Below are 288,358 nucleotides of genomic sequence, written 5' to 3'. Positions count from 1 at the left end.
ACTGAGATCAATAATGTTTGAGAACTACAGGAACCAGTGGATAAGGAGATCATATATGAACATGGAATTGATGGAGACAGCCAGCCATGAAGCTACAAAAAAGAAGAACAGGTTTGGGCTGTAATATAATCTATTTCTGTTTCTACTTCTATGCTCATGATCATAGGATCACTTGCTGTATCGAATGGTACTTAAAGACTAGCCTGTATGAATTTCTGGGCCCCAGTGTGTTAAGTATTCCCTTGACACCAAAATTAATCGCATAGTTTTCCTGGATGAATTATGACATGAAACCTTCAGAGCAAATCTTAAGCCGGCTCCTCTGGTCAATTTGTTCTTTATTGCACTTCTGTTAAATCCACAGTGGCAGTGTATATACAAATCAGTCACGTCATCAAAATTCATTATTATAATGAAGTGAATTCAGGCTCCTGAATACTGACAACCTCATAAACAATTGACAACAGTTTTCTGCTTCTTGACATGCTGATGTTGTTAATGAGATCGACACATATTCAAGCCTGCCCTTTCAACAGCACTTCCAATTGGCTGCCTTGAATGCTAATGAAGGAATTAACTGCTGGCGTGAGATTTTCTGTGTACATGATTCATCAAACATTATTTCTCCTTTGGGAACCAAAGCCTTATTTTTCACTGCACGACACTTAACTTTAGGCAATATAGATTCTGTTTACTATTAATGTTGAAATTAGGGCTGAAAAGCTTCCCTCATTAACAAGACCACAACACAACCAAGCCTTAGTTCATTTTGTCTCCATTAACTGTCATCAATGGAGATAAATCGTGTGACATTACACAGATACTCCAGTATATCAATGTAAGTGGTCTGACATTTTTACACAGTTTTGGACCAGCTTTGTGAAAGCTACACTAATCATCCTGGTGGTTTTTCTGGTTAATTTACCACAGGTCTCTATAATTGTATTCAAACAAATTTGGAGTTAAAGCAGGGCTTCTACGTTTCAAGAGTCACTGTAAGCCTGCATCAAACGTCAAACAAATAAGAAACAGCAAGTCAATTTATTTTAGTAAACATAACTGCTTGTCACTTATGTTCTGATATTCCTAATGGGAACAATAAACATAAAAATCATTTGGGATTTATTGCATGTTTTAACGTGAGTTTTAACTAGACCTCATCCTGTTGCGGAGCAAACCTCCGTGTGGTAAATCCACAGTAAATACAGACACATTTCCAATTCTGGCCAAGCACAGCAATCGGAAGTAGTTTCTTTAAAACAAACTGTGATAAAATGATTTATTAGCAATAAGAACCATTACGCTTTCAACATTGCTACGTATCAATATAACACAAAGTTCGTGCACTGCTGGAGCTGATTCATGTAATATTCACATCAGTCAATGGGAAATGTTTGAGCTTTTATTCTCAACTATGATTTTTTTTCCCCTTCTCTGCAGCTGTGACAGTTCTCTCAAGACTCCCCCAAGAGTTGAACCATGAGCCATCAGCCAGTTTTATAGAGCATTGGGGAATGAGCGGATTGTATTCTCTAACCTTAGAAAACTCCCATCTAATCTCAAACCATTTTTATAAATTGTCAACTTCAAATATCAATCAATATATCTGCCATTCAGTTCAGGTCAATCCTTTGTCAACTGCTTAGGGTTTACAATTTCTGTAGGAACGTTCATAATTTGAGGTAAAAAGTGCTAACTGAGATTTTTATCATTGTCTTCATGGAAAATATATAGTACCTCCCTTCATTCAGCACTTATTGCTTCCGAAATGCCAACACTGAAAAATCCCCCAAAAATTAAATCACCAAACCCTCCCCCACCTGAAGCCTTTTTCAATGTACATATATTAAAGCAAATTTGTAGTTAACATAGGACTTCGAGGATTATAGAAAGTTTTCATCACACATCAAACAAATAAGAAACACTAGATGGACACAAAGTGCTGGAGTAACTGCGGGTCAGGCAGCATCTCTGGAAAAAAAAGATAGGTGAAGTTTCGGGTCGGGACCCTCCTTCAGATTGGAGAATCTGAAGAAGGGTCCCAACCTGAAATGTCATCTATCCTTTATCTCCAGAGATGCCGCCTGACCCGCTGAGGTACTCCAGCACTTTGTGTCCATCTTTGGCATAAACCAGCATCTGCAGTTCTTTGTTTCTACAAATAAGAAACAGTAAGTCAGTTTATATTTTTATATACCTCATGATTTTATACACCCCTATAAGATCACTCCTCTAGGTCATACGCACCAAAAAATAAAATCACAACCTGCCCAATCTTTCTTTGCAAATCAGTCCCTCCCATCCTGGCAACATCCTTGAAAATCTTTTCTGCACTCTTCTCAAGTTAATGGCAGTGTGACCAAATCAGAATACAATACTCCGCATTTATTACGCACATGCATATTTCTTCTCACTCTTGCAGAACTTTAAGTGTAATTTATGTATAATTTATGTTTTGTGGGTTGTCTGAGATTATGTGTCTGTGATCCTGATGAAAGCAAGATTTTTATTCTACCTGTACATCACCGTACTTGTGCAGATGACAATAAACTCAACTTCACTTAGCTTTATACTGTAGAAACAGGGAACTGTAGATGCTGGTTTACATAAACGGGCACCAAGTGCTGGAGTAGCTTAATAGGTCAGGCAGCATCTCTAGAGAACATGGATAGGTGATGTTTTGGGTCGGAATCTATCTTCGATCCCATCCCGAAACATCACCCATCCATGTTCTCCAGAGATGTTGTCTGACCCGCTGAGTCACTCCAGCACATTGTGTCCTTTTGACTTTTTACTTGTGTTATATTTCTAATGAGAATAATAAACAAAAAGTTCATTTGGATTCATTTGCAGAGGTTATAAATTTTATTCTATTTTATTCCAATTTAAATGTATTCTGTTTTATTCAGTAGGTGCTCATGTCCTCATGTCAAACATAGTTCACTACTATTGGAACATGGGCAGTAAACCGCTTAATTTAAGTGGTTTGATGTATTGTTTGAAACAACATAGAACCTGTGAACCTATGTTCATAGTTGAGCAATACCAACATGAAGTTATTGCCAAGAATGTAATGAATGGTTCCTATAGTGGGTGTACCTATAGTGGATAAAGCAACGCAGGGCTAGACTATGCAGAATGTATTGAAATACATGCTGGATAAATGTGGACTATCAGATAATCAGACCCACACCAGTTTCTTGTGCTGCCGATTTGCATATGGAGTGCATTTCCTGAGCTTTCAGCACAGTTACACGCTGAACGTATGTAATTACATGAGAAACATGAGCACGGCTGCATTTTCTCCTGCAATGACAGTTGTTGACATCTTGGTTCGCAACACAAACTTCCACTTCACAGAATTCCTCTAACCAGGAGCAGTTCAATGGCAAGTGTAGGTAACCCATGTCTGCAGTGGGTAACTGGAGCTGGGTGCAATGTATTTTAGACTCTGCTGGGAGTGTTGATAAACTTGAGCCACATTAAGATCTACATTAAGATTTTAAACAAGATTATGTACTTTATTCTAATCTAAAATAGAAGCACACACACACGTGGTGTCTTTGTCACACTTACTCAGTGCATCATGACGTTCTACGACCACATGACTGACTAACACTTTATATCTAGGTATCACACCCTTCATTGCTTCTTCATAAACAAATGCATGAACACTCTTTGAACAATACAGTTATTACAGATTCAGTCCGCTGACTGGCTTCCTTAGTCAGTTTGACCTTCTGAGCTTGTCAATTGTCTCTAACATTGTGTTAGATCCCTGACCTGGAGAAGTTGCAAACTTTTGGCTTAACCTACTAATGTACTGCTTTGTGATCCATTGACTGTGGTTGATTCTAAGTCAACATCAAGAATAAATTCATCGTTCAGTGCTTTTATTCATGTCTCTTGTTGCGGTCATTTCTCACCTTTCTTTCCCCCAAAGTGTACCATTTTGGCCAACAAAGTCAGACTACTTCAGAAATGATGTAATGCTGAATCTTGTACTTCATCATTGGTCTAGCAACTATGATTCTTTCGCTTAATTGAGTGAATTCTTAATTGAATTATTTTCCTTGAATCATTGCCTTTTGCTTCAATTTCGATCTGTCTATTCTCCCTTTTAAATTAGTCGGTAAGTCTTTATTTGGAGAATTCTGGCCAATAAATCCTCATGGAGTGTGCTCATAGCCTTGTTTAACATGTTATGTTCTATGCACTATTATTGTTTGTTTTTGTGTGTGTGTGTGTGTGTGTGTGTGTGTGTGTGTGTGTGTGTGTGTGTGTGTGTGTGTGTGTGTGTGTGTGTGTGTGTGTGTGTGTGTGTGTGTGTGTGCGCGCGTGTGTGCGTGTGCGTTTGTGTGTGTGTGTGTGTGTCCATATATGCACAAATCGTTTTCCTCTTTTATAATATTGTTCTCAGAGTACTATCTTTACATATTCCGTTGTACTGTTGCAAGTAAGAATTTCATAGTTGTCTGGGACATCTATATATTACCAAAACTCTCATCTTGCTTGGTTCTATCTATCTATCTATCTATCTATCTATCTATCTATCTATCTATCTATCTATCTATCTATCTATCTATTCCCGGAACTCTTAAATTTTAAGATTTCTTAAAATCTGAACTGGCAGTTACCAGCTATGACGTCACAATGCCCTAGCTATAATGTTGCTATCCCAGGACATTGAGTCCTTGACAGAAAATGTCCTTCAGGGGAAGAATCTGCCAGCCTAATCCCACACATATGTCATCGCAAAGCCACAGCAACGTTTAATGGTCTTGGTGGTGTCACCTACATCACATTAAAGAATAAAAAAATGTTAGTGCAATTGCATTTTTTTTAAAGTTTAAAATGAGGTAGGATGAAAAAATGAGCCGACCTGCACAATTGGGGGCTATGGGTGAGTGGTGGAATATTGCATTGGGGGAACGGGTTGCATTGGGGAAATGGGTGAGTGGTGGAATGTTACATTGGGGAATGGGTGCGTTGGGGAACCAGGCCTCCCATGGGGGCTATGGGTAAGTGGTCGAATATTGCGTTAAAAATGAACCGACCTGCACAGTTGGGGCTATGGGTGAGTGGTGAAATATTGCATTAGGGGACCGGGTTACATTGGAGGAACAGGTGAATGGTGGAATCTTACGTTGGGGAATGGGTGCGTTGGGGGACCAGGCCTCCCGTGGCAGCTATGGGTGAGTGGTCCAATATTGCGTTGGGGGCAGGTTGCATTGGGGGACCAGGCCTCCCGTGTGACAGGGACCCAAAGGTATGATAATAAAACACTCTTTAACCCTCTCTTGTTAACATTTTTTTTTCCATTTCAAACTTGAAGGATGCAAGATGACACCTAAAATGTGGCAACTCCTGTGTTTGGACTCAGTGTGATCTACTATCCTACACTCTTATACTTAGTATGAGTGTGCCTTATGTGTAATAGGATTGTTACTGAACTGTATCCAAAAAAAGGATTTCACTGTACTTAGGTACATTTGACAATAAAGTACCATCGAGCCATTGAACCATTATTTAGGACTGCGTAGGGCTTAATCACTTTAAAAGAACATTTGTATGGGAGATGCCAGTGCAATGGTCATACCATTTGCAGGTTCCTGGTTCAAAGTTTCAGGAATTAGTTCAGAATTGTCCTTTACTGTAGGAAATATTATGGTTGGTAAAGGACAGAAAGATGTGATCTTTTGGCTCCATGGTAGTTATAGGTTAACAGCATTATGCTTTGGACCACACAGCAACCTGTTGTTCAGTGCACAATCAACATTTCCATAAAGTTGCAGAACCTAGGACATTCGGCACAGAAATATAATCACTGAAAGTTTCCCCATCTTCGGATTGTGTCTTCCTTATTTATAGCTCTTCACTTTCTCAAACAGTTGTTGGCTGGCTGAATTGCTCCGTGCAATGAAAAGAAACCTACCAAGTGCTGGAGGAACTCAGAAGATCAGGCAGCATCTGTGGAGGACATGGCCACATGACGTTTCGGGTTAGGACCCTTCTTCAGATGGGACAAAGGTTAGTTCAGAAGTAAGGTGAGAACCAGGGTGAAAGTGTCATTTTCAGCCTGTAGGTAACATAACGTGCAACAAATTGAGAAAATGCATTGTGATAACAGAATTGCTCTGGGGAATCAGAAAAAAACATCATCAGTCATCATAAGCCATGGGGAGACAAAGCAATGGTCACAACAAAACACAAAAGAGTTATTTAGGTTAGAAACTTGTTCGGTAAAAATAAGCACGGAGCTTAGAGAAATGCACTTGCGTGTGCATGTGTTGGAAGATTTCAGCAAGGACACCAGTCTTTGTACAAGATGTTTCCAAATGATTCCTGTCGATGCGATATGTAGCAAATCAATGTAAGTAATAAAATTCACGTGTATCCAAGGAGACTTATTTACTTGTTGACAATACACATCCTATGTATGCAACTGGGAAGGATCAATATTCAAATTACTATCAAATGCTTCATTTTGAGACTGAGTCTAGGTGCAAGTGCTCACCTTCATTAATAACATATCAACATATTCTAGTTTACTTTAGTTTATTGTCATGCGTATGGAGATACAGTGAAAAACGTTTGTTACATGCTAACCATTCTGCTGAAAGACTATACGTGACTACAATCGAGCCATCCACAGTTTACAGATACATGTTAAAGGGAATAATGTTTAGTGCAATATAAAATACAGTAAAGTCCGATTAAAGATAGTCCAAGGGGTAGAGGGGTAGATAGTCCTCCAGTGATGTACATAGCGGCTCAGGACTGCTCCCTAGTTTTGATAGGATGATTCAGTTGCCTGATAACAGCAGGGAAGAAACTGTCCCTGAATCCGGACGTGTGCGTTTTCACACTTCTGTACCACTTGCCGGATGGGAGAGGGGATAAGATAGAGTGAGTGGGGGTGAGACTCATCCTTGATTATGCTGCCGGCCTTGCCGAGGCAACGTGAAGTGTAAATGGAATCAATGGAAGGGAGATTGGTTCATGTGATGGTCTGGGCTGTGTACACAATTCTCTGCAATCTCTAGTTAAAATAAATGATTAAAGTTGGAACAGTATCTCTTTCTGGAACGTTACTTCATATTCTGTGCAAATCCAAACAGCCAAGAAAATCAGGTCAAACCAGACACAGTGTATGCAAATAGATAAGAAACAGGCTCAAAAATTAAATTGCATGCATTGGGGATAAATGTCCATGTTTCTGTATCTGAATCTGCAATAAAACATTTGTCCATGTAATTCCACCCATTAAGGTGAAAAAGTTTTTGCAACCAGCCGATTAAATTGTAAAACCAGCTATGTGATGCTATAGTTAAATCATGAAATTGGTGCTTAAGATATTATTTATGGACATGGTAGGGCGTACTTCAAACCCTGAAAGCTCACTGCCTGTTTATTCACGGTTGATGCGACTGATATATCTTCTGCCAACGGGAGGTAAAATTACGACTAGCTATGAAAGCCAGGGAGGTCGGGGTGGGGGGAGAGGGGGTGAGGGGGGGGTGTTGGGTGGTTGGGGTTGGGGCCAGGCCTTTGCTAAGATAACTCCTAATCTAAAGAGATTTGAGACCATATAGAATATGGTGGCAAATCTAAGACAGTGGAGCTATGGAGCTACATCAAAGGACTGACAGCCATGGTCCCAGAAAGGTCAAGCTGCACTCCTTCTGACCCCAGTCTACTTTTTAGGTCACAAATAGGTAATCTCAAACATGACACACTTTTTTTCCCCAGTCACATCTGCTCTGTAACGTTAACTGTTTCAGCACCAAGCCGTATGGAGCTAATGGGGTGGCCTTTGCTTTATTGATCTTATAATCCTCATTTAATCAATGTATGATATTTCTAAAATTATGAAGTTCTTGGAGTAATCAATAAAACAGGAATGTGAAACAACAGCCACTGAGAGACATTAAAATACATCGATGGCATGGACTTGGTGAGTCAAACATGAATTCCTATGGTTCAATAGCATTTTAGATATATATTTACAGCAGAAGTTGTTTTAAAGATGTACTTCAAGCATTGGTTTAGGAACTTCACCATGTGTTTGACCTGTCCCAGCATTTATGCTCAAATGTTCCCTGGTGATGTCATGCAAATTTAAGCAGCAATAATAATGTCTACTTTTAATAAAAATGCAGCCTTTTGTATTTAAGATCAGAAAACCCCAGACAGGGACTTTCAGGCATTTGTTTCCTTCATTACCTCATTTTTGCTTTTATTTTAAAGCTTGCAATTCGTGAGTCACTAAGTTGTAGAGTCACCCAGCATTGAAACAGGTCCTTTAGCCCAACTCATCCATTCTGACCAAGGTGCCCCATCTAGGCTAGTCCCATTTGATGTTTGTTTGGCCAATATTCCTCTAAAACTTACCTTTCTATGTACTTGTCTTTTAAGTCTTTTAAATTATGTTCTAGGACTTGCCTAAACAACCTCTACTGGCAGCTCATTCCATATACCCACCACCCTCGGTGTGAAAAAGTTGCCCCTCAGGTTCTTAATAAATCTTTCCCCTATCACCTTATACCTATGGCCTGTTATTGTTGACCCTAGGTAAAAGACTGTGCAGTCGCCCTATCTATTCCCCTCATGATTTTATACACCTCTATGAGATTACCTGTCAACCTCCTGGAATAAAGTCTTAGCTTGCCCAATCTTTCCCAATAGCTCACGCCCTCGAGTCCTGGCAACGTCCTTGTAAATCTTATCTGCACTTTCCAGTTTAATGACATCCTTCCTATTGCGGGGTGAACAGAGCTGAACACTGTACTCCAAATACGGCTGTTGATTTTTGTTGAGCTTCAATGACAAACTAACAGATTCAACAGTTTTTTTAAACTTCATTCTGCAGCTCATTCAATAAAATGTGATTTGTAGTAGTCTCATTGAAAGGCACAGTTATTGCTGATTTACCAATAGGGGATAAGGCCTCCAGAATCAAGACCACAATGACCTATTACTGTGTCTGGGTCATAATAAAAAGTTTTAATTATTTTCCTTTCTGCTAAACATCATGAGGTTTTGTGTTTGCAATGCAGTGTTTCCATATCAGCCAGGTTCCATTACAGTGAATGATACTTGGGAGAGATTATGCCTGCTGTAAACGTTTTTAGACATTGCCTGCAAAATAAATGTCTTAACAGGTAGGAAATGAGTGAATGAAGGGTAGATAACGGATCAGATTTTAATACTAACGTTTTGTCAGAGGACACAGGGCTCATATGAATTGTGTCAGGGTACTCAGGAACACCTAAGCAGATGAGAAATGTGTTTCAATAATGCAAGTAGATTTTAACAATAAAATGTAATGACAGCCTTTTACTAAGTCATGTCTTTCGGGGCAGAACAAGGTTCAAAGCCAGTTTGCATCATTATTTTAAAATACTATTTGCAAAAATACACACAGAAGCTTTGTATAATTCCCTGATAATGGAAAAAAATTAGACCTATTAACAGGAAATTAAAAAATTCTTTCATCACCAAGCTTCGAATGAAAATCAGCCATCACTGCCCCACAATTCTCTTGCTCTGAGGTTGAGCCAGAGTGATTATCCAACAGTTATTTCAGGCATTTGAAGGGATCACTTCATTGTATTAATACCCTGGTTTAGCAGCTGGTGATGGAGAGAGGGTGGCATTTTGAGGAGGCGCAGATGCCAGTCTCTGGGGAGAGAGGTGTTAACTTCTAATAGCTTTCCCGTAATAGCAGAGCATCTGCAGACCCAGTCAAAAGGATTTTTAAAAATTAATAGAGCTGAACGCGCTTCACACTGAGGAGAAGGCTGGATTAATAAGCGCATTAAGGGCTGCTTTGGATTGGAAATAATTATAGAAGCTGACAAGGACCAGAGGTGGTAGGGGTGGGGGTTTAAGGAATGCATTTTAAAAGCAGTTTAAACAACCTTCAGATGTTGGAATTATCCTGCATGACCAAATTAAGAGCAAATGAGAAAAGTTTATCTGGCATTTTAGAGTATTGAATAAGCTTATGGCTTTAAATTATACAGTGTGTGAGGAGGTTGCAGATAGGCATTGTGGGTAAATCATGTTAGCAACTTTATGAAGCACTGAGTGGATTTGATTTATTAACTCTGCTGCTTCCTGTTGTTTTCTGAAGCCTATGAAAAGGAAAGTTTGGAGTATGGGATTTTCATGGTATGGAAAAATGCTTCACAAAGTAGCAAGGGCCACCAAATATAAAAGATAATAGTGAGGCAACATTTGAAGTTTTGTGTTCAGTTTTGGGCACCATGTTATAGGAAATATGTCATCTAGCTGGAAAGGGTGCAGAGAAGATTTGTGAGGATGTTGCCAGGACTCAGGTGCCTGAGCCATAGGGAGTGATTGAGCAAGCTAGGGCTGTATTCCTTGAAGTGGAGAATGAAGGATGATCTTACAGAGGTGTATAAGATCATGAGGGGAATAGATAGGCTCAATGCGCAGAGTCTTTTAGCCAGAATAGAGGATTCAAGAACCAGAGGATATAGGATTATGGTGAGGGGGGGAAGATTTAATAGGAACCTAGGGGGCAACTTTTTTGTGTGGTACATAGACAGAATAGGTTTAGAAGGACATGTGCTAAAAGGAGGCAGCTGGGATAAGTGTAGATGGGACATGTTGGTCAGTGTGGGCAAGTTGGACCAAAGGGCCTGTTCCATGCTGTATGACTCTAGGACTATGAGTCTATGACTCTAAATAAAGATGTACACTGAGCAGTATGAATTATTTTCTCAAGGTAGCATTGGGTCATGTTTTTGTGTGAATGGAAAGATGCATGGTTCAATCTCCACTCTAAAGTGCTGAGCACCATGTTTCATCTTAATTGACCTTAATAATTACAAAATAGTCTGAAATGGGTGTTACCAGGTTATTGTGCAGGTTTCAATTGTATCTGGCACATAGGCATACGCATTCTAGGTCATAACCAATAGCATGAAAACTGACCAGTTTATCTCCCCATCTCAAGGATGCTATGATTTCAGTAAGTGCCGTACTGTATTTTATTTGAGATCATCATAAACAGTTATGAAATTGTTGTTCTTCATCAAGGGGAAGGACACAGAGGAAAGTGAGATCAGTGTGCTATGGCATTTTGAAGATCAAGAAGATGGTATTCAGTCTCCTGAGAAGCACTATGTTGGATAAATCCCCTGGGCCAGATGGAATTTATCTCAGGATATCGGGATGGACAAGAGAGAAGGTTGCTGGGCATGTGACAAAGATATCTGTATCCTCACTGCAGTGTCCTCGTGTAGCCAATGTTGTTCCTTTGTTTAAAAGGGGAAATAAGGATAATTCTGGAAATGGTAGCCTAGGTCATATCACATTTCATTGGGAGGATTGGGATTTACTCACATTTCTGCAATAAAGACGGTCAAAATATGGCCCGAGGACGCCACCCTACAACTCCAGGACTGCTTTGATCGCACCAACTGGGACCTGTTTACACAGCAGGCAATCTGTGGTGCAGAGGTAGACTTGGAGGAGTACACATCCACTGTGTTCTCCTACATCAACTGCTGTGTGGAGACTGTCACAGTGGACAAGCAAATAAAGATGTTCCCAAACCGGAAACCCTGGATGAACAAGGAGGTTCAGCCTTTAAATCCGGTGACACTTCTGCCTACAGTGCTGCCAGGTCAAACCTGAACAAAGGTATAAAAAGGGCCAAGGACATCCACAGGCAAAGGGCAGAAGACCACTTCAATACCGCAGACACGAGAAGCATGGGGCAGGGTGTCAGCGACATCACTGAACTACAAGAGCAGCCCTGCCTGTCCCCCACAGTGATATCACACTGGCCAATGAGCTTAACACCTTCTTTGCCTGCTTCAAAACTGGCAACACCACCAGGAGTGGAATAACCCAGGCTATGGCATAGGGACAGGTCTTAACATTGAGCACACAGGATGTATGTGTCAGTGCCCTCTGCGAAGGGTCAATCCACGCAAGGCTGCAGGCCCGGATGGAGTCCAAGGAAGGGTACTAAAGGACTGTGCTGTACAGCTGGCTGAGGTATTCACGAGGATCTTTAACCTGTCTCTATCGCTGGCAACGGTCCCCAAGTGCCTGAAGACAGCTACCATAGTACCGGGGCCGAAAAAGACAAAAACACCAACCTGAACGACTACTGTCCGGTTGCCTTAACACCAATAACCATGAAGTGCTTTGAAAGGCTGGTCCTCTCACACAACAAATCCAGCATCCCTGCCTCACTGGACTCACATCATTCGCATATAGGGCAAATAGATCCACAGAGGATGCCATCTCTCTGGCTCTTCACACCGTCCTGACTCATCTGGAAAGACATGGCACATACATGAGGATGCTCTTCATAGACTACAGCTCTGCCTTCAACACGGTCATCCCCACCAAGCTCCACCAGCTCGGCCTCAGCTCGCCGATATGCGACTGGACCCTGAATTTCCTGACGGAGCAACCGCAGGCAGTGAGACTGGGCCCCGCACCTGTCCTCCACTATCACCCTGAGCACCGGCACACCACAGGACTGTGTACTGAGCCCCATGCTCTACTCCCTCTTCACACATGACTGTGTTCCTGCATTCGCCACCAACACCATCGTCAAGTTTGCAGACGACACAACGGTGATTGGGCTGATCACCAACATTGATGAAACAAACTACAGAGCAGAGGTGCGGAACCTGGCGGACTGGTGCTCACGTAACAACTTGTCCCTAAACACCTCTAAGACCAAGGAGCTGATTATCAACTTCAGGAGGACACATAATGGGGAACACGCCCCAATCTCCATCTACGGGGACAGTGTGGAGAGAGTGTCCAGCTTTAGGTTTCTGGTCACACACATTTTGGAGGATCTCACATGGTCCACTGCGCTGGTCAAGAAGGCACAGCAATGACTGTTCTTCCTGAGAACACTGAAAAAGACTGGTCTGCCCCAACAGCTGCTGACAACCTTCTACCGCTGCATCACAGAGAGCATCCTAACAACTGTGTGGTATCTCAGCTGCACGGAGGTGGAGAGGAGAGCTCTTCAGCGGGTCGTCCACAGAGCGCAGAAGATAATTGGGACACAGCTACCAGCCTTGGAGGGCATCTACAATACAGGAAGGCCTTCAGCATCCATAAAGACTCCTCGCACACTTGCAATAGTCTGTTCGAACTTCTAACATCTGGCAGATGTTACAAGACCTTCTCCACCCGCACCTCCAGACTTTGGAACAGCTTCATCCCCAGAGCTATAGCTTCTCTGAACCGGTCCTGCTGTGTGCACCTCCCCTCCCCCCTATGAACTGTCTCCCTCGGATGGTCACGTCGCACATCGACCCGGCACAGACCTATTTGCATTATACTTCTTTACCTTTTTTTAATCTCGTTTCTCTGGGAGTTTAAATTTTTAGTTAATTAATTATTACATCGGATGGAAGTTGCATTCCAAATCTCGTTCTACCTCTGTGCAATGACAATAATGTTATATTATTATTATTATTATTATTATTATTATTATTATTATTATTATTATTATTATTTGGAAGCAAATAGGTTATTAGCTTGGTCAGCATGGTTTTGGGCAGTGCGGGTCATAGATACATAGATACATAGACAATAGGTACAGGATAGACCATTCGGCCCTTTGAGCCAGCACCACCATTCAATGTGATCATGGCTGATGTCTTACCAATGTGACTGAGCTTTTTTAACGAGATGACAAAGGTGTTTGACGAAGCAAGGCCATTGGATGGTCTCTACATGGATTATAATACAGCATTTGATGGCATCTCTCATGGTAAAAACAATGAACTGCAGATGCTGGTATACAAAAAAAGGACATAAAGTGATGGTGTAACTCCGTGAGTTACGCAGCTTCTCTGGAGAACAAGGAGAGGTGATGGTTTGGGTCGGGAACCTTCCTCAAACTGAATAGTCCCAACTTGAAACATTACCTATCCATGTTCTCCAGTGTTGTTGCCTGACCCGCTGAGTTATTCCAGGACTTTGTGTTCCTCATCGTAGGTTATTCCAGAAGATTAAAATGTGGGAGTAATTCAGCGGGACAGGTAGCATCTCTGAAGAGAAGGAATGGGTGACGTTTCGGGTTGAGACCCTTCTTCACACTCAGAATAGTTACAGATTTGGGTGAAGGAATGACAAATGGAATTCAATCCAGGGATGTGTGAGAAGTTGTACTTTGGGGGTCAAATAATAAGTATCTTGTTATTGGATGGGGAGACACAGCAGACTGCAGTTGTTCTTGAACTTAATATCCTATGTTCCCTAAATTTAAAATGTACAATTTTTCCCTAACACTCACATAAGAGGTACAGACATCATGCCCTCAATAGAGTGCAATTAGGGGTACAGACACCTTGCAACTAACTATGCAGATCTTTCCCTGGATTCGTGGAGAAATGCAGCCTTGTGTTTCTTTCATTCACAGATCAGCAAACATACCTGGCATAGATGACTTCAATGTAAATTCCCTTCTATATGACTAAATATGGGCCAAACGCAGACAGGTGCGACAAGTGTAGAAGGGACATGTCGGTGGGTGTGCGCAAGTTGGGCCGACGGGCCTGTTTCTACACTGTACTTTGACTGTAAATGCATAATACATCATATAATAATTATGTTGCGGCAAAAAAATCAACCAAAATGGATGACAATCAATGTAAATCATTTCAGTTTTATTTTAAATGTAAAACATCTCATCCTGAGTGACTACATGAAGAGTTGAGAACTGGTAATAATGCAGGCAGTAAGGGTTTGACCTCATCCTGGTAGTGATACTGAGCTTCAGAATAATTTCCCTATCATGCACCCGCCCAGGTAGGATAAGATGAGCTGAAAGATTTAGTTTGGTGTTTTGTTTTTAGTTTAGTTTAGTGTACTATTGACATGTGTACCGAGGTACAGTGAAAAGCTTTTGTTTACGTGCCATTCAGGGAAAAGACTATACACAAATACAATCAAGCCATCCATAGTACACAGATAAAGGGTGCAACGTTCTGTGTACGATATACCATTAGATTTTCACCACAGTTTTAAGTCAGTGTAGAATTGCAATCTCTTTACACTGACTACCTTTGTGTTGTGATTACACCCTGATGTTGGTCAGTGTGGTCTTGGGGCCAATGTGTTACATCATGAAGTATTCAATTCTATTTCTTTGTCTGGAAGAGGAAATATTTCTTTACCATTCCAAAAGTGTGAAAGTGACCTGTGCTTTCAAGAGAGGCCATACAGGTGTTTGTGATCTTTCATAGTCTGGATTGCCCTTAACAGCTATCAATGTGTTTAAGCTGGTCTTGTGTTGATCTGAAGTCTCTCCTCAGGCAACATGTAACTCACCCCTGACACACACCAAGCCCTCACACCTAAGACCACAGGTGACTGTAGCTGCCTGGATGAGCCACAATCAATTACAAAGTAGTTCTGACCCATAAATGGTGCATGGACATCAGTTGTTTCTGCTATTCTTTTCACTCACAAAGCCTTGGGGCACAACTGTTATCCATCATCACTAATAGGTGGGAATATTTAATTGACAGGTAGTTGACTTGTAATTGATGGTTGGTGAAAATGAGATTTAGAAGTTTCTGACTTTTGACAGGTGAAATTGTGGGTGGTTGAAAGTTAGCTCAAGGACAAAATGAGAATCTACAAAGGATTTTTAACTGAGCATGGATGCCTGTACTGATATTTATGGCTGTAGCCTTGTCCAATTCAGAGCTGCTCAAAGCCTTCTTTAGATCTGTAACTGGAGGTGTTCCTATGATAATCAATCCTGAATATTGCTGGGCATGATCTATATTCACCCCCCCCCCCCTTCACACTCAGCAGTTGACTTGCGTACACGTGCACACAGTTAGAATTACATCCGAGCATCTAAACAGATAACTTGCTGATTGAGACATAGAGACCCTGAAGGGTAACTTTTTTACACAAAGGGTGGTGCGTGTATGGAACAAGCTGCCAAAGGAGGTAGTTGAGGCAGGTACTATTGCAGTGTTTAAGAAACATTAGGCCGGTATATGGATAGCATAGGTTTAGAAGGATATGGGCCAAATGCGGGCAGATGGAACTAGGGTAGATGAGACATGTTGGTCGATGTGGGCAGGTTGGGCTGATGGGTCTGTTTCCTCGCTATGTAGCTCTATGACTATGACTCTAAGAAGAGATGTTGGGAGGTCTAATAGGATGGGACATATATCATTAACGGTAGGAGCCCAAGGGGTATTGAGGAACAGGGGAATCTTGGACCAAACCAGCACAATATGAAGTTTTAAAAATGAATGATGTATGACTTTCCTGAAGAAGTAACATAATACGTAGATGATGGCAGTGTAGTTAATGTTGTCCACATGTCCATAGATCCCTAAAGGTGGCAGCACGTGCAGATAAAATGGTAAAGAATGCACGTTTCTTCATTAACCAGGACAAAGAAAGTAGGAGAATTGTATGAACTTTGCACAATTCTATGAATTATTTTATCTGCACTGATGTATTGTGTGCATTTCTGTCACAACACCGTAGGAAGGACATGTTGGCACTGGAGAGAATACAGAGGAGAATTACAAGGATGTTGGCTGGGATGGAATATTTCATTTATGAGGAGAGACTGGATAGACTAGATTTGTTTCGCTAGAATTGAAAAAGTCTGAGGGGGTCCCTGATGGAGGTATACAAAGTTATGACCAGCATAGATCAGGTGCATAGTAGGAAACGTTCCCCATAATGCTGACATCTAAAATTAGAGGGCACTAATTGAAGGTGATGAGTAAGGGAGTTAGAGAGAATCTGAGAAGAATACATTGTTTCAGAAGGAGAAATAGATTTGATAAGGAGCAATGATCAATGAATCCTCATCTCAAGGTGCTGCGTGATTCAATGTGAAGTTTTGATGGCCCGCTGTTACTTTGTGATCAAAGAATGGAGATTTGTTACATTTATGATGTTATGCCTTGAAGATTTAAAGGAAGGGTAAATCATCCTAATCTTTGAATCCTCCCCAAAATTCTCCGAAGACCCGTAGTATAATGTGTAATTTCTCTAAAATATTGTATACATGGTAACCTAACTGAAAATGTACACATCAATAGACAGCAATATAACTTTATTAGTAATCAAAGGGGCCGCACGGTGGTACAGCGGTAGATTTGCTGCCTTATCTTGTCTGTACAGAGTTTTACGTTCTCCCCATGACCACGTGGGTTTTCTCTGGGATCTCCGGCTTCCTCCTGCACTCCAAAGACGTACAGGTTTGTAGGTTAATTAGCTTGGTATAATTGTAAATTGCCCCTACTGTGTGTAGGATGGTGTTAGTGTGCGGGAATCACTGGTCGGCGCGGACTCGGTGGGCCAAAGGGCCTGTTTCCATACTGTATCTCTAAAGTAAAGTAAATTAAACTTAACGAATTGCACTAGTAAGACTAAGTTAAATTCACGAGCAAGACTATTTACTATTTAGTTCTGACGGCTATAGTTTTGAATGGCACTTCCCAATGTCCACCTGAGAACCAATTATTTACCTATTACATGCAAAATTCTCCCTTTCAACCTACTTACCATAGTCACAGAGAGTTTTTTTTTGTGCTGGCTGTGTTCTCTGGTCCGCCAGGAACACCCTGCCCTGGAAACTGTGCTCAAAGTCCATCACATTTTATGCAGGACTAAATCCATTCGTCATGGACTGTAATTTTTATGATGTTATTTTTTTTTTAATGTTTATTCAAAATTGAATAAAAAATGGCCCCCACAGATGTAAATGGTGGCCTAGCAGCATAATTGTACAACTCACTGCACTGTTGATCAGACTTTTGTTTAAACACCTGTGGGCTGAGCCTGCATTGTGTAACGTTAATAAGCAATACATAGAACTAGTGCTTGTCAGTTATTGATGTAACATAGAAACATAGAAATTAGGTGCAGGAGTACGCCATTCGGCCCTTCGAGCCTGCACCGCCATTCAATATGATCATGGCTGATCATCCAACTCAGTATCCCGTACCTGCCTTCTCTCCATACCCCCTGATCCCCTTAGCCACAAGGGCCACATCTAACTCCCTCTTAAATATAGCCAATGAACTGGCCTCAACTACCCTCTGTGGCAGAGAATTCCAGAGATTCACCACTCTCTGTGTGTAAAAAGTTTTTCTCATCTCGGTTTTAAAGGATTTCCCCCTTATCCTTAAGCTGTGAACCCTTGTCCTGGACTTCCCCAACATCGGGAACAATCTTCCTGCATCTAGCCTGTCCAACCCCTTAAGAATTTTGTAAGTTTCTATAAGATCCCCTCTCAATCTCCTAAATTCTAGAGGGTATAAACCAAGTCTATCCAGTCTTTCTTCATAAGACAGTCCTGACATCCCAGGAATCAGTCTGGTGAACCTTCTCTGCACTCCCTCTATGGCAATAATGTCCTTCCTCAGATTTGGAGACCAAAACTGTACGCAATACTCCAGGTGTGGTCTCACCAAGACCCTGTCCAACTGCAGTAGAACCTCCCTGCTCCTATACTCAAATCCTTTTGCTATGAAAGCTAACATACCATTCGCTTTCTTCACTGCCTGCTGCACCTGCATGCCTACATTCAATGACTGGTGTACCATGACACCCAGGTCTCGCTGCATCTCCCCTTTTCCTAATCGGCCACCATTTAGAGCCAGAATGTGAATATCTGGAAGATGAACTGCAGTAACTCAGCAAGGCTTCTTTAATGAAATTTTCCATGGCCACAGTCTTCACTGCCTAGAAAGGCAAACACAACAGTTACATGAGAATGCCACACTACCACATTACATTGCATGCGGTCTGGAAATATATTGACAAAATTGATTACAATCTTGGAATGATCAACTGATCAGCTCTTTGAGGGTGCATTTATCACACCAATCACAACAGTTACAACAAGGCAACGCTCCATCATGCTCTCAAGGGCAAGAGGGGATTGGTAATAGATGCCGGCTTTGATGGAGTCATTCATATCCCATTATTTTTTTTTAATTAATCGGTCAATGGTTTATTTAAATGAAGGTCAAAAGCATCTCTTCAGAATGCTTTCATATGTTAATCACTAATAACATACGTGGTGATTTCAACCTACTAAGAACAAAACAAGTACTACAGGATGCTAGAACAAAGGCTTGTTTGGGAAGCATTAATAGCAATGTAGACAAGAGGCAATAAAATACACTTGACTGCACCAGGGGTTAAACTAAGACCAATTCCCCAATTTTTTACAAAGCTTCTGCATGTTTATTTTAGTGATAGTCTTTTTCTTTTGATCATTATCCATGCTACCTCCCATAAACACTCAAATGCCCCAGGTCCCTGGTCGGGTCAGGTATGAAACCCAGCTCATTAGAGTATAGGGATTTATCAGTGAGAAATGTAATTGATAGCTGTAGGCCAATGGAGTACTGATGTATGACTATGAAAAAATTAGATTCTGAGAGCTGATTTTGTTTCAGTGTTGATGCCAGGTGTTCTTCACACTATAGTTTACTGAAATCACTGTTCTCAAAGACATGGTCTTGAGGAGCCTGCAAAGCCTTTGACCTTTCATTGCTTAGGGTTTTGAGTACTGGTGATCTACTGCTCTAATTGCCTATCAGTCTGACACTACCGAGTTAATTAGTGTGTTTAATTAGGTTTTTATCTCTGACGCACGAGAATAAGGGTTGGTGTGAACAAGAAAGTTTGGTCTTTTTAGCACCTTTCTGTGAATTGAAGCTTTTGTCTGCAGTTTACTTCCTAATTAGTATCACTGAGAATTCTAATCTATGAATCAAACCAAATCAATTTAAGTGATGTTAACCGTTGTAAACTTATTATTTAGGTTTATGATTCGATGCTACTGCACTCACATTTATGTTTCATCCTTGTTCCATCTTCTAACGTGCTTTTTAAAATGAATTGGTTGACCCATGAATGACTGAATGTCTTAATAATGCATGAATGTCTTAATATATAATGGGCAACATGTTTCAGTGTACCAGGGGAGAAAAAATACCTGCAGACTCATTGACTAAAGTCCATAAGCTTCAATTAGACAAGGATGCCTACTTCCTTTATATTGCCTGAATAAAATGTCTAAATACAGTGCCCTCCATAATGTTTGCGACAAAGACCCATCATGTATTTATTTGCCTCTGTGCTCCACAATTTGAGATTTGTAATAGAAAAAAATTATATGTGGTTAAAGTGCACATTGTCAGATTTTAATAAAGGCCATTCTTATACATTTTGGTTTCACCATGTAGACATTACAGCAGTGTTTATACCTAGTTCCCCCCCATTTCAGGGCACCAGAATGTTTGGGACACATGGCTTCACAGGTGTTTGTAATTGCTCAGGTGTGTTTAAATGCCTCCTTAATGCAGGTATAAGAGAGCTCTCAGCACCTAGTCTTTCCATCACCTTTGGAAACTTCTATTGCTGTAAATCAACATGAGATCAAAGTTGAGCCAATGAATGTCAAAGAAGCCATTGTGAGTGAAAAACAAGTATAAAACTGTTAGAGACATCAGCCAAACCTTAGGCTTACTCAAATCAACTGTTTGGAACATCATTCACATATTCTGTTGTGCTGCAGCAAGTAAGAATTGCATTGTCCCATCCGGGACATACGACAATAAAACACTCTTGACTTTTGATTAAGAAGCAAGAGAGCACTGGTGAGCTTATTAATCACAAAGGGACTGGCAGGCCAAGGAAGACATCCACAACTGATGACAGAAGAATTCTCTCTATAATAAAGAAACATCCCCAAACACCTGTCCGACAGATCAGAAACACTCTTCAGGAGTCAGGTGTAGATTTGTCAATGACCATTGAACACAGAAGGCTTCATGAACAGAAATACAGAGGCTACACTGCAGGATGCAAACCACTGGTTAGCCGCAAAAATAAAATGGCCAGGTTACAATTTGCCAAGAAGTACTTAAAAGAGTAACCACAGTTCTGGAAAAAGATCTTGTGGACAGATGAGATGAAGATTAACTTGTATCAGAGTGATGGCAGGAGCAACGTATGGAGGAGAGAAGGAACTGCCCAAGACCAAAGCATACCACCGCATCTGTGAAACACAGCAGTGGGGGTGTTATGGCCTGGGCATGTATGGCTGCTGAAGGTACTGGCTCACTTATCTTCATTGATGATACAACTGCAGATGGTATTCTGAAGTGCATAGACACATCCTATCTGCTCGTTCAAACAAATGCTTCAAAACTCATTGGCCGGCAGTTCATTCTACAGCAAGACAATGATCACAAACATACTGCTAAAGCAACAAAGGAGTTTTTCAAACCTAAAAAATGGTCAATTCTTGAGTGGCCAAGTCAATCAGCCGATCTGAACCCAATTGAGCATGCCTTTTATATGCTGAAGAGAAAACTGAAAGGGTCTAACCCCCAAAACAAGCATAAGCTAAAGATGGCTGCAATACAGGCCTGGCAGAGCATCACAAGAGAAGACACCCGGCAACTGGTGATGTCCATGAATCGCAGACTTCAAGCTGCCTTTGAATTCAAAGGATATGCAACAAAATACTAAACATAACTCCTTTCACTTACATAACATGGAGTAGGTCATTCGGCCCTTCGAGCCTGCACCTCCATTCAATATGATCATCCAACTCAGTATCCTCTACCTGCCTACTCTCCATACCCCCTGATCCCTTTAGCCACAAGGGCCACATCTGGACTTCCCCAACATCGGGAACAATCTTCCTGCATCTAACCTGTCCAACGCCTTAAGAATTTTGTAAGTTTCTATAAGATCCGCCCTCAATCTTCTAAATTCTAGCGAATAAAAGCTGAGTCTATCCAGTCTTCCTTCATATGAAAGTCATGACATCCCAGGAATCAGTCTGGTGAACCTTCTCTGTACTCCCTCTATGGCAAGAATGTCTTTCCTCAGATTTGGAGACCAAAACAGTACACAATACTCCAGGTGTGGTCTAACCAATACCATGTACAACTGCAGTAGAACCTCCCTGCTCCTATACTCAAATTATTTTGCTATGAATGCTAACATACTATTCGCTTTCTTCACTGCCTGCTGCACCTGCATGCCTACTTTCAATTTGCTGTGCTTTATGTCAAACCAACCATTTGCTGTGCTTTATTTCAAACCAATCACCACCAACCATTTGCTGTGCTTTATTTCAAACCAACCACCACCAACCATTTGCTGTGCTTTATTTCAAACCAACCACATTTTCATTTTCAAACCACATTAAGGGCACTCAAGGTCAGTAAAACCACACTCACAGTTTAGTAGACATGTATTCAGTGTTATTCACAGCTCAGACTGAGAGACTGACTGAGGCACAACACTTCCGGGTTTTGTAGTCCCTCCAGAAGGGGCGTGGCCTTCAGGAGAGGGAATCTCAACATTTTTTAAACACTAATAACTCTTTTATTTTTTATCGATGGGAAAAATCCTCTTGTCCTGCACAGCGGAATGGGACTGAGTAATATGGCCAAAAATCACAGCCGTGTGGCAGTTTTTTTTCTAAAATCAATATATAAAACAACAGGAATTGGTCAAGATCAGACTTTTAGTAATATAGACTAAACCAAGTGGGACCCATTGGGTCCCTGTCACATGAGAGGTCTGGTCCCCCAATGCAATTACATCACCTCCCTCCTCCTACCCTTATCCTTCTCCATTCCCCCTCATCCGGCAGAAGTCCCCACCCCCCCTGCTCTTGACCCTCCCTCATCTTTCCCCTCTCCTCCTCCCCTCCCCCACTGCCTCCCTCATCTCTCCCTCCCTCTCCTTTCCGCTGCCCTCACAATGAAAATCGTGATGTTTTTTTTAAATTAAACTTTCCCCCTAGCCCACCCTCCCATAATGAAAATCACGTTTTTTTAAGGGATTTTTTTCCATGATTGTTTTTGTAAATGGAAACCTCCCCTTATCCCACCCCTCATAATTAAACTCACATTTTGTTTTCAAATGAAACCCCCACAATGAAAATCATGATTTTTCTTAAAAGGGGAGTTTTTTTACCATGGCTTTTCATGTAAATGGAATCCTCCCCCTACCCACCCCCCACAATGAAAAGTGCTAATTTATTTTGTAAATGAAACCACCGCCCAAGAATTTGATTAAAACTGATTTTTTTTTTTTAAAGAGCAATTTTGGAAATCGTGATTTTAAATGTAAATGAGACTTTTTACATTGTAAAACGTCCCATTCCCAACGTTACATTACAACGTCCCATTGTGACGTCATTGTGAATGAAAATGGAAGACCTTGAATAAAATTGAATTTTTTTGAAAATAACAATTTTTTATATAAATGACATTCGGGGTCCCATTGTGACATCATAAGCTGCTAATGGGCAGTGCAGTTGGAATTAACACCTGGAGTATTGTGTACAGTTTTAGTCTCCTAATCTGAGGAAAGACATTGGTTTGAAATAAGGCAAATGATTAAAAGTCTAAACTTGACAACTTCCTGTTTGCACTGTATATTGATTTTAGATAAAACGCTACCACTTACGGCTGTGATTTTTGGCCATCTTACTCAGTCCCCCTCTGCTCATCAGGTGCAGATGATTCTTCCCATCAATAGAAAATAAAAGTGTTATTAGTGTATAAAGAATGTTGAGAATCTCTCCCCTGTCAATCAAGTCATGAAGGCCACGCCCATTCCGGTGGGAGGGGGGAGGGATTATAAAACCCGGAAGTGTGGGTGTGGCTCAGTCTCTGCAAGATGGGGGTAGGGAGAGGTCACGACTGTCTGAGCTGTGAATCAACTGAACACACTGAATGTCGACTGAACTGTGAGTGTGGTGTTTATGTGTCGTTTTATGGTGGTTTTATGGTGGGTTCACCCTGCTTGAAAAGGTATGAAACTACATTTGAATGTGGTGGCCTTGCACCCTGCGTGAAATTGTATGAAACTGCAATTGAATTTGGTGGCCTTGCACCCTGCTTGAAGTGGTATGAAACTGCACTTGAATTTGGTGGCCTTGCACCCTGCTTGAAGTGGTAGGAAACTGCACCTGAATTTGGTGGCCTTGCACCCTGCATGAAGTGGTATGAAACTGCACCTGAATTTGGTGGCCTTGCACCCTGCTTGAAGTGGCATGAAACTGCACTTGAATTTGGTGGCCTTGCACCCTGCATGAAGTGGTATGAAACTGCACTTGAATTTGGTGGCCTTGTACCCTGCTTGAAGTGGAATGAAACTGCACAAATTTGGTGGCCTTGCACCCTGCTTCAAAAGGCATGAAACTGCACTTGAATTTGGTGGCTGTGCACCCTGCTTGAAATGGCATGAAACTGCACTTGAATTTGGTGGCCTTCCCCCCCACTGGCCACCAATATTGGAATTGGTGGAGAGGTGGAATATTGCGTTGGGGCGCCAGCCCTCCCGTGTGAACATGGAACCCAACGGGTCCCACTTCGTCTAGCATGTACTATTAATTTGGATGCCATTTTTGGTAGTATAGGAGAAATTACTGTAATATTCTTTGGTTACCATATTATGATTTAAAAGATACCATTGCTTCCTTTTAATAATTAACTTTGAATAATGCTCTGCATTTAAATATTTCAATTAATTTTCTTCATAAATTAAAGTTTATTGTTAGATGTATGTTACAGCATAGTTACCATGCCATCTTGTTAGTTTGAAACTCCTAAACTAAAATGAGAAAAGCCTTTGTGTTCCTAGACTTTAAGGTATTAATACTTATGGTGGATTGATTGTATTGTCCTCTAGAAATGGTTTCACTTTTAATTAAATGCTATGATTTTTTTTTTTCTCAAATGCTCATATTTACTCATTTCTAATCACTAAGATGGTGAATTATGGTCCATAAATATGCATAAGGTGTCACCACAATCTAGACGCTCATAGGTAAATCAGTTTCCAGCCTTCTTTCTCATCCCCCTTCAATACACTGGATAAAAAAAAACCAGAGATGATTTAGAATAATGCTGGGAACTGGAGGTTGCAAGGTGCTGTGAGACACAATCGTGTAAAACAGAAAACATAGTCTATGTTTTAGAGCTTTAATAAAAAATAGATTGCACTTTGTATTACAGGAATGTATTCAGTGGAATGTTGCCTTGAAATTTATTTTTATGGGTATTGTGTAAATGTGTTTTTTCCATAACGTGAGGTATTTTAAATTTTGCAATTTCAAAAAGTGTGGAGGACTGGAGTGAAGGCAGAATTGAATCAATAAGAGGGAATAATTTGACAGAGATGCATCACAAGTGATGCAGTGGGTAGAAAGGTGAAACATGAAAAATAAAAGCAGTGTTAAATTATTGATTTACACTTTATTACTTAACTGTATAGCAGACTGACAACCTACTTAACTTAAAAAAGAAAGGAATCAATAAATAAAGGAAACATCAAAAACCCATCAGCTGTAAGTAGGTAAATAAACAAAGGCTGATGACACCAGCTGTTAATTATAATTTAGTATGCAAGATGAATCAGGTTGCACCAGGAATAGTTATATACTGAATTAATGTATAAACATACAATAGCAGTACAGCCAGTGTGTCAGGAATTTGCATGGATGGTGAGATTATCCTGCATGAACGTGCCAGGGAGAAATGTCTATTTGTTAACTTGCTCCTGATGGGGTTCATTGAGCTGAAGTAACTTAAGCCATTAATTAAAAAGAGGAGGAATGTCCACAAGGTTTACTGCAGAACACTATCACAGAGAGATACAAACGGGAGGAGTGCATGACCGCCAGTCAACAAAATGGGGGGAAGTTAGTGAAGGAAGTGGCGCAATTAAGGGCCTGTCCCACTTGGCCGTCATTTGCGCGTAATTGACGCAACATCATTTACACGTCACGACACACGACGCGCTCGTGATGCGCGCATGGTGCGCATTATGCGCACATTGTACGTGATGACATAGGCACTGATGCGCAGCTGCGCGCGGTGTAGCAGGATTTTGTGATGTACAAAATCTTCGCGCGCCATCTGCGTGACACGCAAATGACGGCCAAGTGGGTCAGGCCCTTTACTGACTATAGGGCTAAGGAGGGAGGCTACAGGGAGTGTATAGGAAGGAACTGCAGATGCTGGTTTAATCTGAAGATAGACACCTCAGTGGGACAGACAGCACCTCTGGAGAAAAGGAATAGGTAATGTATTTATTGACCCAAAACGTCATCTATTCTCCAGAAATATACATAAAGCAAAAGATGTTTTGCTGATATTCTTCATTCAAGCTCCTTCCACTATTCCTTAGTCATTGCCCACCAAAGATGTTTAGTGGAATATGATCCTTTTCAATCCATTTCAATTTTGTGATATGTAAATCTCTTAATAATATTAAAAGGTGTCAGGCAAGGTTGTGTGTTTCCTTTCCATGATGACTGTGATTAAAATGCAGACTAGAATGAGGGGCCATGCAGCTGGAGAATATTTCACATAAAGAGCAACGTTAATTTAGTTGTTGGACTTGATGTTCAAAATATATATTCAAAACGAAAAATGGGAGTTGACAAATCATGAAGAGAAGTTCATAAGTTCAAGTTCACGAGTTATAGGAGCAGAATTAGGCCATTCGGCCCATCAAGTCCACTCCGCCTTCCAATTCTGGCTGATCTGTCATTTGCTCTCAACCTCATTCTCCTGCTTTCCCCTGTAACCTCTTTTTACACCCGTATGAATGAAGAATCTATCAATCTCTGCCTAAAAAATATCCATTGACTTGGCCTCCACAGCCTTCTGTGTTCATGCAAGTGTTCATGCAAATGAAGGAGTGACAATTGATAGCTATCAAAAGATACATCTAACAGGAGAAAAGGGAGTTGAGAAGATCTATAAGAATATACAATAATATTTATTACTGATGAAATCCAATGGAAAGACAGCCACATAGACAAGGAAGACTGGGAACACTATATTTTAATAAGAGTGCTCACAATCTCTTCACACTGATGTCCAGTGGTAATCTGAGACCAGCACAACCAAGACAGCATTGAACAAGAGGAGATGTAACATTAGATTTAGTGCTAACAGGCCAACAGAATTAATTAATAACATACAATAAACAGATTGACACCAAATGCTGGAGTAACTCAGAGGGTCAGGCAGCATCTCTGGAGAAAACGAGTAGGTGATATTTTGTGTCGAGAACCTTCTTCGGACTGAAAGTCAGGGGAGAGGGAAACTAGATTTATGAAAAGGTACAGAACAAATAAATCATTTTGAGGTGAGATCTTATAAAATATGCTGGTGTAAAATGTATTCATTCCAGTTTACTAAATGTTAGCAGGGCAAAATCTTGAGCTTGAATAAAGTTTTTGGTCAGGATTAAATGAATAGCTAGAAAGCAGTGTTGAAAAACAAAACAGCTGTTGGAAAATAGGATTGTTTCCCAAGATTGCTTTGAAAGTATTTGCAAAGAAGTACTCTATGTACTTATGAGATAGAGAAATGGAGCAAGACCAAACCGCAGTGACTGAATAGGAAGCACAAAGGTAGCCTTGAAGTGAAGCATAATGTTTTAAAAACCATCAAGACAGAAAGTACTGAATACTGGGTAGATAAATTGATATAAAACAAACATTGGAAGAGGTGAGAAAACAATGTCAATCTGGTTTACAAAAAGCAGCAAATGTCATCAAAAATACATTTAAATCTTGAAAGCAGTATCCAAAACCCTAATAATTTCTTCAAAAAAATTAATTGGATCAAATTATTATGTGATCATTGAGAAATGGTAAACAAGTTCATTCAATTCTTTACATTATTGTGCAAAATAAGAATAAAAATGAATTCTCTTTCAGGTCAGGTAGGCTTTTAATTCCATGTAAAATGTAGGGAGAGGTTAAGCAATGCAAAAAATAGGGAGACATATTTCAGATTGGCATTAATGTAATGTAACCGTAATTTCATTTACCTGCCAATCAGAAAGCATTTGAGCATCTTGTTATCTGCAATAACTTGTGTCATTGGATGAAAATAAACCACTTGACTTACAAAATAATATAATAAATGAAGGTAGACAAAACCCTGGAGAAACTCAGCAGGTGATGCAGCATCTATGGAGCGAAGGAGTAGGTGACATTTCAGGTTGAGACCCTTCTTCAGACAAATGAAGGAAAATGGAGACCAAGACAAAGATGCTGAATTCCTTAAAAATCCCCAGATTTTATTTTAAATCATTTAGAAATATATATATTTTAATTTACTGGTCTATTTTCCAGTGGCCAAGGTTACTTAATTGAATAAATGGATATATTAGTTTGAATCCCACAAGTCGTTCGGGAATTTAAATCTAAGCAATTAAATAAATCCAAAAATAGTCTAAGTGATGGCTACCATGAACCAATCAGATTGTTATAAAAAACTCCTACATCCAAACACCTCCCTTGGGCTTTATATTTCATTCTCATCTTCTCTCCTAATCTGACACCCTTTTGACTCCTTTACAACTGTGGTCTTGGTTTAGTTTATTGTCACCTGTACCGAGGTACAATGAAAAACTTTTGTTGGATACTATCCAGTCAGTGGCCATTTACATTGCATAGAAATATAAGGGATTTACGTTTAGTGCAAGGTTAAGCCAGCAAAGTCCGTTCAAGGATAGTCCAAGGGTCACCAATGAGGTAGATAATAGTTCAGGACTGCTCTCTGGTTGTGGTAGGATGATTCAGTTGCCTGATAACAGCTGGGAAGAAACTGTCCCAGAATCTGGAGGTGTGCATTTTCACACTTCTAAACCTTTTGCCTAAGATAGAAACAAAAAGCTGGAGTAACTCAACGGGACAGGAAGCATCTCTGGAGAGAAGGAATGGTTGATGTTTCGGGTCAAGATCCTTCTCTAGTCTGAAGAAGGATTTTGACCCGAAACATCAGCCATTCCTTCTCTACAGAGATGCTGTCTGCTCCACTGTGTTACTCCAGCTTTTTGTGTCTAACTTTGGTTTAAACTGCAGTTCCTTCCTAGACCTTTTGCCTGCTGGGAGAGGGGAGAAGAGGGAATGGCCAGGGTGCGACTCGTCCTTGATTATGCTGCTGGACTTGTGGTCTTGGATGGAGCTGTTCCCAAACCAAACTGTTATACATCCTGATAAAATGCTTTCTATGGTACATCTGTAGAAGTTGGTGAGATTTGTAGTGGACATGCCAAACTTCCTAAGCCTTCTAAGGAAGCCTTTGTCACCTACTCCACCCATCTGCCATCATGCCCCACCACCTCACCTGTATCTGCGGTGCAGGCTCGAAGGGCCGAATGGCCTACTCCTGCACCTAATTTCTATGTATCGATCTATTACTTGACAGCCTTTGTCCTGCTCCACCTCTCTTCTCCTGCTTTCTCCCCCACTTCTCTAACCAGAAGGGTCCTGACCCAAACCGCAGTCTGTCCTTTCACTTCACAGATGCTGCCTGATCCAATCAGTTCCTCCAGCACTGTGTGTCTTCCTCAAGATTCCACCATCTGCAATTTCTTATGGTATAAAAACCTATTGGCTCATTAATGTCCTTAATTTAACACTCTCATCTGGACTAGGTGTAATGCCCAATTTAAAACAATTAGGTTGATATCTCTTTGAAATGGGGCAGTACACCAATAAATTCAGGGGAATTGAGGGAAGAACTATGATTGTTTGCCCAGCCAATAATAAATGTAAATATTATTTCACAGCATTATTAGATTAAGGTAGCTCTTCTACCACATGCAACAAAGGAGCAATATACATACAGTATAAACAGAAAAACAGGTTTCAACAAATATTCATAACATCCACTAGTTCCCAAAACACGTTTACTTCTGGAGAGTATGGACTACATAATTTTAAATGATCAATCTTTTAATACAAAGCATTTGCCTCGTTAGTACCGTCCATGATGTTTACCATAAAGAAGTATAACCAATATCCATTTATATGGAATTCATACGTGTGTCTGTATGGGGTGATAGTGGAGTAGAGTCATAGAGTTATACAGCATGGAAGGCCCTTCGGCCCAACTTGCCCATGCTGCTCAAGATGCCCCATTTACACTAGTCCCACCTGCCTGCATTTGCCCCATATCCGTCTATGTAATAAAGGATTTAATGAAGTAACTACCTACTTCGTACACATAACAATTTTCCTCTAGGAAAGCATGGGAAGAGGTAGATAACACATAATGGGAGCCTTACAAGCAGGTAGTTACTACATTATTATTCAGTTGCTGAGGCAAATAACGTCGGGAATCTGTAGGCATCTTTAGATACTCTAGGGATCAACTTCTGGGCAAATCATTGTCATTGATACAGCTTTATAAAACCTGGCACTGCATTGGGTGAGTCCCAATAATGTAAATATTAAAACTATTTAGTGTTAGCAAGACGAATGATATGAGCTGCTGCTGCCCCGTGCTCCTTCCTCAAGTTGATCATAATGTAATCAGGCTGGAGGTCAAAGGAATGAGCTCAACATGACACTGATCCTTGATGTCAGTTGTGTGATTGCTTTGTAGCTATTTGCACAGAAAATCTGACAAAAGTTGAATATAGCACAATAATGGGACATAAGTGGCTTGGTGCATTTTTTCCAGTCCCTTTGGTGAACTATTGCATAACATCAGGATTGGTGCTGAAAACAAGAAATTGAAGGTGATGATTTGGGATTTATTTGATCCATGAAGTATTGAATTTAGGAACCAATGTACAAAATTGAAATTCATAACTTAAGCACCGTCTTATTATTAGGTATGACAAAGCAAATTGCAGATATTTCAAAACGCCAAGGAAATATTCCAATCACTGATGCCTACAAGCTGCATAGCGCTGAAAATAGAATAGTGCAGAACCTACATGTTTGTTTTTGATAATGTTGGAACCCTTGGCAGAAAGCAATCATTTCCACAGTTTGTTTTTATTGCTCCTGAGGTTTGGTTGATTTGGTTTTTGGCTGCTACTTTGAATGGAAGAAATGTAGTACAGAGTCAGTGACTAATGCACATTGAACAAGCAAATGTTGTAACTGTGTGGCTTTTGCGATGCTGATTTCTTATAAAAACTCATTTGTATTTTTTCCTTAAATACTTAATGTTCAGTCACAATAGTAACATTGGCTACAAAAGTGTAAACCATGGAAACATGATTAAATTAGAAGTAATTTGGAATGTAACCAGATCTGTGACCAAATAGCTACTGCAAAATATCTCACGGCTCCTTCATTCAATGTGGACATTCGATAAACACTATGCTACAAAAAGGCTTTTTGATATCTATACAATTATCCTTCAATCAATATCTAGAATTAAAAACCTAAATTTAAAAACATATTCTACAAATGATTTGACCTTTATTCAGGTCCTAAGTAATGAGTGTACAATATATACTTTAATGAGCTTTCTATGGCTTGTAACAAATATTGTGCTTACATTGGTATTTGATTTGCACTACCCTGCAGAGTACTGATTTGTTACAACACACTTGGTCTTCTCAAAGGTATGTCACTCAAAGGTATGTACCCACCTGTGCTTTAGAAAATACATTTGCTCAGTATGTTATTTTCTGCTGTTTAGAGTTTAGAGATACATCATTGAAACAAGCCATTCGGCCCATCAAGTCCATGCCATCCATCGATCACACATATATTAGTTCTATGTTATCCCACTTGCGCATTCTACACACTGGGGCAACTTACAGAAGCCAATTAATCCACAGACCCAGGCATCTTTGGGATGTGGGAGAGAAAACCAGAGCGCCCGGAGAAAACCCATGCATTCACAGGGAGAACGTACAAATTCCACACAGTCAGCACATGAGGTCAGGATCAAATCTGGGTCTCTGATGCTGTGAGGTAGCAGCTCTTCCTCTGCATCACTGCGGTAGGTTCCGAGAATCTGACGCAGATCTATAAACTCCACTGCCCTCTCCTCCGGAAATAGATCACATAGTTCAGCGTGTAGCTGCCTGTGAGGAATGATGTCCATCAGGTAGGATCAAGCACTGTGGTCACATCGCGGTACGATATAGGGTGAGAGCTGCAGCTTGCCCTGCACAGTGAATGAGAGCCTTTCCTGGCGACTGCTAGCTGCTCATCCATACATTGGCAGACCACTGCAACACTAGCTCCAGCGGATCCATCACTTGCTCTCACGGGCAGACTCTCCACATCAGGCCACTTGCCAATTCATTGCTCCAGGACCACTAGTGGAGGACAGAGATTCTTGTCAAGCTCCCCCTGCAGTGGGCAGGGATACATGCCTCTTGCATGGCATGCAGATTCTCAGCACAATGAGTGGTGCAGTGGTAGCATTGCTGCCTTGGATCCGAGTTCGATCCTGACTACAGGTGCTGTTTGTATGGAGTTTGTACCTTCTCCCTGTGACCTCGTGGGGTTTCTCTGGGTGCTCCAGTTTTCTCCCACACTCCAAAGATTTACAGATTTGTAGTTTAATAGGTTTCGGTAAAAAAAAGTGTAAATTCTCTCTCGAGTGAATGATAGTGCTAGTGTATGGGTTGATTGCTGGTCCGTGTGGTGTCGGTGGGCTGAAGGGCTTCTTTTCTCGTTGTATCTCTAAAGTCTAAAGTATGATGTATGATAGTGCAGAGCAGCGGGGGGGTAAAGGGTCCACAGCTTTGCCAGTAATGCTTCTCTCTTTGTATTGCCACAATGCCTCCTTTAGCTGCTGTTTCCATTAGCATTCTCATTTTGGAAACGCATTCTGAGAGCTAAGTATGCAGGCATTTAAAATCAAGGCTGCATAGTTTCATCCAAGGCCCATATGTTTAAACTGAAGGATTCCGTTGGAAGCATGATGATGCATTTAGTCTTCACCATTCTGCTCATGTTAACCTATCAACTAATGTTAAAGCAGTGTACCAACAATAAAAAAATCCCCACAAATTTCAGTTTTGAAACTTGGGTCACGAAGTTTAAATTATACTCGACTTTTTGCTCATTTTAAGTAATTAGTATCAGCTCAAGATAAATGCGTTTATGAATTGATCGTAACTAGGATTTGTGTATAGAGTTTACCTTAACTGCTATTCTTTCAAATAATTTTCCATCCACATCCATCGTACATAATCCCCAACTCAAATATGATGTAATAATTAAGATCTTGACCCATACAGAAACATAATTGCCAACTGTCTGTACTGCATTGGGATATGTGGAATATTGCCAGTGCCATAATTATTGCAGGACATTTTAGTGTATTGGGTAAATTGACTTCCTCGTGTTATTCTGTGTTTTTGATCACAGAATAAAAGGTTACATGCATTGCGGTACAAACATGTGCGATTGTTTTCTCATATGATTCCTCTACTCATCAGAATCGGGCATGTCTGGACTGCTAGTGAACCCTCTCTTGTCCAACATTTAAGGTTTCACTGTACTGCCCAGTGTGAAATTATTTGTTCCGTTTATCAGACAGACTATGTCCTAATGAAGATACTAATTCAGGGACCTTTGCCAAGGATTTGGGTTCAAACAAAGCCCAGACTGCAAATTGTTGAAGTGCTGACCAAACTATAGCATTTCTTTGAAAAGTAATCATGCATTATCAAATTTGTTTTCCATTCACTTTTCAGGTCTAACCACAAAGCACTGAAGACATACAATTGTTCCAAAACTAAAGTTTCAGTAGGTTGACAAAGCAGCATAGATATAGGTATTGTTGACTAACTGAACACCACCACTAAAGTGGTTATGATACATTTGCTTTTCCTCAAGGTCAAATTGTAGATAAAAAACAGATAATGAGAGCTAATATGTGTCTGCAGGAAAATGGTAACAAGAAATAGGGAAACCAAAACAGGTACATGCAAGAAAAACAATTCTTTCCATCATCAATACATCCAAAGTCCCACTAGATTGTCCACCTTCTGCTTAAATGTGTGCAAATTCTGAAAATAAAGATAGAGGAAACGATAGTCATTGGAGTTAGCTATTACTTATAATGCTGTGTGGCAACATTATACTGTTACTTGAATATGCATCTTTTAGAATGTATTTGGTGCCAGTGTGTTGCCTATGCAATTTGAAATTCAAATAACTGATCCATCAACATTACAGGGACAGTGAGATCAGTTTCTATTTTCAAGCATGTTCTAGATGTTTGTTATACTTTCATAATATTTGAAACGTTGTTTAAATAGTTGAATAAATACAAAAATCAAAGTTAGTTTGCATTATATGGCTCGGAATCCAATAATTTGTGTAAAACAAACTGAGAAGATTTGAGCTTTTATTTTACATCAGGAAAGACTTGTGCTTGAATAAAGAAAAAGAATGACGAGCGGGTTTTCCGATCCTACGTGTGGTCCAATGACATATTGGTGGAAGGCGTGCATGTGCAATAGATGTCTAATACAGATAGAAGGTGGCTTCAATCCCACACTACTAGGGGTGCCGCATTGATAGCACCCGCTGCCTACAGTCTGTCTGTTTTCTCTCTTTTTTTTAGTTTGTTTAAAAAGTAGGTTTTGGAGGATGTTTTTAGTATTTCTCTGTGGGGGAGGGGGGTAGGGTAAGGGAGAAACCATTTCTCAGTCACTTCCTGGCGAGGATGTGACTATTCTCCGAGTCGCATCCTCGCCCCCCCCCCCCCCCCCCCCCCCCCAAACCCCTCGCAGCCTACCAACTGGATTGGCGCGACCTTTCCTGCCGGGGAAAGCTTCCTCCAAAGCTTCAGCAGCGGTGCAGCACTGGATTCACCGCAGAGCGGGCAATGCCTTATCTGGATCGCCGTTTGAAGATCCAGAGTGTTGGGCCTTCTGCTTCAACATCGCAGAGCTGTGGTTTGCAGAGCTTCTAGCGCGGGCAGCGCTGACTTCAACATCGCGGAGTCCTGTGTTCCCTTTGCCGAGGGCTGCCAGCGTGAATCTCTGCCAAGCTCGGCCTGTGGACTTCGGGAGCAGCGGTCTCCGGTAGGAAGTGGCTGATTCGGAAATCCAAGCTGCTGAGAATGTTCTCCCGTTTCGACGTTGGTGTTCCATCAGCCAGCGAGCAGGCCTGAACGTCGGGCTGAGGCGACAGTGAGGGATTTGGGAGCCCCCTGACCACGGGTGAACAACAGAGGAACAACAGAGGAGGATGACTGAACTTTGGTGCCTTCCCTCACAGTGGGAAACTTTGATTCCACTGTGTGGGGATGTCTATGTTAAAGACTATCGTGTTCTGTGCTCTTTTTTATTCGTATGGCTGTATGGTGACCACACATTTCACTGCACCAACTGGTACATGTGACAAATAAATGTCTCTCTTGTCTTATCTCTCACACCCCTCAAAGTTCTTCCCACTTTCAATACTCAGATTCACACATTCAGGAGAAATCTGACGAAAATGTTGCAGAAAGTAGTAAACCTTCTTCCCATACATGCTTTATTGCTGTCCTCCCCTTACTCAATTTGAATGAAAATCATTTAAAAATGGTAATGGGGACAGCAAGGTGTCCTTAAAATCTTCCATGAGATTTTAACTTGCAATTGCAATCAAATTATATCTAAATGATTGCTTTGGCATATTGTGCGCTTTATTTAGGAGGTGACATTGGGTCATTTAAGCATATATAGATAAACCTATTCTTTGATAATTCAATTCAATTCAATTCAATTAATGTCATTGCACAGATACAAGTATGGGTACAACGAAATGCAGTTTAGCGTCAGTAATAGTGCAATATAGAAATAAAAAATACAGAATAAGCAAACAATGTGGACGGAGAGACTGGAGAAATCTATCGGCGGGACTCCGAGTTCAGCAATGTGATAGTGTTGTTGTAGAAGCTGTTCCTCATCCTACTAGTACGTGACCTGAGGCTCCTGTACCGCCTCCCTGATGGGAGGAGGGCAAACAGTCCATGGTTGGGGTGGGAGGGGTCTTTGATGATCTTCCCGGCCCGTCTCAGACACCGTTTTCGGTGGAGGGCATCCATGGCAGGGAGCGGGGCACCGATGATGTACTGAGCGGTTTTCACCACCCGTTGTAGTGCCTTCCTGTCCGCTACGGTGCAACTGCTGTACCATACCGTGAAGCAGGTGGTCAGGATGCTTTCGATGGTACAGCGGTAAAAGTTGGTCAGGATCTGGGGGGGACAGGTGAGCTTTCTTGAGCCTCCTCGGGAAGTAAAGGCGCTGCTGCGCCTTTTTGATCAGCTTGGAGGTGTTGAGGGACACCTCCAAGGTTAAGTGTAGAGCTTCTATTTTATTTTGTGGAAAATAACAATGAGGATCATGCAATGATTGGAAACTTAATGTGTTGTTTTGTGTAAAAGTAATCACTGGAACATAATAGTGTTGGCATCATCCTTGTGAACCAGATTCCGCAAGCTTGATTTGCATGTCATTGATGCGAAATAGCCACATATTAAAGTTATCTCTAAGGTAGGAGGTTCATAATGTCAGAAAGTAAATTGATGGTCTCAAAAACACTGTTGTATTATAATTCAGACATGTTTTTGAGAACTGAATTTTATCACAATATTGCATTGATACAAACAGCATTGCAAAGATGTATGATTTTTCAAATGATGAAAAATACACTTAAGTAAACCTTTTCAGCACCATCTTTACAAGGACTTGTCACATAGGGGGGGGGGGGGGGTCATGTTATAATGATAATGCTATAATGTTGCAGATTATAGAACAATGAGAGATGCCTTATCACTAGTGTGGAGGAAGATTATGAAGATCTTGGCCCAGAGGCAAGGATGATATCATTCACAGCACCATGCTAAAGACAAGTGAAGTTAAAGCAAGGTTTGGTATACTTACTCAGTCGAGGAAAGATTAGTGTGAACATGTATGGCAACTATAGGATCACTCGATATAATGTGTTAGTTAAACTACCACCAGATAAAGAGCTTATGATTCCATGCACAATAAATATTTGGCACTGTTGACGTGTCATACGTATTGCTCACGTTACAGCAACAATTCAAGACATTAAATGCTGCAGTTCCCTCAGCAGACTTCCAAATGCAAAGAGAAAAGAGCCATAAAGTCAAAAGACATATGCAACATCGGAACAGGCACGTTGTCCCACCAGGTCCATGCCAACCATCCTACCTACCTATAATAACCCCACTTGCCTGCATCATTTCCATAGCCCACTATGCCTTGTTAATGCACGTATCTGTTGGTGCCACTAATGTGGTTATTGTTACTACCTTATCTGGCAGCTTATTCCAGATACTAGATATTCCGCCCTCCACTGTGTATATACTTGCCTGGTTTGACTTCCCAAAATACATCACTTTCCAGTTAGTGGATTAAATCCCATCTGCCATTCCCATCGTTGGCTTGATGAATTTGTAGAATGCAGTGTCTTTGCAATCCTCACCTTTCTTGATGCGAGATCATGGATTTGTGAAACTGATTGAAAAAAACTCAGCTGATGGCTGCTGTGCATCGTGTTAATACATAGAAACATAGAAACATAGAAATTAGGTGCAGGAGTAGGTCATTCGGCCCTTCGAGCCTGCACCGCCATTTAATATGATCATGGCTGATCATCCAACTCAGTATCCCGTACCTGCCTTCTCTCCATACCCTCTGATCCCCTTGGCCACTATTACATATATAAGGGAGGGACAGAATGTTTAAGATGGTGGATGGAGCACCTATCAAGCCGTTTGCTTTGTCCAAGCTTTGTTGTGTTTTCTTGCAGCTGCATTTTTTTTCAAGCCAAAAGGAAACTATTCCATCATATTCCAGATATCCATTTTTTGTATTGAGGAATTTGAAAGATCGGCCTTGAAATGACAGCCACACTCTTAGCCACTGTATTTATGTGGATGGTTCCCATTAAGTTTCTGGCTTCTAGTCAACAATAAACACTGAAGATGTCAATTGTGGTTGAACTGCTGATGGTCATGACATTGTGGCCATATGGTTATACTTTTGTTTGCTGGAGTTGGTCATTGCCGAGCTCTTGTATGGTACAGATGTTTCTTGCCACATCAGGGCATGCTTGAATGATGTCCAGATCTTCTTGAAACAGTGTGGTAGGAAGGAACTGCAGATGCTGGTTTATACTGAAGACAGACACAAAATGCTGGAGTAACTCGGTGGGTCAGGCAGCGTCTCTGGAGAAAAGGAATAGGTGACTTTTCAGGTCGGAACTCTTCAGGCTGTTTTGCATTCTGAAGAATTGGAAATGGAAATAAATACAATGTAATCATGAACTTCTCACTATAAATGGTGTGAAGTTTGATGAAGCAGATGGAGATTATAATGTCTAGATCTGGATCAGAAGAAATCCTGCGTTAATGTAGTGAGGCTGCATTGAATGGCCTCAAACAACCGCAACAGTTTGTTTTTGTTCAAGTTTGTTTCCTTCAAAACAGTTTGTTTCTTTCAAGCATGACTACGACTTGAAGGAAATTTTTTCCTCTGATTACCAAATGTTGTTTTGTGCTTTTTGCTCGCATGCGGAACACATTTTTGTTTTTCTTTTAAAGTAACCCTGTTCAGAACAGACTAACAACCGAAATTGTGTGGGAAGAAAAATACAGAACGCATAAGAATTTAACACTTGAATTGTACATGAAACTCGGATTAGAAACAGATTGATGTAAAGATGTCTTCAAATTACTTTATTATTTTATTATTTTGTTATTGATGTCAAACGTAAGCTTAAAAGACAATGAATTACATGAATGAAATTCCTAGTCAACTTATTCAACATAAACAACTTCAATTGTTACTTGTTCACCCGTATCCTGGAATGCCACCACTTTTGTATCAAGAACACAAGAAAACACAGTAGTAGGCCAGCTGGCCCTTCGAGTCAGGCCTGCCTTTCAATATAATCATGTCTGACCAACATTTTCTATTTCACTTGGCTTAGATAGCACTAGGTCTAAAATACCAAATATACAAGCCTTAGTATGGTTTATAAGCCCTGTGAAAGATTAGTCTTTTGTTCTCTTAAGAGGCTACATAGACAATTGGGTGTACCATATCCCAAATTTCCAGCATTTGTGGTGTCGTCTTTGTTTACATTTTTCACCTTAATTAGGACTAACATCTTAGGTCAGCCATCAATATTAAGTCAATGCAAGTTTGAAAGTGGTCACATGCCTTTCAGTCATTCCAGCACATTATACATTCAGAAGATATTAAGGCATGGTGACAATGGGAATCTTCCTCCATAACTTTTCAGAAGGCCTATGATAAGGTGCCGCACGTCAGGCTGCTGGGGAAGATGCCCATGGTATTAATGGGAAGATACTAGAATGGATAGTGGGTTGGCAGAATGGCAGAGAGCAAGGAGTTGCAATAAAATATACTTTTTCAGGTTGGCTGTCAGTGACTAGTGGAATTCCGCAAGGGTCAGTGCTGGGGATGCTTCTATTCACATTGTATATTAATGCCTTGGATAAGGGGATTGGCGGCTTTGTGGCCAAGTTTGCAGATGATGTTAAGATAGATGGGTGGGGCAGGCAGTGTAGAGGAAGCAAGGACTCTGCAGAAGGACTTAGACAAGTTAGGATAGTGGGTAGAGAAGTGGCAGATGAAATTCAGTATAGCAAGAGCATTCATGCATTTTGGTAATAAGAATAAAGGAATAGATTATTTTCTAAATGGAGAGAGAATCCAGATATCAGAGGTGCAAAGGGACATGGGAGTGCTGTTGCAAGACCCCCAAAAAGTTAATTTGCAAGTCAAATCGGTAGTAAGGAAGGCAAATTCAAAGCCAGCATTCATATCAAGAGGACTGGAATACAAAAACAGAGATGTAATGCTGAGGCTCTATATAAGGCGCTGGTCAGGCCGCATTTGGAGTACTGTGAGCTGGCTCTGGAGAGGGTCCAGAAAAGGTCTACAAGAATAATTCCAGGAATGAGTGCATTGGCATATGTTTGACAGCACTGGGCCTCTACTTGTTGGAGTTTAGAAGGTTGAGGAGGGACCTCATTGAAACTTACAGAATAATGAAAGGCATAGATAGAGTGGATGTGGAAAGGATGTTTCCACTGGTGGGAGAGTCTAGGACCAGAGGTAATCGCCTCAGAATTAAAGGGCGCTCTTTTAGAAAGGAGGTGAGGAGGAACGTCTTTAGTCAGAGGGTAATTAATCTGTGGAACTTAATCAATCAATCAATCAATCAATCAATCAACCTTTATTGTCATCTTGCAAGCAACAGTTGTACAGTGCAAAAAGAAAAGACGTTTCCCAGTGAACTTATTGTCACAGAAGGCTGTGGAGGCAAAGTCAGTGGATAGTTTTAAGTCAGAGGTAGACAAATTCTTGATTTGAACGAGTGTCAATGGTTATGGGGAGAAGGCAGGAAAATGGGATTAGATCAATTTAGCCCGGTGCAGTATAGGAAAGGAGCACCTCCACCGTCAGATAAAGTGTTCCAAGATGCCGAGCCAATGAGGTTGAAGGAATAATCAGGGAAAGATTATGTGTTCTGGAGGGAATTTGGAGATTATGGCATTTTCATGCATCGGGTGCCCGTATCCAACTTGGTATTGGTAATCCGGGGTTCTGAAGTTGTTTCTGAAACCTATTTGAACTTCTGCTCTCCATAATGTAGACATTGTACTTTCTATCTTTGGTTCTTAAGGAGGTGGCGATAGGGGCCGGGGAGGGAGGGTGGCAGGTTGGTGATTGTACAAATGGACAGGAGACCAGTATAATGCATGGTTGTGAATGGATGGTGTCCAGATCCTTTAATGTAGTATACTTATACAACCCAAAGTAGATTATTCTTTTTACTTTCTAACTTGTCCCAAGTGGTGGTGGATATATTTTGGAGATCAGATGGGAGGTCACTTGCTTTATAATACCCACCGTCTAACACATTCTTGTAACTACTTCATATGTTGCTGGTACAGTTGAGTTTCTGGACAAATGTGAAATCCATTTCCCACTCTCACCCCTAAAATATTGATGATGACAAACTTTGTGATGATTCCACTGAGATTAACAGCAACAAGATTAATCGTGCTTAAGGTGGAGACATTCATGACCACCCATTTCTGTAGCATAAATGTTACTAATCATTCGCAAATCCAATTATCAATGTTAACCAGATCTTATCTGACATGAACTGTTTCATTGCATGAGCAAATATAATCTTACAATAGAATTCAATGAATAGCCCCACTTCCAAGTTTATAATTGATTGAAGATTAAAGATCAGCAGCTGAAGAACTTTTCCAAAATTTCCCCGTGACTAAGAAGAGTAGCTTTGACAAACAAACCACCCCTCCTTAAGATACCCCATATGCTCAAATGTTCCTTTCATAGACACTGAGATTCATCACTTGATGTTAAAATAATCACTGCTGAATGCAATTCTATAAACTTGGGATTGCCACCTAATGAACTTCATATGCAGACAGGATTTCAAATTTTCCTTTCAAGCAAAACTATTCTGAGAGCAATAATTGTAAAGCTGACAGGAAACTAAAGAGGGACTTTGATATAGACTAGAATGACTAAGGAAACGGCAGATTAAGAGCCAGTGCAAGAGGACACCATCTAGATCTTAAATAGTTTGGAAAAAACCCATGTGAAAATCACACTAAACCTAGATTTCAAAAATCTTATCCATTGCATATTTTAGTTGGTAAATGTTCTAGTTAGTGTGTCGATAGGTTACATTTAAAAATGGTGGTCTTTTCTACCAGCAAAACATCCTTACCCAGATTCAAAGGGGGTTCTTGATGTCGCAGTCATTCACTCCTGTCTGCTCGATATTTGGATCAAGACTGCATTCATGCCTGGAGCGCGGTCGTCCTAGATCAAGCATGTATGAGCAGATTGCAGACGGAAATATGATGGCATTTGCTCTCTTGAGTAGACGCTACTATTTCGAAATAACTGACGTTATAGTACATAGATTCTCACTGTGACCTACCCGCTACCGGTCCCAAGACAATGAGTCACTAGATTACACAAGTGTCCACTCAAATACCCAAAGTATTGGAGTATTTGTTTAAGAAAGAGCTGCAGTTTACATTCCCCACGACTAAATTAATTTCATTTTTTTCCCACGTGCACCGTACCTATACCCGTATAGACTTCTTTCTCTTAGATAACAGACTGTTCTCCAAAATCAAATCCAGCGAGTATCATAGCATCGTAATATCAGATCACGCTGCAACCTCCCTCGATCTCCACTTTCGTAAACGAACTAACCCCCTTAAACAGTGGAGGTTCAACTCCTCATTATTAGCAGAGGCTCACTACATGCAATTCTTGCACTCCAAAATCACCTTATATTTTGTGCTGAATGACTCGCCGGACATAGAAAGAGGTATACTCTGGGAAGCTTCAAAAGCCTATATTAGGGGCCAACTTATCTCTTTTGTCTCCAACCTGAAAAGAACTGAGACGTCCCAAATGGCAGACCTGTTACAAAAAATAAAGGACATTGATGACAAATATGCATCTGACCCAGACCCTAACCTTTATAGAGTACGCCTTAGGTTACAAACAGACTTTGACCTCACGTCTACTAATAAAGCTAAGCTACGACAGCTTAAATCTAGGCAACACTTTTTTGAATCTGGGGATAAAGCTGGGAAGCTTTTGACCCATCAGGCCAGAACCGAGGCGACTTCATGGCTAATTCCAGCCATTAGATCCAGCTTAGGGGAGATTCATACTGATCCTCTTAGAATTAATGAAGCATTTGCTAAATTCTACGCTGAACTATACGTTTCCGATTGTCCTCCCGCTGCAGGTGACATGCTCAGTAGTATGACGTTTCCCCGAATTGACGATGAAGCCACGAGAGACTTGGGTGGTCCCATAACTGTTGCTGAGGTCCAAGCAGCCATCACATCGCTGCAAAGCAGAAAGTCACCCGGCCCTGATGCCTTCACTGTAGAATATTACAAAGCTTTCTCTGCTCTCCTCGCACCAGCCCTGAGAGATATGTACAATGAGGCGTTTTTACATCGTCGCCTACCGCCCACCTTGTCGTGGGCTACTATCTCCCTAATTCTTAAAAAGGAGAAAGATCCCCTGCTTTGTAGTAGCCATAGACCAATTTCACGCCTGAATGTGGACCTCAAAATCCTCTCTAAAGCCCTTGCGCTCCGTCTTCAACGAGTGATGCCCTCTATTATCTCGTTAGACCAAACAGGGTTCATGCCAGGCCGACAGTCTTCCCACAATACTAGGCGTCTCCTTAACATCATCCATTCACCGAGTAGTGAGACCCCGGAGATAGTGGTCTCCCTCGACGCCGAAAAAGCTTTCGACAGGGTCGAGTGGAGGTACCTATATGAGGCGATGGACAAGTTTGGCCTCGGTAACAGTTTTATTCTTTGGGTCAGTCTATTATACTCGTCCCCGGTGGCCTCAGTACAAACAAACGACACACTGTCGCCCCACTGCCCCCTTCAGCGAGGTACCAGACAGGGTTGCCCGTTATCACCACTTCTGTTTGCTGTCGCGATAGAAACCTTGGCGGTCTGGTTACGCTCAGAGAAGGGCTTTAAAGGTATTACACAGTTCGACACAACTCATAAAGTCTCATTGTATGCGGATGACCTGCTCCTGTACATCTCGAACCCAGTCAGCTCTCTCCCTGTGATTACGAATATTTTAGAACGGTTTGGCGCGTATTCTGGTTATAAACTTAACTACCAAAAGAGTGAGCTATTACCGATTAACTCATTGGCTAAGCAGCTCCCTCGCTCTTTAACCTCATTCAAATGGGCAGAGGACGGGTTTCGCTACCTCGGCGTCTTTATCACAACACCCTTATCTGATATGTTCCGCACAAACTTTCTGCCTCTGGTTGAGAAAGCTGAAAGAGATTTTGACCGCTGGTCAGTTTTACCGCTATCCCTCGTGGGCCGGATAAATCTGGTCAAGATGGTCGTCCTACCCAAATTCCTGTATCTTTTCCAGCACGTCCCTATACTTATCACTAAATCTTTTTTTGATAAATTAGAAAGGACAATATCTAAATTTTTATGGGGTAGCAAACCGGCTAGAATCCGAAAGGCGATACTGCAGTCTCCTAAGAGTGACGGCGGTTTGGCACTTCCTGACTTTAGGCGATACTATTGGGCAGCTAACTTGCAAAAACTCCTGTATTGGATGAATGATGATTGCGACCACCTACCGACCTGGGTACACATGGAAAAGGCGAGTTCACATCTCCCGTTGCGGTCTGTCCTATGCTCCCAACTCCCCCTTCCTATAACATCTGTGGGTGCAGGCCCAATTGCGTCCCTCTCACTCAAGATATGGAGTCAACTCAGGAAAAACTTCGGTTTACAAGGCCCTTCCATCTTGACCCCACTGCTTAAAAACCACATCTTTAAACCTTCAAGTACAGACCACACATTCAAAACCTGGCATAGCAACGGTATCAGTAGTATCAAAAACCTATACAAGGATGGCATCTTTTCGTCTTTTGCGGAGCTCTCGTCCAACTATAGCCTCCCAAACTCCCACCTTTTTCGTTTTTTCCAGATTAGGGATTTTGTGAAGAAGACATTCCCCCATTTCCCAAATCGCCCCCCTGAAACCCTGACCGATACCATCTTAGCTCTAGATCCCAACCGGAAGAAATGCATCTCTGTTTTGTATAACTTGTTGGGGTCGGTTATATTGAAACCTCATACCTCATTAAAAGCTGCGTGGGAGGGTGAGCTGAATACGAAACTAACAGACCAGCAATGGGACTGCCTTGGACTTGACCCATTCTTCCTCCATATGTGCCCGTCATGGCCTAATCCAATGCAAAGTCCTTCACAAAGTCCACTACACAAATGCAAGATTATCTAGAATTTACCCCGCTGTTAGGGACACCTGCAACAGATGTAATCAATCTCCTGCCAACCATAGCCATATGTTTTGGTCTTGCCCTAAGCTAGCAGCCTTTTGGAGGAGTGCTTTCGACTTGATAAGCAGAGCCTACGGCCAGACTATTCCTCCAAACCCACTGTCAGCCATTTTCGGTACCCCTCCCAACACCAACCTCTCTGTTGCGGTGAAACGGGTTCTAGCTTTTACAACCTTGTTAGCCCGGAGACTGATCTTGCTTAACTGGAGGCTCACCTGTCCCCCGACACACACCCGCTGGATTAAGGAGGTGCTTTACAATTTAAAGCTTGAAAAACTTAGGTTCTCTCTCAAAGGCTCTACCAAGACATTCCTAGATACATGGAACCCTTTCTTGGAACTTGTTAACTCTCTCAACTTGTCCCCGGACTCGGAAGAGGACTGAGTGCTCTCCACCATTGTTCTGCTCTACTGCAGCTGCTCTCCCCTTAACCCCCCTCCCCACACTTATTTATTTAATTACTTACTTATTTACTGTTATTAGTGACCCCCCTTTTTTTTCTTTTTTTTTTAGTACTTTTTGTTTCGTTTATCTTACCATATTTGTGTGGGTGTGTATGTATGTGAGTGTTGTTTGTCCCCGTTTCGTTCCGACCTGATTCGGGTGGTTTAAAGGTGGGTAAGGGTAAGGGCTTTGAGGGTCGCCTATATACTGTGGCACAATTATGCCTTGACTGTCACTGTCTGTTATCATTGTATGTATTCAAATTGCTGCGAAATTCAAATAAAAAGATTTAAATCAAGAAAGAACTGCAGATGCTGGAAAAAATCGAAGGTAGATAAAAATGCTGGAGGAAATCAGGGGGTGAGGCAGCATCTCTGGAGAACATTGATAGGTGATGTTTCGGGTCGGGACCCTTATTCGGTCTGATTGGGTGGGTGGGGGGCGTAAAGTGAGTTGGATGAGAGGACCTATAATCACTCTGAATGGTCCCAGATGCTGTCTGACTCGCTGAGTTCCTCCAGGACTTTGTGTCCTTTTTTTTTGTAAACCAGCACCTGCAGTCTCTTGTTTCTACAATTGATCACTCCTACAATTACAATCCTGAAATGGATTACTGGGATTAAAATTGGCGTGCTGGATTTCCCTTGCGCTCAATTCGCCCTGTGAATGGTTCTCCGCTCGGCTACAGTTTTGAACGAGCCGATGGTACTGTGGTCGGGTCTCACTATCATTATGCTACATTTGAAACCAGTCGCCCAATATTAGCGATATTAGCGATTAACTCCGCAGGTTAGGCAGCATCAGGGGAGAGAATGGACAGGTGACAGTGCATCCGCGATCTCTTGTGGTTTGCACCATAGTAGTAAATGAATTGGCCTTCCTTTTGCTGTTTTCTCTGAACAGAACTGAACTCTTCCATTTGCACACACGTTGATAATTCTGCACCATTATAACCATTATCTTTCTGAATATGACAATCAATGTACCTTTGACCACTGTGGCTTCCACCTTTCCTTGATCATCCTTGCTGGTTTCGATTTGTTCTTTTCATGCCTTTCATTCATTTGTTCTTTGTGCGTTTTCATACCTCTAGTTTCCCTCTCCCCTGACTCTCAGCCTGAAGAAGGATCTCGACCCAAAACGTCACCTATTCTTTCTCTCAAGAGATGCTGTCTGGCCTGCTGAATTACTCCAGCATTCTGTGTCTATCTTCGATATAATCCTGCATCTGCAGTTCCTACCTCCACAATAAATGTACGCTGTCATTTGTTGTGTTTTTTTTTGCATTCCTTTGTTAACTCCGTCTACATGTGTGCGTGTGTGGGTTTTTTAAATTCCGGAATCTAGGCACAAAAGAACAGAACGTAGATGTCATCTGTGCACGAAAAAGACACAAGTACCGGGAAAAAAAGACACAAGGTGCTGATATGATTTAGTTTTAGCGGGTCGGGCAGCGTCTCAGGGGACCATGAACAGTCGACATCTCGACTCGGAACCCTTCCTCAGACTCAACATGAATAGGCGAAATCTCTAGTCGGGACCCTTCTTCAGACTCCATAGGTGCTGCCTGACCCGTTGAATACTCCAGTGTGTAGAAACAAGGAACTGCAAGTGCTGGTTTACACAAAAAGCATAAAGTGCTGGAGTAACTCGGCGTGTCAGGCAGCATTTCCGAAAAACATGGATAGGTGATGTTTCGGGTCGGGACCCTTCTTCAGACTGCACTTTGTTACTCCACAGTTACTCCGGCACTTTGTGTTATTATATAAACCAGCAGTTCCATGTTTCTACATGTCTTGGAGTCTCCTTGGCAAACCTCCATGTTGAGGATGGGAGGTGGGAGGAGTAATCATTCTCAACGTTCCTGCCGTGTATTTGGACGTGAAAGGATGCTGGTGGATTCATGTTTATGCAAGGCGCTAATCTTCTATCAAGCATCACCTTTCCGCCAGTTGTGTTCTAATGGATGACACTCGCCGTTCTTTGTACACCATCACCAAGCAGGTCTGCTTGGATGGAGTTAACTCGGGTTGCTTTGCAGGGCCACCGAATATTTTGGACACTGGGGAGCGGGGTGTGCGTTTGACCAGCCGTTATGCCACCAATAAACAACACACCCGAAAATAATTATACGTACATCTTAATGCTTCCGGGATTTCAAAAGCTCAATTGATTCATGACGGTGAAGTTAGCTGCTTATTAATGGTAAGCGGCCCTTGCTAAGCCGTTTTATATTAGCAAAATGTCTTGAAGACAACAGATGCCTAGCGTGTTCTGAGCTCACCTGTATGCCGCCTCGTTTCTGTCACGGCTGACGTGTCACCTGCCAGCATTTTACGGCAGAAGCCTGCAGTATACACGAGTGCTTGCACGGGAGATGTGCTCCGGTGTGTTATACGTTCAAACTATCCCTATGAAAGTTGGTGCTTCAAACCTCTTATAAACCACGTTGCATTTGCATGATGTGCAATGCAATATTACTTATGCAAAGACTTCACAAACGAAAACGTGTATTTAAACTCGAACTGCATAGCTGCCAGTTTCACACCCCAACCTATAGTTCAGGAACAGGGTTGTAATTTCCGCGATGATTCCTCCAATCATCGCCAATTTCCATTCCTTCAACACCTCAGCCGATTACGCATCTTTTCCCCAAACCAAACAAACTCTTTACGTCTCAAGCGCTTATCTTCACTGGTATTTTCCTATAAACCTTGTGTTTCTGTCAACCACTTCTGTTTTTTTTTTACCCATACGCTTGGTGTATAGCACTGCGGCGTTAAATGAAATATTTATCGCCCTGTCTGAATGTTGGCAAATATTTCTCACTTACTGAACAGAAATCCGTCATCAGCTTTCTACAGCCAGTATGTTTAAACAGGCGGCATCTCGGGGCAGAATGTGCTGAATTTAAACACTGCAATCGGTCCTGGCGACCAGATACCATCAACAGAGCAACATTCTGCAAATTTTAGCAAACAGTAGTGCGCGGTTCTGCGCTTTAATCCGGTTCCATCTTCAATGCAGCCTGTCGAATTACACTGGGGCATTTAGGCCTGCTTGACTGGGATGTCTAACGAGAGTTCTATGCTACTGTAACTGCAAGAAGTTGATCATAATAATGAAAGAATAGAGTTCGTTATTTTTTCACCAGTGCCAGCGCCAGAGGCCCGGATTCGATCCTGACCTCCGGTGTTATCTGTGTGGAGTTTGCACGTTCTCCCTGGTTTTCCTCCGGGTGCTCGGGTTTCTTGCCACACCTGTAAGTGTGGGTTTGTAGGTTAATTGGCCTCTGTAAAAGAAATTGCCCTTAAGTGTAGGGAGTGGACGAGAAAGTGGGATAAATGCGAATCGATCGATATTGGACGGAAGAGCCTGTTTCCACGCTGTATCTCTAAACCAAACTAAACTGGGGCTTGTTGATCATATGCCGATGTCACCTGTCTGAAATTGGGACCAAAAGAGTCATATACTCCAAAACTGTCTGATTAAGGGTCTCGACCATAAAATGTCACCCATTCCTTCTATCCAGAGATGCTGCCTGACCCGCTGAGTCATTCCAGCATTTTGTGTCTACTCTAAAACTGAGGTGTTCAGAATAACCTGGGCTGTGTGTTTTGCCCTCTGTCCAAAATACCGGTATGCACAAGCCTGCCATTTATACAAAACCTCCAACCGAATGCACTCACTTATACGCGGACGCATGCACTGTAGGGCGAACTCCATTCACACGAATGCATGCACATGTACCTGAGGCGCACACGTCACAATGGCAGGTATACGCATGTATGCTTGCATATTGACATACACCTGTTCCAAAATAGGGAGATGTTAACGTTTTGTGCTTTCTCACTGGACAAAGAATAACGTGTAAAAGGCAAATATATATGTTTTTAATTTAACAAGAAGTGCATTAAAAATGCAATAATAACTTGTTTATATCTGAAATATTGAATCATGTTTCCATCATGTATAAGGCGAAGGGATAAAACGGTAATAGGAAACGGGTTGTAGCGTAATTCTATATGGTAGCAAGCATAATTCAACAAATATGTTATAGTCTGCACATCACATCAACATGGGATGCCGTAAACAGCGCATAATTAAAGAGGACGAAAAGAAACTTGCCTATCTAAGTTTTATAATATGCCTATCGAGTTTGATCGCGGGCTCAAAGATAATGTCGCATCTAAAGACGTAGAAGTGCATTGGGCGCACATCTCCCAATACAGAGCATGGAGTTTCAGAAGTACCGCAATTTAGTGCGTGTCGAACGAGCCAAATGTAGACAACCGCTACTGAGAACTTCAATTGGTGTTTTTCGTTACATTAAAGCGAGTTACTTTATCTATACATCTACTTGCGTAAAATGCCGGCATTGTTAATATTCATCATTGCAATGTCCAAATGAATATTAACAGCGCTGTGATTATGTGGCCAGTGATATTCTGCTCCAAAATAACTTATAGTCGTGTGACAGAGCCTGGTGTGGATGTTTTTCGAAGAGATGTCTTTGAGCGGGATAAATACATCACTTAATTCTTGCAGCGATCTCACAAAATATACCTTGTGTTGACTTTGGTGCTTTTAAAGAAAAAAATGTTTTGAATAGTTCGGGACTTCTTGGCATCGTTGATTATTTAAAAAACAAATGAAAATTGAAATATGTGCTGCCAAAGGCTCTCAAACGTAGCCCGCCACTCACACGGGAGCGCCTTTCCAATAAGTGGGACTATCGACAGATGTCCTCTAGTTTCACTTGACAGTATTTAAGATATCTGCTAAAAAATAATGCTGGGGTTAAGAGGAACGTTTTAGTCCAGTGTGATTTGATTGATGGTATGATTATTTTCTTATTAGTATCGATTGTTTTTTTGGTTGCCAAGAATAAAGCCATACTTTTGGACGGGGTGAAAATGTAACCACACACAATTAGTCTTCGTCTAATAGAATCAAACGGCAATGTAGTTAATCCATTCATGTCATCGGGCGCTGTGGGTCGCTATCTCTTGGCCTTGAGTCTCTTCAGAAAATAAGGATGAGCGTTATTTTTTAAACTAAACACCTCACGAAGAAATATTTTGTATTGGCGGGGAGCAAGAATTACGCAGTTAATGTTATCCCTGTCCTACAAATACGCGGCGTCCGCTGAGAAATAGTGGTCCTCAGGATCCCGAGGCCAGAGAAATCACATTAACCTGTTCATTCTGTGAGTTGAACAGCGCTGGCTAAAACAATCTATGGAGATGCACAAACCACTTGCCCCCGCCTTCCACAAGGTCTATACCAGCTCTGTCACGTATCCGGGTTGTTTGCTGAAATATAAAATATGGCTCCTCGCGGCCATTAATTGAGCAGCTTTCAGAAACTTATTTAATAATTAAGCCGCTGACCATAAATTATACTTCATCCTGTGTCTGTCTGTTGTTTCACATTTCATGCCATTCGGCGGCTACATACAATTTCGTTCTTTTTAAAAAATCCTTAAATATGACGGTAGATGCCTTAAATACCCGACCGTTTTCTGCCATCAATGTAACTTATGAAACGTTCTGTATATAGCCCTTGAACTGACTTGATGAAAGAGCAGAAGAACAATGTACAGGGCAGGTAAACGTGTGTAAGACTTAGTCCTTTGTGAAACCGTTACTGTCTGATGGTCTACCTCTACAAGGCCATTTTGATCAAAACACTTATGTCAGAGTGACCGTTCCCTCGTTTTGGAGGCCACGTTGAAATCCGTAGACAATGGTGCCTACACTGTGAAAGATCCACCCTGTGGTGTCAACAACCTAATTAATCTTGAAGTATAATCACCGGGTCAGAAAATGGTGAGAGAGAAACATTTATTACATAACACTCCCAATGACGAAACTTGTTTTTAAAAAAAAGTCGTGATATAAGCGAAAACCACAGAAAGACAAACATACAATATAGATGACTGTTTACTCTCCTTATTGTTTCAATGAGTGTTGTGAATTTTAGCTCTTCGTTAACAACTTCGTGAAATAAACAGCTTTAATATGAAAAAAAAGATGCAATGCTTTCCAATTAATTTAGAGGCAGGCTCACAATATCTTGGTGACTCCAGACAACCAATACGCCTTTTGCCAAATGAAAAACCCATACAATTGAATTTATAATGACACTCCGATCAGAAAAGTCCCCATATAATTCGATATTTTTGTGCTTTCAGTGGCCAGCCTTCGTAAATAATATACAAAGTAAGGAAACATAATCCAGCAAGCTGGAATGTTTAATTCATCATTATGCGAGCTAATTGGAAGGTGATTATATGGTAATTGGTCATTAGCGGTGTATATTTATCGCTGTACCTTATGTCAAGGCCATGGGAATTGTGTAGAGCGTGTACTCTCATTTCAAGGATCAGTTTCAGAGGCAATTCGTGAAACTCGATGGATCAAATTCTTCCTGACGTCAGTCTATCAACAGCAATAGATGCGTTGCTATAAATGATGGCTGCAGAGAGCACACGAAAGTGTTTTACTTTGCGCAATAACTGCCACAGGAAGAAATGCTGGGGTGCGAAATGGGCTGAGGATGGGGGGAATTAGATCTTTGGGTTAGATGTTGTGAACGTGCAGTAATAGCGACGTTGAACTAACAAAGCGCGCCGGTTTGGAAATCGCATGATGCACTGCTACTGTGTGTGTTCTACGCTCTGTACAATCATTTGTTGCAGCCAAAACGATCGGATGCTAGCAAGTCAAATGTAGCTTAAAATTAAGTGCGCAATGTTAAATGTAAAGTCTCACGCAATTAAGACAAAATGGAAGCACTTAAAACTGATTGTGAAATTATGTTCCGGTGTGTGTTAACAACAAACGAAGTATTTAACGATGGATTGGAAATATTACAGAGAAAGCCAATGTTATAGTGTAGTATATGCACGGCGCTGCATCCTATAAAAAAAGTTAGGATCGGTAATGAGATTGAATTGTATATGATTAGCTGCTAAATATGGAACTCATTTTCAAATTGTCCTTTTTTCTGCAAGATTAGGAAGTGAATTAATGGGTATTCTTCCAGTCATGCCTATCATTTCTTAATAACTCACTCTGGTGGATTGCTGGGATAATAGCAGCTGATCGATTAAATGAGAAAAGGTTGATTTATTAGGGTTTTTTTGATGTTGCTTGAAACCGTGACATTAAAGTGTTTTAGCTCATCGGCTGCCCCACCATGACCAGGTATCTCACAGATTAGGGTTAGTGCTTGGGTCACTGGGTTCTCAAAACTCCCACTTGCAAATCGCAGCGGGCTTGTTTTCTTTAAGTAAATCAATTGATCTATGAGGTCTAAGTAGTTCCTAAACAGTGATACTGATCAGAGGATACAACAGGGAAAGCCGGCAGAACTGTTGAACAAGGTTTGGGTTTCTGACTGAAGACAGAAGGAGCATCAAACTGACGCCAGAATGTTAGGGAAATTACTTTCTAACGAACCACTCTTCATGAGCAAGTTTCGCAATGCATTCCTTAATACCAATAAACAAAGTTTATAGTCATGATGTTCATTTCCGTGATGTTTTACAGTGCGGGGCGGATATAAATTAAGCTTGGGGTGCTTGACAATAATTAGCAAAGGAAACGAGAACAGGGGAACCAAGAGATTAAAAATGAAATCGTAAATCAAATCATTTTTAGAAGTTTTAAGTCATCACATAAGCGGTATTTTGGTTGCATGCACGCTCAATTGAAAGGCAATTTGAAAAGTGGTATCTTGCTTTACGCCCCTATTGTGTTTAGGAGTGAATGTACAGGAGACACTACATTAGCAAATAAAACGCGGCGAAATCTTTAGCAAGTTTTAAATATGTAGTGATGTTGGAAGTTGTGTTTAAAAGACGCGTTTACACCTCATCGGTTTCTTTCAGGCTGCCTACAGTAAATGTACCATTGGCACATTACAGCAGAGAGGAGCACTCTCGCCTCCATCCTTAAATCGACATGTATGCAATAAAGAAGCTACCTACATGAATGAGAACGTACACACCCTAGGGACCAGGTACAGTATTCATATAAGCGTGCTTGTAGAGTATGCGGCAGTTACCACATACACAAGCACGCACGCATATATATGTTAATATATATTATTAATATATATTAATATTCACCTCCAAATCCAGCGTAACTATGATGAACATTGATGCCTTTAACCTCAACCAGACCGACCCATTCAATTTCATATTTTAATGGCAATAGTAATCCTATGACTGCTCAATAAGAATAGATGATTTAACACGCCAACACGCATAAACAATACCAACATGGAATTAAGAATGACGACCTTTTAGTATTGTGAGTCTCAACGCGATTAATTTCACACCTTGGAACATGGAAGAAAATGATCAGGAATGGTATAATGGTAGTATTTTTTTTTTTAATATCCAGATCACGATGTATAATCAGTGCACAGTTTTTGTTGTTGTTTTGTTCTTTTAAAATGAGTGAATGGAATCAGCGGGGCAAGGTAGCGAAACTTCTAATGAGATAACTGGCCTGTCACTGCTCGATGCTTAGGAAAAGTGCGCCGAATTTGCTTCCAAGGATCAAGGCGAGCCGCGTATCCTCCAGTTATTTATCTTAATTCCGACTTGAAAAGATATAATTATCTAGTTTGAACAGACCTGGTATAAAATCCTTCTTTAGCCGGTCAGGGAAAGCTCATGTGTATTCAGCGGCAGGCGAGTCCTCAGCGCCGCTTGGTGTACGCTGAGATAGCGGGTAATGAAGTTGTGTAGTCCTGCGATACAAAGGGCATTAACCTCATTAGCATGAAACCTTTTCTTCTAAGTATTGTGGAACCTTTTCAGCCTCCTAATCCCCTATTTTCAAAGCTCGGTTTGTAATAAAGCTTTTAGGTTTTTCAAAGCTAATGGTATTCTCAAAAGATTTATTGCTGTTACTGCGCAGGACGCTTTACGTTCTTCCTGCTAAGTATATGTAGAGCACAAGACGAAGCTCCTTTTTCCCCCTGATCCAGATGGGAAACCATTTAGGAAAACGACCACGCTGTTCTTAAGTGCGAAGCTTTATACTGAAGAACTATGGACCACCTCGCATATTGTTGATCAAATGGTCCAACAGTAAAGACATAATCACAGCGTCGCAGCAATGGCTTGAATCGTGGCATGAAAATGAAAATGGAATATGTTAGAAAAATGTGTGTGTGTGTGGGGGAGGTACGCAAATCTTAAACTACAAAGCCATCTGGATACATATATCGCGAATCGCTGCGAACTCCGAACAGAGTAAAAAGGGCAGCGAAAAACAGAACACTTGCAATACACAAACTCTGACTGTCCATACACTTGGCGTTTTGTGCTTAATGTGCAAATAAATCTTATTTCGTGTACATTAGCCTTTAACATGACTGCGTTTTATTACCTCGCCTTGCACTCGAGAGCTTGCATTGCTATCGGTTTCTACAAACCTTGTTTCCCCCATTGCGAGGACGCGTGTGGACAGTAATTAATTGTGCAATTTAGAGACACGAGTTAAAACAAAGCCCTTATTTTTCCTGCGCTTTGTAACTGCGCCATATCACAGTGTGACGACGAGTGAGATTGTCCTGAGTTATGTCAAACTATTCCCTCTCTTCGCGGATTAAGAGATTAAACGAACCAGTGGCGCTGCCTCCGCTTTCCTCGTATTCCTGGTATGATAATTGCTTAAACTGATTTGCACTTGCACAAAAGATTTCAGGACTCTTTGTAGCTACACAGAGCAGACGAGGTTTCTGTCAATGGAAATAAAACTGATTAATGCAGTCTATCAGGATGAAACGTAAATGAACCATGAAAAACATTGCCTGGTTCAGAAACCCGTTTTGTAGTCAAGATCTAGTTACAAACAGTTCAAATGCTACAGTTTTAATTGCGATATCAATTAAATTAATAAAATTCTATACCCTTTCTTGCACGGTACAGTTTCGCCACATGTCAAACGCCGACAATTTAATTTGTTTGTGCATCTCTATCTCCCGAAATGATGAAAAAAGCACGAGTGGAAAAACGTCAAAACAATGAAGATTTGGATTCCGCCCAATCACGTAGACATTTGTTTAATAACTTAATCGCGGGAGACACCTTCAATTTTTATATATAAAATATACCATTCAATTTCAAAACTCACGCAAATAAAAATAATAATAAATAGTTATGCAGCATCAGCCGTCATTACCGGCCCCTTAATATAATATTTAGTAATACAATGCATAGTAGGGACTGTATCTTTGCGAACTCAATTGGTAGGGAGGAAAGATCGCGTTCTGACATGGCTTTAAAAAAATTGTGAATTCGAAGGATTAATTGATTCAATAATATATCAATTATTGAATTATAGGAGATAACAAAAACAACCAATATTATGAACCGGAGATAGGTCATTTTGATTTTTCATATTTGAAAAAACCCCATAGATGCCTCACTACTTTGATTACTCTGAGCAGCAAATGGATAAATCTTTATTGACAAAATATGACAATGACATACTTCTTGGAAGTATAATGTATTAGAATTGCAACAAACTCAACAAACACAATTATTTACATTCGATAGAAGACATTGCAGAGACATCTTTCACTTTCGTGTCGCAATAAACACGGAATAATAACAAGCTCAGTGCTTTGTTGACCCACAGCCGCCCAGAGATAGCCAATGACTTTTACTCCTAGTCCTGTTGTGGCAACTTGCAAGCAAGTTCAGCCAAACCATGTCACCTCACGGGAATTCTGTTTTCACTTCAAAATGATGAACAAAGAAAACTCCGGAATTCTCTTTTAATTGAAAAAAAAAACCCTTTTCTTATCTTAAATAAAGGACCAAAATTCTGGTCTTTTTTTTTTAAATCGGAAGATTTCTAACTTTCTTTATTGGTTTGGTGAACATCAAAAACGCAGCACTTCTACCTCAAAGCCGTATCACAATCACGTCGACGCCGGAAGGTATAATTATTTAACAGGAGTTTTTTTTTTTTAAACAGCAATTTTTCTGTAAAAAGCACACAGCTGACAGAACCTCTCTCAAAGCAAATAAGAAAAAAAAAGTCCCGCATTTTTTGTATTTATAGTAATCCATCTTTTTCATGAGCGGCTCACATGCAATTGAAGTTTGTGAAACAGGTGTGGGTTTTCGATTTTTGTTCCATTCAGTTCTTTATAATTTGAATTCGGAAGTGCAAAAAGTCCGGAATTGGATTGGAAGTACGCGTGAAAGCGAACTGCCTTACAATAAAATGGAGAAGTCCGCTTGTCAACCTTCTTGTCCGGAGTTGATTGATCACTGCCTCTGAACAGTTTACGGTACGCGCAGTGCCACCTCTTGGACTTCTTACCCCAGCTGTCTCGACATAGGAATTGCATTTTGGATGAAGTGTTTTTATTTCCCCTTTTCTACAACAGCAACTCTTGCTGTTTTTGAAAGTAACACTATAGTTTGACATATTTTTTTGTTTGTTTTGCAGTTCTAATCGTCCGAGGTGACATCGATCTCCTCAGGGCTCGACTGTTTGGTCGCAAGTCTCCAACGATTGACATGATGGGTCCCCTTTTTCTTCTGTTGTGCATCTGTCCCTTCCTCCTCCAACTTCTGCCGTTTAAATTTCGTTCTTCTATTCTGGAACCACACTTTTACCTGAAAAAAAGTTTCAAAAGTTTCTATTGAATTAGCCATTAAAATTGGACAATAAAACAGTGAATGATATTCGCATACACATTTCAGCGGGGCCTGAATCATATTGTGCGATTCAATAAAAACACGTCATCTTTGATTATGACTGACGCTTGGGATTTTTCAGGGTCCATCGGTTAGAGATTTGTTGTCATTTTACGTATTATTATATATATATATATATATATATATATATATATATATATATATATATAATATATATAATATATATATATATATATATATATATATATATATATATAGGCTGATATATATATATATATATATATATGTCCAAATAAAACTTGAAAGAAAACAAATATGTTCTAGGCTGAGTATTAAAAAATAATCTGCAATAATATTATGCACGAATTTTCTACTGTAACTATTAGCTCGGGGAAGGGTTGAGGAGAATGTTTAAATTGTGTTAATTTAATTATATAAAATAAAGGCTAAAAGACGCCATCCTCCAGTGCGAACTGTGAACCTATTCTGCTGACCTTCCACCCTTCCCTTTTCTAACCCCCACCAAACCCACTGCCATCTCCACCCCATTACATTCATGCGTTTTTACAGCAATAGAATTTTCGGACAAACACTTGTATTGTTTGCACTCTCGCCTCCCATGTTGTAGGGCGCCCACTGACTGCAAATTAGTTGGCAAAAAAGAAAAATCAAAAAATCAAAACAATTCGAATTCTCCTTCCAGTTTTCCAACTCGAACATCTCCACTCAACGACTGCGATGTGGCCAAGTTGTACACAAGTGTCACCGAGCGAAGAGGGCTGCACTCCGCAATAAACAACACACACACACACACACACACACAGCCGTTTCACGATCAGTTTCACAAGATCAATGCTTCCACTTTAAAACGGGTGCCCATGATTATTATGTCTGCAATTTCCCCCAAGTTTGTATTTTAAAATCGATATAAACCTCGCATTAACGTATTGTATTGTATTAGTATTAAAATTTGGGAAGGGGATTATATCCTTCTTACATTGCCTTAGCAAGCGCACAGGTGATGCGTACTTTTCGGAGATATTATTTGAAATTCAGAACGTTAAGATACCAGGTTAATTAAGAAATTGGTGCACCGGTGTCTCAGTGTGCTTGTATATAAAGCAGTCAAACACACACACGGGTTTGCGCTGGAAATCACTTGCCCGTTCGTCTAAGCATGCAAAACAACATTCTCTCTCTCTCTTCCCTAATTGAGGGGGAGGCTATTGGTCTCCAAAAGGATCTCGTTTGTTCAGGCCAAGCCCGCCACCCAGACAAAAGCACCCAGCCAGCATCGATTCGCCGTCACACAAAGCTACCTTAAAGAACACATTAAATAGGAAATTAAGCCTGACCGCTCCCTTGTTCGACGAGCAAATGGAGAAGGCCACCTATTTGTTCCTGCTCAATGTTTTGCCCGTGACGATTTTGAAAAGCACAAAGCTTTCTAAAAATGAAGCTTATCCACAGACTTTTACAGAATGTGAGCCCGCGTTCGTCCTATTTCCTACACAAATCTCTTGCACCTTCTTTATGTTGTACCTGCGCACACTCCACTTTTCAATTGTCATTAAGATTTCGGGACTGCAAAGAGCTTGCTGACAGAAATGATTGGGTGCAAATATTCAACGGGACGTGAAATGTCAGATGTCATCAGTACTTCTCGGCGACTCCGTTTTTTTTCTTAAGTGGCAGCACCGAGGATCCCAAACATCATGGATGTCAAACAAAACCCAAAGGGCAAAATAAGCGGCTCTTAATATTCGCGACTACAATCAGCAGCAGCGTGGAACTCGGCCAGATAGATGAATGGCAATGTTCATCTCTAAACATCACCTATTGGCACTAAACGTTAATTGTATGTGATCAACGCCGTGAAAATTGCATAATTATCCCCTCATTATTTTGATAAATATTTCAATGAGCAATTTAGGGAAATTAAAAATCAGCAAACCGTTGCAGAAGAGCGCCTGGAATTGTCAGAATGTAACGTGTACAAATCTACTTGATCAGAACGCCATTCTTGCGTGGTTTCAGTCGAGTTTTAAATAAATCTCCATTCACTTATAAAGCAACGCGTTAAAAATGTATTAAAAATTCAGTGAAAACTCTCTGAATCCTGATACATTAAAAAACGACTGCCACTGCGTGTTTAGAACCAGATTTAGTTTCCATATTACGAGTACAGACATGGTTAGTTCATATTGAAAAATATACTCGGCCACGCAACCATTCGACCGAACCGAAGAATTTTGCAGTCAATGATCGTGTTTTCTCACCTGAGTTTCTGTTAAACTGAGACTGTGGGCCAGTTGTTTCCTCTCTGCGCCCACCACATAGTGATTTTTCTCAAAGGCGTGCTCGAGTCTCAGCAGCTGAGACGGTGAGAAGGCCGTGCGGATGCGTTTGGGCTTCCTGGCGAGCGCATTGTGCAATAAAAAGCTTTCCGGACTAGTCTCGTTTCCTGAGAATCATAAAATTGGAATTGGAATTGGAAATCAACAAGAGGACTAGTTGGTTTCTGAATGTCACTGAATCGTGCTGCTGAATAGCAGTTTTGAAAGTCATTTATAGTTTCCAGAGTCCAGTATGCAGCGAAGTTATTTGCTTCAAAACCGCAATGTAAACTTTGAAGCGTAAAGGATATAGCCGCTACCTTTCTAATGTTTTAAAATTGCACTTCGATTTAATTTTGTTGAATTCGTTTAATATAACATCCTTCAAATAAACATATTTGAATCCATCGAGCGGACATTATACACCACTGTCAGTGTATCCGAACGAATACAGACAGTCCAAAATACAAAATATATTTATCACAACACAACCAAATCTCAACGGTAAGATATAGTTGTCAGTTATTATCCACTATATCAAGACTAACTCGTTAACCTGCTCCACGAAGGACAAAAAACTAAAAACCGATTAAAATAATGAGTTTACTCTCAAATGCATTTATTTGCGTTAAGGATCGTTCAACCTGAAAAATAATGCAATAACTCTTCTAACTCACACATCTCAATTCCACTTGGGACAACAGACCGTTTTAAAAAATATATATAATTCACTTGGATGTGAGGGCACATGCAGAGGGGGGGGGGGGGGGGGGGATGCAAGAATGGCGATTCCGCCAGACCTATGGAAATCCGCATTTTTGTCCAGGCTGCAAGCGCTGTATAGACTTCGCCGTCGGGTCCCGGCCCTTCAATATTTAGTCATGAGACTGACTCACAAACGAAATGAAAATCGCCCGCGAGTGTGTTTCTACAGTCGGCGCGAATTCGCTGCAGTACATTGCCGTGTGTTGCAAACGCTGCTGCCCATGGCTAAATCTAGCAACCAGTACATACGCCAACAATTTCAATCCCCTACCTATGTACCCGCTCCTGCACCGACCGCTTCTCTGCTTGCCACGTACGGCCTCTGAATCTTCGGCATTTACAACCAGGACCTCTCTGCAACTTTCAAAGCAGGGCAGTTATTCCGCCGAGCTATGGAAAAGGGCCCGACAGCAAACTCCTGCGTCAAACTTTCGGTCTCCTTCACTAAAGACTACAATTAAAGTGCTGCGCTACGGAGAAACCGTAAATATAGAATCTGTCACGGGGTAGCGGGGGGAGGCAGGAAATTGCTGTGCAACATATCGACGGCATGAGAACGAAAAAAAAAATCAACAACAAAATCAGTTCTTTAAAATCAGACGTACCTTGAAACCTGTGTCCCAGATATCTGTACCTGTGTATTAGCCATGGATAGAAACTCGAAGGATCTCTTTGTTGTGATGCAAATAAGGGATGTGGAGAATGGGACGATTGAAGAGGGTGCGCTGCTAAAGCATGTGGAGGGACTGGGTGAACCGGTACTGCCGTGTTGGTTTGATGAGAGACCGCGTCAGCGAACACCAGCTCCGGGTTGTAGATTGCCCTGCCGCTGGTGTGGAAGCCGTTCAGGAATGGATTGACGGGGCTAGAGTTCGCATAGCTGAGGGCGGCTGGCCTTATAGGTTCCTCTGATCTCGAAGCAGGCAGTGGACTGTCCTTGGCTACTAGAGATTCAATGGTAAAACACCGCTTAGGTGTTGGCTGGAACATGGTTTTGCCAGTCAGTATATCCTCAGTGCAAGAGAGAGAGAGAGAGAGAAATGGGCGGTTGTGCGATGCTCCCCCCCAAAAGAAAAGTATTACTGCTGAGATTGAGGAAGAGTACATTAAAAGTTGGTCCGCGAACACTTTAGAAGCGATGTGGCCACATAGTCCAGGAACAATCCATCTATGCGGTCACTTTATCACACGGCTGGAAAGTTGTGCAAACGACTTGTTAGTTCATGAGCTAATTAGTGCTGATATCACATAAACAGCTTCCACTGAAGCCCTGTAATGGCTTGATGATTGGTCGCTATTACTCGCCTTGAGGTTGAGGGGAGACTCTTAAGTGCGTCAATTGCTCTTTAAACCCGGAGAGGCGGATTCCGTCCGTACGGAATGGAGCAGAGCATCGGGTGAATAAAACCTCGCCGGCCACTCACACTTCCACCGTCCGGCATGGAATAGATGGTCGGCAGGAACCCGTGACAAAACCCCAACTGGAACTGCCGGAGGTTCTTGCACATAAACACTTCCTGCAAAAAGACAGAAGCGAAACTTTTGCGGAAGCAGATTTGCAAGCGTGGATTTCCAATCTGCTCCTTGAATTTTCTCCAGCTCACGTGGCAACCTTCTTTAAATTTACTCCGCATCGCACAATATATAACAGTAACGCAGGATTAGAGGGGAGGGAGGGGGGGGGGGGGGGGGGGGGTTAAAAAAAATGATTCCAAAAAACAACAAAATTTAAATCGGCATGGAATGAAAAGTGCGCAGTCTCCCTTAGTGTCTGGCCGTTCCTTGGTTTAGTTGCTGCCTCGCATCCAGGGACCTTGTTCGGACTGAATCTCTATATTTCTATTGGCCAGGTAGGGGAATTATGCTATTAGATAATTATATCGACTCAGCGCAGTCTGTGTGGTTCCTGGGCGCTTTCATGTCCTTTTCTCTTGCTGTGTGTTAATAGGTCGGGCTGCTTTCAATATATAATTAAAAACAGTATCTGAGTATCACTCTCGATCATTCAAGAGAACCCTGTAAACAGGTATTTGCCAAATTCATTTAGGGTGAAAGGTTAAATGGGGAAACATCTTGTTAATCGGCGATTTCATTTTTTCCCACTGTCTATGCGCTGAGTGACTCCAACAGGGAGGTTTCCCCTTACGGGTGACAGTAAATGCATTGCATACATGTTTTTTTGGGGGGGAAATCAGACTTTCAGTAGCTGTTTTTTTTTATCAGATGTCATCGGAAATATTGAATGGTAGCAATTAGAATTTGACCTTGCATATATTGTAAAGCGGATCGCTTATCACTTCTGCCGGGTGAACACTGCGGTTTGGTACGTTGACAATCTGCACTTTAAAGTAAGAAAGTACAGTGCACGCTGTCCCATTGTGCACTGTCATGACTGCGTTAATTCGACGGCTGGTGCGATTCAAGGGAGGGCAGCAATTCAACGCTAAATGTTTTAAATATCGCGGGGTTTTTTTTAATTCTTGTGTGTTATTAACGCAGCAAGAGTGACGTCAAGGAGATTATTCCCACATTATTAATATTCGATACCGTAATTCATTCAATTCTTGCTCCATGCGAATAGGTGAATGGGGCCCTTCAGAAATGCCTAGCCTATTACACCCACGTTTCCTTCCTGGAGAATTTTAAACCCTTATTGAAGTTATATATAACACAAATCTAAGCAGACCTTTTTTCACCTCAATACCGAATCACCACAGATAGCGCTTGTACAATGTCTTAAGTCTTACCTATGGGCAAGATTCACATAATCTATATGAATGGCCCTTTTTTTTAAACATAGTTACAATGGAATTCACTGTTATGTGGTTAAATATAATTTGAATCATATCTTTCCATATTATCTCAGTTAGAAAATATTTCCATTATATTAAGGTCAGACTTTCAATTATTACTTCATGTTTAGTAAAAGTGACCGGTGGGCCACATCAAAGACCTTTCTACACCTGCGGTGGAGTTCGGTTTGAAGTTCTGGAGTACAATACACACACTAGTTTTCAATCTAATCCCGCATCTTTATAGTTCAGTTTGGTTTTGAGCGCTCGGGGAACGATGCTTTAATTTCATCCCGAAGTGTCTAATATAAATCGTAGCGAATTGCTTTGAATTATTCATGTATTCTGACTGACCTCATCCATGGTTAGAATTGAAGTACAGTACTGATATTGTGAAACTAAGTTCCTACTTGATTTCTGCATTTTGCCATAAATTCAGAAGTTAATACAAATTGAGTTAGATGTATATTCAGAAACAAAGCGAAGGCTGTTCTGCTTGTTATATAATAACTGTTAATACTACTTACCCATTCGCAGGCTAGTGCCACACTTTAGTTTACGTTTACTTACCAAGGTCAAGAGAAAATCTGAAAAAACTTCGAATCCAACAAGAAATATTGCTTTAATGCGTTTCAAAATCACGTCCTGAATTTATAGATAATGACATGTAGATTTCAACTATATCCTGCCAACAAATTCATCCATAACCACCATAACAATTAAACAGAATGCAAATGCATTAAGTTGTCCCTCGTTGCAGGACAGAGGAATTTCATTTATTCAAACGATCATACTCGGGCAAAAGTAGGTAGAAAAGTGGTACTGATCATTTTCATAAACAGTCCAAGACTATCACATAATCACATCATCAACCCTTTCTCGCTGTAAAGGGACTTCCTGTGAAATCAAGTGATGACTCTGCATGGTTTTAATAGAGCAAGAATATTAATTCGCATTTTCGTCTCTCCAGAAACAATCGGATAGTAATTGCCATTTTAAACTCGTTTTAACAGCAAGCATCAAAACAAAACCTCTTCCATCTAAAATCTGAACTGCCACCGGCAAACACAAATCATTGCGATGAAGGAAAGAGTTAAGTAAGCATTTGTATTGCGCTCCCTTATTGTGTAAAGATCTGTCTAGTTTCTAACTTGAGTTTGGCTAAGGGGTGTATTTTAATTTTAACTTAACACTCTTTAAAATCCATTACCAATTTACATTTAAGCATTGAAGGTTTACAGGGCAGAGTTTGTGACGTATTTGGGAGACTTGGAAAAAATGTTGTCAATCTATCTCTGCAATGTTCATTATTGATTCAGAATAGCCAAATATGCTCTATATTTGAACTGTATATAAATATTAAACTGTTATTATCGGGTTGTACAGATGTGCATGTAGTTTCCATGGCATCGTAGACAATCTTCATAATGTGAGGACTCCGAAACGTATGTTAAATCTCAGATGAAATATTGCAGAAATATTGTAAATTAGAAGACCACCAAATGGCTGATTATTTATTCTCTCTCCTCTGCATTCGCTCTCCTCGCCTTCTCTCACCCATCTTCTCGTCCCCACCTTTCTGCCGCCCACGTTCTTCGCTACATGTTGGATTGTTGATTAAATTCTACTTATGGTTAAGATAAAGCAGAGCGAGTATTTCTGACATGATGTACTAACCGCGCATTATATTGCCCTATCAAGCCTTTCAGGTGCGTGTGTCCACGGAGGAGCCTTTGCTGGACAGCCTATATTTAAACAGCAGTTTTATAAAGTTATCCAAAGCGATTGTGCAACCTTAATAGTTATGTGGAGATATTAACGGCATTATTCAAAAATAATAGCCTGGAAAGTCAGTTAATGGGTATTCATAGTGACCTCAGTCAAGAATTAGATTGTTGTTCTCATAAATCACCGTTGCAACTTCATTTGAAGGCGCCGGTAGTATTTTATGTTCTTAATTCCGTCAAATTGCCATCAACCTGGAACTACTGAAAAAGTAATCGTCAAGTAAATCAATCTTGGTTCCACCATGGGGAAAAAAGAGTTTTGTGAACTTGCCTGGAAAGATTGAATTAGTATTCGGTCCAATTTATCTTACATTCTTGAAAGTCTGCCTGCGTTTACTGCTAAGCGCAATGTTGTTAAAACAAAGAAAGCGTATTATAAAGCTAGCTTCAACAGGACGCAGAGTGTAACCTAATGAAGATGTGGAACAGTGAATACAGATAAATGGGTTATGGTCTTGAGGGAAAAACGTTTTTGTTGTCGTTGCTCAGTGAGAACGTGTTGAATTCGTGCAACCGAACTATTTGGCCCTTTCAATGTGCAACATGTGCCATATGTTATGGGTTTCTGATATGTCCCTGAATTAAATTCGAGTTTTAATCATAAATAGGGGTACCCTGAACATGCGGATTTCAACCCGCGTCTAACGTTGATCGCTTCAGTGTTTCAAAATGCCAGTTTCAGTAACCAAAATCGGCCAATTCATGTTCATGATATAATTGCTTTGCATTATTTCAATTTAGCATAATGAATTGTTCACAATTGAATATTCACACATAAATTAGTAGGTACTATTGTAGTACAGTCTTGTTCGCCCATTTACTTGTTGAGGTTAAGTCTGCGATGCGTGTGCGCGCGCGCGGCCAAACAGGTACACAAACACACATGGAAAGTGATGGTCAGACCTCTATATTTTTATGCACATGAGTATCTCACCAGCCGCTCAATTGTCACCCAGTTCATCTGCAGTAACATAGGGAAAATAGTAAACTAAATCAATTTTGAAACAAAAAATTGAGTTTTCAACCATAAGCACAATGTAGACATATACCTTTTCGGATGATGTACAAATGTAACTCTCAGCTGTTTGGGTATAAAATATAAACTCTGCAGAATCCTATTGACGATACATAAATGAACACCATCCAATGAATCCGCAGCCTTTCGAACGAACATGTATCATAATGCTTGAGCGCTATATTTGAACATTTTATAAACTAATTAGGGGACTATAAATTTTCAATTTTACTTCCCAAAACAGCAATAGAGTATTGTCACCAATTGGACATTTGAATTTTATGTTGGTAATTAAAAATGAAGTCAAGAAACAGAAGAAGTAGTTGTTTTGTACCGTAATTTCGAAAGAAAATCACAGAAGAATTATACCACAGATAGAAGTCATTCAGATGAGTGTTCCCATGCTGGTTGAATCAGAGTTCCAAACCTAATCCCAGTTTCCAGAACCTTGCAGACCACGGCTCCTTAAGAATGCATTATAAATATGATGAGTGTTTTTTTCCTCTACCCATGGTTCAGCCAGCAAGATTCGGAGCCCTAATATCTTGTGATGGAAATTAAATTCCTCATCTCCCCTTTAATCCCCCTACCAATTATTTTAAATCCATGTCTCCTGATTTTTGACCCATCTGCAAAGGAAAATGGGTTCCTTCCAGTGACTTTATCGAGGCCCCTGATAATATTATGCACCTCAATCCGATCCTTAGAAACGTATACAATCCCTTTGCCATCACAGATGTTTCTTCACCCATTGAGTTCTCACTCGCAGTTTATTTTTGCTCCAGGTTCCTGCATGTGCAGTTTCATGTGTCTCAATCCAATCTCATTTCAGATCCTTCTGTTCACAAGAAAATCGTCTCAGCCTGTTTTTTTAAATTCATTTTCCAATCCAGCCCACATCCCCACGAACCTCCACTTTACCTTCAAAAGTTCAATCAGATCTTTTCTGGAATATAGAACCCAGAATGTTGCTTTGAATTGCTACCATTAAGGATCCGTGGACAGCTACTCGCGTGTCTTTATGCTCAGTATGTTTATAGAAGAGATTCACACAACATTGGTTTAACAAGCTGAAAGCCAAGGAATGATACCGACAGTTAAAATTTTCAAAAAAAAAAATCTAATTCGATTCTATTAAAAAAAATAATTCAGCATTGAAATACATTAATGACACTTTTAGTATTCGAGATAATCGAATTTATTTTCTCGGATATATCCTTTAAACATTAAATTGTATATACGGGGAAATGACTGGTTTTATCTAATATTTTTCATACATAGAGGTGTATCGCATTCGCAGCTATATCGATGTGTTAATGTGGAAAATGAGTAGCTTTGATAATTGTTGTCGAGGCAAAACATAATTCCCAACCATATTCTGATCTTAATGCCCATTAAATTATTGTGAATGGCTTCCGTTTTAAAGTCGCACATCTTATGGTGTGTAGAGGCAACGTGTTTTCAGTCCAAAGTTAAAGTAACAGAAGTGATGTTATATCTCCTGTGGTGTCTGACTTCTCTGCTAATATATTTGTGCAGACTGCCACCTAGTGGTTTAACATGTTACATCCCGATAAAAATGACCAAGCATCACATATTTAATCGACGATAGACCCAAAAAGCTGGAGTAACTCCGCGGGACAGGCAGCATCTCTGGAGAGAAGGAATGGGTGTCGCGACCCGAAACGTCACCCATTCCTTCTCTCCAGAGATCCTGCCTGTCCCGCTCAGTTACTCCAGCTCTTCGGTTTAAACCAGCATCTGCAGTTCATTCTTACATGATTAAATCAAAGTACTGTATCACACAAAACCAGTTCTAAACTACAGTGAAACGTCTTCAATAATTAATCTATGCTAAGATGTGTTGATGCATGTTGGTCATACATTATGTATTTCCATATCATTCTGCAATCCCTGCATCTTCTTTGAGTTATACGAATAGTAGTCAATATGATGAAGCAAGAGTGTGTCGTGTTTAATTTTATCGGCTGTGATCCATGCAGTGGAAAATTAACACACATACTTGGGGAAAATCGCAGACTTCTTTATCTATCATTTCCTCTGTCACTCACTTTTCGGGTAGTAGGCCGGATCTTAATCCAAACCCAAAGTACAGGAAAGATGTAGAGAGCTTAATAACATGGTGTCAAGACAAGACCCTTTCCCTCAATGTATGCAAAATGAAGGAGTTGGTTATGCTGAATACGTGCCCCATTCTGCACCAATGATGCTGAAGTGGAGATGGTCTAGATCTTCAAGTTCCTAGGTGTAAATATCATCAACATCTATTCTCGTCAAAGCACATTGATTGTTTCGCAATAAAAGTACTCCAAGGCGCCCGATTTTGTGTGCCAATTGCCTTGCCCAAGATGGCATGAAATCGCAAGGGGTTAAGGACACAGCCCCACCCATCACGCAAAATTGCCTCCACTCTTACCCCCACCCCCACCGCCATCGATGCCATCCGCACTTCACGCTGCCTCGGCAAAGGAGACAAATTAATCAAGAACCATTTACACCCCGACCATTCCCTCTTCTCCCCTCTCCCACCAGACAGAAGATACAGAAGTGTGAAAGCATGTCCTATCAGGTTAAAGAACTGCTTCTTTCCTGCTGTTATCAGACGCTTGGACCTCTCATATGCTATTTGCCTGGACAGCAGGTATTTTTTCTCATATTGGTACACGAGACAATAATAACAAATACATATATAAACTACTCAAATACAAGCAGTTCTAGTTCCCATACGATGATCCCATAAAGTTTCAGTTATCCAGGCGTATTTCTTTAAGCCCCGGATGGTTAATATGAGTCTTCTGCTACCATGTCTGACCTTAATCTAAATAATTACTTGATTACCTTACCTAATTTTATTGTGCTTTGTGTTCCACTGATTACAAGATAGCTATTTGTATTGAGGTTAACATTATCAACTTTTATATTGAAAAGGTGGAATTGTGGTAACTGAAAAGATCAGGCCAAATGCAAGATTCATCACGAATAAATAACCGAACCTTATTTTTCTTCTTGCGTATGGCGTGCACAGCCTAAAGTTGTAGGACAACTTGGTCTATTTGATCTTACTTGATTGTGCACGCCAGGTTGATTGCATTCGTCGAAATAGGGCGGACCACGTGAAGGTTGCAATCTTCTACCCCATAACCCAACTTGAGGTATTCATTTAATGAAAACAAAAATGGAATTCTGAAATAAGAACAGAAAATGCTGAGAACACTCAGTAGGCCAGGCGGCATCTGTGGACGAGAAACGGAGTTAATATTTCAGGTCAAAGACACGCGTTATGAACATGTTCTCTTTTGTCGCGTATTCATGGCTTTGCATTTCGTAAGGATTCCAATTAATTTAACAACTAAATTAATTCGGTGCATAATTCTCCAAGGAAGGGTGGAACTAATATTTGGCTTAACGTTTAGTGTAAAACAAAACACAAATGATCACTTTTAAAGTGGCAATGTTCAATTGTTTATGTGCAGAAGATATCAACAGGCGCTAGGTGCAAAAACACATAGGTTGCCCTCTTGCGTGCACGGTCATATTTCATCACGATGTGTTTTCTACGGCAAAAAAACCCCTTTCGAAATATACACTGCATTCATTTGGCGATGAAAACATGCCATATTAAACACAGAAACAAAAGGGTGCAGTAACCTCTTGGCATTCCAATCAAAAGTGCCGGCGAAATATTTTTCAAACTGCAATGCTCTATTTTATTATTGTTGATACACAGTTTCTGGCGAATCATGTAACAGCAACTTCATGTAGGTCCGGTAGTTCCAAAGAAAGTGATGGTAAGAAAACAGTATCAAACCTACATAGTTTCCGTGATTTTGCTTCCAAGTGCAATTTTTACTGCCGAAGCTCTGTGTGTATGAGTATCATGTACACATGACACTTTGGAGTGATCTTGTTGTTTTATTTTACACCAACCATTAAATCCATCCTTCCTCGAAAAAATATTGCAACGTGCACCGAATTAAATTGGTTAATGTGTTTTGGGAATGGGATTAAATACATTTATTCTCAAAATATTCAAACTGCGCAACGTTTTCTAGGTCGGTTAAAAGAAAATCAGTGATGGTTTTGCATAGTCAAATAATTTGCATAACCTGCACGGTGTCCGTTTCACCGCGTAATTAAATCCAGGAAAGTGTAGAGATTGATAAAGTGGTGCCGCAACACGCTTCCAATTATACATCTAAACTACAATTTCACGCATTCACCGTGGACTTCGCAAAGCATGTCATACTTCAACTGACCATTTCTCATTAGCCGTGCGATCAGTGTGCATGTTGATCATTCCAAATGTGCACCATTACCAAAAGACTGGGAGATTGCATAAATACCCTAAAAATGCAGCGGAGATCTACGTGGCTGCTTTTATGTTGTATTAAACATGACACATATGGTTGACCAAATTCATGTTGGTGGGGCATGCACAGGGCAGTGCTGAGGAGTGGCGTGTAACACTGTGTTGACCGAATACCCGAGCGACCGGCTATAGGGAGAGCAAAACATTCAATGTAATTGGAAATGGCGCTTTGTAAAAGCAGCAGTAGGTATCCAACGTTGACTGTGATTTAAAAACTGTAAACCCGCAATAATGTTCATTCTTGAGGTTTATTTTGAGATATTGTCAGTATTATATAGCACTATTGGCCATCATAAGTTCTCTGCAGTTTATATTGGGAGGATCCAATTGGAAAAGTCTGTTTAATTGTATGTGCACCTTGGCCATACGATGTCATAATGTGGGAATTGCACCTTATGCGGAGGTGGGACTTTGATCTTTTTCTAAATTCAACCAGCCTGTTACTTCTTGTACAGCCGATTATCTATCATACCTTGTTGTGGCTCGGATTCAGTTCCCAAGCAGAACTAGGTTTGCTTCTTTTTTTTTTAAATCTCCACCAGTCCTCAATAAACAGGAACGAGCAGCTACATATGGGTTCTGCGAACACAGCATGGAGCGTCTCACCTTAAGTAACCCGTGTCGGAGAACACAGTTAATACCTAAGATAGACACAAAAAAGCTGGAGTAACTCAGTGGGACAGGCAGCATCTCTGGAGAGAAGGAATGGGCGACGTTTCGGGTCGAGACCCTTCTTCAGACTAGTTAGGGATAAGGGAAACGAGAGATATTGACGGTGATGTGGAGAGATGAACGATGAATGAAAGATATGCAAAAAGGGTAGCGATGATAAAGGAAACTGTAAGCTGTTTGTAGGGTGAAAATGAGAAGCTAGTGCGTCTTGGGTTAATAACCACATTTTGTAGTTATAAAACTGTATAAAAATGTAGTTAATACCCACATGTAGTTAAACATGTAGTTAATGTCGCTAGCGTTCATGAAGGTTTCTATTTTATTCATCTGTCAGTTTAAGTGTTCCCAAACTCTTCCCGAAGTGGACCGAGAGACTAAAGCGCGGTTTCATACTGATTTTTCATACTGATCGCGATCTTTGTCGATAGGTAATTCTAAAGACAGCGCTTTGTGAGACAGTTTAAGCTAAAATTCCATCTCAATAAGTCATATTGCAACTTACTCGACACTATTTAAAACATAAATTTTGAACGCTGCAGCTTCAATGCAGACAGTAAATTCGGTTTCACCGTGGGACCAGCACCCCACCACCACCCTCCCCCCCCTATCATGCTTCTTCTTTGATATGTTACTGCAACTTCCTGTGGTCGGAAATCAAATTTCTTTTTTTTAATTAAAGATTATTAATTAATATTGAGAGATTAACCCCGCTCAGCGTCACCTTGGATATTGATTGCCTTGCAAAGGATTTCCAATTACCCCCACTATTTAAAGCACGGTCAACAATAGTATTATTTCCCGGTGCAACCCACGTACCGACGTTGTGTGCACTCGCACTAAAAAGCCAAACCAGCGCGTACTCGCCAATCTTATTATCGGTTTTTACTCAAAATATATATTTTCCACCACTGTGGGGGTGAAAATATGTCTTACTTCAGTAATATAGAAATAGCCTATGTTTATATAACGTCCTAGGACTTCCCAAGGCACTTTGCAGCCGATTACATATTTTAGTATTCGAGCAAAGTAGGGCTGACAGCCTATTCTTTCAGATTAGTTTAATCAATACTATTTCCACTCTTTACATCGACTATTAAGTTCAATTTCTAACCATTATGGCCATACCTAGAAGAACATTCTTGCAGCTGTAGGCCACTGAGTTAGTGGGACCGTTTCATCCGGCACACATGATCAATGTCTCCTTCTATTGTCCTTATTCTCTTTCCCTCCCCCACGTAGCTGCTGAAAGATGTACACAAATCATTGGGGGATCCAGAAAGTAACCTTTCCTGAGATGCCCCGGGGTTCACATACCATTTCCCACAGATTTATGGGATTCTAGTTTACAATATTCCGACTGCTTTCTGCGCAATAGCATTTGGACCTTGGCGGAGAGAGACTGAAATATTAACACAATGAGAACCGTGTGTATAATCTGCTCTAAAGCACAATTTCTGGGCTATCCACGTGATTAAATAAAACTTAACGGAACTTGTCATTGCCCTAGCATCAATTATTATTTTTTTTAAACATATGTTTCACTTAAATATTTTTGGTAAGGCATTTTAGGCCGAGTCGAACTTGAAACAACTTGACAAGTATATATCTTCTAATGGAACAATGCTTACTCGTTACTTTCCTGCTTTGCCACGTGACAAATACACCAATTGTGCCTGGCCGAGCAGTTTTGACTGGTATTGTCTAACCACCCCTAAAAATATCAGTACGCTTTTCATCCGATCTTTTAGAAGTAGTGAGTAAGATGTCATTAAACTGATTCACATCAGCAGAGTTAGCACCAATTTCAATTGCAGTAAATTGTTGTCATGGGTGTGTTGACACCTGCGGATATTCTCTGGACTCAGTGTTCATGGCAAAACAGCCAGGAATGTGCGTCAAATTGTTTCCAGCAAAATAGTCCTAATTCTACGGTCCGTTTATGAAGCAATTCAAACTGTAACTTATAATGACCACGCCTCTTGGGCGACACGTGTGCTAGGAAATAAAGTATATTTTAGTAATTGAAAGTGAATTATTTCCTCTCTTATCCACACGATGTCACTTTAAAGCAGTCTTATCCATGACCTTATGGTTCTTAACACGGCTACTTGGAACATTTTCCAGCTTAACCTTAAGAAACCTGCATGGTAACAATATCAGAGGCCTTGAAGTTGTACCTAGTGCAGATCAGAGACCTTCAAAGCTTTCTATGATGTGAAGTAGAAAGCGATTATGTTTGTTGTGTGGTCAGTGCAGTTCATGGATTTACATTTGCATATCAGATCATTTATTTTGTGAAATGAAAGCCCTGGACCACAAAAAACGACGTCCTATACAATACACATGTAATGTTAAGTTGAAAGCCCGATTGAAAATGTTTTTCGTTTTCCTATTAGCTCAACGATAATAATAATAATAATAATAATAATAATAATCAAAATTATTCTGATAATCCGTGGAATTAATCGTGCGGCCAGCTCCAAAGGAAATAAGGGTAGAATTTAGGATACAATATTTACAAAAGAGAATTTTACAAAATTATTAAGAAGGAACTGCAGATGCTGGAAAATCGAAGGTAGACAAAAGTGCTGGAGAAACTCAGCGGGTGCGGCAGCATCTATGGAGCGAAGGAAATAGGCAACGTTTCGCTTCATAGATGCTGCCGCACCCGCTGAGTTTCTCCAGCACTGTTGTCTACTTTACGAAATGACTTAGGCGAAGTATATGTAACGATATATATGCCCGAACAAATGAAGCAAGGACACAAATGTTAACTCTGTAATACTTTATTTTTACAGAATGCGCCAGTTGGATTGCGGGCGTGAATGATCATTGGAAGATAGAACATGCTTATATGATTCTCATCATGTGTGACAACACTTTTCGTCTGCCAGGCTATTGGCGTAATTAAATGTAAAGGTACACGACGTTTGTGTATATTCGTTTATATACCAACTTTCTTGCAAATAAGAAGTACGTGTGCATTTGGTGTCACCGTGTTTGTACATCTTAGTGTGACAGCTATTGTAACTCTTCCCCGTCTATCAGGGACAGGCAGACTGTATCCAAATTGTGACGCACACCGTGCCGGAACCGCTCTGGGTGGTACTGAAGGCAGATTTAATCAAGCAATTTTAATCAGTCACAAACTTTTTCAGACTTGAGTTTAGATTAAACTGTAGTCACGAATGGTTAATTAATAGTCCCAGCTTCCGTCCTGTTTTTTTTTTTAAGTTGTGTGTGCCATGAACAATAAACTGAAAAGTTGCGGCTTGCATTTTACTTAATTTAAATATTTTGTAAAATGTTGCATGCGCTTCATGTCTTTCAAACTATTTTAAAATGAATACTTTTTATACCTTCAGATTAACATTGAAACACATACAGTATATTATCGAAACAAATATCAATCGATCTCAGCGCCACTGGCGAGTTGAATACGTTTACATCAATGTTTTAAAAAGTTCAGCTAGGTTATGCAGCGTCTGATTAAATTTATTATTTATTGTTCAATATCAACAGCGGACGACAAGCTGTAGACAAGTACGAGCGCAACTTTGCTTACTACGCGGTTTAGAAATAATTCGGTATTTTTGAAGGAGCGGTTGAGAAATGAGCAGGCAAGAAAAAAAGTGTTAAGGTCTCCCGCCAAAACCAATGCAGTGGCGGACTTTGGATGTATGAGTGACATATTAGGCTCTGTGAAACTGATCTGCTCACACCCGGTCAATTTCATTGTAACCCTTGGTCAATGTCACAGTTCAGTCACGCCGCCTCCACTCTGGGCACCTGTAAGAATTTGCAAATTATCGTAATGATGAAATGAGGAGTGAATAGTTTCAAGGGGAAAGCGTTCGCGCGAGCCGTTGTCTAAGGTGATTAAAACTATAGTTTCAAGTATGCATTTATCACATTCGATGAGTTAATCTTCCAGCAAGAGGAATTCTGCGAATTGTGCATCTGGAAGCAGATTTTTTCAGGCGACACTAAATAAACATCTCAAGTCTGAACAGGAATGCTGTCCGGTAAAATAACGAACTGCCCAATTCGCAGCTAATGCCCGCCGTTCACCCAGCCTTGCTTGCCATGACTAACATCTATCTTGCATTCCACGCGATGTTATTAAATGGAACAATAACCATAGAAACGTTTTGCCATTGTGGAATGCAAATTGGTTCGCCGCAGTCCAATCATTCCCTAAATGTCTGCACTCCGCATAAATATGTGAAAATTCTTTGTAATGGAACAACTCTCGCCACCACCGCCCCCCGCCTCCCCAAAAAAGTACTAGCCTCAGAGAAGTACCTGCTTTATTTTTCTCGCCCCCTATCATGTGTGGCTCCTGCTCGACACACTTCGAGATTGGTGACCCTACTCCTAATCGCCCGGGACCCTTTGACCTGCAGTTGAGGTGTTCGGTATGTATGGAGTATTCTTGGTGTATTGCCGGTGTTTGCATTTAAATTCATTGATTGGTGGTTTATATTTAAATTTGCCACGTTGACTGTCATTTGACTTTCACTTGGAGATGTGCGTGCCAGTGTGTTGTGCACTGTGCCACTCAAATGGCCAATGTCCTACGGTGCAATTAATGGCGGGTAGAGGGCGAGGAATGGCGGGCACATTTAATAACACACGTTAAGTAAAGCCCGATACTTCATTAAGAATTCTTGAAGTAATTGTGTACGGCTGATCAATGATCGGCGTGGACTCGATGGGCCGAATGGCTTGTTTCCACACTGTATGTTAAAACTAAACTGAACGAAAACGAAGTAGAGAGGGCACAAACAACGCCGGCCACAATAAATGTTATCTTACAGGTTTTACAAAGCCACCTTTAGTACAGCTGTAAATTGCAATTGCCCGGCAGAGTCATGAGAAAGACCTGCCTGGTTGAAAAATGCACGAGATGCTATTGCTAGGAAGGGAAAACGAGCGTTAGTGCAAGATAAGGTCGTTTCAACCTCATGAAACCCGGGTTGGATTTTTCTCAGTCGCCATATGTGCAAACTATTTTTTGTTTGAACTTCTTTGCATACTATGCACATTCTGTAGCGTGTCACATGCACAACCCCCTCAGTCTTTTACATGTACAGTAATTATTAACATATGTGCCAAAACCTCGTTGTCTGTACTTGGGAAGGCACCGCGCCAGAAACAGTGTTTATTTTACCCCCATGGCCACACTTCCTGTTAATTGTACTGCCTATGTCTTTCTGGGCTTAATTTAGCATTCTATCCACAATAACTTAATCATTTATTTCAAACGGGATTGCCCTAAACGTTCATATCAAAGTTATTGTTTAGAAAATGTTGGCCAATAGAACAGATATTATAAGCGCTCAACATCGGTAAACCATGCTTCAATATATCTAGGGGGCTATGAACGTACTTTTTGATGAGAGATAAATACTGTAGGTTATTACGCAAATGACTTCAGCTAGTCTTTTACTGCGACCTCGTGTTTAGCTAATCTCATTCCATCGCCTTCATTTTCCTCCCTCGCTTGTGCAATGGGCAGCACTTGGAAGGTCTTCAGTGGCTAACCTGTTACTTTGATGGGAATGAAGTGCAAAGTTCATTTTAATTTTGGAACATCAAAGCGTAAACGAGGCATTTTGACTCTCTGGGAGAATAGTGCAGCAACCGAATACTGGCGAAATCCCATCGATTAGCAACCCCTTTTAGCCAGTCGCTTGTCGTTTGGATTTCAATTTCCTTTTTTGTTCTTTCCATTTATTTCCCACAAACAATATGTTTCCATTTCTCTCCTCATCCCACCCGCACTTGTTCAGCGAAGCGGATGCCAGAGTGGCTGTACCAAGAAACACATATGAATGTGTGTTCTGTGGGAGTGAATATGGTTGTACAAATATAAATGCAATACAATGAACTGCAGTTATTGGTTTATACCAAAAATAGACATAAAATGGTGGAGTAACTAAGCGGGTCAGGCAGCAACTCTGAAATATCACCCATCATTTTTCTCCAGAGATGCTGCCTGACACCCTGGGTTACTCCACCATTTTGTGTCTATCTGTGTGCAATAATGAACATATCCAAGTGTGAGTATATTTTTATTGGTAAGATGGATGGGAGTGTACACCTGCTGTGACATGGGCTGCATGTGTTAAAGAGAGTATGTGAGCTATCAATGAGGACATTTACTTTAGTTTAGTTTAGTGATACAGCCTGGAAACTGGCCCTCCGTGGCACCTAGTCCATGCCGACTATCGACCACCCTATTTCTATGTTATCCCACTTTTGTATCATACACGCTAGTGGCAATATACAGAGGCCACTTAACCTACAAACCTGTAAGTCTTTGGAATGTGGGAGGAAACCGGAGCACTCAGACAAAACCCATCACTTTTGTGGAGTCTTTAAGAGCTTTGACATTTATCTTCTTGTCGATACAACAGCGGGGTTTCAGTTTTTATCTTTAAATAATTAAATAGAGTTAATCTGATTTACTCCATTCCAATGCGATGTTTCCAATGACATCCAATAATTTCGCTATTTCTGTTTAGTTTAGCGTACAGATACATCATGAAAGCAGGCCATTCGGCTCACCGAGTCCGCATCGACCAATGAATACCCACACGCTAGCTCTATCCTGCAAACTAGGGACAATTTACAGCAGCAAATTAATCTACAAACCTGCACGTATATCGAATGTGAGAGGAAACTAGAAAACCCGGAGAAACCCTACGCGGTCACAGGGAGAACGTACAAACTTCGCAGTCAGCACCCTTGATTAAGATTGATTCCGGGGCTCTGGCGCTGTGAGGCAGCAGCTCTACCGCTGTGCCACTGTGTCGACAAATTTGGAACAGAAACAGAAATGTTTTTTAAAGACGATATGTGGGGCTGTTTTCTTTTACACACGAGGGTGGTGTGTCCCTGGAATGCGCTGTCAGGGGTGAGTGATGATGGAGGCTGATACGATGGTAGCCTTAGATAGGTACATGGATGTGGAGGGAATGGAGAGATTTGGATCAGGCGCAGGCAGGTGAGATTAGTTTAACTTTGCATCAAGTTCCTCATAGACATATTTGACCGATGGACCTGTTCCTGCGTTGTTCTGTTCTATGTCCTATGTTCTAAATGCTGGACATCGTAGATCAGCAGCATTAACAGAGGCTTAAATCATATACGTTACAATTCCAAAGTAGTTCAGTGGTTGGCACTTCCACTTTATCCCCCCGCCTCCTCTCGGTCAGTGCGTGTACCTCTATGTGTGATTGTGAGAGGGTGTGGCGGCCGTAAATGTTAATGGATTTGTGCAAGTTCGTCCGCGTCCGCGTATGCGTGAAAGTGCCTTGCACTCTGCGACACGTCTAATGACTTGTTTGCGGCATTCCTTCGCTCAAAGAGAAGGGACCGATTGTAATGTTCCATGTGAACACGAAACACGATTGTATCAGAGGAGTTATTAAATAAATAGCGTGAACACCTCAGGTCGCTTTAGCATTCGTTAAATAGCAAAATAAAATCATGTCGTTGCAGGAAGAATAATAAGCCTTTGCAAGAAAATATACGGCATACCGCGCTGACAGGCGGTTTATCAGTGTCTTCATTGAACTACAGCATGGAACGATAAATAATTGCGGGCAGATTCCTTTAAAAGTGAGGCAGAACTCCAGATTTGAATTAGCCGTGATTTCTATTTTGCAGATAACGCTCCCCTTTCCCATTGGTGCGGGTCGGTCACAAACGACTTAGCTACTGCTAATTACCTCTGATCTTCACTGCAAAGAAAAATCTTAAAGCTAGCTCTAAATCATTGGCGGACCGATTTGCATCATTTTAATAAATCACTCGAACTTGGAAGAATAAGGTGCCTTAACAAGTAAAAATAGGTCATCGTGGCACACCGCAGCTTAATGTCTCCAATAAAGTCAGCAAGATAATAGAGGAGAAAGGTAAAAAATAAACGCAAAGCAAACTCAGGAAACGGCACTTTTCATACACCCGGATGTTAGTTCATCGCATGCTCTAATCTTCATGGCAGTTTGTCTTCATTTCAACTAAGGGTCCGATCTGAATCAGTAACGAAAACATAATGAACCAAAATATGAAAACACAAACGCCTGACAGCAATGGACAGTTTTGCGGTTTTATTTTTCTCGCTTGGGTTTCGATCTTGGATCACCGGCCTTCTGGGGACCAGAGATTTCAGCGACTCGCCCTCATCTGCTCGGCCTCCCCAGTTACGCCGCTTCTGGCCCGGATGCGTCCGGTAATGATGGAAGTCTGAAGGTAAAAACTCTCCAGAGAGGCCGTTCTCAAAAACCTGGAAGCGGCACTGTGGCTCGGAGTTTGCAACATCTCCCGGGAGCTTCAGCCGCGCCTAGGCTATAGCCGATACACTGCACGCGTAGCGCTGGCAGAATCCCCGCAGCAGTCCACTTTACATTTTTCTGCAACCCAGCTGATTCCTTTCCCTGGAATTTTGCGACAGACCTATAGATTTCCGCAAACTCTTTCCTCGTGGCCCTGTAGGCAACGAGTTCGCTTTTCGTTTCGACTTCATTTCAGCAAAAGCAAACTAAAAAGGTTGGGAAGCCGCGGCGTAAAATTAAAACCAAAGGTTTCGTCTAACAAAACATAGAAGTGCGTGCGTCAGATTATCGAAGCAAAAATCTGGTGAAGTATATTTAATACATAGTGTTTAAACAATTTCCTGGTCACCCCGTGTCATCAGTTTGCGGAATTATTGCTTTATTTCACATGACATGAAGGTCCGAAAGTCTTTGCTCAGCCTTGGCGTATTGCAAATGTATTTCTAGTTGGACTGGTCAGTTAACGGAATGTCTTTCAACCGAACGCCGTACAAGTGCTGGGAGTTTAGGTAGATGTTCCCAAAAAAGGTGAAAAGCAACATGGAACGGTTTGGAGCCGGGGCATTTAGAATGGAGGCGCCTTGTGGGTGATAGTGGGAAATGTTTCGTCCTGCGAATGCGGTGCAATTTACCAAAATATAGGATAGACACAAAAAGCTGGAGTGACAGCGGGGCAAGCAGCAGCTCTGGAGAGAAGGAATGGGACACATTTCGGGTCGAGACCCTTCTTCAGACTTAACAAAATATAATGCAGTTTAAAATAACTTATTCGCAAAAAAACACGAAATAAGTGGGGAAGACCACTTTCCTGGTTACGTTTGTTCTTCCATTCGATAAGGTCACATTTGATCTTTTACCCCTGCGCCGCTTTCCCTTAATAATCTGAAGAAGGGTTCCGACCCACAATATCACCTATTCCATTTTTCCGGAAATGCTGATTGAGTCGCCGAGTTACTCCAGTATTTTGTGTCTTCCTGCATCTAAACCTAAATTGTTCAGAAAATCTAGCATTTGCAAGAATGCAAATTGCAATAAACATTGCGTTTATCGCTCTCCCGTCAAGTGGTCTAGGGATTATTTTTGTGCAAAGGATATATTTTCTAATTTAAACTTTTCTCCATTTCTCCGCGTTGTTTAGGTTTGAATATTAGTACCCTCGAGTCAATGGAGAATGTTCGACCGAGAACAAGGCTATTCGGGGCTTCCACGGGAGGGTTTGAACTCTGTTCAGCCTTCCTGCATCGCCGACGGATTTATGAGACCAACGTTCGGGGAATATGTTCAGCATGAATATTACAGTCCCCAGTCACGATCTTAAAGAAACGAATAACTTTCACCATGGTTTCCATGTGTTCTGTTTTTAAAAACAAGCGCGTACTTTAAAGATATTGTTTAAGATCACGCGTTTGTTCGTTTAATAAGAAGAGGCAGTTATAAGGCGAGGTGAAGAGTTAGTTAAAGGTAGCTATAAACTTTTCTCTGCTAAACTAAGCGGGTGAAAGAATTTCACCTCCGACTGTAAAGGTATAAGGATGATTGAAAAAGAAAGGTGTACCTTACAGTAAGACTTTTTTTTAAATTCACATCTGCTTATACCCGTTGTCTGTTTTACATTTTTGTCAATAATTTGGCGGTATTTCGGCCAGCACAGCGATTATATTATCCCCCCCCCCCCCCCCCCTCTCCCCCCCTCTCCCCCCCTCTCCCCCGGCATGGATTATCGGCCCCTTTGAAGGCCCCATTGCTGAAGTGCGAAATAGTTGTTTTAAAGATATCTAACGCAGCCACGCACGCAATATATTGCAAAATCACAAAGGTGCATTTGAGGTAACGTCTCCGAAATTGCGTTAGGATTGATCCTTTCATTGGTTGATTGGAGATGGGGCATCTCAATTTCAAATAATATTGTTGACAATGATGGGTCATATCTGAGTACAACATAAAAATCAATTTATAATTCGCGCTGGGTATATAATAATAACTCGCGTAATATTAAGTGACATTGTTTAAAAAATATTATTTAAAAAATCACCATTAAAAAACAGTACCAGCTTGTTCATCATTGCACGAAAAATTGCAAATATATACACATGATAAAATTGACCAGTGATCCGCGTTCCTCTTCTTTATAACAAAGGCGGTGGCAAATCGGCGCAGTTGGCAGAGCTGCTGCCTCACAGCGCCAGAGACCTAGTTCAATCCTGACCTCAAGTGCTGTCTGTGGAGTTTGCAGGTTCTCCCTGTGACCGCGTGGGTTTCCTCTGCTTTCCTCCCATATCCCAAAGTGGTGCGGGATTGTAGGTTAATTGTTCTCTGTAAATTGCCCCTCGAGAGTTGGAAGTGGATGAGAAAGTGGAATAACTAATTTAAGCAAGTATGTGATCAATGGTCGGCGTGGAATCTGTGGTCCAAAGGCACGTTGTCATGCTGTTTCTTTCAATCCATTAATGTTTTCTAATATGCCTTTAATGTATAATGAAGTTATTCTTTTTATTCGATTAAATGTACTGCATCTCTTTTTATATAGAATTACAAGTACATTTTATAGAGCTTAGGACAGGTTCATTAGAAAGGGATTACTCACATTTGAAAGCGTTCTTGCACAAAGTAATGTAAATGCACGGTGTAATCGGTGGCACATGGATCTGAGAAGGATTAATCATCCGTATTTATTCATTAGTGCCAAATGGAAAAAAAATTCTGCCCATCACAATTAAACGGCAGATCAGAAAATTGGACATTTCAATCTTTTAAACCAATAAAAAATTCCTGAAGATAAACAGGAAAAGCTGGAATAAGTCAGCGGGTCAGACAGCATCTCTGGAGAAAAGGAATAGGTGACTTTTGCTCCAGAGATGCTATCTGACCCACTGATTACTTTTGCTTTTTGTATCTATCTTCGGCTTTAATCAGCATCTGTAGTTCCTTCCGACATTAACATTTTCCTATTGGTTGATATATTTCAGGGTATATTTTTGTAACCCATTACTTTAATAAATGAAATTTAATAAAGCCTTCCGCGCATTGAAAACGTTAATGATAATATAATGTAAAATATTGTAAATCGGTGGACAATCAGCTGATCGTTGCTTGTATTTTCCAGTATTTCAGCAACTCGGGTCTCAGGATTATGTTTCTTTAAAATGCTTATTAATATTTGAGGTATTATTTAAATTGGGCAAATAGTCTATAAAATAAAGTCTATGGAAATAACTAGGATAAGACCAGATTCATCCGGTGAAATCGTCAACACCGCGCAAATGCTCTTTCCAGTTAAACCAAAATTAATTGCTAGCAGGATTTTGTTTCATAGGAAGGCAGGCTGGACAAAAACAAACACTCTTAAAAGATACAGGCGAAAATCCTAGCATAGAGACAAAATTAATCCAGCAGAAAGTTTCATGTAACCAAATGGTTTACACATTTTTGGGATAACAAATGTCTTCAAGATTCTCTCCTGAAAAAGAAGAGAATTAGCAAAACGCTCTGAACCGCTTCTTGGTTTCTCTGATGATAGTTTGAAGGTGCACCATGTTTTTTTTAAATCCTTCCTTTCACGGTATATAGGCGTCGCCGGTAATTTATTGCCTCTCCTTCATTATCACAGGTGACTTTTTAAAGCCATTTTAAGAGAATTGAGTGCCAGTAGCATCATTTTGCCTGATCTATGTTGCGACTTTTAAAGTTCATATTGAGATTGTTGCTGAATGCTTCAGTAGTTATTGATTATTTTAAACTACGAAACACAAACGTACCAACTCAGTAACAAGCACTGCGTATAGACAATAGATAGACAATAGACAATAGGTGCAGGAGTAGGCCATTCAGACCTTCGAGCCAGCACCGCCATTCAATGTGATCATGGCTGATCATTCCCAATCAGTACCCCGTTCCTGCCTTCTCCCCATACAGAAACATAGAACCATAAACACGTGGAGCAGTGTAGTTCCTTCATGCGCGAACCTCAATTATACATCATTGTGTAACCTGTTCTTCAGCATGGGGAGACACAAAATGCTGGAGTAATTCAGCGGGACAGGCAGCATCTCTGGAGAGAAGGAATGGGTGTTGTTTCGGGTCGAGACCCTTCTTCAGGCTTGCCTTTCAAGTCTCTTCCAAAGTGTGCCAAAAAATGCCGTACAAGAGACGAAGTAATTTCGAAATGTAATTATTGTTGCACTGTAGGAAACGACCCTCCAAAGAAAACACCACTGTTGTTCAAAAGTAATTAATTAACTGCCATGAATAGCTAATAGCAAGCGGGGAGATAGATAGCTGTTCACCCGCAAACAAGTTAATTTCCACGCAAGGCTGAATTATATTAATCCTCATTCCAGCAGATTTTAACAGGAGTACATTCGATTTTACTGCACACAATGTTCTGAAGCACCACTTTTGCAATTGGGTGCTGCGGAACACTAAAAGTGCACTAAAACCATTTTGAACTCAAGTGAGGAAGAAACAGGTTGCAGAGAATCATCTGATTGTTAGGGTGCTTTGACTAAATCTAAGATTTACCCTGTAAGAAACATGGCAACGTTTTGAAAATAAAGGAGAATTTGAAAGAATAATGCCTATGATTGGCATAGTTCCTGGAACTGTTATTCCGCTCAAAATATCAGTAACATTTCTCCACAGAAAGCAATTATGCTTGCTAATATAACAAATCTTGGATGTGTTGACTTACCACAATTTTCACATTTTCACAAGAATATTTGTATCAATGGCAGGGTGTTAACTCACAATAAAATATTTCATGCCATTAAATGTCAAATGCGAAATAATATATTGAAATCGAATCACAGTTGCCACGTGGAAATAATTACATTTTAAGGAGTAGAGTGGATTAATAATTAGTTGTATTGCCACAGTTTGTATGAAATACAATGTGCAAGAAAAAAACAGGTGGTCTCTTAAAAATAGCCCATTCCTACTGCCACTGTTTCCATGGAGATGGGTGTATCACTTCTTACTTCATAAAATAAATGATTTGTAATCATATTTAGGGTTCTCTCTGTAAACTCCAGGTGTAGTAATGTCAGTCAGAATTACATAATCTGTAAATACAATCATACAACAAACATTACAGAACACATTTGGGCCCTTTTTTCCCCTCCTAGATTTTAAAAACTTTGCCAAACACTTTTTCATCAGGACAATACCCTTTTTAAGAGCACTGACTGCTGATTAGAATCAGGACTACTGATCTTTAGAAACCTTAGAAAGATTGTAAGATCATGTGTTGAACACATGTTTTATAGCCAAACAAGTTTATGATCTAATTGTTTGCAGCTAAGGAAAGATTGATCACAGTGTCTGGCATACAGCAAATGATAATATCTCCATAATCTAAATCATTAAATAAATTATGCTGTGAACCTGCAGAATTGTAAATTAACCATCTAGTCACAGTTTCCTTATGTGAAGCTCAGTGTGAATAAGTTGTGTGAAATAGGGGTTACGGTGCTGAATTAATGCTAGACACCCTATAGGTTGGGAACATTGTTACTTTGAATTAGGCATGACAATCCTATCAATATAATAAATGTTGGGAAAAATTAGGAAACTTATTTATTTCTAATGACATGAACATGCAACTAAACTAAGTCTGTCCTGAAAACCTATTGTAAGTCTTTCGTGATTTTCTAACTAAAGCCAACGACAGCATAATTGTAGGAAGAAAAATGAGAAGCAAACTTTGAAAAGTAGGTAGGATGAAAATGGTTTGATTGGAGAGAGGGACTGGAGTACGGAGGGATCTGGTTGTCCTTATACATGCAGCAGAAATTTGGCTTATAGGTAAAATGATAATCCAGAGGGTAAAAGGAATGTTGGCATTGATTGTAAAATAGATGGAGTACAAAAGTAAGGATATCTTGGCACAACTGTCCAGGGTGAAACCACACCTGCAGTACTGCATACAATTATTGTTGTCCTCATTTATGGAGGAACATACTTGCATTGAATTTAGTTCTCTAAGTTCATTTTGTTCATTCCTGAGATGGGTAGGTTGTTTTATGAAGAAAGGTTTAGCATGTCGGGCCAATACATTAGGAATTGGAAGAATGAGACGTTATTTTATGAAAACATATGGGCTTCTGAGGGAAATTGATGTGGATGCTGAGATGATGTTTCCCTGCTTTAGGGAATTCGAACTAGGGGGCAGGATTTGTAAATAGGAGTTAGACATGCAAGACAGAGATGAGGAAAACAATCAGAGGATTGAAAATATGTTGAATTCTCTACTTGCTGAGCTGTAGAGACAGAGTCAATAGACCTATAAGATTGATAGGCATATAGACCACAAGGGAGTCAAGGAGTTTGGTGAGAGCATAAAAGTGGTGTCAAGGCAAAGAATGGATCAGCCGAGATCTTATTGAATGGAAGAATGGGCTGGAAGAGTCACTTGACACATTACCTCTCCTACATTTATCTTTCATTGTTTTAAGAGAATCAGTGCGTAATGTATCTGTACAGATATATTTGTTGCTGGGAAGCAGCAGTATAGTCTAGGTTGGAGGGCAGATCATTCTTCATAACTGATCATAGGTACTGAAGCAGGAACACCTGTTGAAATTTAAGAAGGAACAGCAGATGCTTGAAAATCGAAGGTAGACAAAAATGTTGGAGAAACTCAGTGGGTGCAGCAGCATCTATGGATCGAAGGAAATAGGCAACGTTTCGGGCCACCAAAACCCTTCTTAAAACTGATGTGAGGGTGGGGGGGGCGAGGTGGGAAGAAGAAAGGAAGAGGAGGAGCCAGAGGGCTGAGGGAGATCTGAGAAGGGGGAGGGGGACGGTAAAGGACTACCTGAAATTCTCAGCTCACTCTCAGCCCTCTGGCTCCTCCTCTTCCTTTCTCCCCCCAACCCCCCCACCCTCACACCTGTTGAAGTAGCTGTTTTCAAAATATGTCCACAACTTTATGAAAAAAAAATAAAAATTATTTAGTTGATTGAGTATTAAAAAAATCATAATTGGAATCAACACCCTCTTTGTACACCACAATTAACGTGGGGAATATCTGGGCTACAGTATATGCACTTCAACTTTTATTGGTTTAAAAGGCAGAACAATTGCACAAAGTACAGGATCTCTTCAGAGATGTATGCATGTGCCTACTGCATGCCAATAGCCTGATATTAGGGGCCACAGCGCCATTATGTCTATCAACACTACAATACTATCAATAAACATCTTCATTATCATTCTGAGTGGATCATGCTGTGAATGATATACTCGCCTTTCATATTCTATACATAATATTTTATTCTTTAAAAGTTAGTTATAACAGCAAACCATTGTATCAACTTGTAGGTACGTACATTATTTCTAATAAATGAGGTAAGTTCTTCAAGGGTCAACTATTTTGCTGTATTGTATGTTATGATTTCATTCCAACATTAATTGAACAAGATACTTATGAACTGTCCCATCAAGATATCTTAGTGTTTCCAAGCATGGGAGGAAAGGAATGGGTCTGAGAATGTGAGCTGATGGTCATAAAGTAGAGGGATGGCTCAACTCTGTTCAACAAATTAAAAGTCCAATTAACAGATAAAACAAAGGAAAAGCTAAAGGAACATTGATTATTATTTATTATTTAAATCCATTCTTGTACAAATAAATTGAAAGGGAGTTTAAAACTCTCATCAAAGATATCTGTTTATTGAGTATAAGTGTTGAAGGCTGTAAAAGATGTCAATGATAATAGTGCTGTATCAGCTGTAATGGTTTACACTTACACATTATACCCATAGGTGTTACAGTAGTTAATTGGTAGTTAATTCTTTGTTATACCCAAGCAGATCTTGGAACACATTTAGATTCCCACTTTCTAATAACAGGAACAAATTTTCAATGAACTTTGTTGCAGTTTAAAACAGGCAAATTATGGTTTTAAGGTAACTTTCCATTCGCTCATGAGCCCATTGCAGCATCAATTACTAATAATTGATAAAAATGCTCTGACAACATTTTCCTGGAGGATTTAAAAAAAATTGCTGCAGACAATTATATATTTTAAAATAAAGTCTTTAAATCAATTGAAATGGAAATATACTTAATTGGTGTGTTTCAACAACAAAATATTAATTCACCTAATCATTTCCATTCACGCTTCCATTATAGTTGAAATTATCATTTAAATAAATTTGCTAATAATTTTTTTTAACTGAATTTTTTGAATACTGCATGGATAATGGAAAATATACATTTGGCAGGTATATCACACAAATTACAAGAATTTATCATCATGTATTATTATATCATTGTTGTAGCTTTAAACATAAAAGAATGCTTTTATTTCTACGTGCAGTTACATTTATATTTGTTTTCTTTTCATGTGCTTCTCCGTGTCCTACTTTTTCCTAGATCACCCACTTCCTCAAGTCCTATACCCATTTTCTCTCTGAATTATCCCTCAAATTATTGGTTCCAACATAGGCAGCCATGCTTTCAATTGGCAAAGCCCAACATATTCCGCGAAAGGTATTGCTTTGTCTCAAGCCCAGCACAAGCTGTTAACATTCTTGGCCACTGCTACATCACCATCAAGTATTGTATGTTTCCACCCCTTGCTCCCATTTCTGCCAGACTGATCGTGATTGGTATTGCAATGGTCTCCATCTACACTGTCTCGTTAAGGCCACCAGCATAATCAACGATGAGTCACACCTCGGTCTCTCCTTCTTCTCCCCTCTCCCGTCAAGCAAAAGGTACAGAGGTTTGAAAAGGGGTAGGGTAGTTTCTTTACAGCTGTTATCAGGCAACTGAACCATCCTATCACGAACTAGAGCATGATCCTGAACTACCATCTACCTCATTGGTGAAGCTTGGACAATTTTTAATCGAACTTTGCTGGAATTTATCTTGCATTAAATGTTATTCCCTTTATCTTGCATCTGTAGACTGTGCGTGGCTTGATTGTAATCAATCATGTATAGTCTTTTTGCTGATTGGATAGCACGCAACAAAAAGCTTTTCACTATACCATGGCACACGAGATAATAATGATCTAAACTAAAACTCATTTGTTACCAGGTTCATTATGTTGTATTGTATTCATTGTATTCCTGACTGTGTTCCGACAAGGACAAATAGGGTCCAAACCTAACCAGAATCCTTGAATGAACAGAGAGATGCACTCACAGCTAGTGTCCAGATCCAATCAAGGTGGACAATCCTGCACTGCACAAAATATGATGTATGATCTCTTAAAGGCTATCAGGGAACCAAGTGAGACTTCCAAAACAAGCTAGAGGATCAATTCAATTAAACATACGATAGGCGACTGAGGCAGGTTTGAAAAAGTCAATGTAACACTGCAAATGTCCTTCTTCAAATATAATAGCAGAACGTAGGGAACAGGATACCATAATTATGAAGATGATAGACTTTGACCACTGACATACGAACACTTGGATGTGCACAGTAATATCTTCATTTTGTCTTTTGCCTGATTGAAAAGTGATGATGATTACTATGGTTGACAGCTAAGACTTTTCATACTCTGGCTACCCCTCAATAGCTTGCTCTCTACAGGTTATGGAAGGTGGACTCAGTCCTCTTGTTTTCAGCATAGTTCTGGACAATCATTTCTATAGCTATCTACCTGCAGGCCCATGAAGAATTTCCTTGTCAGTGGCATCTTTGGACTGTGGTGCTGTTCTGTTTGTTCTCCTGTAAATTTCAGCTAGAAAAAGTGCAGCGAAGATGTAGAATGGTGTTGCCAGGACCCAAGAACCTGAGCTAGAGGAGAGGGTGGGCAGGCTAGGACTATATTCATTGGAGCGCTGGGGGCTGAGGGGTGATCTTATAGAGAGGTAAAACAACATGAGGAATAGATAGGCTGGATGCACAAAGTCTTTTACCCGGAGTATGGGAATCAAGAACAAGAGGATACAGGTTTAAAATGAGAGGGGAAAGACATACCAGGAACCTGAGGGACAACATTTCACATAGAGGGTGATGGGTATTTGGACCGAACTGTCAGAGAAGGTAGCCGAGGAAGGTACCAGAACAACATTAAACATTTTTGTACAGGAACATGGATAGGAAAGATTTAGAGGGATATGGGCCAAACAGGGGCAAATGGGGCTAGCATAGATGGGGCATGATGGACGGCATGGACAAGTTGGGTCGAAGGGCCTGTTTCCATGTGGCATGGCTCTACGACTCTCAATTACTTGAGGCCACCCCTGCAATGCCCTCCCATTGTTGCAATCATGAGAAAATATCAACATCACTTTAGTTACATATGTTGACAAAATGTGGTGGGGAAACCACTGTTTCCCCTCAGGAAATTTCAGTTGTTTTAAATTATCTTCTTCCAACAAACCATACTTCATTGAGGTTCACCATGTAATGTATCAATGAGCTGACCTTACTAATTCTGGCAAGGCCTTCAAGGCATATATCCAGCAAGAAGAAGTTCAAGCCATCTGTTGCTTAAGTGAGACAATCGAGATCAATGACATTGCCATAAATCCCAACATTACAATCCAATAATAAAGCTATTGAGGTATAAGAAGTACTACCATAATATTTAAGTAATATATAACAAATGGGATGTTTTAGATTTACGAGAGACTACTCCTTATCATTTTTTGTCTCAATAGACATATTGATACGATAAACTCAGTTAAAACAAAGCTTGCAGTAATCTCTTCACTACAGATGGCTTGAATAGTGAATAGAAAATGTAAATTTGACATCAGGTAGTAGGGATGTTCTTGTGAACCTACAGCTTAGGTCCATTATTAGGGGAAAGTAGTGGTTAGTTTTTTATTTTTATGTGTTTTATTTGAACGAGGAGATATGGACATTAACAAACAAGATAAGCTGATTTCTTATTAGTCTCAGAAATTTATCAGCTTCAGTTGTTGAAGTTCAATTTTTTTTTTGCTTCAATATTTAAGTCAACCAAATCAGCTAATTGGACAAATCAGTTTATTTGTTAATGATATAATACTAATAAAAATAAATACAGTATTATATCATTAAAAGAGCATGTTAATGAAAGGCCTGGATAGAGTGGATATGGAGAAGATGTTTCTATTGGTGGGAGAGTCAAGGACCAGAGGGCAGAGCCTCAGAGTAAAAGGACATACCTTTAAAAAGGAAAGGAGGAGGAATCTCTTTTGTCAGAGGGTGATCAATCTATGGTATTCTTTGTCACACATGGCTGTGGAGGTCAAGTCATTGGGTAGATTTGCAGCAACGATTGACAGGTTCTTGATTTTATAAGGGTGTCAAAGTTTATGGGGAGAAGGCAAGAGAATGGGGTTGAGAGGGAATGATAGATCAGCCATGATTGAAAGGCGGAGTAGACTTGATGGGCCAAATGGCCTAAGTTTGCCCCTATTACTTATGAACATTCACTTCTGAACATGTTGTCCTCACGTCTGCCCTACAGATGGCGCTGCCTACATAACCATAGGACCTACTTTCTCCAGCTATTTCACCAAAGGCTAAAATTGCTTTAGATTTTAAAAATATTGACAACTATTCACTTTATATGCAAGACAAATGCACCTCATAATATTATTAACCAGCTGAATACTGGCAATGTGGAGTTTGGAGGAGGAATATGTGAAATTGTTTTGTAATTCATATGATCTTAACATCACAAATCTGTGCAGTGGTCCACTTGATAATCCGCCATAGTCTTCATCTATCAGATCTAGTGAAACAATATTGCATTTGGAGATAGCCAGTCATGCAGTGCCAGTAAATACTAGAGATGATAAATACTAGAAGTTCACACCAGAAGTATTGAAAGAAAGATATCTACTGTAATGCAGACAGAAATAAAAAACACGTGCTCATAACATATGTATCATAACACCATTACATTACTAATTCACAAGACATACTTACATACTGTACTGCCTTGCTCCTTTGAAAAACAGCATGAAATACTTTCTTCACATACTTTCAGCAGTTATAAATCCAGCCTTTTCATTGATTTTTTTCAGATGCTTGGATCTTCTGCATTTTGGATCTTTGTCATTGTAACTACTGCTTGATCAAAATAATGTGTGAATGTATTTTTTTCTTCAGTAAGTGGTTCCGTACCAATTTCTGAATTTAATGAATTACCACATTTTTCTTCAACATGTCCCGGTGCGAGTTCTGTAATCGGTTGGTCAAAGTGGACACGTGACTTTAACTCAAACTTGAACCAAATACGAAATAGCCATGCAGACTTGTGGTACCGATATCCCTCTTCATTGTATACCCTGTCATTAGTTTTAACATTCATTTTCTCATGTTCACCATCATGACGCACAATACATTCTATTTGCATCAGTTCTTCTGTCAATAAGATCTTGGAACTAACTGTATTTTTTGCCAGAGTAGATGACAGAATTTCCTGCTGTAAGTATTCTCACCGATGGAGCTCTCTGCTGTTGTGCCATCTACTGACTGATGAGCTCCATGACTTTAACACATTTGAGGCACCTTGCATTGCCACTTATGCTATACATCAAATCTGCATTATCAGTTTTGATGTCACACAACTTCCTCTCTGTACTTTGTGGTTAGAAAATGTAGCCCGTGCAGATGCATCCCTTGCTCTGCTGCTCTGTAGCATTTGTCTTTATAAGAGAACAGAATAATTGCTTTTTTACCTGTATCAAGCATTCATTTCACTTGCATTCATATAATGCTGACCCTACCCCTGCTATGTACTGTATGGTGAGATAGAAAGAACTTGGTAATTAGTTTAGAATAGTGATATTATACATTCCATCAAACTTTGTGGCATATACAATTAACATTCTTTATAAAAACACTGGTGTGGTGATGGCTAGCATTTAATTTAGTTTAGAGATACAGCGTGGACACAGGCCCTTCAGCCCATCATGTCCGCAGTGACCAACGATCACCCGTGCACTAGTTCTATCCTATACACCCAACACAATTTACAGAAGCCAATTAATTTACAAAACTGCATGTCTTTGGAATATGGGAGGAAACCAGAGCACTCAAAGGAAACTCATGTGGTCACAGAAAGAATGTACAAACTCCTCACAGACAGCACCTGTAGTCAGGATTCAACCCAGATCTCTGGTGCTATAAGGCAGCAACTGTGCCACCACAACATGTTAAGAACACGTCAGGTTGCTTTAAGCTGTTTGCCACAGTAATCTGCCATGTGACAGGAAGTATTTGTCATGTGCTGGAAGTTGCTTGTTCATAAGTATAACGGAGACAGGTCCTTTACAGAGATAAACTTTGGACTGGGTTGGACTTGGTGCAAAGGACCATAAATACAGAAAGTATGATTATAAATTTGCTGCTACCATGGATTTGTAACAGTGGAAGGGATGTAAAAACATTGTTATGGTATCTTTTGAGAACTGCCTGTTTCTTACATTGGTAGACTTTGCCTTCAGACTAAAATTATGACTGGGCAGTGTCAAGAACTACTGAAGACTCTTGGATTTGCTGTTACCAGGAGCAGCAGAGGGCTTGTAAGTTCTTGTTCGGGATAAAATCATTTTTTAGTAGAGAGGTGGAAAATCAGGTTGTATAGATTTAAAATGCAAACATAAAATGCTGAAATATTCACCAGGCCGGGCAGCATCAGCAGAAATGTTGTTTGCGATGTTTAAATCCTATAAAAGTAAAATTAATGCTTTTTTTTGGTAACAATCACCTGCCGTGACCTTGTAAGAACATTAGTGGAACACCTAGCAGAATAACAAACACCTGTTTGAACCATTCAATATGGTTTATTTATATGTAAATAAGTTATGTGAGTATCTAACAATCACACATAACAAGCATGTGAAGTACACAGTGAAATTTTGTTCAGTTGCTTATGAAAGATTATTGAAATGAAAACTTACAAGTACCTCAAGATGGGTTTAAAGACCATTTCCAAATGAACTACATCTAGCAGCATACATTGACACAATAAATAACTTGTATTTGCTCTGGAAATAAAGTGAAGAATTCATGAAATTCCGATTGAGTTACTGAATGTTACTAATTGCCACCACAGCAAACCTACGCAGCCAGAGATAGAAAATAAAGGTCAATGTTTTCTTGGATGCCAAGTGAGGCAGTAAGGTATAGGCAGATGGCATCTCTAATGTGTGAAATTTAAGTGCCACTTCTGTTCTTTAAAGGTATATAGAAACAAAGAGTAGTGAGAACATGGATACTGAATGCTAATGGAAAAGAGCATAAAAAGAGATTGGCTGTGACTTTTTGCACACTTATTACGGTGGTAGCCCAACAGAAAGTTATGTGTGCCCTTCACAAAAGTAATAGGGATACTGAAGATTTAAGGGCCTGTCCCACTTGGGCTTCATTTGCGCCTTATTTACGCGTCATGTTGAAAATTGGTCGACGCATCGTGACGCGTGGGTGGTGCGTGGGTGACGCACGCATAGCGCATGGTGAGGCGTGGAATCGCAAGTAGTGGCGCGCAGTATCACGCGGCGCTCCAGGATTTCGTGGTGCACCAAAATCCTCGCGCACCACCTGCGTGACGTATCACTTACGCACGCTGATGCATTGGTTATGCACGCTGACGCATTGGTGTTGCACGCTGACGTCCTGACGTTGCATGCATATCGAGTGGTGACGTCACCGTGCGTCCACGTCCGTAAATATGCATCGACGCGCGCCACCCATATACTGTCAGCCCGCCTTTTATGTGTCATGTGAGCGCCGCATCGTGTCACAACCCGGATATAAAACGCGCGAGTTTTCAAAATTTTGATTCACCGGAAAATTTCTTGCCACGGAGTTCATTTGTGCCAGGAAGTTCGAACTACATCGCAAATTGCTCCTAAAAGAAGCAGGGCCCTCAGGAACAAAGTTCAAAAGAAGCCAGCCATGCAGGAACAGAACCAGGTGAAGCAGATTTAGATCCAGGAGGATCCAGCCCGTGTTGCTAGCCATGCTGCTGCTCCTGCTCCTGCTCCTGCCCCTGCTTCTGCCCTAGCTCCTGCCCCAGCTGTGGAATGGGAATGATTTGGCTCAGGATACTGATGCCTTAGCTGGGTCACTAATTAAGAAGAAGAAGAGGCTTATGGTAACAAAGCCTTACGATTTTAGCAGGGAAGAAGAGGGGGACCTGGTAGATTGGTATCAGGCCCAACCAGAGTTGTAAGACAAAGTCCACTGGAATTTCAGGAGCACGGATCTTCGGAACTCGCTGCTGGAAAACAAGGCGAAGGAGTTCTCTGGCTGGAGTTGTAAGTACACACTTTGTAGTTTGTCTGCATTTCTGTGGTTGTAATTGGACAATAGAGAACAGACAATAGACAATAGGTGCAGGAGTAGGCCATTGAGCCTTTTGAGCCAGCACCGCCAAACAATGTGATCATGGCTGATCATCCCTAATCAGTACCCCGTTCCTGCCTTCTTCCCATATCCCCTGACTCCGCGATTTTTAAGAGCCCTATCTAGCTCTCTCTTGAAAGCATCCAGAGAACCCGCCTCCACTGCCCTCTGAGGCAGAGAATTCCACAGACTCACAACTTGCTGTGAGAAAAAGTGTTTCCTCGTCTCCATTCTAAATGGCTTACTCTTTATTCTTGAACTGTGGCCCCTGGTTCTGGACTCCCCCAACATCAGGAACATGTTTCCTGCCTCTAGCGTGTCCAAACCCTTAACAATCGTATATTTTTCAATGAGATACCCTCTCATCCTTCTAAACTACAGAGTGTACTAGCCCAGCTGCTCCATTCTCTCAGCATATGACAGTCCAGCCATCCCGGGAATTAACCTTGTAAACCTACGCTGCACTCCCTCAATAGCAAGAATGTCCTTCTCAAATTAGGGAACCAAAACTGCACACAATACTCCAGGTGTGCTCTCACTAGGGCTCTGGACAACTGCAGAAGGACCTCTTTGCTACTATATTCGATTCATCTTGTTATAAAGGCCAACATGCCATTTGCTTTCTTCACTGCCTGCTGTACCTGCATGTTTACTTTCATAGACAGATGTACAAGGACCCCCAGATCCCGTTGTACATCCTCTTTTCCCAACTTGACGCCATTTAGATAGTAATCTGCCTTCCTGTTTTTGCTACCAAAGTGGATAACCTCACATTTATCTGCATTAAACTTCATCTGCCATGCTTCTGCCCACTCCCCCATCCTGTCCAAGTCACCCTGCATTCTCATAGCATCCTCCTCACAGTTCAAATTTCCACCCAGCTTTGTTCCAGTTCCAATTAAGATTACAATTTGATCCACACTTATCTTCATTCATTCTATGTTTGCACAGATGACCAACTGTGCCAATGGTTCAAAAGCCAGAGGAGAAGGTTCGGCTGCCACACAGTCTGCATAAGTCTGGCTCTGCCAGTAAGCCGGTGACTGACAGACAGCAGTGGATCGTGGAGAAATGGGGGTTTGTGCAGAACCACATAGTTCCAGTGGAGAGGATAGAGAGCTCCAAGAAGGTGAATAGTTAAAAAAATATTTAACAGTGATAATTTGTTGGTCACCTTGCTTGCTACGTCCTGATGATCTTGAACATCTGTGATACACATTTACTTTCTTCCAGTTTATCAAGGATAAATGCCAATGCGTCATCTCTAGTGATGATGTGCCGGTTCCTCTTGAGGGACCCTCTGGGTCCAGCACTGTGGCCAAACAGCAAGCGGATGCCGGCACACACAACTGCGCCTGAATGTGAAGAGGCTGGAGTGCAAAGTCAGCGGGAGATGTTCACAGGTGTGTGCTTTTGGGTGAATTATCAGCAAATTTCTTATTTAACCCACCCCTACATCCATCTTTTCTCCATCGCCTCCCAAAATTTATTTACCTGGATTGCATCTTTTGTTGCAGATCATGCAACAGGTGTAGACAACGACAGACGTCATGTCACAACCAAGGACGGTACACGAGAGGACTGTTTATGCCTTCTCAATGTTCTTGCGAGAGGAGATGCTGCAAATCCCAGAATGCGAACTCCTCGGAGGCCTTTGCCTTGGCAAGGGCCCACAGATCTCCTCAGCCAGTAAATTATTTTAATCAAAGTTAATAGAATTTATAAAACATTTGACTTTAATGCTTTGTATGAATTACTCACTATGAATTCCTTGGTGTTACAGAATCTGATGACCATTCATGGGACTCCTCCTTTTCTGAATCTGCTGTGACACACAGCTTGTGAAAGGTTGTGATTTATTTTATATGATTTGTTTGCCCCCCAGTTCATATTGATAGGTTTATGCGTTTTATCCGCAGGCGATGATGGGACCACGACACATGGCATACCAATGGGTGGCAAGTGCACCCAGCATCAGGGTAGGCAGCTCAACGCCACATCAGGCACATCCGGCATCCACAACATTCCTAGCGCGATTACAGAGTCAGGACACAAGTGGCAACTTGAGTCTGAATCTCTCGGACTATTTGATGGACGATAGCCCAGTGCAAGCCGGCCATAAAGAATGATGTCCTTTCACCAATATTCAATATTCTGTAGACGTGTTGTATATTAGGTGCTGTAAATTTAACATCTGCAATCAGAGAAAGGAAGAAACAGTAAACAATTATATTGTAGCATTAAAAAATATATCCAGCCACCATTTTACTGACTTTTTGTTTGAAATATGCTGCAGGACAAATTAAATGGTGAAAGGATCTAGTCCAAGTTGTTAGCCTTGAGGAGTTACATATTTTGCCTGGCTTGAAAGATCGCCATCTCACTATGAAAAGAAAAACCTTGGTGTTACAGAATCTGATGAGGCACATGCAAGTGATCAGGGAGAGAGAGATGAGACCAGGGCCTCCACTGGGCCACTGACCCCCCCCCCCCTCCCTCCCAGAACGCCGCCGATGGTGGGGAGACAATAGAAAAGTTACTGTGGGGAGGGGAGAGAGGAGTTTGTGAGTGGGGCAGGAAGGTGCATCACCAACCTAGCCTGACAGAAGAGACCAATCTGTGTGGCGCTGACTGAAGGAATCTGCACATGCGCCTGGTTTTTAAGATATTTAAGCCTCGATAACTTTTACATTATACCACCAATCGGAACGAAACTTGTTGCATTCGCAGCACATGTGAAGGGTGAGGAACCTGACAAGGAATTGTAGTGCTATCACGTACCGTTTTTGCGCAAATTGAAAAACCCCACAAACTGGAAGAGCACAAGATCAGAGTTTTAGTTATGTATAGAATAGATAGATAGATAGATAGATAGATAGATAGATAGATAAATAGATAGATAGATAGATAGATAGATAGATAGATAGATAGATAGATAGATAGATAGATAGATAGAGATAGATAGATAGATAGATTTTGCCTGCATTTTGGAACATCAGGCTGTGTGTCCTCTCCCTAAATACAAATGGAAACTGAAATCTGAGCATCCAGTACAGAAAGTGATACAGGCTGGCCTGTAATGAATGAGCTCCTACATGACTGCTTTGAATCGGTTGGCTGGTCCACACTTGGCAACCAACCTAAATGAGTATGTCCCTGCCATCACAGACTTCATCAGTAAGTAGGTAGAGGACTATCTGCCAAAAATGTCAATCTGAGCTTTCCCCAAATGGAAACTATGGATGAACTGAAATCTACTCCCTAGTGAAGTCTGCGGCATTGAAACTTAAATCTTGGACCTAGCCCAACCAATACAAAGAGGTATAATCTTGGCAACGCCAAGACAAAGGACAATACAGACCAAGTTGCTGTTCCGGACTAACGACAAAGACGCCTGTCGATTGTGACAAAACTTACATGCTACAACAGGTTACAAAGCAAAATCTTGCAAAATTGCCAGCAACAACACATCCCTCCCTGATCAGCTAACCATTCAATACTTGTTTTGAACAGAAATCAAGTAGAATGACGTCACCTGCCCCAACAGCCTCAGGTGCAGCTGTACCTACAGTGACTGTTGCAGAAGTTGGATCAGCCTTCTTGAGAGTGAACCCACGGAGAGCAACTGGCCTGGTGGGAGCACTCATGGACATATTTCACTCCTCATTCTCCATACTGAGGTTCCCACATACTTTAAGAAAATTATTGTCATCCAGTGCCCAAGAAAAACGAGGTACCATTCCTTAAAGACTCTCATCCAGTGACTCTGACGTCCACTATCTTGAATTGCATTGAGATGTTGGTCATGGTGCACATCAATCATCTCCAGCCTCCCAGACAGCCTAGATCCACTGCAATTCACTTACCATCAAACCATTACAACGGCAGTGTTGGTCTCCCTGGACCTATACTGGTCCCTTGAACATATGGCCAAACAAGGTCACTCCTATTTATTGACCATACAGTAGCTCTGCTTTTAACATAATTCCAGTCAAACCCACCTCCAAATTCTTGGTCCAAGGATGTAGAACATCCCTCTGAAACTGGATCCTCGAGTTCCTAACCCAAATACCATAATTGGTGAGGATTGGCAAAAAAACCTCCTCCAGGATAATTCTCAATACAGATGCCCTGCAAGGCTTCATACTCAGCCCGTTACCGTAACCTCCTTACTCTACTCCACGTAGACCCATCAAAAACAGTTAAATCTTCCATTTGTGAGTAATGGGATGGATATCGAACTATAATATCGATAGTACAGGAAGGAGATAGAGAGCTTTAGTAGCAGGGTCAATCCTTTTTTGTACTAACCAGCATCTGCAGGTCCTTACTTCTACAACCCCTCCCTCAATGTCAACAAATTGAAGCTTGTCAACCACTTCAGGCAGTGGGGTGGAGTACATGCCCCAGTCTGTATCAATGGTGCTGAAGAGGAGATATTTGAAAACTTCAAGTTCATTGGTGTAAGTATCACCAAGAATTTGTCTTAGTCCAACCACCTTAATGCTGCAGCCAAAAAGGCACACCAATGCTTCTACATCCTCAGGCTGAGGAATTTTGTCATGTCTCCAATGACTGAACAATTTTTATAGATGCACTGCAGAAAGCATCCTATCAGTTTGCATGGCAACTGGTCTGTTCAAGTTAGCTGGAACACAGTCATGAACGCAGCCCAGTACATAGCACAAAGTAGCCTCTTTCTCTCCCCCATCAACTCCATCTACACTTTATGTTGCCGAGGGAAAGCAGTTAACATAATTAAGGAATATTTATTATTCTCCCCTCAGGCAAAAGTACAAAAACTTGAAAGCATGCATCACCAGTTTCAGAAACAATTTTCCCCCCACTCTTATCAGACTCAACAGACTTCTCATAAGGATGAATTTGTGATCTTCCAAACTACCTTGCTGCAGCCCTTGCACTTTTTTTAAATCTGCACTTTCTCTTCAATTGTAAGACTATATTATTGTTTATTTTTCTCTCTTGCGCTACCTTGATGTACTTGTGCATGTGAACATTCTGAAAATCTTTCACTGCAGGGCCTTTGAGGCATTCCATTCTGACCTCTACATGATGAGCTTGTGAGCAAATATGTTTTACTGCAGAAACTTGTCCATAAATCATGTGGTAAGGTCCAATTGAATGTTTCAGTGTGGCAAAGAGACCATGCCCATCCCTCACAACATCATGGATGGTTAGAACTTCAGTATGTGGTGACACGATGTTTACTTACTCTTGTCCCATGGATATCATGATGCAGCCAAACACAATGCTGACAGCCACGATGAGAGCTGCAGTGCATATATTTCTTCCCATTTCTCTGGAGACCTTTACATCATGACCTGACAAGACAATTCCTTCTGGATCTCCAGACAGCAGTTGTGCTGGGAATTTTACCCAGTGAACTGTGCTAAATAATCTACGCCTAACTGTGGTGCTGCTAATAGAGCTGCTACCTCTGCTCCAGTGACCTGGGTTCAACTCTGATCTCTGGTGCTGAATTTGAGTTTGCATGTTCTCCCTGTGATGGCATCGGTTTCCTCCAGATGCTTTGGTTTCCTCCCACACCCCAAAGACATGCAGGTTAATTGGTTTCTGTAAATGTCTCTGGTGTGTTGATGGTAAAGTGGGAAGAATAAAATGCAATTTGTTTATCGTTATTGTAAATGGATGTTTGTTCAGTGTGGGCGCAGTGCACCAATAGCTTTTTACTGTGCTGTATAACTATGACATTGATCAAAGGGGAGACAGCTGCAGGAGACAAATGTTATCTTAAGTCTAAATGACTTCTGAATTAAGTGTGTTAATTTACCGGTAAATGTATTTAATTTAATCTCCTTTTTATAATTTCTGAAAATGTTCAAATAGTTGTGAAGCTAAACAGTCTACCTGATGGGGTGGGAGATTGCAACCTTGGAGATGGGTCAGTGGGGGCGCTGCAAGCCGGCAGCCCTGCCAGCAGCGTGTTAGTTTTTTCTACTTTTTTAAATTTCTTTAGTGTGTCCTAATGTGTGTTTTTGGTGTCTCTCTGTGTGTCCTGTGCGGGGGGTGTTGTGGGAGGGGTAACGGGGAAACTGTTACAGTAGCTTTCCAGTCCTCCACCGAGAGGCGACTTTTTCCATGTCGCCTCGAGGATCGGCACGGCCTTTCCCGGAGACGTGACCGGGGCTTCAGCGGCGGGCGCAGCGCGGACTCTCGTCGCGGAGCGGGCAAGCCCTCTCCGGGGCTTGCCGGAGAGGAGCGCTCCGTTCGCTGGCCCGCGGCAGCCTTTAGCCGGCTCGGTGTCCGCAGTCTAGGGTCTCTCGTTGGGGACCCCGGAGAAGATATCCGACCGCTGACCCGCGGCCTACTTTTACCACGGGCGCGGCTGGGACTTACCATCAGGAGCAGGGTCCCTCACCGGGGACCTCAGGAGAAGAGCTCCGACTGCCGGCCCTGCGGTCTGCGGTGCTTCTGGCTGTGGCGCAACGGGGACTTTGACTTTAGATCTTCGACCGCCGGCCTGCGGCCAACACCAGCCTGAAGCCGCGGCCTCCGGTTCTGGACTTACCTGCACTTTACCTGGTCTACTCATCTGGACGCCCGCAGCGGCGGCTGCGGAAGGGAGAGGTCCCGACCACGGGGGAAAATGGAAAATGGAGGAGGACTGGCCAAATTTTGTGCCTTCCACCACAGTGATGAATGCTGTGGTGGATGTCTGTGTTACATTTTTATTGTGTTTTTGTGTGTTCTGTTTTCATTGTACCGCTGCTGGCAAATTCATTTCACTTGCACTTTATGTGCAAGTGACGAATAAAACTGATATTGATTGAACGAACTTCACGGGATCCACCCTGTTTCAACGAATGCAATCAACCTGGCGTGCACAAACGGAAGATGAAACAGAACACATTGTCTTACAACTTTAGGCTGTGCATGCCATGCGCAAGAAGTAGTCTACCTGATAACAGATTTGACAATCAGTTCAGCCTGAGTTTATGGCTCATGTTCACATACACGAGTACAAAGTGCTGGAGTAACTTAGCAGGTCAGGCAGCATCATTGGAGAACATGGTTAGGTGACATTTCGGATCGAGACCCTTTTCCAACTGAAGTTTTGTCGAATGACTGTCAAATCGTTTCTGTGGAATTAATGATTGGAAGGCCGTACATTGCACAGGTCCTTGATTCTTGTGCCAGAGCATCAGTAAATTCTCACTGAAGAATCCATTCAAGGTAAGAGAGGTTTAAAAGGGGCAGTAACCATATCTTGAATTGTCGCTGTGGGAAGTTCCAGACCAATAACTTGCTCCCTCCTAAACATTCCCGCATTGCCTTTTCATGATAAGTGAAATTTAACCTGCTTTTCTTCCAATGAATGCCGTATTTGCTTAGTTTCAAAGAGATCAAAAATAGATAAAGATTTTTCTCAGAATGTGAGTGTTGCTTGCAATATAATGCTCATCTTTCCTGACCTTCTGATAGGAAATATTGGGTCTTTATCATTAAGTACTGCAGTTTAGAAAGTGCTGTATGTCACAAGGTCAAAAGTGATAGGTGCAGAATTAGGCCATTCAGCCCGTCAAGTCTACGCCATTCGATCATGGCTGATCCATCTCTCCCTCCTAACCCCATTCTCCTGCCTTCTCCTCATAACCCCTGACACACGTACTAATTAGATCTCTTGCTAGGGAGCCGATACTCAATAGCATCAAAGTGTACTTGGACTGAGATGTAAGGCAGACTGGAAAAAGTTGGCTGCTTTCTTTAATTGGCTTAAGTGTGAGAGGCAGACATTTGTAAAAAGCAATACTGCAAACGGGTCATCTGCAAGGATAAATCAGAAAAATAAAAAATATTTTTAGACCACAGAATACTCAGGAGATCAGGAGTAGTTATTGATCTTGGCTAAGGGCAACAAGAAGTGCTGTTGGAGCAGCTGAAATGACATCGGAGATGATGATAATGGATAGTTAGGGTAGTAAAAACAAAATCAGGTTTAACTGCGCTGGGAGTCGGAAAGCTAAGGATTGTTTTGAAGAATTTCTTTGTGCATGATTAGGCAGACTGCCAGGTTGTGTCTGAGACTTTAAATGACTGCAGATATATTTCTCGTTAGGATAAAGGATCTTGTCATGTATGACATGACAGCATTCACTCATCAAAAACTCCTTTTGCTCATCTCAGTCATTTTCTACGTCTCCAATGCTACACAGCCGAATGCACCATCTAAGGTTTCCTCTGCAACCACTATATCTTCCTCACAGCCACAATGTCATCTTCACTTCAATGTTTTAACTTTCTAGTATTCTCCATGCTAGCCTTTCACAGGACAACGGTAGCATTTTGGCAAAGATTGAAGATTTGTGAGAACTTGTAGTTCACTAATTTTCGAAGGGCATTGGATAAATAAAGCATCAGTTTGAACACTATTTCTGACTTTCTTTTAAATAGATCATGCTTTAAAACAAAAAAAAAAACAGCTGTGAATATGAAGGTTCCTCAGAGTGGTCCAGTTTCTGAGGATAGACACAAAATGGTTGAATAACTCAGTGGGACAGACAGCATCTATGGATAGAAGGAATGGGTGATGTTTTGGGTCGAGACCCTGCTTCAGAATTTGGTTAATGCATTGGGCAGCAACATTTCTGATCATAATTCGTATTAAAACCTGGTATTATTGCTGATTTAAAAAAAACAGGTTATGGACTATGATTTAGTGAGTCCATGCTGTTCCACTAAAGACCTCTCCTCAATAGTAATAAACATCTCATTGGATATGTTCTGTTTGTTTTCTTTCAAATATCTTGGATTGGGTTTTGTTGCAATCTCTTTGCTTGTTTATTTTCAACTACAGAGGAATTAATAGCACAGTTATTGTGTATTCAGTTTGAATACCTATCAGTGCTTTTGGTCAGTGCTTTTGGCCCAGGCCGCAGGAGAATCCCCGACCTGGTGGAGGATCGCAGGAACAGTAAGTACCGTACCTGGAAACACCGGGGAGGCCTCCTTGGTGTCCGGAAACATGGCCGGCAGGCAGGACTACAACTCAGACTGAAGCACAGGGGACTACGACCCCCCCTCTTCCTACCAGCCAATGTACAATCATTGGAAAATAAAGTGGAGGACAAGATCAGGGCTGCTTTATCAAAGGGAGCAGAGGGAATGCTCTGTGTTCTATTTCACAGAGACATGGCTCACCCCCAGCTTCCCAGACTCAGCCATCCAGCCTGAAGGTTTCTCCATTCATTGTATGGACCATACGCAGGCATCAGAGAAAGGGAGAGGCGGGGGTGTCTGCCTTATGATCAACTTTTCGTGGGGCTCAGATGTGGCAGTTCTGACTATCTCCTGCTCTCTGCACCTGGAAAATCTGGCGGTGAAGTGCTGACTCTTCTACCTCCTGAGGGAATTCACCTCCATCATCCTGACCGCGGTCTACATCCCACCCCAGGCAGGCGTCCGTCTAGCATTGGAGGAGCTGCACGCCGTGGTCAACAAGCACCAGACAGCGTACCCCGAAGCCTTTACCAGCATAGCCGGGGACTTCAACAAAGCCAACCTGAAAAAAATCACTCCCAAACTATCACCAACTGCAGCACCAGAGGATTAAACACTCTTGACCACTGCTATATGACCATCAAAGATGCCTATCGCTCTATCGCTCGCCCTCACTTCGGGAAATCCGACCATTCAGAGGTGCTGCTTCTTCCTGCATACAGGCAGCAACTGAAGAATGCACCCCTAGAGGTGAGGACTTCACAGAGCTGGTCTGGGAAGGCACAGGAACAACTACAGGACTGCTTTGAGTCAGTAGACTGGGCAAGGACTCGGCAACGGACCTGAATGAATACGCCACAGTCGTTACAGACTTTATAAGGAAATGTGTGGAGGACTGTTTTCCTACAAAAACCTTCCTAGTGTTTCCTAACCAGAACCAGGAGATCCTCAGTCTTCTGAAGACCAGATCCCAGGCATTCAGGTCTGGTGAGGCAGACATCTATAAGATGTTATATGTTCATATAAGATGGTATACCCGGTCGAGTTCTCAAAGCCTGTGCAGACCAACTGGCTGGTGGTTTTGCGGACATTTTCAATCTCTCACTACTGAAGTCTGAGGTTCCCACCTGCTTTAAGCGGACATCAATAATAAGAGTAGGGTGCCTCACCGACTGTCGACCAGTGGCACTAACGTCAGTGGTGATGAAGTGCTTTGAGAGGTTGGTTATGGTAGATATCAACTCCAACCTCAACAAGAACCTCAACCCACTACAGTTTGCCTACCATCACAACAGGTCAATTTAGGATGTGATCTCACTGGTTCTCCACTCCGCACAGGACCACTTGGACAATAAAAACACTTAAGTCAGACTGTTCTTTATAGACTACAGCTCGGCATTCAATACCATCATCCCCTTCAAGCTGGTTACACAAGGAGATGTGGTGTTGCGGAGCTCTCGGCCGAACACAAAGACGAGTGTGTTAAAAAATATTTTTGGAATTCGGAGGGGGTGGGAGATTGCAACCTTCACGTGGTCCATCCTGTTTCGACGAATGTAATCAACTTGGTGTGCGCAATCAAGTAAGATCAAATAGAACAAGTTGTCCTACACCTTTAGGCTGTGCATGCCATATACAAGAAGAAGAAGGAATTTGGAGGAGACACAGCAGTACATTTAAACATCCTTGTGTATCACTGTGACATTGCAGAGACTTGTTTCAAAAGTTTCTACTTGTTTTGGGACTGGGTGCAGTCTTATCAACTAACTGTCGAGCTTCCACAACTGTGGCTGGCAACCTGCCATGAAACTGTAGCGCACCAAAAGGGGGGAGAAAATCTTTCTGGACTTTTACACCTGCGTCAAGAACAACCCCCCCCCTCCCCCCTCCTATTGCCTCGTCGGTGCTGACCGAGCCGGTCTGGCTTTCGTGCAGTGTGGGAGGATTTCTGCACCGTCTCAACCTTCTGCAGCCTTGGAACCTAGAGGTGACGGGGCCTCCAAGACCAAAGGAGATAGGAGGCTTCCAACAACTACGACTGAAGGCAAATCCCTTTCTTTGCTGCAGGAGCAGCGAAGACCAGCTGGGATTGCCGACGAAGGTCAGCAGCTCGTCAGGGATCGCAGGAGAGCCGAGATAGCCGGGCGAAGAGGTAGTGATGCAGCAATTTTCGGGGGAGCCGCCATTATCATCGTTCGAGGCAGTACCAATTTGCCTCCCTCCCTCGAACTGTTCCATGTTGTTTTTGTGTTGGACTTGGCCTCGAGCCATTTGGATTGTGTGTCTGTCTGGCATTTTGTAAGTGTTATGTTTAAATTGTAGCACCTGATACCATGCAGGGTCAGTGTTCTGGGGGAGTGGGGCCTTCTGGGAGCTATGCAAAGGCGGCTGCTCCTCTGGGGGGCCCGGTTCTCCATGAGGAACCTGCCTTTTGAGCATGGGATAAGGTGCTACTTGCCCCTCAGATGAACCTGGAGGACTGCTCGGCTACCATGGTCGTGGCGGCAAAATCAGAATTATAATCTGTGTGGTGAGTTTCTGTGCCCAAGCTCTGCTGACAAGAATTATCGGAGACTATTTAAAATAACATCGAGAATTGCCCCTTCAGCCCAACTTATCCATGCTGTCCAAAGTGGCCAACTAGGCTAATTCCTCTCCATGTACCTGTTCAAATATCTATTAAATGTTGTTATATTTAAGAGGGAGTTAGATGTGGCCCTTGTGGCTAAAGGGATCAGGGGGTATGGAGAGAAGGCAGGTACATGATACTGAGTTGAATAATCAGCCATGATCATATTGAATGGTGGTGCAGGCTCAAAGGGCCGAATGGCCTACTCCTGCACCTATTTTCTATGTTTCTATGTTATAATGCCTCCCTCAAATACTTCCTCTGGCAGCTTGTTCCACGTAAATACTGCACTTTATGTGGATACAAGTTGCCCTTCAGGTTCCTATTAAATCCTTTCTTTCTTTTCTTTTAAAATCTTTTTATCAATTTTTTTCAAAAGCGAAATCAAGACAACAAAAAAAATAATGATAAGCATAACAATGATATTGATACATAGGGATCAGGGTTACATTAATAACAGGTATAACCTAACTATGAGTCCAGTGTCAAAATACACATTGAATATAGACCTCCCGGTCTTTATGTAAATATGGTTAAATGTTTAAAAGAGAACATTCATATAAAAAGAAAAAGATAGAAGAAAAAAAGAGAAAAAACAAAAAAACAAAACCCTCTAAACTAAAAAAAAGCAAAACAGAATCTGGGCTGCAAAAAATTTCAACAATTTAAGTCCCTGTTTGTTGTCAAGTCCGTTCCACCGTATAAAGGTAAAATAATTATTATAACAGTAGGAGAGGGAACAATTTATGCTGGATGAAATTTAACCAAGGGTTCAACAATGTCACTCCTAATTTTTTCTAAATTTAAATATGATTTTGTTTCAGAGTACCAATGGAGTGTGGTCGGAGGATTAGTGTTTTTCCATTTAAATAAAATAGATCTTTTGGCAATTAATGTGGTAAAAAAAATCAGCCGATGGGCGGAACGGGACAGATGAATAAAATCTAACATTGGTAGCCCAAAAATTGCAGTAATAGGATGAGGTTGTAAATCAATACCTAAAACTACAGAAATAGTAACAAAAATGTATTTCCAATATTTTTCCAAAAGTGGGCAGGACCAAAACATATGAGTCAATGAGGCCACTTCAGAATTACATCTGTCACAGGTAGGATTTATAGAAAATGACCATAAAAACAAGCTCTTATCTTTTGACATATGAGCTCTGTTAACAACCTTGAATTGTATCAAAGTGTGTCTTGCACACATTGAGGAAGTATTAACTAATTGACGAATCCTCTCCCATTTCTCTATAGATAGAGAAATTCGAAGTTCTCTTTCCGTCATTCTTAATTTTATCAAATGTATCCTTTTAAATTTCAAAATCAACTCACAAATAGTCGTTATTAAGCCCTTCTGATAAGGGTTCAAATGTAAAAATGTTTCCAAGATTTCGGTTTGATGTGGTAATGGAAAAAAGGGTAGAGTAGCCTTCAAAAAATGTCTAATTTGTAAATATCTAAAGAAATGTGAGCTAGGTAGATTATATTTATTGGAGAGTTGTTCAAAACACATCAAACAACCATCAAAAAACAAATCACGAAAAGCTACTAATCCCTTCCTCTTCCGTAACAGAAAGGCTTGATCAGTACTGGAAGGTTGGAAGAAAAAATTAGATAAGATAGGAATCGATAAGATAAAATCATTCAATCCAAAAAACTTATGAAATTGGGTTAGTCGTATATTTATTCAATCTCGTAATTGTAAAAGGTAATGAGGCCCATAGAATAGAAGCCAATGATAGCCCTTGCATAGAATCACGTTCAAGATTTATCCATCCTGGGCATTAGCTATCTTCTAAATCTTTTGTCCAAAACATTAGATAGCGAGCATTAACTGCCCAATTGTAGAATCTAAGGTTCGACAGGGCCAAACCACCGTCTTTTTTTGATTTCTGTAAGTATTTTTTACTTAGTCTGGAATTTTTATTCTGCCATATATATGAAGAAACTTTGGAGTCAATAATATCAAAGAAAGATTTAGCAATAAAAATTGGTATTGTCTGAAATAAATAAAAAAAGTTAGGTAAGATAAACATTTTAATAGCATTGATTCGGCCTATTAAAGATAAGGACATTGGTGACCATGGAATCCTTCCACCTATCTTCAATTATCTTTTATTTTTGTAGGTCGATTATGAGGCAGGATCACCTTTGTTAGTTTTTAACAACGTGTCCTGTTGTCAGTTTATTCAAGGCCTTTACAGAAATTAACTAATCTCTCAGATCAGAGATGGTTGGCAATTTTGTGTAAACAACATTCATTTTCATCAACTTCTCAACTGGTGAGCCACAACAGACATCTGTTTGGGGCTTGCAACTTGCATGCAGCCTTTTACTGAGGCTTGAAGCCTCTGGACTGGAAATCAGGCTGGCATGGAATCAGTTGACTTCCTCCTGGCTTTTGGGCATGTTCAAAAATATAATCCCTCATCTCCACAAAGGTTTCAAGCCTAAATTTTGTGCACACTGTGCAGTCTATTAAATAGCAGTCTACTATCAGAGAGTAGCTTGGTAGTCCATCTATTGCACTGGGGATTGTGTGTCTGGTGCTTTGTTTAATAGGTAATCCTTGTAAAATGCAAGGCTGACACAAGTATTCAATTTCTAGTTTTAGCCTTGCGTGGTTCAGCTTCCTCTCATGGAAAAGACGATAAAACTCAAAGAAATATGACCTGCATAATTTGCGCTGACTGCAGACCTCCGTGCAAGGAGGAGTTGCCAAACCTCAACCCATTGTGGCTTCTTAAGGAGGTAAGAATAGCAACATAGGGATGAAAAGTCACACTACGCATGCATAGGAAGCACAAATTTAATGCTCAGTTATTTATTTTGACCTTTTGTAGGTCGTGGAATTTCTGAAGTAGAAATTAAACGCATGTGAAAGCATAATACAATATCAAAATAGATATGTAGATATTGAAATACTAAGAATAGATTATCTTACTAGTAAGTGTATGAACTTTATCAGTAAATGTGCAATGCAAAAATAGTTAATCTGTCGGAATTTCCACAAAGTAATGTGTTGCCAGGACAGTAAATATGCCAAATTAACTGTCAAGAGGCAAACCATATGCAAACCATATGACTGTGAGAGAAATCAATTTGTGATGTTAGAATTCCTTCCCACAGGGATACTCCATTTCTTTTAAACTATTGAGAATGTTTTATGGACTACCTTCTTCTTTTCTGCTGCAGATCAGTAAAATAAATAACAAACTTTCCAATCTTGGCCTGGTCAATCGATGAGTCTTGATAGTAAATGCCCTTTGTAATACGCTGGTGTTGCAGGTGAAGGGAAGTGTCGTGGGTTGCAGGGGTATACACAGGCTTTACAGCAGGCAAAGGAAAAATGCTTGTTTGTAGTTCAGGGATCAGAGGTTGTTTGTAGCACACCTGCCATCCCCTGATGAGTTCAATCCATTGTATAGGTCAGGAATAGAAGATCTATGTACAACATTTGAAAAAAAACTGAGCCAAATAGGATATCCATCTTTAAATGGTTTAAGCATTCTATTTAGGAACAAAACACAAACATCATTATTAAAACACTGATTGACTTTTGTATCAGAATTAAACCATTGAAAAACTTCAGTGCTGAATCCCCAATGGCAATAGCTCACCATCAATGCCTCAGGATCACTCAAGACCTTGTCGACCTTGTTCTCTGGCTTTCATAATCCATGAGAGTATTTTCAATAATCCTTTATGTAAAAGGCAAAATTTAATTAGACAATCAACAGAACAAATTCCAAAGTATCGGAAGACTCATCTGATGAAGCAGCGTCTGTGGAGGCAGACAAAAGTTACGGGTCGCTTTGGATGAGACACTGAATCCTTATTATTGACTTTAAACTGGTCTATGATTACATGGCTGATACTTTCTACCGCTCTTGAATAAAGAGCCTGTCCCACTTACGTGTCCTTGGCACGCAAATTACGCGACCTCGTGGTCGTGTTGAGCCGAGACGGTTCGCGAAGGTCAGGTGCGATTACATGCTTACGCACAGCCGTCTGGAGCGCGTGACGTCATTCGAAGATGGACACAAAGCTGGAGTAACTCAGCGGGACCAGCAGCATCTCTGGAGAGAAGGAATGGACGATGTTTCATGTCGAGACTCTTCTTCAGTCTGAAAAGAAGGGTCTTGACCCGAAAAGTCATCCATTGCTTCTCTCCAGAGATGCTGCCGGCCCCGCTGAGTTACTCCTACATTTTGTGTCTATCTTCAATGTTCTTACCCCGCTCTGGGAGTAGAAGTGGGGGCGGATCAGGACCGCAACGGCCGTGAGCCCCAGGCCGAGTTCGGCGTTTGTTTGCCTGCTTCTGCTGCTGTTGAAGGTGACACGTTGCGTCGCGCCAGGGTCACTTTGGCCGTCAGTTCCGCGACTGGCCGTTGGCGCGCGAAGATTTCGTTCACTATAATAATTTCGGAGCCCCGTGCGATGTCGCGCACAACTACATACCCCTCCACGCTTCTAAGTGCCATACGATGTCCGTGCGCCTCAACGCGACCACGAGGTTGCGTTATTTGCGTGCCAAGGACACGTAAGTGGGACAGGCCCTTAAAGGTACCACATTCGCTGTCCTCCGGTCACATGACAATTCATCTGTGGTCAGAATAGCTTTGAGAGCCCCAGTGATCTTCTCCCTTGCCTCTTGTAACAGTTTGGGTTACACCTAATCATGTCCTGGGTAGTTGTCTATTGTTAACTGCAGATACCTCTTCCTATCTAATGTAACTTGTTATATAATTCTATTCACCCCTTCCCTGCATTCTGAATTAAAGTATCTCTCTCTATAGTGAATGCATGTGAGAAATATTATTTTAAGACAACACCTATCTCCTTCATCTCCACAAATAGGTTGTCACTTTAGTCTCTAATGGGCCCTACTGCATCCCTGATTGCTCTCTTGCCCTCAAAATACTCAGGAAATGCTTCAGAGTTTTCCTTTATCTTGCCTGCCAGTGTATTCATGCTCCCCTTTCACCCTCCACATTCCATTTTCCTATAGAGTCTCACTGTTTTCAGTTCTCTTTGGCTGCCATGAATAATGTTTTATTACTTATTGAATCTTTGATGCCCTTGACGTGCAGGGTTCCTGAGGCCTATTAGCCTTCATCATTAGGGGAACACATTGGCCCTGAACTCCCACTAATTTGTTTTTTTTTATGCCTACCACTAATCATATGTATACTTGCCTGCAAGTAGCTGCTCAAAGTACATTTTTTCTAGGCTTTGTCTTGACCGGGATAATAACAACCTTCCCCCAGTTTAGGGCCTTAAGTTCTGATCTATCTTTGCCCTTTTCCTTAACATCTTTAAATTTAGAGTTATAGTCACTGTCTCTGAAATATTTTCCAGCTGACATTCCCCAAAGATTAGATCATAATTTGTTTATTACGGGTCTGATGAGCTACAACATAAATGCTCCTTTCATGATTGCAACAATATGAAAACTAGTAAATCTAGAATTGATTTTCTTTTAGTTTCACCTTTAAATATACAGCACAGAAACAGGCCCTTCGACCCACGAGTCTGCGCCAACCAGCAATCCCTGCCCACTAGCTACTATTTTTACAATTTTTACCGTAGACACTTAATCTACAAGCTGTACATATTTGGAGTGTGGGAGGAAACCAGAACACCTAGAGAAAACTCACGTGGTCATGGGGAGAACATAGAGTCAGCATCTTTAGTCTGGGTCAAACCCAGGTCTCTGGCGCTGTAAAGCAGCAACTCTACAACAGTGCCACCAGTTCTACCTGACCTTTCATTACTCAAGTAAAACATAAGAATAAGCTACATTATTTTTCATTTCATTTACCATTTGTGAATATTAATTTAAAAAAAATTAATTCATGGGGAAGATAGTCCATTTTCTTAAGATGATAGAAAATTGCTTTCATGAACTGATGCAATTTATCCACTGAAAATCATTCTTCAATGTTATTGGGTGGGGAGATAGAAGCTTTAGGCCAAGTGACAATGACCATATAATAATATATTTCCAAAGATGGCATACAATATGTAGAGGAAATTAGGAGTGGTGGAATTCCCCTACTTGTGTCCATCTAGATGGTAAATACTTAGGGTTTGGGAGAGGAAGTCAAACAGCTGCATTGCATCCTGTAGATGATAGACGTTGTAACCATGGTGTGCTATAGTTGAGGAGGGGATAGATGAATGGTTAAGATGGTGTACTGGGAGTCGATCTTGTACATTGCTTCAATACGGATGCTTTTGGAAATACAGTTATGGTGGAGAGTATTCCACCACAATCTTAACGTGCTGTTAACTGAGGGCGAATTGGAAGGTTAATTACTTGCTGCATATTCCACCGGGTAGCACCGGCAGCGATGGCAGCCTCACCAATGATCTGTTTGTCGTTTTGTCTTTTTTGTTATTTTTTCTGTTTTAAAAAGTATGCTTGAATGTACTTTGGTTTGTTTTATGTGGGGTGTGGGTGAGGGGGGAGGCGGAGGTGGAAACTTTTTTCTCAATCTCTTACCTTACCGGAGATGTGATTTTTTCCAGATCGTATCTCCGGTCGCTCTGCGGCCCAACATCGTGGAGCTGGCGGCCTTCCTCGAGACAGACTTGGAGCCCCATCGCGGGGTCATGGACTTACTATCGGAGCCTACAATCCTTTGCCTGGGATTGACTCTCCAACTGCGGCCTGCGGATTTCACCATCGAGGAACTCACAGTCTTGGGTCGCGGCCGATGTTGGGAAGCTCCAAGTAACAGGAGGTTCGACTAGCCCTGACCCGGGATCCGATCGCCCAGCGCGGGTGAGTTGAGATCCACCCTATGCTGGAGCTTGATCGCCCCGATGCGGAGGGCTCAATCGCCGACTATGGGAGCCAAGATCGTCCCGTCAACAGAAGGCTCGAGGTCCCCGACTGTGGGAGAACAAAGAAGGGAAGAGATTGAACTTTTTTTTCACCTTCCATCACAGTGAGGAATGTGGAGGAGTCACTGTGGTGGATGTTTATGTTAAGATGTATTTTGTGTGTTTTGTTGCTTTTTATTGGTATGACTGTATGGCAAATCAAATTCCTCGTATTTTGCAAAATATACTTGGCTAATGAAGTAAGATTATGATTATGATTATGAATACTCAAGTACCTGAGATAATCGGATAGCTACACAATATATGGGACCATGGAAATGAGGTGTAGGACATGCAATATTGTTTGCTGCTTTAAGCCCGTCGATGCTCTAATTCTGTCATGTGACACCTGTTCTCTAACTTGTACCAATATTTGAGAAAGTTCCTGAAGATCGGTTCATGATGAGCCCTTGGATAAACCGCATACTTTGTTTGAGGTCTTCATGTCTCATGAGTATGAGTCTGTGCAGTGTACATTGAATCGCTTAACGGTTGGAAACACACTGAGCACATGTACTCTACATAATGAAAGTAAATGCCTGAAAGTAAATTAAATATGTGTGAGGACTTTTATTGGCAAATAGGAGCCATTGGATAATGCTGTCAATGACAGATAATTAACAAAGATTGATTTGGCAGTAATTGCCTAGATTAAGATTTATTCTACACTTTGTGTACATTTCTATTTGTTAGATAGATGCAAGAGTTTTTGTTAAACTGAATCAGCCTGGAAATAGTCAGTTAGTATCGTCAAAGTACTGACTTTAGCTCCTCTGCCAGAATATAGAACACACAAGACAAGAAAATAGGTGTAGACATAGGCTGGACAAAGAACAAAATGCTGGAGAAACTCTTTAGGCCAGGCAGTAAGTGTGGAGGGAGAAGGATGGCCAAGGTTTTGGGTTGAGACCAGGTATCAGCCTGTCAAGCCTGCCTCAACATCCAATATGATCATGGCTGATCTAGCCCAGTACTCAGCTCCTCCTGCCCCATGCTCTTAATTCCCCAGATCTTTCAAAAAACTATCTATCTGTCTTTCAAATACGTTCAATGATCTAGCCTCCACAAGCCTATCCGTGGAGAATTCCTGAGATTCACCAGCCTTTTGAGGAGAAACTCTTACACAACTCAGTCTTATATTACCATTCCTTTATCTTGTAACTGTATCCCCGCTGTACTAGATAATCCCAATAGTGAAAGCATCTCAACATTTACCTTGTTGTGCACTTTTGGGACCTGATATGTTTCAATAAGATCACCCACAATTCTTCAAAACTCCAAACATTACAGATCCAACTCCTTTAGCAATTTGTGGCAGAACAACCTGCTCAACCCAACAATAACACTAATACATCTTTTCTAGATTATCTCCAATGCATGTCTTGAATATTAAATAAGGAGATCAAAACTGTACACAGTATTCTGGGAATGATTTGACATAATTATTTTGTGCCATGCTACAATTCCCTTCAAATCAGCACTGATTTTATGAAGGCCAATCCTATTACTCCCATTCCACTAGCTTTTTTTTTTTTTAAACAATTTCCCTCCAATACATTTCTGTTTTCATTCAGATTAGTTTGAAAGTTGCAGACGGAGGTTGTCACCACTCAATGAGGCAGCAAATTCTCATTTCTCACCGCCTGTATTAAGAATGTTTTCATCTTTTCACTATTTCACTTCTGATGAACACCTTACATCTATCCCCTATAGTTCCCTTAAAAATAAGAAACTATTTCCCTTCAGTCACTTTATCAAATCACCAATCCCACAATTACAAATACCACCACCAAATTTACTGTTAAGCTTTTCTGCTCAATTAAAACAAACACACCCACTTCTCCAGTTTATGTAAGCTGTTATCATTATTATTGGAACACTCACTGGATATCTTATTTTCTCAAAGTCCTTTCTAAAATATGGAGTCCAGAATTAAATGCAATATTTGAGTTGAAACTAAATTGTTGTTTTACACACATTCAGTGTAACATCCTGGCTTTCATATTATGTGTCTCTGTTTATAATGTCCAGAATCCTATCTGTTTTAGCTGTCAAAGATTTATGCACAAAAATCTCCAAATCTTTTTTTTTCCCACAATGGCATAGTATGTACAAATTTCTGAAATTTAATCAAACTCTTTGATAATGTGGTGGGCCGTAGACCATTGTACTGAGCCTCCTGGGTATGCTTCAAATGACCTTGAGCAATGGAGAGGGAGTCCATCTTCGTAATTCAGAACTTCCCGTACACATACACTAGGCAAGAAACCTAACAGAGGCAGTTGTAATAGTTTCCAAGCTAATCTTTCTGGAATTCTATTCTGGAAATCAACAATACCTTGATGAGAGGAAGGGAAAAATGTGGGTAGGTCATTTTTTAATGTGTTGTGCAAACCAGACACGTCAAATTTGCAGAAAATCTGAGTCCGACTGCTGAGTCTGGATCCAAAACACTGACACGTCCATTTTTGGCTCCACAGTTGCTGCTTGACTTGCGGTGGTACTGCTTACAACAGTTTGATTTTTTTAGTCAATTCTGCAAAGGTCATTGAAGCATACTGTTGACTTTTTAAAATACCTTTTCGTATATTTGTTTTTCAGAATCTGCACATCACAGACTTGGCCAGTACTTTTGGGCCATTTTTATTTACCCCCGGGGTCAGCTGGTGGTGTGTCACATACAACTGATTGGCTAATTAGGTCAGTTCAATAACAATCACAGTGGCTTTGTGTCTGGAGTCACATGCAGATTAGTCTAGCTAAGTATGGGAGAGTTCCTCCCCCAAAGAGCATTAGTGAACCAAATGTGTATTTACAACAGTCCAGTAATTTTTTCATGGTCATTATTACAAAGACTGGTATTATTTTTTCAAAGTTCAGATGATTAACAGAATATAAATTTAACACCTACCGATGATGAACTTTAATCTTGGGTCCCTGCGTTGTCAGTCCAGCCTTGGTATAACTCATCTGGCAATTAAACTGCTGAACTGACACCACCTCCACCCTGGTTGACTCATCCATACGACACAAGCATAATGTTCAGATCCTTCCTCATTTTGTTTTCTAAAACCATGATCTCAAAATTGGATTGTCCCAAATATAGACCTACAAAACTAATTGCAGTAAAACTGTTTTCAAGAAAAAATAAATACAGTACAGCAACTGCAAGAACTTCTTTGCAGTCAAGAATGAATTGCAGAATTTGGAAAATAGACCAGAAATACCTAGAAATTAACCACAAACTAACCTATTGCGACCCAATAACTAATGCTGCTGCAGTGCTGGAGATTCTGAATGTGCAGGTATGATTTCCTGAGTAAATTTACGATAGCGTGCATTAATGATAGGTAATTTTACAATAAGGTTGTGCAGCAAGTCTAAGATTATTCTTTCAATATTTTTATGATGTGTTTTAATGTTAAGAGTGCACAGTCTGGAGGTCATCAGAGGAGACTTAAATGATTACAGTGCATCATGTATTTACATCATGGAATGAGCAAGTTTATACCATCGGCTTTCTAGTTTCCTCTGCTCCTGTGTTCGTATCATGCATTCGTATTTCAATGCCTGTCTTGTCTAAACCAGTGCAAGAATGAAAGCATGGAACAAGTAATACAATAAATATTTGACATTATTCAATTATTATTAATTAAGATTGATAATCAATGGATTGCCACTATTAGGCTTCAGCTAAATAGCACGATAACATAGCTAATGCTTCATGGAATATCTTTGAAAGGTAGTTTTGAATGTCAAATTATTTATGATGTCTAGTAATCAAAAACAATTCTACTGTTGCCCATAGTCCAAACTATTTTGTTAAATTTGCTGTTCAGCATCAGAAAAGTAGAAATTAAACAGCATAAAGAATATCTCTCAGAAAACTAAATGGGGTGATCTGAATGAGATGCTGTCTGTACTCCAAACGGAACATCCAGTGTTCAGCCCACCCAGATATACCTTGGACTTTTGCAGATCTGCCATGATAATGCTGAATGACAGAAGATAATGGATCTGTAACTCAGAGTGGTGGTTGCTGGTCTCCCTGTAAATTCTGGAGACTGCCATTTTAATAAATTATTGGACACATGGTAAAGTTGTAAATGTTCATGTACGTTTTCACAATTGTATTTCTGCAAGTGTAATGTATGAATACTGTATAGAAAACACAACCAAGAGCATCCTATTGGGAACATAATACTTTTGTTGGAAAAAAAAGGTGCAATCATGACCAACAAAGAACAGTGACAAAGTGTTGTGGTGGGTATTCATTGAAGTGCTGTCATAGATATTCAAAGAGTTAAAAGAACTGACAACTTAGTGATATATTGACACATTGAACACTATGTTGATTTGGTCTTGACCATCACATTTAAAAATATTGCAGACAGCATGGGAACTAAATGGGTGAGTCAGTAAAATGAGTGGTAGGAGGGACAGAAAAGCAGCTCTGAAGCAATAATGCGCTCCGGGACTTCAAAATAAAAATTAGGTTGGAGATGATGATCATTTAAAGGAATCGCTTACTGGGAGTGTGATTAGTCTGAATTTAAACAAGACAGAGAGAATATTGGATTAATGTAGAGTCCATCTAGGACGATGGCAGTGAGCAATGGTAAAAAGAGAGAAAGATTTATTGTTTCCACTGTAGATGAAATGAGAAAAAGACAGCATGTATGCCTGTGTAAATAATTAACCTTTCATCTAGAAATGCAAACATATGACTAATTTAGAGATTATGTTTAAATAACAATCAGGAACTATATCAAATACCAATTTAGCCAAAGATAAAATATGCAATGTAACTTGGCACGTGAAATAAGTGCATCTAATGTTTCAGCTTCCCTTTTTCAGAATCCCTTTTCATGGAATCAATAAAGTGGCAAATTCTGTGTTGTGAACAAAACATGTATGCGTTATTTGAGATGAAATTGAAAATAAACTATGAAAAGTTATATATAATCGTTCAAATAAACTAAATATCTGTCTGCTTTATGTTCGTGATTGCTACTGCTGCATTTACGTTGCTTCAGGGGTTGAATTAGGAACAGGAACTTCTGCTAATATTACAATGAATCAATTTTAAAAATATGAATTTTTAGTAAACTGAACATTTGGATTGCAAAATCAAACTTCTCCATCTTCAGTCAAATGTCCCATCTTTCATTTCCAGCCTCACAATCTATCTATATTACTAAAAGTCTGATCTTGACCGCTTTTGCACCACTGTGCTGCGATTTCCGAGAGAACGGTGCCACCTATGGCCACCATTTTTGGCAACCTCGCTCAGAGCCCCCCTCTGCCTTCCGGGACCAGAGGATTTGTCCCATCGATAAAAAATCAGAGAGTTATTAATGTTTTAAAAAAATTCCCCATTCTCTCTGCTGCTCCCGCTGGCGGCAGGGGTGAGGGATTATAAAACCTGGAAGTATCGCGCCTCACTCAGTCTCTGCCAGACCCAGGAAGCGAGAGGGTTACGGCTCTCTGAACTGTGAATAACACTGAGCGCACGTCTACTCCACGGTGAGTCCCCTCGATGTGGCTGCTGCCAAATTGTTTGCCTTTTTATTTAAAGTTTGTGTTCACAAAATGAATTTTGGTTGTCGGGTGGCTGCAGCCAAATTGTTTGCCTTGGCTTGGCTTTTAAAATCGTTGCAACAGTTGGTTGCCAGCCCAATAATCACTTTGGCCCACAATGTCTATACTAGCCCTCTGGAAACCAGTACCTTCGGCCCACAATACCCATACTAGCGCAACAGAAAGCCCCCCCTCCCACCCACTGGCGAGCAATATTGGAATTGGTGGAGTGGTGGAATATTGCGTTGGTGACCAGCCTTCCCGTATGATACTGGGACCCAACGGGTCCCACTTAGTCTAGTAACATTTACAATTCAGATAACAATGACAAGTAGTCAAAAAGAGAATACTGCAAACGCTCATTATTACCGACCTCTTTATAATGGATTTTGATTATAGTGAATGGACTTACCAACCTTCAACGCCAGGTCGGGCTGCTGAAGCCACTCCTGGCCTGCACTGCCTCCCCAGCCTCATCCAGGCCGAGCTGCCAAAATTGGCCTACACCACATCCTCAGCCACTTCTCGGCCGGCTGCCAATGTTAGTCCCAGCCCGCACTGTTTCCTCAGGCGCTTCAAGGCTGGGCAGTCGACCTTTACCGCCAGACCGGGCTGCCGATGCCACCGCCGACCCTTAGCTGCTCTCTGGCTGCCCACGGGCCATGACAACAAATCCACCAATCCTCGCCTCTCCTTAGGTCTCCACCATGCCAGGATTATCAATTTGCCTGGATTCCAGGTCATGTTCCAGACTGAGTGTGAAGAAGTATCTCTACTCAAAAATTAACCAATCCATGTTCTCTATTCATATCCATGTTCTCCATAGATGCTGCCTAAACTGCTGAGTTACTCCAGCACTTCGTATATTTTTGTATTAAGACCTTCCTGGTGCGGGATGGAAGTGGAGAGGAACTGGGTGGCCATGGTGAAGATGAGGCAATGGCGGCCTAGATATTTAAAGTGTTGTAAGGTCACGTGAGGAAACATCAGGTATCCATGTTCTCCAGAAATGCTGCCTGATCTGCTGAGTTACTATATGTATTAACCAGCATCTGCAGTCTATCTATCTATCTATCTATCTATCTATCTATCTATCTATCTATCTATCTGTCTATCTATCTATCTATCTGTCTGTCTGTCTGTCTGTCTGTCTGTCTGTCTGTGTGTGTGTGTGTGTGTGTGTGGGGGGGGGGGTGTGGGGGGTGTGTGTGTGGGTGTGGGTGTGTGGGTGTGGGTGTGTCATTTTGCCTTTGAAACGCATCTCCTCAAAATCCAGACGCCGAAATGGGGAATTGTTTACATATTTCAGTAGAGATTTTCCTTGTGATTTTTGAAATCCACTCCTCTGTACATTTGGTACATTATTTTCACGACTTTTTTATTTAGATTATTGACCAATGTGACCTTTTTTTAAAAATCTTTCCGCTGCCCAGCTGCTGACGTTATAATAAGTGAAATTTTTACATCTTCTGGTAGAAATTTTCCTTATGATTTCAAAAATCCAATCCTCTATAAATTTCGTCAATTATTTCCCAAGATATTTGCTAAAAATTATCACCAAACTGACATTTAAAAAAAAAATAAAGGCTGCCCAGCTGCTGACCTCACAATGTCTTTCCTCGTGGCACCGCCCCCCGTCGCCGCACTGGATTAATGCAGCTGCTGTCAACGAGCATGCGCAGTTTTCCACGAGGTACGTTAGTCCACCCACCCCCGTTCTTCAAAATGCGCAGAAAGATTGAGAAAGTTCTGCAGCACAAAGATCCTACAGCTCAGCTCCGCTATAGGATCTTTGTTCTGCAGATCTCGAGCTCAGAGGCGCTGAAGCTTCTCCGCGCTGCCCACTCGTTATAACTGTGGGTTTCCAGAGAGTCAAAGGTCGCTTCTGTCTCTCCGCATTTCGCAGCCCACTCTCTCACCCGGCTCCCCTCCACCCCCCCACACTCCTACTCTTCTCACCTCCTCCCCTCTCCTCTATACCCGTCACAGGGGACGACCTCCTCTCCTGGGTGTCTCGATCTTCTGTCACCCCCACCCGGCCCGGCTCTGTCACGCTGGCGGGTGCCCTTCCCTTTGCGGAAGCCACGATCGGCTGGTCCCCCCCACTGCTTTTCAGATCGGGCCCCCACGAGCTCGGCCCCCCCACGAGCTGCCTCCCCCCCCCTCTCCCTCTCTCTCGCCCCCCCTCCATCCTCTCTCTCTCTCTCTCTCTCCCTCTCTAGAGTTCTCTGTAATTAATCTCTTGCTCTCTCTCTCTCCCTCTCTCTCTCTCTCTCTCTCTCTCTCTCTCTCTCTCTCTCTCTCTCTCTCTCTCTCTCTCTCCCTCTCTCTCTCTCTCTCCCCCCCCCCCCCTCTCCCCGCCTCTCTCTCCTCATCTCTCTCTCCCCCTTTGTCTCCATCCTCTCTCCACCTCTCTCTCCCCTCATTCACTCCCCAGTCTCTCCCCCCCCCCCCCTATCTCCCCCCCCCCCCCCCTCCCTTCCCCCCTCTCAGCTCCCCTCTCTCTACTCCCATCTCTCTCCCCTCCTCCCCCACCCTCCCCCCCTCACCCACCCTCCCCTCCTCCTCCCCTCCAACCCTTTCCCTGTCTCTTTCCCTTCAGTCCCTGCCTCTCTCTCTCTCTCTCCCCATTCTGTCTCTGCCCTCACTGTCTAACCCCAACCCCCCCCCCCTCCCTCTCTAGACACGCTTGCGAGTTGGGGCGATGCGTCAGTGGATAGGGCGATTATGGGGTAAAAGGAGCAAATGAATAATATTAATATAATATCAAGGGGGGTAGTTAGTGTGTGTGGAGGGGCGGTTAGTGTGTGATGCCGCTTGCCGCCCCGCGCCCCCGCAAACACGTGTTGCGGGAACAGACCCAATGGGTCTGCACTTGGTCTAGTACATTACTAAAACTCTGATCTTGTGCTCTTCTGGTTTGCACGTTTTTTCTATTTGCACAAAAACGGTACACGATAGTGCTACGATTTTTCACCAGGTTACTCTCGTTCTGCTGTGCTGCAAGTGCAATAAGTTTTGTTCCGATCTGTGGTACATTGTGTTACTCCAGCACCGTTTGTTCACTTTTTGTCAACCAGCATCTGCCCTTTCTCGTGTAAGACATTATTTGTATCCGTGGCAGTTGATTGTCGCCTCCTTCAGATTCCCAGGGGGTCAGGACGGGACTGGAGTTGGGAGGGAAAGGTGGGGTTGAGGAGTGGGGGGGGAGAGGGGCGGGGTGACTTAGTACGGGAGACAAGTGTGGGAGAGGTGTACTGACTGTGGGCAGACAGTTTGGTAGTGATTGCCTACCAGTCTCAAAAGCCGCTGTGTCTCCCTGTCCCTGGGTTAGCAGGGGGCGATCAAACAGCACAATACCCCCCTCCCCCTCCATGCCAACACGAAGGGCAACAATCCCATGGCTTTAGCGTCAGAAACAGCCGGCAGGCGACAATCATCCGCAATAACGCGAGAGAGATCATGCACTATTGTAGGTCTCCTTTGCACGTCAGTGTTTCTGTCTTACTCCATCTCATTGTTGGCCCTGTCTAACGCCACCCCCACCCCCACCCCTCTGCTTCCCGGCCATGTGTGTGACCCCTTCCCTCCCCTCTCCAGCTCCCCGCCCATTGCACCGGGCGCGGGGGCTTCGCACCGTCTTCACGTCGGCGATGCCAGCAGGTCAGTGCCAGTCGCCCTGGGGCAGGTGCTCCGGGGCTCTCTCCCAGCATGGCCCAGGACAAGGGGGGGGGAGGGGGGGCAGCAGGCCCGCCTGCTCTACCACACCATGGGCCGCCGCCAGCCAAGTCACCCGTCCACGTCCACACGCTCGGTAGAACAGGAGTTGAGACTGGGAACTGTACCGCCCTTGCCCCCTCCCTCTGCAACTGCAAACAACCCCACTCTCCTGCTCACCTAACTCCCTTCTCTCTGGGTATTGAAGGCGCTTCTGGTCTGCAGTGTGCAATAGTCACCAAAATACACTGCATCTTTAGAAAAGAAAAATCCAAAACATGTCAATCTCACTGGATCGGCCTTAGTCATGGTGCTGCACAACACGGAAACAGGTCGTTCGGCCCAGCTTGGCCGTGCCGTCCAAGTTGGCGCCTTGGGGTAGTCCTATTTGCCTCCGTGTGTCCATAGCCATCTAAACCCTTCCCATCCATTTATCTGTCATTAATAACCTCAAGAAAATTCCTGCTTCAGTTTCCTGGGTCCAACTCAGAGAGAAGTCTCCCCCCTTTCCAGGGTTAATCGCTCCACTGTTTATAATGCCCCCTGCATTATGAAGTCCTCGACAGTGAACCCCATGGGCAATCACTACCAAAGTGTCTGCCCACTCAGTCAGTACACTTGTCTCCTGTACTAAGTCACCCCAACCCACCCCCTCCCCCTCCCCTCCCCCCTCCTCCCCCCCCACCTTTCCCTCCCAACCAGTCCCGTCCCGTCCCCCTGGGAACCTGCTTGATGCGACAATCAACTGCCACGGATACAAATAATGTCACAAGGGCAGATGCTGGTTGACAAAAAGTGAACACACAGTGCTGGAGTAACACAAAGACGCAGCAGAAATTTGGAAACGTCATCCAGTCACCCATTCCTTCTCTCCAGAAATGCTGCCTGTCCTGCTGAGTTAGAGTGCCCACGGTAGACTCACGAATCACTACGGTAAACTCACGGGCCACTACGTTCTTCCAATGAGTTTAAATGTTTCAATTTTTAACTTCAACAGTAAATTTGACTCGTGGAAAACTTTAAACATGTTTTAAATTTTTCAAGAGTTTCACTAAGTTGTGTCCACGAGTTCTGACGTTCCCGCTACGTTAATTGTACGCGATTACCATGACTTAAATTTGTTTTAAACTCGGTGTCACTCGTGGATCGACTCACACCATGTGACAGGGATTTCAGTATTGAATTCAACAATTCCAGTTATCATTTCACTTTTGAATGCTACCCATGGTTTGCTGTGCATTTTTTTGTAGCTTTTTTAAATTTTAGATGTACAATGACTGCTGTTGTATGGTTCTCACAGTTTGATCATGTTGTGCTTTTTTTTACCCATCTCCCTCTTTAACTGTCCTCATTCATGTATTAAACAGTCAGCAATGAAAATAAACAGAGATATTCTCATGTACCTTTTCCCTGCAACTTAAAGCACGTCTACTTTCTCACTTTTTTTCTCCTTTAGGAGAGCTGAAACTTCCAATCCAGGAATATCATGTATTTATTTGTTTGATCTCCTGGTAAGCCTGACCTAGCCATTGCTGGTTCTTTCTATTGGAGAAGCCCAGAATCTCTTCACTGCTGCCAATTATGGTCGACCAGGGTAGCCCATGTACCCTGCATGCCTTTTGGCCCCTGCAGATGAGATTTGACAGGTTGTTTTTGAAGTGTTTCCTGATAAAAGTCAATTTTGTGATGTCTTTAAGAGCTTTGACATTGATCTTCTTGTGGTGATACAACAGAGGGATTTCAGTTTTTATCTTTATAGAATGAAATAAAATCAACTTGACGACTTCCTTTCCATGTGATGTTTCAAAGTCCCAATATTTTCAAAATTTCTAGTTTAATTTAGTTTAGCGATACAACGTGGAAACGGGCCCTTGAGCCATCCAAATCCACGTCAACCAATGATCTATCCTACACGCTAGAGACAATTTACAGAAGCCAATCAACCTACAAACTTGCACGTCTTTGGAATGTGGGAGGAAATCCGAGCACCCATAGAAGACCCACACAGCTACTGGGAGAATGTACAAACTCCGTACAGACAGTACCCATAGTCTGGATCGAACCAAGGTCTCTGATGCTATGAGGCAGCAAATCTCCCGCTGTGCCACTGTGTCGGCCTTGTTTTATCCTGTAACTCACTTGTAAGTGACGAGTTGAGGAGTTGCTGTTGAGGAAGGCTTTGTATAGACAGTGCCTTAAAGCTGCCAACTGGCACCATTACAGAGGTGCTGTTTATTCATTCATCCATATTGAAAACCAACTTCATTCTGCACTATGGGTTCATGCATAGTTGTTACAATTCCAATCCTTTAACACTCTGCAGTGAACAGAATATGATTTCTTCAAGATTAATGTAACACCTAGTTTTAATAGGCCAGAACAGTGAAAGCTAAAAAAAGTTTTTCCTATTTATAAACTGGAAAAAAGGAGGCCCTCCATTTATTACTCATTCCCAATTCCTCCTCTGCATTCGTCTTTCTTTCCACTTCCCCCAACACACACTCAGTTCCTTTCTCCTCCTCTCTTTGCTCATCTCCTGCCCCTCCCTATTCAGTGTCAGATATTTTTCTTTCTTCATCCCCCCATGAAATCTTCTACCTACCCTCCCTCCCATTCTATAATGTATTCCCAACCTTCCTTTCTTATTAGATTCAACCATCTATAGCCACGTTATGCTTTCCACATTACCCCAGGCCTTGGTCACGATCGTCATTTGTCTCTCCCTCTACTGACTCATCTGCCAATTAACTCCTCCACCTGGATCCATCTACCACTTGCCAGCTTTTCTCTCCCTCTCACCCTCACACTCCACTCCGTCTGAAGAAAAATCCTGACCCAAAACGTCGTCTGTCCATTCCATCCACAGCCATTGCTCAATGGAGGGGGGCCAGTCTAGGGTTCTTCAGCTGCTGAACATTGAGGGGCAGAGTCGGGAGGGGACACCCCTCAAACAAGGGAAGGATATCACCCCAGGGGGCAAGGGTGTTTTGGTTAAAGATGGATCATGTAAACACTATTCAGTATGACGCTAATGAAGGTAAGGAAGCTGAGAATGCCTGAAAGATTTTTGCTGCTTTTTTTTGCATATATTTATTATTTTGAATAAAGTTTATTTTTGGAATTTAAAAACAAATCCTCCACAGATATTCCCTGACCTAGAGTCCCTCTAGAACTTTATTATTTTACAGGAGGCAAGACTACTTTTTGTCGAAGCAAATTATATTATAAAAAATATATACAAATGAGAATAGAGAGCTCACTTAAAGACTGCAGTTGACAGGTCTCCCTGAACTCTTATTTTGGCTCAACTTCAATTAGAAATATGTACCGCTCATAATTGTCCGGGTCTTGTGGGTGATTTTTGTTGGCGTGACAACTCCATTGCAATGTGGTCCGTTCACCTAGTTCCCCATGTGTGTCTGTGAATCAGTGCCCGAGTTCTGGGTCCGGATCGGTGCAGCGCTGCTCGGCCACTGGGCAGGGGGCTGGAAGCTCCTCTAGTATCTTTGGTTGGAAGCCGCGGGCGAGCGTTGTTTGCGCTGGTGCGGGGCGTGTTGCGCACGTACGCTGCTTTTGTGAAGAGGAGGCGGAGGGAAGGAAGATAGGCACTTCTGTTTCATTGTGCTGCCGGGTACAGGCCATGTAAACACGGAGCCCTAAGTAATGGTAGCAGAGTGGGGAGGAAGAGAGGGAAGGACATGTAGAACAAGGAGGTGACTGATACAAAGGGGAGCAGCGATGATTTATATAATCCTGTTGTCTGCTCTGGCCGGGGCTCTGTGCGTGGTGGTGCTGCAGATTTTATTGCTGTACCGGAACAAACCCGAGGCTGTGCCCCGGCATGTGCAGTATGTTAAGCCCGTGGTCGAGCCTTCGTTGAAGGACTATCTCAGCGGCGCCAAGGAGCCGCCGGCTTCCCCGGAATCGACCGGCTCGGCGCCCGGGAACGGCGGCAGCGACAAGTCGGACAGCTGCCACTTTCTCAACGCCATCTTTCTGTTTCTCTTTCGGGAGCTCCGCGACACCCCGATTGTCCGCCACTGGCTGACCAAGAAGATCAAAGTGGAGTTCGAGGAGCTGCTGCAGACGCGGACGGCGGGCCGGCTACTGGAAGGGCTGAGCCTGCGAGACATCTCCCTGGGCAACGCTCTGCCCGTGTTGCGGAGCGCGCGCCCGCTCCAACCGTCGCCCGTCACCGCCAACAGCAGCGGCGGCGGCGGCGGCACCAGCAACAGCAGCGGCGGGCAGGACGACGAGGCCGGCGGCGTGCCAGACGAGCTCAACTTCGAGGTGGAGCTCGAGTACAACGGGGGCTTCCACCTCGCCATCGACGTGGACCTGGTCTTTGGCAAATCGGCCTACCTATTCGTCAAGATGAGGAGGGTGGTGGGCCGGCTGCGGCTGCAGTTCACCCGGCGCCCTTTCACGCACTGGTCCTTCGCCTTCATGGACGACCCTTTCATCGACTTCGAGGTCAAATCGCAGTTCGAGGGCCGGCCCATGCCCCAGCTCACCTCTATCATCGTCAACCAGCTCAAGAGGGTCATCAAGCGGAAGCATACCTTGCCCAACTACAAGATCAGGTAATGTCATGTAATATGTGTGCGTGTGTGTGTGCGAAAGATAAAGAGCATTCTGCTTGTAACTTTCTATACGAGACCATCTCCAATTAATGTGGCAACACTGCACATTGATAGTTTTACCCAAAGACCCTGTCGTCCCTTGGCATGGTATTGCATTACAGATGGCTTTCCACCCCCCTCAAGCTGCAGTCATGCAAGAGCTGAGAAGGATGGGGACAAGCTGTACCTCCGTGTAACAAAGTATAAGAAGTAAAGTGGATGAACTTGAGGCTCAGTTAGAGGTTGGTGGATATGACATTGTGTGCATTACAGAGACATGGCTATAGGAGGATTGGGACTGGGAACCGAATATTCAGGGTTATACGTCCATTAGAAAAGACATACAGGTAGGCCGAGGAGGTGGGTGCTTCGTTGGTGAGGGAGGAAATTCAGTCCCTTGCGAAGGGTGACAGGGACTGACGATGTAGAGTCGCTGTGGATAGAATTGAGGAATTGTAAAGGTAAGAAGACACTAATGGGAGTTATCTACAGGCCCCCAAACAGTAGCCTGTAGGGTGCAATAGGCCCCCAAACAATAGGGTGCAAGTTGCAGCAGGGGTTAAAATTGGCATGTAACAAAAGTAATGTCACTGTGGTTATGGGAGATTTCAATATGCAGGTAGACTGGGAAAATCAGGTTGGTTCTGGACCCCAAGAAGGGGAGTTTGTAGAGTGCCACCGAGATGGATTCTTAGAGCAGCTTGCACTGGAGCCTACCAGGGAGAAGACAATTCTGGATTTAGTGTTGTCTAATGAACCAGATTTAATGAAGGAACTCAAGGTAAAGGAACCACTAGTAGGTAGTGACCATAATATGATTAGTTTTAACCTGCAATTTGAGAGGGAGAAGGTTAAATCAGAAGTGTCAGTGTTGCAGTTGAATAAAGGGGACTATGCAGGCATGAGAGAGGAGCTAGCCAAGGTTGACTAGAAAAAGATCCGAGCAGGAATGATGGTGGAACAGCAATGACAGGAATTTCTGGGCATAATCTAGAAGATGCAGGATCATTTAATTCCAAAGAGGAAGAAAGATTCTAAGGGGAGTAAGAGGCAACTGTGACTGACAAGGGAAGTTAGGGATGGAATAAAACTAAAAGAAAAGGTGTATAACATAGCAAAGAGTAGCGGGAAGCCAGAGGATTGGGAAACTTTCAAAGGACAACAGAAGGTAACAAAAAAGGCAATACGTGGTGAAAAGATGAAGTACGAGGGTAAGCTGGCCAATAATATAAAGAAGAATAGTAAAAACTTATTTAGGTATGTTATGAGAAAAAGATTAGTAAAGACAAATGTAGGTCCCTTGAAGGCAGAAACAGGTGAAATTATGGGGAACAAGGAAAGGGCAGAAGAGTTGAACAGGCACTTTGGTTCTGTCTTCACTTAGGAAGACACAAACAATCTCTCAGATGTACTAGAGGTCAGAGGGTCTAGGGAGACAGAGGAACTGTAAGAAATTTGCATTAGGTGAGAAATAGTATTGGGTGGACTGATGGGACTGAAGGCTGATAAATCCCCAGGCCTGATGGTCTGCGACCCAGGGTACTCAAGGAGGTGGCTCTAGAAATCGTGGATGCATTGGTGATCATTTTCCAATGTTCTATAGATTTAGGATTAGTTCCTGTGGATTGAAGGGCGCCTAATGTTATCCCACTTTTCAAGAAAGGAGCGAGAGAGAAAACAGGGAATTATTGACCAGTTAGCCTGACATCGGTGGTGGGGAAGATGCTGGAGTCAATTATTAAAAAAGTAATAACGGCACATTTGGATAGCAGTAAAAGGATTGGTCCAAGTCAGCATGGATTTATGAAGGGGAAATCCTGCTTGACTAATCTTCTGGAATTGTTTGAGGATGTGATAAGTAAAATTGATGAAGGAGAGCCAGTGAATGTAGTGTATCCGGACTTTCAAAAAGCCTTTGAGAAGGTCCCACAGGAGATTAGTGGGCAAAATTAGAGTGGGAAAAAATGGGATTGGGGGTAGGGTAGTGACATGGACTGAGAATTGGTTGGCAGACAGAAAACAAAGAGTAGGAATAAACTGGTCCCTGTCAGAATGGAAGGCAGTGGCGGGTGGAGTGCTGCAAGGCTCAGTGCTGGGACCACAATTACTTATAATATATATGAATGATTTGCAGATGACACAAAGCTGTGTGGCAGTGTGATCGGCGAAGAGGATGCTAGGAGGTTGCAAGGTGATTTGAACAGGTTGAGTGAGTGGGCCGATGCATGGCAGATGCAGTATAATGTAGATAAATGTGAGGTTATCCTCTTTGGCGGCAAGAACAAGGAGGCAGATTATTATCTCAATCGTGTCCGATTAGGGAAAAGAGAAGTGCAACGAGACCTGGGTGCCCTTGTACACCAGTCACTGAAAGTAAACATGCAGGCACAGCAGGCGGTGAAGAAAGCTAATGGCATGTTGGCCTTCATAACGAGAGGATTTGAGTATAGGACTAAAGAGTTCTGCAGTTGTACAGAGCCCTGGTGAGACCACATCTAGAGTATTGTGTGCAGTTTCAGTCTCCTAATTTGAAAAAGGAAATCCTTGCTATTGAGACAGTGCAGCGTAGGTTCACGAGGTTAATCCCCCGGATGGCGGGACTGTCATAGGAGGAAAGATTGGAAAGACTGGGCTTGTATTCATGTATTTAGAAGGATGAGAGGTGATCTTATAGAAACCTATAAAATTATAAAAGGACTGGACAAGGTAGATGCAGGAAGATTTTCCCAATACTGGGGGAGTCCAGAACCAGGGGCCACAGTCTAAGAATAAAGGGGAGGCCATTTAAAACTGAGATGAGAAAAAACTTTTTAACCCAGAGAGTTGTGAATTTGTGGAATTCTCTGCCACAGAAGGCCAATTCACTGCATGAATTTAAAAGAGAGTTAGATAGAGCTCAAGGGGCTAGTGGAATCAAGGGATATGGGGAGAAGGCAGGCCTGGGTTACTGGTTGTGGATGATCACAGTGAATGGCGGTGCTAGCTCGAAGGGCTAAATGGTCTCCTCCTGCACCTATTTTCTGTGTTTCTATGTGACAACCAGCATGCCTTTCTCAATGTGTGTCATGGCTGCTGGCCATCTTTCAATGATGTAATCTGGACCGGCTCTCAGCAGTTGCGCGCACACAGAACCGCGCCTCATCCGCAGCCAGGATCGAACCTGGGTCCCCAGCCCTGCAAGCGCTGCGGGCGGCCTTCAGCCCCAACCTGGAGTTGGATCTGGCTTGGGGCTGGGCAAGGAAGGGGGAAGAGGTTGCTGCTGCCGCCAGCACCACCAACAGCACCAGCAGCTCCAGCGGGCGCCCGGCCTGCCCATGGCCGGCAGGAGCCCATCCGCAGACTCTCTCCAACCAGGACGACTTCAGCAGTAGCGGCTCCGAGTCGCCCATCTTCGAGCAGGGCTGGCAACTGCCCTTCTTCAGCAGGATCTCCGTATCGGACTGAGGGGAGGGGGGGGTGGAGGGGGAGGGCTGCCGGTCAACCCGGTGGGACAGGCAGAGCCGAGCTAGAGCCAGCGGCTGTAGTGCCGGCTGCAAGTCCATGGCCGCCCTGCTAGCCCAGGGACACCTCCGGACGGGACACCTGGATTACCTACTGCTCCAATTATGTTATTCAGTCTGGCTGCACTGATCCCCATACCCATGCTCTGTGTACTGTGTGCCGGTTGGGTAAGATTTCTCATTATGCCACTGTAAACATTGGAACACTGTTGATGGGTGAGGATGGGCAGTGGCTGGAGGAGTTAAGGTATGGTTATCATTCAGTATGTGGGGAAACAGAGCAAGTTAATAGATACTAGATGCTCAATATCTTCCTTCATTTCTACCTAAAATGCGGACAAATACTGAAATATTTCAGATGCTTAAAAGCAATGCAAGTAGGATGTTGAAAGCAGTTGAGCTCCAATCCTCCTGGTGTCATGTTGAATCTGTGACATCACTGGGGAGCTGAAGTTGCCTATTGACACTGAGGCCTCATTCCAATACTGAAGCCATGACAAGCATGCAGAGCCTTGGTGCAAAATGACAGAATTAAGAGAGATTACTGAATAAATTAGTTCTCTTTTAATGATATCCAATGATATCCAACAAGGAACATGTACACATTAAAAACTAAAGCTGAAGTATTGCTCTTGGACAAGTTAGAATGCAGTACCAGAGATGAGAAATGCATGTTTGTTATGAATGTTGTGAATAGGATGTCAGTTAAGAACAGGAATCATTCACTAAGTGACTAGTGGCTGTAATTAGAGGGCATCTGGAAATATCTGTACAAGCAATTTCAGCTTGCCTTGTTATCTTGGTGCATTGCTTGAACAAGTGAATACAGCAAAAATCAAAATGCTGGAGGAGATGCGGATATTGGAATATTGAACAAAAACATCATGCTGGAGGATCTCGATGGTCAGGGAGCATCTGTGAAGGGAATAGATAGATGACATTTTGTGTCGGGACCCCTTTTCAGACCTGAAATAACTTCTGGCTATGCCCTCCACAGATGCTACCTGGCCCCTGGCCCACAGAGTTTCTCCAGCACTTTGATTTTCACTCAAAATGAACTCAGCGTATTAGACAGTATGAACAACTGAGTTCCTCTTGTTATATGTTTTGTGCTGGAGATTCCAGCATATGCAGTCTCTTGCCTCCACTTTCTAGCAAGGTTATTGTGTGTTTGCATTGATCGTGATATTTAAAATCAACTACCCCTGGAAACTGATGCAATGGGTCTGACTCTATTACTTGGTTTCATCTTAATGTTACATTAAACTTGTGAGGTTGCTGTGAAGTGAGCTTGGCTAGAATTAAAACAGCACACATTGGTATATATTTTTGATAATCTGTAATATATTTCACTGACCATGTATTTCTTACACAACTTTTTGCCCATCAGTTGCATGCTTCCATCACTAAATTGAGCTTGAGAGGTTCTGGATTTTCAAAATGATCACATCCTGATTTGAACTGGGCAGATCACTCATTTCGAGATCTCTTTGAGTCAGGATATCCATGTGTGGAATGTAAAAAAAAAAAAATACATTGGTGAAGAAGAGGTTGTTATAAGCAGGTTGGACCAGAGGGCCATCATTTGGCACATGTGGGAATATTCCGTGAAACTTGATGCTGATATTGTGTGCTGAAAATGTGAATTATTTATTTCTCCAGATATCTTGAGTGTGGTAGGTGAGCAGATTCGTCTTAAGTCATAGTGCAAATTGGGCACCGGGTGTACGGTGCCCAGTTTTCTTTTCAATGAGCAGGTTGTAGAATAGACTTAAGATCTTCCATTGACCATTTTTGCCTTATTACTTGATTATACTTCATCCTCTCTAAATTTGAGGTAGTTGTTCGAACAATTGATTTGTTTTTAAACTGATTGGAGAGTTGAAACATGCACTTTCCTAAACCCACTACACGTGAGAATGGAATAAATTTACTTTGTTCACATGCATCCTACTCATGAAGCCGCTTTATTTGCTTTTCCTGCTGCTTCTATTGCAATGTAGCAAAACGGGGCCCATTATTCTTTGTGTATCTCACTCCGCTCTTTACCTTTCTAGAACGTGGTCCTTCATTTTAAATAAATATCCGAATCTAAACATTTATCTGTGGAATGGCAAAAAAAAAGTCGACATTGCATAGACATAAAAAGCATAAACCAATCGTGTATTTCCAAGATAGTTAACATCAGTATTAATATTGTGTCTTTTAGGTGCAAGATTTTTTAGCACACAGTCCTGTAATTTTTCTATCCAGCTCTCCTAAATGATGCCAGTAGTAATGCAATGATTAAAAATTGTGAGTTTTTTCAATTATTTTTGTTTGACGGACAACTGGCAATTATTACTCCAGGTGATTGACAAATTACAAAGTAACTTCTTCAGAGATTAATAAAACATAGGAGAAAGACATGGTAAAGAAGTGGCACCAAAAACCACCTCTACATTTTCTTGATCATAAACGTTCTTGGCTGAGGGAACCTTTATAGCCGGAAGAAGCCAGAGGGTGTCTGTAAGGTCCTGAGCATCCTGCTACACCTTTTGACATTCTTGTGGGGAGGAGCAAAGACCTTTCCTGTTTTGAATGCAAGAATTCTTTTGACAAAAAGTTGAATAATCTTCTTTTAACTGGTAGAATTATTTGTGATTTTAATAACAAAATTCTGCAAAGCTAATGGCGTATAATCAGCAGAGACTGCTTGCAAGAATTCTGAGGCAAGGTTCCTGAGCTTTTTGAATGACTTTAAGAACCATATAGGTATTTGACACCAAGGTGCATCGTTCTTGTCACATTTGTTTGTTTGCAAGTAGGAAACATATGGTTTATCTTGTGATCTGAAAACTAGGAGTACAAGCTCGCACAATCTTTGCTCTGCCGTCAAAGTCAGGATTATCCTCCAATCTCAACCTTGTCTCAATCCTTCTGAGATGAGCATTGACATATTGCAGAAATCATGAAAAACCTTTCATTGTTGTATTGCAGAAATTAAGAAAATCTTTACTGACAAAGTGAGGAACCTTTCGATTTTTTTTTTAAATTTTGATTTTGACCTTTACATTAACACCAGGAAGGAACATTTGGCTGGATTGCTGGCCTCCAAATGTGCATGTGCATTAAAACATTTTTTTGACATAAGTGGCCTTAGGATTCATCGAGTCTGATTCCAAGGGGCATTATATACTTGAGAAGCTTATGCAAATGTATCTATCTCTCTTGTGAAGGCTTTTGCATTCACTCACTAAACCTTCACCCCGTTCCCCACCCCCCTCCATAATCACCCCACCAAACACCCCCATCCCCTTCCTCATTCATTGTAGAATTTGGAACACTCCCCAGTAGCTTAAAGAGTGCTGGTTGTTTTGTGCTGGGACCTTCCAAGAGCTACTTCTTAAATCAAAGCTGCGAGTGAAGCTGCTGCAAAGATGGTTGCGCTAACTGTTCCTTGAGCAAAGCAAGATTATGTGAAGGAGCTTGCTGCTGCCACTTTGCAACTGACAATAACAACTTTATTAAGCAGTTTTGGGAGATTGGTAACATTGTGTTAGCGCTAGGGAAAGAGTCTTGTCAGATTTCTTATGCCTACTGTTCTATGTTTTTTGGTAATAGTTCAAGATCAATTTAATAATATTTTATTTGGATGTTATGCTTTTTGTAACCCATCCATTGAAGCAAAATGTCCTTTAATTTGTGGGTTTTTGTTTCAGTGCCAGTGTCTGTTATCTTGCTTCTTAACACTAAACGCCATGTATTGTTTTTCCATGTACTGGTTAGCACGCAACAAAAGTTTTTCATTGTACCTTGGTACATGTGACAATAAACTAAACTAAAATGTAGCAAAATGCACAATTTCTAGATATTCAAGTTTAGCCTCTCGCCTTCATATCTTTTTTTATGAACCAATGTCACCTTCAAACTTGGTCATCTTCTATCTTCTAAATCGCTAAGCAATTTTGATTGTCCTGCACCCAGATGTGAAGACCATGTCCACAAAAGATCCTTATTGTTATTAGTTTTTCACGTGATGGTAAGGAGACAATTTATCACTTCCTCGTTTGGCCCTGAAACTTCCACTTTAACCGTGAATATCCTCATGAAGTGCTTCCTGAAAATCAGGCTTGTGCATCAATCACATCATCTCCGTTGCTCTGTTCTTGTTTTCCAGCATTTTCCACGTGTTTACTGCACATGAGTCGCTGTTGTACAAGTATAGGTATCTAACTGTGAAAACACATTTTCCATCGTCTGTTCCCCAGAGAAAATGGGTTCCTGGAGAAAATAAAATCAACAAGTAAAAGACACTTGGAATATTTTTAGAAATTCAAAGGCAATTTTGATGTGGTGGAATGACCTCTTCTGCTTTCTGATTGAGAAGTCCTCCATAATTTATACCCTGCTCTTGCTCCCTCTGTGATCCATGTAGATGAGTGTAGACTTTTTGTCTTGTATTTAAAATCAAGGTGCAACATGTCTTGAATACTCCAACCAGTATTCCCCTAAATTCTGTTTTCTCTTTTCAGGTGATGCATTAAGTTTATCATACCATTAGACAAAGACACTGACACATAAATAGGCATGGGGGAGGGTGGGAAGCAACGGAGCAATTTCCTTGGGCTTCGCAGGTTAAAAATAGCTGACTACACCAGGAGTGTTTCCTGGTTTGGCATTGGAAATAATTCTGGTTGGTTCGACATGTTCTTCTAATTGTCAATCCAATCTGTTTCTTTATTGAACCATAGCTAATTAAGAAATTTAGCACATAGGCCAAAGGAAATATTAACCTTTGCAGGGATTTTCTTTAAATCATTTTTGACGGAACCTGTTTCATACTAATTGCGTGAAGTAGAGGTCTGGGATAAAGTTGATGTAAGTAATAACATGCATGACGATTATTGTAATTGAGTGCAAGAATAAATAATAGATGTAACTGAAAATATTGGCCATTTATCTGTAATACTTCACAGTTTGAAAGTGGTAGATCATTAAGATTTCATATATGAGAGAGGAAAGGTGAAGCCTAGAAATACAATCACATGGTTGTATTTATATCAATACAACATTATTGAAAATGAACTATCCATAGAGTGAAAGGGACTTAAACCAGAGGATGTGGTTAAAGATTAAAGAGGGGGGGGGTATTTTAAAATGCACAGGGAATTCTTTCTGCAGAATATGGTGTTTCTCTGGCAATCTCTTACAAGTAGCACCATCATAATCCTCATACATGTTATTACTACAGAAATAAATTCCTGTGCAGAGGGATGTGGAGACTAGCTCACTGGAAGTGCTTAAATAGGTAGACATGTTTGTGAAAATTCAGCGAATGGATGGTTTTGAGGAACTGGGATAGATCACTGATGATCATAATGAATGGTGCGATAGTCTTGAGGGGCCAAGTGGCCTATTCGCGCTCCTATTTTCTAGAGTTATAAGCATGGTGCTAACCATTTCTAGTTTGTTTTATATTACTCCACAAATTTAGCCATCCACTTGCTGGAGCAAATTGGGCTTGTTGATTTTATATGAAAAATCGCTTCAAATTATGTTGTTTCTTTTGCAACTCTCAGGGAGTTATCCTCAGAGGGTAGTTGAGGCCAGTTCATTGGCAATATTTAAGAGGGAGTTAGATGTGGCCCTTGTGGCTAAAGGGATCAGGGGGTATGGAGAGAAGGCAGGTACGGGATACTGAGTTGGATGATCAGCCATGATCATATTGAATGGCGGTGCAGGCTCGAAGGGCCGAATGGCCTACTCCTGCACCTAATTTCTATGTTTCTATCCTCCATCTGGGCTGAGATTGTTCTTGGTATTCCTGCCAGGTTATAGGGAAGTGCCAGATTGGGATTCCCTTAAAGTACACCCCATATGGTTGCTTTTTATGTTTTGACTCATCCCTACCTCACAATTATGACCAGACCCTCCCATACATAGCACTTTAGTTTATACAGGCCCTTCTCACATAACACGTCCTATGGTCCTGTTCAAGTCTACTATTTCTGAACCTTTCTGTTCCAACTTCCCCAGCATTGTTCTAGACTGGTGTGAAGGAAAATGATAAGTTCAGTTTTGGGTGATGTTTGCTGCAGCGGGTTGCTGACCAAATTACTAGTTCTCTTCTTCTTGCGATGACGTACACAGCCTAAAGTTGTAAGACAACTTGTTCTGTTTGATCTTCTGTTTGTGCACGCCAGGTTGATTGCATTCGTCGAAACAGGGTGGACCACGTGAAGGTTGCAATCTCCCACCCCAAGGTAGTTGTGATTACCACATAGCACCTGTAAAGTTCAGGAGCATTCATAGATATTAGTCCCCATTTATCCATCACTTGTTTTATGCTATGTGGTGTCTGGAGTTTAAAATGTATCATGCAAAGATGTATCACTGTTTCACTCTCCCTACTTTGCCTCGGATGCTGTGCAGCATTGATCATTTGCTCTTCTGATTTCTCTGATCAAAATGTTTCACGCCTTGTCCTAATATGAAACAAAATGAGACAGATAAGCATCACCACCAAACCTCTCATCCACAGAGTCATTAAATATGATTTATATTATAGTATGTGAAAAGAACAACAGTTTCTATTTTAGAAATGTTTAGGTTCAATTTTCCTTCCGCTATGTGAAACCAGGTACTGGAATCATCACCTGCAGATGGTTATTTGAAAGTTGCTGAAGCTCTGCCTATTTGGCTCTAATTTGCGTTTCCTTTGCTTGGAGTTGCATTTGAATGGGGTTTTTTTACGTTGTGTCTATGTTGACAATTTTCTTTATTGCAAAGTGGTTTCTGTTTAATGTTAACATGAAAGTTAAGAGTGCAGAATTGATCGCAGTTTGATCCAAATATGGGCCAGGGGCATATATTTCTCAGAATCAGAGCTTGAACCTGCTGGTTGTGTGCTCTCAGAGCTATTGTACTTGGTTTAAATTAATGTGATGGAATACTTTTGATCTTAGCAACACCTTTTTAAAATAACTTGCTATTTTGAACAGATTGTAAAAACTAAGCCTCTGATGGTTTTATTTGACCAATTCAGTAAAAAAAAACTATGTGAGACAAATCTACCAGAATTTGGTGCGAAATTAATTGGTAATTAATTTGCTTTGTAACCCCACCATAATGTCATGGTCTTCTGCTTTATTTTGTCTTTTTTGAAATTATACCGGAAATGTGGTGACATTGTTTGCACTTTTGAGGCCCAAGTCAAAACAAGTATGACGGAAATAAATTTCTTAAATATATACAAAACGCTGGAGTAACTCAACAGGTCAGGCCGCATCTCTGGACAAAAGGAATAAGTGACGTTTGGGGAAAGACTCTTCTTTAAAGTGAGAGTCCGGGGAGAGGAGAATTAGCGGTACGAAAAGGTACGGAACCGTTCTGTTACCCAAAATGTCACATATTCCTTTTCTAAACGAGAAGCTGTCTAACCCGTTGAGTTACTCCAGCACTTTGTTTCTATCTTCGGAGTAAACCAGCATCTGCAGTTCCTTCCTGCACGGAATAAATCTCTTGGGTGCCTTCCAGGAGTGTATGATAAATTGCTGTGGATGGTCACTGTTTCTTGATGACATGGGCTGCCTTGCACAAAACTACCCTTAATTTGGATGCAGCAACAAAACATAAATGTGGCGCCTATGCTAGGTGAGGCAGCCAATTGGCTTGTCACATTGACCTCCTGTGGCGAGGGCTCTGGAACTTTGGTCTGGCGGATCTAACCCCATAGCTAATTTCTGCGGCCGAATTCTGATCAGCAGGTTGAATATGCCCTCTGTGGTCAGGACTCAGCATGGCCGGAGTGGCGGATCTGTTCCCATAGTCTATTTCCGAGGCCGACTTTGTGGGCCAGTATCTTGACTAGACAGTATCTAGCTGCCTAGGCGGACCGTTTCAGTACCGTTGCACTCCTCTCAGAGGCCAACATTGGGCGGCAGGTGTATGTGCCTAACCACATTTTCGACAGAAATGTGAAATATTGGGTTAACGGGCGTAACTACTGGGAAAGTGGCACCTCGACCCCACAGGCAGCTGCCGATCTGACACTTATCGGATCTTCCGAGGGCAACTCGTGAACCTGCAAGAAGTGTAAGTTTTTCTGTAAATTTAATTTACATTTAATATTTGTTTTATTTACTGAAAGTTTCTAGCAGTTCATGGTGCCTCAGAGACATGGGAGGGGTATAAGTTGTGGTTTAATTGTATTATTATTACGTGATCCCTGTTGATCCGATAAAATGGCAAGACTCTGGAACTAAGGGTGCTGGAAAATCTGTGGTGGACCTGTCTATAATAAAATGGTATATTGCAGAGCATCATAATGACGATGTGAGTGTACCATGCATAATTCAGTAACAAAACCACTTAGAAATCTGAAATTTAACATGTAAGTTAGATAGATATAGATATAGATATGCCATTTATTGTCACTATACATGTACAGTGAAATTGAAAGCTGCTCGTACTCAGTGCATACATATAATTTAGTTCAAAAAACAAGAAACAGAAAAACAAAAAACAGAAGGGAGAAGGGGGGGGGGGGGATAGGTACACAATTCTGCGGCGCTATATACATATATACAGATGGAAGTCTGGGTGTTGGGCTGTGAAGTCAGTGCATGTGTGAATTTGAATTAAGAGTAGTTATAATTTTCGGAAAGCAACTATTTCTGAGTCTATTTGTCCTGGATTTGATGCACCTATAGCGCCTTCCAGAGGGCAGCAGGTCGAACAGTCCAAACGCAGGATGGGAGCTGTCTTTGATGATCTTCTTTGCCCTGCTAAGGCAGTGGGAGGTGTAGATATCCATCAGGGAGGGGAGAGGGCAACCAATGATCTTCTGCACTGTCCTAGTTACCCTCTGAAGCCTCTCCCTGTCTGCCTGATGAATTGAAAGCAATTATTAAAGCATAATTTAGGCTTAGCATAAAGATGTGCACAACACTCCCAGTTTTTCTAAATCTCCACAGATGGCCATCTGGAGCCTAAAGGGGGCATAATTTTTTTTTTTCCATTGAAAATTGATTTTCCAGAGTTGTCTTTGGGGAATTAAATATTTGGTTAGAACTGACAAGTACTTTTGATACGCCCGAACCATAAAAATAAACAAAGTATTTGTGTATTTAGTTTTCGCATAAAACTAGCTGCGATTTAAACCAGTAAGGTAAATGCATCAGAGAGAGAGAGAGAGAGAGAGAAATTTAATGAGATAGCCAAGAAATGCCTTGGATATTATAAAACAGTCTGTTTACAATGACCAAGGATTTTCTTTTTGTTGCTTCTGGTGGAATGGGAAAGACTTCACATATTAATCTGTTTTTAACCAGAGTTTGAAGACTGAACACGATGTTCCTGGCCGTGGTATCATCAAACATTAGGGAATCTGCACATTTCTGTTTCAAACTGCCTTTAAAGTCGACAAATATGGAGACTCCAACATGTAACGTTGGTTGGGAAATGAGAAAGCAAATAATTCTAGAAATTGTAAGCATGTGTCTGGAATCAATGTGCAACGGTTCACAAAACAGCCATTGAAGTGTTAGATTGAACGTTGTAAGAACTTAGACACAATAATAAATTAATGAGAGGTGTTACTTTTGTGCCGACTGGAGATATTCATCAAATGCTAATTCCCTGAAGTAAGAAAGCAGATGAATTGAAAGCAATTATTAAAGCATCATATATTTCAGAAAATATTAAACGCATATGCTTGGAAAAATTATGGAAGCACATTTGACAGGTGATGCATCTGCGAGGGAGTTTGTTTTTGAGCTTACTCAGATTGGAAAATGGGGAAATTAAATGTTAAGACACACAGAAATTATTTTGATGAAAAATACGATCTGAATTGTGACATCACTTCATGATCTCATTCAAGCTGATTTCCCAAGTGTCCCTCTACACACTTTGAATTATCAATTGTTGCTTGAAGAGCGATTTTAGTACTAGAAAATAATGTAGTGCATGACATGAATAAAGACCTGCTGAAGCTTCCCGAACACCATGTACAATATAAATCTATTGATAGTGCGACGGACATTAGTGAGGCTGTACATTTTGTTCTTGAATTTTTAAACACTCTGTCATCACCTGGTCTGCTATTACATAATCCTGAACTTGAAAGAAGAGTTCCAATCAGGAATTTGGAGCCATCACTAGTATGCACCAGTACAAGATCATCAGATCAAAAATTATTACCACATGTAATTGAGGCTACAATAATGTTGTTGAGGAAATGTCTCATCCATCAGATGCCAATTATTTCATCTGATCTACCACGTCCATTTAAGTGACCTTAGTTCCCTGTTGAATTTTGCTACGAGCATTAACAAAGCCAATCATTAAAAGTTGTTGCACTTAATATTTGAAACTCTGCTTTTCTTGCAGTCACCTTGTATGTTGGTTGCTCTGAAGATGGCGATAAAAAAATGTATACCTGTATACATTTTTTACACTGGATTCAAAATGGAGAAATATTGTGTATCCTGAAACACTTCATTGAAATGAGGTATATTGCACATGGGTTTGTACTCAAAGAGAACTATAATACATTTAATTTTTGCATACCTTAATTTGGTGTATTATTTTGGTGATTTTTGTAATTTTAACACCCTAATCATATTATACATGGAATAATTAGAACGTTAATTTAGATTTACAAGGAGTGTTCTAAAATGTGATTGCATGGAAATAAATGCAGACGCCATGATTCTCACAATAATAACCTTAAAAATGCTGGGTACTGCAGCTGGTGCTAAATAAGATTTTTTAAATTATTCAGGTATAACATCGCTTAAACCAGTTACTTAATAAAAGCATGGAGGTGCAGCTGGAAGAACTGCTACCTCGTAGTGTTGGAGACCCGGGTTTGATTATGACGTCTTGTGCTGTCTGTGTGGTGTTTGCATGTTCTCACTGTGGCCACTTCGGTGCTAAGGTTTGCTCTCAGCTTCCAAAGATGTGCGTGTAGCCACTGTAAATCGCTCCTGGTGTGTAGAGAGAGGATTAGCATATGGGATAACATAGAACTAGTGTGAATGGCTATTCGACAGTTGATATGGATTTGTTTGGCCGAAGAGCCTGTTTCAAAACTGTATCTCTAAACTAAAAAGGATTGCAGCATAAAACATCTTTTAATTTTTGCTTTAAAACCTGGAATATTTCACTTTTTGCTGAGCACTGGTCAGTGCTCCATCTTCTGACTGCCCGATAAGGTTTTATTAATAGATTATTCGTTCATAATCCCAATAGCTACTTCTCATAAATAATTATGGTAATTTTTAAATGTTCTCTGTATTATACGTTGTGGGATCATTGTTTGGTTTCTGTGTTTTATTTCCTTAAATGCAATTGATAAAAATGAATATGGATTTTTACAGGATGTTCTGTTTCTGCAGGATATTAAAATAGCCTCCATACTTCTGGCTTTGATTATTTGTAATGTTGCAGGTCAATTTGTGTTTAAGCCTGCTTTAAGTCTGGACTTTGTCCCTTCTTGGATAAATTGAGCATTGTTGAAATAATGTAAAGGGCCTGTCCCACTTACGTGTCCTTGGCACGCAAATTACGCGACCTCGTCGTCGCATTGAGGCGCACGGGCATCATGTGGCTGCACGGGGCTGGTCCCACTGAGAAGCGTGGAGGGGTATGTAGTTGTGCGCGACATCGTGCGAGGCTCCGAAATTTTTGTCGCGAACAAAATCTTCGCGCATCAACGGCCTGTCGTGTAACTGACGGCCAAAGTGGGACAGGCCCAAGACCCTGGCGCGACGCAACGTCTCACCTTCAACAGCGGCAGAAGCAGGCAAACGATCGTTGAGCTCGGCCTGGGGCTCACGGCCGTTGCGGTCCGGATCCGCCCCCACTTCTACTCCCAGAGCGGGACTAAGAAAATTGAAGATAGACACAAAATGCTGGAGTAACTCAGTGGGACTGGCAGCATCTCTGGAGCGAAGGAATGGATGATGTTTCGGGTCAACACCCTTCTTTCAAGACTGAAGAAGTCTCGACACGAAACATCACCCATTCCTTCTCTCCAGAGATGCTGCCGGTCCCGCTGAGTTACTCCAGCATTTTGTGTACATCTTCAAATGACGTCACATGCTCCAGACGGCTGTGGGGGCGAATTAAGTCGCTTGCGACCTTCGCGCCTCAACGCGGCACTGAGATCGCGTAATTAGCGTGCCAAGGACACGTAAGTGGGACAGGGGCTTAAGTATTGATGTATCATAGGCATAAACAGCTGTATGTCTCCAAAGACAATGTAATTAGTGCAACAAGGACATGGTACTAAATTTGTTATTTATTTTTGTAAAGTAGATAGATCAGCATAGCTTCAATACAAGATAATTAACCAGAAATTAAATTGGACAATTACATCAGTTCTGTGGCCATAGCATGAGCTGGGTTTATTTTTTGAGTGACTCATCCTTTGGCTCTTTCTTACTTGCATGATATGTCAGAATTGCGATGGAAAATGACCCTTTCGTATGCAGCAACTTGCCATGCATCCTAATGCTATGGCTTTTTCCAATGAGGAGGTCAAAGGTAGCAGGCTAATTCAGTTGAAGGCGAAATACTACATCAGCAACATCATGCCTGATATTAATATGACAGAACTTTCTTCACAAAGCGGCAGCTGTTGAAAAACAGCACATCATTAACTCCACCAGGCCAAGTAAGCAATATGCTGCCAGTGGTGGTGACTCCCAAATCTTATTGATGAAAATATATGTCAAGTACCATACCCGACCGTAATAAATACACAGCACATTTTATTAGCAACAGTGGGTCATCACAAGTCCTGGCCCTCATCCCCAAACTGCATTTTCTTTTCTGTCAGCTTTAGCCTGTCATCCCACCATTGAAGGATTCTGCAGGAGTCGCTGCCTCAAAAAGACAGCCAGCATCATCAGACCCACACCAGCCTGGCCACACTCGCATTTCACTCCTGCCATTGGGACAAAGGTAAAGGAGCTTAAAAACCGTAACGTCCAGGTTCAGGAGCAGCTTCTTCCCTGTAACCATCGGGCCATTAACCATGTGTAAGAAAGAACTGCAGTTGCTGGTTTAAATCTAAGGTAGACACAACATGTAGCTCAGCGGGTGAGGCAGCATCTCTGGAGAGAAGGAATGGTCGACGTTTCGGGTCGAGACCCTTCTTCAGAATGATGTTGGGGAGGGGGGTGACAAAGATAGCATGTAGTCGGAGACAGTAAGACTAGTGGGAGAACTGGGAGGCAGCATCTCTGGAGAGAAGGAATGGTCGACGTTTCGGGTCGAGACCCTTCTTCAGAATGATGTTGGGGAGGGGGGTGACAAAGATAGCATGTAGTCGGAGACAGTAAGACTAGTGGGAGAACTGGGATCTATATGGGGAAGGGGTTGGAGAGAGAAAGCAAGGGCTCCCGGTCTGACTTCAACTCCCCCCTACTCCGTCTCCGACCTCTCTGTCAATATTCATACCACAGCGAGCAGCAGTGAAATAAACTACCGAAGTGAAAGTCTGCATGAGGGGGCATGAACATGTTCCCCAATTCAATTTGAGCTGGGCCTCACTCCATCAATGGAGGAGGCCCAGGACAGAAAAGGGTCAGATTGCCTAGAAATGGGAGGGGAGAGCTTTTTTTGTGTAACCTTCGATTCTGCTGAGTTCCAAACAATCGGGGTGAAACTACAGGCAGGTTTCCTTCAATTTGAGCTGGGCCTCACTGAATGGAGCGGAGGCCCAGGACAGAAAGGTTCAGTGAAACGATCGCCGAGCCTGCACTTGGTCTCGCTGATGTAGAGAAGTTGCCATCTGGAACAGCGGATACAGTAGATGAGGATGGAGGAGGTGCAAGTGAACCTCTGCCTCTTCTGTGTTTGGGTCCTTGGGTGGATTCGAGGGGGGAGGTAAAGGGACAGATGTTGCATCTCCTTCCACCCCATCAGCCGTCATACAGCATACAGCATATAATCCTCCAACATTTTCGCCACCTCCAATGGGATCCCACTACTGCTCACATCTTCCCATCTCCATTGTCAGAGTGCGGCCCAGCGCAAATTGGAGGAACAGCACCTCATATTTCACTTGGGTAGTTTACACCCCAGCGGTATGAACATTAATTTCTCTTACTTCAGATAGCCCTAGCTTTCTCTCTCCATCCCCTTCCCCTTCCCAGTTCTCCCACTACTTAAGTCTGCTCTACCATTCCACAAAAACATGATTGCCTCGGCACCATTTGCCAGTCCTATCTCCATCTCCTTTAAATCCTCTTATGTCTAGAAATCTATCAGTCTCTATTTGGAATGCAATCAATGACTGAGTCATCACAGCCTTCCAGTGATAAGATTACAAAGATTCATGACCATAAATGAAAAAATATATTTTCATTTCAATCTTAATTCTTTATTTTGAGACACTTGTGGAACAATTCCTGAGTGTGTTGATTATTTATAGTCTTTCGAAGGGAGTAGGTTGGATGGTATATAGAGTCTACTGCATTGTAACTCTTGTGATCATAGGCTGACAATGCAGAGATTTAATAATAAAAATGGAAATGATTATCTGTCAACATAAGAAAGATCAAAACAGATTAATTCTTCAGTGCCTGGAAATCTAATCACGCAGCATTCTTTGTTCCGGTATGGTGTGGCTGAAAATCAATTATTTTTCTCAGTGAAGTGGGATACTGACCATTATGAGTCGGATCATATCTCTCTCTTTCTTCTCGGCTCTGAAAACCTATGTGCCCAGACTCAATCTACACATCAAGAGCACATAGGGTGATGTAATTTCCTTGGAACGCTGTGGAACATTGCTATTTATGGATTTTGTTTTGTTCACGAGGTGTGGACATCAGGGTTTAATCACTTATTGTCCACCTCTAATTGCCCTTGAGCTGAGGAGTTAGTACAGACTTTTCCAATTTGTGCTGGGCCTCACTCTGACAATGGAGATGGGCAGATGTGGTCAGTAGTGGGATCCCGTTGGAGGAAATAGGCGACCTTTCGGGTCGAGACTCATCTTCAGACCTTTCCAACTTGGTTATTCTGTAGCCACAAGAAGACATTAGCTAACAATGGCATGTTACTTTTTTCTTGGTGTGCAGGTACAGCAGGCAGTGAAGAAAGCTAATGGAATGTTGGCCTTCATAACAAGAGGATTTCAGTATAGGAGTAGAGAGGTTCTTCTGCAGTTGTATAAGGCTCTGGTGAGACCACATCTGGAGTATTGTGTACAGTTTTGGCCTCCTAATGTGAGGAAGGACATCCTTGTGATTGAGGCAGTGCAGCGTAGGTTCACGAGATTGATCCCTGGGATGGCGGGACTGTCATATGAGGAAAGATTGAAAAGACTAGGCTTGTATTCACTGGAGTTTAGAAGGATGAGGGGGATCTTATAGAAACTTATAAAAGGACTGGACAAGCTAGATGCAGGAAAAATGTTCCCAATGTTGGGCGAGTCCAGAACCAGGGGCCACAGTCTTATAATAAAGGTGAGGTCATTTAAGACTGAGGTGGGAAAAAACTTTTTCTCCCAGAGAGTTGTGAATTTATGGAATTCCCTGCCACAGAGTGCAATGGAGGCCAAGTCACTGGATGGATTTAAGAGAGTTAGATAGAGCTTTAGGGGCTAGTGGAGTCAAGGGATATGGGGAGAAGGCAGGCACGGGTTATTGATAGGGGACGATCAGCCATGATCACAATGAATGGCGTTGCTGGCTCGAAGGGCCAAATGGCCTCCTCCTGCACCTATTTTCTATGTTTCTGAAGAACATTTGGTACACCAGAGGGTTTTAATGGCATTCTGATAGTTTCAAAGTCATCACCACAGAGATCAAATTTAGTTTGGACTCCAGGATTTTTAATTGCATTTAAACTGTTGTCATGTAAGATTGGCCCCATCGTTAGTCAATGTTGTGTTTGACTGGGAGCCTTACCAGGCAAGTCCCAAAGTTGTCCTTCACTCTTTGTATCCCAGGCCCTCCCAACCTATGCAGTGCACAAATCCAACCCTTCATACCAGTCTCAATCCCAACCCCTTCACATTATGACCCTCCGTTGTCTCCCTGCATTGTGACGCGGCCCCATGATCTGGCATAGTATGCAATGGACGCTTTCCTTTCTTGTGGCCTGCAACCCACCAGCCATGTCTTTGGTGTGATCCCTCTTTCCACTAATCATGAATAATGTGTGGATTTCCTCCCCTCCTATCCCTCAAAATTGAATGCATCACTGTGCAGCCCTTAATACCTGAAGCTTAAGGATGTTTATTTATATTGTATAATTGTTATTGTATGGTACCAAAGTTCAAAATAACTTAAATGAGTATGAAAAATTCTGCTGGAAATCTTGAAAGCTACTTATAGAAGCCTATTTTGTCTTTGAACATAATAAATATGTCTGAAATAGGGTTGCGAGAGATTTCAATATTGTCTCAGTCTTACTTCTAAATCTTCCAAAATTATACATACAATTATTTATGTAGACTTGAAAGAGCAACATAGTTCCTTGGGAAGCTAAGCAATGGAATTACTGAGGTGGCTCTGTGTATCTTAAAGGCTTATTTTGTTCATTATGTAGTCTGTGGTGAGTTTCTGTACTCCCTTTGAAACTGTACTTTCGTGAGTCTTCTTGTGATTTCCCATGTGTCTTTATTCGCACAGTAGTTCTTTATTCCTAAAACACTTTGTACATTGTCCAAAATGTTGTGAGTTACACCTCAAGAATTTGCATTCTTAGGACCTGTTTCAATAGGGCGACGAGAACAGTGTGGGAAATGTTTCAAATCCACTAATCCAAGTTAAAAAATAATTTCCAGTTAAAATTGTTTAACTGGAAATTGCATGTTAATAAACTTGCAGCCAGCAAGGGTCAGTTAAATGCAAATTATGCCTTACAAGCTTGATTACATTCTTCGTTGATTAATAGAGAGGTTTGAAGGTCGTATGATTGATGTTGTCAGTATAGACTTTCAGAAGTGATGAAGTGCCATATAGTGACGATAAGGGATATTGAAGCCAAGAGTTCAAGGAGCAGGGAGGGGAAGAGAGATGGTGAATGGTGGTTTTAAATATAGGAGGCAGAAGAGATGTGAACAATTACATTATGATATCTATTTGTGATCTGGACTTGGACAGTCAGAGTATAACTTCATAGGCTGCAGATATCACATAGATTCGAAATGCAGTTAAACATTGAGGAACATACGAACAAACTTCAGAGGTCAGAAAATGCGCAAATATGCAGTTGGTAAAATGTATTTGAGGTGATGCAATTTTTGGGAGGTGGGGTGAGAATTAAGAGGAATAGCACCCACTAAATAATAACTTTTTAAGGAGGAGTATGAACAAAGAGGCCTAACAGTTCACAGGACATGAATCTTTGGTAATTCAAGAACAAGTTGATGGGTGCTTTTAAAGACAAAAGTGCCAGGTTCTGTAAATGGGTCATAAATCATGATATATATAACTCAAGTTCTGTGTTCTATTGCGGACCTCACTCGTGGAGTGGTCTTGGAATAAACATAGACTAGATTTTCCAGAATGCTTCGGGCCTGGTGACTGGAGTAGCTAAGGGGTACTCAAAACTGATATCCTTTGTAAAGCTTAAGGGCCTGTCCCACTAACGCGGATTTTCAGCGACTGAGATTGCCTACGGCTACTGCCTAGTGATCCCACTCCACTGCACTATGAGTTCAAAAGAACCATGCCGACCAATTTTTACTTGCGGAAAATTTTTCAGCATGTTGAAAAATTTTCCTCAACCAAACTGAGGCCGGGAGTATGCGGGAACTTCCCTCGAGCATGAAGGAGAGTTCCATTGACCTCCTAGGACCTCCTAGGACCACGTGTCGATCATGCTGAGAGTTTGAGTCGAGCGCAAACTCTTCTAAACTTGCAAATTAGGTCACCGCAGTGGGACAGGCCCTTTAAGAAAGAACTGTACCTTCCTTAAGGCTGAAGGGATTGAGATGATTTAATGGTGGTGTTCACAACTGAAGGGTTTGCATAAGGAAATAATTAGTTCAGTGGAAGGAATATTGTTAACATGCAGGTGCAGATTTTAAAAGAACAAAAGGTAAAGTGAGGATTACTTTTACTTACCAAGTTAAGATCTGAGATACATTGTATGAAAACAACAGGGCTGTATTTCTTAATAAACATTGAATACAATAGGGGTAAAATGGCACGGCTAAGGGGAGAGAGCAGGAGGGTGGAACGAATTGAAAGACCTTTCAAACGACCATTATTTACACGATCACTACCTTACTGTTGCAGAGAAGTTTTGCCCTTTTGTCTCTTGGCCAATACTAGTTTCTCTGCTAACGTCTTAAAGTAAATACTTTTTAGTATTTACAAAAGTAAAAGAGTCTCGACCTGAAACGTCACCTATTCATTTACACTTTGCTCTTTCTAGAGTGTGTGCAAACTGGATAACAAATTTCAACAAATTTGCTCCATAATTGCCTATACAGGTAGTCCTACTATAACGCACATTACCGTTATGGAAATTGGATATATCACGATCGATGATTTGGAGAATGTTATTTATATTAAATGGCTGTATTGGTTAAAACTAGATTTCAATGAGGAACCAGAGAACCATTTAAAAGTTACTCTGGAAATTGAGAGGCAATACAATATAAAATAATACCGTTTATTTGCCATTTGAACCTCACATGAAGTTCAAACGAAATTTGGTTTCTGCAGTCATACAACAAGAAAAGAACCAAGACACACACCAACACAATTTACACAAACATCCATCACAGTGAATCCCCTCCTCACTGTGATGGAAGGCAAAGTCTTGTCTCTCCCCTGCTCTCCATTCTTCTCCCGATGTCAAAGTCAAAGCCCCTGGTGGGCGCTAGCAAGTCCCGCGGCCATTTAAAGCCTCGCCGGGCGATGTAAGGCCCCGCTCCAGGTCACTTTCAACCCCGCAATTCGGGCGGGAGAAGTTGCAGTTGCTGGTGCTCCGCAAAGCGGTCTCCCATCGGGGACCTGCGAGCTCCTTGTGTCACCCTCCACCGGAGTTGGGTCGCAGCAGCGCACCACCACAGCTTTCCACGCTCCGAAGCCGGCCAGCTCCACGATGGTAGGTCCGCAGCTCCGCCGGCTCCGTGACCATAGGTGGCCATTGAAATCAGCATGCGATCGGTTCTATTGACACTTCTGCAATGATATTCTATTAAACAATGCACCATACAGCCTTAGTATTTTTAGCTGGTAGTAACAAAATTACATTTAACCTATTTAAGAATATGTTTTTGATTATTCTGTTTGGGGGGCTGGGAGGGCTGTTATTGTGAGTCTAAAACTCTCTAGCACTTAACCTCCTTTTCTCCATTGACACATTTAGTTATAGAACTTGATATTCTGCACAATATTTCTTAAAAAATGTTTCTTAAAAATGTAACAGCATTATTGCTGAACTATATGTACTTAATTGCTAAATTTGGATTGTAAGGCACGACATAAATGCAATACTTGCTTTCTTGAAGATTTATTTATTGCAGTATCTTCAATACATTTACAAAAGTTAGAAAGAGCAATTTGCAGGAACACAATTTAGTTGTAAAATTTTGAATTGAAACATCTTTTCTCAATGTATTTTGACTCTAATTACGTACATATGCTTGCCTATTTATTGTAAAAATATTTTGTATGTTAAGACTAGATAAACCTTAACAATGGTAAAAAATATTCAGACTGCAGAAAGTTGAATCGCCGCTCTCTTATTAACTTCCTGCTGTTTGAAAAACGTCTTGCCCAAGGAAAGTGCTAGCCATCCTACTTTCTGATTTTCTTATAGAATATTGTCATATAAAACTAGTGGTTATAGAATAACTGATTATGATGCCTTTCCCAGTGTTGAAATCACCTGCTTGTGAAAACAAGCACTGCAATTTGCAGTGAGCATTTACATTTGGAAGAGCTAACTGGTTAAACTTGCAGTACTTGTAGAACTAGCTTTGCTTTCTTGATAAATTCATGTTGTATCAGTATTGAATTGAAAGTAATGAAAAAGAGGAATAAAACATATTTGTGGCAAAGCAATGAATGGTTTCTATGATTTCAGATAACCAAATCACCACGTGTACAGATTTATTTTTATATATGCTCTTTTTAGCGTACTTCCAAAATTCTACAAGTAATCCCGTGATAGATTTGGAAATCTTTAAAGTAAGAACTAGATTTTAAGACTGAATATATATTTTCTGCAGGGAGTGGTTAAAGTGATTAAAGAAAGTTGCATAGCATTAAAGCAGGGATTGGCGACCTACGGCCCCCGGGCCGAATGCGGCCCGTAACCCGGAATCATCCGGCCCGCAGGCGTATTTTTTTCCCCCGTAATTATCTGGCCCGCCAACTTCCATCTCCGGTACCTCCTGCGCCTGAGGCCGCAGTGCCCAGGCGCGATGATGCAAGGACGCAAGGAGGCCTGCGCTGGCGGCCGCAATGACGGAGCCACCGATCGAGCAGCACCGAGCACCGAGGTCTGGCTGTACCATATCCTGCGCAAAGCCGCCGGCACGGCCGCGCACCTTCTAAATCTGGGCTTCACTGTTGGGATCAAAGATCCACTCTATGATCTTTGGTCGGGATCGGGGTTGTCAATAGGCCGGGGACGAGTGAGTTTGAGTGGCGTCCTCGAAGGGGCGGGATCCATGAGTACAATTGATAGATGTGGCCCGCCATCACAGACATGCGTCCTGGCCCCTATGCAGAACAAGGTTACTGACCCCTGCATTAAAGCATGTTGCTTTGAGTGGAATCTTACTCCAGAACACATGAGCTGAGAAGCAACAGTTATGTTGCTGCACCAAGGGGAGGTAGAATGCAAGCCCATGCCTCACCATCTCTCCCTCTGATTACTTGATTTAACTGTCATTTAGTGAGATGTTTTCCAAGTGAGATTGTATCCATGAAACTAATTATATAAGGGCCTGCATGTTGTAGACAGGAATGAAGCAACGGTGCCTGCTGTTGACTTTGAAGAGAGCTTCCTCCAAGGTGGCAGCAATCTCCCAATAAATGTCTCCCAGTAAATGTTAAGCACCAGAACAAGAGGATCCTTTGCATCAACCAATAGTGATGGCATCATGTAGGACGAGGATCAAATTGCATTGATTCAATCTCGCAGACAGGAAATATTCAATACACTTTGAACATCATTTCACAATAAAAAATAAAGATTGGAATATTCACAGATTTGTATAGATTTCCATATAGAGGTGAAATAAAAAATGTTATTTTACTCTTTTAAAAAAGCATAGCCTCTGCAAGAATTGGGGAAAGGCGTGACAGTTGATATGTATACAGCTTTCAGGGCTGAATATGTCTTTAGGCAGTAAATCTGTCTTTCTATGTCAATAAAAATGAACACAACCCTCATGCAGCACCGCATACTATCTGTTTTGTTTTCATGTGCGAATACTCCCCAAGTACTTCAAATTCTGATCAGTTTACCAATTTCTGCTGATTCTACTGGAAAATGTTGTTAAGCAGAGCTCCAGGTGGACAACCATGCGATCACTACGAGCAGCTTCTGGATTTCCATGTTTCACTGCTTCCGAGGTTACTGTCATATTTTGTCCATTATGATGGTGAGTGCTGATAGCCTACCATTTGGTTTTCCTCAGAATATGGGCAGTTACTTGCACAATTGACACCAATTTCTGCATGAGCTCAAGGATGTTGTCAGCTGCTTATATTGTCTAGCAAGCATGTACTGTGATGAGGGTGTTCTCATTGGGCCTGGCTGAAATTTATAGTTGCAACATTGCAACATCAGGAGATCAGTTGGATTAATTTGTATCCGCTTTGACGTGGCAGCAGTGGGGAAAGACTGTAAGGAACCACATATGTTTTGTTTTAATCAAATATCTTTCAGTTTATTTAAATAACCTTGACAGTCAAATGTTTTCCTTTTTAAAATAGGAATCTAAATCGTTTAATCTATCTAGCTCTATATTACCAAAACTGTCATCTTGTTTGTTTGTCCGTTTGTTTGCCCAGTTTGTATTTGCGCAAAAACGGTACACGATAGCGCTACAATTTTTGGCCCACCTTAGTAAACCCTAGTCCTGTGATGTAAATTAAACAGGTTTTGTTCAGATTGATGATATATTTTACATTATTGGCGTTTAAAACTTTAAAAACACAGCGCCCCCACTTGCCTCGCCCCCACTTGCTGTCTTTACTTGACAGGCGCCACAAAGGACACACCATGGGTCCTCAGCGGCCTTGACAGGCGTCATAAAGGATACCCCATGGGTCCTCAACAGGCATCAACTTGCTGTCTTTACTTGACAGGCATCACAAAGGACACTCCAAGGGTCCTCGGAGCGGCCTTTGCACAATTTCAGACAACCATCTTTTTTTCCCCGTCACAACGGCGACCTAATGGCCCCCCAGGGTAAGTTTCCTTCTATTTTAATTTCTGCCCGCCCGGGCCTTGGCCTGGGGTTGGTGCGGGGGCGGGGAGATGTTGTGTCGGGTACCCTCTGCCTCCCTCCCCCTCGCCAGGACACCCACTCGCCCCACCTCAAGCTCTCCCCCATCACCAGGATGCCCCGCCCCTGACAGCCCCCGGGGAGGTGAGGGGGGAAGACTGGGGGGATTGAGGGAGAGGGAGGGGAAAGTGGGGAAGGTTAGGAGGGAGAGTGGGAGAGGAGGGGGGTAGAAGGAGAGGGGGTAGGGAGGGGAGAGGGGTTATGGACGGAGGGAGTGACTGATGGTAGTGAAAGGGATAGGTGGGGAGGGGAGGAGGACAAGGGAAAGAAGGGGAGGGTGAAGAGGAGGGCATGGAGTGCTGGGGGATGAGGGGGAATGGATGAGGATGGGGTAGGAAGAGGGATGGTGAGGCGAAGTTGGGGGAGGGTTGATGTGCTGGCGAGGCGCAGTTGGGGGAGGGGTGCCGTGAATCGGGTCACAACGGGGATCTCTGGCGGCACAACGGGAACCACTCAGTAGCACCTGCGCAGTTGGAGGCTATGGGTGAGTGGTGGAATATTGTGTTGGGGGAATGGGCCCAATGGGTCTGCACTTGGTCTAGTATCTATCTATATACTTTTAAGTGTGTGTGTGCGATCGTGCGTGTTTTAGCCTTTGAAAAGTATTTCCTCGAAAAGCAGACGCAAAAAGGGGGAGACTTAGACATATATGGCAGAACATGGCGGCAGCCGTTATCGTCGTGAGGGGCACTCGATGAGAAGGTGGCCCTCACGGCCATTACTCCCTCTGGGAAACCTGCCCCCGGTGCAGCGAGTGGTCACAACCCTCCCTCCCGCTGCAAACCAAAAATACTGCCAGTCGCGCCGTTCGAAAGGCCTTTGAAAAAAACCTTGCGAGGGGGCAAGCGAGCTTTGAAAAAAACATTGCGACCCTCCCCCCCCCCTCTCTCCCCCCCCCTCTCCCCCCCCCCCCCTCTCTCTCTCCCCCCCTCTCTCTCTCTCTTTCCCCTCCCCCCCCTCTCTCTCATAGAAACATAGAAATTAGGTGCAGGAGTAGGCCATTCGGCCCTTCGAGCCTGCAACGCCATTCAATATGATCATGGCTGATCATCCAACTCAGTATCCCGTACCTGCCTTCTCTCCATACCCTCTGATCCCATTAGCCACAAGGGCCACATCTAACTCCCTCTTAAATATAGCCAATGAACTGGCCTCAACTACCCTCTGTGGCAGAGAGTTCCAGAGATTCACCACTCTCTGTGTGAAAAAAGTTCTTCTCATCTCGGTTTTAAAGGATTTCCCCCTTATCCTTAAGCTGTGATCCCTTGTCCTAGACTTCCCCAACATCGGGAACAATCTTCCTGCATCTAGCCTGTCCAACCCCTTAAGAATTTTGTAAGTTTCTATAAGATCCCCTCTCAATCTCCTAAATTCTAGAGAGTATAAACCAAGTCTATCCAGTCTTTCTTCATAAGACAGTCCTGACATCCCAGGAATCAGTCTGGTGAACCTTCTCTGCACTCCCTCTATGGCAATAATGTCCTTCCTCAGATTTGGAGACCAAAACTGTACGCAATACTCCAGGTGTGGTCTCACCAAGACCCTGTACAACTGCAGTAGAACCTCCCTGCTCCTATACTCAAATCCTTTTGCTCTGAAAGCCAACATACCATTCGCTTTCTTTACTGCCTGCTGCACCTGCATGCCTACCTTCAATGACTGGTGTACCATGACACCCAGGTCTCGTTGCATCTCCCCATTTTCTAATCTGCCACCATTCAGATAATAGTCTACTTTCCTGTTTTTGCCACCAAAGTGGATAACTTCACATTTATCCACATTATACTGCATCTGCCATGCATTTGCCCACTCACCCAACTTTTTCAAGTCACCTTGCAGCCTCCTAGCATCCTCCTCACAGCTAACACTGCCCCCCAGCTTCGTGTCATCTGCAAACTTGGAGATGTTGCATTCAATTCCCTCGTCCAGATCATTAATATATATTGTAAATAGCTGGGGTCCCAGCACTGAGCCCCACTAGTCACTGCCTGCCATTCTGAAAAGGACCCGTTTACTCCTACTCTTTGCTTCCTGTCTGCCAGCCAGTTCTCTATCCACATCAATACTGAACCCCCAATTTTATGTGGGACCTTGTCGAAAGCCTTCTGAAAGTCCAGATATAGTACATCCACTGGTTCTCCCTTATCCACTATACTAGTTACATCCTCGAAAAATTCTATAAGATTTGTCAGACATAATTTACCTTTCATAATTTAATGCTGACTCTGTCCAATTATTTCACCACTTTCCAAATGTGCTGCTATCCCATCTTTAATAACTGACTCTAGCATTTTCCCCACCACCGATGTTAGACTAACTGGTCTGTAATTCCCCGTTTTCTCTCTCCCTCCCTTTTTAAAAAGTGGGGTTACATTAGCTACCCTCCAATCCTCAGGAACTACTACAGAATCTAAAGAGCTTTGAAAAATTATCACTAATGCATCCACTATTTCTGGGGCTACGCCCTTAAGTACTCTGGGATGCAGCCTATCTGGCCCTGAGGATTTATCGACCTTTAATCCATTCAATTTACCTAACACCACTTCCCGGCTAACCTGGATTTCACTCTGTTCGGTATAAAGGGGAGGGTAGTGTCTTGTGTTCTGTGTCTTGTGTCTACTGTTTGTGGGTAAGTGTGTCTGTTTAGTGTTCAGCCATGAGCGAATGGCGGTGCGGGCTCGATGGACCTGGTGGTCTGCTCTCGCACCTACTTTCTATGTTTCTATGTTTCTATGTTCCTCCATCTCATTTGACCCCCGGTCCCCTGCTATTTCCGGCAGATTATTTATGTCTTCCTTAGTGAAGACAGAACCATAGAAGTTATTCAATTGGTCTACCATGTTCTTGTTCCCCATGATCAATTCACCTGTTTCTGACTGCAAGGGACCTACATTTGTTTTAACTCATCTTTTTCTCGTGACATATCTATAAAAACTTTTGCAGTCAGTTTTTATGTACCCTGCCAGTTTTCTTTTGTAATCTATTTTCCCTTTCCCTTATTAATCCCTTTGTCCTCCTCTGCTGGACTGTGAATTTCTCCCAGTCCTCTGGTAGGCTGCTTTTTCTGGCTAATTTGTATGCTTCATCTTTTGTTTTGATACTATCCTTGATTTCCCTTGGATGCACTACCTTCCCTGATTTATTATTTTGCCAAACTGGGATGAACAATTGTTGTAGTTCATCCATGCAGTCTTTTAAATGCCTTCCATTGCATACCCACCGTCAACCCTTTAAGAATCAATTGTCTTTCTTGGCCAATTCATGTCTCATACCCTCAAAGTTATCTTTCTTTAAGTTCAGAACTCTTGTTTCTGAATTAACATTGTCACTCCCCATCCTAATGAAGAACTCAACCATATTATGGTCACTCTTGCCCAAGGGGCCACGCACAACAAGACTGCTAACTAACCCTTCCTCGTTACTCAATACCCAGTCTAGAATAGCCTGTTCTCTTGTTGGTTCCTGTTGGTACATGTTGGTTTAGAAAACTATCCCGCATACATTGATACATTTTCTTCTTTCTCCCCTACATGTTGAGTCTGAGTGCTTCCTTTCTCTGCCATCTGCCTCACCCACTGTCTACTAGCTTTCTCTATTTGAGTCCCTCCCCCCAACCGTTCTGGTTTAGAGTTAAAGAAGACGGAGGGTGAACAGGACGGGGAGGGAGTGCTGGGGGAAGAGAGGAAATGAGCCGCGCCTGCGCAGCTGGGGGCTATGGGTGAGTGGTGGAATATTGCGTTGGAGCAACAGGTTGCATTGAGGGAACAGGTGAGTGGTGGAAACGGGTTGCGTTGGGGGAACGGGTGAGTGGTGGGATATTGCGTTGGGGACGGGTTGCGTTTGGGGAACCAGGCATCCCGTGGGGGCTATGGGTGAGTGGTGGATTATTGCGTTGGGGGAACGGGTTGCGTTGGGGAACCAGGCTTCCCGTGTGACAGGGACCCATTGGGTCCCACTGGTCTGGTAAATACTATTTCTGTGTTCTTAGATGCCAGAGATATTCAAATATTATTGTTTTTTACAGCTAGCTAGGTCAAGCAATAGGGTCTTACCCAAATTCTCAATTTTATTGGCTTAAAAGTAGCAGTCATCAAATTTGATTTTTTGTGTGACCTTCTACAAAATGTGTTGTTGTTGCTGACCTGAGTAACTGATTGTAATTCAAATTGTAATAAAATAATTATGAGAGACCAGAACATAGTATAAACACCATTTGGTTTTCCTCGGAATATTGACAGTTACTTGCACAATTGGCACCAATTTCTGCATGAGCTCCAGGATGTTGTCAGTTGCTTATATTGTCTAGCAAGCATGCACTGTGATGAGGGTGTTCTCATTGGGCCTGGCTGAAATTTATGACTGAAGTTGCAACATTACACATTTGTCCTTTTTCCCCTGTCAAACTAAACAAATGCTTAACACTTTTTTATGGTGATTATTTCATGCCTTTTTAAAATACCATTTTAGCACTTTGCTTGATTTGTTGCTGTTCAACTGATTATGATGTTTTGTTTATCTTTCCTTAAACACACTTGTCAGTTGGCTAGATAGCAGTAATGCTCAGAATTTCAGTAAGTATTCTGTTGTTGCAACAACGCAGCTGCGGTTTGTTGAGCAGAATCCCTGCAATTTCCAAGTACGCTGTTGCACCAAACCACTTAATAGAATAAATTGTTATCTACTTCAATAATGCATACTCCAAAGCACTAATATAACTAACTTCTTGATGTTATTACACTTATCGCCAAAAAAACAATATTGAACTGAACCCTTAATTTTAATATGAAAATGTAATATGACTTTTTTTGATTTTGGGCTTTCCATTTGTGCTTATGTGGGAGATTCTGAATGATAATTGTGTAATCCTTGCAGCTGCTTCAATATTTTCTGTATAGTGATGAATTAGTGATGGCTATGTGGAGCTTTTCAAATTATAACATGCAATCGATTAGTGGAAAATGGAACTGAAATTACAGGTTCTCCTGGATATTTGCCTCCAATTGTGTGGTGTCCCGCCGCGGTCTGTAATCTTTACGACAAAACAGATGTGTAGATTATTGTTTTATAGATGGTTAAGAGCCAGATAGCAACTTCTTTTAACTTAATAGTTTTATCAATTTGCCTCTTGAGTTGAAAGCAAGTCTTAAACCTTGAACTATGAAGGATCTTGTCCGACTTGATGAACAATTGTTTCCGCCCTTTGAAAGTCCTTTAAATAGATTAATGAACGTTTTAATTTAGTTTGTGTTGACAATGTGATCAATAAGCGAGTACGGTATTCCGACTGCGCATGCCCAGGTCATAGGTCACTAGCTATAAACAGTCTAAGCAATGGTGGTGCTGCATTGTGTGCAGGCTTGTGTTTCGTCTGTGGTCGGGTTCAGGCCCGGCCCTGGCTCTCCTTCGCTGCGGCCGCTGTTGAATTGCTGCTGGGCCACGTCGTCCTCCCCCCCCCCCCCCCCCCCCCAAACTTCTCCCCCCCGATTTTATTTATAGCCCCCCTTTAACAAATCCCCCTTGTGTTTTTTGGAAATACCGAACCCCCCCCCCCCCCCCCCCCCCCCCCCTGCTCTTTTTGTATTTATTTAACATAACTCCCAATGAAAAAAGACAATAAAATCGGACCCAAACTATTCTCAATGAATCTACAACGCTTCGTTCGATTTTTATTTATAGCGTTCGACCTTTAACAAATCCCATGGTTCCTTGTGTTTTTTGGAATACCGAACTCGCTTATTGATTCCAACATTTTTTTGTAACATCTCAGAATTGCCTCTCCTGCTCTTTTTGGTTGTATTTATTTAACATAACTCTTAGCTCAATTGCATAAGTATTCTGGTTTCCAATGGGTAATATCTTATGGTATCTTACAGAGCATCTTAACCTCTTCACTGTCTTCTATGCGTTACCAAATAAATTCAGGCTCTTCAGTTAGGAGATTTGTAAAGTAGCAGTTTGATTTTTGGGAATAAAAAGAATTGAACATCATGTTAAAGTACTCCCAAAGACTACAGAATTAAGGAGTGGTTATATTATTCAATTAGCTCCCTTGTTTAATTAGTTTTTCTAAATTAATAAACTTGGGAGTGAAATTAATACATTTAATTTTGAAGATAATTGATGCTCAGATTTTAATTTGAATTAAATGATACACTCTTTGAACTTATCAGTGAACACAACATAAATGTTATAAAGTCTTAAACAACATAATCTAAAGTGTAAGCTCCATGCTATCAGTTATGTGTGGACCATTTGGGAAAGGATCTGTAGATTGGAGTGAATATTCAGCAATCGTTTTGCCTTATAGTTTCTCTTTGAAAAATATGCAGTTTGAGTTATCTCTGTAATTTAATATTCATTAATATAAATAGATGGTCTATTTTGATAATGTTATTAATACTCTTAATTTGATCCATGCATTGTTATTTTCACTTACTCTTTATTTGAAACCTTTACTGGTTTCGATGGTGTTGGGAGATAGCAACTGATGGTATAAATTAGGTCTTGTTTTTGAATATTCAACATATAAAGGGGTTAATTATAGTGAATTAATGCCTTCCTTCTGATTCTTCATCAAAATAATCTCACCATCCATAATGACTTGGACATCATATCCATAATGACTTGGACATAATACTATCCTGCCTGAAATGTGGCCTGTCCATGGTCTCCAGAGATGCTACCTGATCTTAGTTGCTCCAGCAATTTGTCTTTTTTTGTGGACCAGGGAACTGTGCATAGTTCCCAGATCCCTCTGTTCACCTGCATTCTTCAATTCCCTACCATTTAATTCCCTACCATTTACCATGTAATCCCCTACCATTTACCATGTAAGAGGAGAGAAGTGGGAGAGTGGGGAGGAAGGGGTAGAGAGACTGTGGAAGAGGGAACAGAGTGGTGGGGAGGGGTGATGTGAGCAGAGGGAGAGGGGTGAGGAGAGGGAAACAGAGAACATAGAATTAAGAGCAGGAGTAGGCCATTAGCCTGCAACACCGTTCAATATGATCATTTTGTCCCTCTTAAATATAGCCAATGAACTGGCTCAACTACCTTTCTGTTTTAGTGGTGTGGAAATTTGTGTTGAAAATTTTTCCTCAGTTTTGTTTAAAATGACTTTTGTTTCCCTGCCCCATTCCCAAGGGTGGAAGATAATTAGTCATTTCAGGGTTGAATTTCATCACTCCACACCAATAATATGCATTCTCCACATTTCGGACAACTAGTAATGTTGTTTTATATGCAAAGCTGAAATTGGGTCATGTTGATCCGATATGAACCTCTTGTTGGGCATTATTGGTGATGATTTTCTCTCTGCAGGCCGCAGCTAACCCATAGCCACTCTTGTCAGTTGTCACCGGCACCAACCTTTACAATGATTACCCAAGCAATCGTTCCAGGTGCGACAGAGGTTTACCTGCATCTCTTCCAACCTCATCTATTGCGTCCGCTGCTCTAGATGTCAGCAGATCTATATCGGTGAGAGCAAGCGGAGGTTGGGCGATCGTTTCGCCGAACACCTCCGCTCGGTCCGCAATAACCAAGCTGACCTCCCGGTGGCTCAGCACTTCAACTCCCCCTCCCACTCCGTCTCCGACCTCTCTGTCCTGGGTCTCCTCCATGGCCACAGCGAGCAGCACCGGAAATTGGAGGAACAGCACCTCATATTCCGTTTGGGGAGTCTGTATCCTGGGGGCATGAACATCGAATTCTCCCAATTTTGTTAGTCCTTGCTGTCTCCTCCCCTTCCTCAGTCCCCCTGCTGTCCCCTCCCATCCCCCAGCCTTCGGGCTCCTCCTCCTTTTTCCTTTCTTGTCCCCGCCCACCCCCGCCCCCGATCAGTCTGAAGAAGGGTTTCGGCCCAAAACGTTGCCTATTTCCTTCGCTCCATAGATGCTGCTGCACCCGCTGAGTTTCTCCAGCTTTTTTGTCCAACCTTTACATCTGTGTTTATGCCAGTAGCATATGTGCTAATTTACTATAGTTTTAAAATTAAAAGCTTAATCATTATGGTGACAGGGCTGAGGCATTAACATTTAAAATAAATGCAGATGCTGAAAGAAATTTACATTTAATTTTAAGTGTTGTTGCCTCTCACTGTGGTCATGGCCAATAAGCCGAGGTTCCAATTGGAATGTGGGGTGCTGACTCCTAGGTCCAGGAAATTGAAGTCAAGTCAAGTTTATTCGTCACATACACATACGAGATGTGCAGTGAAATGAAAAGTGGCAATGCTCGTGGACTTTGTGCAAAAAGACAAACAAACAAACAACCAAACAAACTACAAACAGAATGGAACAGAATCACATATTATTTTACATATTAAATATTGTGGGCGGAAGGAAAAAGGGAAAAAAACAGCACTTAAAAAAAGCAGTAGAGTGGTACAGTAAAAGTTAGTCCCTGGTGAGATAGGAGTTTACAGTCCTAATGGCCTCTGGGAAGAAACTCCTTCTCAACCTCTCTGTTCTCGCAGCATGGCAACGGAGGCGTTTGCCTGACCGTAGCAGCTGGAACAGTCCGTTGCAGGGGTGGAAGGGGTCTCCTATGATTTTATTGGCTCTGGAGTTGCACCTCCTGATGTATAGTTCCTGCAGGGGGGCGAGTGAAGTTCCCATAGTGCGTTCGGCCGAACGCACTACTCTCTGCAGAGCCATCTTGTCCTGGGCAGAGCAATTCCCAAACCAGATGGTAATATTTCCGGACAGGATGCTTTCCACAGCCGCTGAGTAGAAGCACTGGAGGATCCTCGAATACACTCTGAATTTCCTCAATTGCCTGAGGTGGTAAAGGCGCTGCCTTGCCTTACTCACGAGTGCTGCGGTGTGTGATGTCCATGTCATATCCTCAGAGATGTGGACTCCCAGATATTTAAAACAGCTCACCCTATCCACAGTATCCCCATTTATCCTCAATGGTGTGTATGTCCTCGGATGATGTGCCCTCCTAAAGTCCACGATCAGCTCCTTAGTTTTTTTGATGTTCAAGAGGAGGCTGTTGTCCTGACACCAGAGTGCTAGATCAGCCACCTCCTCCCGGTAGGCCTTCTCATCGTTGTCTGAGATCAGGCCCACCACCACAGTGTCATCAGCAAACTTGATTATTGAGTTGGAGCTGAACCTAGCCACACAGTCATGTGTGTACAGGGAGTACAATAGGGGGCTGAGGACGCAACCCTGAGGCGATCCTGTGCTCAGTGTGAGGGACTTTGATGTATTCCCTCCCATCTTGACTACCTGGGCCTGGGGGTGAGAAAGTCCAGGGCCCAGGCACACAGGGAGGTGTTGAGCCCTAATTCCAGTAGCTTCTCGGCCAGTCTGGTGGTGACTATCGTGTTGAAGGTTGAACTGAAGTCTATGAACAGCATCCTCACGTAGCCCCCCTTCTGGCTGTCAAGATGAGAGAGAGCGGTGTGCAAAACCTGGGAGACCGCATCGTCCGTGGATCTGTTCGGATGGTATGCGAACTGTAATGGGTCCATGTTGCGAGGGAGGTAGGCACAGATGTGTTTCTTCACCAGCCTCTCAAAGCATTTAATGACTACCGAGGTAAGAGCCACCAGACGGTAGTCATTCAGACAGGCTGGGGAGGCATTTTTTGGTACTGGTACAATGATGGTACCCATTGTATTGATTGTATTAAGGCCAGGCGACAACTCTCAGACACCTCCTACTTATCCTTGGACCATGATCCCACAGACGAGCACCAGGCCTTAACCTCATATGCCATTTCTGATTTTATTACTTCTGGCTGTCATCCCTCCACAGCCTCCAACCTTATCGTTTCCAAGCCCTGCAGAGCCCGGTTTTACCTTCTCCCCAAAATCCACAAACACAATTACTCTGGCAGGCCCATTCTTTCTGCCTGTTCCTGTCCCACAGAAATTATTTCCACGTTCCTGGACTCCATCCTATCCCCCCTCCGGTCCGATCTCTCCCGATCTATGTCGAAGATACCTCACATGCCCTTCTCTTTAATGACTTCCGCTTTCCGAGTCCTCACTCACTCATCTTTACTATGGATGTTCAGTCACTCTACACCTCCATCCCCCACCAGGAAGGCCTTAAAGCCCTCCGTTTTATTCCTCTACTGCAGAACCATCCAATTTCCCTCTACTAACACTCTACTCTGCCTAGTGGAGTTGGTTGTCACCGTCAACAACTTCTCCTTTGACTCCTCCCACTTCCTCCAAGTTCAAGGCGTAGCTATGGGCAACCGCGTGGGCCCCAGCTATGCCTGCCTCTTGGTAGGGTACGTTGAACAATCCCTGTTCCAGGCGTACACTGGCCCTGTGCCCGAACTCTACTTGCCTAGCGGAGCTGCTCCTCGCCCTCAACAACTTCTCCTTTGACTCCTCCCACTTCTTCCAAGGCGTAGCTATGGGCAGCCGCATGGGCCCCAGCTATGCCTGCCTCTTTGTAGGGTACGTTGAACAATCCCTGTTCCAGGCGTACACTGGCCCTATCTCCATTACATTGACAACTGCAATGGTGCTACCTCCTGCACCCATGCAGAACTTATGGACTTCATCAACTTCACCATCAATTTTCATCCTGCACTCAAATTTACTTGGACCATCCCCGACACCTCCCTCCCTTTTCTTGATCTTACGGTCTCCATCACAGGAAATATTACAAACCCACTGACTCTCGCAACTATCGCAAATATTACAAACCCACTGACTCGCGCAACTATCGCAAATATTACAAACCCACTGACTCTCGCAACTATCTAGAGTAAACTTCTTAATAGATGAGGCCCTCACTCGTGTCTTCTCGGTACCCTGCAGCTCCGCCCTTGCTCCCCTTCCCCCTAGATGCAACAGAAACAGAGTCCCCCTATGTCCTTGCCTTCCACCCCATCAGCCGTCGCTTACAACACATAATCCTCCCCCACCTCCAAAGGAACCCCACCACCAGCCACATTTTCCCATCTCCACCCCTTTCCGCCTTCTGCAGACACCGTTCCCTCCACATCTCCCTGTTAACTCATCCCTTCCCACCCAAACCACCTGCTCCCCAGGTATCTTCCCTTGCAACCGCAGAAGATGCAACACCTGTCCCTATACATCCTCTCTCGACTCTATACAGGGACCTCAACAGTCCTTTCAGGTTGGGCAGAGGTTCACTTGCACCTCCTCCAACCTCATCTACTGTATGCGTTGTTCAAGATGTGGATTCGTACATCGGCGAGACCAAACACAGACTGGGCAATCGTTTCGAGAACACCTTTGCTCATCCTGCCTAAACCTGCCTGATCTCCTGGTTGCTGGACCCTTTAATTCTCCTTCCCATTCCTACACAGACCTTTCTGTCCTAGATCTCCTCCATTGTCAGAATGAGGCTAAATGCAATTTGGAGGAACATCATCTCGTATTTCGCTAGGGCTAAGCTGACAATGGCCTTTTTCCTTTATCATTGTTACTTTTTTGCATATCTTTCGTTCATTGTTCGTTATTTCTTACCATTACTGTCTATATCTCTCTTTTCCGTTATACCTAATCAGTCTGAAGAAAGGTCTCGACCGCAAACGTCACCCATTCCTTCTCTCCAGAGATGCTGCCTGTCCTGCTGAGTTACTCCAGCCTTTTGTGTCTATCTTTGGGTTAAACCAGCATCTGCAGTTCCTTCTGACACATAAGTAAGCAGGTTTAGAAAAGCCAATGGCTCAGTGTTTTCGCACTTCCAACTGGCTGCAGTGGGAGTAGATTGATTATCAGGCTAAGCCAGCAATACTCTGACCTAAAAGGACAATAGAAGTAAGCAAGGGCAGACTCAATGGACTTTCTTCTTTATTTATGCCACTTTGAAGGCAATGTGACTGAGTAGATTTTGCAGAAACTAGAAAGTTAACAAATTATATGGGAAAGAAGTGCAGTCACTTACTATAAGTGATGGGGGTTATGTAAGGGGCTATATGGTCATGACCTCAAACAAGACAGGGTCTCCTGAATGGAATAATGAAAATGAATTTAAGAACAAAATAAATACAATGTATAGTGGATGAATCATAGCTTGCTCTGCTATTTAATATTTTGGGCTGGACTATCTCAATTTGATTTATCTGGTCGATTTTCCCATGTTCTTCAATTAATATCCAAAAATAAGTTTTGATTTCAGATTTGGAGTAGAAAATTTTAGTATAACTATAGACTTTTTATAGTTGGACAAATTGAGGTGGGCAGGATACCTTTTATTAACTATTTCATATAATTCAGTGACAACATTTTATAGCATAAAAATAAAGCTCCTGAAATGAAACAGCTTTTACATCGGCTGCAGTTACAACTGTGGATTCTGGAGCCTTCTGGGTTTTTTCCCCAGGACAGAACTGAATTAATTTTGTTCTTTAACTTAGCATGTGTGACCTGGGGCAATGCCAGGTAGAATCAATGTTTTTCATCTCTGTACTTCATATGTCCTAGTGTCATGTGAGGATGACATTAAGTCGACCAAGCCCATGCAAGTTGATATAGCAATTCCATCTCCCCGTTAATTTTTCCTAGCACCTCTCCCGAAATTCCCATTAATTTCCCCCTGCCAGGTTCTACCACTTGCCAATATACAGTGGCCAATTTACCAACCAACACACAGGTCGTTGGCATGTGGAAAAAAGCAGGTGACCCACAGGAATAACAGGGAGAACTCAGCACTGGGGGTCAGGATTGTACGCATATCATCAACACTGCGAGGCAGCAATTTCACTAGCTGTACTATGGTACTGATCAAATTTTCACTGATCTTAACCAGACTCCTGGTCCATTTTTATATGGAACAGTCAGGCATCAGCACTAACTGCTGCATCAACATGAGACCCCTCAGGCACAACTGTAATAGACTAAGGCCATTGAATACATTAAAGAGATTAAACATGGTTTGTGTTGTATCATGGCTTTCAAACATCATAAACCAGAGGGATTACATTAAAGTGCTTTGAGTGCTATCAAAATTCAGCATTTGCTTAATATTTGATTCACCAAATGGAGTTCATCTCATTTATAACGTGTACTGCAGGGGTAAGTCATAGAAAGATTTCCCGTCTTAAGTCAAGCTGCCGTTAGGTGGACCGAGGGTTATTCATGAGATTGGACCAAGGGTTATTCATGAGATTTTAAAAGAAAGTGATCAGTAGAAAGGGTTCTCTTGTTTATGTCAAAAATTGACCAGTGAAGCATGACAGAGTTTAGTATACATGTAGAATTAAAGATATTAGAATAAGTTACAGGGCTGGAGTTTAATTCTAAGAAGCCAGTAGCTAATTTATAAATTGCCTTCAAAAGGTTTATAAATGTTCATAAATTTCCAACAGGATATGACCCTACACAATACAATTCTACACCATTCATTGTGGCTGAAATGTCCAGCCTCTGAGATAGACATATTAGTAGTTTTGTGTAGAAACTAGGAATGGCAGATGTGGGTTTCAAAATAAAAGACACTCTGTGCTGGTGTAACTGAGCTGGTATAACTCCAGCATCCCTGGAGAACATGGACAGGTGACATTTTGGGTCAGCTCCCTTCTTTAGATTGATTATGCTGGGATGTGGGTGTGGATGGGGGAAGAAACACGTTTTATGTTTTGCATTGTACAGATAATGGACTGTTGCTCCATGATGTTTGATTGTGTATGTTAATGTTCAATGAGTTGCAGTATTAGTAGTCAGGAAAGCACAAGTTATGCTTTGAATTGATGTAAGTCTTTTGGATTCTATTAAAAGCCTGCGCATCCACTTTCGATAGTACTGAGAAACTTGTGTATCTTTATGGGCGTGCTAGAATGGCACTGGTACACAGTATAGCTGTGAACAAGTTTAGTCCTTGGTCCAATGTAGCAAATTCCAGATACAACAATAGCATGAGACTAACATTTTGGAGAGTTTGAGAAGAATTACCACCTAAAATGTTTTGTGGAGGAGGGAGGGGTCAGCGTGCAATTGCGATGGGTTGAGCATCATTGTTGAGTACCATGGTGTTTTTGAATGTAGCTTTAATAATTCATAGGCCCATATTTTTGGGTATGGTAAGATTTGCCAATACTACACCAGGTGTTTGCAGTTACTTGTTTAATGAAAATAAAATTGGAATTCTGCCAGCTCACCTTGCGCCTGTTACTGAATAACAAATACTTTTCCTTTAGGCACTCTATTGATAACTTCTTTGAAGTTAGTTTTCAATGCATAGTTGTATCATTTAATTTCTCCCATCCAGCACAACAGACCAAGACCACAGGCCCACCTTACCTGAACAAACAACTGAGCAAGCCAGCAGAATGGAATCAATTTATGTGTGTCACTTAGAGCAGCCTTTTTACCTTTCATTCACAATAACGACTAATTTCACTGTCGTGCAAAAGGACTCTCCAATGTGATTGAAATACAGAAACACAATCTTGCTCCCCAATTTTACTTGCAAATCGGCATGGGCGCAGTGGTAGAGTTGCTGCCTTCCAGCGCCAGAAACCTGGGTTTGATCCTGACTACGGGTCCTGTCTATACGGGGTTTGTATGTTCTCCCCTTGACCACATGGGTTTTCTCCAGGTGCTTCGGTTTTCTCCCACACTCCAAAGACGTACAGGTTTGTAGGTTAATTAGCTTAGATTTACAAAAATGTGTAGGATAGTGCTAGTGTATGGGTGATTGCTGGTCGGTGGAGTCTGGCTGAAGGGCCTGTTTCAGTGCTGTATCTAAACTAAACAAGAGCATGTTCTGTGATACTTAAGCCCCTGTCCCACTTAGGAAACCTGAACGGAAACCTCTGGAGACTTTGCGCCCCACCCAAGGTTTCCGTGCGGTTCCCGGAGGTTTTTGTCAGTCTCACTACCTGCAACCTCCGGCAACCACCTGCACGGAACTGCACGGAAACCTTGGGTGGGGCGCAAAGTCTCCAGAGGTTTCCGTTCATGTTTCCTAAGTGGGACAGGGGCTTTACACCCATGATGCAGATTCTGTATCACACATATGGTTCCCTTCTGTTTTTAATGTGTCCATGTCTGGGTGAAAACCTCAGTTTGCAATCTTCTTTATTTCGACTGTACCCCTGCACTCACAGCAGATTATTCACAACCTCTCGCCTTCCTGCAAATTCCAGCAGGACATTTATTTTACATTTTGCATATTCAAATGCAGTGTGGTAAGAACAAGTGCTCATATGTTAGAAACAAATTAAATATCCAGGCTCTGTTAGACTTTAGGCTTCGGAGATACAGTGTGGGAACAGGCCCACCAAGTCCACGCCGACCAGCGATCACCCCGTACACTAGCACCATCGTACACAAAGGGGAAAATTTACAATTTTTTATCGCAACCATTTAACCTATAAACCAGTACGTCTTTGGAGTGTGGGAGGAAACCGGAGCACCCAGCGAAAACCCCAGGTCTCTGGCGCTGTAAGGCAGCAGCTCTACCCCTGTGTTTCTGTGCCACTCTTGTTTTGCAAGTGTAAATTGGGAGAACAAGATGTTGTTTCTGGATTGCAAGCAAGTTTGGACAGCATTTTGTACCACACTGAAATTAATATTTATAGTGATGGAGTGTTCAAGCCAATTGTACATTTTGCCTTTCTATCTTATCTATGTTTATAAATCCCTAAACTACCACCTTGGACAATGTCTGAAGAAGGATGTCTTCATCAGTCTGAAAAAGGGTTTCAACCGGAAACGCCACATGTCCATTTCCCTGCACAGATGCGCCTTGACACATTGTTCCTTCAGCACCATATATTTTTTTTGCTCATGATTCCATCATCTGCAGTCACTTTGGTGTACTTTGTGGATGTGTATACTGCATGTTGGTAGTCCGCATCCCTGGTGATTTGAAGTTTGTCATGCTTTGTCATGTTCCTTAGTGCTCCTGTTCAACTTAACCAAACCCTATTTAAAGTAAATGCATTCTCCCAGTCTTCTGTACATCATTTATTTATTTGTTCCATTTGTCCCCTATTTTCATTGTTCTCCTGACAAAAATATACGCTCTTCACCTTCTCACTGATATACCTTATTCCTCTTTTCCCATTTTGTGCTTTATTACTGCCTTCTTTTCCACACCTGTCCAATCTTGTAAACTGTATAACATTATCAGAAATAGCCACCTGTACATTTTACAGCCCCGGTAAAGAAGGAATGTTTTTGTTCCAAATGTTTAATGTCAGCACTTTTGTGATTTTGAAATCACCTTTGTATCAATGGAGATAATATTGCTTTTGCCTCTCCAGTATGTGCCACACGTAGATTGCATCTCATGTCCTGAGTGATGTATTAATAGCTGCATTATTTTTTGCTGTCCACTGATTGCTTATTTAATGCTGACACACAGACCATGAACCCTAATGGGTCCATGACAGAGCCAATCTTGTTAAAGACGGAGGGCAAGCAAGACTGCTTCATTACCTCTAATTTTAACTTTTTTGTAGAATATTGTTTTACAATATTTACGCTGCCACTCTCCAGCAGGCTTTCCTATGAGAATTGTACTAATCTGTTGAACCTACATTGGCTCTATTCCAAGACCAAGGTTATCCCAGCTTCAGTAGTTGTACTGCATTGCACATATGTTGTTTGTGTTTTGCAAACTTTTGGAGGCTGAGGCTCAGTCTGCTCTTTCACTGAAGTACAGGCGACTTCCTGCATTACCAATAGAAAACCAGCCACATTGTAAGAATTATTTGAAGATAAAAATCTTGCACCTGGGCATAAAACCCTTTGTTTAACAGGTGACGGGTAACCCTGCCCATTCTATGTGTTTCTGAACTGCTGAACTACATGCAGCAGGCAATTCGAGGTACTCCAGATGTACGAGCAATGCTCTGTCTACAAAATCCTCCAAATCTACTTGACAAATAATTAAACTAACATCAGTATTGTCGTCTAGGCCAACACTGAGGCCTTTCCAAAGATTTAAGGGTGTTCTCGCAACCTGCTTGAAAGCTTCCTCCTGACTCCCAGGAATCCCTGAACCACGGCCACTTGTAACTTTTGGATTAACACTAAACCCTTCATCTATGCATTGGGCACATTCAGAAGCTCAAGCATAAATGGCCAAAGGAAGATACTACCTCACAAACTACCCATCTACCTCTCCTGTCAGGCACCTGTTGACCCATGTGTTGTACAGCCTACTGGTCTCATTGGCCTCCTCGAGTCACCTTTGAATCACAAAGGGAATTAAAGCAACTCGTGGGGGGCTGTATAAGAGGTCTTACTACACAATACTTGAACAAATATTTATGCCTTTCCCTACTTCATTTATGCCATTTTACCGAAGCTCAGAAGTATGTTTGCACTTTTCTATACAAAAATATCTAAAGCAGATTCAAATTGCTGGAATCCTTGTCCTATAAGTTTGTTCACTTTTTTGAAATGGATGCCTAGTTTAGCATCCATACAATACTGTAACCTTAAACGTTAGTAAGGTGATCCTGAGTATGAATGCTTCAATTGTCTCATACCATTGCTTTTGTTAACCTGCTACATGATGCGGTATGACCAGTTGTGACTGAAGTACTATTAACCAGTGCATGTATTGGTATTGTATGACTAAACAACAGATGCAAACTGACCTGGTGATGTTACATGGTCTACAGCTGTCATAGGAATGAATGGTATTATGTGCTGTATTTAATGGATGGATCTAATGGCATCAGGATGTTACATCTGGCAATGAGAGATTGTTTGAATGTGCCTTATTTTGTTAATGAGATTATGTATTTTGACAAATTTCAATGTGTTCTGTCTCGCAGGTGGAGTTTTAAATCCGCGAGCCTTGTACAATTACAGGGATTCTGTCACTTGTAGTTAAACAAAATCTTTCTTGGTCTCAAATTTGATCAATGTATCTTTTTTCATTACAAAAGGAAGTTTCTCAGGCATACATTACTGGACCAAAGCTAGAAATTTAAGATAGTCGATGGTAAAATTGTTTCTCGAGCCGAGTTTCAAAATATTGTTTGTAACTTCATCGACTTGTAGGTCTACAGGTTTTAAAGCAAAAACCTGCAGCTGCTGGAAATCTGCAATAAAAATATGAAATACTATGCAAATCATATAGCATCTGTAAAAAGGGAAACGTTTCAGTTCAATGTTCTTGCGTCTTGATCTGTTCAGGGAAGGGTACTGCTCAACTTTGAATTCATTTGAATCCACCATAGCAAATATAAATGCTTAATTTTGGTTAAAAAATGTACAGTAAAATCCAGTTAATGACGTCAGGGTTAGCTTCTGCATATTGAGGTAGAAAAGTCCTATTGATTGAAGGCTGTTTGAGTCTTGAGGTTGTTTCCTGTTTATGTGCTGCTTGTATACATTGTTATTTGTACACCTCCATAAAGGGACAATCATTGGTGAGAATATTGATGGGTTCTAATGGTCCTTTGATGTTCTGAAGCGCTTTGATATTTCAACTGAAAGCTGGCATAGCTAATAGAATTGCACCCTAAGTGCTGCATCAAAGTGTTGATAAAGATAATCTTTTTGGATCTTTGGAGTGAACTTCAACCCACAGTTGCCCCCGCCCCTCTGCCGACCCCCCCCCCCCCCCCCCCCCCCCCCCCCCCCCCAGGCCAGTATTTCCACCCACACACCAGTATTTCCATTTAACCTGTCAGTCTTTGTCCAGCCCTCACCTCTCTTCCATTTTTTTTTACCCTCCTCCCCACTACAATCAGTCTGAAGAAGAGTTGTCCATCCATGTTCTCCAGTGATGCTGCCTGACCTGTTGAGTTACTCTTGCACTTTGTGTCTTTTTTTGTAAACCATCATCTGCAGTTCCTTTGGTCAATGCATTATGATTGTTCAGGGAAAGAAAACTCGCCCTTACGGAATTCATCATTGCTTCACAAAAATTTGAGGTAAAAAATAAAACTTGCATTAAAGTCACAGAACATGGGTCAAACACGGGTGGGTGGGTCAAGCATAGAAGAGGCATCTTGATTGGCATGGACAAATTGGGCTGAAGGGCCTAATTCTGGTCTGTATGACATTAAGCTGCAAACCTGAACCTGGGGATTTAGAACCTATCCCTGGCTGGCTGTCTACCCCCTGGTCTCATTTCCTGCTTGCAATCTAGACCCTTAGCCCACATTCTAGAATATTGAGCGAGCCAAATGCCAAAACATTCATAATTCTTGAGTAATTGGATGCTGGATTAATGTGGATGCCTGAATCCAAATGCACCCTTACTGAGGTTTGCTTCAAGTTTATCACAATTCCTCTGTATTTCAATAAGATCCTGTTAGAAATGCTTCTGTGCTTTGTTTGCTTTTCAATTGACAGAGCATGTTACCAATTGACTCTATTGACATCTCACAATGCTTTATGTATTATCTTTATTCAGAAAAAGTGCTGGCTTTTTCATTTCATCTTTTACCCTCTGAACGAATAGTAGACTCTTTGTCCATTTGTGAAGCGATTCAGCCGATGATATAATTTGACAGTTGTGCAATGCTAATGAATGTTTTCATATCATTTGTGGTTTTGGAATTGTGAAGGATGTCAAGTGTGTTTGTTATTTCCTCTCGAATCCATGGAAATTTATCTCAATAAATTCCAGCAATGTTCTAGCATTTTCCGTTTTTCCCCAAATTTTGAATGAGTAGTTGTTTGCCTTGGGGCAGTCGGACAACTATTTAAAACGGGGTAGGAAGGAACTGCAGATGCTGGTTTACACCGAAGATAGACACAAAAAGCTGGAGTTAATCAGCGGGTCAGGCAACGTCTTATTTAAAAATGGGTCTGTCGTTTAGAAAATAAGCAATTCTGTTTGCCTTGGATAGAGTACTGGGTGTTGCTTTACTTAAAATTCCTATACTTTATTGGTAATTTAGATTGTACTGGACTGAGACTGATCATTGCAGAATATTGAAAAATCCTTGTCCTTAAAGAATCTATGTTTCAGTTGATTGCTCATTGGTGTCCCCAGTATGTCTTTACTGGCATGACATTGCATCTCTTTTGCGTCAGCTGTCGAGTGAAGAATCTGCTCATGTATGTGAAGTTGTCGTACACTGTTAGTGAAATCTCATCTCAGATTAGGTTCTCTTTTCCTGATGAAGAGGCATCGAAGAAGCTCAAAGGTAGATTAGAGGAAGAACTTTCAATGTGTTTGCCAACAGCATGAGGATATATGGCACAGTCAGCATTGGGTAATTTCATTACTGACACAATATTTATATTCCTGGATAGACACGCAAAACTAGAGTAACTCAGCGGGACAGGCAGCATCTCAAGGGGGAAGGAATGGGTGACGTTTCGGGTCGAGACCATTCTTCACACAGATATTGTCTGAATTATAATCCTGGATTATTTAATAAGTGGATCTTAACGTTTTCAGTTGCCTTGTGGGATTGAATGTTGTACCTGTGGAATGATGGTTCAAGGGTATGAATACATAGTCCAGTAATTAATCACAAACCTTCTTGCCATTATGTGCAGCCAAACACTTCTATGTTCTGACTTTTGCAATTGTAAAGTCTGAGATCAAGAATTTATATGATAGATATCATAGAAGTTGTTCACTTTCCATAGGTAGAATAGGTTATTAATTTGTAATGAACTCATTCCTTTTTATCCAGCATCTCCATTCATAAATATTTTAAATGACTTTCAATGGAATTACATTGAAATTACAATGCAAAAAGAGGTGCTAGACACGGAGCTTTTGTGCTAATGTTTCCATGACCAATGGCCTCAATCCAATATTCCATTATTCTAATTTCCTTCAATTAGCTTGTTTGTACTTAAATGTTGTGATGAATCACATTCAGTGTGGTGGGACTCGAAACTGTCCAGCCAAGAATTAGAAGGGACACAAAGTTTGTCCAAGCCAATAAATCTTTATTGTTAGCTACAATACAACTCCCTACTACCACACCCAAGGCATGGGCATTCCCTCCAGGCCGAGGGTTCGCACTGCGTGGCTCACCACCAGGGGCCGCCACATGACCCCCTCCAGAACCAGAGGCACCGAAACGGACAGGAAGCCGAACAAGGCGGCCAGACCTCGTACATACGTCCCCACGCACAGGGGACAGCCCGGTATGGACGAATTCGGGGGAACCCGGCACAGCGGAAGTCCCCGATGGCGAGGATAGGCCACCTGTACTGGCTCGTTAAGGTCCAAATGGACCGTCTTCAATCGAGCCACAGACACAGTCCCTTGCTGGCGCCTCCATGTCAAACAGAAAAGTCGTGGGCCCGTGCCGCAGCACCTGAAAGGGACCCTCATATGGGTCCTGCAAGGGTGACCTGTGGGCATAGAAAGACATATGGGCTGTACACGAGAGCCGGTGGCACATGGAACGGAGACACACCATGCAGAGACGTCGGGACAGGGCGCCGACTCTCTCCCGTAAACAGACCAACACAGATTACGGCGGCTCCTGGAACCCATCTGCGGCCGGAATAAATTCCCCTGGAACGGTGAGTGGAACGCAGTAGACCAATTCAGCCGATGACTTTGCCAAATCTTCCTTGGGGGCAGTCCGAATCCCCAGCAAGACCCACGGCAACTCGTCCATCCATTCTGGACCTGTGAGTCTTCAAGGCGTCCTTATGATGACTGTGCAACTGCTCCACCAGCCTATTAGATTGGGGATGATATGTCGTCGAATGGTGGAGCTGTGTCCCCAACAGGCGAGTCATTGCGGACCACTGTTTGGACGGGAACCGGGCATCCCGGTCGGATGAAATGTCTTGCGGCACCCCAACGATCCAATGGGCCACAAGGGTGCAAGCGCAAGACGGGGCAGAAGTGTCCATGAGTGGGATGGCTCCGGCCACCGCGTAAAAGGGTCCACCACTGTCAGTAGGTTCGAGATACCTCTGGATGGATGCAGCGGCCTCCCTCCCTCCCTCCCTCCCTCCCTCCCTCCCTCCCTCCCTCCCTCCCTCCCTTCCCCTCCCTTCCCCTCCCCCTCCCTTCCCCTCCCTTCCCTCACTCCCCTCCCTTCCCTCCCTTCCCTCCCTTCCCTCTCTTCCCTCTCCTCCCTTTCTTTCTTTCTTTCTTTCTCTGTCTCATTCCTTCCTTCCTAGGGTCTATTTCTTAACTTTCTTCTCTCTCTCTCTCTCTAATGGGCTCTCTTTTTCCAACACTTTCCTGCACTTTCATGACTTTCTCACTTTCCTTACTTCTTTTATTTCTATCTTTCTTAAAGCTCAAAAAATGAAGGGGTACAACAAATGTAATAAGATATATGTGGTGTGTATTACTGTAAATTATTGTACTTCTAATAAAAATATTTTTAAAAAAGTAAAGTGGGGGGGAGGAGGGGGAGGGGGTTGGGTTAACGTTACTTTATTGCAGATGGGGCGGGATGGCGGGAGGCTGGGCCACGGGCAAAGGCATTGTGACATCATACAGCTGGGCAGCGGTTATATATTTTTTAAAGTCAAGTAGGTGAACAATTTTTGTAAAAATCTCGGGAAATAGTTAACCAAATTTACAGAGGAATGGATTTCTGAAATCATAAGGTAAATCTCTACTGAAATATGTGAAAATGTCCACGTTTTTGGCGTCTGGTACTCAAGGAGAAAGGTCTCAAAGGCAAAATGAAACACACACACGCAGCGTTTTATATAATACTAGACCAAGGGGGACCCGTTGGGTCCCGTCCCCTCAACCCATGCTTGCGGGGGGAGCCTGCGGCATCACGCACACACACACCCACACACACACTAATCACCCTCCAGACACACGGGGGGGGGGGGGGGTGGAAGAGAAGGGGAGGGGGGAGAGCAGAGGGGGGTGAGGGAGGGAAGGGTGAGGAGAGGGGTGGAGGGGAGAGGAGAGAGTGGAGGGGGAGATGGGACAGGGAGAGGAGGGAGGGAGAATAGAGTGGGGAGAGAGGAGGTGGGGCAGAGGGTGGGAGAGAGGAGGGGGGGATGAGATGGGGGGAGAGGGGGTTGGAGGAGGGGAGGGGGGTGGAGGAGGGGGTGGAGAGAGAGGAGGGGGTGAGGTGCAGTAGAGGGGACGGAAGGGGGGAGAGAGAGTATAGGGGGAGGGAAGGGGGGAGAGAGGGGCAGTAGAGGGGACGGGAGGGGAGAGAGAGAGAGAGAGGGGGGGGGGGAGGGAAGGGGGAGGAGAGAGAGGAGGGGGTGAGAGATGAGGAGGGAGGAGAGGGGAAGGGGAGAGAAGAGGAGTTGGAGAGGGGGGAGAGGAGGAGTGGGGAGAAGGGGTAGGGGGGGGGGGGTGGAGATAGTGGGGGAGCAGAGGGGTGGAGACAGGGGGTAGTGGGGGGGAGAGAGGGGGGTAGTGGAGGGGAAGAGGGGAGGGGGAAGAGGAGGGAGGGGAGGAGATGAGAAGAGGGGGGGAGGTGGAGGGGAGCCGGGCTAGTGAGTGGGCTGCGAAAAGTGGAGATATAGAACAGGCCCGACTCTCTGGAAACCTGGAGCGGTTAGCAGCTGGAGGGAGGGGGCGGGGAGAGGCGTAGCTTCACAAGCTGCACCGGCTGCGAGGAGAAAGTTCTTCATCACGTGAGCGCCGGTGACCTCGGAATATGCAGAACTTGCTCGTTCTTTCTGCGCCTTTTTTTTGATGCCTCATTTTGAAGGGAATACAGAAGATGGATCTCTGATGAGAGTCATCGAGAAACTATTGGAAGTATATTTTTAAACTATGGGAAAAAAAAGATTTTAAAGAAACGAAGCAATGCGGTAAACCAAGCATTGTGAATCAAACGGGTCTTATTAACGAAACAGTGGTTGAACACGCCCGTTTAGTTTGGAGAACAGTTAGGTACTTGTTGCCGTTGAGAGGACCACCACGTCTGTTGACTCATTGGCTCGAGCTGAGGTTCTCGTCCGGAACTCTCAACTGTCATCTGCCATCTCCCTGTCACGTGATTGTTTCAGTTCTGGTGATGAAGGTTCGATCAGTAAGTGACTTGACCACCAGGTGACGCCACATTACGAAGGTCCTTTCTAGGTGTTGCAACATAATAATAATAATAATAATAAATTTTATTTGTGGGCGCCTTTCGAAAGTCTCAAGGACACCTTACAGAATTTAACAAGAGTAAAAAACATATAATCGGAGTAAAATAAATAGTAAAGACATCACCAATACACAAATTAAAGACAGAATTCGATCCAAAGACAAAAAAATCAAAAACACAATGTGAAGAGAGAGCAGCGGCAGCTAAACCGCGCCAGCATACACTCTCCCTTCCGACAGCCATCTTGGACACAAACTAAAATAATCACTTACACACAAAAATCATCCCCCCACAATGGTTACCACTGTGGGGGAAGGCACAATGTCCAGTCCCCATCCCCAGTTCTCCCAAAGTCAGGCCTATTGAGGCCTCCGCTATTGCCTCTACGGAGGCCCGATGTTCCTGGCCGTTCTCGCCTGGTGCTGTTGCCCCGGCATCGGGAGGGTCCTCTCGGCGGCTGGGCCACCTGGAACAGCAGCTTCCTTACCGGAGACCGCGGCTACCAAAGCCGACAAGGCTGCGCCGGTTTGGAGCTCCCAGGCTCCCGATGTTGAAGTCGGCTCCGCTCTGCAGACCTGCAGCCCGGAGGTATTGAACTCGGCGGTCACAGCTCACCGGAGCTCCAGCGCGTCGATCCAGCGCGGCGACCCAGGCAAGGCATCGCCCGCTCCGCGATAGCGCTCCAGCTCTGTGCCACCACCGAAGCCGAGGTGCTGGGCGGTCCCGGCCAGGAAACGGCACTCCATGCCCGCTGGTAGGCCACGAGGACGGGTCGGCGGGGCAGCCCGGAGAAAAAGCTGCCTCACTGACCAGGTAGGGACCTAGAAATATAGTTACCCCCTTCCCCCCACATTAAAAAGTCTATTTCTCCCACAAACAAAACACAGGACTCACTAGAACTACAAAAAAAAAAGTGAATTAAACGGACCGCTGCTGGTTAGCAGCCGTTCCCCAAGATGGTTCCTCCTCCAAACATGGCACCGAGGCCTTTGTGCTGGACATGGGGGGCAGGCGGGAGATTGTTTCGGTGCTTGTTGCCATTGAGAGGAGCACCACACATCTGTTGACTCGTGGGCTCGAGCTGAGCTTCTCATCTCCAACTGTCAACTGTTATTGCAACTCTCAACTGTCATCTGCAACTGTCAACTGTCACCTCCCTGTCACGTGATCGTTCCAGTTCTGGTGACGAAGGTTCGATCAATAAGTGCCTTGACCACCAGCTGGCGACACAGTATGTACATGTATGTAAATTAAAAATATCTCTGACCTTCAGTGCTATCCATATTTTCACATTGTGTATATTCTCAAGAATTGGGAATATCCTGATATGTGCACTGTAGTTAATTAATCGTTCCCTATGGATCCGTGAGCAATAATGCTGGCGATCCATTATCATAGGGAAATATCGAATTCAATGCCCTTACAGTCTGTGTGGACTTGCTGATGTGTAGTAACAAAAGAGTATTCTTCCTTGATCTTGACATGCATTTGTCAGCAAATTGTTGCTCATCCTTGAATTATTACCATCTTTCCCCACATTCCAAAGTGATGCTCCGTGTAACTTTGAATTCAATATGAATCATGGTGTGCAATTAAATTGAAGTAGAGAGTGGTGAATCTCTGGAACTCTCTGCCACAGAGGGTAGTTGAGGCCAGTTAATTGGCTATATTTAAGAGGGAGTTAGATGTGGCCCTTGTGGCTAAAGGGATCAGGGGGTATGGAGAGAAGGCAGGTATGGGATACTGAGTTGGATGATCAGCCATGATCATAGTGAATGGCGGTGCAGGCTCGAAGGGCCGAATGGCCTACTCCTGCACCTATTTTCTATGTTTCTATGTTAAATACCATTCTTTATTAATTGAAATGCTCATTTACCCCTAAATATTTTTAGTAATTTAATATTTATATTTAGTTAGAATTCAGTTATGTTTGTATGAAGAGTTGTACTGACATCCAATGGTGAAACACTTGATCTGCAGTCACTCCAGGGAGAAACAAGTAGGAACAAATGTATGAATGAAGGATGGTAGGTAACAGGACTTGGTGGTAGCTGAAAATAGGGGGGAGGGAACACTCTGTTTCTCAGTTTAGTATGCGTCCATCTCTTGTGTAGACATGACTCAATAGTAAAGGAATGTGTGTAAATAGCTGTATGCATACCAGTATCATAGTTGTCATAACAGAATTTCTCGAACTTTATAAGCAAAGGTGGCATTATGCAGTTAGAGGAGGCTCCATTTGTTGTTTAAGTGTACAATTGATGGATTTGTAGAAAGTAGTAACTGTATCTAGTTCTTATAATATTGGATACGTATCCATCTGCTATGCAGGAGTGGTCCCTCATACAATTGCTTATTTTTCATTGTTAAGCATTACACTTTTTCCAAGTGAAGTCAAGGAAGACTTAACCACGATGCTGGTATTATAAGTGGGGCTGAAAAATACAATACTCATCATATACTTATTAAAAGTCTGATCTTGTACATGTGTATATGTGTGTGTATATGTGGTTGTCTTTACATCTTCGAAAAAACGCTACGTGATAACGATTACATTTTTACATATTCCGATTGACATTTTTCCCCTCGAGGCCGAGAACACCTTCACAGAACATTTTATGCTTTATTTCTTGACTTATTCTCAACTCATTACTGATTAAAAGTCTAAAAAGGTTAAAAGACCTTCACTGAACATTTTATGCTTTATTTCTTGACTCATTACTGATTAAAGTTTAAAATATCAAAAGACTGAATTTAAAACAACCAGCTTCAACTGATGACATCACAATGGTTCGGCTAGCAGTGATCAACTTCACTGAAGATTTCATACTATATTTCGCAAGTTATTCATTATTAAACACTCTGAACTTTTCACCTCACAGGAGGGGGAGGGCGAATTGCTATTGCAACACGCTGGGGGAGTGAAATTTGAATTTTTTTAAAAGCCCAATGCTGAGGGAGGCAGAGGTATGCTGGAATCTTACGTTTCGGAAATGGCTTGAGTTGGAGGACCAGGCTTCCCGTTGGGGGCTACGGGTAGGGAACTGGTGCGTTGGGGGAGCAGACCCATCTTGTACATGTGTATGTGTGTGTGTGTGTGTGTGTGTATATGTGGTTGTCTTTACATCTTTGCAAAAACACTACGCGGTAACGATTACATTTTTACATATTCTGATTGACATTTTTCTCTTCTAGGTAGAGATCATACCTTCACTGCACTTGGTCTAGTACATTAATAAAATTATTTGGTGCTCAGTATTTTGTCTTTTTCCTTTCTAGGTACAAACCATTCTTTCCATACCAAGTTCTTCCTGCCACAGCCGATACAGTGAATTGTGACCTCTATTTACAACACGCGAACATGACTGAGGGACGCCTAAAAGTCACTTTGGTAGAATGCAGCAGGTACGTAGGAAAGAATTACCTTCCTTAGATTGGAGATTATTTTATTAATCAGTACCTTCTCCAGTTAGAGACATTATAAATATGATCACAATTTTTAAAATATAAATTCTCCCATGGTTTTATTGTTATCATATTTTCCTGTTCAGGGTCCTACTTAGACTACTAACTACTATAGCTTTAGGAGAACTTTTGTCATTCTCTAATTTTTGCCAACTCAGATGTTTGTATTGCAACCTTATATGGAAACTGCTCACTAGACGGACCTGCATTGAAGTCCCAAAACAGGAAAAAACACTTAATTCAGCCAAAAGGTTTGTGCAGCACTGCAGGAGTGTGATAATATATAATGTCCCCTCTGGATAATGTAAAATATCATGATGTAGGAGCTGAAGAAGGGCACAGTGTTTTCCTGGTATTCTAGCCAAAATGTTCTTTCATCCAGCATCATGACACAAGTTATAAAAAAATATGAGAAATAGTAGCAAGAGTAGATAATGAGCCTTTTCACTCTTTAACAAGATCTTTGGGCACAGTTCTGCCTTCCTGTCGCCAATTACTCTAACCATAACTTGGCTATAATCTAAAAAACCCAAGGTTGCCTGATGTTGATAACAGTATGTGTACACGATTTGAGCTCAAAACTCAGAATAAGTTTAATGCTTTTCCATTCATAGGCCACTGGGGTGGAGAATTCCAAAGATTCACAATCCACTGAGAGAATTCCTTTTCTCAGTCTTAAATTACTGATCCCTTATCTTGGGAATATTCCTCCAAGTTCTAGACACAGCCAGGAAGGAAACATCTTCATGGGGTTTGCCAAACCCTTTGAGTATCGCAGTTTTGATATTTTGATGCATAATATTGTCTTTCGGCAGATTGTACTGGAGAAATCCATTGTTCCACCAACCCTGCACACCCCTGATGTGATTGCTAATTCCTACAAATCCATCCAATTTTAAATTTAAACAATCAATGGACCTTGCACTGCCGGACAACTCTGACATGATCGGGAGTGTGATTATAACCACTTCTCAGTTGAATGAACCCAGTATGGAACTTTAACCCTCCCGTCCTCACAATTCATCCTTGTGAGCATCACGTGATTTCATGTATGCCTTACATGATGTCAACAGTAGGAAACCACTTGAAATATGATCTCCAATTAGACCGTAAAAATTGGCCACAGTGTGCCTACTTGTGCATGATGCCCAAAGTTGGCACCATATTTTCAGTTGTCTCAAGCCAAAGTACTGATTTGAGTTTGTGAAAAGGTACTTGACATGAATCGAAGAGACTTGTGTACCATCAGTCTGTGCTGTTTTTGAAATGGGTTCTTGGGGTTAAAGTTTACTGTCTAACTCACTTCATCACCCTTTGCTTTTTCCACATAATTTATCTCTTATTTATTCCTTCTTCAGTTCCTTTGCCAGAGATTTAGATCCCAGCATGCTGGTGATGAACATCTGGAATATTTCCCATTATTTATTGACACCAATAAAATCTCTGAACCTCAGATGTTTGTTCAGGAATCACATTTGTCAATTTCAATACATCGCAGTCTAAATTTATGATGTGGCTATTAAATTATTCCAGTCACGCAATTCCAAAAAATTGAAAAATAAATTATTATTCAAAGCACTTGTTTACAGCTAACATTCCTTTCGTTTTTAGTCAGATTCTTTAACCTTGCCTGCGCAGCCTTAAAGCGCATAAAATGTGCATACAAGAACAGATGGAAATAGGAGCAGGAATAGGCCCGATATTCAGTGTGGTCACATCTGATCTATACTGACTTTGTCTATATATCTATTTGCACTTAAATTTATCTATTGATGTGGAATGTAATCATCCTTGGAGACAGAATACCAAGGATTCACCCCCATTTGAGAGAAGAGATTTCTGTGTTACCCAGTTTTAAATAAACTTCTATTTAACTCCTATATGGCTCTTATTTTGTACCTTTGTTCTTGACTCTCCCACCAGTGACATCATCTCGACATCTACCTGGTAAAATCTACTTAGGATCTTGTATGTTAAAATAAAGTCACCCCTCATTCTTCTTAAATCCAAGGAATAGAGAACCAAACTGTCTAGTCTCTTGGATAATTAAACCTGGTGAATCTCCTTTGGACTGCCTCCGATACTACTATTTCCATTTTTGGGTAAGGGGACAAAAATTGAGCATAAAACTCCAGATGTGTCTTCACCAACACCCTGTACAACTGTAACAACACTTATCTATTCTTAAATCCAACCTCTTCATCGTGCAAATTTTAATCTACAATTTCTCTTATCTACACTTTATCTGTAGCTGTAACATTATATTCTGCACTCTGCCTGTCTTATCTTTTGCATCAACTGATGTACTCACAAATGGTATGATCTGCCTCGATAACACGTAAAACAAAGTTCTACATTTTATATACATGTGACAAGAATGAATCAATACTATTAAAGGCCAATATGCCATTTATGCTTAATTACATGTTGGATCTGCCGCTACTTTTTCATGATTGACCTGACACTTCCCTATTTGCTGGGTTTTCGCCCAATCATTCTTTCTATCCATATCCTGTTGCAAAATCACAATGTCCTCATTACAACTTTCTCTTCCACCAACAGTAAACTTCTAAATCTTACTTTTTTTCCCCCAATCTCGTGACTGGTAGTGTAAATGTGTTGCTGTCCCACTGCGGTGACCTAATTGGCAAGTTTAGAAATGTTTAGGAGAGTTTGAAAAAGTGTCATGATGAAGACCTCCTTCGACTATGTAGAAGACCTCCTTCGACCTCCTTCGATTATGTTGAAGACCAGCTTCGACTAGCTTCGGAAAAATTGGACACCGAATAGTGGAGAGTGAAGACGACCTCCTTCAATCTCCTTCGACTATGTGGAAGCCTATCTACGACTACCTTCCACTACCTTTGATTACCTTTGACTACCCTTGATTACCTACGAATAACATGCCGATCTACTATGACCTACTTCGACTAAACCTACGAGTAAAAAAAATATCGACTTTTTTCCATGGCAACCTTTTTTTACTCTCAGGCATTTTTCAGCATGTTGAAAAATACGCCGTGACCTAGCTGAGGGGGGGTCAAGTACGCGGGGACTACTATTGAGCGTGAAGGAGAGTTACAAAGACCTCCTAGGACTTTGTGTCGATCATGCTGCGAGTAACTCTTCTAAACTCGCCAATTAGGTCGCCGCAGTGTGACAGCCCCTTTATGCTTCTTAGCAAGTGTTAACCCATATTGTCTCCACCTTCCTTGCATGTTCGCCACATATAATTTCCTCGTGACCTTCTGCTCCATTTTCCATCTATCATACTTTTTCACCTACCTCTTTTTCCCCTTCCAACTTTTCTTTTTCTTCCTGTCACTTAATCATCGCTGAATAAATTGCACCTCTGATTTCATCATTTGTCGTATTTCCATTTCTTTCTCTCGCTCTCATCCTTTTCTCGTTCTCTGGCTCGCCCTTCTCTGCAACCTATTGCTTTTGGCTCCTGCCCCTTGAGGATCTTATCCCCTCTCCTGTCCATTTTCTTAATCTTTGACTTTGAACTCTTCTATCACTTTCTTCTTTGATCTGGAACTGTTTTGGATTAAGCAGGTATGACGGACCACATTTATGGGTCTGGATGCCAGATGTAGATCGACTTGCTATTTTTGTGAACAACGGATAATTCAAGAGTCGAGAGTGTTTAATTACAGTATGGACTGGGACCGGAATAATGAAATTGTTACTAGCTGCCACCTTACAGGCACACTAAACACAACAACTTAACAAATAAATATACAATAAATTAGCAGTTATACTCGGTAAGCCGGACAATATTATTGCAAACCAAAGTACCTATTGCAACCTTAGTGGTACAAATTCCATAGGAAATTTAGTGCTGAGGCAGGGTTCATGTTAGGATTGTGAAAGGTTGTTCAGGAGCCTGATGATTGATGGGAAGAAACTGTTCCTGATGCACGGTAGAAGCTATTTTTTAATTGGATAATTTGGTCAAGAAAGTACGTTTTTATAAAGTTTTGTCAAACTGTTTATTTCTTGTTCTTTTACATAATTTTTGAAATTTGACCAGGAACCTACAACCAAAACTTGGAATGGCTTTCCAATAACTGGTTTGGAATAGGGGTCGGACCATAATCTGGCACCACCACTGCAATGTGCACACAGATCATTAGGATTGTGGCACATCCAGTTCTGGGTTAAGTTTCAGCACTAATTAAGAAATAATACCCCACAATAGTTTTATTTTGGGTTACTATAACATCTCATCATAGCAAGAGACTAGATGGTTGGAATGGACTCGGAAACATTTTTGTACCATATGACACCGTGACTCAAGCATTCCCTGAATTTGCTTTTTATATCACCTGACCCTAATTGTGAGTCTGTTCTTAAAAAAAAAAAGTTGCATTTGTTAGCCATTGGTACACCTTGTGAAACCAGAGGAGATTGCAAAACAACTTATAACCACTTTTAATTTTTGCATATAGTAATTGTCTACAAACTGCCTAATCGAGGCAATCTCTAAACTAGGTCATAGTTCCTCTATAGCAGGGGCCAGCAACCTACGGCCCCCGGGCCTAATGCGGCACGTAACCTGAAATCATCTGGCTCGCAGGCGTATTTTTTCCCCTGTATTTATCCGGCCCACAGACTTCTGTCATCTTCGGGCCTGAGGCCGCGGCATCCAGGCGTGGTGACGCAAGGATGCCTGCACTGACGGCCGCAATGGCGGAGCTGCTGAGCAGCGCCGAGCTGCCGAGTAGCAGCATGTGGGAAACTGTGTGCCACTGTTAGCATGAAAATGTCAAGCCAGCCATTCACCTCACTTTTGACCTGCAAACAGAACTGCACCATATTGCTAGATTGCTGAACTCCACGAGCGTCCTCGAAAGGGCGGGATCTATGTGAATATGTGATTTGATGCCTGCCTTTCGGGACAGGATGGGGGTGCGATCATGTGTACCCGTGATAGATGTGGCCGGGGGTTGGGGTTGTTGTGGGGGTTGGGGGGTGTGGGGGCGCCATCCACTCACAGACATACATCCGGCCCCTATGCAGAATAAGGTTGCCGACCCCTGCTTTATAGTAAGGTCCTTTTTATAAAATCTTTTCTTTATAAGTTACTATCCACTTTATATGACAAGTCTGATCTGATTGATTAAAACTACACATCTGCATCAAAACTAAGTTTGCTTCTGCACCACACAAATCAAATTTTAACTGGGCATAATTTTGGTGGTCTTCCATACACTGTTTTAAATTATTCCTCAGTAAGCACTCTGTGCTGTATGTACCAGCAGTTACAACATTTCATTCTTTTCTACTCTCCTCATTATGTTATTTACTGTCATAGCGTCAGTCATACATCACGTAAATAGGCTCTTTGGCCCAACTTGCCCGCACTGACCAACATGTTCCATCTACACTAGTTCCACTTGCCTGCGCTTGGCTCACATCCCTCTGAACCATGGACCTCCAAAATTTTCAGCATGAGGGCCACATTATATACTTGCCACATTTTTGCGGGCCATAGGAAAAATAAAGACAATACATGCAGGAGTAGGCCATTCGGCCCTTCGAACCAGCACCGCCATTCACTGTGATCATGGCTGATCATCCACAATCAGTACCCCATTCCTGTCTTCTTCCCATATCCCCTGACTCCGCTATCTTTAAGAGCTCTATCTTAAGAGAATTCCACAGATTCACAACCTTCTGTGTGAAAACGTTTTTCCTCATCTCCGTTCTAAATGGCTTACTCCTTATTCTTAAACTGTGGCCCCTGCTTCTGGACTCCACAACATTCGGAGCCTGTTTCCCGCCTCTAGTGTGTCCAAACCCTTAATAATCTTATATGTTTCAATAAGATCCCCTCTCATCCGTCTAAATTTCAGAGTATACAAGCCCAGCTGCTCCATTCTATCCATATATGACAGTCCCGTCATCCCAGGAATTAACCTCGCGAACCTACGCAGCACTCCCTCAATAGCAAGAATTCCCCAAATTTGGCGACGACAAAACTGCACATAATGTTCCAGATGTGGTCTCACTTGGGCCCTGTACAACTGCAGAAGGAAAGAAATGTCAGTTTTGCTTTTTGGACTCGATCTTGGAGGGAATATTTCAGTTCTGATACGCAAACAGGGGTAGTGGATAGACAAGGTAGCCGATGGCATCCGCGGACTTGGAATGGACTGGTCACTCACGTTTTCTCTGAATTGGAGATAGAGACGGCAAGAAATCGAAGGGAAGAGTCGGGGCTCGAGCAGATGAAAGTGGGAGCTGGTTGGAAGCAGGCAGTGAGGGAGATGAAGCGTTAAAGCGGTGAACGAGAGCAGGAAGCAGCACCGATACAGCCATGATGTACCTGAGAGAGAGGTGAGGGAAGGGTCCAGCGACGACTGAAACAAGGAATGATCTACGTATTCTACAGGGAGAGAGACAGAGCCTGAGCCGTTTCACTGGCTCCCACCTTGAACCGGGAATTTGGTTTCAACCCATTCTTCCAAAGATCCATTCCGAAGAAAACAAATCAATACAATACAATACAATACAATTTATTTGTTGTCATTTGAACCTCATTGAGGTTCAAATGAAATTTGGTTTCTGCAGTCATACACACAAGAAAAAGAACCAAGACACAACACAATTTACACAAACATCCATCACAGTGAATCTCCTCCTCACTGTGATGGAAGGCAAAGCCTTATCTCTCCCCTGCACTCCTCATTCTCCTCCCGATATCAGAGTCAAAGCCCCCGGCCGGCGATGGTAAGTAAGTCCCGCGGCCATTAAAGCCGCGCCGGGTGATGCAAAGCCGCGCTCCGGGTCTTGGTGTTGGAGCCCCCGGCGGGCGCTAACAAGTCCCGCGGCCATTTAAAGCTGTGCCAGGTGATGTAAGGCCCTGCTCCAGGTAATTTTCAACCCCGCAACTCAGGCGGGAGAAGTCGCCATTGCGGAAGCCCCGAAAAGCGGTCTCCCAGCAAGGACCCACGGGCTCCCGATGTTCACCGTCCACCAGACCTGCGGATGGAACCTCCGAATCCCTGGGGTCGGGTCGCAGCAGCGCGCCACCACAGCTCCTCCCGCTCCGAACTCGGCCAGCTCCACGATGGTGGGTAAGTCCGCAGACTCCGCGACTGGAGCCCCAGGTCGTTCCGATTGGAGGCCGCTCCACGGTGCTAGGCCCCAACGACAACTGAGACCCGACAGGGAAAAGGTCGGGTTCTCCGTGCAGGGGAAAGATTTTAAAAGTTTCCCCCACCCCCCGCCCCCCACACACATACCCAGTTTAAAAAATAAAGCACTTTAAACTACATTCAAACATTCAAACGCGACAAAAAAAAACCAAAAAAACGACAGACGGACTGCACAGTTGTGTGGAGAGCAAATGCTGCAAACACGTTACAAATTCTCTGAGTCGCCGGACTTTAGGACCCGGGGGGGCGCGGAGCTCAGAGCTTGCTGCGGGCCGGATAAAATCTTGTAGCAGGCAGGATGTGACCCTGCTCAAAACCTATCCTATCCATGTACCTGTCTAACCATTGCAATAGTACCTGCAACTGCTTTGACTTAGCATGTGGGCTAGTTATAGGCCTAAACCTGGATCTCATTTCTTTGATGTTTTTGCACTGTTGGTGGAATATTTGTTCAGTACCTACAGCACAGTTGTAGTGTTAAAATGGGTTTAGCCAGGAGTTACAGTGTAACCTTGTACCAGAACCAAACAGAAAGATACTTGGGAGTGTGTATCCCACGGATTACAAAACTGTTTTGTAATCTATTATTCTTATCGTGTTTGCATGATATAAGTTTAACACCAATATAAATGTACTCTTGACAATCCATGCACTAAAGGGCTAAATTTGCTTCAATTACTAATTGAAATAAAGTTGAATGACGTTCGGATCAGGTTACACTTGAGTATTGTGTCTTTCAAGCATGCCCCTATTGGTAAGGAGCAAATAAAATGAAATATCCTAAAGTGAACTAAACATGTGTTGGAACATTCCTTGGAATTACTTCCAATAGAGTCCTAGAGTGAAATAGTGTGGAAACAGGCCCTTTGGCCCTACTTGCCCAAATAGGCCAACAATGTCCCAACTATATGTCCCACTTTCCTGTGCTTGGTCCATATCCCTCAAACCTATCCTATCTATGTACCTGTCTAACTTTCTTAAATGACGAGATAGTCCCAGCCTCAACTACCTCCTCCAGCAGCTTGTTCCATACACGCACCACCCTTTGTGTGAAAAATTTACCCCTCAGATTCCTATTAAATCTTTTCCCCTTCACCTTGAACCTATGTCTTCTGGTCCTCGATTCCCCTACTCTGTGCATCTACCTGAGCTATTCCTCTCATGATTTTGTACACCTCTATAAGATCACCCCTCATCCTCCTGCGCTCCATGGACTAGAGACCCAGCCTGCTCAACCTCTCCCTATAGCTCACACCCTCTAGTCCTGTCAACATCCTCGTTAATCTTTTCTGAATCCTTTCAAGCTTGACAATATATTTCCTATAACATGGTACCTAGAACTGAACACAATATTCTAGATGCAGTCTCATCAACGTCTTATACAATTGCAACATGACCTCCCACCTTGTATACTCAATACCCTAACTGACGAAGGCCAAAGTGCCAAAAGCCTTTTTGACCACCTTATCTACCTGCTACTTGACCTTCAAGGAACCATGCACCTGTACTCAGTCCCGGGCAGAGATGCGTATTTTCTCTTTGTCGCATCTTCGCACCCCCCCCCCCCCTCCTCGCACCCTACCAACTAGATTGGCACGGCCTTTCCTACCGGTGACGGCCCAGAGCTTCAGCGGCCTTCTCGGGGGGTCGCTGGTGTTGGAGCTCCGGAGTGTTGGGCCTGCTGATGTTAACACTGTAGAGCTGTGGTTTGGGGAGGTTCTAGTCGCGGATGCAACGCTGTCTTCGTGGAGGCCTGGGATCTTTTGGCGGTGGTCGCCAGTGTTGGAGCTCCACCCAGCTCGGCCTGTGAACTTCGGAACCGCAGTCTCCGGTAGGAAACGGCCGATTTGGAAACTCCAAGCCATCAGTGTGTTCCGATCCGTTCCGATGCCGGAATTTCGATCATCCCGGCGACAAGGCCTGTACATCGGGCAGTCCATAGCAGTGACTGCGGAGGGTTCAAAGGCCTCGACCACGGGTGAACAAAGAGGAAGATGCCTGAACTTTATTGCCTTCTATCATAGTAGGAAATGTTGATGTCCCACAAAATAACACAATCGTGTATTGTGTTATTTTTATTTGTATGTGTGTATGGTAACTCAAATATCACTGTACCAATTGGTGCATGAAACAGTAAATATGAAATGAAATGAAATACTCCTATATCCCTCTGCTCTATAACACTAACCAGAGGCCTACCATTTACTGTGTAGGTCCTGCCCTTGTTTGATGTACAAAATATAGATAAATGTGAGGTTATCCACTTTGGTGGCAAAAACAAGGGGGCAGATTATTATCTCAATGGGGTTAGGTTAGGTAAGGGGGAAGTACAGCGAGACCTGGGTGTCCTTGTACACCGGTCACTGAAAGTTGGCGTGCAGGTACAGCAGGCAGTTAAGAAAGCTAATGGAATGTTGGCCTTCATAACAAGAGGATTTCAGTATAGGAGTAGATAGGTTCTTCTGCAGTTGTATAGGGCTCTGGTAAGACCACATCTGGAGTATTGCATACAGTTTTGGTCTAATTTGAGGAAAGACATCCTTGTGATTGAGGGAGTGCAGCGTAGGTTCACAAGATTGATCCCTGGGATGGGGGACTGTCATATGAGGAAAGATTGAAAAGACTAGGCTTGTATTCACTGGAGTTTAGAAGGATGAGGGGGATTCTTATAGAAACATATAAAATAAAATGATAAAAAGACTGGACAAGCTAGATGCAGGAAAAATGTTCCCAATGTTGGGCGAGTCCAGAACCAGGGCCACAGTCTTAGAATAAATGGGAGGCCATTTAAGACTGAGGTGAGAAATAACTTTTTTGTGGAATTCCCTGCCACAGAGGGCAGTGGAGGCCAAATCACTGAATCGATTTCAAGAGAGAGTTTGATAGAGCTCTAGGGGCTAGTGGAATCAAGGGATATGGGGAGAAGGCAGGCACGGGTTATTGATTGGGGACGATCAGCCCTGATCTCAATGAATGGCTGTGCTGGCTCGAAGAGCTGATTAGCCTCCTCCCACACATATTTTCTATGTATTTTATGTTTCTAAACCCCCCAAATTTTACTACTCACTTAGGAGAATACCTTCCTTCAGCCAACCCACTCACTTGCTGGTCTGGATGCTGCGCCTCTGCGACCTTCAAGTCTCAAGTCTCAAGTCATTACTCTATCCAATCACCATCAGCAAAGTTCCGAAGGTGACGGATCATCAGAATTTTGCTGCATAAATGTGTAGGAAGGAACTGCAGATGCTGGTTTAAACTGAAGATAGACACAAACAACTGGAGTAACTCAGCAGGTCAGACAGCATCTCTGGAGAAAATAATCGTGATGTTTCTGGTCGAGACTTCTTTAGACCACCCACTGCATAAAGCAGGTTTATCTTTCTTGAATGTCCTTGATCCACTAGAGGGCATCTATATACTTATATATTATAGTCCTCCTCTGCTGTACTCTATTTAGCCACAAGAGGACAGCAGATACACCCATCCAATGAGTGCCAGATAACAAACTCTCAAAGCATTTATTTCCCAGTCTGTTTCTCCTCTGTTGTTGTCGATATTTATTTCTAGTTCTGTTGTTCCCCATTCCTTATCATTTTTGCAGATTGATTTAATTTTGTTTGCATTCCATTTACCTCTTTTAAAATCTGTTTTATGTTTGTCTAATTAGTATAATTAACTTCCTTTTTCTCTTTATTATGGACCTGTCCCACTTGGCGATTTTTTAGGCAACTGCCGGCGACTGTCATAGCCGTAGCAGGTCGCCGATAAACCGGTGACAACCTACGTCATCCTGGCGACAACCTACGACAGCACCTACGTCAGGAGAAGTCAAGCTCCACTCATTGGCGTCAAAACCACTATCGCCGAAAAATTTTCAACTTGTTGAAAATTTATCGCTGACCAGTAAGACACTATGACATTTTGTGCGACTGAGGAGACTACTTCCGGCGACCACCGGCGAACATGTGGCAACAAACTAGTCACTTGTAGTTGCCTGAAAAATCGCCTAAGTGGGACAGGCCTATTATTTACATAAAATTATACAGAATACTCAAATATAGCGAAAAGATCATTGCATTTGAATAATTTGTGTTGCTGTTTTATCCTGTGGATGAGTATCCCATTCTAGCCTTCAATAATGAACATTCCCTTTTCTTTCATGTACTGTTGACTTTCGTAAGATATTATCATAGTTATACAGCACAGAAAAGGCCCCTTCAGCACAACTCGTGCATGCCAACCAAGTGCCTGCCTGAGCTAGTCCCAGCTATTTACAATATATATTAATGATCTGGATGAGGGAATTGAAGGCAATATCTCCAAGTTTGCGGATGACACTAAGCTCGGGGGGCAGTGTTAGCTGTGAGGAGGATGCTAGGAGACTGCAAGGTGACTTGGATAGGTTGGGTGAGTGGGCAAATGTTTGGCAGATGCAGTATAATGTGGATAAATGTGAGGTTATCCATTTTGGTGGCAAAAACAGGAAAGCAGACTATTATCTAAATGGTGGCCGACTAGGAAAAGGGGAGATGCAGCGAGACCTGGGTGTCATGGTACACCAGTCATTGAAAGTAGGCATGCAGGTGCAGCAGGCAGTGAAGAAAGTGAATGGTATGTTAGCTTTCATAGCAAAAGGATTTGAGTATAGGAGCAGGGAGGTTCTACTGCAGTTGTACAGGGTCTTGGTGAGACCACACCTGGAGTATTGCGTACAGTTTTGGTTTCCAAATCTGAGGAAGGACATTATTGCCATAGAGGGAGTGCAGAGAAGGTCCACTCGCCACTGCCTGCCATTCTGAAAAGGACCCGTTCACTCCTACTCTTTGCTTCCGAGATAAGTAATGACTTCTCATTGGATGAGCTTGATTTCAGAGTGTCCACATACCATTGGTATACCATTCAGTATTCAGTGTGTCCATATACCATTATATAAATATATATACACATGAATAAATAAACAGATAAAGTGCAAATAAACAGATAATAGTCTATTAATGTTCAGAGTTTTGTTTCAGTTGAGTTTAATAGCCTGATGGCTGTGGGGAAGTAGCTATTCCTGAACTTGGATGTTGCAGTCCTCAGGCTCATGTACCTTCTACCTGAAGATAGCAGGGAGATTAGTGTGTGGCCAGGATGGTGTGGGTCCTTGATGATGCTGCCAGCCTTTTTGAGGCAGTGACTGTGATGGATCCCCTCGGTAGGGAGGTCAGAGCAGACGATGGACTGGGCATTGTATACTACTTTTTGTAGTCTTTTCCACTCCTGGGCACTCAAGTTGCTGAACCAAGCTACGATGCAACCGGTCAGCATACTCTCTACTGTGCACCTGTAGAAGTTAGAGAGATTCCTCCTTGACATACCGACTCTCGGAAGTAGAGGCGCTGATGTGCTTTCGTTATAATTACATCAGTGTTCTCGGACCAGGAGAGATCTTCAGAAATATGCACGCCCAGGAATTTGAAGCTCTTGACCCTCTCCACCGTTGATATAAAAGGGACTGTGAGTCCCCATCCTACCCCTTCCAAAGTCCACAATCAGTTCCTTGGTTTTGTTGGTGTTGAGGGCCAGGTTATTGTGCTGACACTATTTGGTCAGTCGGTCGATCTCATTTCTATACTCTGACTCGTCCCCATTAGTGATACATCCCACAACAATGGTGTCGTCAGCGAAATTGATGATGGAGTTCGCACTATGACCGGCTACGCAGTCATGAGTATAGAGTGAGCACAGCAGGGGGCTGAGCACGCAGCCTTGAGGTGCTCCCATGCTGATTGTTATCGAGGCTGACACATTTCCATCAATATGAACAGTCTGTGGTCTGTGGATGAGGAAGTTGAGGATCCAATTGCAGAGGGATGCGCAGAAACCCAGATCTGAGAGTTTGGTAACCAGCTTGGAGGGGATGATTGTATTAAATGCCAAGCTGTAATCAATGAATAACAGCCTGACATATGAGTTTTTGTTGTCCAAGTGGTCCAGAGCAGAGTGGAGAGCCAGCGAGATCGCATCCACCGTTGATCTGTTGTGGCGGTAGGCAAACTGAAGTGGGTCCAATTTTTTTGTCGAGGTAGGAGTTGATTTGCGCCATGATCAACCTCTCAAAGCACTTAATCACCACCGATGTTAATGCCAGTGGTCGATAGTCGTTGAGGCACGTCACCTTGCCTCTTTGCCGTATATCTGTAGATGCTTGATAGAATATTTAGTGTCATGCTGGATTTTCTATTACCAATAATGCAATAAAACCTTTTCACAAAACGTGAAAGTGCAATAAAATCTTTTTGAAGTCAGCAAAACGTAACTATTTTGTTGCCTACACAGGAAAAACAAAGCTTGAAAAATGCATCAGGTCAGGCAGAACTCATTGGAAGAAACAATCAGTAACCTTTTGTTGGACTAGAGAAAGAGATGGTCAGACTAAAGAAATAGATGCAGGAGAGAAGGTGGGGGAGGGGTTTGAAATACAGTTATGTTTTTGATGCATAAAGTCAACGTGGGTTAATGGCATTCAACTTATTTCCTCCTTGAATAACTGGTTATTAATGATTCAAACTTTCAAGGACAAATAAATGTATGCTTCTCGGTGTTCTTTGCAGGTGGTCATTGCAAATGATGGTCATTCACATTTTGAGTTTTTTTCCACCTATACAGTGAACAATCATATTTTGATATCCAATGCATAAATTATTGCCTTATGCGTATATTATGGATTAGATGCTCTGATTTTAGAGTATTAATTGCATTTACTCTCTTGTTCAGGTTATTTATCCTGGGATTGTATGACCGTTCTGAAACCATTCACTGTACTCTGGAGTTAAGTAGCGATGTGTGGAAAGAGAAGACCAGAAGCTCCATCAAAACGGTATCTTTCTTTATAAATACAAATCCATAATGCAAATGTTTTAATATATATATATGTATATATTGTCATCAGGAGAGTTTAGCCCGTCATTTATTATGAGCCTGAATTTCTGAATTTCCCCTTAATTTAACAAGACCATTAATAATTCATACTTTCAAGAACTATTAAATTGCATGATTTTCAGTTTACAGCAAAAGATGATCACTTTCATTAGGTGCTTTTTTTAGAAATAGCAAACTCTAGTCTCATTTTTTTTTCAAGAGGATAGGTTTTACTTTAATTACGCAGGATGACATTTACATTTTTAAGGCTCTTTGGAGGATGTTGGAAAATTTGTAATATGGGAAACTGAAGCAAGTCTGTGTGTCTACCACAATTCCAGTGGGTGGTTTGTGAAGTAGGCTCAGACAATAAAGAATGGGAACCAGCAGCCACTATCTATGTAGACCACCCACCTTAAGAATGAGGGCTCTGACTATGTAATCTTCATGGAAGTGTGATTTAATTACAATTGACTGTCCACATATTGCAGCAATAAAGAAATGTTGCTCCTTTGGTTTACTAATAGTGTTTTGTAACTTAAACCTGTATTGTTTTCACTGAATTAGTTATTTTCAGCAGTTCCTTGTGTTTTGAACAACTGCTTTGTTGAGAGAATATTTCACCAGCAGAGGGCTATCTTGTCCTGGCTTGTACAATTATCAGCTCTTCCATTTATATGTAGTTTTTAAAGTTTTTTCATTAAAACATTATCTTTTTGCCATTGTTAATTCCTGTGCTATAATAAATATCTGAATACCTATTCATACCACTGGAATTTAGAGCAGCTGCAGGAATGTGTAAAATTTTAAGTGTGAAAATCTCAAAAGTAATATCTTTTGAATGCTAATTTGATACTACCGCGTGTCACATCCTGTCCCCGATAATTGTGTTGACTGTCCATTCACCACAAACTTCATAACTCTGTGCAACAATTCCCCTTTGTTCATCAATGCCATGTGTGTCAGAGAGGAATTCCAACTTGCATTTATGTAGCACCTTTATCATGGTAAGTAATTGCGGGAATGTTATCAAACAAAACCTGGCAAGAAGTCCCATGAAGAGATATCAGGGCAGGAGACCAGAGAGAAAACTGAAGAGGTTGTATTTAAGAAGCTTTTGCCTGATTGGTATCCAATGCAGTTAGTTAACGTAGAAATGATGAGTGAAAGAGAGTTTGCATAAAGATGCAGCCTATTTCGCTAAGAACCATTAGGAAAAGTATAATGGAACCTTGAAAGTAGTATATGTATGTAATCCAGAGTAGTTTTAATATTCATTATCTAATGTTTTGATTACATTTGTGTTCCATTGCACAAAAGGTATACTAAAGTTGAAAAGAGGGAACAATGAAAGCATTAAATAGTTCCTATTTATAGTTTATGAAATAGTATCAAGACTGATCATTTTAATATTACATCAAATTAGTCGAATGACAACATTCAAGCAGTTTTCAGTCCATGCCAACATTTAAGATCTTTTATTTGTCGATGTTGAAATTTGTTTTTAACATCTTTGAAAATAGTAACAATCTGAGTTAGTTCCTTTGATCTGGTCTTTTCTGAGAATTGGGATCCTGGGAGCTTGAAAGGCTTGGGAAAGGAATTTGAAAAAAGTGACATTGTCTTTGTTCAATCAATGTAGGCTAAATCAACCTTTTTTTATTCAACATAATAACTGTAATGTCTTTAATTGAAGTGTTTGGATGGGTGGGTTCAGAGTTATCACAAAATAATAAAATCAAGAAAATTATGAAAGGGTAAGTAATTTGGGTGGGTTTGAAATGGTGGTCATTGGGGCCTGAAGGAATGTTATTCTGATTTGATACCAAGGTTAAAGTTGCATTCAGCATTTCATTGCTGCATTTACTGAAAATACTTGTACTCAACATAACGTTTACTAAACTCCAGACCTCTACTCGTGATTTGTACTGTAGCATTTCAACTGACTTTGGTGAAAGATCTTTTGGTAATGCACTGTTCTACATACAGTGCCCTCCATAATGTTTGGGACAAAGACCCATCATTTATTTATTTGCCTCTGTGTTCCACAATTTGAGATTTGTAATAGAAAAAAATCACATGTGGTTAAAGTGCAGTAATAAAAGCCATTTTTATACATTTTGGTTTGACCATGTCGCCATTACAGCAGTGTTTATTCATAGTCCCCCTATTTCGGGGCACCATAATGTTTGGGACACAGCAATGTCATGTAAATGAAAGTAGTCATGTTTAGTATTTTGTTGCATATCCTTTGCATGCAATGACTGCTTGACGTCTGCGATTCATGGACATCACCAGTTGCTGGCAGGCCTGTATTGCAGCCATCTTTAGCTTATGCTTGTTTTGGGGACTAGTCTCCTTCAGTTTTCTCTTCAGCATATATACAAGGCACACTCAATTGGGTTCAGACCGGATGATTGACTTGGCCACTCAAGAATTGACCATTTTTTAACTTTGAAAAACCCCTTTGTTGCTTTAGCAGTATGTTTGGGATCATTGTTTTGCTGTAAATGAACTGCTGGCCAATGAGTTTTGAGGCATTTGTTTGAACTTGAGCAGATAGGATGTGTCTTTCCACTTCAGAATTCATTATGCTACTACCATCAGCAAAGGGAAAAGGTGGAGTATCATCAATGAACAGACAGTGAGCCAGTACCTTCATGCAGCCATACATGAGGTGCTGTCCAGGTCATAACCTCCCACCCTCCACCGGCTACTCCTCCTTTTCCCTTTTCTTGTCCCCACCCACCCCCACCCCTGATCAGTCTGAAGAAGGGTTTCGGCCCGAAACGTTGCCTATTTCATTCGGCTCCTTCGCTCCATAGATGCTGCTGCACCCGCTGAGTTTCTCCAGCTTTTGCTGTGTAACCTGTTTGGGATCATTGTTTTTGCTGTAAATGAACTGCTGGCCAATGAGTTTTGAGGCATTTCATTCTCAGATAGGATCCATACTTCTTCTTGCATCAGCAGTTGTACATCAATGATAAGTACCATATTTCCCCGCACTGAAGACCATATTTTTACCCTAAAATAAGGCCCGACTGCGTCTTGGAGGCCGACGGTTAAGTTGTTAGCCAAGAAAGATAGACTTGGCTATCTCTAAGTACCACGGCTGTAAAAGGACAGTACCGCTGGGGGGGGGGGGGGGGGGGGGGGGGAGATTCTTCCATAGCGTGTGGGGAGTCTGGCCTGGATTAGCATGGCAGGGCCGCCAGGGGTAAAGTTACGGGGTAGGCAGGTGCGATGAGAAGGAGGGGGTCGGGGATCATGCCAGCAACTCACTCAGTAGCTCGAGTGGTTGCAAGCGGCCGCCGGGACCGGACAGTGGAACTGCACCAAACCCGGGGCTCGCAGACGACCTGGGAACTGCAGCTAGACCTGAGGCTCGCAGGCGACCTGGGAACTACAGCTAGCCCGAGGGACGCGAGGGATCTGGGAACTACAGCTGACCTGGGCTCGCAGGTGACCTGGGCGCTACAGCCAGTCCTGGGGCAGGCGGCCTGGACGCTCCAGCCAGTCCTGGGGCTCGCAGGCGACCTGGGAACTGCAGCTAGTCCCAGGGACGCGAGGGATCTGGGAACTGCAGCCAGTTCCGGGGCATACAGGCAAGCTGGAAACTGCAGAAAACGAATTGAAAACACCTGAAAACTATGGGGAGGGGTGTGTGTGGGGGAGGGGGGTTGTGGGGTGGGGGTGGTGTGGGGGGTGTGGGGGGGGGTGTGGTAGGGGTGGTGTGGGAGGGGGGTGTGTGGGCTCACCAGTTCCTGGCTCCGACTGTACTCAATGGCACCAGGACCCGGCTCCGAACTCACTCAGCGGCTCCCGTCCCCAGCACCTGTCGCACTCACAGCCCCCGCCCGCGAACACAGCCTGTCCCCGCCCGCGAACACAGCCTGCCTCCTCCCGCGAAAACAGCCAGCCCGCGAACACAGCGAGCCCCTGCCCGCGAACACAGCCAACACTGAAGGAGCCGATGATTGACTCGACGGGTGTCGGAAGGGGCATCGCCGTCCCGGCGAATAACAGAATAACTGTCGTAATATTTCACCGATCGGAACAAAACTTGGTGCGCTTGGAGCAGAGGAGAACGGTGAGTAAGGTGGTGAAAAAATCCTAGCGATATAGGGTACTGTTTTTGCCACTGAGCACCACGGCGCAGAAAGACGTACGGACAGTCCACTAACGCCGGTGGCGCATGGGATGGGGCCACCCCATGACGAGACGTTGGGACGGGAGCCAGGGCGCCAATCCTCTCCCGCAAGTGCACCAACACAGATGACGACGGTTCCCAGACCCAAAAGCGGCCGGGACAAACTACCCGGGGATGGTGAGCGGAGCACCATACACTAGTTCCGCCGAGGACGATGACAAATTCTCCTTGGGGCATTCCCCAGCAGGACCCATGGCAACTCGTTCATCCACTCGGGGCTTGTGAGGCGAGTCTTCAGATGATGGTGGAACCGCTCCACCAACCCATCTGACTCGGGATGGTACGCTGTCGAATGGTGGAGCTGGCTGGCCATTGCAGACCACAGTTCAGAAGCGAACTGGTCACCCCGGTCCGATGTGATGTCCAGAGGAACCCCGAAGCGGGCCACCCTATTAGCGCATGACCGGGCGGAATTGCCCATTAGCGGGAAGGCCTCCGGCCACCGCGTAAAACGGTCCACATCCATCAGCAGGTGCGAAACACCCCGGGACGGAGGCAGTGGCCTCACGATGTCCACGTGCACATGGTCAACCCGCCAGCGTGGCACTGCAAAATCTTGAACGGGTGCCCGGACCTGTTGATGTACCTTAGACGTTTGGCACGGAATGCACACCCGGGCCCAGCGTCCGACTTGCTTCCGCAGCCTGTGCCATATAAACCTCGCGGCCACCATGGCAACCATGGCCCGGATAGATGGGTGAGCTAGGCCATGGATGACATTGAATATGCGACGGCGCCAGGCTGCCAGAACAACAGGCATTTAACTACCAGAGGGACCCAACGGCATTTCCTCCAGCACCAAACCCGAGATTGCAGTGCGGTACGCCGGCATCTCTTCGTCCGCCAGCAGCGCTGCAGACAAGGTGGAGCAGTCTATTCCGGAGGCTGGGTTGAGAACGGCTGTGAATGCGTGGTGGGACAAAGCGTCTGCAACGAGGTTAGATTTACCGCCGATGTGTCGGACGTCTGTCGTAAACTCCGAAATAGACATTAGCTGGCGCTGCTGACGGGCAGACCAAGGATCTGAGACATTGGCAAATGCGAAGGTGAGGGGCTTATGGTCCGTGAAGGCTACGAAATCCCGGCACACCAGGAAATATGGGAAATGCAGCACCGCAAGGTGTAATGCGAGCAACTCCCAGTCTAAAGCATTGTCGCGCTGTTCCGCAGGCTTGAGCTGGCAACTGAAAAAGGTGAGACGCTGCCATTTGCCGTTGACTGACTGCTCTAGAACGCCGACCGAGAGTCCGAGGAATTCACAGTAAGCGCCATACAGGTGTCGGCCCTCGGGTGTACGATCATTGTCGCCCGAGCCAAGGCTTCCTTTGCCCCTTCAAACGTCTCCACGGCGATGTTGTCTCATTGCACCTCCCGCCTCTTGACAATCAACAACTGAAAGAGTGGCCACATAATTTTAACCACCGGCGGCACGAACCGATGGTGGAATGTTACCATGCCCACAAACTCCTGGAGGCCCCACACTGTGGAAGGCCGCAGAAACTGGCGGATCGCATCAAACCTGTGCGGTAGAGGCACTGCTTCGTGCCGCGTCACCCGGTGGCCCAGAAAGTCGATGGCCTAGAGGTCAAACTGGCATTCACCAGGGATAATCACCAGGCCGTGTTCAGTAAGGTGCTGCCACAATAAACGTGAGTGGGCGCAGTGCTCCTGTCGCGAGCGGCTCGCCATGAGGATGTCATCTAAATAGATGAGCAGGAAATCGAGCCCGTGCCCCAGGGTGTCCAGCAGGCGCTGGAAGGCCTGCGTGGCGTTCTTGAGGCCAAAGGGCACCCGCAGGACCTCGAAGAGGTCGAACGGAGTGATAACAGCCGTCTTCGGGACATGCTCCGCTCGCAAGGGGATCTGGTTATATCCCCGGACTAAGTCTATTTTGGAAAATAGTGGGTCACGTCCGCAACAATGAATGACCAGGTGAAGTGACACGCACCAAAGAAGATTGGGATAGTGCGGACGCCATAATTGCGGATGGAACTGCCATTTGCAGCGGTTAAGGGGGGCCCCCGCTTACCAGCACGTGTATCCACTCCGGAGGGGGGACAAAACGCTGACCTCCGCCCCGGTGTCCACCAAGAACCTGAGCCCCGAGCGCCTGTCCCAGACATACAGGTGATGGATCCTGCCGGCCACCATGGTGACTATTGACGGCCGGCACTGGCGTTTCCCGGAATCGAACATGGCTGGCAGCATTGGCGAGCCGCTGAACCCCAGCGTTGGTGGTAAAAACACCACATCCCTTTTCTTGGATCCTGCTTAGCCATCCTCCTCTCCTGTGCCACTTGTCTGGTCTGTGGCTCTTGTGGGCGTGGGCTTCTTGTGGGCGTGGTCTTGGGTCGCTGGGCCTTCCAGGGCGCTGAATCGATCCGGTCCAGCGATTCCAGCTATTCCACGGATTCCGACGCACCCACCTGCTGCTGGTCAGACAGCCACAGCTCGTCGGCACGCACCGCTAGTCTAATCAGATCTTTAAAGCTCTCCCCCGAGAGCTGCCGGTGGATGTCTCGTGGCAACTGCTGCAGGTAAGTAAATTCAAACAGCGGGCAGGGCTTGTGGTCCCCCAAGAGCGTGAGCATCTCGCTCATGAGGGCCGAGGGCTCCAGTCGTCGAGCCCGCCCATGTTGAGGACCCGACATGCGTGCTCCATACGGCTCGGCTTGAGTAGATCCGGAGCAGCAGCTCCTTGAGGCGTGCGTACTTACCCGCCACCAATGGGTTTTCGAGGTAAGGAACGACCCGACCGGCCGTTCGCTGATCCAGAGCGCTTACCTCGCCTACCAAACCCCCGTTTGCGAGGTCCAAAATTTAGGCAGCTTCAGGGAGACCGCGTTGAGTTGGGCCTCGTAGGCGGCAGCGGCGGAATGCATCTTCTTACGAAATTTCCCTTCCAGGATTACATTCCTGAACGTCGGGGTCACCAGTATTGCGGGGACTTGCAGGAGTCCAGCTAAAAGCTAAGCGGACACAAGTTGTGTGCTTGAGACGTGTTTTAATCGGTAAGATACAGCTCCCTACTGAAATGGGCACGGGCATTGCTCGACCTTAAATACCCCTAAGGGTCTACCCCGTGACCTGCGCCTACCACACCGAAACACCTAACTCCTCCCTCCAGAACCGAGGGTTCGCTCTGCCAGTGGCCTACCTCCAAGTGCCACCACACCTGAACAATTAGAAACACCTGTGAAGCCATGTGTCCCAAACATCACGATGCCCTGAAATGGGGTGACTATATATAAACACTGCTGTAATTTCTACATGATGAAACCAAAATGTATAAAAATTCCTTTTAATAAAATCTGACAATGTGCACTTTAACCACGTGTGACATCAGAAATATCAAATTGTGGAGTACTAAAGCAAATAAATGAATGATGGGTCTTTGTCCCAAACATGGAAGGCATTGTAATTAGGTGAACATACAATATACTCGATTATTAGTCATTAGTAAACCTCTATTAACAATAATAATCAGTAATGATGAATCTGTTGCCAGTTTCAGTGAGTTCTTTTCCATTTTGCATCTCATTATCTCATTGCATCTCATTGCATCTCATTATCTCCCAAATCTCTTTAATTTGATAAAAACTAAGAATCAATGGAAATGAATAAAATGTCAAAAGCAGTGATAACTAAAATTAGAGCATATGGTATTGGGGGTAGGGTGTTGACATGGATAGACAATTGGTTGACAGACAAGAAGCAAAGAGTAGGAGTGAACGGGTCCTTTTCAGAATGGCAGGCAGTGGCAAGTGGAGTGCCGCAAGGCTCGGTGTTGGGGCCGCAACTGTTTACCATATATATTAATGATTTGGAAGAGGGAATTAGGAGCAACACTAGCAAGTTTGCGGATGACACAAAGCTGGGTGGCAGTGTGAACTGTGAAGAGGATGTTAGGAGGTTGCAGTGTGACCTGGACAGGTTGAGTGAGTGGGCAGATGCGTGGCATTTGCAGTATAATATAGATAAATGTGAGGTTATCCACTTTGGTGGCTAAAACAAGGGGGCAGATTATTATCTCAATGGGATTAGGTTAGGTAAGGGGGAGGTACAACAAGACCTGGGTGTCCTTGTACACCAGTCACTGAAAGTTGGCGTACAGGTACATCAGGCAGTGAAGAAAGCTGATGGAATGTTGGCCTTCATAACAAGAGGATTTCAGTATAGGAGTAGAGAGGTTCTTCTGGAGTTGTATAGGACTCTGGTAAGACCACATCTGGAGTACGGCGTACAGTTTTGGTCTCCTAATTTGAGGAAGGTCATCCTTGTGATTGAGGCAGTGCAGCGTAAGTTCACAACATTGATCCCTGGGATGACGGGACTGTCACATGAGGAAAGATTGAAAAGACTAGGCTTGTATTCACTGGAGTTTAGAAGGATGAGGGGGAATCTTATAGAAACATAAAATTATAAAAGGACTGGACAAGCTAGATGCAGGAAAAATGTTCCCAATATTGGGCGAGTCCAGAACCAGGGGCCACAGTCCTAGAATAAAAGGGAGGCCATTTAAGACTGAGGTGAGAAAAAACATTTTCACCCAAACAGTTGTGAATTTGTGGAATTCCCTGCCACAGAGGGCAGTGGAGGCCAAATCACAGGATGGGTTTAAGATAGAGTTAGATAGAGGTCTTGGGGCTAGTGGAATCAAGGGATATGGGGAGAAGGCAGGCACAGGTTATTGATTGGGGACGATCAGCCATGATCACAATGAATGGCGATGCTGGCTCGAAGGGCCGAATAGCCTCCACCTGCACCTATTTTCTATGTTTTCTAACCTTGTTGGAATCCAGAATTGGTGAAACCTGTTGGGGTAATCTTGAATCTCATTTCACAATTATATCAATTGTTTCAGGAATTTACTGAAGGAACTTTGGATAATTGGTTGAGTCTATTGTAAACTTGACCCATCCCTTAGCCAGCCTTTTGAGCATGTGGTTATTTTGATGTCCTAAAATACAAAAATACAGATTTAAAATAATTACCCAATTACATTTAGCACGTCAGTTCTGTAATGGTAATCTTTCTGTCAATATATTAGTCAGTGTCCCAGTCCTTGTTTAGTTGATAGCATTCTTGCTTTTTGACTTTGTCATGGTTTCAAGTACTACACTAAAGAGTGAAGAAGAGCAATCATGATTGACAATTTCCTGGAGCTCTGACAAAATGCTACAATATTGGAGTTCCCACTTTACTGATGAGATGTAAGCTGAGGTAAAAACAAAAATGCTGGAAATACTCAGCAGGCCAATCAACATGACAATTCCATGACCCAAGGCCAATTTCACATTGGCCCATTTTAAAGAAGAGCAGAGGAACTCTAACTGGTATCCTGGACCATATCAATAGACAATAGATAATAGACAATAGGTGCAGGAGTAGGCCCTTCGAGCCAGCACCGCCATTCAATGTGATCATGGCTGATCATCCCCAATCAGTACCCCGTTCCTGCCTTCTCCCCATATCCCCTGACTCCGCTCTTTTTAAGAGTCCAATCTAGCACTCTCTTGAAAGCATACAGAAAACCTGCCACCACCGCCCTCTGAGGCAGAGAATTCCACACACTCACAACTCTCTGTGAGAAAAAGTGTTTCCTCGTCTCTTTTCTAAATGGCTTACTCCTTATTCTTAATCTGTGGCCCCTGGTTCTGGTCTCCCCCAACATCGGGAACATGTTTTCTGCCCCTAGCGTGTCCAAGCCCTTAACAATCTTATATGTTTCAATGAGATCCCCTCTCATCCATCTAAACTCCAGAGTGTACCCCAGCTGCTCCATTCTTTCAGCATATGACAGTCCCGCCATCCCGGGAATTAACCTTGTAAACCTACGCTGCACTCCCTCAATAGCAAGAATGTCCTTCCTCAAACCAAAACTGCACACAATACTCCAGGTGTGCACTAGTGCTCTGTACAACTGACTAGGGCTCTGTACAACTGAATGCCACTCAATCCCTCAATCAATGTCACTTAAAGAACAGCTTGGCTCCTTATTGATACTGATCTGTATCTAGGATCTTGCTGGGTCCAAAATACTGCCATGATTGCACCTCAAAGATATTGATTGTGAAGTGTTTGGCGAAGGCAAAGGTCAAAAATTGGGCACACACTGGAGCTGTATACCAAATAAAACCAGAACTGCCCAATCTCAATTGAAAAGATTTTTGTTTTCCTGTGGATTGATTTTTACCCCTGTTTTACCCTCATTTATACTTTTGGAATTGGGAAGGAAAATATCACACAAAACTAGAATTACAAAAGTAGAAAAAGTATCCCTCCAATGTCTATATTTCACGAACCATGTGTTTGAAAGTCAAAAAGTCATTCCGTACATCCAATTTTATGCTTATTTTTTCAGTGTTGACGACAGTACCCTCTTGTAAACAGCTAGGGGCAGTATTCTACAGCAGAATAATTTTCAAAGCTTTGAGTGGCATGAATCTCTGACTCCAATAATCCTATAAATCAAGTCTAGACATGACAATACTGCTTCACATAGGTTGCCACATTTCATTCCTTTTGACTTTTAACAAAATGTAGTTTTATTTGCAAATTAACGTGCTCTAATTATACCCTTTCTGTTCCTTCACTTGCAATACTGTAATTATCTTAATACATTGGTAATGAGCAATCTTTTCTTTTAAATGTCATGTGCTATATACTATCCAGCTGTTTCATTTTTACATGAGTACTTCTGCAAATTAGCTAATATTCTTTCTTTAGTCAGTTTTCTTTAGGAAACATGATTTGTTTCTCCCTGCTCCCTCGCCCCATGCCGAATTGTGCAGTCGGATATTAAAGGAAAACTATGTTTGTTCCAGAGGTTCAATTCTTTATTAATCAGATTGTGATACTGCTGTTTTTTATTGCCTCCCAGGATCATACAATTTGTTGAGTTTTCCAAGTGGTTTTGTGCAGATTCAATTTGCTGGGACTGTATAGACTTGGCATAGGTGTAACACAGGTTCTGAATTTGCACAGATGCAGACTATTATTACAAGGCTAATATAGAGCAAATATTGTGTAGTGAATTGTATGATTGGCAATATAATCTCGTTTCTCAGCAGGAGCCCCTTGGGACAGCTTGCTCAGTACTCTGCTTTAATCTCTACACCCACAATGGTATAACTAGGCACAGCTCTAATGCCATCTTTAAGTTTGCCAACGACACCAACATCTTTGGACAAATAAGGGGTATCGATGAGTCAGAGTGCAGGATGAAGATCAACAATCTGGTTCAGTGGTGCTAGAACAATAATCTTGCTCTCAACATTAGCAACACTAAGGAGCTAATTGTTGACTTTGGGAAAAGAAAGCCAAGGATCTATCAATCTGTCTTCATTGGCTGGATAGCAGTGTTGCCAATAGCTACAACCATATGTCTTGGATGATCTAACATGGGCCCAGCACATTGGAAATTCAAACTTTCAAGCTCGAAGGAAACTGCAGAAAATGGTGAAGATTTCCTGGTTCATCATGAGTACTGACTTCCCCTACAAAGCACTGACTCGTGCAGCTAATCTTCTTGAGTCAACACTTCCTGTAGATGGTGGGGAAGTATCGAACACTTTTTGCAGCCTCCTTCATTCTTGAGTGTTTCAATTTACAAACCAGGCTGTGCTGCCACCAGTCAGTAAGATCTCAAAGACAAACGTCCATCCTGGCCATGCCGTCTTCTCGCTGCTACCATCAGGAACAAGTATAGGAGCCTGAGAACTATTACCTCCAGATTCAAAAAGGGCTTCTTCCCATCAACCATCAGATTCTTGATCCATCCCGCACAACGCTAATCAACCAAACACTTCCGAACCACTATGGGCTTTGGACTACTACGCTGCACTGTGTATTTTGAATTTTGCACTATCTTTATCTAGGGAGATCAAGTGTATACTTGGCAATGGTCCACCAAGGCATACTGAATTACATGGTTGCTGAATGAACATCACCACTTATTTCGTTTGGGTAGCTTACAATGAATTCCTCAATTTAACATTGAATTATCCAAATTTAGGTAACTTCCAAACCCCTCACCCTTTCTTTATTCCCTTCGCCCACTTCCTTTCCCCCTCCCTCGCTCCCCTGTGCCCAACCTGGACTTGAACCTATTTCTCTCCTCCCATTCTCTTTCCACCTACATTCCTTCCTTTAGCTTCACAATTTGTAACTCTTCAATACTTTTGTCTCACATCTTCTGTCCTTTCATCTCTGTCATTTGTCCATCCATCTGCCTATCAAAATAAATGCTCACATGTATCCACCAATTACCTGCTAGACTTTCCCCTGCTTCTCCTCTTACAGCTTCTACGCCACCTATTCACGTTCTCCAGAGATACTGCCTGACCCACTGAGTTTCTCCAGCACTTTGTGTCACTTACGGTGCATATGACAAATAAACATCTTGATCTTGTGACCTTAATATCGCTGACCCCAGTTTCTATCACTTGGCATTAATGTTGTCTTGAATAGCTTTATTTTGTTTGTTCATCTTAAAAGTTCTAAATCTGCACATATCCAGTTTGAATTCAACTGGGAAGATCAAGATAATAGAGGAGATGCCATGTTGGATCAGGTTTAAATTGAAAGAACAATCTGCTGGTAACTTTGATCATTCTGATCATTCTGTAAACAGGTTTGACAGATCTCATTGCAGAGTGTTCAAACTAGTGTGTGGCAATAAACTGCAAGTTTAAAGAGCCTGTGGATGCTATTGTTTTCTAGGCAAATCAGCACATTTTGACTGGTTTATTCTTAAACTTCTTTTGTTCAGCGGTCTTCAGCCTAATGGATTTTCATGACTTTTGCTTAAAAGTAGACTGAACATCACTATGCCTCAAATAAGTAGGTATGTTACAAAACCTACCTGAATCGTGGCTGAGCATCTGCCCTACCCCGTGTGCGCGATTTTGGCGCTGTTTAGAGGGGGCGGGTTTAAAACGCGATTTTTACTAGGCTGGTGCAATCGAAAATGTTCAGCCTAGTAAATCATTAACGGAAAATCGCTGAAAGACCCCGTCGCAAAAGGTATTATTCGTTTTTATGGCCTTGTATAATAGTTATAGTAGTTTAAAAATCACTCTCTCAACCCGCAACCTCTCGCAGCCCCAGGGTTTTATAAAGCAAACCGATTGGGAAAGGGGGAGATGCAGCGAGACCTGGGTGTCATGGTACACCAGTCATTGAAGGTAGGCATGCAGGTGCAGCAGGCAGTAAAGAAAGCGAATGGTATGTTAGCTTTCATTGCAAAAGGATTTGAGTATAGGAGCAGAGAGGTTCTACTGCAGTTGTACAGGGTCTTGGTGAGACCACACCTGGAGTATTGCGTACAGTTTTGGTCTCCAAATCTGAGGAAGGACATTATTGCCATAGAGGGAGTGCAGAGACGGTTCACCAGACTGATTCCTGGGATGTCAGGACTGTCTTATGAAGAAAGACTGGATAGACTTGGTTTATACTCTCTAGAATTTAGAAGATTGAGAGGGGATCTTATAGAAACTTATAAAATTCTTAAGGGGTTGGACAGGCTAGATGCAGGAAGATTGTTCCCGATGTTGGGGAAGTCCAGGACAAGGGGTCACAGCTTAAGGATAAAAGGGGAAATCCTTTAAAAGAGATGAGAGAGAACTTTTTTTTCACGCAGAGAGTGGTGAATCTCTGGAACTCTCTGCCACAGAGGGTAGTTGAGGCCAGTTCATTGGCTATATTTAAGAGGGAGTTAGATGTGGCCCTTGTGGCTAAGGGGATCGGGGGGTATGGAGAGAAGGCAGGTACGGGATACTGAGTTGGATGATCAGCCATGATCATATTGAATGGCGGTGCAGGCTCGAAGGGCCGAATGGCCTACTCTTGCACCTAATTTCTATGTTTCTATGTAAACAATTAAAGGTATGTACCTTATTTTTACATTAAATGGGGCTTCTTAAGAACCCTGTCAATAAAGTTTTCTATAGCGAATAGTTCATTTTGGGCTCTTTATATCCCGCAGTATTTTTCTGGGAATTTGAGGGCACAAATCCAGCGCAATGTGAACGTTCGAAACCAGCGCGTTCACAGGAACCCACTAGAAACCTGATGTAAATTGACTTTAATTTACAGCAATTGAACACTAAATTCCTTCCATTTGGCCTATAAATTGATGTAAATGAGATTTAAAAATCATGTTTTATAGTGAATTATTTGTGAATATTATTTGGACACTTGGGCTATTTAAAAATGTTAATCATTTATTAAGAAATGGATAGATGTTTAGATCTAGTAATTGAAGTTTGAAATTAGCTACAATTGGGTAACTAACTAATTATATGCTTTAATTTCAGGTCATCCAAGTAAGATTATTTTATATTTGTTTCAGAATGCTTCAATCTATGATAACTGAAAATTTCATTCAGTTCTCTTAATTTTTAAGAAGGTTATGTGCTTTTGACTGTCCACGATCACAGCTTTTTTGTTATGTCCATAGAAAATCAATAGGGAACAAGATGCTAATTTCCGAGTATGAAAATGGCCATGTTACTTGAGATATGAAAGTGAATTAGGTGTCAAATTAAACTTATTGTTATGCTTTATCTGATGGGATAAATTGCAGACTTGATTTTTTAAATCTCAAAATTTTGTAACATTGCTAAAATAAGCAGTGGGAATGCCTGTAAATGTTTACAGTGCTCACTTTTTACAATTGATTCCTTTAATTAATAAAACTCAATTTATTCATTTCTTTGTTGGGGTAATAATCAAAAGCATCACTGCAATTTATGGCACCAAGCTGGAAAAACACATAGCCCTCTAATAAACATCTACAGTGTAACATAATGAAATATTTAGCTCCTATTGAGCAAAGTCCCTTGCAGCCAGTAATTGTATTACAACTTCCATTTAATCTTGATAAAAGTCTTCAAACCCGACTGAAGTAAGGCTGATTGGGATGAGAATGGATTCTTTGGAAATGTCACAGTTTCTTTTCATGACTTGTTGCTTAGAACATAAATTTGGATTATTGTCTAGCTCAATCGAGCTGTGAGGATTTAGTCAATAAATTGGTTTTGTGGAAAGGAGGTATCCAATAATAAAACAGGTTTTCAGCAAATGGTACCGAGCATAAAACAACAAAACAGGATTTCTGTTTTATTCAAATATATTTGCAGCTGTACTAAAATGTTTTGTCTTCTGAAATCTTGTTTTGCCCTTCCACAGTGTTAAATGCAGTTTGGTTGTAGAATGTAACTGATATAATGGCGCCGAAGAGGGTGACATGCTGTGAGCCCCGCAATTTTATTTGTTTATTTATTTATTTGTTTGTTTATTGCTCTTTCGTTCTTTTCGCACACATTAGATAGCACAGTCAAATGTTAGTGCAGTAGCAGCTTTCCTGAAGCTTTTTAGGTTTTTTTTGTTGTTTTGCACAGTTTTCAGGCCCAGTGTTTTCAGGATAGAACCACCTGGAACAAAGTAAAATGGGCGACAGCACCACAACCCCCAAAATCAAGTACAGCAAACAGACACTTCTAGACATCAGGTCGACGATTGCTCGCCGAGACCATATCGCTCCCATCCTGGAGCTCCTCCCGCCATGCCCTGAACTGCAGAAGCAGCCAAGGAAGCGGGGCAGGAAAGCCGGGGTCCTGGACAGGCTGAAGCAGCAAGCACACTGATCCCCATTCCCTAACTTACTGCTGGCCAACTTACAGTCCCTGGACAACAAGCTGAGCTAACTGAGGGCTCGGGTCTCCTTCTAGCGAGACACCAGGGACATAAACATAATTTGCCTCACAGAAACCTGGTTGTTGGCAGGGGTCCCGGATCAAGCCATCGGGCTTTCTCCTTACATCGAGCGGACAGGGTGAGGGGACATTCGGGGAAGAATAGGGGCGGAGGAGTGTGTTTCTTTGTGAACAACTTATGGTGCGATCAACAGACACTGAAAACCTTCTGATCCCCCAATCTGGAATACCTCTTTGCTGGCCTTTCTAATTACCCTGGGAGTTTACAGCCGTTATTGCCACGGCTGTTTATATTTCCCCCCCCAGGCGAAGACAGAGCAGGCACAGCGGGAACTATATAAGGCCATCAGCACGTAGGAGATTATACACCCGGACACTGCCTTCATCACCGCGGAGGACTTCAACAGCACCAACCTGAGAACAGTCATCCCAAAAATCCACCAGCACATCTCCTGCCCCACGCGCGGAGACCGCATACCGGACGGATCACTGCTAAACCATTTTCCGCCATGGCTACAAGGCCGCCACCCGCCCACCACTGGGCAAATCAGACCACTCCTCCATCCTGCTCCTCCCCGCCGATAGGCAGAGGCTCAAAGGGGAAGCCCTCGTCTATAGGTCAGTTCAACGCTGGACGGACCATGCAGACTCCACACTTTTGGAATTTTTGATCAGGTAGACTGGTCGCTGTAGAGAGTCAATGCTCGCAAAGCGGCCGGCCCTAGGTCGTGAAGATCGGAGACCACATCTCCTCAGCCCCTCCTGTATGCGACAAAATGTGTAAGAAAGAACAGCAGATGCTGGTAACATCGAACGTAGACACAAAATGCTGGAGTAACTCAGCGGGTGAGGCAGCATCTATGGAGAGAAGGAATGGGTGACGTTTCGGGTCAAGACCCTTCTTCAGACTGATGTCGGGAGGGAGCGGGATGAAGATAGAATGTAGTACTCCCTGCATGTAGTACCCCCTCCTGTACTCTCTGTACACCCACGACTGTGACCCAACATGGCACCAACACCATCGGCACCGGGGGCCAAAAGGGCCTGTACCATGCTGTATCTCTAAACTAAGTGAGGGGATTTGATTGGCAGATAGGTGGAGAAAGTGACAAAAGCTCGTGCTGAAAAAGAGTTAAAAGTGTGTCAGATAAAGAGTGAAGAGCAGTGAAATGTAAAGTCAGAGGGAGGGATATAAGTGGAAGAAGCTGGGGAGGCGCTCAAGATTCCAGCATCTGCTGTTCCTTGTCTCCATATGATTCTATCTCACTGTTTGCCTATCATTCTGAGTCTCTTTTTATTTGACTACCTGTGTATCCTGAAGTACTCCAGCACTTTTGTAATCGAGTGTGTGCAATTCCTTGTGTGGACATACAGAGGGACACATGCACACGCACATGCATGGATGTATGCACATATTTTCATTCTGATCGGTTGCAATGATTTTTGTATTTGGGAGTAGCCACAATCTATCCTGTGTTAATAAAATTGCCTTGAGACCTACCTTAAACCATCAAGAAAAAATAAAGAGTTTTCTCACCAGCACAACACTTATGACTTCTACATGGCCAATGAATTTACAGTTTGAAATGTAGCCTTGTTGTATGATGCTGAAACGTAAGGCATCATAATCATAATCATACTTTATTAGCCAAGTATGCTTTGCAACATACGAGGATAGAAAAGTAAGCCCACAAAGTCTATGCTGAACATGATGTCAAGATAAACTCTTATCTACCTGCACACAATCCATATCCTTAAATTCCCTGCATATACATATGCCTATCCAAAAATGTCTTAAATGTCATTATTGTAACTGGCTCCACCACCACCCTTGGCAACGCATTCCAGGCACTCAACACACTCTGTTTTTAAAAAAGCTTGCCCCAAACATCTCCTTTAAACTTCGCGTCTCCTGCCTTAAAGGTAATCCTTCCAGTATTTGATTTTTCCCATTCTGGGAAAAAGGCTCTGACTGTCTACCTATCTATTTATATCACGTCTCCCCACAACCTCCTGTGTTCCAGAGAAAACAAGATTAGGATAAATCCAGCAATGCTGATTCCATTGTTTCTCCATGATCCTGATAATAGCATCAATAAATTATACACACATAATGAGGAAAGTTAGCATCTGAAGGATTTAATGTTCTGGGTGAACTAGAACTGTACACAACCCAACCTTACCATAAAAGTGCTCATGTAACCCAGCAGTGAGAATTAGAAACAGAGAAATATTTTTGACAACTAAGAATTTATAAGATTTCTTACAGCTATTACAACCAGAAGGAATAATTCTGTCTGCCTTAATACCTGATTTTAATAAATAGTTTAATTATCAGCTGTTGGAAATCTAATTATGAGGAAGTCCGCTAGGCACAGAACTTATGATCTGACTAAAATTTGGTGTGTTTAATCAGTTCCAATTTATTAGAATGATTAAAGATGGTGCGTTAGTCCTAGAATGAAATGTGCTGCAGGAAACTTATTTGATTAAATTGTTGCTGGCAGGAATAATATTTGCTCATATATAAAGAATCTTGCTATAGCTTTCTATTTGCCATTGTTCATCTCGTACTCGCTCAAACATTTATCTGCTTCCAGCACCATCCCTTGTAGCGAGTTCCAGGTATCCACCACTCTCTAAGTTTATAGAAAGAACTTGTTCTGCTCATCTTTAACCTTACCTCCTTTGGCCTTAAAACTCCAGTCTTTGACATTTCCATCCTGGGCAAAAAGTTCTGACTGTTTACGCTATCTATGTCTCTCATAATTTTATACTTCTATCTGGTCTCCCCTCAACCTCCAATACTTCAAAGATAACAATCTAAATTTGTCCAACCTCTCCTGATTAGATAACACCCTCTAATCCAGACAGCATTCTCGCAAACCTCTCCTGCATCCTCTTGAAAGCCTCCACATCCTTCCTGCAATGGGGCAACCAGAACTACACACAATACTCCAAATGTGGCCTAACCAAAGTTTTAAGCTATAACATAACTTCCTGACTCTTATACTCTATTGATGAAGACTCATACAATATGCCACCTTTATCACTCTACCTACTTGTGTTGCCACTTTCAGGGAAGTATGGACAGACCCCAAAATCTCTGTGTAACCTTCAATATTGTTAAGGGTCTAGCCATTAGCTGAATATGTTTCCCTTCCATTCGATCTCCCAAAATGCAACACATCCCGCTTGCTAGGATTGAATTCCATCTGCTATGTCTGCACCCAGATCTATAATTGAGCTATGTCCTACTGTATGCTTTGACAGCCTTCCTCACTTCCATAACTCCAACTATTTAGCTGTTGTCTGCAAACCTATTAATAAACCCATTTACATTTGTGTTCAAGTTTTTTAATATAAATCATAAACAACAGAACTTCTGCAGGTGCCCAGGAGAGAGCATTCCGACTGGTTGCTTCACAGCCTGAATTTTCAAATAAAAGTATTTAAGGCTTTGGTTTACAGGCATGGATTAATAGCTTCCAACTCTCACCCCAAGTAATTGACTCGGAAGACTAATTGTCAACACTTTTTAAAGGCAAACATTTGCACTAAGAATTGATCATACTTCACCTGTTGAATTTCACTACGCATGCAATCTACTGTGTTGTTAGTTGGTTAGTTGTTTGATAGCTCATATCTGAAACATGCGCACTCTATTGGGCGTCTATTAGCAACAATGTTGGGGAACTTTCACTTTACCACAGTTATACTTATGAGTTACAAACACAAGTTGAAATTGCTTTGTCATGGTACCATAAACAAACACAGTGGATGGTTCTTTCATTTCATTCCATCTGGCACATGTGATGAATAAATCTATCTTGTATCTTGTATCTTTCTCCTGGCGGTTCATGAGAGAGCCTGTCTAAGGGGTCATAGTTTCCATCAGGATATTTACTAGCTCTATCAGCTAAATCTCCATTTAATCTCGGTCTTCCTCTTTGTCGCTTCTCTCATTAATTTGTTTCCTAAAGATGCACATCTGCTTCTCCTGGCTGAAAGCTGAAATTTGCCAATTTCCCGATGACGTTTAGTGTGATCAGCTTTATCATACTGTGCCTGTGCCCTTTTGCAGTAATAGTAGTTATGATTGAAGGGCCAAATATTTTTTACTCATCTCTGTTATATTTAGCTTTACTAAATAGGTACTCAATAGTGCTTTATTTGTCACATGCAATTGCACAGTTAAATTCATTTTACATATATTACACAGGCAGACCGCCTCCATTTTTGGCACCATTATTCAAAGTTCAAAGTCCAGTTGGCCTTGGTTAAAGAAAACCTAAAGTCTGAAGAAGAGCCCTATCCCAAAACATTGCTTCTCCATGGCCTTCAGAGATGCTGCCTGAGTCGATGAGTTTCTCCAGCACTTTGTTCTCTGCACAATTCAAGCATATTTAGTACATTGTGTGTCCTACAGAGTAATTGAGTGAGTAGTACAAATATTTTTTATTTCCTGCAAGATTATACGGAAGTCTTCCTCTAGTCCACTTATTTACGCAAGGTAGACACAAATGCTGGAGTAACTCAGCGCTACAGGCAGCATCTCTGCCGAGAAGGAATGGGTGACATCACCCATTCCTTCTCTTCAGAGGTGCTGCCTGTCCCGTTGAGTTACTCCAGCATTTTGTGTCTACCTTTGATTTAAACCAGCATCTGCAGTTGTCCAAGTCTTCAGACTGAAGAAGTGTCTCGACCCGAAACATCACCCATTCTTTTTCTCCAGAGATGGTGCCTGTCCCGCTGAGTTACTCCAGCATTTTGTGTCTGCCTTCGATTTAAACCAACTTCTGCAGTTCGTTCCTACTTATCTACGCATGTCCACATCTCAAGAAATAACAGCTGTGAGAGGTGAATCAAGGGAGTTTTGTCAATTTTAGACAGGGGAACCATTTAATAAGGCAGTTATCTCAGTTGCATGGAATAGGTAGAAGTGTATGTAAACTCAGTCCTAGTTTCTTAGTTGTGGAAAAGTTTACCAAGTTCCTTTTGTTAACCCAAACCCTGCTATAATTAGACACTCTTAAATGCTAATTTTTTTAAGCCCTACATGCCTGCTTAGGGTGATGTAAGACATGCCATGTCACACCCGGAAAAAGATTAAGAGAGTGTCTTGGGTCGCTTGCAAATAATTAGCAGTCATTATCACAACATTTTGTCTGGTCACTTTCTCATTGTTCATAAATTGGATGCTGCAATACGTCCTCTATTATTATATTAGTAAATATATTCAAAACATTTGAGTTTGCAGAGGTCAAAAATGATGCCATATAAATGCATATTATTTTCCTAAACTGGTTTTATTCGCAAGTTATTTGCTCAGATTTTGGTTGGCCTCCAGCAATGTTCTGCGGTAACTTGTACTAATATCACGGCTATTTCTGATTTTAAATGGTAACATTTTCTTATCCTGCTTGTGTGGCCATTAATAGGCATGGTAGCTCAGGAATTCTATCCAATGGCACAATTATAATTCATGCTGCATCAGAATACCTACAAAAAATTTATCATATAAAGTATTGATCCATTATTGATTTTCATACTGGATCCAAAAATGTCTAGGTGCAAACTCACTCAGAATTGTGTTGTAGCTTTTAAATGTGCACAATATGATGCCACTTTCATAAATTTCAATTGCTGCATGGGTGGTGAACTTTGCAGGCCGCAGATGCAGAAACAAGCATTCTCAATAAACCTGATGCCTTTAGAATAAACCGGCGGATGTTGTGTCTATTTTATTTAAAGATCTTGCAACAGTTCTCCCTTGGAGCTCTCTCGCAATTCATTTCATGGCGACGCAATCTGTGACTTCCTGTTGCATGGTCTGCCGTGGTCGACTCCAGTGAAAAATAGCTGAATAGCTTAAATGCATTAATTGTGCAGTAGCTGTTCTACTGTGCATGACATTTTGCACAATAGCATTTTAAGGCAACAGGGCTCTTGCGAAATGAAAACTTAGGCTCAGTTCTTCAAACACTGAAAAGTTTCTGGGCCAGTTTTTCTTTGTCATTCTTGGCACTGGCAGAAAGTGGTAAATGTGCTGCCCAATGGAATATCAAGCTATTTTAAAAATAAATGACAGCCAAATTAATTCAAAATAGCCATACATCTATCTAGTCACCAACCAAGTTTAAATTTGGGCTGTTTTAAGTGAACTTAACTAAATGAAAGAAATACACTTATCCCCAGTATATCTGGGAAGCTGCTGCAATTTTCCTGGTCTTCACACTCCTAATCATTATCCCATGAACTTTGTATGGGTAACGGGAAAATAGTGGGCTGATACATCATGGCCACATGGCTGAGGCTGGCAGATAAGTAACATTTAGGATAATGACATTATCATTGTAACCCATTGTATAAGGAGTAAGTACCTTTCTGACATTGGAGAAAATGGAGCACACAGCTCCATCAGGCTTTGTGTATTTATGACTTAAAAGTGTATTGAAATACATTTTAGTAAGTTGAGATAACCACACTTCAAAATCGCAATTTGATTTAATCGCCAACACTATGTATTGTGAAAGAGTGCTACCATTGTCACACAATCTTGTCTGGCAGCTGGATTGGCCTTTGATCATTCTTTTGAGAGGTACTTCACTACCATATGCTGGCATGAGAGTTAAACGTGTTCCATACAGGTAAGCACTACAAAGCTGTAAGCAGTTTCTTTTTTCTATTTATAGTAAATGAATGAGATTTCAATGAAATGATAAAATTAGATTTTATTATTTATTGTACATTGTGTTTTCTTAGTCTGTTATTGCCTTCTCTTGCTTTCCCAGCAGATAAACAATTGTATTCAATTATCGCCTACACAGTGTCTGTTGTTATGATTGATGGCCTATGCCTTCTTACACCTTGACCTTACCACGGTTATGTTCCTTTCAGTTCTTTTGATTTTGGTGATGATATGCTAAAGGAAATGCATTAATGGCTGAATGGATTGACAATTTGGCCCTACAACAAAATGGATTCTAAAATACTTTATACAGCACTAGCTCTTTGCAAAAAACGTTTTATGTAACATTTTCTAAAAGAAAATTGATCTAAACCATTTTGCAAAGGCGAATAGTCAAAAACTAGGAACTAGACCAGAGAAAGTAATATTGGCAAGCTTGAGGAAATCGATTTAAAAAACTGACCTAACGGAGAAGGGTTGAGACTTGAACTAAACTAGTCAAGGCATGACAGGTAATGTTGAGACAAAGGGAGGGGAATGCAGCAGAAGTGAGAGCTAAAGATATTAAGAGTTTGTGACACGTAGAACAGAAGTAGAGGCAAGATAATTTCTCCAACCTCAATGAGTGAGCTGCTTTAGGTCAAAAGTATGCTTTGCACAGTGCATTGCAGTGATTTATTTCTCAATCATCCTTAAAGCAAACAGCACTGGAATGGAAATGATAGGTAATGTGCTGTTGGTCCTGCTGTCCTCTCTGTTTACTTAATGCATCAGTGGATGTTGCCTCGAACAAGTGATTCATTTCCTTACCATACTATATGGTCAAGAAAATTCTGCTAGCCAGTTGACCTGTAGCATGTTTATTCAGGCTAATGTCCCTGGGGAATATATGTGACCTGAAAAGATTTCTAACCTTGCATTTTGATATAATATATTTAACTTGGTGATCGGAAGCAGAGGATAGCAAGGAAGAATGTTTGTCTGATTTGAAAGTTTGTGACCAGTTACAATGCCCTCCATAATGTTTGGGACAAAGACCCATCATTTATTTATTTGCCTCTGTACTCCACAATTTGAGATTTGTAATAGAAAAAAATCACATGTGGTTAAAGTGTTATTGTTTTTTGTTTGTAATATATATTAATGAATGGATGTGAATGTAGAAGATATGGTTAATAAGTCTGTTGATGACACGAAGATGGTGTTGTGGATAGGAAGGAAGGTTATCTAAGCAGGATACAGATGAAATTGAATGTTGGGTGAAGTCAGACACAAAGAGCTGGAGTAACTCAGCGTGTCAGGCAGTATCTCTGGAGGAAAGGAATAGGTGATGATTTGGGTCGAGATCCTTCAGACTGTGTCAGGGTAAAGGGTAACAAGAGATATAGATGGTACTTGAACAAATAAATGGAAGATATGCAGAAAGCAATGATAATCAAGGAAATGTGGAGGCAGAGTGTTGGATTACGGAATTCAACCGGACTACGGAAGTGGTGGCGTTGCCTGGCAGCTGCGGCTCGCCTGCAGTCCGTCTGTTTTTCTTTTTGTTGTTGTTTTTCTTTTGTCTGTTTTAAAGTTAGTTAAATTGACTTTATTAGTTTATTAGGTTGTGTATGTGTGGGGGGGGGGGGGGGGGGGGGGGGGGGTTTTAGTCTCTTCCTTCGGGGGGATGCGACTTTTTTTTAGTCTCTTCCTTCGGGGGGTTCCGGCGGCAGCCCGACTCGTGGCTGTGGCGGCGGCCCGACTCGGGGCTGTGGCGGCGTTCCGGCGGCGACTCGACTTCGGAGGCTCGGCCGCGGGCCCAGTGGACGACATCGCCGGGAGCTCGCAGGTCACAGGTTGGTGACCTGTTTCTCCGGAGCTCCCGCAACAACAGCTGCGTCCGCTAGACTGGAGGGTGGTAGCTTCAACCACCCCGGGCCGCGGTGTTTGAACCTGCCCGTTCGCGGAGCTCGGATTCATCCGCGGGACTGACTTACTTACCATCACCCGGTGGGGTCACAACATCGGAGGCCTGGATCGCCTCAGAGCAGAGGGAGACCAAGAATGAAAGAGAAAAAGACTTTAAGACATTTGCCTTCCATCACAGTGAGGAGGTGCCTGGTGAACTCACTGTGGTGAATGTTAAATTTGTGTTTATTGTGTGTTTTTGTTATTTTTATTATATGTATGACTGCAAGGCAACGAAATTTCGGTCAGACCGAAAGGTCTGAATGACAATAAAGGATACTTTGACTTTGACATGCAAGGTTATGCATTTAGTTGTCAAATATGTGTAGGACATCTAGCTATCTATAAACAACTAAAAGTCTCATCTTATATGTATGTATGTATGTTCCCGAAATATAGCCAAAACGGTACACGATAGCGCATCGATTTTAGGAGCGCCTTATTCACAGGTGTGCAGTATCAAGTTTCATTATATTTTTAAAAGTAAATCACTTTATAAACTTTTAATGAACTTTATACTGTGAATGGGACAAGGCACAGAATATAATGAACTTGGCTGAGTTTGTGGGCAAGATATCAAGTAATCTTTTATTTAATATTCCTTGATAATCATACAATCTTTATACTTTGTGTGGAAAAACATAGAACTTAGTAAACCTGAAAATGGGCATTACCAATAAATGTCATTAGTTCCAATTCCAAAAGAAAATTGCTTCCATTTTTGTCAGTATTTAAAAAGATGCAGATTGACGTTAAAATACCATCTGTGCCCATAAGAACTGGGGGCATGTGAGGTGAATTATGCCAGTCCATTGCAAGGAGTTGAAGAGATCTGTGTCTTCTTTTCCTACTTCTATTTATTCTCGCTTTTAATTTATTTATTTTTTTGCTGTCCCGAGGATTGTTCTTTAAGTTCTAACGCATTTCCCAGTGGCCATTGACAGGCGTGTCACAAGAACTGCAGGGAGCTGTTGTTTGGAAATGTATTCATAAAGTTTTCCCCCATGCTTCAGGCCGTCACTCACCTTGACGATTCTTTTCATGAGGTATTTAATTTGTTTCCTAATTTATATTTTACGCATTGTCTGTTGAGACACCAAAGCCACATGGAGTACCTATTCAACACTCTAGAAAATCAGGAACTCTGTTTTTTATGCATTCTGGAGTTCAGAGTCATGTTTGTTCACTGGAAGCAGAGGGATATATGTTGTGGTTTTGTAATTTTCCAAGAATGCATTATGAAATATGTTTTCTCTATTTTGAAAAACCTTAATCTGTCTTTTCTATTATTAGTTAAAGTTCAAATGGGTTGCTGTTGTAACATTTCTAATATGTTATCTGGATAATAGAGTTAAAGCTAATTCCTAGTAGGTCACTACACATATTCTTCAGTAAATCTATGTTTATCCAGCAACAATCATCTTCCCCCAACAAAGGTGCACAGTGAAACAGATATTCCCAGCATAAATGTGAACTTGCTACACATTTTATAGTACAACAAAATTTAAACTGTGTATTAAAATAATTTGTGATATAAGATAACAGGCAAGGATTTCATGGCAGTAATTTAATTTATCAATTCAGATGATTTCTGTAAACAATTTGAGCTCTGCTATGTCTGTTTTGACGTCATCTAGACTCCTTAATTAGATTACTACTAATCACTTCCAGGTATCTGTGATATATCTTTAAAACCATCCTTTTCTGATTATTTAGATTAAATTACAGATTCTAACAGAGTATTTCAGTGAAACGTAGCTCACTGAAATATTATGGGTAGTTCAAACAACCTCATCATTAAAACAGAAGTAACAAGTGGGTGGCCAATAAGGATTTTATTGAGGTCTGATCATTTGCAGATTAGCAAATTTCAGTATTATGTTTCAGTGGCACATTTTTTTTTGGATGATGTTGAGAATATCAGGGTTTTATTCTTTTTTATAAATTGCCTATCTTGAAACAGGGCAAGTTTTCTTCCGAAGATGCTTCCATAATGGTATTGATAGGGAATTCCAAGATTTAGATCCAGTGATGAAGAAGACTGGAGTTTTCCAGTTTATTATATTTCCAGTTTAGGGTGGAGTGGGAGCTGGAGGGGAACATGCAAGTGGTGGTATTCCCATGCATGTGCTGGCTTTGTCCTTTGTCATGTTAGTCATACTTTTGAGAGATGCTGTTGGAGCAAACTACGAATGGAACTAAGATGCAGTTTGTATATTGTGCGTGGAGTGCCAAATGAAATGGCTGCCTTGTGCTGGATGGTGTGGAGCTGTACTTATTCATACAAGCGTAAAGTATTCCATCTGCTTTAGCTTCTGTACCCACAACACATGAAGAGGAGGAAAGATTTAACAGAAACATGGGTCACAATGTGTGGAAACAGGCCCTTCAGCCCAACTTGCCCACACCAACTGACATACCCTATCTACACTAATCCCAACTGTAGATGATGGTGGGGCATGATGTTGTTGAACTGAAAAGGATGCAGCGGAGATTTACATGGATGTTGCTAGGACTCGAGGGCCTGGGCTATAGGGATAGATTGAGCAAGCTAGGACTTTATTCCCTGGAGCGCAGGTTGATTGAGGGGTGATCTTATAAAGGTGTATAAGATCGAGGAGGTTAGAAAGGGTAGATGCACAAAGTATTTTACCCAGACTAGGGGAATCAAGAGCCATAGGTTTAAGGTGATGGGGGAGGGGGGGTGGAAGAGATTAATAGGAACCTGTGGGACAATGTTTTTACACAAAGGGTGGTGGGTGTTTGGAACGAGCTGCCAGAGGATGTAGTTGAGGTAGGAACTAACACAACATTTAAAGAAACATTAGGACAGGCACATGGATAGAATAAGTATAGAGGGATATGGGCCACACGCAAGCAGGTGGGACTAGCGTAGATGGGGCATATAGGTCCATGTGGACAAGTTGGTCGAAGGGCCTGTTTCCACGGTGTATGATTCTATGATTCTCTGTTTCTGTTAAACTCTTCCTCCTCTGAAGCTGGTCACCCTTCATGTGATGTGGGTACAGTGATGTGCATTTGTGTTCTCCCTCGTTGGGTGAATTCCTAGCCTTAGCTTGTGGAGATGGACTAGTTGACTGAAGTTATCTGATATCCATGCATTGAAGTTCCCAGTTGTGTCTGATAGCCTTGGATTGATGACCTTTCAACAGAATTAAAATAATTGGTGATATTGTCCGTTTATACATTTAGAGAGAGGGAACAATGGAATGAGGAAAGAAAGAAAGGCAAGACCTGGCATTAGGAAGCAAACGGACCAAAGGATGACAATGCAAGGCAAAAATGAGTGTGAAGAAAAAGGCAAAGAAGAAATGTTTGTGCTACAACTTTTTGGTCTTCAATTGATTTTATAGTGAATCTGGGACATACAACAAAGTGTGTTTCAACAAAGTGGTATGTGACACCTCTTTCCCTTGAGCAAATCCTGTGGCTGCTCATGTATAGGTGGCTACTTGTAGATATGACAAAGAAGCGCAGCCCCTGTCCCTGGAAACCAACATTCAAACATCAGCAGAGGAGACATCTCATTCCTCCTTCCTGCTCCTACGGTCCCCAAATGAGCAAAGTTATCAATTTCAGCCCAAAAGCTGGCAGTTGTTGGGGCAGCGCAAAAACTGGCTCTGAGCCTAAGGGTTAAATATCCCTGGGAATTTGATTGGTACTGTCGCTGACCAGTTCTCTTGAGTGTATGAATTACTCAAACGCTGGGAGACAAGCTTGGGACAGCAGGGAATCTTTGTAACTCTGCAGGATGTTTCCCTTAACAGCGTCACCATCCCCATCCCCCATCCTGCCTCAAAGCAAAAGCAGAGGCCTCTGTACGTTTCTAAATTTGTAAGGGTATTGTGATGGAGGAGAATGTTGAGACTGTTGCACCAGCTGCTCATGAGCTGAATGGCCACTTTCTCAGAATGTGATAACTCCATGGTACTAACACGCACATTAACCAAGGAAAATGCTAAATCTGGTGCATAAGTATTCCAGTATGTAAAACAAATATCAAAAATATGAGGGTATTTAATATGAATGAAGACACATGGATCTAATGGCGCAGTTATTGCCTCAAAATGCTGCTATGTTTTTATTCCGTTCCCTGTTTCATTTCTCTGTTTAAGAGTTCCCCATTCACCAGAGGCGAACGGTAGCTGGCGACACTAATTCACAGATAAATAATTTCGAATTTTAGAATAATGTTTCCCTGAACAGTGAGTGAGCACTTATCAGGTTTTATCAGGTAAATTAATTTTTCTGTTTGAAGCTGAAAGTTTGTTTTGAATGCTGCCTGAAAGGGTTTTATGAAAGGTACAGAGTTTCTTTTTTATGCTAATCAATATTTAAATGAACGATGAGGGTTTTTGAAACACGATAACAAATGTTGCTGTTATTTACAGAAAACTTTGGTGTCCATTTCGAACTGGGAATAAAGGAAAAATATATTTAATTGCTCATTTTTTTTTCTTTTGTATTTTCCATTATATACTCACTTATCTCAAGAACCCTATTTTTGTTACGATCCTTGCATGGTTTAGATCCCTTGTTATCAATTCTCCCGTAACGTTGTACACCTTATCTTGCCGAGTACGGTTTCATGCTCTGCTATCTTCAATCGATTCTCTCTGTTTCTTTGCTTCTTTCCCCTTAATTGCTTTTGCTTCTGAACTTTACCGTCCTCTGCGTCATTTTTCTGTTGCTATCACAAGGTGGTGGTTTGTGGTACAAGGGCATAAAGTAGGGAAAGGAGCCACCCGCAGCTGTAGGCTACACAAAGGTGTGGATTGTGGGGAAAATCTTTGCATCATTTTTTTTCCCTCACCTTCACTTTGCATTGCCTGTCCCTTTTCTTGGCACAACCATAAAAATGTTGATATTGTACCATTAGGTCTCTAATATCTTCATACCTTGATTTTCATTAGGTTACTTCATAAAATGTTATTTCTTTCAAATTAGTCATTAATGTTTAAATTACTTTTCTCTTTTATCCCCTCATTGTGACTACTTTTCTGCCTAATGTTTTCTCAAAAAATGTAATAAATAATATTGAAGTTTTCATTGAACTAAATGCAACTCTTTTTCTGAAAAGAATCTGCCACACTTTATCTTTCTCTGCCTCTGACTTCTCCCTCACTACTTTACTGAGTCACATAAAATGCTTTCAATATAAAATAAAATAAAAGTGACACAAACCTTTAATCAGAACACAAAACCTCCCTCCCCAAATCTAAGTAAACAAAGAAACCTATTTTTAAATTAAAATATCCTCTCCATTCCAGCAATAGTTTTACATCACTAAATTTGTTGCATTATTTTTCAAAATTAGTTCCCCAAAAATTTGCTGTTGTGCAATAATTGCAATGTTTTGGATTGATCTTTCGGTCCATGATTAAACCAGATTGGCCAATACTGGGGAATTGGGAACATTGCACACATGCAGAGTGCACACTCCAAATTTGGCGCTCGGAATCACAGCTCTGGGCAGAAATATCAAATCCATTCCTATTCTTTTGAACAAAATTGGGGTTTTCAAGTGAAAACCTCTGTCATGCGATTGTTAAAATGGAAAGGGCACGTCAGCAATTATGGTATATTGCAAAGTATATTATTTCAGCGAGTCAGACAGCATCTCAGTTGATGCTACCTGATCTGGCAGTTCCTTGTGTTTACAAAGGATCACCAATATCTTTCTTCCATTTATGCCACATATCAGGAATGTGATGAAATTCAAAATATATAAACTTCTAATGCTGGATACCAAAAGCTAAAACACAAAATGCTGGAAGCACCTAGTAAGGCAGACAGCTTCAAGTTTAGGACCTTTCATCAAAATTGGGAAAGAGGGAAAGCAAGTTAGAGTAGCTAGCAGAGTAGATGGGGAAATGGTCAGGTGGAACAAAGGGAATTTCAATGAAAGAATGAAACCAGATGATGTCATGTGGTCATTATAGGCCCATTACAATCAGATTAAGCTTTTTTGTGTTTATATTTAGTTGCTAACGTTAAGGCTGGGAAATGTATATATAAAAATTGAGCCAAAACGAAGGTAGGAAAATGTGGCCAGTTATAATACATATAAGAGGAACGAGTTATCTAATGTTGGAACATTTGATACTAAGAATTACAGACCGTGCAGGTGGAAATTGAGGCTTCTTCAAGCATTGTTATAACAGTGCAGTGTAAGGATCTGCAGTGCATTGCAGAGTTGGCGTGTCATGGTGAATTAAATTAGCTGGCAACTGGGAGCTCGGAGCCCCTAATGCAAATTGAACACTGGGCAATTGCTTTGTGGAGCATCTAAATTTGTTTGGTTTCTCCAGTGTAGATGGGGTCACATTGTGAACACCAAATCCAGTGCTCCGGATGGCAGAAGTGCAAGTGAATCACAGCTGCACTAAGACTGTTTGGGTCCCTGGATGGTGGGAAGGGAAGAAGGGAAAGGTAGGTGTTGCAGTACACGAAAGGTGCTATAAAACTGGGAGTGCTTTAGAGTTAGGGCAAGTGGGAAAACTCCAATTAAAATCAATGGGGCTGATGAATAGCTTTAGAGCTGTTCATCAGACATACTAAGGGAGTGGGTAGCTATCTGTCTAAAATGTTTAAAGGTTATGGGGAGGAAAATGTGTCTGCTGGTGGAATCTTGTTGGAGCTGAAAATTGTGAAGAATAATTTGGTGATTCTGGAAGCTAGTGAGATGAAATGTAAAAGCTAGGTAAACTATGCCTGGGTGGTGGTGATTGGCTTCTGCAAGATAACGGTCAGTTTGCAAGACAACCGCAGCTCCAGCTTTGGTGGCAGATTTGATGACAATGTCAATATTGGTTCTTAATGAGTGCAATGCTGCAAATTTAGAGGTTTGGAGATTAGAGTGACTGAGAGTGGAAAAATCGAATGAATGAATACTTTATTGTCACATGTGCCAAGTCACAGTGAGATTCTTTGCTTGCATGCCCAAGGTATGGAAATAGTCCCACATAAGGGCGCTGACAAAGTTACAAAATATACACGGTATCCGCACCAGGTCCTCATTTGTTCTCCCCCCCCCTCACGTCAGCCTCCCCACACTGGGTCCCTCATTGTCTATTGGTCTGCTCCTCCCTCACGGTGATCCCCCCACGCCGGGACCTCCATTGATCTTTCCCTTGGCAACAGCGTCCTCACTTCCACGTGGTCCGTCCTGTCAGTCGGCACCACCATCATCCGCCACACCAACCACTCCACTATCGCTGCCGCGTACTCTCCGTGACGCCAACCCAGGCCCCAGCCGCATGCCTCCGTCGACACCCGGCATGCGGGCTCCGACCTAGAGTGAATGTAATTTGCTTTTTCTATTTCAAAACAACTAACATTTAATTTTATTTCTTTCTGTGGAAAACAGTCAAAAAAGGCTTTGAAATGTGGTAGTCTCTGATCCAACATTACTGTGCAATTGCAATAATGTTCAATAAACAGTGCGTCAAAAGCTCTGTACCCACATTACATGTCAAATTGCCTTCATGATGTTGCCTCCTGAATGCATATGGTAAAATTATAGTTTAACAGATTTCTGCTACATCAAACTGCATGTGCTTTGTTTTTGAAACCCTGTTTAATTTTCAATTTTTGCTTTCAAATTTAAGCTTCCATAAATATTACATGAGCTTTTGCTTGTAACAAGAAAAAGTATAATATGTGATGATAAGACTGGGTTGTTATGGCAACATAAGAGGTGCTCTTTGGGGTTTTTGTTGTTCCTGTGTGCATGCAGAAAAGCTGTTGTTGGTCTCTAGATGAATCATTCTCACAATCTTTTTCTGAACAATTTTGCAATTGATTTCAGAACTCTACTGATGTCCAAGTCAGGTCTTTTACTGGATTTGAAAGGCATTATATAGAATAAATAACCATTGTCACCGTAGCAGACTCTACCTCAGGCACTGTTTTTTTCAGTGGAATTTTAGTTTTATCGTGGTAGAAAATAGCATCTGCAATTTGAACTGTATTTATTATTAATGCTCAACTAAGGCAAATAGGGCAAAATGACATTTCTAATTTCCTTATCAGCTAATTGTACTCCAGTACATGGTCATTCCGTCAATTTTGGATCTAACGTAGGAAAGGTGCGGTTTATTAATTGTGAATCTTTGGATTTTCAAAGAAAACTAGAGGGTCAGATCTCTGGCCTAAAGGGTCAGATCTCTGGGGCAGATTTTTACACAGTGTGGTGTGTGCCTGGACTGTGCTGCCAGGGCTTGTGGTGGAGATAAATACGATACTGACATTTAAGAGGCTTTTAGATAGGCACATGAATATGCAAGGATGGAGGGATACAGATCACAGGCAGATAGAGAAGATTAGTTTAATCTCACATCATGTCTGGCACTGACATTGTGGGTTGAAGGGCCTGTTCCTGTGTTGTACTGTTTCATGTTCCAGGCTGTTTAATGTTTATAGTAATGTTTCATTGTTGAATATTAGTCCTTTATGACTGTGGATTGAGATTACAAAAGAGATGCCACTAAGGTAATCCCCAGTGAAAAAACACGATTGGACAAGGTGTTTTTTAACATGCTTGTCTACCTCCAAATAGGCTTTTGCAGAAATACAAACACGAATCTCTGGTCTTTTTGACCAGGGATAGTGATGATAGAAGGAAATCACAGCATTGTAGGTGAGAGGAAATTATATTTTCTCCCTAATCACCTCATATTGAATTATGAATATGGTGTGGGGGATTTATTGGAAATTTATGCTAAACAGAAACATTCTTAGGGAAGGACCTCAGGAGATGTGTTGGTGGGGGGTTAAGTGAAGAAATGTTGGTGGAAGTGATTTTGTTTCCTCCTATATTTAGAGTGAGGTACTAAAGGAAAAAGCAAGGGATTGTTTTTTTTCTCATTTCGGAAGATGATTGGATATTTGTCATGTTAATTTGATCAGAGAAATGGCTTGCTTGTTGTCCAACAAATAAACCATAAAATGTAGTTTTATTATGAGGGGGGGGGGGGAGAGAGCAGCAGATGGATTTAATGGAGCAGGGAAGGTTACATTGAGAGCTGGTGGAAGTATTCAAATTATCAAGGCATTGTGGAGTTGAGAGTAAATTGTAAAAGTTTTTTTTCCACAGGTGAATGAGCAAAAATGGAGAAAAAGTGCTGAAACGGTAACTAAGGTTATTCAAAGAATATTGTCCTTGCAGGGCAATATAACAATGTTATTCAAGAAAGAAATTAGATTGAAAACTTGAATAGAAATGTTGATAGGTATTGGGGATAGTTTGAGAAAATGGCTCAATCGCAAAAAACTTTTACTGTGGGACCATCTGTCTGATTCATTGACTAGACCTTTTTACGAAAAAAACAGTTGCCATTGACCTGGAATTATTTTCAAATTCAGCAACACTTTGCACACAAAAAGAAAGAATGAAAGATTTGCCTATATTTAGGGCTTGAACAATCTCAGATTGTTCCAAAGTGCTTTATAACCATTGCTGTCCCTTATGATTGCCTGTAATGCACAAGAAAGGCTGATCAGTTGTGCAGGTGAATTTATTTTTATTCTGCTATCAGGAAGCAAGCATTGTAGTTTAGTCATATGGCATTTTTGCAAAATATGCAATACACTGTATTGTAAATAAAATTGTAATTTAGCATTTTGTCCCCAATACTTTATTAATTTGACATTTTGTACCTTGGTAGATGTTATCACTTTCTGATTCTCCTTCCTGACAAAAGTTGTTTTGGGACTGTTTAAAGCAAATCTGCAAGTGACAAGGCTGAATCCTTGAGTACACCAGATATAGCAAACATGTGGCTATCAAAGGCAGATGGTTATTCAAATTTAATATTTGTGTGGCAGCTGTTTCCTGGCTTCAGAGCTCTGCTTCCTGCAGTGTTTTGTAAAGGTAATAATGGATACATTGCTTTGTTTCAGGACCTGGAGTCCATACAAAAGGTCCTGCTGAAGTAAAGGCAGACATGCATGAGGGTGTGTGGGGTTTCTAGGTTACTATCTTTTTAATCTAAATGGTGTATTTATTGTCCAGTTGCCCAGAGTGTATCATTGTACATAAGATGAATCTTATGCATCATCAAAATATTTTTCCCATCCAAACTTACCTTTTTTTCCACGTTCAATTAAAATTGTGAACAATGTTACAACTATATTACAGTTTGTGTATAAATGGTCCTGTGTTCTCTCTCCACCTTCCCCATCGAACACAGAAATTCATAGAACATGAACAACGCAGAAACATACCCTTCGGCCCACAATGCCTATGCCGAACGGTGCCCTTTTAACTAATCTCCCCTGCCTGCATCTCCCTCTATTCCCAATATATTCATATGCCAATCTAAAAGCCTTGTTAACATCATTATCATATCTGCTTCAACCATCACCGCAGGCAGCACGTTCCAGACACCCACCACTTTGTGCAAAAAAAAAAAACGTGTTCCGCACATTTCCTTTACCTCCTCTCTCTGACCTTAAAGCTATGCCCACTCGGCTTTGACATTTACACGCATGGAAGAAGGTTTGCACTATCTATGGTTCTCATCATATCATATACTTATTAAAACTCTGATCTTGTTGTGTCTGTGTATATGTGTGTATATGTGTGTGTCTTTACATCTTCGTGAAAAAACTACGCAGTAACGATAACATTTTTACAAATTCCAGTTTACATTTTTCCCGTCAAGGCCGGGATCACCTTATCTGAACATTTCATGCTTTATTTCTCGACATTACTGAAAATGTTAAAAAAAAATATCAAGACTTTAATTGAAGCAATGTTTTCGAGGAGCCATGATGGTACCTCCGATAAAGCCGCCGCCGATGGGACAAAGATGAAGTCGGGACTGGAGACTGCAGAGACCGAAATGATAGAGAAGAATCAGACACCTCAGCTCCAAAAGGCAGCAAACACCCCACGGGTTATTCACACACCCCCACCCCCGGGGTCATTCACTCTTCTTCCCCCCCCCCGGGATTTTTACACCACCCGCACCGCCGAAGAAGACGCCGCCGATGTGACAAAGATTGAGTCGCGGCCTGCCCGGAGATGAAGTCGGGGCCTGGAGTGGAGACTGAGGCGGGCAAAATGACAGAGAAGAATCGGAAACCCCAGCTCCAAAAGGCAGCCAACACCCCCCTACCTCTCTACCCCTCCCCCTCCCCTCTCCCCCTCCCCCCTCTCTACCCCCTCCCCCTCTACCCCCCTACCTCTTTACCCCCTCCCCCCTCCCCTCTACCCCCTCCCCCACCCTCTTTACCCCCTCCCTCTATACCCCCCCTACCCCTCCTCCCTCTCTGCCCCTCCTCCCTCTCTACCCCCCCCCCTCCATCGCTAGGGCGTGGGTGAGTATTGGGACCTATGGGTGAGTGGTGGAGCATTGCATTCGGGAACTAGCTCTCCCCTGTGATGCCGTGTGCCCCCCCCCCCACCCCTCAATCTCTACACCCTCCCTTTCCCTCTCTACCGCCTCCCCCTCCCTCTCAACCACCCTCTCCCTCTCCAGCCGTGCCGGCGCAGTTGGGGCTATGCATGAGTGGATAGGGCGGGGGATGGGGTAAAAGGAGCAAATGAATAATATTAATATAATATCAAGGGGGTGATGGTTACTGTGTATGATGCCGCCGGGTCTAGTAATTTTATAAAGTTCTGTTAGGTCTCCCCTCGGCCAGCGACACTCCTAAGAAAATAATCCTTAAATTTCCCCCATCCCTCACTGAGTTGCACAAGTGACAATTGATTCTGTAATCTGGAGCAAATAAATAAACTGCTGGAAAAACTCACGGGGTGAGCAATACATGCACCCCAAAACATTGGCCATCCCTTTTCCTCCACAGATGCTGATCTTCCAGCAATTTATTTTAGTTCTTTTCGACGGTGAACTCTCAAAACATCCTGCCCTGATGGTGTACCTGCCCATATTCTCAAACCCTGCACAAACCAACTAGCTGGAGCTTTCACTAATATCTTAAACCCCTTACTGCTGACGTCCGAGGTACCCATCAGCTTTAAAAGGACATCCATAATACCAGTGCCCAAGAAGAACAAGGTAGCATGCCTGAATTACTGCACTGGTCCATTTTGATATCCATTTTGAGGAAGTGTGTCGAGTGGTTGGTTAGGATGCAAATCAATTCCTGCTGGAATGGCAGAAGTGACCAGGACCCACTTCAATTCACCTATTGTCACTACAAATCGACAGCATAAGCGATATCGCTGGCTCACCACTCTACACTCTGCCACTTTGGACAACATGGACATTTACTTCAAGCTGTTTTTAATCTACAGCTCAACATTCAACAACACCGTTTAAACTCATCGTAAAATACTGAAATGAATCTCTGCTCCTCCCAGTGCAATTTGATCTGCTACTTCCTCATTTGCTCTTCTCAATCAAGTCAAGTCAAGTCGAGAGAGTTTATTGTCATGTGTCCCAGATAGGACAATTAAATTCTTGCTTGCTGCAGCACAACAGAACATTGTAAGCATAAATACAGAACAGTTCAGTGTGTTTATATAGCATAGACCATATATATACACATAAATAAACAAATATAGTGCAATAGGCTGTTGTAGTTCAGAGTTTGTTTGATGGCGAGTTTAATAGCCTGATGGCTGTCGGGAAGAAACTGTTCCTGAACCTGGATGTACCAGATTTCAGGCTCCTGTACCTTCTACCTGATGGCAGCGGAGAGATGAGTGTGTGGCCAGGATGGTGTGGGTCCTTGATGATGTTGGCAGCCTTTTTGAGACTGCGATAGATCCCTTTGATGGTGGGGAGGTCAGAGCCGATGATGGACTGGGGGTTGATTGGCAACACCACTTCCTCCTCACTGGCTCCAGGGACACCTCAGGGTTGCATGCTCACTCTCTCTGTACCCTTGGATTGTCCAGCTAGACATAGCCCCAACGTCATCTTTAAATTTGCCGTCAATACCATTGTTGTACAAAGAAAGTTCACCAATGCCTCAACCTCCTCTGACGTTTGTGGAGATTTGGCATGTCACCTAATACTTTATCAAACTTCTGCCAGTGGAGAGTATACTGAATGCGTCACTGCTTGATTCTGAAATTTGAACGCTCAAGTAGTCTTATATCTTCCCTCAGTTTTCTTTTAGCACAGGGAGTGTTGACATCTGCTGCTAAAACCAATGCTTCATTTTAAATTGACGCGTTTCTAATTTGATATGTAGTTTACAGCCAAAGTGTTAATTTTAATACTATGAAAACAATAGTTATTACATTTGTTTTGACAGTTTGCTACTTATGATGCAAATTTTTCATTACTGTTTTATTTGTATCTCTTGAAGATTGATCACCGACCTGATTGAGCTATTGTTTGTCTTTAATTTAACTCAGATCAGGAATATTATCAATTCACTTGCGTTATTACAAAACCTTGTTCTGAAGATATTAATCTTATGTGTGGTCACTGGATGATAAATGGCCAGAGTTATGCAGATCAGCTTCCTGATATTTGAACGCAATTGGGATATTTCATCCTTTTCATTGTGATTTTATCAATGTGGCTGGTAACATTATAAAGCCAGGCCCGAGACACGTCATAAAACCCTTGTTGGTAATTGGAAGTGGCAGTGTGCTGCTGTTTATTTGCCTCCCGGTGACTTGTACCCTATAAACCATGCTCAAATTGATCTGACATATAGTATTGGAGGAAATTAGCTTCTAACCACTGACTGCAAAATTCTCTCATCTTTTAAGCACCATGTGCCTTAATTCAAAAACATAGTTTCAGTGATTTGTTGCAGAAACAAACATCGGCGATTGTATTCAATCAAGGCGGCAGCAATTAGAACAGAGGTAACCTGATAATTGTAGAATGGTTTGTACACTTCAAGTGTTCTGATGCACAAGATTTTATTCAAGCCTGTTGGATGCAGGGGGTGGAGGATGGATGAGTCACACTTTGATAATTTTGGATGTGTGCTTGTGTACTTGACAATTGAGCATTGAAATGAGATGATATTCAATGCACTGAAAACATTACGTGTTGCATTGGGGCCTACCGATGCTGTGTAATTTTATTGACAAAACTAAATTATTGATATCACATTAGTTCGGAGTTAAGTGTTTACTTGTACTCTGAAGAATTTCCTATATCAAAGTGGAAGGAACGGATTTAGTTTAACTTCGCTTTTAACGTTATCCCTATTTTGCTTGGGTAGTTTACACCCCAGCGGTATGAACATTGACTTCTCCAATTTCAGGAAGTCCTTGCTTCCTCCCTCCTTCCCCTCCCCTTCCCAGCTCTCCCACAGCCTACTGCCCCCACCCCCACATCAGTCTGAAGAAGGGTCTCGACCCGAAACGTCACCTATTCCTTCTCATCTATTCCTTGCCTCGCCCACTGAGTTTCTCCAGCATTTTTGTCTACCTTCGATTTTTCCAGCATCTGCTGTTCTTTTATCAGTACTTTTTCTATTTTTTTTCTATTCCTCTGCAATAAATGACATTCTCCAGATGTGTTTTCCCAAATAGGCAGCTATTGACCGATTTTGCTGCAATGTATATTGCAGCATTTATCATGTTTAGATCCATGTTTCCATAGATATACGTTGGAAATTAGGTTCTGGATCACCAAAACTATTCCTCAGATTCTGTACACCAGATGCGCAATCAGACCTAACTCCTCTTTCCTTGAGAATTATGTAAAATCAAATTTTGCACCAGTTAGGCTTAAATAAATTACATGGTCCCTTCATCCATCAAGCCATCATAGAGTTTCTGAATGGTGGCTCCCTCCAATTTCTAAAGAAAGTCTGTTTAAAATTGCAACGATGACCTGGTAATTGCTGTTACCCAACCTTTCTCCCAGGGTGGAAATGTCACATACAAGAGGACATAGCATTAAGATTAGAGAGGGAAATTTATAGGTGATATGCATTGTAATTGTTTGTTACACAGAGAGTGTTGGTTTCCTGGATTGCACTGCCAAGGTTGTGACAGAAGCAGAAGTGTTCATGGTGTTCAAGAGATAGGCACTTGGATATGCAGAGAATGAAGGGATGTGGATCATGTCCATGCAGAGGAGATTGTTTGACACAGGCATTTTGGGCTAAAGGGCCGATTCCCTTGCTATGTTCGTGTTCTAACATGCTTTTTATTATCAAATGCCACTGTTACTGAGTATATTTTAATTTTTGCTGCGCCTGTTAATCAGCCTTCCCTTTCTATAATCCACAAAGCAATAAATCACACCTTTTAAAATATATATATTGGGTTACCCAACTCTGCAAGAAGGCAAGTGTACGAAATAAAATTAGCAATTCAACACCTTTTGGCATCTTTAAAACATGAAGACATAACAATAAGCTTTTATTGCAGAATCAAATCCAATGTGAAAAAGGGTAACCTCATGAAAGAAACCTCATGAAAGAATGTAAGAGTAAAGGAAACGTCAAATTGCAAAGAATAAGACATTCATTTTGTGAGATGTTTGAAATTTATTTTATTTCCATTTACTTCAATATTTTTATCATTTGGGAGCATTTCAACCAAGCATATTATAACTCCCTGCAGTCATGGAATCTCTTGCGAGAGGCAAATTCCTCCGCTCTCTATCCCCAGACTACATTGTAAAATTCATCCATGGTGTAATCATCCCATTGAGCATGCAAACATTAACTGTTAAATTCCTTACCGTTTCAATTGATCCAATTTCCACCAACTTTTCCGGTTTCCGAAATATATGAATCTAAACAAGGTCAATAGCAAGTGAAGGTAGACTTCAAAAATGAGTGACTACTGTGGTGGTTTGAAACTTCAACTGAGAGTCCAAAGTGAAAATACAGACTTCGATGGGCTCCAAAGGGCAGATTTACTGCCATGACGCAGATATTATCTATCTATCTATCTATATCTATATATATATAAAACTCAAATCAGTCCGCCTGCCGCCGTCCGGCGTCCGCCGCGCGTTTCTTCCTTTGATTCATTGCCACGCCCAATCCAGACGCTCAATCCCAAAGGGTAGATTTTCGCTTTCTGCCATGATTTCATTTCGTCAGTTGATACATGTTTTCTATCTATCCTATCTATATACCCCCAATATTTCAAAAAAAACTCAAATCAGTCCGCCTGCAGTACGGATCCCTTCCTGCCTTTCGATTCGTTGACGGCTGCTCATTCCTCAGCTTCTGCAACTTACTTCGAAACAATCAGTTGCAAGACAGACGAACACTGAAAATTTTTGGGGGATCACACCTGCAGCAGCAGACCCAGGGACTTTTTTATATAAAAACTCAAATCAGTCCGCCTGCAGTACGGATCCCTTCCTGCCTTTCGATTCGTTGACGGCTGCTCCTTCCTCAGCTTCCAACACACTTCGAAACAATGTTGCAAGACAGGAACACTGAACTTTTCACTGCTGCAGCAGGCAGGGATTTTTTCTAAAGAGGCAGGGCAGTGCTGGAATCTTACTTGAGAACGGCTTCAGTTCCATTGGAGGAGATGGGTGCATGGTGGAATATTGGGTTGGGGGATCACACCATTGGGGGAGCAGACCCAACGGGTCTGCACTTGGTCTAGTTATTTTTAAAATTATTTTCCCAACTGTCTTACCTATAAATAAATGTTGTAATACATTTTAAGGTGAGGATACTAATCAAATTGTGTGGTGTTGTTTAGAACCTAATGTCATCACGTCACAATATGAGAATGAAGTTGCAAAGCCAAAAGCAATTTGGAATAAAACGGCAAAGTTCCATGAATTGAACATGAGCCATTTTTTAACTATTATTAAAATATTATGCACAGCAAATAAACTTCCACGTGCTTGAATCTTTGTAGTCCTTTTTAAGAGATTTTCCCTAAACCATAAATACTCCTAAAAGCCCAACCAGGCAATTTTACTCTCAGATCAGAACCCGTAGGAAAGAAAAAGTGACATAAATCAATATTTTACATTTTCTTCGTTTTTGTAGGGCAGAATATTGTCGTTGCTGGAGATGAAGACTAAAAGGTGTCAGCGTTTAAGAGCTCTTGAGTGCGAGTGACATCAGTATTTCCAGTAATCTGTTTTCCTTAAAATGATCATACATGGTGGCTGGGATTTGCCATTTACCTGGCCCTGACATTATGGGCACAGCTTGATGCAACCTCTTGAGCACCCAACACATTTTACTCCTTCATTCAATTCCTATAATTGCTTCTTAGTCAAAATGTAGCAGCAATTTTTGATAATTGTAGGACATTTTTATTTCTTCACATGTCACAGATAATTCCTCATCTACCACAGCTTCATGAAACAGCACATTTTCTTTCACATTGTTGTAGGGTATAATGTTCCAGATCACTGAACCTTTCTAATTTTCCCTAATGTAGATTCAAACTGTGTATTTTGGCTTCACATGGCACCTTTGTGTTTTGTATTTTGATTATAGTCTCTCGCATTCTTATCCGGTACTTGTGAACATACATTATATATTTTTCTGTTTGTACTTTTTATTTATACAGTATATAAATAAAAGGTCTGTAAAGTATTGATGCAGCAAAACCAATACATATATCTATCAGCTGGTTTTGTAATGGGATTTGAAATGTTAAATGTAACTAACTATCAATATTTTATGTGCCGCTATTTATAAATACACACACACACAATTACTCATGAATGCATGTGCAAGCACTCACAACTCTCCAATTCATTTGCTGATATAGCTTGATGTAGGTCAAGTTTCAGTTTGCCAGGGCTAGTTGTCTCAGAGATGCCATTATTGCCTTGGTCCATGTGCAGACAAAGGAGCTAACTCCAGGCTTAGGGGAGAAGTGACTGCTCTTGACATCAAGATAACATCTAGGTATTGCCTTGTGAGTTTCGCTTACATCGGTTGTTTCGACAATACTCGACTGGACACCTGGGTTGGTTTAAACGTATTCAGCAGGAGTCTTTACACAGGTTAGCAACCGAGCAAAGAGTCAAGCTCTAGACCTTTATTTGTAATACCTTATATACTTTAATGCTACGGTTTATCACCTCCCATATTACCCAATCAAGCAACAGACACGTACGCAATGGTCAGGATAACAGGTACGTACATATAAGGAGATGTTATTTAGTGGAACAATACTAGAGCTAAGACAGGTACATTCCTCAGCCTTCCGGGCGCGGCGGTTTGTATATTCTTCAGACTTCTGAGCGCGGCGGCTTGTACATTCCTCAACCTTGTCAGACGAGTGCGGGTAATACCCTAGTCGCGAATATGCAGTAACAGCAGGACAATGTGTATTTCTCCTGACTACAACTTCCTGAAACCTACAGCTACATTTTCAGCAACTTTGGTCAGCAGCCATTTTCTGTTTTATTCCAGTCCACCTGGCCAAACCATTTTACCTTCACGGAACAATCTTACAGCGTTTATTCAAGATTTACATTCACAGCCTTTGCACACTCTCCCATACTTTCAGCATTACAGGGGTTACAATTGACCAAAAACAGCTCATCCGTCTGCATAAATACTCAGGCTACAAGAGCAGTTCAGACCTGTAAGGCACTCGCTCAGAACCTTACCGCCACGTACATCAGGAACTTAATGAAGCATTCAGCACTTACCTGAATACGCTCAGCTCCAACAGCACGGATTAATATGAGACCACCCAAAGCCAAGAAGGCCACTTGTCAACTTCAATTCCTTCTCCATGTGTTCACTCCCTCTGTGAACCAAGCTGTAAAAATCTCTCCAGTTGTGTACCCAGTTTAGCATATCAGTACCTTTCAAAATGCGCAACCTCCATCACCAATAAACACATGCCAAACAAGTTCATAGGATATTGTCATCTTGTTGCCCTCTTTTTTTTGTTTTTTGTTAGAAGTACAATAATGTGGTACCACAGTACCTAATACTTGTTGACATATTACATTTAATATACAACTTCTCATTTTTAATTTAATAATAAAACAGGAATAAGGAAGAAAAGAATAGAAAAGGAGAGATTGACATAAAGTGGTGCGTGAAATAGAAAGATAGCCCGAAAGAAGAAAGAAGTAGAAAGAGAAAGAGAAAGAGATGAAAGAGAAAAAAAAAAGGAGAAAGGAGATTGAAAGTGATACAGGTGCACAACCTTTTATCCGAAAGCCTTGGGACCAGACACTTTTCGTAATTCAGAATTTTTCGGCTTTCGGAATGGAAGATTTTTAGCGTAGATTTTAACGGCTGGCTCAGTGGTAGAGTGCTCGGCTCGTATCCACAAGGTCGCGAGTTTGCGCCTCGATCCCGGCAGTTACTCGATCGCGAGTTTGAGTCTTCAATGTAGTTTTTTCTTGCAGAATAGGAGAGAATAGGGAGGGTTAGGCTGGGATCATACTCTGCGAGATGATCTTAGTGCGGGAGACAAGTGTAGGAGAGGTGTACTGACTGTGTGGGCAGAACTTTGGAAGTGATTGCCCACCATTCTCAAAAGCCGCTGTGTCTCCCTGTCCCTCCAACTCCAGAGGAATCCGCTCCCCGATGGGCCGCTACAGCGACAAGTGGCAGTTCGCCCACAGCCCGAGCTGCGCCCCCTCATCCGCAACCCGGGTTCCTCTGGAGTTGGAGCGGGGCTGGGCTAGAGTTGTTGCTGGCTGTGAGTCTCCGGGATCTCTGTGCTTGCAGTGGGCCTGGGGGTCGGTGGCCCAATGAGGGGGCGCAGCTCGGGCTGTGGGCGAACTGCCACTTGTCGCTGTAGCGGCCCATCGGGGAGCGGCTTCTGGTGGTCCTGACGTCTCTCAGCTCCTGTCCAGGGGGATGGCCGGAGACGTCAGGACCAACAAGAACCCGCTCCCCGATGCGCCGCTACAGTGACAAGTGGCAGTTTGCCCACAGCCCGAGCTGTGCCCCCTCATCCGCAACCCGGGTTCCTCTGGAGTTGGAGCAGGGCTGGGCTAGAGTTGCTGCTGGCTGTGAGTCTCTGGGATCTCCGTGCTTGCAGTCGGTGTCCCGTTGGTCCTGACGTCTCCGGCCACCCCCCTGGAATGGAGCTGAGACTGGGAACTGTACCGCCCTTGCCCCCTCCCTCTGCAACTGCAAACAACCCCACAGTTCCCAGTCTCAGCTCCTGTACAGGGGGGTGGCCGGAGACGTCACAGCCCGAGCTGCGCCCCCTCATCCGCAACCCCAAGACCAAGACGTACCTTGCACACCATCAGCTTCTGTCCCTATGGGGAGCGTGTTCCTCTGGAGTTGGAATGGGGCTGGGCTGCTGCTGGCTGTGGGTCTCTGGGATCTCCGTGCTTGCAGTGGGCCTGGGGGCCGGTGTCCCGTTGGTCCTAACATCTCCCGTGACTGGCACTGACCTGCTGACAACTCCGACGTGAAGACAGTGCAAAGCCCCCGCGCCGGTGCAATGGGCGGGGAGCTGGAGAGGGGAAAGAAGGGGTCACACACATGGCTGGGAAGCAGAGGGGTGTAGGTGGGGTGAAACTGAAGGGAGCGACAATCTGCTGCTGCCTGCCCGCTGAGTTAAAAAGTTCCCACGCAAGACTCACTGTGTATCGTGAGTCTACCGTGGGAACTTTTTAACTCAGCGGGCAGGCAGCAGCAGATTGTCAATTATTAACCCTCCTGCGCAATATACCCTCACCTTCTCTTTTATGAATGGGGATTTAGTTCCCCTTTCTTCGAGGACCGACCGGAGGTTCCACTGTCACCTCTGCGGGCCGCCCTCGGTGAACGTCTTCAAGGACCTTTCTTCAAGGACCAAAAAAATGGCCGCTATTCGGAGCTTTTCGTTATTTGGAACTTCGGATAAAAGGTTGTGCACCTGTATACCTATTTAATGTTCCTGGCCACCCGTCACCTGATTCTGAAACATTTTATTTCTATGGTTGTGTTGCACCATATGCTTGTAAGAAGTCGATAAAAGGAGACCAAATCAATAAGAATTGGTCTACTGTACCTGCTAGAAGGAGTCGCATTTCCTCAAGATATGCCGTTTCCGACATATTTGAAATCCACATTTTGAGCGTTGGTGTTGGCGCATTTTTCCAAAATTTAAATATGAGTTTTTTTGCCATTATCAAACCATAACTAAGCAGAGATTTTTGAAACGTATTTAGCTTATTCCCATCTTCCATGCCCTCTTAAAATCATAAATATTCATATTGCCATTCTTTCGCTGTAACTGGGTCTATATCATAGAGCTCCATACCCAAATTAATTGTGACAGTGCTTTCAATGGAAGGACTGCAGCAATTCAAGAAACTGGCTCTCCACCTTTTGTCAAGGGGGAGTTAAAAATGAGGAATAAATGGAATAGTACAGCACAGGACCAGGCCCTGACCCCTGCCCTTTATAATTTTACTAGACTAAGTGGGACCCGATGGGTCCCAGTCACACGGGAGGCCTGGTCCCCTAACGCAACCCATTCCCCAACGGGGAGTGAACTCAGAGAAAACACGGAGAAGAGCCATGGGGGAGAGGGGGGCATCACCGGGGAAGGGGGAAGAAGTCAGCGAGGGGGAACAGAGGGGTAGTGGCTGGAATTGACAGTGGGATGGGAACTCACAGTGGGCGCCGGGCGCTGGTTGTTCTCCGCCGGGATCAGAGTCTCCGCTTTCTGTTTGGCAACATCGGCAACATCTCCGACTCCGGGCTGGGCTGGGTCTCCGACTCTGAGCTGGGTCTCCCACGCTGGGCTGGGCTGGGTCGGGTCTCCGACGCCGTGCTGCTGCTTGGGCCTGGGCTGCTGCTTGGGGGGCGGGGCTACTGCTTGGGCTGCGCTTTGCTGCTTTGGGTCCCTTCGAAAGTCCGTTTGAAAACCTCCGCCGGCAATCCTCAGCTCCAGTAAAGACGCGATGGCGCAGGAAGGGGCGAATAGCCCCGGGGAGTGACAGGGGAAGAGCCTAATCCTGACTGGCAGGAGAAAAGATCGATCTGCGCACGCGCATTTTTTAAGATTTTTAAATCTCGTTAACTTTTACGACATTCGGAACGAAACTTGGTGTATTCGCAGCTTAGGAGAACGGTGAGTGAACTGGCAAAAAATCCTAGCGCTATCGCAAACTGTTTTTTCGTAAATAGAAAGACTGCCAAACCGGAAGATAACAAAATCAGAGTTTTAGTAATGTATAGCTAATCTATCAGGTCGTCCCTCAGCATCTGATGCTCCAGAGAAAACAATCTTCGTTTGCCCAACAACTTCTTATAGCTAAGATTCTCTTACCAAAGCAGCATTCTGATAAACCTCAAATGCACCCTCTCCAAAGCCTCCACATCCTACTGTAATGTGGTGACAAGTACTGCAATATTCCATGACCTAACCAAAGTCTTATAAAGCTGCACCATGACTTGCCAATATTAATACAGTGGCTGATTAGGAAGGCAAGTATGCTGCATGTTGCCTATACCATCCTGTCAACTTGCATTGCCACATTTAGACAACTCTAGCTTAGATCTCATGATCCCTCGATACATCAGGACACTAAGGGTCCTGCTATTTATTGTTTACTTTCCTCTGACATTTGACCTCCCTAAGTGCAACACCATACACTGTCCGGATTAAGCTCCACCTGCCAATTCTCTTCCCGGATTTCTAATTGATCTATATCCTTTGACCAACTTTCTGCATTATCTGCAGCTTTGCCAATTTTTGTGTCATCTGCCAACTTACTAATCAGCCCGCCTACATTTTTGTCCAAATCATTTCTATATATCCATAAACAATAGAGGTTCCAGCACTGATTTCTGTTTGACACCACTGTTTAACTTCAATGAGAACGCCACTACCCTCTGTCTTCAATGACCAAGCCAATTCTGAATCCAGTCTAGAACGTCTCCGTAGCTCCCAAGTGTCATCACCTTCTGGATCAGCTTACCACGAGGGACCTTATCGAATGCTTTACAAAAAGTCCATGTAGATCAGTATTTTTTTTTTAAATTCCACTACATAAAGCCTTCCTATTGCATCCCACATCTGGAAAATGAATTCAAAAAGGAAGTCTGCAAAGTGTGGACAATATTATTAACATTTCAAGCTAACCTATTTGCTGTAAAAAATACTCCCTTCCTGGGAGAATTGTAAATCCACAGCCATCTTTTTCTCCCTCAACCACTTATTTGTTATGGCTGTGCCTGCTGATTCCTAACAATCTTGTCCCAATTTTACAAAAACATAAGACGATTTGAGAATTAGAAATTTGTGTACAGTAATTTAGAAATTGAATTGTGCATTGATTAACATTGAAATGTTAAATGTAACTAAATCAATATTTTACATGCCCCTATTTATAAACACACTTTGGATATTTTTATGCAGTCATGTTTTAGAGGTCTCACAAAATTGAATGTAAAAATGAATATTATCAGTGATGTTCTGTAACATTTATGGAACATAATGTGGCCATGTAGCATCTGTGTCTAAAAATGCATTCATTTTTACTTTCAATCCCTCTCACAAATTGTGCCCTGTTGAAACAGAATATACCAAGAATTCTGATGAAAAATGAACTTTCTGTATCTCCACATCAGCATTCAGAATCAGTCCTGGTCTGTGATCAAGAGCTCTGTCTCAGTGCTATAGCCAGGAGTGCTTGTTAAGGTCCAATTCCAAGATGAAAGGTATGATTAGCTTATGGTGTGTTTGCTCTTCAGGCCTGCAAAAGGTTATTGCTTCCCGTAATTGTGCCTGCTGCATGTCATGATGTGTTCACCATATCAGCTAATCATTGGCGTTTAATTACCTTATTGTATCTCCATGCTTGTAGTAATCTTAGAGCAATGGTGTTGATCTGCACTGAAATAGAACTGATTTTAAAATTTGGTGCACTTATTTTACCACATTTTTTAAAAACTCTCCTTTTAAACACAATATGTTCTAGTTAGAATGGAGCTTTGGATTTCATAGAGGATGAGATTGTACTCATTCCTGTAAGATGTATTCATTAATTTTCTGGCATCTCTGATGTGACGCTCTCTTATCAATCTTAAAAAGATGGTGGAAATCTGCCAGCTTAAATTGCTGCTCACCTGCAGATTTTGGGTCTTTCAGTGTCTGAAGATTGAGTTTCAGGAATTAAACCCAGTGATCTTGAAGGAACGGTGGTGATACATTTCCAAGTCAAGATGATGTATAAAGACACGAAGAACTGCAGATTCAGGTTTTCATAATACGACGCAAAGTACTGAGGTAACTCAGCGGGTGAGGCAGCATCTCTGGAGAACATGGAAAGGCAATTTCAGGTCTGGACCAAATACAACCCTCCCTTCACCCTTTTCCCCTCGCTTTTCCCTGTTCCCCGTCTGAATTCACACCCATTTCTCCTCTTCCACTCTCCCCTTCCCTTTCACATATATTCCTTCCTGGCTTCATAATTCTTACCTCTTCTATCCTTCCTCAGACTCGTCCTGATCCAAAACGTCACTGATCCTTGGTCTCTATGGATGCTGCCTGACCCACTGAGTTACTTCAAAACTTTGTGTCTTTTCTTGTGAAATTTATTTGTGCTGAAACTGATTCTGAAGCATAATGAAGTTACTATCATTTTTAATTTGCTCAATGTATGCTGCCGTTGAGCACTTCACTCCAAAATGAAACCCCAGTGGGAGTGTAATGCTGCTGAGACCCAGGCAACAGCCAGCACAAAATAGCAAGTGCTTTTTACCATGTACAGAGTAATATGGTCAAACAAATGAAGCCTTGGAAAAGAAGATGGAAAGGTGTGCACATTTGAACAATATTCAAATATTCTAACAATGTACAGGTGTCATTCCAGATGTCCCTTTTACTGTCCACCTATTCTTTTTATCCTGTCATTTTGTTGAATTTAGACTTTATGCTGTAGTAACCCTTTTCTTCAACCTCCAACTGTTGATCATTCATAGTATTGTCAAGGAAATGTAGTTCACTTCAAACTTGTCATCCTAGTCTTCCCTCGGGCAAAGTTATGCTATAAGACTGAGATTATCAGCAACTAATTAGTCACGGATGACCTGAGTGGGTTACACTTTGGCTTTACTTTGCTCTCCAGTTGGAGAAGTTATATGCCAGCTCAATCTCACTGTTTTGGCAGCTTGAAGAGTGGCCAGGAACTTTACCAATGGAATGCGATTACATGGGTTGAATTCCGATTATCGGACAGGCCTCACGAAGAGCTGCTTGCTGATGCATCATTAGAAGATTTTCAAATCAGACGTCATGATCCATTGCACTTGTATGTAAAATGAGCTTTGGTTGCTGCACACACAAATTATGGAATACCATGTGCATTTGTTTGAATCCAAAACTGCTTTCTGTCAGTTCAAACCGATGCCCTTTTAACCTGCTCCATTAACTGTACATCAGCAGTCAATCATTAAAACATTGCTGGGAATGTAATTATTCACTGAATCATTCCCATCCATGAGCTAACATTCCTTTAGAGATCATGAAGTCCCTTTTAGTACTTCCATGTTCCTGTTTTTTAATAAATTTTGCACATTACTTTGTGCAAACGACTGCTTTGTAATATTGAGAAAATCTTTAAAAGGATTCCCAAAGCCTGTAAGAGTGACCTATTGGTAAATATTGTCAAGCATTGAATTTAATGGCTATACGCTTCTAATTTCCTACATCTCAACAGAGATCACTCTTCAAAATTTCCTACAAAGGGGTTTGGGACATCCTGAAAGGATCGTGAGTGGCATTCTATACCTAAAGGTCTTGGTTTTAATTATGCTCCTTGCAGCAGTGAAACTATCTGTTCAGACCATGATGTCTATCCATTCATAACAATATCACAGCTGAACCAGCAGTTATTAATCATTCTTTGTTTTTTTATAATTCTGATGATGATGATGGGGTGGTTCTGTCAGTACCATCACTTTTTTTTGCTATGAAGAGAAAATGCTGTATAGGCCTCGGCAAAATACCAGGTTGTGTGCCAAGATGCTTGCAATGGGGTTATGCAACAGGAAGTGTGCTGTTGGTTCCCACATGCTGTGAGGTGGTGAGAAATAAATTGCATAGGTTTTGTGTCTCCCTTCTGCTTATTGCGTCAGTCCTTTCTTGCACTGGTTATTTTCAAGTCAGACGTGACTTCTGACTTGATTCCAGCAGTGTTTTTTGTTGTAAATTGTCAGTGTGATTTTGATCTTTTAAGATGTTGGCACAGTCCAGAATAATGATGCACCAAACAGCCTCCTATCACGATGCTATATGCATTGGACAATTAATTTTTAGTAATTGGACGGGACCTCTTAGTTTTTAGAAATTTAATTTTAAAATAGAGTGTCTCAGTTGCATGGTAATATCTGGAACATATAAAAAAGTGACATGAAAAAAATATTTTGAATAGAGCACCTTTCCCAGCTCCTACAATGTCAGTAATGCTGAGTGGTATGACTGTAGTGTTTTTTTAAAAATTGGGCCTATGATATCTTTTTCAGGAAATTCCAAAGCACTTTTTTCCACAACAATTAGACACTGTTGTAATTTAGTTTTGGCATGATTGTCAATTATAGACTAATCATTGCTTCTAATTTAAGAACATGCTTGAAGTTATTTGTTCAATCTGTGGTCAATCTGATCTCACTATCAGGTGTCCCAAACCCTTTTCTATGCTTCTTTACAAGCCCATCAAGGTATAATTAGTGCAATTTTTATTAAAATCAAAAAGGTTTGTGCATTGGTGTAAATCTTTCCTTATTTCCAGTTGAATTTGGACAAGCAAAATAGGAAATCCAAAATTAAGAAAATCAAGAGATGCAAAAAATACTTAATCAGATGGTTCTGGTGAAAAGGCATTGGACTTGGAAAGCTAGGTCTGTTTTATTCTGCACTGCTGCCTACTGACCTGCTGAGTATTCAAACATCCTCTGTGAATTCATTTTCCCATACATTTAAAAACACTGTTGGTTGCCCATAATTACAGTTTTATAGTCTACATCTTGTCTTAATAAGATTGATATCCCAAATATAGAACAAAACAAGGTGCAAAATTTAACACCTATTTATTAGTACACACATTTTGCTCGTTTAAATAAATATATCAATTTTTAATTAATATATGTTCATTTTGTTGGTTTATTGAGCAAACTATGAATTTGTATTCAGCTAACTATGTTTTGGTGTGGTTATTTTGTATGTAGATTAGTTCTTAAAGTCATGGACCAGAGAAGAAACAATTGATACCCCTCTGGCTCTGAAATAACTATGCCATTGGTCCCTTATACAGTCACAGTCCTGCAAAGTTCTCCTTCTCAAATATATTTTTCCAACTTCTTTTTGAGTTGGACATTGAATGGTCACCATTTCAGGCAGTGCATTTCTGATCATAATGAATCACTGCTTAAGAAGAAAATCTTGTGATTCGTCTATTATGAACTCAGCAGGCCAGGGCAGCATCTGTGGAGGAAAATGGACAGATGACGTTTTGAATTGGGACACTTCTTTACTTGCCAGGTGAAACAAGGAACTGCAGATGTTGGTTTACAAATTAAAAGAAAAAATCTGGAGTAACTCAGCACGTCTGTTAGGATTCCTGAAGAACATGGATGTAATGCTTTGGGTCGGGACCCTTCTTCAGTCTGAAGAATGGACCAGACCTGAAAGGTCGCCTATCATAGTTTTCCAGGGATGCTGCCTGACCCGCTAAGTTACTCCAGCACTTTGTTTCTTTTCACATTACTTGCCAGTCGTTGCCCCACCGCTTCCCCTCACCACTTTCCTTCCTCCCGCTTTCTCCGCACTGCTCCATCAGTTTAAAGAAAGGTACGCCCATAAACACCATATGTCCATTTCCTTGCACTTATTCTTCCTGCTCCACCAATTTGTTTTATTGCTCAAGATTCCAGCTTCTGCAGCCTCTTGTGTCTCCATTAAATATTTGTTTTCTGGTTACCTATTTCAGTTCACACTGAAAATAGTTTATTCCAATCTATTAAAATCCTTTCTAAATTTGAGTTCCACTACTAAAACTCCCCTGTGCTTTCTGTGCAGCAGAGACCATTCTAGTTTTTATGTATATCTCTGCAGAACTGAGCAGTGTCACTCAATGATGTTGATGATAAGGAGCAGAATGGGATCATCCCTTCTCCATGGGATACACTTTTGTCCTCGGTTACGCTCAGATTATTTTAGTGTGAGCAAGTTGCACTCCACTTAGAAAATTCATTTCCACTATGCAATTAGCACACCGTCCATGTGCTCTGAAGCAGCTGTTTTGTCAGAAAAGGTTGAAGGAGACGTTTATTTGACCTGATGTGTAGGAAGGAACTGCAGATGCTGGTTTACACTGAAGATAGACACAAAATGCTGGAGTGACTCATGGAATGGGTGACGTTGTGGGTCTGAAGAAGGATCTCGACCCGAAACATCACCCATTCCTTCTCTCCAGAGATGCTGCCTGACCCACTGAGTTACTCCAGCACTTTGTGTCTATCGTCAGTGTTTGACTTGATATCAGGTTCAGTCAGACAGATGAGGGGGGTGGTGGCCGCAGGTTGATCCTCTTCAAGAAAGACTCTCTGAGGTAATACAGTTAAATCAAGAAAGGGAAAGGAAAAGTTGGAAATGGAGCAGATGAATGAGAATATTTAAGATTTCTAGGATCGACTTTTCTTTTCCAATTATCAGTTTCATGTGCTGTTCTGCATCATGTGACCAGGAGATAAATTCATTTATGTTGGAATGGGGAGTCGGTGAGAGTAGCTCCTGTGGGAAATGCTACTGGAAAGTAAGGCTTCCTCTGATGTAGTGTCTTGCTTACAATAACATTATATTGGATGAAAAGCAGTACAGCTACTCTGCCTCTCTCTCCATGCCACATCATTTCTATATGTTGAGCTATTACATATTTGTTGTATTAATGCTCTGATTAATGTTGGCATTTGCAGTAATTAGATTTGTCCTATTTAAAGAATGTATACAAAAACACACAGGGGAAAAAATGCACAAAATCATCAAACTGTTTTAGTGAAAACAGAATGGAAAATGTGATTTGTTGTTCTTGGACACAGTGTCATGTTCGCTGTGGCCAAGACATCTGGCATTATGGTGACAAACTATCATTACCGCTAATTGCAGAAAAGCTTCTCAATTAGTAATTAACATTTTTTTTTTGACAGGAGTAGCTGGAATGCCTTATTTTTTGATATGTGGCTCTTCCTATTAAAGTACATCGGTAGTCAAGACCTAATAGTAGCTGATTATTTTAAAATTATTCTTCATGCAACTTCAGCAAAACCAATGATGCTGGACGTTAAATAACACATTTAAATATACACTGTCATCATGAAAATGTATTTTAAGAAAATATATTCTCTTGCTAAAGCATTAAAGACCACCTTATTTTTCCCAGCCATAGTAATAGGATAACCCTTTTTTCCAGTACATTTAACATTACCCATCATAGACACGTAAACAAAAAACTTTTGACAAAACATTTGTGAATAGCATGAAGTCAACCACATATGAAATAATCACAAAAAATGTCACATCTTACTCTCACTCACACTTGTTCCCTCTTCCCTCCCCCGCCTCTCTCCCTCTCCACGCGGCTCTCTCTCCCTCTCCCCGCGCCTATCACCCCCTCTCCCCTCACCTCTCTCCCCATGCCTCTCTCCCCTCTCCTCACTCCCTCTCTCCCCCTCTCCGCGCAAATCGCTCCCCTCTCCCTACGATTCTCTCCCCGCGCCTTTCCCCCCTTCCCCCCGCGCCTCTCTTCCCTTCTCCCCTCGCCTCACTCCCCCGCTCTCCGCGCCTCTCTCCGCCTATCCCCACGCCACTCTCCGCGCCTCTCTCTCCCTTTCCCTGCGCCTCGCTCCCCACGCCTCTCTCCCCCTTTCCCCGCGCCTCTCACCATCCGTCTCTCTCTCCCCCTCATGCCTCTCTGCCACACTCCCCGCGCCTCTCTCCCCCGCGCCTCTCGCCCCCGGCACCTCTATCCCCCACTCCCTGCGCCTCTCACCACTTCTCCCTGCGCCTCTTTCCCCCTCGTCCCCCTCGTCCCCCGCGCCTCTCTCTCCCTCATCCCCAACGCCTCCCCCCCATGTCTATTGTAGATGGTTTATGCATGCAACCAATAATATAGCTACTTCAATACCACTAACCACGCCTTAGTTACCAATTATAATAACTCCTTCTTCTCCTTCTGCGCGGTACAGTAGCAGACTGGAGACAGTGACTGCTGATGTGTGTTTAACCCTGTGTTCTCATTAAAGACTAGTGTAAAGTACAAGTGTGTTTGATCACTCATTTACATCTATGATGGGTTACGCCTCTCTATGCGCCTCTCTCCCCCTCTGTCTCTCTCTCTCTCTCTCTCTCTCTCTCTCTCTCTCTCTCTCTCAATTCAATTTCAATTCAATTAAAAAACTTTATTGGCATGATAAAAAAAAATTGTTAAATTGCCAAAGTATAGAACATGACATACATGTTTAAAATGCATAAGTATAAATAAAAGTATACAGTGCATGGATAGATATGTCCCTGTACATAAACTCGCAATAGGCCTATAGCCCTTTATTGATTGCTACACGTTCTTGCAGCTGTAAGCAGTACTCTCTCTCTCTCTGCCTCTACCTCTCTCCCTCTCTGTCTCTGTCTGCCTGTTTCTCTCTCTCTTTCCCTCTCTCGGCCTCTCTCTCTCTCCAAGCCAATCTCTCTCTCTCTGCCCCTCTCTCTGCCCCTCTCTCTGCCTCTCTCTCTGCCTCTCTCTCTGCCTCTCTCCCTGATCTCTCCCTCTGCCTCTCTCGCTCTGCCTCTCCGTCTCATCCTTTCTGCCTCCCTCTCTGCATCTCTCTCACTGCCTCTGTCTCTGCCTTTCTCTCTCTGCCTCTCTCTCCCTCTCTCTGCCTCTCCCTTTCTGTCTCTCTCTCTGTCTCTACGTCTCACTGTCTCGGTCTCTCTGCCTCCCTCAGTCTCTCTCTCTGCCTCACTCTCTGCCTACCCTCTCCGTTCCTCTCTCTCTTTGCCTCTCTCTCTGTCTTTCCCTCTGCCTCTGTTCCCCCTCCTCTCTCTGTCTCTCTCTCTGCCCCTCTTTGCCTCTTTCTCTACCCCTCTCTCTGCCTCTCCGTCTCCCTCTCTCTGCCTCTCTCCGTCTGTGACTCTCACTTTCTCCCTGCCTCTCTCCCTCTCCCTGCCTCTCCCTCTCCCAATTTTTTACCGAAACAAAATTAACCTACAAATCTTTGGAGTGTGGGAGGAAACGGAGCACCCAGAGACAACCCACACGGTTACAAGGAGAATGTACAAAATCCAAACAGTATCCGTGGTCAGGAACAAACCGGGGTCTCTGGCGCTGTAAGGCAGCAACTCTACCCCTGCATCACCGTGCCACCCCGAATGTTTGCAGATTTCTGGAAACATTTGTTCTAATGCACATTTCCTACTCAGTATGAGAGTTTCATCAGTACGATCAGGCTTTTAGTTCTTGATAAACATTTATTTTTCATATTGAACATCAGCTGCAACATCATCTTATATTACATCTTTTACTCCCATCATTTTCCATCAAACATTCAGAATGTTGCTTGAACCTGTTTATTCCAAAGCTCTCTCTTTCTTGTGATGTAAAAACATAGAAACATAGAAAAGTAGGTTCAGGAGTAGGCCATTCGGGCCTTCGAGCCAGGACCGCCATTCAAAATGATCATGGCTGATCATCTAAAATCTGTACCCCATTCCTGCGTTTTCCCCATATCTCTTGATTCTTTTAGCCCAAAGAGCTAAATCTAACTCTCAAGCATATAGTGCTTGATTTCCTTTCTATTTCTAAATTACTAATTTTTAACCCGTGTCCCTGTTCTTTGAATGCTGTCTGTGCCTTGGGCATCACGTTGGCTTCTGAAAATTGCATTTGTAATCTTGGAAAGTTTAATTAGATAACTTCAGAGTCTCCTGTTACAAACAAAATAAGTCCAACGACCATAGCATTTCTATTAACAAGTTAAGGATTTTATCATCTGAATTAACTTTTTATTTTTAGAGATGTGTTTTTGGTTTAGTTATGTTTAGAGATCAAAACATTTTCTTTTCTTTTAGTTTCAGTAATTTGGCATAGCCGTTTAACCTTTTTTTAAGAATTTTCCTCAGAATTTGAACAAGAGATTCATTAGTGCCTTGTGCACCACCAATGAAACATGTCTTGGAACCATGCGTTCAAATGTCCTTGCAGATCTTTTTTTTTGTGCAAAGTGTAAAGAAGTTTGCACTCTTAACACTTTGCACAAGCCGTCTTCATGAAGGGGGTAGAACGAGGGAGGCAATCCGGGCTTTCATTCTTCGTCTCTTCCATTCCCCAGGTCCCTCACCCAGATCCAGGTCCTTCACTCAGTTCCCTCTCTCTGGGTCTTGATCCAGTTCCCTGGATCCCTGTCCTGAGGCAGTACCCCCTCTCTCCCCCGAGAAGGTTCCCCTCTATCCATCTCTCCCCTGAGGAGGTTCCCCTCTCTCCCGAAGCAGGTTCACCTCTCTCCCTCCCTTGAGGCAGATTCCCCTCCATCTCTCTCAAGGCAGATCGGGTCTGGGTTCCTCTCTCCAGATCCGGGTGAAGCTCGCTGGCTCCAGATCCCTCCCCCAAGATCAATATTAATCCTATCCCCACAGCCCTCTCCAGCTTGCTTCATCCCTGGCTTCATCTTAATTAATACCAACCCATACCTCATCTGACAGTATCTTAGTTCCCTTTAGAAAGGATTGAAAGGGAAGAGAGAATGACAGACCCCAGTAATCTAAGAATGTGGCTTTGATGGCAAATCCAAGTTTCATTGTCTCCCACCTACTTTTTTCAAGGTGTTTATTTACCTCCAATGTAGATCTCCATATTATTGGGGTGGATACATTGCAATTAACTAATCTGACACTGATACTGAAAAATAGAAAACCACACCGCAGCATCTATACCATGCTCATATTGCTGAACACAGAATTCCTTCAAAAAATGTTTAATCCTTTATAAGACATTGTCTTAACAAAAAGTAAGATTTATCTGATTGAGTGGCTCGTAGTGGAAAATTATTCCAATTGCTATTGGTATTGCTATTTTTAAAAGTGACATCTTGCTCCTAAATTCCTCCTAAAATTAATTCAAAACATATTTCTCGTTATACATTCTTCTGAAGTTCTGATTTACAGCTACCAGATTTATAAACGTAGAGCCATAAGAAGCTTTTGTTTTGCTAGTCAGAATAAAAGTAATCATTTTTAACATTGAGTGCTGAGCCTGGTTTAAAAACTCCCAGTTGAGTAATATCTGTTCTGATGTGCTGAGGGATCCCTTGTATTTGTTAAAGGGAATGTATTGTAGCTCTCAATTAATTGTGCCACATCACTAACATCTCCTAAAGAATACTAATAACTTGAAGCTAATTATACCTTTCTGTTTAACTATATTGGTTGGTTACAATTCCCCAGTAATCTAATCCTTACAGCTTTTTCTTCAGTGGAAGAAAATTATTGCTCATGTTGCCACCAGCTATTTTGGCAATTTGCCGGTAACATTTTCTTGACCTTTGGATTAAGCTGGTGAACAAATTAAGGGAAAAAACAGTATAAAGCTTTCTGTCTCTTACAAGTCTAGTTGGTTGTTAATGGGACTGCAAAAAAGGGTACCAGAACAAATAGTGGGAAATATTGGTTCTTGATTATTGGGATAAAATGTCCCCATGTCGATGCTGTAGAATATTTCAAAATGAATGCAGTTTTTGGAGGCCATTGTTACTTACACAATATCGTTAATGTTAACCTCTGATTCAAACTGTTAAAAAGATTGAGTTACAATTTTATATTTGTTTTCAATTTTGCAATATCCCATGTGACATGTGGCATTAAGTAACTCGCTTAGAATTTGTAAGGCTATGACTTGATAGTTCTCTGATGGGAAATTCTAAGGAGAATGATTTCTCGGGAAGTGCTCGTATTTGAAAGATTGAGAAATTGAGGGTAATTGGAAACGAGTTGAGGCCAGTATAAAATAGCCATGATCATATTGAATGGGAGGACAGGCTTGAGGGGCTGAGTGGCCTACTCCAGCTCCAGTTTTCCTGTTTGAAAAAAAGATTCATCAGGGATTTGATCTTTCTGACAAAACCTATGATCATTTATATTTGATCATTTTGTGAATTTGAATTTCTTAAACTCTTCAACTTATCTGTTTGCCTTGGTTGATGAATATATAATCCTGTAAATGTATAGATATTTCCAAATCTGAGGAAAGACATTCTTGCCACCAAATCTGAGGAAAGACATTCTTGCCATAGAGGGAGTACAGAGAAGGTTCACCAGACCGATTCCTGGGATGTCAGGGCTTTCATATGAAGAAAGACTGGATAGACTCGGCTTGTACTCGCTAGAATTTAGAAGATTGAGGGGGGATCTTATAGAAACTTACACAATTCTTAAAGGGTTGGACAGGCTAGATGCAGGAAGATTGTTCCCGATGTTGGGGAAGTCCAGGACAAGGGGTCACAGTTTAATGATAAAGGGGAAATCCTTTAGGACTGAGATGAGAAAAACATTTTTCACACAGAGAGTGGTGAATCTCTGGAACTCCCTGCCACAGAAGGTAGTTGAGGCCAGTTCATTGGCTATATTTAAGAGGGAGTTAGATGTGGCCCTCGTGGCTAAAGGGATCAGGGAGTATGGAGAGAGGGCAGGTACAGGATACTGAGTTGGATGATCAGCCATGATCATATTGAATGGTGGTGCAGGCTCGAAGGGCCGAATGGCCTACTCCTGCACCTATTTTCTATGTTTCTATATCTGCCTTTCAACCAACTCTCAAACCAGGTTTTAATATTTCTTGAAATTCATGCTAGATCTTTCTCTCGCTCTAAAGTCCTTGCCTGAAAAGACTAGACCATTTAATTAATCTTCCCTTACACTGAATGCTCCCACTAACACTAATCTTTCCAAGCAGTTGCTTTGCTTCGAGAACTCAAATAATCACATTATTAAATGGATGATGGAATAAAGTATCTGCTTGTCAAGAGTGCTTCCAACAGGTTGGGGCTGTTTTAGTTGGACCACTGCGATTACGTTAATAGCCAAATCTTTTTCCCTGATGTTCTGCATAGCAGCTATATCTATAAACTTCATTCTTCAATTTCGGATTTTGATCTGATGATTGACGAGGAGAGCTCATTGGCCACACCTCGGGATTAACTTTTGCAGTATTTCAGTATAAACACTTGCTCAATGAATGACACAGAAAATTAGATTACCTACCGTTGATAAGGTCATCCTCATTCTTTAAACAAAGCATGGATTTTCAAATGAGAATTGTGTTCTCTGTCCCTGTATTTTGTATGTGAATTGCTCAAATTAGATTTCAATTCTTGCCACATCACCAGATTTGTTCTTTCTAAAATCATGGATGACATATTTTCAATCTGGTGCAGAGGTGAATCTTCTTCTTCTTGAATATGGCGTGCACAGCCTAAAGTTGTAAGACAACTTGTTCTGTTTGATCTTTTTTTAATTGCACGCCAGGTTGATTGCATTTGTCGAAATAGGGTGAACCATGTGAAGTTTGCAATCCCACCCCGCAGAAGTGAATGATCAAACTTCATCCATTTAGACCATAGCGCTGTCTTTACCACACTATATTTCATCCATCTTTTCATTTGGGTTGGTCTGACATCTTATCTCAGTCTTAGACTAAGTCTTAGAGATACCATGTAGAAGCAGGCCCTTCAACTCACTGAGTCCATGCTGACCATCGATCGCCTGTTCACCTGGACTCTGAAGAAGGGTCTAGACCGGAAACATCACCTATTCCTTTTCTCCAGAGATGCTGCCTGGTCTGTGAGTTATTCCAGCCTTTTGTGTCTACCTGTTCACACTAGTACTATGTTATCCCATTTTCTCATCCACTTCCTAGATACATTAAGGTTATTTTTATAGCAGTCAATTAACCTACAAACCCGCACGTCTTTGGTATGCGTGGAGACCGGAACTCCTGGAAGAAACCCACACAATCACAAGAAGAAAATACAAACTCATACAGACAGCATCTGAGATCAGCATCACTGGCACTGTGAGGCTGCAGCTCTACCATATGTGTTACTGTATCTATTCTGTTTGTGTTCTGACGAAGTTTTGTGTTCTGATTTTGTGTAACCAAAGATTATAGAGGAACATTGTCACATCATTCTCCTGCACCACTACCTCTGTGTCCGTCAAAAGTCTATTCCTGGGCCTCTTATATACACAATGGCCCTCAGTAAAATCAGTCAAGAACACACCATAGAAAAGGTGACGCCTGCACTGCTTCACCATCAACCTCTTAAGTTCAGTGTCCCTAAATTGCGAATGCTTGTCTGAGATCTCATTCTAGTATTGTCAAATGTTGATGCAACTAAACGCATGGAAGAGCGAGGTCACTGTCCATGCTCTCCACTTCATTCATGCCTCCCAAGCCATTGACTTAATCCCTCTCCTCTACTTTCATACTTGTTGTTGTTTTTGGCTGAGTTACTAGCTGCACAACTCAGACACAGTCAAGACCAGCAGTTTCCATCTCCATTCCTGCCTAAGCTCATCTGCTGCTGAAACCATAATTTATGCTTTTGTTATTACTACTAAATTTGACTCTTCATGTGTTTTCCTGCCTGATCTACTGTTCCTCCATCAGCTTGTGTTTTTGTTCCAGATCCCAGCAACTGCATGTCTTCACAAGCCCTAAGTACCAGGGATCTTGAAGAGTTAAGAGTGTTTAATTGTCACATGCACCTGGAACAGAACAATGGCATTCGTATTTCCTGCAGCTTTATAAGCACATTAACATAACAACCCAACAAATAAATAAATATACAACATACAACAACACAATAAATTATCAGTTATATTAGATAACCAGACCATAATAGAGCAATCAGAAGATTCCCCTTTCCTCGATCTTTGGAGTATACTTCAAAATCTAACCATCTTTGGTCATCAAAAGTATTCTTTTATATCCTAGAATCCCGTTATTTGACAGTATTATTATTCATGTGTAGGGCCTTGGGTATTTTATAAACACAGTTTATGATTGTTTGATTTCTTTTTCAAAGTAGTGCTTATTGATCCTTAATTTCTCATGCTTAGTCTTTTATTGCCCAGACTCTTTTGAGTGGAATGCTTCCTCTATGTAAAGCAGCATTGATATAGCCCTGCATGTATGTGGCACACCACAAAATGAAGAATATTTTCTGTAGATTACAAACTTGTGGCCTAAGCCTCAGAAAATAGTTAACGTGGAATTACTTTGCACGGCTCCAAACCAGAACTGTTCTGTGCAATTGGAAATCAGGTGTAGAAGGATTCTCAACTTGGGAATTAACAATTGTGTTTGCTCTGACTCCTTTTTATACCAGCATAGAAATCCTGCAAATAAAACAGTAGTGCAACATGCAAAATGTGTTATGAACCTCATTATTATATCAAATATCAGCCTTTATTTATACTCGGACCAATCATTGTTTATTGACTTTTTTTCCAGGAACTGTGCTATTTGTAAGGCCAACACTAATTTATTTTTTATTCTCACAGAAATCTGTGGCCTCAAGTACAACTTTGCAAAAGACCTTGGACTGCATTTCCTAGTCTCAGGATTATTTCAGGCTGCTTCTGATAATCTCTGCCATGGCCTTTTGCTGTTAATGGAGGTCATTTCTCCCTCTTAGAGGAGACTTCCAACTACTTTTCCTTCAGGTCACAGCTGCATGCCCAGGCCATTGTGTTTGTATTTTAGGCTTCTGCAAAGCGTGGCTTCTACTAAACTTGTGTACTTTTAAAGACACCTGGCAACGTTCCTCCAGGCATACTTGGCTATTGTCCTGCATGGTCCCTTGCTCAAACAACATGCCTTCATGCTTTGTGTGGGGACTGCTCTTCACAGGTCTATCCAGGCTCTCTGACTCCCTGCAGAATATTCTCCAAATTGATTGGCAGAGGCTATGTTTTCCTCTACCTGGAAGAATGTTTCTTATATTGTGGTATGTTCATTTACAAGCAGCACAGATTGCACCTGCAAGCTAACTTCTGGCAACTGAGAGGACTCGCAATAAATCCCTGAGAATCACTGTAGTGTTACACAGGGAAATATAATTTCTCAAAACTTACAAGATTTTCACAAGCAGATTTGGAGTGAACCACAACAATCTTTTAACATCATTTAAAGTTGTAAATCAGTTTCGGAGTTCTATCATGCCTCATTTTATTTAGATGTTAAATTACATCAAGTCAAGTATCAAGTATCCTTTATTCTTTTATTCCTTCATGCCTTTGAGTCATAACATAGAATAAAATAACAAAACACATAATAAACACAGATTTAACATCCACCACAGTGAGTCCAACAGGCACCTCCTCACTGTGATGGAAGGCAATATTCATAAAGTCCTTGTCTCTTACCTCCTTGTTCTCCCTCTGCGCTGAGGCGATCCAGGCCTCCGATGTTGTGACCCCGCCGGTTGATGATAAGCAAGTCCCGCGGCTGAATCCGAGCTCCGCGAACGGGCCGGTTCAAACTCCAAGGCCCGGGGCAGTCGAAGCTGCCGCCCTCCAGTCCAGCGGACGAAGCTGTTGTTGCGGGAGCTCCGGAAAAACAGGTCACCAACCTGTGACCTGCGAGCTCCCGGCGATGTCGTCCACTGGGCCTGCAGCCGAGCCCAGCGTCTTTTGAAAAATAAATCAAACAATCATAAACTGTATTTATATAATACGCTAGGGCAGCGTCGCCACTTCCGGATTCAAGCAATAGTGATATCTTTACCAAACGTCCAACATTTCACAGTTTAGTAAATTAATTTCTAAAGGTATTTTACATTTGCAACTATACTTTAATTTAATTTTCAACAGGAACGGATTTTCCAGAGAAAAGATCCCAAAGTTTGCAGTTTTTTTTGTTGTGCTTATGAAACATTACTTTATTTGGTTGTCAAGATCACATTTTTGTTCCTTTCTGCCTATTAATAGCACTGTATGATTAAAATGTGTTTGCCTGCATTAGTAATTGCTCGGGTATAATATTAAACAGGCAAAATTATTTAGTCAATTATATCGAGCATATTTTCTTCCTCCAAAACCTTCCTATATTTTAAAGGATTAACATTTGTAATAACTATACTACTCCCGTTATCAAATATTTTGTTTTGTGAAAATTGCCTGAGCTTTTTACATCGTGATTGTGTGCGCCATTTTTCACCTAATGTGGTTTAAAGCCTTGAGTAACTGGGAAGCTGTTTCTTAACGTTTTGCTACATTTGCACAGTCATTTTGACTTCCAGTTCAAAGTATTTACAACTTGCATTAATTAAGAAACGTTGACCTGATATTTTTCATCGAAATTGATTTAATTGAAATGTAACATATTTAAAGTTAAATTAATAAAGAAAACATTTTATTCCATTCAAGAGAAACAGTGAAATTTAATATGGCTTGTATAATATGACATAATTTGTTTTGTGCTTCATTTTCCACAAAATTATAAACTTAAAGTTTTCCTAATACTTCCTGTTTCTCTGTGTTCGCTAAACAGCTTATTATATAAGTTTAGTACCATTTCCCCTTGATATAAAATTGCCTTTAATGTATGGTCTGGAAATTTAATCCTCCTCTTTACTACTCATTGAACTGGCGAATATTAAACCCAGGCAAAGTCTTTGGCTGTGGACGTTTGATCAATTAGTTTCACTTTTCGACAAAGTTCCTCAATGTTCCTCGAAGTGTATATATCTTCTATAAGATTTCCACCAATATTAGCAAAGTTTATCCATGTGCTAATTATTGCAAGTTATATTAGGAATCTTGCAAATAGATGTCATTTTGACATCGTTTCGCATAACTGAATAATGATGCAACTCCGACTATACTTTATTGGTATCTAACTGGATTGGTTTAAAAAAATGTAATCCACTTGCATTTGTCTGATTTAAACAGTTCACTATCAGTGGCACTGGGGAAATTGTAAAAAAATGTATTTGATAATTCAGGCGCAGCTTGTTAATGTTTTGCAGCATTTATAAATTCATAAGACATCGGGGCAGAATTAGACTATTTGGCCCATCAAATCTACTCATTCCGTGTTCTCTCTGTTACCTTTGACAACCTAACTAATCAAGAGCTTATCAATCTCCGCTTTAAAAATACCCAATGGCACTGCCTCCACTACGTGTCTGTGGCAGTGAATTTGACAGATCCATCACCTGCTGGCTAAAGAACTTCCACATCATCTCCATTCTAAACATACGTCCTTTTCTTCTGAGATTGTGCCCTCAGGTCCTAGACTCTCCCACTAGTAGAAGCATCCTCTCCACATCCTTTCATTATTCGGTAGGTTTCAATGAGATTTCCGTTCATCCTTCCTAAACTCCAATTAGTGCAGGTTCAGAGCTATCAAAATCCATAAATATAATTTATTTGGTTCGGGGAAGGATATTTTCAATATTACAACTTTTGCACAATTTTCAAGTATTGACCTGCCTTACACTCAATGCAATTCCTCATTGAAAATGACTTAATTGAATTGCAACATATTTAAAAATGTTATGGTAATTAATTGAATACAGAAAAACAGCAATCACTTTATTCCATTCAAAAGAAACATTCATGACTTGAAATTTAATATGATTGCTCCTGGATTTGTACCTCTTTTTCTCCAAAATATTGAACTTGTACAGCTTTCTAAATCATCTCTGTTTTCAAAGCTTTTTGTCTTAGTTGCATCTTAGGCAAATCATTGCTAAATTTGCAGGTTATATTCAGAAATTTAGTTATCTTGTTTTGAGTAAAATTATTATTTTTCTTTTAATTAGGTAGAGCTAATTAAAGGAAATTCACAAAGCGTAGGACTGGCTTTCCGCCAAATCCAGGGCAACGATGGGGATGCAGTGCATGTTACCGTGGAAACTGTGACCCCAAACTCGCCGGCCGCAGCTGCTGACCTCCAAAAGGGAGATCGACTCATTGCAATCGGAGGTGAGAATCTATGCTTTTTAAATTTTTATAGTAAACACCAGCAAATTAATTTTTCCACATAGGTAAAAATAGCAAATTGAATATCAAATTTGCACTACATCGCCAACATGCTATTGGAAAGATGCCATTAAGCTGGAAAGAGTACAGAGAAAATTTACGAGGATGTTGCCAGAATTGAAGGGCCTGAACAATAGAAAGAGAGAGTTGAGCATGCTAGGACTTTATACATTGGAGCATAGGTTAAGGGGTGAATTGATATAGGGGTACAAAATCATGTGGAGACTAGATAGGATGATTGTGTGAGATATTGTCCATTTACTGCTTCTAAGAAAAGTTCAGTAGAAGTCTTGACTCCAGTATTGTTAAAATAGGGAGTTCCTAATGTCACGAAAGGGTGTCTGAAATACTGTTCAAAACTGATTCTTTTGGATTGTACAAGCCTTTTCAAACATTTACAACTTGAAGTCCAAATGGAACAGGGACTGTGATATAATGATATTCTGTAGGTCTTTAAATGTAATTTTTGGCTTCCCACACATCATTTCTGTATATTTAATAAAAATACATGCATTGTAAGCCATATTTTGCTTTGAAGTGGTTGATGCTGCTTTGGTATAAGTGACTGGAGTCTGTCAGTGTTTGCCAAGGCAATCGCTGAGACAAGTATGCTTAAGAACCTTTGAAAATGAATCTGAAGAAGATTGGCATTTACATGAACAGTACCTCCTTTTATCTTGTGGTTCTCTAAATAAAAATGTATATTAAAATACTAAATGATAAGTTTGGTTTGAAAGAAAAAAATAGTGTTGTCAATTGTGATTACTGGGTTTTTTTAAACACAGATGGACCACAGATGAAACAAAGCAGATGAAATCATAACGTTAATAACTGATAAATTTCTCATTTGCTGTCTGTAAACATTAATGGTGAGCAGCAAATTCAGATTAGTTTTTATTATATACACCAGGGTACAATTACGTGTTTTGTTCAATGAAGCTCACAAAACATTAATGATAATGCAACAATAAATGCAGTAGTGAGTGCAGAATGGTGCAGGATTGTAGTGCAAGAAAAATGAAGTTTAGAAACTGATTAACTGAATGAGGTAGCTTTAGGCCAAAGATATGTGGCAGCACATCCAGGAAGTGGAGGTGATTGATTCATTTTTTTAAGTTTGAAAAGGAAATGGCAAGGGTGTCAGGCATCCTTGACAACATTCTAGTCTTCCCGATGCAATTCACCATTAAGGTGGACTGGATATTCACAATTCTGCAGGTTCAGGCAGTCTGTAGGTAGCAGTCTGCAGGTAGAGCAGTTGACATACGAGGCTGAGTTGCATCCCATCAAAAAACACTCTGCCGTGCATCTGCAGAGGTTTGAGAGAATCCTCATGGACATGCCGAATCATCTCAGATGCTGTAGAAAGTAATTACACTGATGTGCTTTCTTGATCACCACATTCACGTGAAGGGACCAGGGTAGGTTGCTGGGTGATATGGATGCCTACGATCTTGAAGCCATCATCCATCCATCTTTTGTGTCCAACTCCTCACTTCCTTAGATTATTAACCAACTCTTTTGTCATGCTGATGATAAGGGCTATGTATTTCTGGCACTATGATATAAGGTTCCCGATCTCTTTCCTGTGTTTCATCTCATCTTTATTGATCTGTCTGATAGCAGTAATATCATCAGTGAATTTAAATATTGAGTTGGTGTCATTGTTGGCCGCATAGTCATGGGTGTACAGGAAATAGAGCAGGGGCCTGTGCATACAATCCTGAAGGGCACACGTCTGAGTGTGGAGGAAATGTTATGACCAATTCTAACTGACTGAGGTCTGCTGGTCAAATAACCTGCTCCTCAACACCTTAAAGACAAAGGAAGTAATAATAGACTTCAGGAAGAACAAAACGGACATGGTACCATTGACTATCAGAGGGGACTGTGTAGAGAGGGTGGCGGATTTCCGCTTCCTGGGAATCCATATTGAGGAGGACCTGACGTGGAGCGTGAACACCACTACGCTGCTGAAAAAGGTCCAGCAGAGACTGCACTTCCTGAGGGTGCTCAGGAAGAATAACATCACTCAGAGACTGCTGCTGTCCTTTTATCGGTGCTCCATTGAGAGCATACTAACATACTGTGTATGCGTGTGGTACACCAGCTGCACAGCGGCTCAGAGGAAAGCGCTCCAGAGGGCCATTGACAACGCCCAGAGGATTGTCGGCTGCTCTCTCCTTACCTTGGAGGACTTACACAGTTCCCGCTGCACCAAAAAAACCCAGAATATCATAAAGGACATTTCCCACCCCGGACACTCCCTGTTTGAACTGTTGCCGTCAGGCAGACGGTACAGATCTACAAGGACAAGGACAAATAGACTAAAAAACAGTTTTTACCCCACTGCTATAAAAGCACTAAATGTAGCCGCCAAGGAACGCAGGGGCGATACAGACTAAGGGACTGTGGTAACTGTGGAATCGACAGAAGGATGGAGGGTTGGGTGTGTATGCGTGCTTTGTTCGTGATATTTATTTAGTTGTTTATCTTTAATATTTTAAATTGTATGTATCGTTAGCTTTTAGAAATGTTTGAATGCTGCACTGACTGGCTGACATTTTAAATTTTGTTGTACATGGTTCATGTTACAATGACAATAAAGAAACTATTCTATTCTATTCTGGTCAGGTTGTCTATGTCAGTTGCATGTGGATGCCTCAAGGTACAGGTCCACAAATTTAGGGATGAGCTTATTTGGAAAAATTGTGTTAAAGGCTGACCTGTAGTGAATAAATAGCGTCCTTCATATTTCTATTGCCAAGATGGTCCAGAGCTGATTGTAGTGAAAGAGAGAGTGTCCTCTGTAGACCTATTTTTCCTGTTCTCAAATTGCAAGAGAGCTAGATTGTTTTATTCTCTGTTATATTTGATTAGAACTGGAGGTATCTGGTATGGTAGCCTATGCTGCCTTTAGCACAGGAAGCAGCATTGACGTAGATATCCCATTCCTGCTCACATCTTAGGAGCAGGGTCAAGGATGTCTGAAATATTGTGAGAGGCATAGATAAGGTAGACAGTTAGAACCTTTTTCACGGGATGGAAATGTCCAACACCAGAGAACATAGCTATAAGGTGGGAGGAGGAAAGTTTAATGGAGATGTGCGGGGCAAGTTTTTTTAAGCAGAGGGTGGTGGGGGACTGGAACACGTTGCCAGGGGTGATGGTGAAGGATGCTGATATGATAGCAGCATATAAGAGTCTTTTAGACAGGCACATGGAGATGCAGGGAATACAGGGTCTGAAGAAGGGACTCGACCTGAAACGCCACCTATTCCTTTTCTCCAGAGATGCTGCCTGACCCCCTGAGTTATTCCAGCTTTTTCTGCCTGTCTTCGGTTTAAACCAGCATCTGCAGTTCCTCCTTACAGAGTGGGATATGGATCATGTGCAGGCAGATGAGATCTATTCAGCAAGGTATTTTGTTCAGCACAAGCTTTATTGGCTGAAGGGCCCATTCCTTTGCGGTACTGTTCTGCGCTCTATATTGTAGTACAGCTTGGAAAAAAATATACGTTTTTTGTCTCTAATTTGTTTATCTTGTATTGAAAATCTTGTTATCAGTGTCTGAATATCTGGAAACTTTCATTTCTAAACCTGCATTTGCATATCTTGTGTTGTTCTTCTCTCTTTATCTGAAGGTGGTGACATTTTTTCCCCAGTGCTCTATTTGGCCATACATCCTTCTGAGCTTCACAATTAACACACAAGCTTCAGTTGTGAGTTGGAATGGTTCAGTCACTGTGGAGTATAGCCAGTTTCAAACTTATTTTCAAATGCAGTCAACTAACTTGATTTATAACAACAGATAATAATTTCTTGAATCAAATATGTTAACGTTTATACGGTACCGCACTGTTGGTTTAGTACCTTAAATAACTTGACATGAAAGTTAATATTCCTATTGAATTGCACACGTAACATAAAGCTTGCATTTCCTCTTTGTGGCTCATTAGCTTCCTTAGATTTGTAACTACAAAAAGTTAATAAGTTGGTTTTAATGATCTGTTGAAAAGCCCTTTGTTTCATATTCAGTTGTATACTGTTACAGTGGAAATATTGACGGATAGCCAAGTAAGTGGAAACCCCGTCATTCATCAATCGGTCAGGATTTATAAATATTTCCATGATGCAAAAAAAATATCCATCCTCACACTTGGTTATGGGGAGGTGAAAGAGACCTGCAATGTAAGGGAGTAGACGTTGTTAAAAAAAAGAGCTTTTAATGGGGAGCTTGATTTTTATATGTCCTTTAATTGAATCCTAGTTTAACCGGATATTGAAGTAAACAGGTCAGTTGCCAGCCTTCAAATATATTTGTGAGGTACTGCAGTTTTAAACCAGTTGCCAAAAGCTGTAAAAATAAATTGCTATGGCACTAATTTGCCTTAGATGCTTATCCACCTGACTTAAGCATGGTGAACATAACACAGCTGAATTGAAAAGTTAATTTGCCCTCTGTTTATGTGGCTGTGCTCTTCTGTCAGTGGTTTCAAGCAGAACTCTGGTTTGATATAGAACATAACCCCTTTGTTTTAAAAAGTAAATGCATGCAGCTCAACTTATCAGATGAAGGGAACTCAGTATCCATTACAATGGACCATGTCAGTTTATTGGCCAACATGGCAGCTATTGTATAACAGGTGCCTCTGCAAAATAATAAAACCCCCTATTTTATGATGATGCCTGTGAATTTTATGTGTAGCTCCCACATGTTTTCATAGAGTCAGAGTCATATAGCACGGCAACAAGCCCTTTGGTTCTTCTCGTCCATGCTGACCAATACGTCCCATATAAGCTTATCTTATTTGGCCCATATCCCTCTAAACCTTTCCTAACCATTTTGCTAACCTGAATTTAAATTGAAAATTAACACTTAAAAATAGTAGTGATTCACAATCCTTAAAACGGGTATATCGTACGTTGATAGATGGCGGCTCGCACGGGCGCAGCGGCTCTTAGCTCTCCGACTAGGTGCTTATTGTTTTGAAAGTACGTTGGGTGTTTTGTATAGTGTTTGGTATCTAGTGTGTTTAGTTTTCAGTGTCTAGTGTGTCCTAGAAATGTGCTACGGGGATACATTTGTTTACAACCACACCGAGTTACTTACCATTGGTTTTAATTGTTGCACCGACGTTAAAAGTGATTTCCAGCGATCTCGCAACATACCGCAGGACATAGCGAGCCCACCGGGTTCTTCCTGGTTTGTTATCAGTACCGGGAGGCGGTGCAGATGGGGAAGGGTGTGGAAGCAGAAGCGAGGATGCCGGGCAGGCTTACTTGCTAGACTAAAGAAACAGCCACATAGACTTCTGTACCAAGCATCTTCCTCACCAACGCCAGATCCATCGTCCACAAAACAGACGAACTGGAATTACAAATTGCTGCAAACATCTATGTTCACGAATGCTGTATGATGATCATAACAGAAAGCTGGCTACACCCGCTGATCCCGGACGCTGCAGTACAACTGACGGACCATACCACCCATCGCCAAGACAGAAACGGTAACTCCGGTAAGAACAGAGGAGGTGGGCTTTGCATCTAAGTACATAATGACTGGTGTACAAACAGTAAGATCATATACACCCATTGCTCTCCTCACCTGGAAGTAATGACAGTCATTTGCAGACCCTTTCATTTGCCTAGAGGGTTCACAGTAGTGATGATGATAGCTGTCTATATTTCACCAGATGCTAACGTTAGCACAGCTCTTGCCCATCTGCATGACACCATAAACAAACAACAACAGGCTCATCCTGAGGGAGTTTACATTGTTGCAGGGGATGTTTAAAGTCAGTGCTTCCTAAATTTGTACAATACGTAGTGTCCCACCAGGGGGAAAAACACACTGGACTCCGTCTACTCAAACTTAAAACATGTATATGGAGCAGTACCCCTCCCACATTTGGGCTTGTTAGACCATCTCTCACTGCTCCTCATCCCAGCATATACTCCTCTCAGGAGGAAACCCAAGCGGACATAAAGATCATAAAAACTTGGCCTGAGGGAGCACTCTCTCAGCAGCAGGATTGCTTTGCACATACTGCCTGGAATATATTTGAACAACAGGACTTACAGGAATACACAGTTACTGTACTGTCCTACATAAAGAACTGCACCGATAATGTGCAGTTATCAGCGTACAGAGATGAGATCCTGAAGCTGTCAGAGTGGTGTTCCGCGAACTACCTGGCACTTAATATCAGCAAAACAAAGGAAATGGTCATCGACTACAGAAGGCACAGAGCGGACCATGCCCCGCTCTTCATCAACGGGGACTGTGTCGAGAGGGTTTCCACCTTCAAATTCCTGGGAACGCACATCGCGGAGGACCTCTCCTGCTCTCCAACACTTCAGCTGTGGTAAAAAAGACCCATCAGCGATTGCACTTCCTGAGAGTGCTAAGGAAGAACAGTTTAGAGGAGAAGCTGCTAGTGACCTTCTACCGCTCCACCATCGTGAGTGTGCTGGCATATTGTATCACGATGTGGCATGCTGGCTGCTCAGCAGCAGAAAGGAGAGCACTGCATCAAAACTGCCCAGAAAATCATCGGCTGCCCTCTGCCTTCCCTGGAAGCCATCTCCAGCTCTCGGTGTCTCCATAGAGCCAGGAAAATAATCAAAGACCCCTTCCATCCTGGACAGTCACTGTTCAACCTCCTGCCCTCTGGTAGGCGGTACAGGTGTGTCAAAAGCTGGACAAACAGACTCAAGAACAGTTTCTTTAACAATTTGAGACGCCTTTTTAAGATAATGTATTCATACAAAACGGAAAAGGAAGACTTGTCAGTTATATCTCTGGATGCAGAGAAAGCATTTGATCAGGTAGAATGGCAGTATTTATACAAAGTACTACAAAAATTTAATATGGGAGAGAATTTTATCAGATGGGTTAAATTACTATATGATAAACCAATACTAACTAATAATATATTATCTTCAAATTTTCAATTATCGAGGGGCAATAGGCAGGGCTGTGTTTTATCACCCCTGCTATTTGCACTTATGATAGAGCCGCTTGCTGAAAGGATAAGAAGGCATCCGGATATTCAGGGATATAATACTAAGGATACTATTAATAAAATATCACTATATGCAGATGATATACTTTTATATATTACAAACTCCCAAACGAGCATCCCGAATCTATTAAATCTAATAGAGGAATTTGGCTCTTTCTCCGGTTATAGAATAAATTGGAATAAAAGTGAAATTATGTCATTAAAACCCCAGAAAGCGAATCACCTATTAAAATTTCCATTTAAAATCGCAACGGAAAAATTTAAGTATTTGGGTATTCAAGTTACTAGAAGATATAAATCATTATTTAATGCTAATTTTATACCATTATTAAATACATTTGATTCACTGATTAAATTTTGGAGAACGCTTCCACTGTCACTAATCGGCAGAATAAACGCTATAAAAATGATAGCGCTACCACAAATAATATATTTATTCCAATCTATACCAATATATATACCATAACACGTTTTTTTTAAATTAGACTCGAATATTTTTAATTTTATTTGGGATTATAAAGCACATAGAATTAAAATAAATCACTTGTGCAAACCCAAAGAGGTAGGGGGGTTTGCACTACCTAATTTTTTATACAGGTGCACAACCTTTTATCCGAAAGCCTTGGGACCAGACACTTCTCGGATTTCGGAATTTTTCGGATTTCCGAATGGAAGATTTTTAGCGTAGATTAGGTAGGTAGCGCGGGCGGCTTGAAAAGTCTGGAGCGGCTGCCTCCTCCCCGGAGACCGGGGAATCATTGTAAATCATTGCTTAAATGTTAGTCAGTTAGTTTGGAGGGATTTTATGTGGTGGGGGGGTGAAGGGGGAAACTTTAATTCTTAGTCCCCTACCTGGTCGGAGAGGCGGGGAACAGGCAATGCCTTACCGGGTCACCGTGCAGTAAGCTCCGGAGGGCTGCGGGCGTCCGGCCGCGGGCAGCGCCGGTTGGAGCTCCGACCGCGGCAACTCTACCCCTGGCTGCGCGGCGCTCCAAATCCAGCGAGCCGCCCACGGCCGGACGCCCGCAGCCCCAGCTCCGCGATGTTTGGAGTCGGCGGCGTCGCAGCGCTGGGATACCAGTGGGGAGCGGGCAATGCCTTACCGGGTTGCCGTGCGGTAAGCTCCGGAGCGCTGTGGCCGCCGACACACAACATCGCAGAGCTGGGGCTGCGGGCGTCCAGCCGCGGGCCACGCTGGATTTGGAGCGCCGCGCAGCCAGGGGTAGAGTTGCTGGGTCGGAGCTCCAACCGGCGCCGCCCGGGACCGGACACCCGCAGCCCCAGCTCCGCTTACTGCACGGCGACCCGCTAAGGCATTGCCCGCACCCCGCCTCTCCGACCAGGTAGGGGACTAAGAATTAAAGTTTCCCCCTTCACATAAAAGCCCTCCAAACTAACTGACTAACATTTAAGCAATGATTTACAGATGTTTAAGTGTCTCCCCGGTCTCCGGGGAGGAGGCAGCCGCTACAGTAGTACAGACCTGGGTTGACCGTGAGTCGTTTCGGGTCAAGTTTGGTGCCAAACGCGAGCTTTGGTGTGCAGACGACATCCTGGAAAAAATGTCCGGTTTTTGGAGCTTTTCGGTTTCCGGAACTCCGGATAAAAGGTTGTGCACCTGTACTATTATTGGGCAGTACATATTAAAAATATAATTTATTGGTTGGACAGTTCTGCTCAACAGTTGGAATGGATAAGAATGGAGAAAGAGGATTGCGCCCCCTACGATCTAGTAGCGATCATTTTTTCCTCAATAAAGCTGAATAATATGTTATATAAGAAGAATCCAATTATACAAAATACAATACGAATCTGGAAACAAATAAAATTAACTTTAAAATTAAGAAATTTATCAGTGTTAACACCAATAGTGAATAACCCAGTATTTAAACCATCTGGTATGGATAAAACATAAACAATGGGAAAAAGTGGGAATTAAAAAGGTAGGTGATTTGTATGAATTGGGAAATTTATTATCATTTCAACAACTAAAATCAAAATTTAAATTGAATAACAATCAATAATTTAAATACCTACAGGTATGTGACTTTATGAAGAAATATATACCAAGTTTCCAAAGTATAATTTTAGACCCATTGGAAGAAGTAATTCAACAAAATTAATATCATACTTGTATAACCGTATTTTAAATATAGAATTACCATCAACAGAGGCAATTAGAGAAGACTAGGAAAAAGAATTAATGATAAAAATCTCAAAAGAAACATGGGAAAAATATTTGATACATATACATAAATGTTCGATCAACGCTAGACATAACTTAATTCAATTTAAAATATTACATAGATTATATTATTCCAAAACTAGGTTGAATAAATTTTATCCAAATATTTCTCCCATTTGTGATAAATGTCTTTCTCAAAATGCCAATATTACGCACTCATTTGTCTCTTGTACAAAACTTTATAAATTTTGGTGTGATATATTTGATATATTCTCAAAGCTATTTAAGACAAAAATGGAACCTAACACTGAAATGATTATATTTGGAGTAAGTGGAGATGGGAACAAATTAAATACACACCAAAACTCATTTTTCAATTATGGGTTAATAACAGCAAAAAAACATATTTAAATTTTGGAAAAATGCTAATATACCAACATTTAAAATGTGGATCAGTAATATGCTGGACACCGCACATTTGGAAGAAATGTGACTCCTCCTAATAGACAAACAAGACCTATTCTTAAGGAGTTGGTCCCCATTTATTGATTTCTTGCATTCATGTGGTGACATAGTATCATGAAAACCAACAGTTTCAGGTATGGGTGAAAGATGATTTAGAATATTTTAAAAAAAATCATCTCACTGTGGCAATGGAATAATCTCCCTCCTGCTTTCCTTCTTCACTTATTCCTTCTCTTTCACTTTTTCTTTATTGTTTTTTCACCCACGCTCACTAATCTATTCTTCACTTTTCACAACCTCTTTTTCTTCTCTCCTTTCTCACTTCTCTCTTTAAAAAAAAAAGGGGGGGAAGTTGTACAGAGAATGTAATATGTTAACATCGTTTTTGTACCAATGCATTGTACTCACTTCTAATAAATAAAATATATATTTTTTAATTTAAAAAAAGAACAGTTTCTTTCCGTGGGCCATTAGAACTCTAAGTTCCTCAACTTTCCACACGACATGAGAATGCTGTAATCAATTCCACTATAATACAGTTAATATTTCCTCTTTTTTTTAATCCTTTAAAGTATTTACTAAATTTAAAGTGTAATATTCTCCCAGTGCAAAATAATGCATTGGATGTGACTTTGTCTTGTTTGGAAATGTTTTGGTTGCACTGATCAGGAGTAGCTCTCCTAATTTTGTTGTATTTCTAAGTACAATGACAAAAAATGCTTATTATTATTAATTTTTAATAATTTACAATTAAACTTGAACATTTCGGATCACCCAAGTATGACTCCAGGTGTGGCTCCATCAATGCATTAATATTTCTCTTTTACTTTAACTTTTACGGCAGAGATAGATAGATTCTTGATTAGTACGGTTGTCAGGAGTTATGGGGGGAAGGCAGGAAAATGGGGTTGAGCGAAAATAAATCAGCCATGATTGAAGCCGAATGGCCTAATTCTGCTATCATATGAACATGAAATAAAAAATTAGTAGTAATAACATTAAAAATCATTTTATGAAAATAGTTTACCATAACCCTAACCCTAACCCTACTAAGTCATCACCATGACTTCACTGACCAGTTGTAGGAAAGAACTGCAGATGCTAGTTTAAAGAAAAAACAAATGCCGGAGTAAATCAGCGGGACAGACAGCATCTCTGGATAGAAGGAATGGTGACGTTTCGGGTCAAGACCCTTCTTCAGATTGAAGAAGGGTTTCCACCCGAAAAGACACCCATGATGCTGCCTGTCCTGCGGAGTTACTACAACATTTAGTGTTTACATATCACCAGGATTGGTCAGCAGTCTATGTGTTCATATTTAGAACCATCTACAGCATTTTCAAAGCAAAGTAAATTAAAATTATTCTACATGGGTGATATTTGTTACTCTGTAACTCTGTTGATTACTCTGTTAAAAACGACATTTTCAAAGTAGACCATCATGGATATTTCGTCTAATGGTAATCGTCTAATTCAAGTGCCAGCTGTGAATCAGCTTATTCAGTTTCAATCAGCCTGGGTTCTCAATCAGAGGGACGCATTGTTATGTGTATGTGTTGCATCATATGCTTTGGTGCGTCTTAATAAAAATACTCGTTTAAAAATTTGAAACTACTCGCTAAACATAGAATATACTAGACTAAGTGGGACCCGTTGGGTCCCATGTTCACACAGGAGGGCTGGTCCACCAATACAATATTCCACCTCTCCACCAATTCTAATATTGGTGGCCAGTGGGGGAGAGGGGGGCTTTCTGGAGTGCTAGTATGGGTGATGTGAGCCAAAGGGACTAGTTTCCAGAGGGCTAGTATGGACATTGTGGGCCGAATGGATTCTTGGGCTGGCAGCTCAGTCACTCAGGCCTGGTGGGCTGGCAGGTGAGTGATTCAGGCCTGGTGGGCTGGCAGATCAGGCCTGGTGGGCTGGCAGCTCAGTCACTCTGGCCTTATGGGCTGGCAGCTCAGTCACTCAGGCCTGGTGGGCTGGCAGCTCAGTCACTCAGGAATGGTGGGCTGGCAGCTCAGTTACTCAGGCCTTATGGGCTGGAAGCTCAGTCACTCAGGCCTGGTGGGCTGGAAGCTCATAAACTGCCAGAAATTCATCCCAAAACAGGTGAGAGACTCTGTGAGAGAGATGGGGAGAGGGTGGAGAATCAATTTTAGACATTTTTCTTCTATTTCTGCAGAGCACAGCAATGAAAGAGAAAAGTCTATCCTGGCCTGGATCTCACAGGAAGCCAATGAAGGGTGGGAGAAAAATACTGGGGTGAGGTTTAATACTTGCAGGAGGAATATTTACTGTTGGGCCGAAGGAACTCCTCCTGGGCTAGTACAGGCCTGAAGCGACTTAAAAAAAGTCTGAGTCAAATCTCAGTGAAGGGCATTTTGGGCAAAAGGGGTTGGTTTCTCGGCTAATAGGGGCCTTGTGGACCAAAATTAGTAGTTTCAGGCAGGCCAAACAACTTGTTTCATTTCATTTCCATTGCCATTTCAGTTTCAAGCATAGGGCAGGCCAAACAACTCATCGCATTTTCATTTCATTTCATTTCCATTGCCATTTCAGTTTCAAGCACATGGCAGGCCAAACAACTCATCTCATTTTCATTTCATTTCCATTGCCATTTCAGTTTCAAGCACAGGACAGGTCAAACAACTCATCTCATTTTCATTTCATTTCCATTACCATTTCAGTTTCAAGTACAGGGCAGGTCAAACAACTCATCTCATTTTCATTAAGGGCTAACACATCATTTATTGCAAGTACATTGCAGACTCACAGTTCAGTGGACTCACAGTTCAGTTGAGCAGAATCACTGTTGTGGCCTTCCCATCGCAATCTTCCAGAGTAACTGACTCACATCAAGGCATCCGGGGTTTTATAGTCCTGCCCCCCCCCCCCCCCCCCCCCGGAAGGGGTGTTACCTTCAACGTGGTGATTGACAGGCAAGAGGACCAATCAGCCGATCTCAAGATTTAACATTCATAACTTTTTTATTTTTCATCGATCGAAAAAATCCTCAGCGGAGGAGGACTGTGAGTAAGATGGCCAAAAATCATAGCGATATAGGTTAGTTTTTTCTAAAATCAATATACAGTGCAGGCAGGAAATGTTCAAGATGAGACTTTTAGTTATATAGATGACCTTGCTTTTCCGATTTTAAATGAATGTTCATTATTGAGTTCCAATGTAAATATTTTGTAATCTTTACTTGGTTAAAATCAAATAAATGCAACTTAACAATATAAATCTTTAAATTTAAACCAGAAAAATAATCAGTTGTGCAAAGGAATGATTAACCCAATGTAGTTCAGCATTGTCAACTGCATTTTAAGGCTACCTCCACTGAGCTAATTTTTATGCGCAGTGTTGATTTCCCTGTAATTGTTAGTAAGAGTTCTTGTTCATGCACAGGATAGCAAGTGTGAGGCATATGGTTTCTTTTCAGCCTCAATAGAAACACATCTAAATGTTCCAATAAATTATGTTGAAATAGAAGCTAAAATTAAAATAGCAATTGAAGTCCATCTGAATGAGAACCCAGGCTGATAATTTGATTTGTAAATGAGCTGGCATTCTGGGTACTAATTAAGCTATTGGTTCTTTGAAGGGGAACATTGAATGGATTCATTTGCTCAGGCAGTGTTAAGAGTGTAAAAGCACATTGATAAATGTATCACATCATGAATGGCTGAAGCATGAAGAGTAACTTTGTCCTTAGAGTAGTTTTGATTTGTTTGAAAGTATTGACAGTGTGAAAGAAGTGAACAGAATATGATTTCAATGGACAGTAGCTGTCAGAAGCAAATAGATTGTAAGATCTTGCCTTTACATTAAATGACATTCGAAACGGCTATTATTTTTAATATTCTCTGTGACTAAGAGAACCATTGCCCACAGAAATGTCATTGTATAGGTAGTGAATTCAAACTTTTTCGTTTTGAGCCTTGTATGTATTGTGTATACCATGAAGTTTATTAATTTGACAGATGATTGATATGGGTCATCTTTTACGGTAGACTTGTTGGTCCTCTGAAATAATCTGTTTTGCATATTGGCAGTACGATATATAATTTTTCTAGAGCAATGCAATATCCAATGGTGAAGATTTTAATACAAAATGAAGATGCAGGAAATTGCTATTCTTGTCCTCTTTGGAATTGTTCTTCAACACCAGCTGCGGAAGAGACACAGCAGCCAATAAATGGAAGGAAGGTTTAGTGGAACAGCCTATTGGGGGTGGCCTTGTTGGGAGAGAGGCTGTGTTGAAATGAAATGCTGTGTTGAGGGTAAGTGTAGAACTGAGACTTTGGCTCAAGATGCTTTGGCGACAGGGCTGATGAAAGGGTAACAGCAGGTTAAGGTGTAGTCTGTTTTCCTGTGTAATTTTTATAAGGTATTTGGTCCTCCGGCAAGATGTTGGAAGTCAGGGGGATTTCATGTACCACTGCGGAATACATCTGAAGCAAGCATGTTCATCTGCTGGATGACCTCGGAATTATTCAGGAGTGTCACAGTGTCATAGATAGGAGTTACAGTGAGGTGGTCACACCTAGCATGAAGTAGATAGGTGGCCACCAAAAAAGGGACTAGACAAAGGGTGTAGGAATTGCCTGGGATCTTTCCACCACCACAACTGGTATGCTCCTTTGGATCAACATTCAGTCTGAAAAAGGGTCTCGACCCAAAACGTCACCCATTCCTCTCCTGAGATGTTGCCTGGCCTGCTGAGTTACTCCAGCATTTTTTGTCTACCTTCGATCTAAACCAGCATCTGCAGTTCTTTCCTACGCATGCTCCTTTGGATACTGTTCTGAGGTGGACCTGTCTGGGGAGAGCAGCAGCAGTGCACAAGACTGTGGTGTTGGGCCTGGCTCTGAGGCACAGCCAGGAAGGGAAAAGTCAGACAGAGCCATTGTGATAGGAAACTTGTTAGTTGGGGGAACAGATAGCAGATTCTGTGGCAGCAATATTCTCAACCTAAAGATGTAAATGAGCTGTACGTGGCAGAATTTTTACACAGAGGGTGCTGAGTGCCTGGACAGAGTTGTCAAGGATGGTAGTGCAGATGGATACAATACTGGCATTTAATAGGCTTTTAGATAACACATGTCCAGGTTCAGGAACAGCTTCTTTCCAACAACCCGTGCTGCCTGTGCCACTGTTACTCCAGCTTTTTGTGCCTATCTTGACTTGGATATGCAATCAATGGAGGGACATAAATCACGTTCGGGCAGATGAAATTAGTTTAAAGCCTCTGTCCCACTTTCACGACCTAATTGGCGACCTCTGCCGAGATTGCCCTTGACTCATACTCGCAGCATGGTCGCCACGAGGTCGTAGAAGGTCTTCGTAACTCTTCCTCATGCTCGTGAGTGGTCTCTGCGTACTCGTGGCCTCAAGTAGGTTGCGCCGTTTTTTCCAACCTGATAAAAAATGTCCACGGAAAAAGTTGATACTTTTTACTCGTAGGTAGGTTGTAGCTAGGTCGTAGTAGATCGTGATGGTAATCGTAGGTCGGTAACTGGCCCGAGAAAAAAATGCGAACATGACATAATTTTATCATGTGATCACTTTCCACTCGTAGCCAGCCGTAGTTGGTCTTAGGTGTGGAAGACGAGGTCGAGGGGGATCATAGGAGGTCATAGACTTAGTCGTAGGAGGTCGTACAGATGGCCGTAGGAGGTCTTAGATAGAGTCTTGGGAGGCCTTTTACTTCTGCAAGTCAACACGAACCTGACAATTTTTTCAACTCGTCTAGGGTCTTCTCAACTCGTGGATTAGGTCGTCCAAGTGGGACAGGCCCTTCACTTGGCATCATGTTTAGCGCAGACATTGTTGGTCATGTTTAGCACAGATACTTGGTTGAAAAGCATTTTCCTGTGCTGAACTGTTCTATGTTTTATGACGTACTTCCCATTTTCACTCTTATTGGGCTTGTTGCAAAAATTAAACCCTCTTGTTTTGAATTCCCAGATAAAAGACATTTCTCCATATCTATGCTATTGAAGCCATTGCCAACATTAATATCTGGATTGTATCACTCCTTAACTATCTAAACCCAAATGAATATTTACCCTTATAATTTAACATTTAATCCTGCAATTATTGTGGGTGATTTGCTGTTTTCTTTCTGTGAAGATTAGAATTCAGAGATGAAGGCAGTCCTCCAGATGGAATTGATCAAGGCTTTGATCAATCACCATCAGAGACTTCCTATTGTGTCATTCCTTGATCCCACCTTTTCCTCTCCATCTTTAAAACTTCAAACGTTTTCCATTTCCAGTGTAAACATTAACACTTTCTTTCTCCACAAATGTCTGAGTATCCAAGTATTTTACTTTAGTTTTCGAGGATCTGCGGTGCTTAGTTTTTTTTAAATTAAAGCTCCTCTTCCACATATTTGAATTCCTTTGAAATAGAGGCCAACGTGCCATGAAACTTTCTCATCGCATTTTGTGCTGCTGCAAGTTTTTAGTTTTTTGTACAATGGCACAGAAATCCTGCACCCCTGGTCCTGATCAATTTATTAAATGCGCTAATCTGGTGTTTCTCACTTTCATCTGCTTTAGCTTCATTTAAAATGTAGTTTTAATAACATCTTGCTTTCATCTCAACTTCCTGAGCTTCCTACTTTAATGTCACCTGAAAACTTGGATATATAAATTTATTTCTGTTCCACTCATTATTATATGTATATCAAAATTGCGAGGCTCTGTATAAATCCCAGGCTAAATGTCATAAGGCCAAGAGAATGAGCCTTTTATATCAACCTATTGTCTCTATGATAGCTAATCTACATTACAGCTTTCAGTCTGAAGAAGGGTCTCACCCCGAAACATCACCCATTCCTTCCATCCAGAGATGCTGCCTGTCCCACTGAGTTACACCAGCATTTTGTATCTATAATAATAATAATAATACATTTTATTTATGGGCGCCTTTCAAGAGTCTCAAGGACACCTTACAAAAATTTAGCAAGTAGAGGAAAAACATGTAAGCGGAATGAAATAAATAGTAGAGACATGACTAGTACACAAATTAAAGACAGAATTCAATTCAAAACACAATATGAGGCAATTCAAGCACAGATGAAAAGGGAAGGGGACGTGGGGCTAAGGATAGGCAGAGGTGAAGAGATGGGTCTTGAGGCGGGACTGGAAGATGGTGAGGGACACGGAATTGCGGATCAGTTGGGGGAGGGAGTTCCAGAGCCTGGGAGCTGCCCTGGAGAAGGCTCTGTCCCCAAAACTGCGGAGGTTGGATTTGTGGATGGAGAGGAGACCGGCTGATGTGGATCTGAGTGACTGTGAGGGTTGGTAGGGGGAGAGGAGGTCAGTGAGATATGGGGGGGCCAGATGGTGGAGGGCTTTGTAGGTGAGGACCACTCATAGTGTAGGTGAGGTCTATCTACATAACAAGGCATGGTTACAATGCTCTTTAAATGCAATCCTGTTTAAAATGTTTGATGGATTTCCAAACAGAAGATAAAGATCACTGAAGCAAATACCATCTTAAATATGCAACGATAATCTTGAAAAAAAAGTTGAAATGTCCAACTGAACGCTAGTTGAAATTCCTGTCGTCATGACCAATAAACTGTATTTCCAGCAACATCCTTGATATCCATTTCTATATAATTTTAATTTAATTTTGTGCGTCACAAATTACAATACAGTATATATGAAACACGTGTGTGGAATGGTTTCTCATCTCCTATTTCTTCCTTAACAGTTATGCTTCACAAGTATATGCTCAAGACTATGGATAAAATTCATTGGTTTGTTCTCCTGTTGTATGTTGATGTCTAACAACTGATTAGTCAGACTGTGGATATTGCTTTGACCAGATATGTCATATTTAACACAGATGTTATAGGATAAATTCATCAATTAGCTTAAAATCTCCCTGGGCGAGATTACTCTTTAGAGAACCTTATGAACAAGACTACAACTGTACAACAAATGGTACAGCATTCCCTCCGTTATAGGGTGTCGGGTTTAACTGTTTTATATCGTGCCGTGTGCTCTTTCAGTTAGGTTTAAAATATCTCATGGAACTATTTTCAACAAGGCCTTTATTTAATGTATTTATCCATAAAGTAGATTATGTGGTCATTGTCACCACTGCATTCAAAGCGTATTGTGTGCTAGTTGGTTGTCACATTTCCTCCTGCACAGAAATTATGCACTGTATTATCAGATATTCTAAAAGGACATTAAAAATACTGCATGAGTTATGGTTTTTCCACAAATAGTATCATTTATGTGACTCCTGCAGCACTTCTCGTGCAGAACAGACATTGAGAATAATGTAGCAACAATTCACGTCTTTAATGTTTAAGTAGTAATTTATATATTCTCAGAGCTGATTGCAATTACAGTGTATTGATCAATTGGAGACACAGCCTTTCTTATTTTCGCTTTTAAGGAAATGCCAATAATTCCTTGCTGACTTATCTCATATTGTATTTAGAGCCAGTTAAAAAGCATGGAAATAGGCCCATTGTGCTGTTTAATCTTCTAGATAAGTGTATCATGTGAAATCTTGTCAAAGACTTTGCTAAAATCCATATGGACATGTCCACTGCCCTGCCCTTATTAGTTCTGTTCATTACCTCTTCAAATAAAAAGCTTTTCACTGTACCTCGGTACACGTAACAATAAACTAAACTAAACTAAACCAGATACTTGAACAGTTTTGTGATTTCCCACATACAAATCCATGCTGACTATCATTAATCAGGATTTGTCTATCCATTTGCTGGTAGATTCTATTCCTCAGAATCCACTTGCCCATCACTGACATTATGTCTATCGGTCTGTAATTCCCTGGCTTGTTCGTGCTAACCTCTTTAAATAGCTGCACATCAGCCACTCTGCCAGAACTTCACCTGTGACTAATGCTGATGCAACAGTCTCTGCAAGGACCAAGGCTAACCCGCGTGGGGGGGGGGGGGGGGGGGGGGGGGGGGGGGGGGGGGGGAACGAGAACAAAGGAGGACCTGGCGTTGGGTACTTTGTAACTTTGCCAGCACCCTTTATGTGGCAACTTTTTGCAGAATATCACTGTGACTTGTCACATGTGACAATAAAGCATCATTCATTCATTCAAGGCCTCTACATTTCTACCCTTGTTTATACTATATGGTTTGTGGATGCACTTGGTCCGACCCTGGTGATTTATTCACCATAATGTGGTTTATCCACCTTTATGTGGTTTAAGATTGCATTAGCCAATACTTTCTTCTTGCTAATTCTTATGATCTTCGACATCACAACTCAGTTGCATTAATTTCTTAACTTCCATAGCATTATCCACAGTAAAAACTGATGAGAAATACACAAAGATGGCCAGGTTGATCTTTAAGGGGACCTAGCCACCCTGTTACTTCTAATATAGATATAGAATCTATTGGGATTTCCTTTACCTTGACTGCCAGATCCATTTCATGCCCTCTTTTTGCCCTCCTGATCTTCTTCAGTGTACTATGATTTTCTTTTCCTGATGAGAGCCTCAAAATCTCTTGTCAACCAGGGTTCCTTGAACTTGTCCTTCGCCCTGACGGGAACATGTCCTTGAACTCTTGCTATGGCATTGTTAAAAGCTTCCCATCTGCCAGATGTCCCTTCAAGTGCAAACGGTCTCACCCATTTGACCTCTGCCAGTTTCTGCCTAATGCCCCTAACGTTGACCTTGTCTGAATTTAGGACCATAATTTGTCAACTATTTGGCTATTCCTGTGGATCCTTTTTTTAGTATGCATAATATGTATGCTAACCTGTATTAACAGGACTGAGCTTTGATCTTGTGCAGTCTGTTTACCTATAGTTTGCTGAGGAATTTCATACTGATTCATTTAACAAACATTCATTATGGTACGCATTCATTATTGGAGACTGGCTATGATCAGATACACTTTGTTCTCTAAGATCAGAGCTTTGCGTTGTTGTGTATCCGACATGCAGTAAAAAAAGGTGTTTACAGGCAAATTATTTCAATTTTAAAAAGCAGTGTAAAGAAAAAACACATTGATGGTAGTTTTCATTGTTTTTGCAAAAGCATTAGATATAATGTTCATATATTTTCAGATTACTACAAAGAATGGGAATCCTGAACAGTTTTACAGCACCGATGATAAAGTTTTTATATAACTCTCAATTGACATAAGTACAACTAATCTTGTCCATATGAAATTAAATACATAAAATGCAGAACTACTTTCACTCTGTCCACTCGTCGTCTTCCCCCTGCCGATCCTCCTTCCTCCTTCGCTCTGTGTACTGATAATGTTTGCAGATGAATAAATTATATTTTGAAGTAGAAAATTCCATTCTTTAAAAAAATAAGATATTTACTTTGAGTTTGGAAATGAATGATAAATAATGATACGTGATGAGGAAGTTTTTGGCAAATGAAGTGAGGGATTTAAACTTCTGTGTGTAAATATTCAGCAACCTTTGCCTACACTTGCGCAGTCAGGACTCATTGCAAAAATAAGATGAAGAAAAAAGCTGCTTGGCAGGAGAGGAGAAAGTTGATGAATTGAGGAAAAAATTGCCGCTGAGAATTCATGGTTTAAAAATGAATAAAATTGTAAATGCAGCGGTAATAGCATAATCTTAATTTATGCAGCATACAATACGTGTGTATCTGTGGCGTAGTGGTTGTTTCAACTATGCGCATAGTTGAAACAAAAATGGCAAAAACTACATTTTTTAAATATTTTTTCCTGATATCTGTTTAATTTATCAACAGGAACCAAGGTGACATCATCTGTACATGTTTTGAAGCTTATAAAGCAAGCTGGTGACAAAGTATTGGTTTATTACGAAAGACCTGTTGGTGGACATCGGAATCAACAATGTGGCTCACTCCAGGAGAACTGTGGCCAGCTTGAGGACACTGGGTTTAGTGCACAGTTTGGACAACATGCATTTGATGATGATGGTATTTTAGATAATGTTGACGGTAAAGACTTAGATTCTGAATTCGAAGAATTAGTATGTCCTGAAATCAAACCACCGACCATAATCGTAAAGGAGGATTTTGCACCATCTAATCTAAGTCCAAAGCGTTCAGTAGCTACACTTGCCACCAAGCCACTAGGAACCATATCCCCCATTCTGAATCGTAAATTAAATTTGGGGAATTACCAGATTCCCCTGAAATCACAGCAAAAAGACGCAGCTAAGTTTGCCCAGCCAAAGTGTTTAGACGTCCCTGATGGAGCACAGCAGCCAAGTAAGCCAGCATTAGGATCCACAAATAAACCTCCGGTGCCCCCAAGGCCTCAGATAAAGATAATTTCAGCTGCTTCTGAAGCCCAGAACCTGTCTGAATCTGCAGACACAGCTACAGAAAAACTTGACAAATCGGCAACATCCATCAATAGTGCAGAGAAAAGTATTGAAAAAAGTGTCAGTAAAAATCTAGATCAGATGGAAGATGCATCTCAGTCCAGGCCAACAGCTAGTAAACAAGATTCCAAGGAGAAATTACCAGAACCTACCTGCAGAGTGCGCGATGGGGCAGAAGGGAATAAAATCTGGGAGTCACCAGAGATATCCTATCGCAAGAGATTTGTGAAGTGGAACAAGGCAACGTGCGTGTTTGACGTTGAAGGACGCCACAGATACATCAACGTTGCCGTGTGGTGTAAAGAACCTTTTAAATCAGGTGAACTCATGTGTTTAGGCCATGCAAGTATAAAACTTGAAGAGATAGCCATGGAATGTCTTTGCACTGCATCAATGGAGTTTCAGACAACCTTTCGGCTTAATGCTCCTGAACCAAAAGCTGTTGTCAGTAGAACTGCATTACGAAATCTAAGCACTCATAAGGGATTCAATGAGAAACTGTGCTATGGTGACGTTACACTAAATTTTACCTATTTAAAAGAGGGTGATACAGAAAACTCTAGCATTCAAATAGAAAGGGAAAAGGAAGATCATTTACAGGAGGATATTCCTGTCATCATTAAGGAGGAAACTGATCCCTCGTGTATGGACAATAAGCACAATTTCCAAGATACTCAGTTTCAGAATCCAACCTGGTGTGATTACTGTAAAAAGAAAGTCTGGACCAAAGCTGCTTCTCAGTGCATGAACTGTGCATATGTGTGTCATAAAAAGTGTCAGGATAAGTGTCTGGCAGAAGCACTTCTTCCAGGTCTCACAGAGAGAAGAGCTGATTTGGAAGCCAAGCCGTCCTTTAACAGGTCAACAGGGTTAACACGGCATATCATCAACACCAGCTCACGCTTGCTGAACCTGAGACCAGGACAAAGAGCTCGTCTTGCGGATCCTAGTGTAGATTTGGTGGAGCCTTCACCCAAACAAACTCCAAATACATCAGACAATGAAAGCAGTGACACAGAGACGTACAGTGCCAGTAGTCCATCCAAACGGGTGGCTTCTTCCATGGGTAACAAGTTATCAGTGAAGAAAGACGGTGGTCTCGACGATAGTGTATTGATTGCTGTAAAGGAGATTGGTCGAGACCTGTATCGTGGATTACCAGCCGATGAACGATTTCAAAAACTGTACTTGATGTCAGAAAAGCTACAGAATGAAATAGAGTTGGAACTGGAACAGAATTATGCTCTGCAGAAAGAAGAAAAGGATTGCACAGATCCTAAAAAGAAATGTCATTTGTCTGCTGCTATTTCAAAGTCAATTGAACGGCTACAAGCCCTTACACTGCTCACAATCCACTACAAAGCAGGAATTGATGATTTAGAATTTAGCGACTTTGCATCTTCTGAACAACAGGCAAAAAAAGCCTCAAAGCTTACAGATGATATTTTATCCCTAACAACAGACGATATTGATGTTGGCAGTCAGGCAGATGTGCAACCACTTACTGAAGAATCAAATGAGCAAACTATCGATGAAACTGAATCAATTTCTTGACTTAATTCATTTTCCCCATAATTGCAGTAGAGATATTTACTATTTACTATTTTGTTGACTTTTCTTTTGCTTCTGTGCGATTACGCAACTGTTATTCTCTCTTGCAAATCTGGCTGTTAATGTGACTATTGTGTCAATAAACAATGGCCAGATCAATTTAAGATTTTCCCTTCCCACCAAAGTTTTTGTTTCCACATCTATGTAAATTTGTGGTGTTATGATATGCGGCTGAGTCCACAGTACGCCGGGACAGTTGATGTAAAGTCTCTTCTGGGACCAGGTTTCAGAATTCAAATCATGTTAAAACCTCTAATCCTTTATATTATTTGTTTGTTATGTAGACGTTTCTTTGCCAAACCTGTATCAATATAGTAAACTGTGTGGTGAGCTTTTTGTATTTATTGAAAGTAAAACTGGGTTTTCTTTGGTATGTTTTATTTCTTTATAAATTTAATTGATGACTGCACTGGAACTCTGAAATGCTTGTGCAAGGAGTGCAAGAAATGCACTGACATCCTCATCTTTAATGAAGCTGTAATGTATACTACCAAGACATGGCTATTTAATTAATATTTATGTACGTGTTACATAGTGAAGCATCCAGCTTGTTTTCTCTGCAGAATGGTGGGGATGTGGGAGGGAGGGTGTGGGGTAAATTTTGATAGAATGTGACATGATTCAACTTGCCAAGTAGTAACCTTTACACAAGTAGAATAATTGATAGTGAAAGCCGAGAAAAAATATTGCTAATTATTTGAGGGGTGTCAATTTGATTTTGTTTAATAAGCGGACTTCTGTGTTCTGCTAGTAAACTCCTCCCCATCCCAACTCCCACTTGATCCACCCTGACCCCATCCCAACCACCACCTCAGCTGAATGGAGAGTTGGGTGTCTAGAACTTTAACACTGCCCCAATAAATACAATAATGCAAAATTGTTGGGGTTTCTTTTGTAACCTTATTTAATTGCATCTATATTTGTAATTTTCATATGTTTGACCAGAAGGTCATGTACTGTATTGACAATTCTGAAGCATTGCACTCAACAAAAGATACGCATTCATATTTCCAATGTGTAGGTAAATATATTTACACCGGAGTTTGGAAGAAAGGAGTTTTTCCAAATACAGCAAGGCTGAAAAGAAGTGTTTTTTATTTCACACCATTTATATGTTTTACAAATCAGCCTAAATACTGAAGAATTGCGTGTACATAACATTGCCCATATTACACTGGTGCAATATCTGTACATTGATTGGATGTAACAATAAGTTTTTAAAAACTTTTGATTTAGAAAATGTCTTTAGTTTCTTGGTTTTGAAATGTACAAATGTTTCTATATGCATCTGAATATTTTGGAATGTTTCAGAAATTTCTGAAATGTTTGGTGTGTTAATATTTTTTACTTTGACATTTCCAGCAGAGCAAGTGGGCATGGCTTAGCTGGCTGTTAAATATTTTTACATTTCAGGCAGGTGACTTGTTGCCTGGTTGGCTCTTTCACAGGGCAGGTCCTTGCCACCGAGGAAACCTCGCAGTAGTTTCTTGAATCTCCTACTGGGAGGAATGTCTGCTTTGGAAAGGTGTGAAATGGTCACTGCTGAGTTTGAATTCTGGGTCAGTGACATACTGTGGAAATAGATTTCTCTATCGCTAGGCCAGCGATTTTGATATTAATCCTGAATCTGTGTCCTTTTATTACCCATCCACCAGTAGAAAGAGATCATCATACTTCACCCAATCTCTCTTTGCTTTCTCTGCTCTATGGTGAACAGCCTAATCCCCTTGAGCCTCAATCCTGGTATTCTTTGTATAGGTGGGTAGTTAAAAAATAATCAATCGTATTGATGAGCACAAAAGTGCGAAAATACGTTCCAAGACTACAAAGAAATTAGGGAAGAGGGAATGGGACTAAAGAGATCACACTGCTGGTGTCTTTCATGGATTTTACGGGCTGAATTACTGCCTCTGACGTAAGAATGAGATGCTAGGGAAAATACTTTTCATTGAGAGAGCAAGAATCAGCAGTAATATATAAAATAAAGCCCTCCAGTACCAATAAACTATCAATCCCAGCCTGAGAGGGGTAACTACTAGTCTCATTGTTCCACAGTTTTCAGAGGCCTTTAGATAGAATCGACAAATTGAACTCGATCTTGTGAAGTAACTTGAAACCATCCCAATTTATTTCATGCCATCTGGAAAAATCTGCCCACGATGTGAACCTGAACACTTTGAAAAGCTGATGCATCATGTCCATAATATCACTTTCATTGCAAAAAATGACAATATTTGAACGGGTTTATTGTTAGCTGTTACACAAATACTACCTTTTTAAAATATTTTCACAATACTTTCACATAATTAGAATGTATTGTTTAAAGGCCAATTTTTAGCCGAAAGATGTAATTTCAACAAGGAATCTGGTAGCATATTTAATAGTCACTGAGTCTGAGGTTATGGGTTCAAGTTACAGAATTGTCAGCATAAAATCTAGACTGAAGCATCGGGACAGTTTTAAGGTAGTGCTTCACTATGAGATGTACCATCTTTTAATTAAGCCTTTAAAACTAGAGCAACTCTGCCCAGATGGTCGTAGATCGTCCCATAGATAATTTGTGCATTATCTCCTTTCTTGCATTCATCCCCCAATCAATCCTTCTATACATATTTTTTAAAATGACTAATGGATCATTATCACTAATGGATCCTGTTTCTGTTTAGTGTATGCTGACACCATTCTTACAACAATAACTTCAGTTTCATAGGATGAAGAGCTCTTAGGAAAATGACATGAAAGTTGCTATATGAATTCAAGCTTTTCTCCAAATATTAAAGACAGCACAAATAGGAAATAATTTTCAGTTATGATTAATAATTTACTGTGGTTAGTTGTCACGCATAAAGATAAATGTAACTGATTTTGCTTGAATATTCATTCTCAACTTCAAAACTCAATTATGACCATTGTCAAAATCTGACTAGCTGCATATGTCCTATATTCCTTCTTTAATTATTTTTTTTGACGTTTACATGTGAGCTTTCACATCCCCCCGAGTTACTTAAAATGATTACATTAAACAATTAACCATACATCCTAAAATTTGCAGCTGAAATAAAATATAATTTGGTTTGGATGAGAATACTTCATTTTCTCTGCATGACATAATTATACTTTTTTAAATCAATGTCCTTCACTGCACCCACCTGCTCCTTGGAATAAGTTGGCATGCATTGCATTCTTAGGTTCAGCCTAAGATTAATTCAGATAGATTTTTTAAAGAATGTAATTTGCTTGTGCATAATTTTTGACCCAAGGTGGTTCTTTTTTTTTTACTTAAATTTTTATTGATTTTTAAGAGCTATATACAAAACAGTGCAACACCATCTCCATAAATAAAACAAAGCAAGAAAAACAGCAATCAAAGTAAAAAAATAAGTAGATGGGGAAAAAAAGTAAATAAATTAAAAAATTGGAATAAGACCGTGTGGTTCACTTACCAAATTAAAAAAAGAAAAAACATTACATTGATTAGTTGTCTGGAGATAATTCAATATTCATACAAACATACCATCTAGTTCTATATAACACAATCTTCCCATATCTAGCTCGGCATTTATCTAATTGGTGTCATGGCTCAAATAAACGGTCCATTTTCCCAGGTCTTCTCAAATGAATTCTCCTTGACTCTCAAGGAATATGTCAATTTCTCCATATTAGAGATGTCTCGCACAATTTCTAACCACTGTAACTGTTTTGGACTTTTTTCATTAAGCCACTGCCTGGTAATGGCCTTCTTACTTACTGCAAGCAAAACTTTAATCAAATATGCATCTTCTATTTTTACCCAAGGTGGTTCTTAAACACAGACTCTTAGCCCAATAGTAAAGAAGTCCTAGACTGTTTGAGACCTTTCTCAAAGTTAGCAAACCGCAGCACTTGTGTGCACCACACATACAGCCTGATCAAACACTTTCAAGCTCTTGCCCACGTCCTTATTTCGGTAAAGGATTTGTTGACGTTTTGGATCAAGATGAATCATACTGGCCATTATGAATCAGGGTATCTCCAAAGTCTTGAGGTAGCAAGCAAACATTTAATTCCTTACCTTCTGTTTTAGTAAAACCTTAAATCTATTTTAAATAAATTACCAGATGGTTTTGCTGAAAATATGGAGAGAAATTCTTGATAAACACATCAAGCATTCCTTATAGATATTTTACAACCTAAGTGAGCTTTGCTGCATAACATATCCGACATAATGCACTGAATTGTGCCAAAGAGAACTGGGTGAGTTCCTGTACAATGTTAATATCACTATGCATCAAAAGCACAGGTGATGTTTACCAAGGATTCCTGGACCTCATCTTTATCAGTATTTGTGAGCCAAAAGGTAAATGAAGAATTTATTTGTCATGAACTAAGTCTATGTTTTAGTTTTTCTCAATTGATTTTAGCCTCTCCCAAGAGAATAAGTAATTCTCAATGAGAGAATTGAAGGTCATGATGTGTAACTGCAACATAACAACATGGGACGGGCTCAATGTGCTAACTGTTTTCTCTGTCTCATTTGGCTCTAATGACTGGCATTTGTGATAAGAAAATATCGTGAAGTAAAGGTTTTTGGAATATTTTCCAAAAATATCTAATTCTGAATAGCTGATAAATTAAGCAGATGAAGCCATTTTACTCAGGATACCTTTATTACTGATATTTGTCTAGGAAGCAAAAATACACGCATTCACAGACGTCCACGCATATACACAGACACACATCTGACTGCAGATTAACAAGCCCACTTATTGATCAACAGAGATGTTCTGTCCACCTTTATATTTGTATTTGCCCATCTGTTACAGTACACAAAGCGACCAAATGTTCAATTAGTCTGTGGACAGTGATTATATTTACATGCACAGGATACATTGTGTTTACCATAAATTTAGTGATTTGTCACGGTTGCAATATGTGACATTTATCAATGCCTACTTTTACATATTCATGAATGGTGTTGACAGAATTAGATCATCCGGTGTAGTTTAAATCATGGATTCTGAATGCGCTTATGCGTCAAAGTTTGCAGCTTAATTGTCACCAGGAGCAGTCTATGTAGATAAATAATGCAATAAAGGTGTCTAACACATCCATTGCATGTAAATATATTAAATATAATGAAGGCACATACATGTTTTGTTACAGACTGAAATGTGTCCTACAACAGATACGTGTTTATAAAAAAAAAGTAGTTGCACTTGCTTTCAAAGTAAATATTTTTCAACTTTTGTTCCTCTCTAAACCATTATCACAGTTCATCATTTAATGCAAATTGTATCAGCAGATGAAACTCACTTTTTTTATGGAAGAGGGAACCATACCCTTCAATAGATGTGGGCAGTTCTTTGGTGCAGCTCGTAGAGCTTCTGCCTCAGTACTAAAGACACTGACCTCGGGTGCTGTCGGTTTGGATTTAGTACCTTTACCACCGGGTCCCTTTGGTTTTCCTCCAGGTGCTCCAGTTTCCTCCCACATCCCAAAGATGAGCAGGTTTTTAGGTTAATCGGGGCTCTGCAATATGCCCTAGTCTGTGGGGTGTGAGCGCAAAGGTGGGATAAAGTACAGTGTCCTCCGTAATGTTTGGGAGAAAGACCCATCATTAAAGTATTTGCCTCTACTCCACAATTTGAGATTTGTAATAGAAAAAAATCACATGTGGTTAAAATGCACATTGTCAGATTTTATTAAAGGGTATTTTTATAAATTTTGGTTTCACCATGTAGAAATTACAACTGTGTTTATACATAGTCCCCCCATTTCAGGGCACCATAATGTGTGTAATCGCTCAGGTGTGTTTAAATGGCTTGTTAATGCAGGTAAAAGAGAGCTTGCAGCACCTAGTCTTTCCATCACCTTTGGAAACTTTTATTGCTGTTTATCAACATGAGGACCAAAGTGATGTCAATGAAAGTCAAATAAACCATTATGAGACTGAGAATCAAGAATAAAACAGAGACATTAGCCAAACCTTAGGCTTACCAAAATCAACTGTTTGGAACATCATTAAGAAGAAAGAGAGCACTGGTGAGCTTGCTAAT

At 41.9% G+C, this 288,358-nt stretch overlaps 2 protein-coding genes and 1 long non-coding RNA gene across 8 annotated transcripts; 2 read left to right on the top strand and 1 right to left on the bottom strand.

Annotated features, from left to right (window-relative positions):
• Nucleotides 1-55,666: 55,666 nt before the first annotated feature.
• Nucleotides 55,667-61,309, bottom strand: emx2 (empty spiracles homeobox 2). Of its 2 annotated transcripts, XM_055646930.1 has the most exons (3): nt 60,616-61,309; nt 59,189-59,373; nt 55,667-56,867 (listed from the first exon to the last, which is right to left on the bottom strand). In XM_055646930.1, exons 1-3 carry the CDS (start codon nt 61,115-61,117, stop codon nt 56,700-56,702), a joined length of 855 nt encoding a protein of 284 aa, XP_055502905.1. In that variant the 5' UTR covers nt 61,118-61,309; the 3' UTR covers nt 55,667-56,699. The 2 variants fall into 2 exon arrangements, with proteins under 2 accessions (XP_055502905.1, XP_055502906.1); XM_055646931.1 differs by lacking the exon at nt 59,189-59,373 and having other exon boundaries at nt 56,701-56,867.
• Nucleotides 61,310-61,332: 23 nt separating this feature from the next.
• On the top strand, nt 61,333-117,810 carry LOC129704062 (uncharacterized). 5 transcript variants are annotated; one of them, XR_008724676.1, is made up of 9 exons: nt 61,896-62,036; nt 63,773-63,899; nt 73,465-73,585; nt 95,269-95,446; nt 95,551-95,720; nt 95,835-96,006; nt 108,536-108,678; nt 109,123-110,263; nt 112,462-117,810. It is a non-coding gene; the product is annotated as an uncharacterized LOC129704062 (long non-coding RNA). The 5 variants fall into 5 exon arrangements; XR_008724678.1 differs by lacking the exons at nt 61,896-62,036; nt 95,269-95,446; nt 95,551-95,720; ... (2 more) ...; nt 109,123-110,263; nt 112,462-117,810 and adding exons at nt 61,333-61,860; nt 80,150-80,606; XR_008724677.1 differs by lacking the exons at nt 95,269-95,446; nt 95,551-95,720; nt 95,835-96,006; ... (1 more) ...; nt 109,123-110,263; nt 112,462-117,810 and adding an exon at nt 80,150-80,606 and having other exon boundaries at nt 63,773-63,894.
• A 7,407-nt stretch (nt 117,811-125,217) lies between these two features.
• Nucleotides 125,218-282,696, top strand: pdzd8 (PDZ domain containing 8). The gene is made up of 5 exons (XM_055646928.1): nt 125,218-126,698; nt 179,925-180,050; nt 194,036-194,138; nt 259,458-259,620; nt 280,111-282,696. Exons 1-5 carry the CDS (start codon nt 125,854-125,856, stop codon nt 282,264-282,266), a joined length of 3,393 nt encoding a protein of 1,130 aa, XP_055502903.1. The 5' UTR covers nt 125,218-125,853; the 3' UTR covers nt 282,267-282,696.
• The last annotated feature ends 5,662 nt before the right edge of the window (nt 282,697-288,358 follow it).

The sequence above is a fragment of the Leucoraja erinacea genome, chromosome 15, assembly GCF_028641065.1.
Source record: "Leucoraja erinacea ecotype New England chromosome 15, Leri_hhj_1, whole genome shotgun sequence".
Taxonomy (NCBI): Eukaryota; Metazoa; Chordata; class Chondrichthyes; order Rajiformes; family Rajidae; genus Leucoraja; species Leucoraja erinaceus.
Note: the sequence above shows the minus strand (reverse complement) of the source record. Positions and strands in the feature narration are given on the sequence as shown.

Excerpts from the sequence above, each read along its gene's own strand:
- pdzd8 (XM_055646928.1), top strand. The coding sequence starts at position 125,854 with ATGATTTATATAATCCTGTTGTCTGCTCTGGCCGGGGCTCTGTGCGTG. Across the intron at positions 180,051-194,035 it reads ACTTTGGTAGAATGCAGCAG|GTTATTTATCCTGGGATTGT; the intron begins GTACGTAGGAAA and ends TCTCTTGTTCAG. Across the intron at positions 194,139-259,457 it reads CCAGAAGCTCCATCAAAACG|GTAGAGCTAATTAAAGGAAA; the intron begins GTATCTTTCTTT and ends TCTTTTAATTAG.
- emx2 (XM_055646930.1), bottom strand. The coding sequence starts at position 61,117 with ATGTACTCTTCCTCAATCTCAGCAGTAATACTTTTCTTTTGGGGGGGA. Across the intron at positions 59,374-60,615 it reads TCTGGGACACAGGTTTCAAG|GAAACGAGACTAGTCCGGAA; the intron begins GTACGTCTGATT and ends TATGATTCTCAG. Across the intron at positions 56,868-59,188 it reads TCAGTTTAACAGAAACTCAG|GTAAAAGTGTGGTTCCAGAA; the intron begins GTGAGAAAACAC and ends ACTTTTTTTCAG.